At 45.2% G+C, this 272,507-nt stretch overlaps 4 protein-coding genes, 1 long non-coding RNA gene and 3 other non-coding genes across 11 annotated transcripts; 3 read left to right on the forward strand and 5 right to left on the reverse strand.

Annotated features, from left to right (window-relative positions):
• Positions 1–353: 353 nt before the first annotated feature.
• Positions 354–67,063, forward strand: FAM131A (family with sequence similarity 131 member A). The gene is made up of 6 exons (XM_088132066.1): positions 354–526; positions 21,392–21,531; positions 46,948–47,041; positions 49,517–49,699; positions 61,192–61,320; positions 65,501–67,063. Exons 1-6 carry the CDS (start codon positions 496–498, stop codon positions 66,025–66,027), a joined length of 1,104 nt encoding a protein of 367 aa, XP_087988192.1. The 5' UTR covers positions 354–495; the 3' UTR covers positions 66,028–67,063.
• Positions 67,064–72,149: 5,086 nt separating this feature from the next.
• Positions 72,150–78,397, forward strand: LOC103062095 (heat shock protein beta-7-like). 2 transcript variants are annotated; one of them, XM_007439480.4, is made up of 4 exons: positions 72,150–72,298; positions 72,484–72,670; positions 74,465–74,619; positions 77,363–78,397. In XM_007439480.4, exons 1-4 carry the CDS (start codon positions 72,293–72,295, stop codon positions 77,531–77,533), a joined length of 519 nt encoding a protein of 172 aa, XP_007439542.1. In that variant the 5' UTR covers positions 72,150–72,292; the 3' UTR covers positions 77,534–78,397. The 2 variants fall into 2 exon arrangements, with proteins under 2 accessions (XP_007439542.1, XP_025029734.1); XM_025173966.2 differs by lacking the exon at positions 72,150–72,298 and having other exon boundaries at positions 72,409–72,670.
• Positions 78,398–82,026: 3,629 nt separating this feature from the next.
• CLCN2 (chloride voltage-gated channel 2) lies at positions 82,027–162,124 on the reverse strand. Of its 2 annotated transcripts, XM_088132305.1 has the most exons (24): positions 161,987–162,124; positions 130,873–131,029; positions 125,866–125,997; positions 123,578–123,706; positions 121,985–122,118; positions 119,930–120,007; positions 118,605–118,683; positions 111,490–111,615; positions 110,269–110,353; positions 110,061–110,162; positions 108,713–108,797; positions 106,416–106,571; positions 104,176–104,245; positions 102,741–102,851; positions 101,184–101,397; positions 99,977–100,110; positions 93,910–94,094; positions 93,612–93,717; positions 93,310–93,386; positions 93,074–93,133; positions 88,765–88,803; positions 86,726–86,830; positions 85,508–85,594; positions 82,027–83,738 (listed from the first exon to the last, which is right to left on the reverse strand). In XM_088132305.1, exons 1-24 carry the CDS (start codon positions 162,038–162,040, stop codon positions 83,544–83,546), a joined length of 2,700 nt encoding a protein of 899 aa, XP_087988431.1. In that variant the 5' UTR covers positions 162,041–162,124; the 3' UTR covers positions 82,027–83,543. The 2 variants fall into 2 exon arrangements, with proteins under 2 accessions (XP_087988431.1, XP_087988429.1); XM_088132303.1 differs by lacking the exons at positions 82,027–83,738; positions 85,508–85,594; positions 93,074–93,133 and having other exon boundaries at positions 86,694–88,803.
• Positions 102,850–108,302, forward strand: LOC148213529 (uncharacterized). Its single transcript, XR_015794451.1, has 3 exons — positions 102,850–104,798; positions 106,258–106,440; positions 107,819–108,302. It is a non-coding gene; the product is annotated as an uncharacterized LOC148213529 (long non-coding RNA).
• Positions 114,977–115,095, reverse strand: LOC112542078 (5S ribosomal RNA). The gene has a single exon (XR_003085953.1). It is a non-coding gene; the product is annotated as a 5S ribosomal RNA (ribosomal RNA).
• On the reverse strand, positions 115,527–115,645 carry LOC148213530 (5S ribosomal RNA). The gene has a single exon (XR_015794526.1). It is a non-coding gene; the product is annotated as a 5S ribosomal RNA (ribosomal RNA).
• On the reverse strand, positions 116,006–116,124 carry LOC112542077 (5S ribosomal RNA). The gene has a single exon (XR_003085952.1). It is a non-coding gene; the product is annotated as a 5S ribosomal RNA (ribosomal RNA).
• A 36,699-nt stretch (positions 162,125–198,823) lies between the features above and the next one.
• Positions 198,824–255,022, reverse strand: CHRD (chordin). 2 transcript variants are annotated; one of them, XM_088132199.1, is made up of 23 exons: positions 254,388–255,022; positions 251,862–251,965; positions 247,365–247,488; positions 240,144–240,290; positions 237,079–237,196; positions 232,988–233,084; positions 232,545–232,686; positions 229,788–229,928; positions 227,964–228,046; positions 227,722–227,869; positions 225,758–225,864; positions 225,150–225,266; positions 224,774–224,930; positions 222,746–222,990; positions 219,178–219,291; positions 213,438–213,644; positions 212,078–212,171; positions 210,984–211,034; positions 209,096–209,199; positions 206,305–206,407; positions 203,966–204,120; positions 201,702–201,795; positions 198,824–199,656 (listed from the first exon to the last, which is right to left on the reverse strand). In XM_088132199.1, exons 1-23 carry the CDS (start codon positions 254,551–254,553, stop codon positions 199,586–199,588), a joined length of 2,889 nt encoding a protein of 962 aa, XP_087988325.1. In that variant the 5' UTR covers positions 254,554–255,022; the 3' UTR covers positions 198,824–199,585. The 2 variants fall into 2 exon arrangements, with proteins under 2 accessions (XP_087988325.1, XP_087988324.1); XM_088132198.1 differs by having other exon boundaries at positions 247,365–247,491.
• Positions 255,023–272,507: the final 17,485 nt, after the last annotated feature.

Consider the following 272,507-nt stretch of genomic DNA (forward strand, 5'->3'; position numbering starts at 1 on the left):
CCCCAGCCCCAGAGCGGGCTTGGAGGTCCAGCGGCGCTGGCCAGGGTGCTGAACGCAGCCGGCGCGCTCGCTCGCTGCTGTCCAAGGTGCTGAAGCGAGAGCGCTGTTTCAGTTGCTACTCCCCACCCCCCACCCCACCCCGCGCTAGCAGCAGTGACGTGGGCGAACGTGCAGGCGGCTCAGCCCCAAAGTCCCCGAGACGCCAGCTTCTCGAGGGGGCAGAAACCGAGGCAGGGAGGAGACAGCGAGCCAGCGCGCTTCCTGGAGGCTGGCGGTTGTGTGTGTGTGTGTGTGAAAGCGCGCGCGCGCGCCTGTGTTTTCTCAACCTACCTCTCTGGCGTTCGCGGTATCACCAGCTCAACCCCGGGAAAAGGGGCTCATCTTGTTATCCACCGCTCCCTGCCTGCCTACCAGTTCCCAGCCCATGAGGTATTGTGGCAATGTTTGCGGTCTGGAGCAACGGTTTACCTCCATCCTAAATTGCCCCCGTCGATTATGGGCTGTATTGGCTCCAAAACCCCCATCGGTAAGACTGTCTTCATTGTGGTGGAAAGTGGGGGTGGGGAAGAAGGCGGCTACATTTCCCGTGGACCAGGACCAGGCAGACTATGGACTGGTGAGGATGCCGGATGGTCCCCGGAGAATACGGGATGGGGGAGGTGGGACGGTGGTAGCAAGGAACGTGAACGGCCTGGGGGGATATGTGTGTGTGTCTGTGTCTCTGTGTGTGGGCGGGATGCGTCCAGCCGAGCCCAGCTGGGTTTCCTGCTTCCTGCTTCGGCTCTCCTGGCGTGGGCATCACAGCCGGGCTGTCGGGCTGTCGGACAGTGACAGTTGCGCGGTTGGCTTTCCCGGGGCTGCACGGCCCCACATCTCTCCAGCAGTTCGTAGGTTGTTTTCCCCTTCGTTCGCTCTCTCCCTCCACCCTCCCGCCTCGCCCGGCGCCGCCAGCTACGGCCGGAGCCCGGCGCAATTAGCATGCGAGGACAGACTTGCTGTTGCCAAGGAACCGCTCTCCTTAGCAGACCTTCAGTCTCCCCCCTCCCACCTCGCCCCAATATTAATTCCCATCCCAGAAACAGAAAAAGGCGACCGGGAGGGGGGGGGGGGCGGAATCCCAGCCAAGATTGACCTCTTGTGCTGAAAAACAGACTGTGCTTTGGGGTGCAAAAAGGAAGGTAGAAGGAAGAGGAGACACTTTGAACGTACTCCCGAGCTGAGTCGAGGTCCTAGCTTAGACTGGGAGCCGTTACTCTGTAGGTGTAAGTGGGAGTTGGACGGACGCAGCAGATGCTTTTCCCAACCAAACAGTGCAAGTGACAATAATGGCGTGCAAAAGGAGGGGTTCACTTTGCAGGATGTGTGTATGTTATGAGTGAACCTCCCAGAAGGGTCCCGTCTAATGCTGGCACTGTCTGGAGAAGGGGGTAGCTGCTCCATGCCAACTGGGGTTATAATATACAGTTCCTTATTGGCATATGCCCCCTTAGCCAGCTACATGCCAGCCTTCTTCTCTGGCTGCTCTGTCACTGAGAAGAACAGAATCTTTTACCTCAGGGTCTAAGTTCATCACTTGGAATTATGTCCTACTGAAATCAGAGGGTTAAATATCACTGTGGTGTCTAGAATGAGAATAGCAGAGTCCTAGAAACAGTTGCAGAAAGTTTCCCTGGAAGGTGGGGAAGAAGACCTGTAACCTAGACAATTGCATATACAGGAGTATTTATTGACACTTCAAAATCCCATTCTTCAAGCCCACCATGCATTCTTAGTGCAGTTCGCAGAAGGTGTTAAAATCCCCAACATAAAGACAGATTGGACAATAATTATGCAATTAATAATGTAGCACAACAACAAAATCAGTGTAAGACCCAGAGGTCTTTATCCAGCATTAAAAGAAGACATACGCTTGCCATACAAATCTCTTCTTAGTGCTGGAATTCCAAAGCTGGGGGTGGGGGTTGGAGGGTGGCAGGGAAGAATTTGGCTATGAGAGTTTCGGAGAACAGCTTCTCAGTACAAACAGAAAACCAGGGGGTTATGCAAGATTTTAACAGAGATGTAAGTTTTGTGTAAAAGAGAAAGGTGATGATATTAGTAATAATGGACTTAATTGAACTCAACAATACTCATATAAATGCTCTCCTTCCTGCCAGCCCCCAGCATTCCTCGTTTGGAAAAAAAATCCCCTCCCTTCCAGATCTTTTTTAGCAGTGCTCTCATGGATTCATTTGTACACATGCCCTTAGCAGCATGTTCAAAGGCTTGATCCAAATCCAGAGGAATTTTCCTCTCTGGATATTTAGTGATACATACAGGCAAAGGCAGGGATTGTCTTCACATCTTGTTTATTGATGATAAGGTTAATCAGGTTGGTTCAAGACCTACAGGCTGCATTCCTGAGCCTTGCCAAGATTGCCCACTTATTTTTATACACAAACGCGCACACATCATTCTTCAAAACTCACAAGACTTACAGTACAAGGCTAATTTTAACCTGGAGAAAGTTGAGAGTTAGTGGGTTGTGCAGACCCAGTCTGTTTGGGGATCAGTGCACTGAGTGCATCTAGAAAATGGGTTCATTCAGTCCTCGGGTGATAGGACTGCAGCATGTGTACCCGATTCTGGGGAAAAACACACTACTCTGGATCCATCATGGTAATTCTGGTAAAACTGCATCTATCTCTGCTGTCTAGTTCTCAGTCTTCTTGGGCTAAAATACTGCCATGGTAGTTTAAGCTTGAGGGCTGGTCTTTTTGCAGTGGGTGTTGGCATGTTTGTCTGTCTGTCAAGAGCGTCTCTTTGCACTTCTGGGCTGCAGGCTCCAGAAAGTTCCTTCTGTTTGGCATCACCATGTTTATCTACATTCACCTGCCCCGCTCCCTTATGTTGTTCCTTCGGAATATCACATGTTGCAGTAAGTTTTTGTGGTGAAAAACCTTACTCCAAATACCCCAAAACTAAGGGTGGGGGTGGAGAGAGGTGAGAACAGATAAAAGGGCAATTTGCTTCCCACCAAATGGAGTTAAACTACGGAATTCACCACTACAAGGTACAGTAACCGAGATGGATGACTTAGATTCATGGAGGAAGTGACTACCAGTAGCTGCTAGTCACGAGAGCTGCTTATGGCTTTCGTATCAGAGACAGCGTGCCTCTAAACAGCAGTTCCTAGGATGATTGATCTCATGCCCTGATTGTGAATATCCACAGAAATCTAGTCCCTCTCTGAATCCACCAGATGCTCAGCTCAATCAGCTCATGGCTCTGATGTTTTGATACTCAGGAGAAAAGATTCCCAACTTGCATCACACTGACATCCTGCGTGTGCCTGTGGCCAGTCTTAGAATGGATAGAAAAAGACACCAGGCACTGGTCTGGAAACCCCTCTTCCATCCCAGACCATTTTTTGTTTTGTTTAAACTGCAGGTGCTTCTTCTTCTTCTGTGAGCTGTGAGCTGGTGCGTACCATAAGAAGTTCAGCATATGCCCTCAACAGGTTAAGATGGGTGAAAGTAATGATATTGCTTTGGTGTGGACCACATTTCCCATCCTCTCTCTGTTCCCATGTCCAGAACTGAACCCTGCCATTTGAAACAGCTGCTTGGGGGGAAACCCAAGAAACCTAGAAACCTAGAGTTGGAAGGGGCCGTTGAAGGCATCCGGTCCAAATCCTTGCTCAGTGCTGGAATCCAGATTAAATCATCTCCCCCAGGATGGCCATGTAGCCTTTGCTTGAACACAACCAATGACGAGGAGCCACCACCATTTCTCAGGCTGGGGGTGGGCTCCCTTTGGAACATCTCTTTAGAATGTCACAAACCATCATCAGAGCTCTCCTTTTTGTAATCTTATGCTTAACCTTGCTGTTGGCATTTAGATGCATGTCCTGGGAGATGGAAGGGTCCAGGAAAAAGGGCAAATTAGCTCCAAAGCTGGAGGCTTAGAAACCTCTGCCTTGAATCAGAGTCTTAGGATTGGCCCTAAGAGCTACAATCTTTAAATGCCAAAGTATCAGATTCAGAGAAACTCTAAGCTGGTTGTAACTCCAAATTTAATGCCTATTCTTGTTGTTTGGGGATGGGGGCTCAGGCTCTCAGAAACAGAATAGGCAGCGTCTCAGCATCAGTTGCAGGGGGTCAGTATGAGACCTGTGTAACTACATCTCTCTATTGGGTAGTAATGTACTCTTGACAAAACTGTCCCTTCTGCCACTGGAAAGCATTTAAGCTTGTTTTGGGTGAGAAAGGATGGGACTGTATCTAGGCACCATTCCCTAACGCAGTGTTTCTCAACCTTGGCAATTTTAAGATGTGCGGGCTGGGGAATTCTGGGAGTTGAAGTCCACACAGCTTAAAATTGCCAAGGTTGGGAAGCACTGCCCTTAGAACTCTGGGAATTGCAGTCCCTACCCAACTGGATGTCAGGTCGGGAAAGGCAGGACTGAAGCCATACGCTGGAATTGAGCTATTTATCTGCATGGATAAATTCCAGATTTATGCAAATGTCTTTTGGAATCTTCCTTCTTTTATAATATTCTGTAATTTGGTTTAAACTGCTCACGCCAAGCAATCAAGTAATGGAACGAGCAAGATATATCCAAACCATGGCTGTGATTACTATGATTATTATTTCTCCTTCTCCTTCTTTAAACTTTAAAAACATTACAGTTAACATTTCTTGAAAGACGTTCGCTATTGCTTTTGAATATATATGAACTGAATAGCCATAATTATACTAAGATAGTTGTGTGGCAATTCAGTTTATATGTACAATTGTATAAAGTCCTTTAAAGAAGAAACCTAACCTATTATATGAAAAGGAGAAACAAACAAAAAAATCACCCAATAAGCAAATACACAAAAAGCACATCTAAGTTACATCTAATGCTGAATATAAAAGAAAATGAAAGGAAGAAAGGAAGAAAGGAAGAAAGGAAGGAAGGAAGGAAGGAAGGAAGGAAGGAAGGAAGGAAGGAAGGAAGGAAGGAAGAAAAAGAAAGAAAGAAAGAAAGAAAGAAAGAAAGAAAGAAAGAAAGAAAGAAAGAAAGATCAGGCTATTCCATTTCATCATTCTGATTCCATTTTTGAGCCATGAATTAAACCTAGCACCATACAGAATAATACAGACTATCTTGTCCTTTGGTAATTGAAAAGCTGAGAGTTTATTCCTCTTATCTTCAGAGTGTCAGCCTCCGTGGGTGAAACCCCCAGGTCTCAGAGTAGATGAATATCCTAATGGTGGCCCAATCAGTTGTTCAAAAAGGCATCTATTCCTTCCCCTTCATCTCTGATTTGGAACCAGTTCTTGTGACAACCCCACTGGAAACCAGCAGAGAAGCTTATAATTTTTAGAGGTTTTGGATTTCTGAACATCTCGTTGATGGGCATCTCAGAACCATGCTGTAGAACTCAGTATAACCCCTTTGTTATTGGCCTGCTGATGCCATGCAAGAGAAGAGCACACTGTGATGCCCAGTAGAGCGTAATCTCTAGCAACGCTCCCTTGAAAGATTTAAGAAAGACTCCTGCAGATCTTGGTGGAAGTAGCTTCCAAGAAATATGGGCTCAGGCAATTGGAAAAATGTAATTTGCCCTTATAGGCCTTTTGAAACCCTTCTTTCTCTTCTCCCAGCCTCAAGGGCATGTGGAGCTCCTTGCCAAAGGAAACATGGTTATGTTTCCCAGGATGACTTTCTGCCAGAAGGCAAAGATCATTTTATTTAGTTGGGCTTTTGACTTTCAAGCTGACTTACGTGCTGAGATGGGACGTTCTGTTTATTCCTTGGTTTCTGTTGTTGTGTTTAATTGCTTTCAGTTCATTGGGTTTTATGTTTGGGTGAGTGAAGAGGGATATAAATACGTTCCAGAAATTTTTAAAAAAGGTTTTAACATAGTTTTGGAGTTTTGCTGTCTGATCTTATGCATGGGTGCTCAACATTTAAATGAGGCCATTCAAATAAGTTGCTTGCCCTGAATATAGCTGAATATATTTTATATACTGAGCTTTCTAATGTAGCTTATCGTCTTTTAGGACAGAAAAAGGTAAGGATGGTGATATCCAGGGGATGATATCGGCTATGTTTGTGTAAGATCTAACCCTGGTTAGTGAATTCATCCATCTGCATAATGCCCTGATCGACGAATGGGGTAGGCTGAATTTGCATAACGTCTTTAACCACAAAACGCCTAACCAAGCTCAGATATAGTGGGAATGCAGTCACTAGGTTAAGCCAGACCTGGTTAAGCATTTCATGAGAACATGCTACTGAATGTACACCAGAGGCACATTCTGAAGCAGAGACTCTTCACTTTGGAACACCAAGCTATGTTGGTTTAATCAGAAAATGCACATTGTTGAATTCCCCGGGGTTTACTTCCTAATAAAAGTGTTTCAGATTGCAACCTAAGTTGGCAGATCTGTGAGTGCTTAATTGGGTGTAAGCATAACTGAATGCATCAGAGCTTATTTTGTAATGAATACAGGATTGCATTATAAGCCCAGGCTCTGATGCTATAATAACAATTAAGTGCCTTCAGGAGGATTTAGTCTATAAGATTATTGTCACTTTGGGCATCCTAACACCCTGGTTCTTGACTGGGACAAAGACGAGAGAAGGCTTGCTTGAGACTTGCTCGATCAACACCATGAAAAAGGCCAATGTTTTTCTAAACGGAAACCATGCAGTCTTGCTTCTTTTCCAAATCAGAAAGGAGAGCGGAGGAGAGATGCCCATGCTGTGCCAACGAGAAACAGTTGACTGGTTTAGTGCAGAAAATGATCCAGGAAGTTCATCTGGATTTCCTCCGGCCAGCATGAGAGCTAGAAACTTGCTTAAACGTTTGGTGAAGAAACCGGCTTGCTTTTTCAAAGTCCTTGGAAAGACGCTCGGCGTCTTCCCACCCTCTTTTAGCACAGGAACCGTGAGGCAGATGGCAGGTGGTGGGAAGCCTGCTATGCCCATCAGAAGGGTGGGTGGAGCTGAAGAAGATCCTGCAGCCCAGAAGCTTTTGGCATTTTGCAGTGCGTGGACGTATTTATTTCTTTTTCAAATGAACATTATTCTTCCCCTTCCCATCTGCCTTTAACATTTCATTTGGGGAAAAAAGAAAGGCAAAAACGTGCTGACAGCTGTCATTTGCTGAGGCCCAAAGTATCTTGTTCCCTTGATAAGCAGGTTTATTAGAACCAAGTGATCTTTCATTGCAGAGACATTAGTCCCTGGGCAATTTTACTAGGCTTCCTAGAGCAAAGGGGGGGGGGGGGTGGGCTGGGACTTGCAACTCCTAGGATTCCAGCCTGAATAGGTTCTTCTCACCGTTGGCCATTTCTTTGGGGCCACGCTTGATGTCTGGTTTGATGGAATTGTTGCTCTGAATGGTGAATGAAGGTTGGGGATGGATGAAGCCAACATTTCATCCTGAGTCCAGATCATGATTCCATCCATCCAGTCTGGTCAGCTCAGAAATGGTTCTTTACAATCAAAGCTTGGATGGCTTTTGCAGATCCATTCTGGGTAGAGATGCTGGGGCTGAACCTGGGATCTTCTGCATGCAGAGACTCATCAAGTGAGGATGGATCCCGGTCCAACCCACTGCATCGTACTGCCAGAAGCACTACTCTCTCCTTTCTTTTGGCTCAATAACTAGAAGACCAGCTTTAACTCCTCAGATGACCTAGCAAAGTTGTTGGTTCCTGACTGAACATTAGGCGTCACGTTGGGGGACTTCTATTTTTACATCTTGGGACTGGCTTTCTCTGAGGCCCAAGCACCATAAGCCCCCGGTTGATAGGTTTCTTTCAGCATCTGACTGGTTCTTGACAATCAGGACAAGAGAAGGCTTTGCCTTCCAGCGCGCACTGTCTGTATGCATTAACTTTGTCTGTTCATCTTCTATAAAATGTCCTCTTTCTCTGTGAATTTTGAAATTGTTTTTATAGTAAACCTTTCTTCTGGAATGGCACCCTTTACTTCACTTGCCAGTGAGGGTCCAAGCAATTATGTATCAGTTCTGAACAATCAGATGTTTTCAATATTGTCCTGCCATGTATATCCCAGAATGAATATGGTTGATGGGATGGAACACTCAAGAGCAACTGTATTGCTAAGTGGGCAGCTGTAGAAGATTTCAGGGTTTCTGTGCCTTTAATTAAAAGTTTACAGGTCCTGCCTAGTCCCCTGGCTGTGATCACACAATATGCTTAATGAGATCAGGTCAACATGTAGCAGCTTCATTAGCATAATTGGCTAAGCGGGGTTAGTTGTTGTTGTTACTATTATTCAATATATTGTACAAAACCCCAGAAAAAGGATTTATTAAATGATTAGGTTAAGCATGTTGTACGAATACAACCACTACAGGTCACATCTGATGTTGAAGCAACAAACAGCTTCTTATTTATGCATTCAGTAACCTTTCTTGATCATCTCAGTTTCCTTTTCTTTTTCTTTTTCTTTTTTTTTGATCCTATTGGGAAGAACTTTTTTTTTGGTGGAAAAAAGAGAGAAAAACAGAAATGCTTTTCCTTTCTCTACTGTAAAACAGAAACAGAGCCTTGAGGCAATTAAGAGAACTTATTTCCTCATCACCAAAGGCCCAGCCGCGATCAATAAGAAATAAATAGAAAAATCCCAATTAAGTGTCAGAAGGATGTTTGCTGAATTTAAACAAACTTTGGACTAATTGTTATAGAATGAGCATTGCCATGGAGGAGGGCTACCAGACTGGGCATAAAAATCTGGACAATCACTAGACAACAACAAGATACAGAGATTCTTTGCTGCCACCTAGCAGTGATCTGGATTCTTGTAACCCAGATTGGTAACTTGAGCGTGACATTGGCTGGCTATTGTAACTCTGCAGATGCCAGCTTTAATTCACTCCCTTCTAATATCCAGTGCTTTGGCTATATTAAAGAGAGATGGCTGGAGCTCAAACATATGCTGAGCCATAAGCTGGCTTGTTTGGCTCTGGTTTAGCCAACTATTGTGGTCAAATCAATAAACCATGGTTAATAAGACTGTAGCTTAGCATGATGTGTGAACCTTGTCTCTCTCTGCCACCCTTTCCCCTCATTCCTGCAGCCAGTACCTTGAAAACTGGGAGGACGAACAGAACAGGTTTACTATATTCATGTAACTTTCTTAACCTAGAATTAACCAATTTTCTGGGTTCACACCAAGCAATAAACCATAAAGGAACCAAACAGACCTAAAATGCTAAGCCACACACATACAGACCAGCAAAGGTTAATCTAAACAAGCATACCATGTATTGTGTATGCAGCTGTTGGGCCTTTATGGCACTTTCAATTGTTCATTTAGTTGAGAGTTTTTCCTCAAAGGAGCTGCATAGTAGAAACTACAACCACAACTGGAAACTTGAATTTCTACAAGCAGCAGAATCTGGAAAATATCTCTCAGCTATTGCAGCAGAACTGGGGAATCTCTGGTTCTCCAGACGTTCCTGAGATACGTCACCAGCTCCTAAGACTAGCTTGGTCAATGGTGAGGAACGCTGGGAATCGTGATTCACTCACAGGCTTCCTAGGTAGATACTCCACCTGGGCTACTCCTAATTTCCATGTCTAACCACCATACCATACACAGGTTTGTGGATGCTTGTTTGTGCAACAAAGTGGCTGCATTACACATGTCACTCTCTGGCTCAGTGAATATTTGGTTCCTTCCTGCAGATTGAACAGATGGGAGGCGAGCAGGTACACCAATAAGCTGTGCTGGTCCTAAAGTAACACCAATCCCCTGAAGTCATGGCATACTCTAGAAATCCCATATGGCCAGTCTCAGCAAGCTGTCTTCAAATGCACAGGGAGTTATGCTTTCAGGCCTTCCTTCCCCTCTGGACTGGCTGAAGGGGGAGCCAGAATAATTTCTTCTTTTAGCCACAGACAGAATGCTGGTTTCACATGATACACAAGACACTTAATATTTTCTGGGTTCCTACAGTCCTTTGAACCATAAAGTAAGCCGTCTGAGTTGGCCCAACACAGGGAGCCACAAAATACCGAATCCAGGTTAACGTACTTGAGCTGAGCAGGTTGTATAAAGGCAGCTGCTAGACCTTGACTGGACTTGGTTTAAGACTATTGGGTGAATGAAGTCAGCATGGAAACGAGCTGGGTTTCAAATCTGCAGTGTGTTCTCATTCAGTTGTCTCACTTGGCCCTTGGGTCAATAGTGCAAACAACTGTAAGTGGAGCTCTGCGTGTAAAGTCTTGAGAAGTTCTTCATAGTCAAAGCCCAACACGGGGAAGACAGAGAACAAGGGTGTTTTCAGGTTATGGCCAAAAAAACCCAAAGCTCTGCCTGCTTTTTTTTATGTGCATCATGGAGCTTTGATTCTACCATTGTGGCCACCATCTTGACTTTTTTGACCTGTGGACACCCTTAGGGAGAATAAGAAGGGGAATGTGTAGAGCAGGAAATTAGGGGCAAGAAAAAGATAAGTCAGAATTAGAAGTCAGATTGTGGCAACCTTCCTCAAGCTGGACACTCCAGAGATGTTGGACTTGTCAAGCCATCCCCAAGCCACCACGTCAGGACTGTGCAGGGAGAGCCTTTTATTCTCAGCAGCTACATTCATGCAACACACTTACACTGTTTCTGAACTAATCCATTTTCTGGATACACACCATACCGTGAGCCACAAGCTAATTGACAGGATTGGATTGTCGCAACATGCGAAGCCACTTAAAAACCCACCCCGGGTTAACACTCTGATTCTTTAACTGGCCCGGTTAAGGATGTTGTGGGAACCCAGCTGGTGGCTCTCACATGTCCAAAGGGCACCGGGAAAGCTGACGTCCATCCAGCAGCGCAGGGCTGGTTTCTTGCTCCTGTGTCAGTTTGAGCTGTTCCCGCTTCAAAAGGGCAGTGCAAGCAGATCTGCCTATCAAATGAAATCAAAAGCTACTCTGTAGAAGACCTGCTGGGGTCCCCTATTTCCCCACGGGGGCCTTTCAACCTTTTAATCTCAGGGGAGTTAAAACACTCCCTTCCATCCTTTAAAAGTCTATGTTCAGGGCAGAGTGTGTCTGCGGTGGGGCAAGAAAGGTTATTCCCTCAGCAAGGAGTCGGGGGTGGAGGGAGCTTTGGGGACTTTTGCTGGAATCGTGCCTGTTGTGTTGCTCCACCCCCCCTCCCCCTCGAAAAGAAAATTTCTTTGGTGCGCAGGATGCTTTGCCGAAAGGGCTCGTTCTTTTTTATATATATCGTTCTTTTATTAAAAATGGCAAATAAAAAATGCAAACTAAAAAAATAAAAGAGTAAAAAGACAAAACAGAAAGTGCAAAACAGAAAAAGAATAGAAAGAAAAATAGAAAAGAAAAAAAAGAATATAGTGAAGAAAAAGAAAAGAAATAGATAAAGAAATGACTTCCCCCTTCATCACGACGAGTATAAAACAATTGTAGTAACTTATCACACCTTCTCTCTCTCTCTCTCTCCATTCAGTCATGTCTGATTCTCAGAGACTGCCTGGACGAATCCCTGTAGTTTGCTCGGCAAGGTTTTTCAGAAGAGGTTTGCCCTGGCCTTCTTCTTGCTAGGACTGAGAGAGAGGGACTGGCCCAAGGTCACCCAGCTGGCTTTGTGCCTAAGGCAGGACTAGAACTCAGGGTCTCCTGCTTTCCAGCCTGATCCTTAACCACTACGCCAAACTGGCTCACATCACCTTCTCTTAAAATACAGCAAATGATCTCTTCAGAAAGAGCTTGGTCTTAGTGTGGTGTCTGCGAGTTAAAACCAGAAAGGAGATCCTCTACAGCAGAGGTCCCCAAACTCTTCAGCTCATCAACCCCTTCATGAAGTTTCAGATTGGTCATGGACCCCCAAACATTTATTATATGCAGATAATTTAATAAACACTACTTTAATAGTACTATGAATAATAACAATAAAAACAATAATGATAATAAAGACAACTCAAGGCCGCTCTCACTAGTAGCTGACCATCCAGCCCTGGGTAACCCTGTCTCACCACTAGCCACCCCACCTTAAGGACTAGGGACTGGCGTGGAGACCCCAAAAGATTAATTGACCCCAGTCACCCTTCCACCATTTATTGACCACCTATTGACTCCCAGACATAAAACTGACCCCAGCCATTTATCAACCCCTTGGATAGTCCCATCAGCCCTTGGGGGGTTGATATTGACCACTTTGGGGAACCCTGCTCTACAGGCATGTAAAACCCAGAATAATCTTAGCTTTACCCTTCTGCAGCGTCATGGCATGCTTTCCCCACATTCTTCTGTGTAAGCCTCTCTCTTCCCATGGAGGAGATAGAAACCCACACAAATGCTGGCTTCTTGTTGGTGCAGCAGTTTGCTTGGTTCAGCATCCCGTCAACAAGAGGACCCTTATGAAAATGTCAAACCTTTCTGCTCCATCTGCCGTTTTCCCACCCTGACAAAGCGTGTGCACAGAAGGATTCAGCCTGACTTCTGGTTCCTGGGAACATGGCGTTTACTCCAGCATATCCTGAGCTGAAGGACACCAATCTTTTGTCCTGGAACTGATGGTGCCTTCCTGTATATTTGCACTTTTTTCCTTTGCAGCTAAGCATGGCACAGATGTGCCTTGCCTGTTCCTGTTTTCTGTGGTGTCTTCATGATGTTGCCTTCCTCTCATCCCAACCCATGAGTGAGACGGGCTGAAGTCATTCTTGGCTGTATTGCGTTAAAGTAATTCATTCCTCCTTATTCTGACACTGTCCAAGGGGCAGCCTGAAGGTATGCAAGACTGGAAATTTGCCCCCCATTGCCTTTAAGGGAAGTCAGTTGACTGCAGTGACTGAGAACGAAGGCAATCAAGACAGGATAGAAACTGTAGCTCATTTCATGCTAGGTTTTGGCCAGCTCAAGGACGGGTGGAAAACACTTCAACTCAGCAACAGGGAAAGACTCTTTTTATTGATAGAGAACAATCAGTTCTATCTTTGTGGTTGGATTCACACATTGTACTAAAGCAGGTTTTAGCCATAGCATCTAGAGCAGCGTTTCTCAACTTTGGCAACTTGAAGATGAGCATGCTGGCTGGGGAATTCTGGGAGTTGAAGTCCACATTATCTTCAAGTATCCAAGCTTGCGGAACACTGATCTAGAGTAAGCAGGCTAGGAACTGTGGGAGTTGCCGTCCAATAGAAATTAGTTGGATTGTGGTTCAAATTAAGAACTGCATCCTTGTTATTAATATTTATAAAGTTATTTTAAAAAGGGTTATCTAAGCAGGTTTGGGAATTACTGTTGTAGTGTTAGATACCTAGGGGATATATGACACTAGAATTTACTATGATTTCATGGAGCTACTTGGAGTGTTACAATTGTAAAAATTGTATTGTCCTTAATTTTGTCATGTTTGCAGCAGCATCTGCTGAGGAGGCAAAAAGGACAAGATGAAGGCCACAACCAAGCCCTTCCTCTTTCACTAAAAAGGAAGTTGGCCTTTGATTGTGTGGCTGCAACTGACATCTTGACTTTTTGACCCACACTTGAGGATGCCCCAGGGTGTTTTATTGTTCTTGCAAGCCACCTAGATTTGCTTGATTGAAGCAGCATACATGTCTCTGTAACAGATAAATAAAAGGGATTTATTTAGGATGGCTAGCTTAGCATTTTGTGTGAACTCTACCCTTCATGGCCACTAGAGGCCAGCAAAGAGATACAGAAAATACTAACGCTTTGCTTCCCTCTAGTGGTCAAAGAGGCTTTTGCACCCTAGATTTAGTCATCCTAACATAAAGAACTGTAAAGGAATTTAGAGATGACCTTGGAGGAAGAAAAGACTTGTGCAAACTCCTTTGCAAATCCCTCCTTAATGATACTTTCCTATCTTCTCCAAAATCATCTCTCAATTCTGTTTTGGAACTTTTAATGCTCTTTTCACTATTTTTTTAGCCTGAGTAATACTTGGTTATGAAATGTTGAGGAAAGCATTGGTCTCTGAATTGGTTGAACTCCTGAGCAATATGGGTCAGTTAAAGAACACTGCTTCCTCTTCCACCTTCCTTTATGCCAGCTGGTTGGCACTAGTATGGGAAGAAGCCATTTCACTCATCCCTCCCTGGTGGGTTATTGCCAACTCAAGAGACAAAGCCAACTAACTCCTACATTGCTTATGAATAGGTCTTGGAAAGAGAGAGCACACACCAGAAAAAGCTTCTGATAATTTTTTAAAATTCCACCCACCTACTGTTCACATGACTGTGGTCTTGGGACTGAAAAGCTGTTTGGGGTTGTGCTTTCCCTTTCAGACACTTCAGATAAATTTTAATTATTACTTGTAAGGGTTTTGGTGAACTAAATGGTTCCTCTGCCTAGGAATCCAATGCCTATCTCTGAAACAAGAGACTCTGACAAGACCCAGCTTGCATGTCTGAAGGCTCTCCTATGCACCATCTAGTCATGTGGGATGGTGCCCAGATCAGCCACATTTTACTCCTTTTTCTTCACTGTTGCATCTCCGCTTTTTCTTGAGAAACAGTTCCTGAAAATCAGAAACTTGTGGTGACCTTGTATAGCCTCAGTTAAAGATTAAAGATGAATTTTAGGTATTTTGGATTTTTATGGCTGTCGTTGATCGATTTTGGGCCATCAAGTTGGTGTCAAGTCTTATTGACCACATAGATAGATCTTCTCCATGACAATCTATCCCTAACCTGGTCCTTCTGGTCTTCCAACAGGGCACCCACTGCTGCTGTAACTGAGTCCATCCACCTTGCTGCTGGTCATTCTCTTCTTTTTTCCCCCACCTTTCCCAGCATTGTATTATGTATTAAACAAGTCACTGACTTAGAAGCACCCACTTCCCCAGATATTAAAAGGGGGGAAAAGCTTGCCATCTGCAACTCTCTCACTAAATCCAGTATCTTTAAGAGTTCTAAAATTAGAATATCAAATTCTATTTTAGCCACAGTATTGTTATGAGCTATAGCAAATTACAGTTCTTACTCATTTAATATTTTGTTCTGAAAATCAGCCATCCCCCCTTCTCTTTTAAATTTAATCTAGCAGATATGATGATGATTTAGTGAGCAAAGTTTATACATCATAGATGCAAGTTATGGTCCAAAAAGGATAAAATGATTTGAGATGGATAAGGGCTTAGAAAAGAAATATTCATTTCCCCCCCACAAATGTCTTTTTTCTCTCGGAAAAAAAAAGTAGAAGTCTTTTTGTTCTGGTTTCAACATTTCTGAAAATGTTACAAAAAATCTTACTTTGAGGAAATGCACGTAGGATGTGCATGTATTTAAAATAATGTAATTGGTATAATTATGAATATAATTTGGAGTAGGCAGCCCACAGACTGGCTTTGCGTAACATGCTAAACCACAAAAAAACTCACCAAGATTAAAATTAACCAAGCTTAGGAATGCAACTGCTGGTCTTTACATGCCCTGACCAAGTACGTTGCATGAACACAACTTCTGGGTTCTTCTCTGGGGCCAGGCAGCATCTGTCCCCCGCCCCCCCCTTCATCTCTTCTCTTGCTGTCATTTATTTCTGGCTGCCCAAAATCACATTGACATGGCTGGGTTTTGGCCCGGTCACGACATCTCCAGGGATGGGCCTTCCAGGTTGACCTTCGTCCTGGTCTCCCACCCAGAATTGGAGGACAATTATTACTGGTCTGAGTCTGGACCTCCTGCTCCAACTTCAGTGCAACCTAAATAGCACAGAAATGAACTTCTTTGTTATAAACTTTTTTGTTATGCTTTGAGAGTGGAAGAGAAAGCAGTTGCGCTATTTCTGCAGAAGCTGCTGGCACCTCCTGAGTACAACAGTAGCACTCTAGAAAATTAATGGCTCATCTGTTAGGAACGCTGTGTCCCTTGCACGGAAGGCAGATTCCTGCTGCCGGATGCATTCTCTCTTCTCCGAAGGAAATGCTGGCTCAATTCACATCTCCTTTCTTCTTTCCTTCTTCCCATGCTTCTCTCTCTCTCTCCCTCCTCCCCTCCCAATCCCCGTTAACGCAGAGCTGGTTGAGTCCACCCTTCTCCAACCTGGTTCCTCCAGAGGTATTGGGGTTATCCCTCCAAAATTCTTCCATCACTTGGAGGGCATCAGGTTGGGGAGAGATGGCTTAGTTTTTCACAGAAGCCCTGGGCTGCAAGAGATCCTCCACCTTCACCATATTCATTCAGAGCAAATGGATGTATTTTTGAAGGCATGTCTTCCATTTCACTCCTGGGTTTTGGTCATCACCAGGATTCCTCTATGCATTTTGTTCTTGGCATATTATTGTGATGGCCTTCATTACTTCATACACTATTTGGGCTGTCTGGCCACTCCCAGGAATTCAGACCTTGTGGGAAACTCTCTTAGTTAGCAGCTTATGGGAAATAGCAATTCTGTGGTTTGGGTGGCATGTTAATTCTCATTTTTATCGAATAGGAGGGGCTACCGTCCCCTCCTCTCCCTTCAGGTTCTCCATGAGCTCAGCTGTCCTATTAACAATTTCATATTAATCGACGGAGGTGGGTGAGTGTGCAAAAGAGAAAGAGTAATCTAATCGCAAAGTGAAAGCTCCCTGCATTCTCAAAATTAGCAGGCACAGACCAAAAGTTACAAGACTCTTTTTGCCATCCTGGTGTTGCACAGTAGGGCATTTAAAAAAAAAAAAATAGAAGAGTGCTTCAAAGCTTTGTTCCATCTTTCTATAGGCTGAAACAAGACAGTTCCTCAAGACAGAATTTTCTGTAGGGCTGTGTAGAGCCTCAAGGAAAAGCACTTCAAAAAATATTGGGAGCCCCTTTGAGGTTCAAGGTTTGCAGGTCCTGGGAATTCAAGTTCTACTGATTGGGGGATAATTACATGCATGCAGTAATCCCATCCTGTGATGTGAACAATCACAGAATTCAACACAATCTGAGCGCCATGAATGTACATCACTCTGTGAATAAGAGGTGGCTGAGATGTTGATGAACCCACCCAGAAAGTTGCATATTTTCTTGTAACTGGTTCACTACTTTAGCTTGGAAGCTTGCTCCAAGCTCTTAATGGTCTGTGGGAATGACTTTGGGAGACAGGAGGGAGAGCTGCAGACTGGACAACCGGCATGTAAAAGATATCTCAGCCCGCAGAAGAAGGAAGGGCATGGGAAGGATTTCAGAAGGGACCCTCCTAGTTTTCCAGAGAGCAAAAGGAAAGGAGGGGAGAAATACTTTCAGTCTTGCAAGATTCTGCTAAGGTAACCTTACAATAAGGGTAGAGCTAGTACTCCTGGTTGTGCTTCTTGTCTGGATTACCCTGAAGGGCTAGCAAAGCTTCACCCATCAAAAAAGTGTCTTCTCCCTTCCATGGACATTTGCACCCTAGTAATCTGTCTGCTTATTCCTATCTACCAATGGCTGGAAAAAATGTCCAGAACCTAAGCTAAGTACTATGGCATTCTTTCTGTCCTCCCTTCTGATCCTTTTTCTGGACTGCTCCTTTCTTGAAAGGACAGAATCGCCTTGTTGAATCTTCCCAATCTAGCACTGGACTCAAAGCATCCTTCTGAAATTCTCTATCCGAATTATGGACAGAAAAAGTAGGTGGATGATTTTTTCCAAATTTCTCCAGCAGAAGGAGAAGTTTTCCAACAAGTTCTCAAGCAGCGACTCCCCTTGAGCACCGACGGTAGCACCGCAACAGAAAAAGCATCCGGGAAGTGTTTCCTTCTGTCTTTCCTTGGGATCAGATGGAATTGTGGGAAGCCGGGGAGGTATGTACAATGAATAACAGGGCATTCACACATATCCTGTGCTCCGCTTTTGACTAAGTGCAAGAACATCACACTCCATCTATGCAGGTTTCACAAAAAGCCCTCTCCTCTTTTGAAACAATTTCTTAGTTTGCATGTAAACTTCTAGGGATAAAACAAAATAAAGCAAAACAAATAAACCAACCAGAACAGAACTCTCTGACTAGTATTTTGTCAATGACCCACCTGATCCACAATTCAGCTGGTGGTGATTGTATGGTAGATATCTTTAGAAGGCTTCTCTAAAATGTTGGCTATACAGATCCAATCATTTGACTCTGGGATATACTATTTCATGGTGTTTTGTATCAGCACATGGAGGTTTCAGTCTCCATTTTCACAGTCCCATTTGCTGTTGAATCCAGAATATAGACCTTTTCACCTAACCAGTAGGGCCATTCTTATGTTCTTAAATAATAACAAAATCTCCTCTCCCCCCTCCCCCTCATTGCTTGTCTTTTTTTAACTTAAGAAAAAAGGCAGCAGAGAAGAGATGGAAGAGAGAGAGATCAATTATACATGGTGAAAGAACTGGAAAGAACAGGAAACTGGAAGCTGAAGTCCCATTATGGACAAGAATAGGAAAGCTGAGATAGCCCCTTCTCTAGGTGTGTGCCCCAGGCCCTCTACTGAAGCATCCTTCTTCTCAGGGCCTTTCCTCATCCATCATCATCGATCCTTGACTTGGGAGAAAACTATTTGATTGATTATGCGCCATCAGGTTGGTGTCAGCTCTTAGTGACCACATAGATAGACGTTCTCCAAGATGAACTGTCCCCAGCCTGGTCTTTCAGGTCTTCCAAGGGTACATTCATTGCTACTGCAGCTGAGTCCCTCCGCCTTGCTGCTGGTCGTCCTCTTCTTCTCTTTCCTTCTACCTTTCCCAGCATCAGAGCCTTCTCCAGAGAGCTGGATCTTCACATAGTATATCTGAAATAGAATAATCTGAGCCCGGTCTTTTGTGCCTCGAGTGAGAACTCTGGGTTGATTTGTTCTGTGATCCATTTGCTTGTTTGCAGAAAACCATCCATCATGATATTTGCTGCCCCTCGGCCAATGTCCCTCCTACCTCTCTTGCCTGTTTCAAATCACTGCCAGTCCCCTGAATCCCCTCCATAGCAGCAGTGACAAATCCTAAGCAATTTTATACAACCCTGATATACAATGATATCAGAAAAGGTGGGTGGGAAAGCACTATTTTACCACTGGTCCTTTAACGCCAGATCAGCTCTGGAGCTGGGGAGGAGACAAAGGCAGCAGCATGGGGACCTGGCAGAGAAATGAGGTTGGCAGGGAAACGTTTTCGCTGTGGCCAGGTGTGAGTGAGGAGAGGCTGTAAATAAGCACACCTACAGCCACACAGTTGGTATGTCCCCCTGCATTCTCCTAAACCCCAGAAGGGGCACTTAATTGGGAGAGATAGGCAAAAGGCTGCAACAGATAAAAACAGGAAACTCTAAAGGTCTACTAAACAGGGAAAAAGAGAGAATGGGTGTAGCTTCAACACAGTGCACCCGTCTGATTATTAACTAGGTATAGAAAGTCCAAGAAACTAGGAAACAGCCTTGTAGTTTCCATTCCTGCGTGTTCTTCCACCTCCAGGAGAAGACATAAAGTGAAGGAAAACCATTCCCTCTTATCTGGTCTGGAGGAAAACAGAAAAGCGTCAGAGCAAAGCACTGTTTTCATCCCAAACTAATTTGGTGAATTGTTTCATATGAACACGGCTAGTCTGTATTTTTCTGAAAAGGAGAAGTGATTTTTGACCACTTCCGTCTTTAAAATGGGATGGTTATGTTAGACTTGCTAAGAACACAGGAATGGAGGCGGAAGATTATTTTCTCTCTTAATCTTCCTTGCCTGGGGCGGGCATGGAAGAGTGTCACCTTAAATTCAGGGTCCTCTTTCTTTGGAGTAAATACAGGTGTGCATAAAAGAGCAGAAAGCAGGCGGAGGTTCTCAGGGTTGCTTGATCTGGGTGTCTGCTCCTGTTTCTTTTGCTGGTAGAGAAAAAAGCGTCTTCATCTTCCAGCTAGATCCTTTCTCAAGCCCTAAAAGTGAAACGTACTTCTCTTAGCATTCAGTCCCACGCCAGGTTTCCTCTGGAAAGCCCCAGGCAAGGAAGGTGAACAGGACAGAGAACACAGCAAGGATGAAACTGAATATGTCCCAACCCAGGCTGAAGGAGAGTGTCGGCTCTTTTTTTCCCTCTGATTCCTGCAGCGGCTTTCACAAAAGGCTGCTTCGGCTACTAGCCAGGGGGAGCTTGAGCTGACCTTGGTTGTTCTTGAAAAGCTAAACCAGGGTTTCTCAACCTTGGCAACTTTAAGATGGGTGGACTTCAACTCCCAGAATTCCCCAGCCAGCAAAGCTGGCTGGGGAATTCTAGGAGTTGAAGTCCACCCATCTTAAAGTTGCCAAGGTTGAGAAGCATGGACTAAACAGATCATGTCTGTTTATTATCTTGGATGGGAGACCACCAGAAAATCCCAGGGTTGAAAGCTGGAAAAAGATCCTGGACAGTAGAGGTGGATCTGAGAGTGTGTGTTATCTATATCTGTGCATACATATAATCTAGATTGCTTTGGGCAGACACATCTGCATGCGTAGGGTGGGAATTTGCTGAAGAAGCAGACCCATTACTCTTAGGAACGTCTCAGAACGTGTATTACTGTTTTTGAAGACTGTACAGTCCTCTCGCTGTTTAAATGGATTTTTATCGGGCATCCAAAGATGGTTTTCCACGGGGTTTTCCACGACTCCTTCCCTGAATGCTGTTATCACTGAAAATTCATAAAGGGAGAAAAGAAAACCTGGAAAAAAGAGCTCCCCAATGCTTTTTGATAGGAGTAGTCTATCTGAAAGGCCCCTCTGTCCTCGACAGGGTTGTGGGGAAGATCGTGCTTGTATGCGCCATCTTGGCTGGAGGTGACATCTCTGGAATGGTGGAATAGACTCCACCTGAGTCACAAATCTCACCGAACGACCTTGGATCAGCCACTGTTTTGCCCCCAGTTCTGCCTTACAGAGTTGCTGTTGGGTAAAAAACATGAGTGGGGTGAGGATGGGAAAGCCCTGGGGATGCTATTGTGCCTTGTATTATGGCTGTCCTGGCTGGGGATTCTGGGAACTGTAATCCCCAAAGAGTTTGGACAAAGCGACCATGGCAGAAAAGAGATCCAGATCGTTGCAACGGACGGCAGTGCTGGAGGCACAAAAGCTTTCTCTCTTGCGTGGTGAGTGCTTAGCAGATGCTCCTCAGCGGTTAATTGAACATTGCGTAGCGTCCTTGGGACCCGGAGCCTCTTGGCTTCCATGCAGTGGCTCCCGGTCCTCTTTCTATAGCCAGTGGCCACCAGCTCCATAAAGGAACGACGGTCTGTGGGAAAGCGAGGCCTGATGTGGCTAGCTGCATGGGGGTGGGTAGCCCTAGGGGAGGGTTTCTCAACCTTGGCCACTTGAAGATGGGTGGACTTCAACTATGCTGGCTGGGGAATTCTGGGAGTTGAAGTCCACCCATCTTCAAGTGGCCAAGGTTGAGAAACCCTGCCCTAGAGGGTTGATCTCTCTCCCTCTTATGGCACCCTGGAGGTTGACCTCACTCTCTGCTCTCCCCTGCAGTGGCTGTGGACAGTACTTTGCACGTGGAGTGGAACGAGGCGAAACCCCTGCCCGCCCTCTCGCCCTTGGGCCATACTCGGACCTCGCTGGTGCGCAGGTTGGTGCGTCACAGCTCTGTGGACAGCCAGGACTCTCTTGAGGTGCCTGTTTTAATTGCTCTCCTTCTAGGCCCAGCGGCTTTTTGCACAGGGTGCCAGGATCAGGCGGATTCAGGCTCAGGTAGTTATCGAAGCAATGAGTCCACGGAAGGCCACAGAGGCCGTCTAGACTCCCCCTTGCTCACGGCAGGAATCCAAAAGGAAGGATTCTTGACAGGTAGTCGTCCAGCCTCTGCTCGAATGTCTCCATCAAAGGGGAACTCACCGCCTGTCTTGGCAGAGGGCTGTACGGTCCAGCTGCTCCTACGATTTTCCTCTTTGGCGTGGAGGCAGGAAAAATGGTGGTGGTGGTGCCAGGGTTAAGGGCAAGATGTAGCCTGGGGTTGTGTTCACAAGACATGCTGAAGCAGCTCAGCTAGACTGAGCGATGGGTGGCACAGGTGCAGATTTAAAATTACAGGCTGTGTGTGCATATGTGTGTCGGGGGGGGGGGCTTCAACTTGGGCAAATTTAGTCCTGTTTGGTTAGGTCATGGTTCCGCGTAATGTGTGAACCCAGAAAATAAATTAATTCAGTAACCAAGTTAAGCACAGCCATGAACATTCTCTTGAACACATTGTTCCTGACAGTTTTGTCTTCTTCCTCTTCCTCTTCCTCTTCCTCTTCCTCTTCCTCTTCCTCTTCCTCTTCTCCTGCTCCTCCTCCTCCTCCTCCTTCTCCTGCTTTTCCTTCTCCTTTTCTTCTCCCTTCCTCCCAGGAAATCCAGTACCCACTTTAAATTGTTTGCCTCTTAATTTACAAAAATTATAGCATTTTTTAAAGTATGTAAACACCACTCAGGGCTTCTAGCAGCAATTACATCTGGTTGAAAAATAAGGTAATTCAACACCACAAAAGGCAAAGTGCAAACAGTAACACCGAAGAAGAAGAAAATCTAATATAATTCCGCTTTAAAGGACATTTGCACATGTTGCAGAGCAAAGCTACGGAGGGCTTCCCCAGAAGGCATGAGGCTGCCTCTCACAATGGTGTCACTTGCGTCACTCATGCAATGGCATGATAAAGCGTAAAGCATGCAGCACCTGACCACCCTTTGCCCCTGCAGAAAGTAAGGAAGATGACCTTGATGGAAATATGCAAGAACCATTCCCTAGGCAAAAGGGGCTGGAACGTTTTTTAAGTCCAGTGAAACAAGAGAACATTTGGAAGTGGCTCAAACACCTCCCTAATTCATAGGAGTATAAGAAGTGGGGGGGGGAGGTACAGCACAATCATACTCGCAAGATTCTGCTATTATAACCAGTCTCAGTAAAAGCAGTTTTAGCGTTCCTGCGGCTAAATTTCCTGGTCTGGTCTCCCTAGTGGGGCTGACATCTCCTTAGGGACGTCCATGCGGGTCACAACAAGCTTCCTTAAATGTTTGGGCTCCATGGAAAATGGATGGAATTTGGAGGGCGTGCCAGGGGCTTGCTCACAACACGGCTGCCATGGAGGGCACAGCCAGTCATACAAAACACCCATTCATCCCAAAGTGAATGGGTGCCTGTTCCCCACCATCTACTTTAGTGTAGCCCTTCCTCTCTTTTTCCTGGGTAGAGGGACCCTCCCAAGAAACCACTAGGCTTCAGCCACTCGCCCTTTTATTTTCTAAGAACATCTAAATGAGTCTTTCAGCCTTTGTGGAAGGAAAGATAATGCTGGAGGTTGCCTACTTTTCATGGAGACACCATGGACGCAACCATGCACTTTTCTTGCCCATAATATGAAGATGTTTTTCCACGGGTTCCTTCTTTTAGGATTTTTTTTTCCAACTTCCCAACCCTAGGATTTCTTGGTGGTGCCCCATCCAAATGCTAATCCATCTTAGCTTTTCAGAATCAGCCAGGTTAAGATAAAACAAGGTAAGATGGGGCACTTGGGGGGCCCCTAGGGAGAGGGCCCACTGGATTCACTGTCCCAGCCACATGGGAACCTGGCCTAAAAACTCATGGAAAGTCCAGGCGACGGCTGAGACAACAGCTTCACTCTGCAGTATTTTCACATAAAAATAAAAGGAAGGGAAGACAGAAAGTAGAAGTGATGCTGCTGTTGCTGCTGCTGCTGCTTTATAAGGAGCATCCAAACCATGTGAAGGGAGAAAGCGAAAAGACAAGGAGGAGGATTTGATTGTGTGTGTCTGTGTCAACTTAGTCTTATGAGAAGATACTGAGAACTGGCAGAAGGGTGTATGTTGAAACCGTAAGAAAGTTTGAGGGGCACATGTGTCAGCCTTTCAGACTAGGAAACTAAAATCATGTAGGCCAATATGACTTATTATAAAGATATAATAACAGAATCTTGCAAGTCTGAATGTGCTTCCTCCTTCCTCCCTTTATCTCTGTGAAAACTAGAGAGGGTCTTGTCTGAGATGCTTTTTCAGGTTACATTTCTGCCCTGGACTCAGGATTCTTTTAGCTGACCCTTGTCTTGATAGCAGTTCTTCCTCCTGTCCCTCAAGGCCATTCCTTCTATTCATTACAATATGATAACATTTTGGGAGTTCTTGAAGAGACATCGCCCAGAAGAAAATCCCAATCCATTCATGATCATTCAACTGCAGCAGGCAGAATAACTGTATTATTTTTCAGGGCGATTCTGTTCGAATATTATGAATGTCTATGGGGGAAGAGTAGTATGGTAGTTGAAGCATTTGTACCTAGGATCCCCTCTTCTGTTTCAGGAATGCTTCTGTTGGGGTCCTGCTCCAAGGAAGGGATGGGATTCAATGATTTAAAGGATCTCTTCCAACTCTAAGATTGTATGGCTGCGTTCACACAACACGTTTAACCCAATGAGGAAACTGGGTTAATTTTAAGTTTGGGTTTTTTCTTGTGGTAGTTTAGCTGGCCGAGCGAACCAAGAGTGGCTAGTTTAGGATTACATGTGTTGTGACAAACCCATCTGGCTGAGGATGATGGGGTTTGAAGACCAACATGCTAGATAAGAGAAGATGCTAGATGAGAGAAGTTTTAGAACAGTGCCAATGGGGTTTAAATGGCTGGGTCCACACAAACCACTAAAGAAGGCTAATGTAGGGTGTGAGTAGTTTGTGATTCAGCATGCCATGAGAATGCAACTCCTCTCTTAGCAGAATGGGGTTGTTTTTGTTCCAGCAGAGTGTATTATATGAAGACGGCAATTGTGTTTCATTAACACAGGTTTAGGATATTGTCTCAACCCAGCACCCGGACATCACACCCCTGCTTTGAAGAGAGATTAAACCAAGGGAGGAGAGGAAGAAGGGGTGAGAATAAGAGGCAGATCATGTTTGGTGCGCTCTGCAAAATCCATGAATGTGCACATATGTGTGTGTGTGTAATTAGGGGAAGAAGGAAGCCCATGCGTTCATTCCCACAGCCACTCCTTCAGGATTCATATTCGATGTGAGCGCATCCTCCAGTAATTCCTGCAGGGGTGTGAGCCAAGATGGTGCCACCAAATCTCCGCCCTTTATTAATGGGCATCACACATATAACACAAGCAGAGCTTCAATCACACGTTCACCATCTTGACTTTTCTGACTCTGTCCCGCAGACCCTGGCGAACCAACGTGCCACATAAGATCTGCTTTTTATTCGCACCCCAGTGGGCTAGAAATCCAGTGGGTGAGGCTTCCCGCTGCTGGAGATGCCATGACGGATGACAGCTTGTCTGCTGAAGTCCTTCACTTTTGTATTCCTTTTATTGGGGGCAGGGGCTGGGGGTGCAGCCGTAGCAAGCCCGGGGCATTGGACTGGAAGAAAAAGCAGCTGTTTAACGCAGCCAAATGTCAGTCGTCCTCTTCTCTCCAGAAGCAGCCCGATGTCTGATGTTAGCCATTGGGTTTTTGCAGACTCTGAGGAAGCTCTCTTTCAAATCCTGGGATTAATTCAATTACCTAACCCCGGGTGGTCTCTGCTCTTGGCACTCCAACTAATAACTGAAACAGTAGGTTTCTGACTGGACCCGACCAGAATTATGGCCTTTCTAAGAGGTTCAGTCGAGAGGGTGCCAGGAAGCACGACTGGTTGCCAGCTGACCAAAGCAAACCTTGGTTGGCCTGCTCCTCTGCTGTTAGCCGCTGTTTGGGCCTTTGAAATTAGCTGGTGACATTTCTCGTAGCACTTGAGGCAGGCATGAACAATCTGAACGTCTGCTGCCCTTAAAGCAGAGATGAGGGAGAAGCTTATTTAGTGATCATTTCACTGCCAACTCCTTGAATTTCTTATTTTGGAACCATATGGTCAAATTTAGCTGTGATTTGTAGTTCTCCAAAGTTCATACTGTGATTCTCTAACATTGCAACCATGCGTATTTGAGAAAAGTCAGTACAATAAATGTACTATAGTAAATGCATGATATACAGTACATTATGTACTAAAATGCAAAAATAAGGCAAGTTAGGCAAAATTTCTTTCTTTCTTTCTTTCTTTCTTTCTTTCTTTCTTTCTTTCTTTCTTTCTTTCTTTCTTTCTTTCTTTCTTTCTTTCTTTCTTTCTTTCTTTCTGCTTGTTCGTTTTCTCTTTTTTTTAAAAAAAAGATGAATAAAAGTGATTTAAAAATGCAAAGTCGATGCAAGTTTGATCAAATCACAAGCAAAAATGCAAGTTGGGAGAAATGTGCCGGTCTTTTTTTTAATTCTCAAGATTAACAAATCAAATCTGACCTATTTGCAGAAAGGAGAGAGGACTGACAGGTTTGCCCTATCCTACTAAGATACGTTAAGATGCTCATTTATGCTAAGCGGTACAGGGTTACTTAAAGGATTTTGCCTAGAGAAGTAGCCATTACCTATTTTGGCATTATTTAATCCTTCTTTCGAAAGAAGTAGCTTCAGTCTTCCCAAATGTGGTTCCCGCTACAGCTGTTGCACTTCAATTTCCATCGTCCTTAGCCAATTCAATTGGATAAGGAGAATGGGAACTGAAGTCCAGGACTCTCCATTCTAGACGATTGTGTGTTGCATATTACACATATTAGCTCATTGGGTTAAAACTGTCTATAATCAAAGCCACCTCTTGTCTGTATTTGGTGGCTGTGGATTCTGGCATGAAGAATTAAAGAATGTGCAAGAAGGATGATGTGGGGGGGGGGGGCAGGGAGTCACATTATATATGTGGTGAGATTAGGGTTCCCTCCATTTTCAGGAGGGCTTGAATATGCTAGCACAGTGCTGCTCAACCTTGGCGACTTTAAGATATGTGGATTTCAACTTCCAGAATTCCCCAGCCAGCATGAAGCATGTTGAAGTCCACATATCTTAAAGTCGCCAAGGTTGAGCAGCACTGTGCTAGACCTATTCTAAACTTAATGAGATTTTTTTGCTTTGGTTCTGCCTAAAGAGGATGAGAAATCGTGGTCCACCCAGGGCGCCTCCCAAATTCAGCTGCATGGTCAAAACAAATCCTGGCTCTGCAAAAAATAGCTTGAGGGTCTGTGAGTTGCCCATTCCTGTTACAGAGACAGAACAACTTTCCTTATTTTCTCCATATGATGCCCAATGTCATACACCTCCATCATGACCTTCCTTTGCCCATCTCTTTGTTCATCAGGCTACCGCCCCCCTAAAAAAACCCTTGAGCCCTTTCCTTACCAGGGAGGTGCTTCAGTTTTACACCTTCCAACTGCTTTTGTACAGAGGGAGGGAGTTCACCCACTGGGAAATCCCCATTTGTCTTGGAAGTAGAGGCCAGTACTATGGATGGGGAGGAGGAAGCCACAGATGGTAGATGTCCAGACAGGTGGGGAGTGATAGTCAAGGTTATTCAATGCATGGAAAATAGCCTGGCCCACCTACAGGCATCCGTAGGATGGAGACATTAGAGAGAGGGACTGGGCTCAGCCATGTGTAGTTGGGCTTTAAGTACTGCTTTATTTTATTTCCAAGGTTTGCTTCGGAGCTGAAGGTAAACCCTTTTCTGATCTAGCAACACAATCAGGAGAAGCTTGGCAGTCCCTTTTCAGACTAGCAAGTTTTTATTCCTTGCCTTTGAGGTGCTCCAGCCTCCTCCTGATTTTGGGCTACTGTAGACTAACACAAGTGTAGAGAGTAAAGAAAATGACCTTGATGGAAATATGTAGGGACCGGCGCTTAGACAAATGAGGCCAAACCATTTTTTTAAAATCTAAAGCATCCAGATAACATTCAGAAGGAGCTCAGACAGGCACCTCCCGAATTCACTGGGGTATAAGAAGGAAGAGAAGGTACAGCCCCATCAGACTTGCAAGATTCTGTTCTTGTAGCCAGTCCCAATACGAGCAGTTTTAGCCTTCCTGTGGAGTTGATTTTATGGTCTGGTCTACCTACTGGGGCGGATAATACATGATGGGTTGCAAGAGATGGGTTATTTGAAGGACCACGTCTCAGTGATTGTGTCTACTTGTCCCATCAGATCTGGTAGGAGAGGCATGCTCTTGTGGGACCCAGGTTGTTGTCTATCAAAGAATGCCATCTGGTGGGACCCAGGAAGAGAGCCTTTTCTGTCATGGTGCCCCTTCTTTGCACATCATCCCCCAGAGCTCAGATGAGCCACAACCCTGTTGGCCTTTTGTAAGGCCTTGAAGAAGTGACTATGTCATCAGGAATGGGGATCAGAATGTATGGTAGAGCCTGTGAGATGGTTATGCTGATGTGGGATGTTTGTTGATAGTTTTAACCTGGCTGCTGATTATGTATTTATTGTGAAGTTGTTTGGTTGTATTTTTTAATTGTTGTTAGCCCCCTGGAGTCATGATGCTGAGGTGGGCAGCCCTATACATTGAAAATAAACACATAAATAAATACATAAAAGACAGCGTTCCTTCTCCTGGTCTCTTGGTATTAGATTTTTTCCAAAACTGTTTCCTAGAGGAAGGCACGGGTCATTCTAAAACCCAGCGTTTCCTTTTCCAAATCTACTGTGCCCATGTAGGAAATCAAGCAAACCCATCGTGAAACTCCATGCAATTTTTCATCTTATGCAGTCGATTTAGAAGGAACAGGAAATACACAGGTTTTCTGTAAAACCCATGCCTGTAACTTCTTCATGTCCCATGCTGGCATTTATAATATAGAGGAGCAGAGAGGTATGGTGAAATATAGGACAAACGTAAGAAATCCAATGAGTTGAGAATCCTACACAGGCCCTTGTGATAGAGCAGTGAAAACAGAACTACTTTTCCATGTCTTTTCCTGCAACATTATTTCCCATTTGCTGAGAACGACAGTTTCAATCAACTGATACGCAAAACCATTTCAGGCAGTGAAAAAGCTGGAAAGCACATATACGAATGCACAAAACCCAGGCTGCTTATCCACTGTCTTGGAAAAGGGAGTTGAGGTCCCTTTCCGAAGCAACTACCCCCAAAGTTCTGGTGCTTTTAAAAAAAGACTTTTCATTGAGTTATAAATGGTAGGTGTCATTTCTGAAGCTTTGCAAGGTTTAATTAGGACTCCCTTTCCGAATATGCTTGCGGTAAACCAAGTCGAGGCGGCAGGGTTCGGAAAAACCACTGAAATTTCAGAGCGGAAGCTTAGAATATCCAATTCACTTTCTCTCTCTCATTGTCTGGATGTATTTCTTGGTTAAGCTGAATGGCTAAACCCTGTTGCAGCCCCGTATCTTATTTGGATCTATTCTTTGAGGATTGAGAGGACTGGATGGAGGAGGAAGAGGAGGAGGAGCAAGAAATAAATAAATAAAAATTGTGCACTGTGTTATGCGCAGCGCATGGAACAAACCACATCTCTGCTTTGGATCTCCGCATGTGGCCAAGTATGCAGCGTCTCTCCCATTTTACTTGCTTTTTTCAATGCTTTTCCCAGCTTCTACACCAGTGTTTCTCAACCTTGGCAGCTTGAAGATGTGTGGACTTCAACTCCCAGAATTCCCCAGCCAGCCAGGCTGGCTGGGGAATTCTGGGAGTTGAAGTCCACACATCTTCAAGCTGCCAAGGTCGAGAAACACTGCTTTACACTATCGTTTCAGTGAAAGCAAATGAGCACCCAGGATTCTAAACATAGTTACAGCATATTTTTAGTCTTTTTTCTGAACGATTCCTGGTATGGGGTGTACTTTTTTAAAAAAGAAACAAAGAAGACAAACCTAATAATGTTACTTTGAGTTGAACAGGCTAAAGAGCAACCATCTTTCCCATTGAAGGTAGCTTCTGGTCAAGAGATACATGATTTAAGGGGAACCAGGCCAAAAAGTGAACTTTAGAGCAAAACCAGTTTGAAGGCCTGCCCACATGTTTTGGCTTGAAAATCTTGAGGTACAACCGAGCAGGGATTATACCCTTAAATAGGATCATTTATGGCTCTTTTAGCTGTATTTTCTATCTGCTTGGCTCTTCATTAGGCACTGATTTATTGCCTGTTTTGGTTCTTGTGGACTTCGATGTTGCCTTCACTTTCGCCCCTGTTTTCCCTCCTCCTTTGAGTGACTTCTCAGGGCTTAAGGTGGCTTGCTAAGGCTTTTGAACCATTTGCCCCTTTCATCAACCACGGCCTGGCAAATGATTAAGGGCAGCTTCGCCAACCTGGTGCCATCCAGAGGTAGGTTAAATAAAGTCTCCTTTGAGTCCAGATTGACTCTTTAATGGTAAGGTGGGAATGACCTTGGGAGACAGGAGGAACCGCTGCAGCCTAGACAACCGTCATGCAAAAGGTATCTCAGCCCACAAAAGGAAAAAGGGTGGGGGAAGCATTTCGGAAGGGACCCTCCCTAGTCTTCTGGAGAGAAAAAGGAAAGGAGGGAGAAATACTTTCAGTCTTGCAAGATTCTGTTAATGTAACAGTACTCATAGTTGTGCTTCTAGTCTGGACTACCTCAAAGGACTAACACTCTTGATAGCTTCGTGGACATGTTCTTGGTGATTGCATAGAAGTGTTTTCTACTGACTCCCTCTGGAATGTTTTCCAACTTCCCAAGCTAGCTTACAGCCCTGGATTCCCCCTGAGGTCTTCCAGCCTAATGAGCTTCCAAGTCTAGGTAAAGTTGACTAGATGCTGCTACATCTGGGGCAGACTGGGGATCACAGAAGTTGCCATCCCACACATTTGGAGAACAGGCTAATCAAGAGCTTGCTTGGGGTTTGGTTTTTCTCCTGTCCCTTGTGTTGTCAGCCGTTCACATGATTTGAAGATTATGGACCAAAAGTATCTTGGTTGCATCCACGTGTCTCTTCTAGACACTCCTGCAGCATCTCTCTTTCTACCCAGTCATTGTGTAGCAGGTTCATCTGTTGTACTGTTTCTTCAAGGCATTGGGTAGCCTAGCAGCATGCCTTGTTGGCAAAAGGGGGGTCCTCTTGGTACTGGGGTGACAAACATCTCCATGAGTTCTGAAGCCCCCAAATGACAGACAAGTATAGTCTCTCTTGCTATCGTTTTCTTTACAGCCTTGCATGCAGCATGAAGGACTACAGTAGAAGTTTTCTGGAAGGCCCTGGGAATATTTGAAAAGACGGGAATATGCCCCAGCAGAGGCAGATGATTAGCCCCTAAGGTTCTTATCCATCTCACAGACTGTTTGAGGCACATGGGTTCAATGGTATTGAAGTGGGCCATTTGGAAGATGACAAGGATTTAGACGAGTGCTTCTCAACTTCAGCAACTTTAAGATGTGTGGACTTCAGCTCCCAGAATTCCCCAGCCAGCAAGTGTGCAGTTCAATTCCTAGAATTCCCCAGCCAGCCTGCTGGCTGGGGAATTCTGGGAGTTGAAGTCCACACATCTTAAAGTCGCTGAGTTTGAGAAACACTGATTTAGACTGAGTTTCCAATAGCTTATTCTCTACGTTGCCTTGATTTTTCTACAAAGCAGTTCTAAAAGAAGTGAAAGATGAACTTTGCCGGTTTGCACTTCACCAGCTTAGTCTACAAGGTTGCTTTTTGACTGGTTGGGGGGATGTTCTCTCTCTCTTTCTCTCTCCCCCCCCCTCCCCAGTACCTCTACTCCAAACTGCCCAACATTGAGTTAGTTGGCAAACTATTTTTAATTCTGGGAATTTTGGGGTGAAAGACAGCCATAATTGGTGAGCTCCCTGTTGCTGTCTGAAGGGGGGTTTAGTGGCCTCCTTACACAGGTATTGCTGCCAGCTTTGGGGGTACGACTGGGCCAGGGGACAGGAAGAAACATTTGGTTTCTATTGTTTTATTTGCATTTGCTTTCTGCCTGAGTTATTTTGTGGGTGATGTTTAAATGGATTGCTGCTAGGGTCTCCTGAGGATCTGAAAAAGCCCAATAGAAAATTTTGTCTGTGCATATTTGCAAACTTCCTAGTGAGATGGGTGGTGACCAAATTTGAAATATCAGTCAGTCAATCAATCATATTCTGCCCTTCAATACTGTTAATGTATTGTAATAGGCCATAAAGCAGGAGCATCCATGGGGGGCGGGGGTCAGAAAAGTCAAGATGGTGGCCATGACCACACATGGGGAAGCCCTGTTCCTTTTTTACAGGTGATGGCCAGTGACTAGAAAAGCATCTGGCAAGAGGTGGCAGGAGGCTAGATTTGCACTCTGTGTGGGTGGAAGGACAAGAGCATGTTCTATATCAGATGTGGGGTATAATTCATATTTGGTAGAACCCAAGTGAAAAAGGGCTGCTCTTAATCTTAGACTTGCTCTTTGCTGAAGCTCCTGCATCTGGCTCGTCCTGGCAGAGCTGGCCTGAGACACGTTGCTGCTGAAGTCAAGGGACCCCACGTCCTCCATTCCATCTTCTGAAGCTGACTCAGATTGCTAGTTGCAGAGCATCCACGGGGGAAGGTCAAAACAGTCAAGATGTTGGCCATGACTGGGTAATCAAAGCCCTGCCCCGTTTTTATGGGCATGTAAAAAGGGGGGGGGGCTTTTGCCACATGTGCCTGGCCATCATCTTGCCTTTTTTTGACCCCTGCCTCCATGGACACCCCTGGCTAGTTAAACTTTAATTCTGGTGATGAGATATGATCACGGCTAAGGGGATCCTGCAGCCCATGGGGCACGTCCCCTATTTCTCGGAGAGGAATGGCCAGAGGCTGCCACTACTGCCCCCCAGCATCGGCCACCTGAATCAGTACCCCCATCCTGTCAATGGTTGCATTCCCATAACATGATTCACCTAATTACTGAACTAACCCATCTTCTGGGTTTGCACAATCTACTGAGCCATGAACAAACCCGACTGTTAAGCCCGCCAAACCCAATCAGGGTTAATTTCAACCATGCTTAGCATGTTGTGTGAATCCATCTGCTAAGATTGCAGCAACTGAAGCCCGTTGGGCATCCAGAAAGCCATGGTTTGGCTATCAAAAGGTGGACTTCCTTATAGTAGACGCCTGGAGATCATTCCCAAAGAAAACCATCAGGTAGAAAGAAATGTTCCAGCTTTTAGTACCTTTTTCTGGCCTCATCCTGCATTTGGACACCTGCTCCCCTGTGTCCTGTGCTACTGCTCAGAGCTGTCTTGAACAACTAATACACTGATACAGACCTGGACATCAATAATGGTTGCATCTTCATGTACATTTCCTGAATAATTGGTGGGACCTAGTTCTGAGCGTGCCCAGTCAGGAGGGAGCCTAACACTTGGTTGTTCACTCCCAATTAAGTCCCTTGTGTTTTGCAGGAGGTATTCTCAAGTAAGAGCACACTAAGCTGAGGATCTCTTTTCATCAAAGCCCATCATGAGCCACAATGGTGTGTTTGTGATATCCCATGTCCCCCTTCCCACCCCCCCACCCCCAGATGCCCACGATCTCTTTGTTTGGAGGGCTGGTGCAAGAGCTATCACTGTCTGAGCACCATTTTAAAAGAGCAGATACTTTGGTCGAGTGCCTTATTAAAGTATGCCTACTGTGAATTGTGTGTTTGTCCCCAGACATTGATTGCATTCGCATGACACGCTTCGCCTGATGATTAAATTAACCCATTTTCTGGCTTTGCACAATGCATGGAACTGTAAGCTAATCAGACAGGCCACAATCGCACGGCTAAGTCAGAAAAAGAAAAAGAAAAAAAATCCTCTAACCTTAACTCTGCTTAACATGTAGAAGTGCATCTGGTCGGTTTTCACCCCCTTTGGTGGCACACCTGGTGTGAACACAGGCATTGCCTTGTTCAGGATAAAGGTCCTTTTGAATGGTCGGTCCTGGATGGAGGAACATAGAAAGGCCCTGTACATTGCGTTCCCTGGTGGGAGTAAAGCGCAGTGAAAATGCAATCTGTAAAAATAGTAATTGAAAAGTTCTTTGATTTTGAGCCCTGCAACTCCAGGTCCCCAGATTTTTAAATCTCAGAAAGAGGTAGATGTGACTTTTCTTCAGGAGGGCAGAGACATGGGAGAAATGGGGAGAAATCCCTATCTGGCCATCACATTCAACTTCACACTGGGCCAGTCACTTCCCTACCTCACAGGGTTGTTGTGAGCCAAAAGGGAGAAGGGGAATACATCACCTGCCTGTGGACCATCCAAACCAAATGTTAGACTCAGCTGAATGCGAATCCTGAGCATTGCATCCTTAATCCTTATGGAAGGGGTCAGGTTGAGAAGGCATTATAAATTCTTGGCACCTGGACTGTTAAGAAACGAAGTCAGCCTGCTGCCTGCTGGGTGGGGATGATGGAAATGTAGTGCAATATAACCAGGGGTCACTAGGTTGGGGAAAGCTGAAAACCAACCAACCCGCCCCACCCATTTTGCGATAGTTCTCTCTAGGGCACGTTTCTAGGCTGCTTCTAGAAACGGCAATCTTCAGCTTAGCTCTGAGGTTAGCTCTGCCATTGTTGAATATAAAGAACCGTTCCCTGCAGGTAGAAAACTAGCTGCTCAATGCCAGGGCTTCCAGTCACACCTTCTTCCTGACATGCTAGCTTTCTTTGCGAAAGGGATTGAAAACCACAATGCTGCTGGTAAGGGGGAACATTAAGCAGCCAAGCTGCCACCTCCAGCCCGTGCTTTGTCCCCCACCCTCGGAGCGTCTTTAAAGGCCTCCGTGTTATCATTCCTTCTGTGCGGCACTGACGTCAGTAAAGAGCCCGGCCTGTATCCTGGGAGAAATTGGTCCGTGGTGACTGGTTGCCATGGAAATACACCTTGTTGCAAGCTACAAGCCCCGATCTGCTTCCGAAAAAGGCCTGGCTCCCAGCCAGAAGGGCTGCTGCCCGTGTGGGAAGGGGCCAAGGTAAGCCTCCCCGAGAAGAGGACGGCCCTGTGCCAGTTTCCACAAACAGGGCAGGTGGAGAGCAAGAGGCTCCCCCTCCCCTCCAGGTGCCCTGCAGAGGGTGATCCGGATGGAGGGAGCTTTCTCGTACCATCGGCACCCCCCCTCCAGCCTTCCCGATCTTGCTGTGGGGCAGGCAAGTGGTGGCCTGTGGGGCAAGCAGAAGGCCGGGTGGTACATCAGAGGAGCTGCGATGTCTTTCTCTCCTCCCTTGCCAAGGTTGCAAATGGCACCCCCAGGAGGAGAGGGAAGGGAGAAATGTGTCCGGGTGGCAGTGCTTTTCATTCTTCTTCAGCCCACCCATTTTCCCCTTGCAAATTCTCATCATCGCTGAGTTCATCTTTTCCACATGTAAGGCTGCCTCCACATGCCACTTTTAAAATCAGATAAAGAGGCATGCAGCTAAGCTTGTTTTAATGGTAATCTAGGTTAGGGTTTTGTTTTTGTTTTGGAGACAGGCAGGTTGTGTGAATCCAGCCTGTTGGGTTCCTTTATGGTTTAATGCGTGGTGCTAATCTCCCCCCCCCCCAAAGGTAAATTCAGCAAGCAGGTTAAAGATGTTATGCGAACACAACCACTGTCTCTTACAAGGACTTGCAAAGATATTCCTTTCCTGGGCATTTCTTTGTAGCTCTAAGGCGTGTTCTCTAGATACCACGGGGTAATATCCAGTTCATAGATACTGGATTCTGGCTGTAATTTTAAAAAATTCTCTCTCTGTTTCTTCTAGAAGGGCCTCACCCTGGATCCCCATGCCGAGCCTGCGTGCCCACTGCAGTCAGCCTGGGTGCTGTGCATCCTGGGTGGCTTTTACTTCTTGCAAGAAGACAGTGCAGTGCGACGAAAAGCCAGCATTCTTGGGCTGGCAAAAGTGGGCCTGCAGGCTTAGCACCCGGGAGATGCCCAGGAAGGGAATGGGGAGGTGAGAGCCGGCAGAAATGCCTCAATCAACCCTGGTTGGGTTGCCTTTGTTGAAATAACAAGCTTTTTAAAAGATGCATCCGTACATTCTGGTTATTAACTCCTCTGATATTTCCTCCGATGAATAGTCATCTGAACCAACTGTTGCTTTATTTAAAAAACACCCCCTTGGCTGCACAACCCCCATTCATGTCTGGAGATGGGTCTCCTACACGCCTCGCTGGTCCTGTTGGCGTTAACTTCGTTCTTGCTGTTTTCCTTGCATTTCTGTGGAAATCGATGCCGGCTGTGTGGGAACGGCCAGATGATTCGATGGTTGTGGCGTGCAAAGGTACTTTAATGACTTCAGCCTTTGTCCAGGATCTCATGCTCTGTTTTCTTTCCTGTCAGTTCCTGATGGTTTCACCACATCTCGTAGGCTTCCTGGTTTCTTTTGTCGGCCCTGATGAAATGTTGCTGATGTTTGGTTCATATGCTTGGGTGCTTCTGTATCCCAGGGACTAGCAGCTTAGCTGGTGCAGGTACTAGGTATCCAAGCTGCTCCACAGGATATGAGAGCAACCCTCTTTGTTTCTCTTATACTTTGAATGATAAGAAGGAACTGGAAAAATGTCGGGCAGAGTGATAAGCACAAACACTCCCGTTTGTGCAGAGCGCAGCAAAAACTCCAGGAAAATATTAGCCATGAAAGCAAACACAATGCAATGTCCATTTCTTGTTTCCCAAAGAAATCCAGTCAGAAAATATATACTAACTGGTGTTTATTGATAAAAATGCAAAATTCCATAAAATGCAAATATCATACAAAATATAAAGAAAAACACATCTTCTCATTAAATGTAGCATCCAAGACTTATTAGCAACACAAGCTTAACAAAATCTCTAGCTACAAACTCTTAGAGAAGAGGTACACTACTTGGTACTTTTTTACAACTACGTAGCCCATAAACCCTACATAGTGGCTAACACTAAAACAACTAACAACTACTAAGAGAGACTGAACATTTTCCTCCCCTTGTATTATAGCTCTATGCCAACCCCACTGGGTAACTAGCATACACACGCCAATAGGTGGCAGTAAATAGCACAATACACAACACACAATAACAGCTGTTTTTCACATGATCTCTGTAGTCAAAATATTATTTGTTATTGTTGTAGAGATAACGGGATGAATCCTTTCCCATGAGAAAGAAAATCCTGACAAAAAACCCCCCTAGAAACTGTGCCTAATTCACACATTTGCTTTTTGCCTTAACATCTTGCTGAAATTTACCTTCATTTATTGAGTTGTCAGATTTATATCCTACCCTTCCTCCAGATGTTCCAATTTTTTGCCAGCACAACACAACCGAGGTTGAGGGAGTGGGGCTGGCCCCAAATTGCCAGGGCTGAGCTGGATTTGAACCGAGACCTGCCCTTTCCTAAGCCCAAACTTTTATGTTGCACTGGTTCTCCTTGTCTTGCCTGTCCCGTTGCCTTCCTTCTCATAACTGCCGAGAGTCGCTGAGAGTTGGGCGGCATAAAAGTTTGATTTTTATTATTATTGTTGGTTGCAGAGTCAGCCAGATGTTTAGACTGGATTTGGCATTTTTATCTACCTATCGAGTCCTTCCCCAGGACCTGGGATAGGCAGATGGTGTTGTTTGATGGTGTTAAAGGTGTCGCAGGATGGAAGCTGTTCCAGGTAAAGCTGCCTTTTGCAATGGACGGATGGTGATTTTGTCAATGCCGATGGTCCTCAAGGGCTGCTCCAGATGTTTTGGGATTGCACCCAAGGTGCCCATAACTTTTGGTACTGTCTTTGCTTTCCTTTGCCACAGTCATTCTATTTTTATTTGCAGGTCTTTGTATCTTGTGATTTTCTCCAGTTCTTTCTCTTCTATTCCGCTGTCTCCAGGTATTGCAATGTCCACTATCCAGACTTTTTTGTCTTTCTTATCAACAGCTAATTAGGTGGTCCACTGTTTCTTCAGCTTCTTTGCAGAGACAGCATTTGCTGTCTGTTGCTGTCTTCTCCATTCTGGCTTTGAATGCATTGGTTCTTAAGGCTCGGTCTTGTGCAGCCAGAATGAGCCTCCTTCTTCAGCTTTTCTCTTCTTAGCTATTGTCAGGTCTTGTAGTCTGCTTTGCCTGCTAGTACTGGCCATGTAATACTTTGCCTTCTTCATTTGATCTGTCTTGTAGGCCAGTTTGCTCTCTTCAATATTCAGTAAGCCTTCGTGGTGTACTAGCTTCAGTGCATCTTCTTCACTGTCCTTCAGATATTCTCCCAATGCCCTTTTTTCTCCTTCAACTGCCTGGTGTACTTGCAACATTCCACGCCCTCCTATGCTCCTTGGTAAGTAGAGTCTGTCAACATCGCTGCATGGATGAAGGGCATGATTCATTGTCATTATTTTTCTGTCCAGGGCTGGTAGTTCTGCTTGAGTCCAGTCCACTATTCCAGTTGTGTATCTAATGTCTGGAATTGCCCAGGTGTTAATTGCCTTGATGGCATTTCCTCCGCTGAGTTTGGACTTAAGAAGATCTTAATCTTCTTCACTCTTGTGGCGTATTCACTATTAACCTTCTTCTTGACTTCAGTGTGCTGGATGTTGTCAGCTTGAAGGTTGCCCAGGTATTTGTAGTGATCTTCATACAGACTCTTGATGTTATTTCCACTGGGCATCTTGATTCCTTCAGTTTTCACTATTTTTCCCATGTTAATGGTAACAGTGGTACATTTGTCCAGTCCGAACTCCATTGCGATATCTTGGCTGTATATTTGGACAGTGTTGAGCAGCAATTCCATTTCAAATGTTGTTTTTCCATACAGCTTCAGATCATCCATGTAAAGGAGGTGGGATAACCTAGCAGATGTTTTTGATGTTCGATAGCCGTGGCCTGACTTGTTCAGTATTGTTGACAGAGGAATCAATGCAATGACAAACAGTAGTGGTGATAGTGAGTCTCCTTGAAAGATTCCTCTCTTGATATTAACCTCTCCCAGTCTATCACCATTGACCAGCAACTTTGTCTTCCTCTGTGCCATTGATCTTTGCACAAAGCTTCTGATGTTTCTACTGATTCCTGTTATTTCTAGGTACTTGATTATCCAATCATGTGGCAGAGAGTCAAAATGCTGCTTTATTATTTCCAGTGCTTCTTTGAGCTTCCTTGTTTCTAAGTGGTATTTCTTGATCAAGATTCTTTGCTCTTCTTGTTCTTCAGCTTCTTTTCTTTCATCTCTTCTAGCTTGCTTGCATCTGATCTTAGCATGCTGATCTTATTCTCCAAACTGATCTTCCATTTTGGTGGTGCACTGTTTGGCTTTTTTTCTTATTTGTTGATTTTGCATCCAAGGTATTCAGTTATAACTTCAGCCGTGTTGTACGTTAATTGGTTTGTTTTTTTGCAGTGATCTGGTACTTATATTTAAAATTACAGTATTGGCATCTTTTAATCATTGTGCTAGCTGTTTCTTTGTAACAAGCGTCAATGCAGGCAACCTTATTCTGTTGTTTTTGTGCTGTTCTAGATGCTCAGTTATTCTTTGTTTCAATTCCTCTTGTTTTTTGGTTAGAGGGCTTTGTTCTTTCTGAGGAGAAGGCAGAGGAGAGGATGCCTGGTTTGGGAATGAAAACAATTCAATAGCGATGCTGGCTTCCTCTACTGCTGACTCCCCCTGGTTTGCCTCTACAGTCTGAGTTACTTCTGGCGAGCCTTCGATTTCTTTGCCCTGGGTAGACCTTTGCAGTTCTTCCAATTCTACTTCTGTGAATACTTTATTTTGTATTATAAATTGATGTTGATCTTGTAGCCCCTATTCTGTTATTTCTGATTCTGGATGTTGTTCTTTCCAGAAGTGACGCATTCTTTTCATATATCCTCTTCTTGGTGGACTTGATTTATAATAGCAGATCATTATTTCTTTGTTTTCAGTCTTTGTATATTTGCAATGGGTAAGCAACTTTTCTTCCAGTAGTCCTGCAGCTGCTGGCCCTGGTTGCTCAGCCAACAGTCCTGAGTCCTGTAGCCAGTTGTCACCAGATGTCCAGGAACTAGAACACCTAGTGTGGTCCTTGTTGACCCGGGCAGCGACCGATCTGGTATGGTTTTCTATAAATTACATCTCACCATGTTGTTTATGGGAGAGACACTCTTCGTCTGGCTCCTCTGAAGAGACCTGTCCAGTATGGTTGAACCTCTGGCACAGCTCTCATCCTCCTTGGAGCATGCAAGCCCAACAACCACACCAAGGTAGTGCCTCACTGGGGGTTGTTGTTGTTATCTCTTAAGGACAAGATCCTATCAATTTTGCTTATGAAATTCTGTACTGGGCCAAGGAGATATTGTTCAACATGAAGGAGCCTTGCAGGAAAAGGTTGAATCAAAAAATAAAACTTGTATGCGGCAAGCCAGCCTGTCAGCCGAGCCTTTTTCCAGGTGTCTCCTTTTCATTCCTTCTCCCCCTGTCCCCACAATGCTTATTTTCCCCACCCAGCAATCAATGAGTGTTATGTAGCCATCGATCATATTCTGTTCCTCACAGGCCAATTTTGGGGATATTTAACCCTTAGGTTCCTTTTTTCCCCCAAAGATTATTTGATTTGATTACTTTATTTATTTATTTATTATTTTATTTTATTTTATTTGTTAAACATTTTAATCTGCTCAATAGCTCTCTAGGTGGTTTACAATTGAAGGTAGTCCCTTGGGTTTGAAGAAGACATGCTGTTGTGCAGGTCATCTGTGAACACAGAGGTGGCTCTGCAGTCCCAGTCTGGAAGCTCAGAGTCTAGCACAAGGGGGCACTGGAAGTCCATTGTTGTGGTAACTATGGGTGTTGTTCTGTGATGCCACTCACAGTTTTCTATCAGTTTTTGGAGGCACCTGTCTGGGTTCCCTTGGCTGGATATCACAGTGGTGTAGGGTTTCCTTCACAGCATCTTTATAGTGCTTGTGTGGAGACCTTGAGGTCTCTTTCTGGTCTCCAGTTCACCACAGAGCAACTGGCAAGGCATACATTGGTCATCCATTCTGACGTGTCCCACCCATTGCATCTGGGCTCTGATAATCAGGGACTCAATGCTGGTGGACTTCATGAGATCCAAGACCTCCAGGTTGGAGACATGGTCTTGCCAATGAATGCCAAGGATGGAGCAGAGGGCACACATGTGAAATTTCTCCCGTTATTTGATGTGTTGTTGGTACAGAGTCCAGGACTCACATCCATATAGAAGAGAAGGGATAACCACAGCTCTGCAGACTTTCAGCTTCATGGAGATATGGATGTTGTGTTGACTGATCACTCTAGTACGCACCTGGCTGGCCTTGCTGATCCTTGAGTCAATTTCTTTGTCCAAAGACCCATTGCTTCAGATGATGCTTCCCAAGTATTTGAAGCCATTTACATTTGTCAGCTGGGTGTCATCAACAGTGATTTTTGGTTCTATGGGGTTGGTATTTGGCACAGGCTGGTAAAGTACTTCAATCTTGTTCAGGCTGGAAGTCAGGCCGAAGAGCACAGCAGCGTCAGAGAATTTGTTCAGCATCAACTGCAGATCACTGTCTTTATGTGCTGGGGGTACACAGTCATCAGCAAAGAGAGTTTCTTGGATGACTGCATGGAGGCACTTCGTCTCAGCATTCATGCTGCGAAGGTCAAAGAGAGAGTCATCCAGTCGGTACCTGACGTACGCTCCCTCCTTCAGAACCTGGACAGCACGTGACAACACGCAAGCGAAGAACAGATTGAACAGGACTGGGGCTAACACACAACCACTTTACCCCATTGGAAATGGCAAATGCAGCTGAAGCATCACCGTTGTAAAGGCCCTGTCCTGTCATTTTGTCATGGAGTAGCTGAATCAACTTCACAAATTTCCTCAGACATCCATAACATCTCAAGATAATCCAGAGAGCCTCCCTATTTACAGCATCAAATGCCTTTGTCAGATCAATGAAGACAGAGCAAAGAGGCTCTTTCTGCTCAATCCACTTCTCCTGGACTTGCCTCATGGCAAATATCATGTCTAGTGTACACCATTCTGGCCAAAAACCACACTCCACCTCTGGGAGGTTCCATTCCAAGACAGTGACAAGGCTGTTCAGGAGAATGCGGGCAGAAATCTTGTTTACAATAAAAGTGCTTTACAATAAAGCACCCTAAAAATACAACTCAAATAAAAATATACCATAAGGACAAATGAAATGCCACATGGAAATGCCATACAAACTAGGTGGCAGTCATTCAAAATCTAAAACAATGTGAATTAAAAAAAAACAATTGTAAGTCAATTAAAATGTTAAGAATGGGTCACCATGCTGATTTCTACATCCTTCCTCTGCTGTGTAGATCAATGTTTCTCAACCTCGGCAACGTTAACGTGGGTGGACTTCAACTCCCAGAATTCCACCCATATTAAAGTTGCCAAGGTTGAGAAATACTGGTGTAGATGGTGGCATTTTCATCACATCAGCAATAGCACTACCTGTTCCCCGCCAGCATCGAGGCTAGAAATAGAAGGGAACATAATCTCTAATAACATTGCATTTCTTGCCCATTTACCATATGTTGTTGTACCCAGAACTCACTAAAATCTTATGTCTGTGCACATTTACTCTCTTTCACGCCAGCCTCTAATACACTTTATGGTGCTTTAAAAAAAGATTGAAACAATCAACAGAGCAAAGGCACGGTTGGTGTTTCTCCACCCCCATGAACTGGTTTTTTTTTTTTTGGCTGGTTCTGAAATCCCTATAATATGAAGGAGGGGGCCCAGGAGTTTTTGAAAGCACAGAGAATAGCATCCAAGGAAAGAAATAGTCCAGAAATAAATCACAGGGGGAAAAAAAGACCTTAAAAATGCAAGATATTGACAAATCATTTATAAGGCCTGGAAGAATGAGAAGTCCCTAACTCTCCATTATATCCATCATATTTCTGTACAGCCAGCTGGAAATCAGCAAGCAAGCATTTAAAGGTGTTTTGGAAGAAATCCTTTCCGATCTGCCAATTTCTCCGTGGAGTCCATGAGACACCATGGTATCACAGAGTTTACAAGAAGAGGAAGCGTTTCTCACCTGATTTCAGGGCTTTGAGAAAAAGGCACTAACAAACTGATGGAAGAGAATTCCATCCACAAAGCTATTCTTCGGGGCATTTAAATTAAGCCTCCATGATTCAAGGCAGTATACTCCAGAGGCTGTAGGCCTTAGGACAGGGTCCCTCAACCTTGGCAACTTTAAGACGGGTGGACTTCAACTCCCAGAGTTGAAGTCCACCCGTCTTAAAGTTGCCAAGGTTGAGGGACCCTGCCTTAGGAGATGAAGTCAAAAAGAGCAGAAAGGAAGAGACAAGGTAGTCTTTTGGTCTAATCCATTTTCTATTCCAGAAGGAATCCTTAGCCAAGCTTTTCCTACTGCCACCTTCTCCCCATGTTGGGACTTTGACTCCCATAATGTAAATTTACCCTCAAGCAGGAATATGGATATCGACTGGTCAGTCTGCACAGTAGCCAGAGAACTTGTCCCTTGCAGTCATCAGCCTGCAATATCACTGGAGGTTACCAGACATCTGGCAACAGGAGGACATGTCCTCCATCTATCAGGCACAGCCTTAAAATCAAATATTGTCCAGCTTTTTGAGGGTCTTAGCTTTGTTTTAGACTGTTTTCACAACAGGAGTCACTCACGTGCGCTGTGTCCTTGTAAACTGTCTGCTTCTTTCTTCCTTCATCCATTAACAGACTCGACAGGCTAGATTTACGTTATTTGATTTATTTCCTGATTCCAGCAATCGGCTTCCATCCAGCCCCTTCAAATCTAAGATCACTGTAATCTGTAGATTGCATGATTTGTCATCCGTTTCTAGGGTGAAATTTGGAAAGTGCGTAGTCGTTGATTCTATATTATCACTAACATCTGTTCTTGAAAATCAAGATTTGCTGGAAAAATATTGCAACGGAAAAATCAGTCTTTCGGATGCTGGAAAAAGTAATTTCATATACCTGTAGGCTTTCCATTTTTTTTTTTTTGCATGTTTTTGCTGTAATTTTTGTCATGGATGCCAAGAAAGTTGAACAGTTAGCGTGTCCTTTTCCCTCCACTTGGCCTCCTTTCTGATTGTCCATGTCTTCCTTTGCGTGTTCAGATATCTGCTAACCCTAACTTGAGGGGTTACATACTGCATGCATGAAACATGAAATCCCAGCAGCTAACTCTTAGGCTGGGTTTGTACAACATGCAAGCTGCTAAAATGGAAAAACAAAACCAAGTTTAAAATGAACCACACTCAAATAGACCTGTTTCAGTGTGTGGTGCAAACTCAGCTTCTTTATATGCATGATGTATTTGCTTGCCCACAAAGGCATAGAAGATTATTGTTTAACTTCTCTGTTTTATGCACAGTAGTCATGCCGTATTTGTTGTTTGAGAAGGAACCATATTTTGTTAAGCTCAGTCTGAAGCATCCACGCTTAACAAAGAACTTAACGGTCCTTCGTTTTCTTCTGCTCTTCAGAAGGTGATCCGGTTTGGAGTTAAGAGGAGGGAGAAAGAGGCAGCTGGAGGGAGGCTGATCAAAGAGGAAGAGAAAGGTGCCAAGCCCAATCTCAAAAGGGGTGTTGCCAAGTGCAAATAATTATAATGGGTTCTGATTCTTCATCAAACAGGATGTCCGTATGGCTGGAAGTCAATCATATGTATCCACAGCAACCCAGTCTCTGTTAAGCTATTCCTGGAGCTTTGAATTCTTTGGGAAGGATGCATAATTGTGATATGTGTAAGTGTTGTGTATGTATACAGGTAATCCTCGACTTATGACCATTCATTTACCAAATGTTCAAAGTTACGGTGGCACTGAAAAAAGTGACTAACAACTAGTCCTTGCACTTATGACCATCACAGCGTCCCCACCGACACATGATCAAAATTCAGGTACTTGGCAACCGGCATGTATTTACAACAGTTGCAGCATCCTGGGGTCATGTGATTGCCATTTGCAACCTTCCCAGCCAGCTTCCAACAAGCAAAATCAAGGGGGAACTGCGTAATTCACTTAACGACCGTGTGATTCGCTTAATGACCACTGCAAAAAATATGGTGAAATCAGGTGCGGTCATGTGATGCCTCACTTAACAACTGCACTGCTTAATGAGTTTTCCAGTCCCTATTGTGGTCATAAGTCGACGACTATATAGATATATATATATATACCACATTTTATATATATATATATATGTATATGTATATATGCATTCATATGCATAAATATGATACACACACACACACACACACACACAGATATACACCTTCACACATACATATACATACACCTATATACATGCATACAAACACACACAAACTCTCTCTCACACGTACACACGGAGTCGCAACTGGATTCCAAGTTTAATTGCATTAGTCCTGGTACAAATGATGAGAAATTCAAAACAGAGAAAAAGGAGGAGGGCGTCATAGACCCCTGGGGGACACGCTGGACTTGGCTTTCAGATGATGGCTGGAAAGAATAATTGGACCAATGCATGGGAAGTAATAGCATTGGGCATTGTAGAGTTGGAAGGGGACTCGGACATCACCAAGCCCAAGTAAAGCGTCCTGGATGGACAGCTGTCCCAGCTGAAGGGGAGTTGATCGCCTTTTTGAAAAACTAGTTACCCTGTCAAACTGCTCTGGCTGTTAAGAAGTTTTTTCAAAGTTCATTGGAATCTGCCTGCCTGTAACTTTATCCCTTATTCCGGTCTTTCTCAACCTCTGCAACTTTAAGATGGGTGGACTTCAATTCCCAGAATTCCCCAGCCAGCTAGGGAATTCTGGGAGTCCACCCATCTTAAAGTTGCAGAGGTTGAGGAAGACTGCATTATTCCATGTCCTGCACCCTGAGATAGTAGAGGATGGGTCACCTTCTTTGGCCAACTATTTTCCAATGCATGTCTGAATTTTCCCCCTTCTGCATTTTAATGCCCTCTGTTTCTCCCCTTAAGACTCAGTTTCCAGTGCGCCTATCATCCTGATGGTCCTTTTCTGAACCTGTTTTACTTTGGCTGAATCCTTCAAGCTGGGTTTTCAATAATGCAGTTCTAATGCTGTTACTTCAAATTCAAGGCTACATAACTGTATATATACTGTAACTGTATATATATATATACTTATTGTAAATATTTATTGTACTGTAACTCTTTCCTGTAAAACATTGATTAAACAACTAACATGAAGATAACTATTTTTTTTAATTGGTTAATCATCCTACTAGTGAAACTGACTTAGATATTCATTGCGTTCACACCACATGCTAATTCAGGTCAGTTAAAAATCTCACAGCTGCATTCACATAACATTGCTAATTTTGGCTAGTGTTAATCTTGGTTAGCCTGCCTGCCTGCCTGCCTGCCTGCTCTTTCTTTCTCTCTTTGCCTTATAATGTTGTGGGGAAATTGCTGTTTGGTTATTTACAGTTCAGTGTATGTCTGGATGCAAAAAAGGGGTTAATTCAGTATAAAAACTGGTTTTCAGACTATTGTTGCAAAGAACTCAGTGGGTGGGGCAGTAGTGCATAACTGAGGATAAGTCAGCCCAATAGGGATTTCCTGTTGTTGTTTTTCCCTAGTTTTATAATGTATTTATTAGATGTCTATTCTGCCTTCATTCAGTTGCTCAGGAAAGCATGCACAGCACTCCATTCTCCCATTGTTCTTCAGCCCTGTGGGGTAGTTAGGCCTCAAAATGACAGACCTGGCTATGGGTATATGTGAATTATGGGTTTCCCCCCTTACAGTCCAGCCCCTTAACTATTAACAGTACACATTACTGGTCTCCTATGAGCTCTTCATCTTCTGTAAACAATGTTCATTAGGCTTCCAAAAAAGCCGCTGTCTATGTCATGACTCAAATGACATTAAAGAAAGGGGCGTTCAGCCAGAGGGACTGTGAGGAGCACAATGTACGGGGTCTGAACAGCCACGTGGAACCTTGAAGCTATCCTAACCAAGACAAGGAACTCTGCTGTGATTGGATGATTTAAATGTGACTTGGGTCCAAATTCACCCAATGAGCTTCCATGATGAAGGGTAGACTTGAATGTGGGTCTTCACAGTCTTCTCCAACACCTTAATCTACAGTACCACACTGTTTCTCACTAGCAAGGCTGGCTGACAAACTGAGATGGACAGAGTTGGAGCCATTTTGAAGGCGCAAATATTTGCTATTAAGGCAAAGCCTACCTGACAAATGTGTTATCATGCAGAGTTGTCACCCTAGATGCAAGCTGGGAGTTTCTGAGTAAACCTTCTTGACAGGCATCTCTGACTTCTGTTTCCTTCCCTTTGACAGGTAAATGTTGAAGACACCGTCGAAATGCTACCCAAGTCCCGGCGAGCCCTCACCATTCAGGAAATTGCGGCCCTCGCTCGATCTTCCCTGCATGGTAAGGTGTAGAAGATGTCTGGTTCCACATCTCTTTGGTTTTGTAAAAGATGCTGAGAAAGGCCCTGCTGGCTTTGCTCAGATGAATTTCAGATGAGAGCTATTAGTTTATTTTACCGCTGTGTGGTAAAAAGGGCATGAGAGCCAGTTTGGTCTTCTGATTGAAGGCAGTGGGCTAGAAACCATGGGGCCATGAGTTTTAGTTCTGCCTTAGGCATGAAGCCAGCTGGCTGACCTTGGGCCAATCGCTCTCTCTTAGCTCGAGGAAGGAGGGAAGGGCAAAGCACTCCTGAAAATCTTGCAAAGAAAACTGAATGTATTTGTCCTGACTCAAATAACAAAATGAACAGAACAGCAAAAAGGGCCCTGGAAAATATTCTGGATTAAAACAAGATTTGGAAATAATTGCACTTAGGTTTAGGAACAGGACTATCTGCCAGGGATGTGTGTCAATAAGTCCAGATGACCCCTGCCCCCACATTATCATGATGCATATAAAAAAGGGAGGGGCTTTGATCAAGCAGACATGGGCACCCTATTGACTTTTTTGACCCACTGTGAATGCCCTTCTTTATCAAGCTTATTAATTGTGTTGTATCGTTGTATTTATTTTTAGCCATTTTAGAAGTTGTAAGTATCTATAAATGTATTTGTTTCAGCCTACTATGGTTGCTTTGTTACTCTCACTGCACTCTTTTGATGATCTCCCCACTTGTATTCCAACACTATGATGCCTCTAAAGCAGTGTTTTTCAACCTTGGCAACTTTAAGATGGGTGGACTTCAACTCCCAGAATTCTGGGAGTTGAAGTCCACCCATCTTAAAGTTGCCAAGGTTGAAAAACACTGCTCTAAAATCTCTTCCTCCACAGCCCCACATCAATTAAACAGCTTTCTCCCTTTCTAGCAAATGTTGCCCATGTTGCTGATATGAAAACATTGAAAATATGAATGCACGCAGAAACAAAGCATATCTTAATTAATGAAAGTCAAGTGAGCCATACAGGAGGGCTTAATTTATGGAGACTTTCATAGCTGAAATGAGAATAAAGCCGTGAGAAATGAAAAACAAATCCTGAAATGTTGAGAGGCTGGACTAGGAGGCCCTAAATATGGATGTGCCTTCCTGTCTGTACCGAAAGGGCTCAAGCCGGTGAATATTTTCTAGGTTTTAAGGTGCCACTCGGGGTTGTTTTGTTTTTTCAACAGTCAGGGGTGTCTGCAGGGTGTGGTCAAAAAAGTCAAGATGGCGGCCACAATGGTGCAATTGAAGCTTCACTTTTTTTTTTTTTTTAAATGTGCAACTCCCTTGGAACAGTAGTTGAAAGCCCCAGAGTCAAACTGTGGCAACTGATAGAGATAATGTGATTTTTTCCCCCCAGCACTTACCTTTTGCTTCCTGGACTGAATTGGCCTTGGATCCTGTCTTGGAGACAAATAATAAGCCCTGGGCATTTGTCAATCTAACTGATTTGTCAATTTAATTGAACACAGTTTTCTTAAAGTTTCTCATTGTTGTGGACCCTAATGGGTCTTTGTCAGAATACTCCTCTCCTACCAATTGGCACTGGAGTTCTGCATTTTCTGTTTTTTGGGGGGCTATTACCTCCTCACTTTTGATCTTGCAGCTAGGCCTTTTCCCAGAATGAGAATGCACCCTAAAATGTGTCCAGTACTCCCCAGAGATGCAGCATCACAAGGGGAACCTGGTAGCTTGCCAACCAATCATGATTGGCTTTCTCAGTTCTCACTAGCCTTTGGAGGATTATCAAATACAGTTCAAAAGCTGCAATACAGAAAGTCCTCACTTAGCGACCACAATTGGGACTGGCAACTTTGTCACTAAGCACCATGGTTGTTAAGTAGAAAATCATATGACCACAGCAGCTTTATGACCTCTGTTCCCCTTTGGTCATTAAGCGGAACATCATGTGACCACAACTTGCAATTTTATTTCTGCCTTCTCTATTAACTCTGCTTATTGCAAGCCGGTTGCGAAGCACACAAACAGCGATCATGTGACCGCGGGATGCCGTGACAGTCGTAAATGCGAGGATTGGTTGCAAAGCTATTTTTTTTACACTGTTGTAACTTGAATGGTCGCTAAACGAGGCAGTTAGTAAGCGAGGTCTACCTGTTGTGTTTCTAGGGGACATACATTGGAAACTCAATTTCTCTTTTCATCTGCATTTCTGAAACCATTTAAGACACTCTAGCCTAACAATAAAGACTGTGGCTACTGTTCAGTGACATGATGGAGGAAGTCCAGAACAAGCTGTGAATCACAGATCTATCTCTTTTAAAAAAGCGAGTGTTCCTTAGAACATGAAATAAGTTCAGTATTATCAGAGTGCCAGGTTCCTTCATTCATTGTCACCAGGATCCTTGGTGGGTTGGTGAGCGTCCCCCAAGTGGGGAGAGAAACCATCTCAGCAACTCAAGGGCGTCCCCAGCTAACTCTGTCTGTTTGGTTGCAGGTATTTCACAGGTGGTGAAGGACCATGTGACCAAGCCCACGGCCATGGCTCAAGGCAGGGTGGCCCACCTGATCGAGTGGAAGGGATGGTGCAAACCCATCGATTCTCCCGCAACTCTGGAAAGCACTTTCAACTCCTATTCAGATCTCAGTGAAGGAGAGCAGGAGGCCAGGTTTGCTGCAGGTGGGACTGCGAGGGAGGTGGAGCAGGTGGGGGCGGGAGCTCTGGAGCTCTCTCAGATAGGTCTGTTAGGCTAGACCAGGGTTTCTCAAACTTGACAACTTTAAGAGGAGTGGACTTCAACTCCCAGAATTCCCTAGCCAGCATGCTGGCTGGGGAATTCTGGGAGTTGAAGTCCAGCCATTTTCAAGTTGCCAAGTTTGAGAAACACTGGTCTAGATCATGCCAGAAATCTAATGCCAGTTCTGAGCTGGAAGAGCCAAGGCTGATACTAGCTAGAAACAAGAGAGAGTTCTCTCTCTCTCTTTCCTGCCATCTAGTGGTCTGTGTTGGCTTTGCAGCCAGATCTAGGAGCCCAAACTTTCCTGCGTTGGAGGAGAAGGGAACACACATACACAGCTACATATTTTCCTATGTAAGAATATCTAGTCCCTAGCATTTAGCAGCAAATTTGGGGAAAGATAACTCTCTACTAAGCAGCTGCACTGTAGTGAGAGGCAGAGGGCATGATTTAGAGGTTCATGGGTTGTGTTTGCGCTGACATTCTTGCTCATGGTTAAGTTAACCATTGCTTATTCAATTAAGCCAATTTTCTGTGCTCACACAATACACTGAACTAGTACCTAACTGGGAGATCTGCAGCTTTTGAACGGTTGAGATGGTGCTGTAGGTCCTGCCAAGGCAGGTTGTCCATTCATCAAATGGTCGCCTGAGGGGAAAGACCCAGTTACAAAGCACCAGTTTTCCAAATTCTGCTACCCCTTTAACACTCCCACCCTCGTTGGATGGTCCTACCGCTCTGCTTCCTTCTGCTTTTTTTCTTTCGGGCAGGTGGGAATACTTCCAAACAAAACACAGAGCTCACCCCTGTTTCCGTTTTCCTGTGACTTAAAAGTGGTGAAGTAGGAGATTGATGGACACATGTGCGCCACAAGGTGCCATATTAAGGATCTCAGGCCTAATTATATAGGCTAGACTACAATTCATGGCTTGGAATGTCCTATATATGAAGCCACGGAGTGAAGAGGTTGCTTAGACTGTCTCTTCCCCTACTGCTCCTCTACACTTTTTCCCCAGGTAGGGTTCCCAAATATATAGGCTGGGGGAATGTGGCAGGAGGAAAAGGTTGTGGAGGAAACCATCAATGGAAAAAGAGTTTCAGGTTTATGCTCCTGGGTGCTCCAAACAATGTTTTTGGAGCTGAGTCTGAAGTACTGCCCCAAGCCTTCCCCGCAACCCCTGCAAATGGCATAAAATCATACTTCTGAATTACATATATTTTGGTGCCTGATTTTTGGCACTGTAACCTCACTGGGGTCCATATATGCTCTGTAAGTTGCTCACCTTTGCTTGACAAAGTAGGCTGATGCTCAGGGAGTGAATTACAAACAAAATGAAGGAGAAATGAATTTCGGGCTGGTGTTTGGAGGTCAAAGTCATGATTGTTTAATTGGATTTTGTCTGGATATTTTATAAACGTTTCCCACTGCTCATTTGCTACCTTAATCAGATCCTAGTAGAAGTAAGTGTAGGGAGTGAGTTCATTAAGACTTAATTAGTTCATTAAGACTGATTCCTAGTATGCTTATTTCTGAGTGGTTCTGATGAATACAGGGGAACTTGCTTGCAAATAGAATAAATATGCATAGGATAACCTTACATTAAATCACAGGAAATCACAGCCCCAAATGCTAATGTTTCACATGGACAGACCTGTTTACTTGCATTCAGACAACTCAGGGTGCTTAACTTCTTGCTTGGCATCCAAAATCTTCATTTCCAGCCTAGCTGAAACCTTGGTGCATATAACGTCATTCCATTACATTAATACCTGGTTATGCTTGAGGGCAAAGAGACTTGTAGACTAACACAAGATCTGGGAGGATACTAGATTAGGGGTGGGTTGTTTGTGCTATAATGTCATTGTGATAGATTGTATTGCTTTGCTGTCAAAAACAAAGTGTTTTGCTTTTACTGTAAATTCCCAAGGAGATGGGCTAATCCAAGCATCTCCCTTGCCATGGGGCCAGAACCAAATCATGTTTGCATACAATGTGCTGCCACCATAGTCTGTCCTTAACCCACTTTTGGAAAGAGTTTGGGCTGTACCAGGTCTGCATACTGTAGCTCTCCCATGTAATGCCATAAGAACAGCGACTGGTGGATTCTCTGGCTGAAATTTCACTTCCAATAGAAGAGAATATCTGTAGCTCAGGGTTGAACTGTGAAGTCCTTGGTGGTCTCTGAGCTTGGTTGTTTGCTTGCAGACGTTTCATTATCCAACTAAGTAACATCATCAGTACTAGTGAGTGTAGGGCTTGCTGCCTGTTTATATGCAGTAGCTTGCCCTGCCAGTGTTGGTGGGGTGTGGTTTTTTCCTTGGTAGTTCCTTGATTAGGGTATTGTTTTCTGCTTGATTGTTTGTCTGGTGTTAATCCCTGCTTATCTAGGTATGGGCTGCTGGAGAGAAGATGTTCTAGTCTTTTTGTTTCCTTCTTAGCTTTTTTATTGTCTCTTTTGAATGGTGTGTAATTGTGGTTTATCTCTATGTGTCTACTGATGGCTAATTTGTCTGAATGCTGAGCTTCCAGAAATTCCCTAGTGTTTTTGGATTTAGCTTGGTCTAGGATGTTGACAGTTTCCCAGTTGAAACTATGGTTGAGTCTGTCCATGTGTTGTGAGATTAAGGAGTTTCCATCGTGTCTTCAGACTGCTAGTTGGTTTTAATGGATGTGCACTGCTGGTCTTCTGCCTGTCTGTCCTACATAGTGGCTATTACAGTCCTTAGACTGTATGTTGTAGATGATTCCTGTTTTTTCTTCTTGGGCTACTGGGTCTTTTGGTTTACTTAAGATGTTTTAGAGGGCTTTAGTTGGTTTGTGTGCTACAGTGATGTCGTGTGGTTCTAATGGTCTGTTGGTTGTTTCTGAGATGTTTTCAATGTATGGTAGTTATCCTTTTCAAAGCTTGTGTTGGTTGTGTTGCAGTAGGTTGAGTGGCTAGGCACTTTTTGATAAAGTCACATAGGTACCCATTTTGTTGGAAGATGTATAGGTGGTCTGTTTCCTTTTTCTGGTGTTCTGGGTTGCTGCAGTGCATTTGTAAATTGAATTAAAATGAAAATTAAATTGAATTAAATTGAAAATTAAATTAAAATTTCAGTCCCATCCAATGTCACCAACCATAGAAAAGTTGCCCCAATTGTCATACAGAATATCTGTTGAAGAGGGACAGTGCTTATATATTCCATGTGCACCATCAAATATATTTTTCCCCAATTTTTCACTAAAGAATTATCAATCAATTGACCTATTGACCACTTGATGGCAGCTGAGAGCTTTCTGACTCTCTTGGCTGCCATCTAGTGGTTGTTTAGATCTGTACAGCTCAGATGAAGCTGCTAAATAAGAATTGCAGAAAAGCCAGAGTGTTTGTGAAGATTCTCAGTCATCCAGGTGGAACAGTCTGGAGGTTGAGTCATGGCAACTGGACTTCTTTTCTTTTTTCTTTTTGGTTAGAGACGTTTCGCTACTTGTCCAAGTAGTGAAACGTCTCTAACCAAAAAGAAAAAAGAACAGAAGTCCAGTTGCCATGACTCAGCCTCCAGACAGAAAAGCCAGAGTTTCAGAAAAGGGTTTGGTCTGTGTGAAAGGGTTTGGTCTGTGTGCACTAGTGTAGTGCTCTTGGTGTATACCAACTCTTGTTCAGAAGCTGTGACCACTCTATAGGTAGATAAGTAAATATTCCTGTCAAAATACAGCAGATAAGTGGCCATGGAAGATGGAGTTCTTGGAGCCAACACAGCTGAAGAAGGGCATTGTCCAGGGATGTCAACAGGAGGGTCATTCCCGCAGCGGACTTGCTAGGCATGATGATGGCCATCCCAGGGTCCCTCTTCCATGTACCTTAGATTGTCCACATGGGAAGACTTGTGCTGGAATAAGAGGGAAAAAACCACTTCCATTCTGGAAGACCTAAAGCCAAATGTGACTTGCCTTCATTGAATCCAAAGCCTTGGTCCTTCCAGGACCCCTGCAAATGATTTCAGAGAGCATGAAATTCTGCTTTGGAGACCAAAGGGTCATCAGATGGCATGGCCATCTTCCAAGCAGCCTGTTGGCTTTGAAGGCTGAACTGTTTGTGTTCTGACAGCTTGTGGGGGCCGAGGGAAGAGAGGGACAGACAAGGGCAAGCATTGCATAGGATAAATAAGGACAGGACAGGGAGGCAGTTGAGACCCCTGGTCCTGTCTTTGCGAGGATAGAGCATCTCTGGGAGAATCTGTCTCTCTTCCTCTTTCTCATGTGAATGCAGTTCTGCCTCTTGCCTCTTAACAACATGCTTGAGCCATGCTCTTCAGTGAACCTCAGGATCATCGTGGCTGTGTTCACACAACACAGCCAGGTCAATTCAGCACCTTAACTCAATATGCTAAGCTTAGTTAGTTTAAAGTCAGGCTAACACTTTGGTGGCTTAGCTAGTTATGCCAACCCAGCCCACATGGGGAGTTCATGGCCCAGAGCAGTGTTTCTCAAACTTGGCAACTTTAAGATGTGTGGACTTCAACTCTCAAAGCTGGCAAGTTTGAGAAGCACTGGTCTAGTGTGTTATGCAAAACCAGAAAAAGGGGTAATTTAGTAATCAGGTTGAGCCTGCTGGGTGATGGCATTCATACCACATGCTCAACCCGGTCAGTGAAAGACTTAGTGGCTGTGGGTACACAACAAACTAAGCTTGGCAAATGTTAACTTCATTTGTTTGATTTGTATGTGCGTGAATGTGCTTAACGCGCTGGGGAAACCTCAATTCTTGGTTTAGTCTACTTTCAATGTATTGTGTGAATTCAGAAAGTGTTTCTACAAGGTGATGCATGAAGGCAATGAACTCCCATATATTTTGAAACCCAGGAGATTCACAATATATTGTTACTATAACCCAATATGTATTGTTTTTATTGCTTTCATGTAATTTTGTTAGCTTTTGCTTGTTAATCTTGATTCTGGTTGGACCACCCTCCAGAAGAGGATGTGTTATAAGTATAATTTGGGTTTGTTCCTTGTTCTGCTATTTATGTATTTATTTATTTATTAAATTTATATGCCGCCCGTCTCCCCCAGAGGGTGACTCTTGGGTGGCTCACAATTAAAATGATGGTTGCTATTGGCAATAAGATATAGATGGCAACGCTCCAGACCACCACTAGAGGGCAGCATAGAGCTAGTTTTCTGCATCTGCTGCTGCCCCCTGCTGGATGTCTGGAGTTTTGCACACCCTGTAAATCAGACATGAGAAGGATGGTCACTACGTGTTCAGAGTGGAGATTTAGCAGCCCAGATCTGATTGTTCTCTTATATCATGAGAATAGCACAGTAGACGATATCCGTCCAGAATGGCTGCTGAAGAGACACAGAAACCCCACTGGCTGTGGCAGAGTTTCGACCAGCTTCATGCTTCGAGGCTATGGTTTAGGAGCACTCCTGGTGAAATATTTCCACTCACATACCCATTTTCCTGAGTCACCTCAAGCCAAGGTCCTTTCTGACAAACTCAAGTCATGTCGGTATTGCACGCAGGCTATCCTATGACAAGTCATGCCAACACAGATTTATCTATCGTCGAGCTGCTCTGAGTCAGCGGCCACAACGGAAGCCTGGGGAAAGAGCTGGGAATGCTTAAACCTTGCCAAATGCAGACATAGGTTGGGTTTTTGGGCTTTCGGGGCAGCGCGGCCTCTCTTCTGCTCTTCCTTTTCCTTCCCAGCCTGTCAAGCGGCAAATGAAGATTGATGCATTGAGCTGTTTCCCCAGTTACTCCCTTAATTAAAGGACGTAGTTTTCCAACTTGCTCGTCCTTCATGTAGCTGCCAGGGAGAGAGGACCAATTTACTTAAGGCCAGTGCGAGTAAAGGAACCCAGCGGCAAACTGAATGGAGGTCCTTTCAAGTAGATCCTCAAGGGGGGCCACCAACACAGGGTCGGGCAAGTCTTCTGCCACCAGGGAACACAACGTTTAAAAGAAAGGCCATCTGAGGCTGCAGGGGATGGTGTCATCCTGGCATCAACAGAGAGGGCAGGATAATTTTTTTCTGCCATTTTGCTTTTCTTGGGAAGGCAGTTGGGAGGGTTAAAAGACAAACATCCCCTTGGCCCCCTCTCTATGTCAAAACCCACCTGATTTTTAGGGATTAAATGGTGCAATAGGTGCCTGTTTTACCCTTTCACCCCCCCCCCCATGTTTGACTTCACCCACTCCAAGGATGTTCTGGAGACCACAAATGGGGCAATGGAGATGCTCCCCAGGTCTCACTTTGTCCATTGGCTACCCAAAAAATAGGATTCCTCAAATTTCAGCTGTATCATACAGGGTGGGATAGAGGCCCCCTGCTTGGGAGGATAAAACCAGACTTGTGGGAAAAGGTTCATCTTCTGCACAGCAAGCCGCTGTTAACTGTTTTTGCCTTTGTGGGAGACATTGGAAAAGGAACATCTTTTCTCAGGCCCTTATCCCCAGCTTCTTTTGCTTTACCCGTGTATGTGCGCCTTCGAGTCAGTGATGACTCCTGGTGACTGCCAGGACTAGTCCCTGAAGTTTTCTTGGCAAGGTTTTTCAGAAGGGGTTGGCCATTGCCTCCTTTCCAGGGCTGAGAGGGAGTGACTGGCCCAAGGTCACCCAGCTGGCTTTATGCCTAAGGCAGGACTAGAACTCAGGGTCTCCTGGTTTCTAGCCTGACGCCTTAACCACTGCACCACTGTCTCCCTTGCTTTACCTACCAGGCAGGAAAAAGGAGGAGAGGCCACCTGAAGTTCACACTCCTGCCAGAGCAGTGGGGTTTTGTCTCAGGTAGCAGCGAGCGTACCTGCCTTTCAGGAAGCTACAGTAGCGTCCTTTCCATCTTCTGACCCCGATGCAATTTCCAAGTGAGAAGACCAAGCAAGGGGCAGAAACTTACAGAAACCCACAGCTTGGTTTTCTGGCTGCAGCTGCCTGGAAGGAGGAGGGGTTGTGGGGCTGCAACAGGGAGGTCTGCAAGAAGGGGATGGTCAAAAGAAGGCAAATGACAGCCAGAACCGTGCAATGGAAGCCCTGCCTTTATGTCACGCATGCAAAAAAGGGTGAGGGCTTTGATCATGTGGTTGTGGCTCCATCATGACTTTTTTGACCCTTTGCCTGCAGATACTCCTGTGCCTTGATCTTCCTCTTCATTTTCTTGACAGCTCAGAATGAAGCTAGTGAAAAGAGAAGCTAAGGAAACTTCTAGCTGTACATAGATAGATTGGCTAAGCTTGCAGAATGTCTAGAACAGTGTTTCTTAACCTTGGAAACTTTAAGATGTGTGGACTTCAACTCCCAGAATTCCCTAGCCAGCTGGGGAATTCTGGGACTTGAAGTCCACACATCATAAAGCGGCCAAGGTTGAGAAAGATTGGTCTAGAAGCAGGACAGTGAAAAAGCAAGGGACGTCCTAAACGTGGCTGGATATGAACCGAGTTTTGTGGTTTTCAGGTTTAGTGCATGGAGTCAACCCAGCTATTTGGCTGGCTTATTTGGGTCAGGGTATTGTGGGAAAGTGGAAAATGTGTGAAGTCGGGTTATGTGAGTTGCGTGAGATGCAGAATGAGAGAGAAAGAAAATACTGCCCAGTATTGTGAGATAGGAATATACAGAAAATGTGTTAATAAATCAACACACAGCTTTCTCTTTTGAGAAAATTACTCAACCAAGCAGGTGGATGGAGGAGAAATGAAAGTCCTTCTTCCCCCTCTTTCTCTGAGCTGGGAAAAACTTTACCCTGGACTCTATTTACTGCATTTACCCCAAAGGAAGGCTTGTTCCTTCTCCCCCAGTATTTTACTTTTAAAGTGGGAGAATCATTCCAGATTAATTGAGAAAGATATTTGGAAAATAATCATTTTTAACACCTCCCCTCCCACCTACCCACCCACCTTTTTTTTTTTTTGTGAGGGTGGAGAAGTGGGTAGACTTAAATTCAGGGTCCTCTTCCTTTTGAGTGACTCCAAGATTTAAAATTACAGGAGCAAAAGCTCAAAATCAGTCACGTCACGCTGGATTTTGCAGCCAGGCTCCTCCACAGCTTGGCGCATTGTATGATTCAGCCCGAGATCGCAAGGCCGTTCGGAGCCAATGATAAAGGTCGGGGCGGAAATCTGGCGGCGGCTGCCTCTCGCGCGGAAGTGACACCCCCGGGCAGCTGCAAGCTTCACATTAGTCGCCCGTGGTGCACCCCTATTTAAGGACAGGCTCGGCTGCCTAATGACAAGCAAAATCGACAAACGAGTTAATTCCATTCAGTTGTAAGCCTCAGACCCCGGGCTTCTGCAAACGATGGGGTAAAGGAGACGCCCCCACACAGCTCTAGGCCTGGAGCACCACAGTAGCATTAAAAAAAGAAGCCATTTAGTGGTTTTTATTGGAACATGAATAACAGGCAACAATATATATTTTGGGGAGTCCTTGGTACTCTCTGAGCTTTATTGTTTTGTTCCCTGATTGGGTAACATTGAGCACTGATGATGTTACCTAGTTGGGTAATGAAACGTCTGCTAGGAAACAGCCGAGCTCAGAGAGCACCAAGGACTCCACGCTTCAAGCCTGAGCTTCCTCTTCTATTGGAATTTACATTTTCTATATATCTATATATGTCAAAAGGCACAGAATTTTACAGAGGCAGTAGAAACCATACTGCGGGTAATTAGCATGGACATTTCCAAAGGGAGGGCTGCCTTTACTTCTTCCAGGTCTACCTCTTTTATGTCTGGAGCAGTAGTAGAACAGAGATGGAAAGGAAGACACCAGGTGATCCCACCTCTGTTCTGCACCCTGAAACAAACACTTTGGGGAATGGAGAAGATGTATCCAAGACATCTGACACATTAATGATTCATTCTTGGTTTGTACCCACCCACTGAGAAAAAAATAATAATAAAAGTAAGCCATGATAGAAAGCTGCCTGAAAAGGTAGGGAGGTTTGCTTTTTGGAAAGAAGGGCCGTGTGACTATTCCTACTCATCATGGCAGCCCTTTTAGTGAGCGTACCCAGAGAATTCTTGCAAAATTTCAGATCCCCAGGAAGATTCTGGGATGACATGAGAAATTCAGTTTTCCAGTTGGGATACAAGGAGCAGGAGCACAACCCAAATCCTTGACTTGGGGTTGCTGCCTGCTAAGATGTATCTTGTTTCTGAGTCTTCAGCAGCATTCCCGCCCCCCCACCCCCTTCTTGATTTCTGTCCTTCTGGTCCGTTCAAAAGGCCCACAAGATTATTCCAAAGGAGAGAGAATCTAAGTGCTGTTGGGGATTTAACTTTGGGGAGCAGGAAAGCCAGTCCTTATGTGCAGTTGTAGAAAAGAAGCAAGGATGCTCAGAAAATGGGCTTGAAGAAGAAGAGGAACCCATTTCCCTAATGAGTGTGGCCAGAACTGGCATCACCACCTGTTTTCAGGAGAGGCAAATATTCAGCAAGTGAGACCGCCACTCTCAAAAGCAATTCCAGTCGAATTTCTGTAGTTGTTCTTGCATGTCACCGCAGTTGGTTTACGGCAATTAGATCATTATGTACTAACAAGCGCGCAAAGTAGGTAATACAATTAGAAAAGATTTTTAAAATACAATAAAGATATTGTCTACTTTGACAACCAGAATTCACAGACAGCTTGGCCATCGGCTCTCCTGCTGGAACTCAGAATTATATTACCAACACAATTGAAAGGCACCAGGCAGGAAGGTTTTAATTAAAGGCACAGAAGCCCCTGCTAAGGAAAAAAAAAGGTATGCCTCTTTATTGGCCCTAGCACGAGTGCTGTAGACTCGAATCTTAGAACCCCCCCCTTCAAAGTTAAAGAAAGTATTCCTTAACTGTAAGAGCATCAGGCTAAATATGGTAGGTGTAGGTCGTATGATGTCTTTAACAAGGTCAATTAAAGTCTTAGTGGCTGCATTTGCATAATATGCTAAGATTGATTAATTTTATATGGCGAGGCATGTTGTGCAAATAATAGTAATTGCAAAAGGCAGCTTTACTTGGAACAGCTTACATCCTGCGATGATACCTTTAACACCATCAAACAACATCTGCCTATCCCAGGTCCTTGGGAAGGACTCAATAGGGGGATAAAAATGCCAAATCCTGTCTAAACATCTGGCTGACTGTGCGACCAATGATAATAATTTATTAAATGTATATGCTGCCCAACTCCAGCAACTCTGGGTGGTCAAATCCAATCCATTTGCTTAGTTCATGATTCAATCTATTGTGCAAACCCAGAAGTGTGTTTTGAGAATTCAGATTTTGAGAGAGAGAGAGAGAGGGAGGGAGGGAGAAACCCACTGCATTTCCTGAATAAGCAAACCATACTGTATTTAGGCTGCAAAACATCCAGATAGCAACAAGATACAGCAAAGGGTTAGTTTGAAGTTCCTGTTTCCTGCCATCTAGTCACTATTGGGACAGTTGCTACTTAGATACACTAGGCCAGTGTTTCTCAACCTTGGCCACCTAAAGATGTATGGACTTCAACTCCCAGAATTCCCCAGCCAGCATGGCTGGCTGGAGAATTCTGGAACTTGAAGTCCATACCATCTTCAAGGGGCCAAGGTTGAGAAACACTGCACTAGGCCTCTCAGTGATGATGGTTGAATGAGAACCATCTTAACAGTTGTGTAGAAAAGAAAATTCGTATGCAGGTTACACAGGCTGCACATCGTGTGGTGCAGGAATCGTGGGTTTTGTTTTTCCCATCTGTTCCCCCGTAGAAGATCCCAGCTCTGCCAACAGTATGGAGTGGTCTCACCCATGTCCTCACTACTTTTCTCTCTCTTAAAACTCTAAGTATTGAGCATCCAGAACATTTTCAAGCAGGCTTTAACAATCCCAGATTCCAATGGTAGGGTTTGTGTCTATTCACCTTTCTGAGGGAACGGAACTCCAACGTTCATTCAAATAATTCCTCCCCAAAGGAAAGAATGCATTTGCTTTCCAATAATGAGGAAAGTTAGCCTGGCTGTATTTAGGCTGGTCATTTGGTTTCCTTTATCTATGCCTCAGGAGAGCTTTCCCATGCAAATCGGCTTTTCCCCGCAGCCCAAGTCCCCTAAATTCTAGGATAGACAGATCCCTCTGATCATCTTGTACTTTGCATCCCTAAACCAAACACAGCTGCTTGCCTTACTCAGCACAGCCTGTTAGTCTCAGGCCCGTTTTAGGCACAGAGATCTCCCTCAGCTTGGAAGCCATACGTGGCTCGAACTGCCATGAGCCGATGGCTCTGCGGTGGGACGTTTTCTCCCAGGTGGCTTTCCAACTTTTATCAGCCAGCTGGGGACCTGAAATCTACTAGGTGAATCTTTCCCCAGCTTGTCCCTCCAGCTTACAGAGGTGCAAAACTTGGATTTCTGTCTTTCATGATGCTCGTTAGGGTTGGCACCTCTTCCATGTTTCGCTTCTTCTAAATAACAGCTCCCCCTCTCTTCTCCCTAGGTGTAGCTGAACAGTTTGCCATTGCCGAGGCCAAGCTCAGAGCCTGGTCCTCAGTGGAGGGGGATGACTCCAATGACGAATCTTACGATGAAGATTTTTCTACTCCCGCTGAAACTGTCCAAGCAGCTGGTAAGTGAGAACGAGTGGAATCTCCACTAGGCTGAAATCAAACTGGGGGCTGCACGCTGAGCCAAGCAGGGGGGAAAGAAAGAAAGAGAAGATGCATTGACTTAATTCCAAAATCTAGGTCTCAGTGCAAAACTAGCACGTTGCATCTGGAAAGCTTTGAGTAACCAGTGCAGGTCCTACAACGTGGGACTGGGGGGCTTTTGTTCAGCAACAAAGGGGTTGCTGCGTTTTCTTTCTTTCTTTCTTTTTTTAATGGTAATTTTATTAAAGATTACAATTAAAAAGATGAAAACTAATACAAAGAAAATAAAAAACTAGAAAGATAGAAAAGAAAGAAAAAATAAGAATATAGTAAAGAAAAAGAAAAGAAATATATAAAGAAATGACTCCCCCTTCATCACAAGTATAACCAGTTTTAGTAATTTATCACCTTCTCTTAAAATACAACAAATGATCTCTTCTCCCATATCCCATCTCTTCTCTGTCCTTAAAGCCTCATTGTTTCAGTCCTGATCAGCAAAAGTCCATTCAGAGTTACCACAGGTAACAGCGTATCTATTTTAACCTTGATCAAATAAACCAACTTTATATTCCTTCCTTTTACTTTTAACAATTTGATCTTTAGTCCCTTCAAATAATGTCCTAGAACTTGATTTCTTTTCATTTTTTTTCTTTGTCCCTTCTCACAAAATTCTTTAAAACTTTAACAAGCCTCTTTTGTAAATCCAATATAGGAAAATTATCCAGGTCACTCTCTTGATTTATTTGTATATCCCTTTTAATTATTAAGACATCAGCTAGTTTCTTTTATATTTCCAGTGTAGCATCTTTTTCCATATCATTCTTGTAGCCTGCCATTTTTAAATCCATTTTCAGATCAGTCTCAATCTTGTCAGGTAAAACTTGTTTCTCTTTCATAACATCTTTTAAACACAGTCTATCTACAGAGGCACTTTTAAAATTAACTTCTGGGTCCATTGTTCAAAAATATCCTTCAATATGTCCAGTATTAAAATAATTTGCTTCATTCTGTATTAGTAAATCAAATTTAAGTGTTCTTCTCCTTTAATCATAATCTTTAGTTCCTTCTGGTTCCTTCTAATATCCAACCTTCAAAGTCTCAACCTATCATTTTGTTTTGTTTTTTAAAGAGAATTCAAAACAAAAGCATTTTCCCACAGGAAGGATTCTTATGATTAATTCCAAAATCTTATTTCAAATCCATCTGGATCCTTAGTTTGTTTGTAACTTTCCAAAATCAACATTCTAATCACCCTTTTGCTGTTTATTCCAAAACATTTTTTTAAAGTCCTTAAATCTGTATTTAAAACTTCTTTCACTAAGGACTGAAAGAAAGTCACGCAGTATTTCAGTGTTTTCAGACTTGTCAGTCCAAAGGTTTCTAATAGGTGAAAAGCAGTTAACAAACAATTTCCGAAAGTGATTAGAAAAAGAAGTATGCGAACCCACTATCCTTTTAAAGGCACTGACCATGGTTTCAGCAAGAGGGCTATTCCCTCATCTCCCAGAGCTCTAAACCCATCGGAGACCACTGTCTTGTAGTTTCCTCACAAAAAGCAACTGTTTGGAGCGCTTGTGGGCAATCTCAAGGCCTCTCCTTGTCTGGAGAGGAATCATGAAGAGCTGCTCTACTTGCTGACTCTTCATTCCACTGTGGTCATCAGCTGCGCTTTTAGCATGGCTGGCTGGGGAATTCTGGGAGTTGAAGTCCACACAGCTTAAAGCAGCCAAGGTGAGAAACACTGCTCTAGAACCAGCCCTGCTGGTGCAGCAGCCATGGTCTTCACCTGTTAATCCAGCAACAGCAGTGAGTCCAGGAGGACCCCACGTTGTGAAGCTGCTCCTTTACAGAGGATGCTATTCTGTCCAGACCTATCACTGGAACTTTTGAACAAATAGCAATTCCGTCCTGCCAGGCTGCAACGTGGTCAGACTTTGGCCCAGCCAGATTCCAACAGCCTCCAAGTGCTGGATCAAAATTTCCATCCCATCTTCAGCTGGGCTTGGGTTATTTTGAGTTTCTTTCTCATCTTTCTTTCCATCTCTGGACTGCGTAACCTCTGGTCCCAATCCCTCTTAATGGTTCTTTTGTTCCTTCCCCCAGGTCATCCCTACATTCCATCACAGTGAAATCCCCAAGCATTCTCTGAAATCTGTCCAGATTCCTTCAGTGCCCGAGGTGGACCATCTTAATAGGTCTATCCATCCTGGGGGGAGGTGGGGGGGGCAATGGGCAGTGACAAATCTCATCTGGCCCAGGAAGTGATCTGAGCACCACCAAAGACTCCCTCTATTGACCTGCATATCCAGATAGAACGACAGATCAAATCAAATCTTTATTACCGTTCAAGACCAGCATAGATGGTCTGAAGTTTAGGTGACACCAGAATATGTCAGCTGTTTGTGTTGGGCTGGAACTTGCCCCCTCAAGCCCAGGAAATTGCCAATTTAGCCTATGACTGGCAAGCCTGGCCCCCAGACTGAAAGGGGTAGGCTCTCTTTCCAGGCAACCTGGTGGGGCCATCTAGACTTGTTTGACCCCTAGGCCCCTGCGCAACAGGGCTTATTCAGAGTTCCAGATATCAACATCCTCTGCAAGGGGGGGGGGGTGTACTTTCCTTTCCTGTAGCTCCCCTTCACTGAGAAAGCATCATTCTGAAACTTTCCCCTAACCCCCAGTGCCTAATTTCCTCATTTATCCTCCGTCACTTGTCTTCTGCTGTCTCAATGAATTTACGTGCCTTTCCCCATGGTCTCCACCAATCCTTGAATTGGCAAAACTATACCAGCACAAGTTTTGTGTTTCCCCATTTCCTTCCTCTGTTGCCCCTAGGCCAAGTCATACCCCGTCCCCCAAATTCCCTCCGGGGTAGAGACACCTGCAGGATCCACCCATCCTGCAAAATGATCAAACCAGCCTCGTGCATTCACCATGCAGGCCTGGCCCCTTTCAAGGGTCACGTATCACAATGCATGGGGTCTCAGTCCAGTTCAGAATGACTTAACCCCCCTCTCACTCACGGGCTGAAGATAGGACAAAGACAACATCACAAGGGCATAGCAGGAAAAAAAACGTTATTTCAAAGGCATGCTTGGTGCACGCTGAGAAAGGCTCTAAATATGGATCTACCCACTTGGAGGCACTGATTAAAGTTCCAGCTGCTCTTTCAGACATGCTTATAAATCCAGCTTCTCGCGGGTTGCTTGCCCCTGGTTTCCCATGAAGGATTTCTGGGCCTCCAGAAGCTTTTGTGTCCGCAAAGAGCCCCCCAGCTGGCACACGTGTGTTGGCAAAGTGTGTAATCTGTATTCTTTGGGGCAAACAAAAGCTATCTTTCCGTACAATTAGCTGCCGACAAATCTGGGCCCATTTGCATTTCAAAGAAAGTTAGCAGTAATCTGCTGGTACGACATCTAAGGAGAGTTCTAATTACTCCTCGCTATAATTATAACGTGTGGCCAGGAAACAGAGGCGGCGCCTGGATGAGAACCCTAAATCCTCTCTGGTTGTGGGGTGTGTACGTGACAGGGATGTGGGCCTTTGCCATGGCAAAGTTCCCCACCACAGACGAGGATGTGGGTCATCTTAGCTCATTGTTTCAAGGTGTTAAAAAAAAATGAGAATATTTCCACAATGAGAAATGCGTTGTCAAAATTAGCATGGATGCCCTTGGGAAAATAATCTAAAATAGCCTTCCCCAATCTCATTTTGAAGGTCGACTCTCACCATTAGTTTAGCTCAGTGTTTCTCAACTTTGGCCGCTTGAAGATGGGTGGACTTCAACTCCCAGAATTCCCCAGCCAGCATGCTAGCTGGAGAATTCTGGGGGTTGAAGTCCACCCATCTTCAAGCGGCCAAAGTTGAGAAACACTGATATAGGTGAATGGCATAGAACTGCCTTGGCAAGCAGAACTACTGGTTTCATTCATGGGGCTTCCAACTAGACCAGGATGAACCTCCAAGGAGCCATTGCTAATCCATCAAGACAGCACTGAGCTAGATAGATCAGTGGTGTGATCCAATGGAAGGCAGACTCTCCAGGTGGTCATCAACACTGATCTTCCTGCAAGCGTAGGTGGCCTCCCAACCCCACAGCAAGCCGTTGCCCCCTGAAATGCTACCTTGCTAACCTCCTCCCTCCTGGTTGCTGTGTTCCAGACGCAGTGGGCCAGCTCCCCACCAGCACCTTGTTGAAAGGTTTTCTGCACAGCCGCGTGTGCCATCTGAGTGCCCGACAAGGCTCTTGCGAGCCCGAGAGTGACTCCTCCCAGTCCACCATCTCCCCGGAGACCTTGTGCTCCAGCCTCTGCAGCCTAGATGACAGCTTTCTTCTCAAGGAGTTGGGCTCCCCTTCAGAACTTGCTGCCAAGCTGTTGGGCTCCGTGTCCGGCGGGGAGGACGTGCTTCTCTCTAAGTTGCCCACACAGACTGCTGGAGAATGTGCCTTCCGGAGCCTGGCTCAGCTCGAGTCCCAGGACTCTATGTACTCCCTGTCCTTCACCGGGTCCTGCCTCTCGCCCATGGAGGATGAGGGGGTTCCATGCAAGGACTACAAAGTCCACGGGGACAGCTGCCAGGTCCGGAGAAAAGTGTCTGATGTGGCTTCCTCAGGCGTGGTGTCACTCGACGACAACGAAGACGACGATGTAGAAGAAGCGCCGGAGCAGGACGCTGGAGAGCCGTGAATCCTGTTCCGTCTGTGGCATGCTTCACCTGCCATCTTGCCCCACTCCGTGGCACCCCTCCTCCACCCAGCTCCACGGCCCATCAGTTGTCTCAGCAGGATGGTTCCTCCCCCTATGAATGAGTGCAGCCTGGGCAGGGGAAGGGGGTTCAAAAGCTCCCCTCCCAGACCCTCCTGAGCTCCACCGTGCCATCCAGTGCCACCATTTAAGCCTCAGGAGCCGCCTGTGTGGCTTCGTGGATTTTGCCTGCTGCATTTTCTCTCTCTTTCTCTCGTGGCCTGTTTTGTTTCCTTTGCATGGGAATGTCTTTGGGGGAGGGTGGGGAAGCCGAGCAAAACAGCGGAAGAGGGGCGACGCTGATTGGAGTCACCCCAGTTCAGGTGGGTTTTTGGAGCATCTTATGAAGCCCAGTCTTGGTGCCCTTGGGACCAGAGGGCGCCCTTGTTCGCTGTTCAGGTGGCATGGCTAACGCTCTTTCAACCAGAAAATCGTTTTCTTCTTGAGACTATTAAACTCTACATATTTTCAATATACCTGCGTGTCCCCTTTCCCATCCCAGCTCCTGTGGTTCATGGTAAAGGGCTGAAACGGGATGTGAAATGCAACGGATGCGCGATTTGTTATGCTTTTTTTAAAAAAGAAAAAAAGAAAAAAAATCCACACCGGCCCGCAGGGCAACCCTTGGCTTTACCGTCCCAGATTTTATACTGTGGACCGACTGGAAGGAAGGGGGGAGGAGGGCAGGGTGCCCCGGTGCGCGCGAATGCGCTCCACCTCCCCTGCTTTTTCTCCGGAAAGGAAGCAAAGCGCATGGCTGGTTGGCGGAAGCAAAGTCCACATTGTCCTTCCCCAGATTTTTTCTATAGTTTTGTATGTGTGTCTCCATGTTCTGTCTTTCCGGGAGTTGGTGCCCCTACGTGGATGGATTTCCTTAGGGTGCCCTTTTTCCTGCTCTGCTTCCCCACTGTGGCCCATCTGGGTTGGAAGTACTATGATCTTCATCCTCCTCCTCCTCTTTGCCCTAGGCCAGTGTTTCTCACCCGCAGCACCTTTAAGATGCGTGGACTTCAACTCCCAGAATGCCCCAACAAGCATTACACCATAAAGCAATGCTGGGGCATTCTGGGAGTTGAAGTCCACGCATCTTAAAGGTGCTGAGGTTGAGAAACACTGCCCTAGGGGCTCTCCCCCACATTGCCTCTTCTGGCTTCGCGTCTCTTCTCCACCCCTACATTAAGCAGATCCGAACGGTGCAGCAGGGCAATCTGAATAGCTTATCTCCACCAACTGGTTTGGTACAAGCCACAATGATGTCACGTAGGTTGGGTCATCATTTCATGGAAGGTGCAAATGGTCTTATCTGCATAGTGGTTTGCTGGGATTGTGCCTCTCAGAATCCTGAGATAAGGAAGCCTTTGGCTGGCTGGGAATTTCGGGAGGCTGGGAATTTTGGGAGGCCAGTTCCCCACTCCCAACTCTGGAGAGCACCAGGTGAAGGAAAGCTAATCAGCACCATGAGCTTCCTATCAGTTTTACCCTGACGTAATTGTCACAGCTCCTCTCAAAGGTTCCTGGGTATTGTAGTTTGGTAAAGACGCTGAGGATATGAAGACAAAAAGTCTAAGGTTGTCTTCACACCAGTTTTAGCAAACTTCTCTGGGGAAGAAGGAAGGACTATTAAGCCAGTTTGAGACCTACTGAGTACTTTTCCCCATAAAAAGACCACCGTTTATTTTGCATCCGTTCATGCATCTGACTTGGATATAAAGATAGGGTGCAAAGAGGCACTTGAACAAGCATAGCCAGGGGTGTCTGCAGGGTGTGGTCATAAAAGTCAAGATGGCATCCATGGCAGTGTGATTGAAGATCCACCCATTTTTTATGTGTATCGTGGCTGCCATCTCGACTTTTATGACCACACGGACATAAAAGCAAGCAGAGTTTCAATCACACTGTCACAGCTGTCATCTTTACTTTCTGGACCACATCCTGCAGACACCCTTGACTGGACCACTGTTGCTGTCTTGACTTCTCTTAGAAAGACATCTGGATATCTTCTTCCTGGTTTTGTGCTGGCCGTCTCCCAAGTCCCAAGTCAATTACGTTTTCCACAAAAGACAAGGTGGGGTTAACGGAGTCTTGCAGAATCCAGAGCTTCTCAATTGCTTCTGAGCGGATTGTCCAAAATAGCTCTTCTGATTTGGAAGCAGGAATGTGACTGGCGGGAGGACCATCAAGTAGAGGTCTATCAACAGCTGGGGCTCCTTCTGCTGAAGGAGATGTTGCAGAGAGCAGGGTGTAGTGTTGATGGCTGGGGCGGGGGGAGTCTTGGATGAATCAACGATTCGCAGGAGTTAAATAACTAGTCGTGGGGTGGCTTGCTGTCCCAATTATCCCAGGGACTCTGGAGCTTCATGGAGATAGGGAAGGGCATGTCTTTTCAAACCATCTGATAAGGCATTTGATTGGCTCAAGGATGAAGGGGGAGCTGGGTCTCCCCACGACTCTTTCATCTGGCAAGGCCTAGTAAGGTGGTCGTGAAAGAGGAGGGGCACTGTACTGGAAGACTGAAGGCTGCTAGTGAGGTGGGATGGGGTGGGGAGGGAATGACAACCGAGTCTAATTCAGGAACATCCCTCCCAGTCCCATGAGGAGCCCTCGCTACATCGTTTGTGCAAAACCAGTCCATTCGGTGGCACTGTCGCACGTACCTCTCCCCGCCCCAAAGAATCTCTGTGCGGACTCCTGTCTTGCCTCCCCCTTGATGTCTGAAGCCCAGGGCATCACCCCCCTTTACTCCCCCCCCCCAGCCTCTCTAGTCCTCGCACTCCTGTGTCCCGGTCCAAATGCACAGTATTGTTTCTGTGTGTCACTATTTCTCACCCAACCTGCTCCTGATGTATAGCCCGGCCTGGTGCGAGTGTCTGGTTCGTTTTGTTTGTATCTGTAATTCATTAAAAAGGTGGTTCTACCTGACCGGGCTGCGTTTTTCTCATTCTTTCTGTGCCTTGCTACCGCCAGCTTTGTTTCTTCCCATCACTGCCTCCCTGGATTCCTTTCTGAGCATCTAGCATTACCATTTGGTATCTGCTTTTATTATCATCATTTGTTTAATGTAATGTAGTGAAATTCAGTTTAATTCAGTTTGGCTCAGCTGGTGGGTTTTGCACTTTCTACATGCCCAGGGGAACTTTCCTTGTGCTGTCTGCAAGCAGGGCTCTCCAGCCAGAGATGTCCACAGGTTATGGTCCAAAACGTCAAGATGGCAACTGTGATGATTGTCATCCTGACTTTTGGTCCATACGCTTGACTTTGCGGGCCATTATCTGTGGACACCCCATCTGCAACTTTTTCTCAACTGAGAGCCATGCTTGGCTTTCAAATGGCATGCAAGCGTCGCAGTCCCCAAATAGAGTGGGCACAGCCGGGATGAAAATTGCATTTAATTTCCTTTCCTTTCCATGTAATTAACATTAAACGCAGTTCATATGCCAACTCTCTCGTCATCGATTTACTCATTTCCTCCTCCTGATCCGTTTCCCATTGCAACCCGCAAACCACATTTGAACATCTCTGAGAGCCACCTCCAATACTTTGGAGAGGCCGCGTGGTCCCCTAAACTCTGCACCTCAGAATGGGAAGCTGGCTTTAAATAAAGAACGCCCTCTAGGAAAAAGGGCGTTTGGTCTTTCTGCTGGTCATTTTGAGAGAATTGTGGGTGACTAAGAGCACTGTTCAGAGATGAATGTTGGTGGTTGGGCCCTGAGGATGACCCAAAAGAGTCAGAAAGGGAAAGTATTCCGAAAAATGATGGAACCCAGATCAGACCATTCTGTGGAAATATTTGAATCCAAGCATGACTGTTCACACATGCATAAAAGTCCCTGAAGGCAACAAAGGATAACTTGCACATGTGAACGAGCCATTGCACAGGTTAACGCCTTAGACCAGTGTTTCTCAACCTTGGCAACTTGAAGACGTGTGGACTACAACTCCCAGAATTCCCCAGCCAGCCATGGGGAATGGCTAGGGAATTCTGGGAGCTGAAGTCCACTCATCTTCAAGTTGCCAAGGTTGAGAAACATTGCCCTAGACAGAATTGTCATTTTGCTTTCACCGCCTCAACACCACTATTTGGGGGCTCACTTATTTCCCCTGCTCGTTATCAGAGAATCGGGGAATTGTAGATTTGGATTGACTCCAAGTTCTTCAAGATTCATGCAGGAATCCAAGTGAAAGCACCGTTCTCAGATGGCTGTTTAGCTTCTACTTGAATTCATCCAATAAAACAGGGCTTCCCGAACTTTTTCCTTCATTACCCAAAACCCTAACTTGGAACGGTCACTGAACAAAAGGTCATAACTCAAGGACTACCTGTAGTAAAAAAACAATATCATTGAATGATCTTTATATCATTTCAACAAATTAATTTCATCAATTTTCATTTCCATAGGAATACTTCGGGAGATTTTTGAATATATTTTAGTACATGTGGCAATCTTTAAGTCAATTTAAATGTCCCTGTTGGGATTGGGTAATGGATTTGTGTGTTGTTACCCAAAGAAAAAACACTTTTACCCAATTTTGGGTAATTGACCAAGGTTTGGGAAGCACTGCAATAAGAGAAAGGGCAGTATCCTTCTGATCATGGTTTCACTCAGTGTCTTTTCTTACTATGGAGAAGATTATTCTAGCATTCAGTCAAAACCTGCATTCCTGTAACTTCAATTCGCTGGTCCATGTCCTGCGCTCTGGAAAGAAAGAGATTAGCTCTTGAGCTTCTCTTGGGGGATATCCCTCCAGGCCTTCAGAAAAGGCTATCATGTTCTTCCTTGTCTTTTTTCAAGATCAAACATTTCTGGCTCCTCCATTCTTCATAAGGCCTAGTTTCCTTTGCTATACAGACCTGCAAAGGTCTAAATGCAAGGATTGGTCTCAAAGTTACTTTTTCATCACTGTTGTAACTGTGAATGGTCACTAAATGAGGCAGTCACTAAATGAGGACTACCTGTATGCTTCTGCTGAGGGAAACCAAATTTGCTTTCTTGCAGTCCTATCACACTGCCGACTCATAGTCAGCTGTTAATCAACTATGATCCCAAGATCTTTCTCACAAGTCCTACTCCCAAGCCAACTTCAAATGAAAGTAAATAGTAAATTCACACAACACATTCAACCAGGTTACTGAATTAACCAATTTTTCTGGGTTTGCAAAAGGGAGGGGAAAACACACTGCACCACACCCCAATCCACAGAACAGCTATGCACAAGTAATCCTAATTAAGCTTGGCTTGTATGAATGCAGCTGCTGGGTCTTTAACTGAGTTTTCAGCAAGTCAGGCAAGTGTATACATGTTCATGTGACCGAAAGACACTGTGTTCACACGACATCCACATAACTGCATCAAGTTTGAATCTGCATGGCAGGTTAACTACCCAGCATGTTTAACCAGATCAAGTGGGAAAGTGGGATTAAGTAGCAGCAACATCCAAGGTGATAGGCCCGCGTTGGCTCCTCTTGCATCAGTTGCACTCCGGCAGCATTCATACAAGACATTTAACCTGGTCAGTCTTGGCTAGCTTTAACTTTACTCAGGGTTTTTAGCTTTCCATTTTGATTGAACCAAGGCTGTTCAGTCAGTTTATGATTCAGTATGTTGCGCAAACTCCAAACATAGGTTCATTCAGTAACCAGGTTAAATGTCTCGTATGAATGCTGCCGGAGTGCAACTGGCACAAGAGGAGCCAGCACTGGCCTGTCACCTTGGATGTTGCTGCTACCTAATCCCAAAATTTCTTTTTGACATGCTGGAATGGTCAACGTGGTTGCCAAACCTTTTGGGATGGTCCCGTGTTATGAGTTGGAGGCTGGCCTAGTCGTTCATCCCACACTAGTGTGCCAAGTGTGGGCAAGCTGCCACCTGCCTGCTTCGCTTCCTTCCGAAATCCACAACTGGGAGTGTCTGGAGCACTTCCCCTATAAGGCCAGGATCTGGGATTGGGCGCCTCCAGAAACTGCTGGGCTACCAAGCCTAAAAGTATGGCCAGCAGAGAGGGCTGCCGAGGCTGCTGTTACCAACCTCTGGAGACCCCCCCCACCTCCCTGTTCAGAGAAGCCTTTTTGCCACGCCTGACGATGCAACCTCGGGATCGATGCCTCCTTAATATGAACCCCGGAGGCTGAAATCGAGAAATTCTTTTTCGGCTTGTAAGCAGCTTCTCCGTTTCCGGACAGACACGTCATCTTCTGGCCAAAGCCATCCCAATGCAGGTGACTTGGGGAGGGGGGCTGCTCTGCTCTGCTTCTCCCTTTCCACTCCCTGCTGCTGAAACGGCAGCGTCCTTATCTTGCATTCCAGTGCATGGGACGCAGAGGACATTGCGAGAAAGCCAATTATGGGCATCTCAGCTTTGCCTGGCCAAGGACGTGCCCTCTCCTCCTGCCTCTTCACACAGGCCCTTGTGCACACCCAGCAGCTGCTGTGGACCCCGGGTGCCATGTCTTCTGTGAGCTCTTCGTCCACCTTCCGCTCCGAACACATCAGTACCTATACGCCAAGCAAGCCTCGCTTCGAGCCCCTGCTGGACCCTCCCCATGGGATCTTTGGTGCTGGGAGAACCCGGGAGCCCTATGGGTATTCAGGTGAGTGGGCACCTTTTGGGGTGAGGTGGGGGGTTCAAATGCACTGTTTGTGCCACCTCTCCTGCAGACACCTTGGACTTCAGAGGCAAGGCGGGGCTAGACCAAGGTTGACTGCTGACCCCTACCTTGGATGATCAAAAGTTGACCAACAGAATACTGTTTTCTGATGTCCGGCATTGTCAGGGCAACAACTGATTGTTATTTTACTCTGTGTGTCTGTTTCACGTGACATGCTTAATCTGGGTCCTGAATTAACCCATTTTTTTAGATTCTTGTGATATATATAAACGCATGTATTATGAATACGGAGTACTCTTCATGCAGCACGTACCCATGAATAAATCAAATTAAGCTTATCATGATGGGTGAATGCATCTGACTTGTATGTACATCACTGAAATGTCTTGGTTAGTTTCTGGACATCAGAACGCCCTCAGTTATATCTCTGTGAAAACAAAGGAGGCAAGACAGGGTTAGGTCTAGGCATAAGTAGGAAGCTGCTGCCATGGAGTGGATCTTCCAGAATTACAGGCTGGGACTCCCTCAAAAAGCCAGAAATTAACCCATCCCATTTTTATGAAACCACCAGCATTTAATACAGCAGGTGACAGCAGGTAGCCAACCTTGGCTGATCTTGGGGGGGGGGGGGGGAAGCTAAGATGCATCAGGCTTGGTTAGTATTTAGATGGGAGACCACTAGGAAATCCCAGGGCTGGAGGCTAGATTGGGAATTCAAAGCATTGTGGCAGAAAGCTGTGGCAAGTTATTTTTCTATTCCTCAACTGCTGGTAACTGCATAGATATGTCCCATTCTCTTCTTCTGGGACATTTTCATGACTTCCCAGTCTAGCCTCCAGATTGGAGATTTCCTGATGGTATCCCCTCCAAATACTAACACATTTGAACTCGCTTAGCTTTTCCAAATCAGCCATCACCAACCAGAAGCTGTCAGCTAGAGCTGGTCTTCCTTAGACACCAAAGAAGATACAAGCTTCGGCATTCTGGGGAAATACTCATCAGGGATGATGCTCCTGAGAACAAGGGCTGGGGCGGGGGGGGAGGCAATAAGGGCAAAATTTCCACCAGACGTTTAAGCCATGAGACTTGGAACACAAAGGGAGACCCAGGATGGAGGTTGTGAGTTGAATCTGAATCCATGTTAGGTGGTGTTAGATCATACTCACGGTCTTCAAGGGTAAAGGGAATTTCTGCCTGCCTCGCCCTCGCTGAAAATCCACAGGGATCATTTAGGTCACTCTCTGCTTTAATAAGGTTCCCAGGTCTGGGCTGCAAAAACTTAGATAACCGCTAGAGGACAGCAAGAGGATACCGAAAACTCTTTCCCACCATCTAGTGATCACTTGCATTGTTGCAGCTCAGATATAGTAGCCCCAGAGCCAGTGTGGTGTAGTCATTAAAGCAGTGTTTCTCAACCTCGGCAACTTTAAGACCTGTGGACTTCAACTCCCAGAATTCCCTGGCCAGCATGGAGGTTGAAGTCCACAGGTCTTAAAGTTGCCGAGGTTGAGAAACACTGGGTTAAAGCATCAGGCTAGAAACTGGGAGGCTGTGAGTTCTAGTCCTGCCTTAGGCACAAAGCCAGCTGGGTGACCTTGGGCCAGTCGCTCCCTCTCAGCCCTGGAAAGGAGACAATGGCCAACCACTTCTGAAAAACCTTGCCAAGAAAACTGCAGGGACCAGTCCAGGCAGTCACCAGGAGTCAACACTGACTTGAAGACCCCCCCCCCCACACACACAGCTCTACTGCCCACACTGCCTTTGCTCCCCTCTCAGGCTCCCCACCGTCGGTCCATTCCTCAGCCCTGGGCAGCAGCAACGTGGTGGCCAGTGGGAACAAGTACCAGGTCATTACGGACCTCAGCCAGTTTGAACCTCAAGATATCGTGGTGACTTCCTACAACTACTGCATTGTCATCCAAGCCGAGAAGGTAAGAAGGAGGGTCTTGGCAGGGCTGACGCATTCAGAGGGGATGGAAAGAAAGCAATCCCCCAGGTCCTGTTCCCACAACACATTTAAAACTGGGTCAGTGGAGGGGAGGAATTCATGCATGATTGGAATTTCAAAAAGGATCAGTTGCTCTGGTCAATAAATAGCCCTTCCACTTGTTAAAATTAGCTCCAAGCAGCACCGTCAGACACTCATGGCATGGGAATCCCTAAACCTGTCAATTTACCTGTGAACTGGCATCTCCTGCAGCAGCCAAGTGGTGTTAGCCTTACTGGTGCTTTTCTCATATTTGTGGGTCTTCTTGGACAAAGTGGACAAGACTTTCAAATTGCTGACGTTGCTCCAGTTAATGAGTTCACCGCTACTAGACCAGGGTTTCTCAATTTTAGCAACTTTAAGATGTGTGGACTTCAACTCCCAGAATTCCCCAGCCAGCCATGCTGGCTGGGGAATTCTGGGAATTGAAGTCCACACATCTTAAAGTTGCCAAGGTTGCAGAACACTGGACTAGACCAATAGGAAAGATTTGACTGGGTGGATGGGTGGCTCCGTTGTGTGTTGTGGGAATAGGGCCGCACAATAGCTGTCTTTCAGCAGCTTCAGTCACACCACACGTTAAACGTTGCATGAATTTCGGTTCAGGTTTTGGGTCTCTGGGCCTGAGTTTACATGTAGCACAATTCAGAACATTTTGTAACCAGGTTGAGCGTCATGTATGAATCCAACCACAGATATTTGCGTTAGGTAATCCAAACCACAGATGTTTGGAAACCAACCAGTTTCTAGAGTGAGTGAGGATAGGTGTGTGTTGTGGCGGTGCATGTGGGAGAGAAGAATGTGCAAACTTTCCCCAACACATTATTTTCTGTTACAGTTCCCCAGCTTTTTCCCCTCATAAGTTGTGTTCACATAACATGCTTACCCTGGATCCTGAATTAACCCATTTTCTGCTTTCACACCTCCTTCAGTCCTAAAGTAGCCAAACAGTCAGCTGCAAAAGACAAACCAGAGTTAACAACAATCCAACTTACAATGTGGAAATGTAATTTCTTTCCCTGACCTAAGGAGGTTGTGTGAACATGACATCTACAAATCAGCTTATTTTGCAACCAGAATATATTCCTCTTGCTTAAGTCCACTATTCGAATGATGGGGTGGCTCTTCCTGAGAATTTTCATACTACGTTTGCCCAAATCCCACCAATTGCCTAAGCTAACATAGAACAAATCGGTTTCTTGGTCTCAGTGCACAGTATGTTTTCAAACAACAGACTTAACCTGATTACTGAATTGACCCATTTTTTAAATATGTGCCATGCCTGAACAAAAACCCTCACCAAGGTTAGCATAAGTCAAGCTTCTTATGTTATGCAAATGCATCTTCACCTGACCTGAATTAAGATGGTTGCATAAACCTAGCCACAGACAGGGAAGGGGGTCATGAGAGAGAAAAGAAGGATGGGTTGAAGACGAGAACGAGAGAAGGAAGAGGAAAGAGTGGTGTGGATCCTTTCCACTTTTGATTCTGTTCACCTACTGCTGTCTTCGGTGATGATCTAATAGGGTACCTCTAGGGCAATGTTTCTCAACCTTGGGAACTCTAAGATGTGTGGACTTCAACTCCCAGAATTCCCCAGCCAGCATGGCTGGCTGGGGAATTCTGGGAGTTGAAGTCCACACATCTTAAAGCTGCCAAGGTTGAGGAACACTGCCCTAGGGGAATGAACAATCGGGGGGGGGGGGACTTAGATGAACTGGCTGGCTGGGGAATTCTGGGAGTTGAAGTCCACATGTCTTCAAGCTGCTAAGGTTGAGAAACACTGCTCTAATGCCATGCTGCAACTTCTATAACAAGTTCTGGTGAGTCCACTAGGGAAGTCGAACTGATATCTATGAACATGGATGTGTGGTTTTCAAGCATTTTCTCCTTAGGAGATGCCAGGCTATAGCTATCCTATAGAAGATTAAAGTGGGGATAGGGGGGGACATGGAAACCAGCAGGAAGAAGGTGACCTGGCATTTTAAAGCTAAAGTAAAATTTAGCCCTCTACCCCACCTAGAAGCTTGGGGGGATTTTCTGCCCTGAATTTACTCTGCAGGAATGCACATTTGTTATTGAAAATTGCAGGTTGGTTTCCTAAGACGCATGCTGCGTTTAAAGAGAGAGCTCGGCATGATCAGCCTTGGAAAAAAAAATGACCCGGTTTTCTGGAGCCAAGTTTCAGTGCAGAAAGTCTCTGATTCCGTATTCAGCACCTCAAGGCAGAATAAGGGAAAACCAGGGGAAATGGGTCCCCATCAGCATTTAACCCTTGTATTAAACAAAACCTGTTTGCCCTGAATGCTCCAACAGCCTCTTAATTGCTTTATTTCAAATGCATGGGCTGCATTCACACCATGCTTAACTAGGTCACTTGATCTGCACAACCTCCTTAGCAAAGCATATTAACTTTGTATTCCTGTTAACCTTCACTTCAACTAACCTGGGGGCAAACCCACATCCTTTGGCCAGTTTACAGCTCTGCATTGCATACATCCAGAAAATGAGTTCCTTCAATCACCGGGGGAAGCAACTTGTGTGAACGCTCCCCAGTGAGAGCCATTTGAAAAACCCAAGCTAAGCTTTTAGGCCAACCCTGATGGGGCCTTAGAGACACCAGGGTGGAAAATTCAGGAACTTATTTGCAGAAAGGGCTTACCCACTTGTGTTTGCTTGCCTTGCAGATGGCAGAAGATGGCATTGTTTCCAATACCTTCACCCACAAGTGCCAGCTGCCAGCAGACATGGATCCTCTGTCCGTCAGTTGCTCCTTGAACGATGGCAAGTTGATCATCACGGCTAGGAGGCAACTACTGTCCCCATCACCTCTGTATCGTACGGAGGTGAAGCTCTAAGTGTACCCCTCTCCCCCAAGATAGTGCAGCAGCCCCCCTAGATGTGATTGATTCTTACTTCGATTTGTGGGCATCCCTTCTGCCACACCATGCCAGACCATACACCACGTGTAGGTGCTGGCCTTCCTTCCTTCCCCTTAGATTCCCCTTCTGTTGGGTAGAAGGGAAAACTCTATGTGCAGACAGAGAGAGAGACAGACAGAGAAAATGGTCCATGGGCTGGCTATGAAATGACTGAGATCCTCCATCGTTGGCAGATGCAACACAACCGCTTCTAAGGAAAACATGTCCTGAGATCTGGAAGCTCCAAGCTTGGGGGGCATTTGAAATTTGGACAATATCTTACAGTAAAAATATGAGAACAGGGTTGCAGCAACTTGGATGATGAGGTGACAGGAAAGAGAACACTTTCGTGTCACCTGGAGGGATCTGGATGATAACCTGGCCTTAGCAGTGTTTCTCAACCTTGACAACTTGAAGATGTGTGGACTTCAACTCCCAGAATTCCCCAGCCAGCATGGCTGGCTGGGGAATTCTGGGAGTTGCAGTCCACACATCTTCAAGATGCCAAGGTTGAGAAACACTGCTCTAGAGAAAGATGATCATACTGGGTGGAGCTGGTTACAGACCCCCATTAATCAGAAGGTAAAGTGTGAATGTGTTCCCTTCCACCCTCCACCCACCGCCAAGAGTTTCCGAGCCCCTTCGCCTTTTATTTCTTGGCAGGAGACACATTTCCAGACATGGCACTGGGCCAACCCCCCTCTACGATGATTTTCTAAGACACTTCTGAGCACAGGCAGGTTGGGACAGAAGAGAACCACCCTTCTTGGAAATAAAGGTGGGGCTACCCCTTGCTTTCAACATGCTTGCTTCCCGTTTCGAGTTCCATGAAAATCATCTTTGCAAAACGCAGGACAGAAAATCAGGAGAGCACCAAGGGAGGGATCTTGGGGAAGGTCATACCCTAGAAAGCTCTTTCTCTTTTCTCAGATGACTTCTCTGTTTTGCCTTTCTTCTCCTTCCCTCCTGCACTAGGAGGACTCTCCTCCCATCATTACTGCTCTGGGCCACCATCTCCCCAATGTCTTTCTGTAGCTTCCTTCTCTCTGCACATCACCTAGGCTTTTTAAACAGACCCGATTACCCAAGACATCTAGAGAAAACCACGTTTCTCCAACCCACAGGGGCTAGATCAACCTTTCCCAACCTGGCACAGTCCAAGGTTGCTGGTGAGGCTGGCTGGGGATGATGGGGGCTGTAATTCAGCACTTCTAGAAAGGCCCTGGATTGAGGTTAGGTGGTCTGCAACCCATCCTGACGTCCTGAATGTTGGAGGTCTTTTGGTTCAAAGCAGAAAACCAGAAAGCTTGGGTGGGTGGGGGGAGCGGATTAGCATTTAAATTACAACAATTAAGCTTTAAATCAACAATTTGAAAGAGACTCATTTAAATGATTAAAAGCAAGGCTGCCCGCTGATATTTTTTCTGCGAATTGTGCTACTGAAGCCTGTTACTTTACAACTGAGCAGAGCAGTTAGGTAGGCAATGGTTCATTCTTATCCTCAGTCCTGCTTTTTCCTTCCAATGCGTGCTTCCCTTCGCTGCCCATGGAGGAGAAATCCGCAGGAGATTTATGAAGTTCCTGCAGACGGAAATGGATTTCAGGAGCGCAGAAAGGGCTGAAGCGCAGAGAGAGAGGTCTGAAGAGATGGAAATGTCAGAGGAGACCCAGTTTGTAAATCTTTCCTCTCCCTGCAGCTTAATCTCACCTGACATAGGGATTCTATAAAAGAAACGTGGTATTCTCCATTTTAAAGTTTGAAAAAGGACTGATAGCAAACCCATTTTGGTTTTTTAAATCCTGCCTGGATTTGGCTGGCTTCCTAGAAGTTTGCAAGCAAGCACAGTTGTCCTCTGCCACAGTCTCAGTGAACAAGTTGTTATGATGATGATGACAATTGGTTGCAGTCAGCCAGATGTTTAGACTGGATTTATCCACCTATTGAGTCCTTCCCAAGGACCTGGGATAGGCAGATGTTGTCGTTGGATGGTGTTCAAGGTGTCGCAGGATGGAAGCTGTTCCAGGTAAAGCTCCTTTTGCAATGGACTGGTGGTGATTTTGTCAATGCTGATGGTCTTCCAGTGGTGCTCCAGATATTTTGGGATTGCACCCAAGGCGCCTGTAACTATTGGTACTACTACTACTAGTTTTATTATTATTTTATATTTATTGGCCGCCCATCTCCAGTGGACTCTGGAGTTCTTCCAGAACTGGAGGAATGTCTGCTTAGTGCAGGTTGAGAGATTTCATCCAGCACTTTTGGAAATGTCAGCATATTGGGGTGGACTCATCCAATGGCCACCAGAGTTGCATCTTACCGATTCATAAAACAGCTGCTGCAGTGTGTGTGTGAGACCAGCCACAAAATGCCCCGTTTTTGTTTTTTTCTGGACAAGCGAGCACATTTCCAAACAAAGCCATCCTTGTTTTCTGATAACCATGGAGTTATTCTTATAAATCGTCTTGTTCTCATTATTTGCATGTTTATTTCACTGTTCCCTCAAAATTCAAGGTGGCTTACCAGGGGGTCTCTCCTAATATAATCCCCACAACAGCACTGTAAAGTAGGCTGAGTTGAGAGGAAGTCACTGGACAGAGCCACTCAGTGGCCTGAGCATTATGGTCCAAGTGGAAAGGTAAACCGACAGGTGCCCAGCCCAATTCTAGCTTCTTAATCACTACAATGCCGATAACATTGCATTAAACTGCCTCAAATACAGGTGTCCGTGGGGGTGGGGTGGTGTCCAAAAAGTCAAAATGGTGGCCAAAATCATGGGATTGAAGCCCTGTCCCCAGAATTTACCCTTTTTTCCTGATTTGCACAATACACTAAACCCAACAAGTTAGATTTGTAGAACACAGCCAGTAACATACCAACTAGAGTTCACACTAACCAAGCTTACCATGTCAGACAAATGCACTTGCTAACTCTTGACCTGACCTGGTTCAGCATGTTATATGAACCCAGCCAATAGCTCTGATCTTGCCTGGACTTCAAATTGTTCGGGAACATCTTTCCTGTGACTCTAGAGCAGAGTTTCTCAACCTTGGCAACTTTAAGATGTCTGGACGTCCACTCCCAGAATTCCCCAGCCAACAAGTTTTGAGCGATAGTTGAACTTGCTAATCGAGCCATCAGTCAAAACTCCTCAGGTCCCATCCCACAATGAGGAAAGACTGTTGGATGTTCTGCTAGTTGAAGGAAGGAAACAACACCAGAGGAATTCCCCCAGCCATTTCTTTAACATGCTTTGCACATGGTAGATGAGGCCACCACATTTGACAGCAATCCAGAACAGTGGCTAAATTGGCAGGACAGGGTTTGGCAGCCTGCAGGAGAACATGGCAGTGATGCTCAGCTTCTCTGCCAACATCCTGTGGCTCATTTGAAACAAAACGCTTTATAGGTTGCCAAAAAAGAAAAGAAAACCTAACCCAACCCAGGTTCTGATTAATAGATGTGGATTATGGGGGCTGAGTACTTTTAATACCAATCCTAGTGATAAGGCTGTAGGAACCCTGAGACAAAGGGAAACTCCAGATTGTCTTCACTCAGTGACTCCGAGAGACTTCAAGGATAACTCATCCTGTTTTCTTTAGGCATAGTAAGGAAGTGATTTGCCACTGTGTCCTTCTGGAATGTTTTTTTCGACTTTCTGATCTGGCATTTCTGGAAGTCTCCCATCCAGTTACTAACTAGCTGGCACCAGCTGGGATATTTTGGGAGGATTATCTGGAAGACGCGGCTGGCTAGGTCAATTTATGGATGGGGACAAATAATTTATCAAAAGGAGTTCTGGGTTTCTTCCCCTCAAAAGAGAACTCCATCTGGAGGTTAGACATTGAGTGCATTCACATAATATGCTTAACCTGGGTTATTGAGTTAACCCATTTCCTGGATTCCCACAAATGACCTAATTATAGCCCAGCTGGATTTGCACAGCACATAAAAGCCATCTAACTGTGGTTGCCCCTAACAAAGCTTTACATCTGCAAATGCACCTGCTAGGTCTTTATCTCAGCTGGTAAAGGATGTTATGTGAATGCAGCGATGTATAGCAAGAACTTGAGTTAGCAAAGCTTTCTCCAAAGGGGCCTCATCCTGCAGATCCCCTTCCTGCTGTCTGAATTTCCATTCCTATAATCCTGGCCCACATCCTCCCACTAAGTGAGCCATTGTATCGAGAGCAAAAAAGCAGCAGTTGCACATTCATCTTACGCTGCATGGGGCCAGAATCAGGCTCCCAAGAAGTAAAAAATAAAAACAAAAAATAGAGAGAGGCAGCTGCTACAGCAGAAAACAGGAGGAGGTCTGGTCCTCTCATTAGGGGGCTTGAAATGTTCCTGGATATGTGAAGATTTAAAAGTTTGGCTCCAAGGTTATGATCAGCCAGGGAGACTGCTGAATGGAAGACCAGCCTATATAGCTGCAAGGTTTTGCTACAGCTCCCGCTGATTAAGTCTGTTCTTCCCCCGCCCACTTCTCTGGCTGATATTTTTTGTTCCTTCAAGTCATTGTTGACTCCTGGCAACTGCCTGGACTACTCCCTGCAGTTTTCTTGGCAAGATTTCAGAAGAGGTTTGCCCTTGCCTCCTTCTTCCTAGGGCTGAGAGAGAGAGACTGGCCCAAGGTCACCCAGCTGGCTCTGTACCAAGGCAGGACTAGAACTCACGGCCTCCTGGTTTCTAGTTTGATGTCACCACTACACCAAACTGGCTGGCACCCATCCTTCCCTTTCAGGATATTTGTCATCTGGGCCGAGCCAATGAACAAGCCAGGCCCGGTTCCTGCAACCCTCCGTGGCTTAGATACACACCAGACACTCCCTGGTTTATAATATAACTCTATTTGTATTCTTTTCTGTAATTAAATTAATATAGATATATATATAAAAATCTTCGGTATGTACATTTCAGAAGTCATCTCTTTTTTCCTCTCCTCTGCCTGTGGATTCAAGCATCAGTGGGTTCCACAGAGAGAGGAAAGCGGAAGGGAAGCAGTTCAGAATCCCTTCCCTGGAATCTGGAATTCCGGCAGTGGGGAGGAAGGGGGCTGCCAGGCTCAGTAGCTCAAGAGATCCAGTGTTTGCTTTATTCGGGCACCACGTATCATAAAGTCACACCAACAAAACCCCAAACGCCTTCAACCTTATCCATTTCTCTTAAACAGAGAGCTAGTCATACACAGTCCGGCTGGGCAGTGCTTAAGACTTGAAGGGGAAGATCCGGAGCGTGCAAAAGGACGCCCAGAGGTCTCAGCACCTGCGTTAGGAAGTTGCCCACAGAGGCCATGAGGCGTCCATGCATGCCACAAAGTTCCTTTTTCCTTTCAAGCCTGAAGTGTAGCACAGTGACAAGACTGAAGAATACGTAAGGAAGACAGGTGCTAAACCAGCTCCTTCCAGGTGGGGTGGCCCAATCCACCTGCAGAGCTGCTGGGAACAGGTTAATGAGGTCTTCAACTATGCTTGGAGATGGCCCAGGGGAGATGCATGAGCCTTGGGGTACAAGTGACCTGTACTGGGAAGTTGAGATGAGCAGAAGGTATTTTAAAAGACCCACATGAATATCACCCCCCGCCCCGTCTCCATCAACCTCCCTCCTCCTCATCTGACTAGCTCTCACACCAAGGTGGAGCAGAGCTGCTGGACAGTGGGACGATGGGAGAGTGGGGAGGTAAAGTCTTGAATGAACCCTGAGACCAAGAATGGGGCAAATGGTGCAGCTGTCTATGGGTGCACATCCAAGCACAGGGGCCCAGCTTCAAGGTTCAGGATGGAGATCTCCAGTTATTCCAGGAATGGACGATCCTGTTGAAGCAGTCGCCATGGGTCTCCAAGCTGGAATGTGGAGTGAAGGCCTCCACAGAAGAGGTCCAGCTGCCACAGAAACAGTCAAGGCACGGCAATGTTGAACTGTCTCTTGGTTGGCAGGATCTGCTCCATCATCACTGGCATTTGTCATCGCTCTCGGAAGGGCTGGACTCGCGAGGAATGGAGTGTCTTTGCCTCCGATCCCACAGCTGGTGGATTTCAGTGGCCTCCATCTCGCTGCTGCTGGTCGTGCTGTCCCGGAAGCTAGCCAGTGGGGGCCGCACCTTCACGCCTTTGGCAGTGACCGAGCCCTCAATGGCTTTGCGCAGCTGGAAGAGAGGAAAAGGAAGGGATGAAGGGCGACATCAGCATTCATCCAATCCATATTACCTACTCTGGCCAGCAGCTGATGTCCTAGGCAGCCTTTCCCAAAAATTGCTCACAAGGCACTCTGGACTATGACTCCAGTCCAACCAGACCAGCACAGTGGCTGCTATTGGGGAAAATTCTAGTCCCAAACATCTGGAAATTGCTCGGTGGGGGGAGAGAGATGGTGAAAAGCAGGGGACCACATAAAATCTCCTGCTTTTTTGTTTAAGGGGTGGTACTGGGATCCAACCTGGCTTTTATATGTATGCAGAGCACATCAGTTGCCACCAAGTCCCCAACCAGACCTATCTTTGTGAGAATTTGCTAAAGAGAGGGCAGAAATGCAGAGAATGTAAAGATGCATCCATCTTCAATAGACAGAGCCAGGACAAGTGAGAAAAGTCCAGGACTTTTCTTCATGGGGGCAGTGCTGTAAAAAAGGATGCAAAGGATTTGGGTATGAGTTGGTATAAATTCTGTGCCATTTTCCCCACCCATCTGAAGACTGTAAATTGTCTTAAACAGATGCTGCCATGGGTCAGAAAAGCAAAAACAGACAAGCAGACAGCACTCCTTTCATTAGTGCCCCCCATCTTCAGAAAGAGAATTAGCAGAAATATTGAAATTGCTTGTCCCTGAAACACTGCCAGATGAATATAGGGCAACATTTCATGAAGAAACTAGTGGTCACTGAGTTCTTTGGACTGATTAATTCTTGCCTCCTAATACAGAGAGGCAATTTAGTTGTGAAGGCCAACATTCACTACATCTTATCTAAGAAATAAAAAATACAGATATAAAGATGTAACAAATGTTTGCAACCACGAAGCAAGTAGGTCAAGATGACATGACTGAACTTCCACGGAGCTGTCTAACAAGAAAATCTTTTAAAGCATAATAACTTAGTAAAGTTATGAAAACTGACATCTGCTTGCCAGAAGAAAAATCCCCTTTTAATGATTTTTAATGATGCTGATGTTAGAATTACAAGATAGCTGTCTGATACACTCTCCTCAAGCCAGAGGAGAGAATTGCCTAGGCTTTAGTAATGAATGAAATATTTTTTAGGTTAGCTTCCTTCACTGAATTTGTGCTGTCTTTACATACTTTACATATGTTAAGTAAGCTTATGCTGTATCTTGAATAAGATTAAAAACGATATTGACTCTATATCTTCTTCTTTTCAGTTACTGATCCTTCAAACTTTGAGTAAGATGTTCTCGCTCAAAATGGAAGGACTTATTTGGGGATTTTATGATCCTTGCAATAGCAACTCTCAAGGTATCTGCCTTAAACACATTTGGGTGGGATATACAATACCCAGAAAAGGCGTAACTCATGCCACTACTGTTCCTGTGCACAGTAAAGAAATATTTCCTGGTTGACTCATCCTAGACACAAGGAGAAATACTGGGCAGACTAGAATATACTGGGCAATTCCATGCCCAGCGTTCCTTCCTATGCCAGACTCCCTCCAAAGTCAAGGACAGTGTTTTTCAACCTTGGCAACTTTAAGATGGGCGGACTTCAACTCCCAGAATCCTCCATGCTGGCTGGGGGATTCTGGGAGTTGGTCCACCCATCTTAAAGTTGCCAAGGTTGAAAAACACTGATGTAGGATGACTCAACTATAAAACATTTCTTTACCACATACAGGATACGGCACATTGGACAAAACCACCTCTGAAGTGTCGGTGCGCTTGGGGTGACCTTTCTACAAGATACTCACCTCCTTGAGGGACACCATGCCAATCAGGCGCCCGATGCTGGTGACGTATGCGTGGTCCACTCCCAAGAGGGAGAAGATGGTGTGTGTCTGGAAGAGATGGGAACAGGGTCAGCTGGGCATCGCAGCATCTAGGAAAAGGGCACCAACAAGCTCCACCCATATCTTCACATCAACGCAAGGGGGTCTTTGTCCAGGGCACACGGATGCCAACAATACAACAGAGGCTACACTCTCTGCCATTCCTTAGCTTGGACCGAAAGCAAATAATGGAGGAACAGATATAAGAAGCATAAAACCTTGGATGCTGTGTAAAATACGGAGAGAATAGAGGGTTTCCATCCTTCTTGCAGTGTTAAGAAATAGGGATATCTATTAAAACTAAATGTAGGTGCAGAGGGGTCAAAGCAGTCAAGATGGCAGCTACCACATGAAGTTGAAGCCTCAGCCCCGTTTTACATGTGTTGTGGCTGCATGGTTGTGGCCACCATTTTGACTTTTTAGACCCCCCTCCCTACAGACACCCCTGATAGGAAGATTCAGGACCAATTAAAGGAAGTATTTCTTTACACGCCATATTCTTAAATGGAAGAACTGGCTCCCAGTGGAGGTGGTAGGTGATTTAGATGGCTTTCAAAGTCATCTTTGATGGCTTAGCTGGGCAAAGTCCTGGAGGATCAAGTTATTGATGAAGGTTTGCCTGGATGGCGTTTACTAAGGCTGTGTGGTGCTTTGGATCCAATCTCCAAAAGATGTTTCAGAGCACATAGAAGCATAAATGTCCAACTCCTTAAAGCATCCATGTCTTCCACAGCTGCTGTGCAGTTCTGGGAAAAGAGGTGGCTGCTTTAATGTGCTGCAGACAGGTGTCCTGCTCACATGCCCATGTGTTTGAAAGCAATGCAGAGAGCCCTATGAACCACACAAATTAATAGTTTGGCATACGTTTCCCTTATTTTGCAAGACCGATCACTGGAAGAGCTGTGTATGAAATTAAGATTTTTTTTCTTTCCCCTTGACCCGTCTGAAATACAGCTTGGATTAAGCTTCCTTGGGCTTCCAAGATTTTGCTAGAAATGCCTACCAAATGTTCAAGCTTTTTCTCACAGCTACAAAGGCTAGAATCTTAACTTTTAAAACCAGTCAGAGAAGTGGAGAAAGGCTGATGCTGTGTGATGAATGAGCAACTTGTCCAGCTCTGCTTCGGCTCCCACAATCTACCTTGTGCAAAGAAGTGCGTTCTACCAACTGGAAGGGTGCCGGATCAATCTTGCAGTTATTGAAGTTGACCAACTGGTCAAGTTGTCGCTCCTCCCATTCCAGAATCTGCAAGTTCAGGACGTATGTTAATGTAGCAGAACTCAAACCAGATCACATTTATTTTTATTACATTTATATCCCCAATATTTTCCCCAGATGAACAGTTCCAAAACTGTTATATGATTCTCCTCCTCATTTAAATTAGGTAGAGAGATAGTGTCTGGGTCCACACAACATGCTAAACAAGGCTAAAATTGTGATTTGTTAATCTGGGTCTAAGATTTAACGTATTAAAGGAACTGCCATGGACTGGCCCCAAGTCGCCCTCTGAAAATCATGACCGAAGGGATCTAAAACTTGAATCTCTCCTGTTTTAATTTTAAAATCCTAATTATTGCACCACACTGACTTTGGAAGATGTGACTGTTTTCAGATAATACACTTCACTTGGTTCCTGAGTTAGCCTATTTGGGATTTTCATAATCTATGGGATCATAAACTAACCACATTTGCATAAGTGAAGCCACAGAATTTTTAAAAAAGCAACTCTAATCAAGCTTTGCAAGTTATGTGAATCATCTGCTAGGTCTTTATCTGGCCAGCTAAGTGTTTTGTTTGATCGCAGCCAATGTGTGAATAATTTAAAGCAGATAGGTGATTAAGAGGAAGCCTATCTGGTGCAACCACAGGCAAGCCTTGCTAAGTAAATGTCCAGCTCTTAGCAACAGATAAGACAAGCCACCTCCAAGGCTTCTGCTTGTTAATTATTTGCCTTAATTCAGAGAGACGCAGAGATGGATTACTAGGTATCGAGATCTTTATGGACAGCGAATATCAGATCGTTCCCAGTATTTCTTGATTAATGCAATTGCAGCAATCTCGTGCCCTAGTAATGGCAGAGGGCCTATTTCGCACACGGTCCAAGGTTCAATGCCCTGCCTCTCCAGTTCAGGAAGAATCAAGGAAGGGGAGATGTGGAAGACCCTCGCTTCAGATGCTAGAAAGCCACAACTGAGCCGATTTAGAAAAATGCTGTCAGCCCCGCTAGGTAGACCAGACCAGAAAATCAACTCCACAGGAAGACTAGAACTATACTTTACTGAAATAGGCTATAACAACACACTCTTGCAAGTCTGATTGTGTTATACCTCCCCTCCTCCTACTCCAGTGAATCAGGGCGGCGTCTGCCTAAGTCACTTCCGAATGTTATCTTGTTGTTCTGGACTTAAAACATGTTTTACCCCTTTTGTCTAGGTCAGTGTTTCTCAACCTTGGCAACTTTAAGATATGTGACTTCAACTCCCAGAATTCCCCAGCCAACATGTGTGGACCTCAGCTCCTATAATTCCCCAACCAGTATGGGTGGACTTCAACTTGCAGCATGCTGGCTGGGGAATTCTGGGAGCTGAAGTCCACATAACTTAAAGTTGCTAAGGTTGAGACATGGTCTAGGTGACAGTTCCTGCGTCTTTCTCTTACTCATATCCCTCACTCTCTACAAAAGCTGACGTTCTTAACTTCTTCCTCAATAGAGGAAAACATAGGCTTATGGTTCTGAAACCCAAGAGATGTTTGTGATTAATGGTGTTGTGTCATACTCAGTGGCCTTCCCCAACTGATATTCCTTCTAGGGGCATATAACCTATGCTCCCCCCACTGGTATTTTGCTGCATAATTATTGGAGCATGAAAACAGGCACGTTAAGCCTCTTAATACATCCATTTTGCAATGATCCTCGGAGCTCCTGACAATCTCAGTTGCACGGTCTAACATGCACTGATGCCCACTACAGCTGTCAGAGAACCTCCTCAAAGTCTCAGTGCAGAAGGGCATTCTGAGTGTGAACTAGGGCAATAGTTTAAAGCCAAGCCTAAAGTTAGTTTAGGGGACATGAGTCATGGGGGCCACTGAAGAGTCAACAGCATGGCCTTTTCCACTCAAAGGACTCTGTTGGAGTATCTGAGTCAGGATGGGAGTTTTCCTGCATGACGGAGCCTCACCTCTGCTGGGGTCATCTCGCCCACTGGATCAAATTCTTCCTGAAAGAGAAAGAGAGAGAGGGATATTTACCACCGCTAAGCAGCAGAGACCTAGCATGTGGGGAAGGGACATCAAGCGTGCCTGGGCACTGCAAGGGGGTGAGGCCCAGCAGCCTGGGTTGGTGACTAAGAGGTAGCGACTGCAGTCAAACCAGAAGAATCAGGAGGTAGCCAGAGAACTGTACAGCTCTGTATGGACAAAGGGGGCCAAAGGCTCATGCTCCCCTTAATTTAAAGCGGGGCCTATTCACAAGTTACGTTCAATGTGGTAAAGCCACCACAAGGTAATTTTTACCATGCCAATATTGCACAATAAATACGTTGTCTCAATGTGCCCTCGTGTGGCAAGAGCTGGTATTTACATTATCAGATGAAATCCTTCTACCACTCCCTTGCCCTCGTCACACAAGGACTTCTTTATAGGCCTAGCTGGACCATTTGGATTGCAAAGCAATTTTCTTACCGGGACGGACACTGAGGCCTGACCACTAGGCTCCCGTTTGGGCATGACAAGCCCCTTGATTGACTGCAATGTTCCCTGCCTCACTGACAGGTCTCAGATGCCCTCTGTGCTGGAGTGTTGCGACATGCTCAACATGGGGCAACCCTTGGAAAGGGTTATACAATAGGTTGCAACTGGTGGAAAAAATGGCAGGTAGATCGTATGATGTTTGTCCTGAAAGCGTAGGCATTAAGGCAGTGTTTCTCAACCTTGGCAACTTTAAGATGTGTGGACTTCAACTCCCAGAATTCCCCAGCCAGCATGGCTGAAGTCCATACATCTTAAAGTTGCCAAGGTTGAGAAACACTGAATTGAGGCCTTGGAATTGACCTTTAAATAACTGAATTATTTAGGGCCTGCACATGACAATTTCAGACAGTGTTGCTCTCTGTTGAAATCTGCAGGTGAGGCCCTTCTGCAGATGTGCCCAGAGGCAACGGGAAAAGGACTTCTCCTGTGTTGCTCCCAAGCTCTGGAAAGCATTTCCTTGGGAACTGTGCTGGCCCCCTTTTCTCAGTAGTTAGGAAATCTGTAAACATGTCTCTTTTTCCTCAGGCTTTTTCGATGAGTGTCATTATCAACTGAAGTGTTAACGAGAACATTAAAAAATATGTTTGGTTTTTGTCAGTTTTATTAAGTTGGCAAAGTAGAAAGGCGGAATGGAAATCAAATATATGAATGGATCCATAGCATGTGCTATGAATGGACTTCTAAGTCTTTAGCAGCCGCAGTTAAATGTATGGTGTGAACCGTGGCTGAGTTCACATGACACACTGACCCAGATCAGGCAAAGATCTAAGAGATGCCTCCATGAACTTGGTAAGTTGGGTTTGCTCATTGGTTTGATGAGCAAACAAATTTGTTCAGTGTGTTGTGCTAGTCCCACCTGTTTATGGTTCAGTGCATTATGCAAACCCACATTATGGATGAAATCAATAACCGGGTTAAGCATGTCGTGTGAATGCAGCACAAGGATCTCCTGAATCTTATCTTCTCCTAGGTCCATGTGTTTTCGCCTGTTTGTCACAGGTCTCACAAGGGTTCTAGAGAAATAGTTCCTAATGCAAACAGTTGCACGTAAGAAAGTGCAATGCCTCCTCTTCAAGGGCTGAAATGTTTCAGAAAATACTGGAATGTTCCATTATTTTTTATTCCCACTGTTCCAGGGACATACAAGCAAATTTCCTAAGAGTATGCAGAACGCTTCCTTCTAGAAAACTAACAGGCCGTCTCTGGAACAGCTGAAGTGGCATGGTCCGGAAAGAAAATGGAAATTTCTGGCATTCCCTGGAATGCTAGGCTGCGGACATCCCTAATCTGAAGATGCTATGCGGCTACTCTGTTAAGGAGAGAAACTTGTTTCCCCTGGTTTTAAAAAAGACAAAAACAGCAGTGGGAAACAGGGCAGGGTAATAAATGGAAGATACCCTTGCCTGTATTCCTGTAAATTCAGTGATGTTTATGCAATTACACAAGACTTGAGACCCCTCTTTGATACAAGGCAACTTCCCGGTCCCTGTCCTCTGGATACAACTCTAACTGATCAAGGACCTTTTCCGAATGCGGTGCCTTGAATCATACCCAAGACCTTTGCAGAATCCAGGGGAGTGACTTTGTTATCTGATGCTTCTGTCAATATAGCCTAATGTTGTATTAGCATCTTTAGCAACTCAACTGCATCACTGTGGACGTCACAGTGAAGATTTAACTGCAAAGAGCTATGTTTGTTGAACCAATTTCTCTTTTGAAAATGCATTCTGGACGTCAAGATTCCTGTACACCCAGGAATCTGTTTCATATGTTTCTTGCAAGAAAATGAAGCATCATAAACCAAACTAGGATAAAAAGCTTGAATAGCCAAAATTCACCCAGCAGAATATCTCCATTTCAGCCCATTCACAATCTTGTTAGAGACAGGCAGAGAATTACCAAAATTACTTTCACGTCGCAGATTTATTTTCAGGATAGAAAGATGGAAAAAGTGCAAATGAGGCAGAGAAACTAACACTTCTGAGGCAAGAATGAAGGCAACAAATATTTATGATTGGCTGTTCCAGATAAGATGACTTTATAAATCAACTAGTATGTCAAAGGGAGAGAGGTTTGTTTCAGGCTGCTGCAAAGAGAAAAACACAATCAAAACAGGAGGCTGAACTGTGCTGAAGGCACTTGAGGTTGAGATGCATTACAGCAATGTGTCTCAGCCTTAGCAACTCTAAGATGTGTGTGGTTCTTCAACACATTTTAAAGTTGCCAAGGTTGAGAAGCACTGTATTAGGGGAATTCTAACATTTGCTCTAAACAATCCTGAATTTGGTTCTCCCATACAAACCATCCTGCAAGAATGCCAAGCATATTGCTCCAAGTGTTGGATAGCCCGATGCTTTTGGGAAGCACAAAAACAGCTGGAATTTCCCCAATGTCTGGCACTATAGATACTCCGTTTGAACTGGAGTCCTATTTAGCTCCCACAATTAAGCGTGCACTGCGTGTGCCTCTTCATCGGTAGATGTGGCAAGTTATTTTCTATAGATCTTTGTTTGCACAGTATTGTGTGAGCACAGTTGGAGTAAAACGGTGCTTTGGTTCTTTACATGTACTGGGCAAACTATAGCTATGCTGGTGGATACGGTCCTTATCATTGGGAAAAAATATTGCTAAAGGACTGAGCGAAAGGGGAAGACCAAGAAAGTTATGGTGGGGTAGAGTTGATGGGATCCTCCACAAAAATAGAGAGGAGAGAATTTTAAAGAACAACAGGTCACATGGGGATGTGGTATAAGCAAGGATGATTTGCAAGATAAAATGGTATGGAGAAATATAATAAATGGTATTGCTGTAAACCAAATTTAGTTCTATTTCCCTTGCCTATCTTAGGCTCTTAATTTCTTTAGCTTATTTCTTACTCCTTTCCAGCACTTTGCGTAACATGGCTTCCCCAAAGGGCACTGCATACTGGTTTGTATGGTATGAACATATATTATCATGTTACCTAGTTGGGTAATGGCACTGATGACATTACCTAGTTGAGTAATGAAACGTCTGCAAGCAAACCACCAGGCTCAGAGAGTACCAAGGACTCCACATATATCATTAAATAACTGGCCAAATTTTCTGCTGCTTTAAAAAAAATTCATTTCAACTACTGGTGCTCACTAGATCTTACAGTATCAGTATGCTGGTCTATGGCCATTATAAAGATCTGAGTTGACCTGATTACAGTCTCGAGAGCGTTTTCATAGGTTTGGTATGCGTTGCATAAAGAAATGCTTTCTTTTGTCAGCCCCCAACCTATTACACATCAAACCTTCACTGTATGACCCTCCAGTCCCACCCCTACATTTTAGGACCAGAAGTGGGACTGGTCCTTTCAGGTTTACGAGATAATTACTCCACTTTAACAAAGAATGATTCAGGGGCGTCCCCAAGAGGGAGGTATCAAGAAAGTCAAGATGGTACTTGCAATTACTGGATCAAAACCCCACAATCAGGTAAAAAAGTGATGGGGCTTTGATTTACCATTTTTACATTTTTTAACACCCACCCACACCCAGATATATGTAGGACGGAAGGAAAGGAACTCAAATTCGGACTTTTCATTCCAGAGGGCAAGTTCTCTTGAGATGGAGAGCTTTGTTCATAAGCCCTGAGGACCCCAAACCTTCAGCACAGTCCTAACCTTCTACAGCCACCTTAAAGGCAAATCTAGTTTCCAGTTCCTCTGATTTTTGGAAGGAGAGGGATGGATATGGAGCGGCCCACACTTACCACCACAGAAATGCGGACGCGTTTCGACTTGTGCTTTTCGGACACACTCGAATTCTCCTCCTTTTAATTTTTACCAGGAGAACAAAACAAATGGGGGGAGAGAGAAAACAATTACAGGAGGGGAATGGCTAGGCGGGGGCAAGTCTGCCATGTCAGGGAGTGAGCAGAGGCCTGGGAGGTGAAGACTTTTTGCTCAAAGATGCAGCGGGATGGGGGGATAAAAACAGGGGACTCACCTCTGTCGACTCTGCTGTTGAGTTGTTGGCGCAAAAAAGGTTCCTCAAGGTGATCCCTGGAGTCTCTGTCATCCCGGCTGCCCCCAAAGAGAGAGACCCCACAATTAGTCAGAGGGTAGCTGGGAGGGAACGCAAGTCCCGCGTTGTGCGGAGGACTAGATTCTTGAAGCTCACAGTTAGAGACAAATGCACGCAGGCAGTTTGGGAAGCAGAAAGGCCCTCTGAGGTCAAGCTGCGTAGTTTGCCTTGCAGTGTGGAGAACTCAGTGGGACTGTTTTAGAGCAAAAGAGCTTTTCTGTCACCTGAAGGGTTTTCCGATAAAGTGCTGGGGACCCGTTTCAGAGCCGGCTTCAGGGGTTTGCGGGATTCGCTTTGTGGAGGGAGGAACGAGGATTCCTCTGGCACAATCTGTTTGGAGAAGAGGCAGGAAAAAGAGGAAATTAGAAAGGGGCTTGACTCCAGCTCGGTTGCTCTGCACCCCAGTAGGATGGCAGTAGGCCACTATGCGGCTGTTCCCCATTTCGCAACGGTTTTTAGTTCTTTACGGAACTGAAGGTGTTGGCAAAGTCACCCTTAGTTTAGAGAAGGGGCCTTGGTCACCTGAAAGCGCACTCCCATGTCTGGCACGTGGTGCGGCTCCTTGCCTTCCTGGCTCTTCTCGGGGGCCCGGTGCTCCAGCTGGGCTTTCTCCTGCATAAACTGCCGGCGGCGAACGTAGCTCAGCTGGTCGTTGAGGAGGGAGTCAATCTGAGCGCGGTCAACGGATCCTAGCAGGATCATGGATTCTGCAAAGAGAACCCAATGGAATCAATTTTCTGGACCAAGGACAAATGGTGGACGCAACACGCAGGCTGCATTCACGCCACATACTGTATTTAGCCAAGTCAGGTAAAGTCTTAGGAGACACATTTGCCAGCATGCTAAGCTGGCTTAGTTTTATCCTTGACTTCCAGCTTAGCAAGTTGGGCAAACCCAAACCATTTCTGGTTCCATCAACTGGGAGAACTAAAAAATGGGTTAATTCTCTGTTTTTGAAATAATCCAAAGGTAGAGATAAAGTTTAGTAGAGAGGCAAGGAGACTCAGAGGATATTGGCTGTGACGTCTGCTGCCTAGGAAATTGGTGCAAGGTGGATTTATGTACGTGAAGCTCTTTCATGAGAGGGAAAATCCTGCCCCATTGAAGCTCTCTTGTCATTTGGAAGCTCTCTTCTTCATCCCATTTATTTGGTCGTGCACAGCTCCCGTTCGTAGCAGGAAGATTGCCCTAACCCCCTGCTGCACATGAAATGTAACTTTGCTTGCTCCTCCAAAGGCCAAACTATTGCTACAAGGATTGTTGCAAAGTTGAATTGCACACACAACGGGGCTGCAGAGGAATGGAAAGCTTCCTGTCCTTTCCACAGCAAGTCTGAAGTCGCTGTGCTTAAAGCCTCTCCATTATATTCAGAGATAACAGATTGTACAAATACCACAGAACAGGTTGAGGAGAGATGCCCTCATGTTCCAAAACTTACAAAAAGGTCCTGAACTAAGGAACGGGCAAAAGAGGGTTGTTGAACATCTCACCCTGCTCTATGTGTTGCTTGTCAGAATGATAACGTATCTCAGCATTGCTTTTGCAGTTGGTAACATTAGATATCATAGCCCAATTTTGAGTATATATCATCAAGTCATTCCTGACTCTTAGCAACCACATAGACAGACTTTCTCCAAGAAATCCGTCCCTAACCTGATCCTTCAGGTCTTCTAACAGTGCACCCATCACCACCATAGCTAAGTCCCTCCACCTTGCTGCTGGTCGTCCTCTTCTTCTCTTTCCTCCCCCATTAAACAAACCAACCCAGAGTTCTCACTCGAGGCACAAATGACAGATTGTACAAATACCACAGAACAGGTTGAGGAGAGATGCCCTCATGTTCCAAATTATCCTGCTTTGGACACACTATGTGAAGACCCAGCTCTCTGGAGAAGGCTCCGATGTTGGGAAAGGTGGAAGGAAAGAGAAGAAGAGGATGATCGCCAGTTTGTTTTCTTGGCTCTCCAAGGTATTCTCAGGAGTCTCCTCCAACACCAAAATTCAAAAGCATCAATACTATGGGCATGATATTAAGACTTGGTCAATAGAGTCTCCCCAGAAGATTTTATTGATGCAGCCACTTTAGTGGGCTTTGCCTGGTTTTCTCACTTCAAACCAACAGGTGGGTGTATAAATCTTCCTGTGAATGCCAACATGGAAGATTCTGCCTAGCATGAGTTGAGGCAGGGGGCTGATGTGATTGCCCAGCCCTTCATTTCTGTACTCTTTGCTTTCCAGACCTAGGAGGAGGAGAGCCGCCTTTGTTAGTTTCTAGTAGCAAAAAAATCAGGAGGAGTCTAGTAGCGCCTTTTCCAACTAACAAATGTTATTAGAAGGCATACGTTTACATGGGCTCACATCTGTTCATGAAATCTGATAAAACGAGTTGCAGTCACAAAAGCTTCTGCCTTTTAATGAAAGCTGTTAGTCGGAAAACGTGCTACCGGACTCCTGCCTCTTTGCCTTTCAGCAACCTTTGGACTGACGTAAGCCACCAAAACCCAAATAGAGTCTCTCTGCTGCAGTTTAGGGTCCCCTAGATAATGGAGGTCAAACTAAAGCAGGCTGCTGTCGTCCACACTCAGAGACGTTTCTGGAGATAACACATTCCCTACATCTTAAAGGCCTACAGCACTGGGCACCAGAAGCAGAGTCTTGACCACACATCAAGACATTGATGGACATTTTTAACCCCCCACCCTGAATGAATGAATGAATGAATGAATGAATGAATGAATGAATGAATGAATGAATGAATGGCTCAGGAAAGGCCTCTATTTGAGGTCAGGCAAAGCAGGGGTGATTAGAGACTTCACTGTATAGAATTCAACCATCTCCACTCTTCTATTCAACAATAGCAGAATTGATTCAGGACCCTTCCAGATGCTGGAAGATGCTGGATATTTTACTGTTCCGTAAACAGAAGGGTTTTCTAAGCAGAATTCAGCACCCTGAAGATCTCCGCCTTTGTTACTGTCATTGCTTCTGACAATTTAAAATTTTGTAGCCACCCTGGGGACAAGGTAAGGAAAAATCCCTGTCCTTTTCCGCTCTTCCTGTGAGATGCAGACTAAACAAAACATGGGCAAAACTACTAATTTGGATGACTAATACGGGGCCGCAATTGTTGGTAATTCTTTGTAAGAGAAGAACAGATGCGGTTCAAAGCACAGCTGGGAGAGGCTCTGTTATGCCAGTGCAGGAAGCAAATCGTGGTGGGGAGACCTGGGGCGGTGGGTAAGAGCATGCAAAAAAGTCCAAAGGCTGGATCAGGCCAAGGGCTCGTGTAGGTCAGCATTCTGGGTCCCACAAGGCCCATCTAATGCATCGGAGAAGGAAACAATCCTCTTCTACTGTAGTTCTCCAGGAGCTGATGCTTAAGATATACTGCTTGTAATTCTGGAACCACAACACGTGAGTCTCTACACCAGTGTTCCTCAACCTGGGGAACTTTAAGATGTGTGAACTTCAGCTCCCAGAATTCTGGGTGGGGAATTCTGGGAGTTGAAGTCCACACATCTTAAAGTTCCCCAGGTTGAGGAACACTGCTCTAGACTGGAGAATGCCCGCCATCATTTGGAAGAACATCTGCCTATGTGCTTCGTAAGGAAGGAAAGCAAAATCTGGAAGGCCATGAAGGCATGTCTGGTGCCTCACGACTGATCTGGTCCATCTCATCTTGGATTTCTACTACAAGCAAGGATAAACTGGGCCTTCAAGGAGAAAACATATCAGCAATCCATATCGATTGCTGATCTTCTCCGAACCACCTGCATTGGTCTTTCCTTCTCCATCCAAACTTTGCAAATTGCCATGGCAACCTGTCATTTTCTGTTGCCGTGGTTGCTGTAAATGAGGGCTGCAAATAGCAGGAGCCAGCAGTGTCACTGCAGAAGAGCTGGAAGAGGGTGCAAAGTGAGGGGGCTCAGGGATGGGGTGGAGAATCAAGCCCCCCTTGTTTTATAAATTGCTACGGAGGAGGGAGGGCGCAGGTCATTCCGTGACAGTTAGCACCTGGCTGGCCTTGGAAGCCACACCGAGTCAGCCTAGTTAGTACCTGGATGGGAGGCCACCAGGAAATTCTCTAGGCTGCAGGCTAGTCCAGAAAGTTGAAAAAAGCATTTCAGAAAAAGGAAACAATTGCAAGAAAATGCATGGATGTATTTACGGAATCAGCAGGGACTGCGGTGGACTCAAGGAAGCCTTCACCTTTTCAACATCGGAATGAGAGAATTATGTGGCTGTAAACATCCAGAGGGACAATGCGCCGATGCCCAAATCCAGTGTGCGAGTTCATGCATGTAAGGGCACCTGCACGAACTAAGCTGAGCCTCTCTAAATTTCTGACTCCAAGGTCCAAAAGTGGATAGCACAATGAAATATTTAAGTTACGTGCATCGTGTTAGGTCTGCTGGGCACTTGGATACCAAAGGATCTCAGAATGTGATTTATTTGGAACAGTTTCCCATGACAGAGAGAAAACATAAGTGACCAGGGACTGGGGCTATGAAGGGCATTTAGCACATTCTGCTCTTCAGAGGTGACAACATTTTCAGCAGCATTTCTCAGTGCATTCTTGGATTTGGCCCAGAGCAGCCTAGGAGGATGGTGGTAGACCAAGAGGGCTGAATCCTTTTTGGCACTTTTCAGAAGAATCAGACCAGAGAAAGACTTAGCAACTGCATTTCCACAACATGCTAGGCTTAGTTAGCGTTCCTGTTGGTGGTTGGCTTTTACAGCATAGCATCTTTTATGAAGATGCTTTTATAACCTCTTGGTTAGCTGATGGTTCAATGTATTGTGAGAACGCAGAGTATTAGTTAAGAAGTCGGTTCAGTGTGTTTTGTGAAGATTGGCACAGAATTACTGCAAATGACTTTACATTGTAAACCAGATGCTCAGGTGGTGTGCTATCCTAAACCTTTTCTCTCCAAAATACTGGGTTTCAACTCTATGAAAGCGTTGTAAAATCAAATAGAAAAGGGGCAAAAGGAAGATTGTTTTATACAAGTGCAAAGGAAGATTGTTTTTCTTCCTTTGTTATATTTCATATAATCAAAAAACACAAGGGAGGGAGGGAGGGAGGGGGGAAGGAGGGAGGGAGGAAGAGGGAGGGAGAGAAAGAAGGAAAGACGGAAAGAAGGAAGGAAGGAAGGAAGGAAGGAAGGAAGGAAGGAAGGAAGGAAGGAAGGAAGGAAGGAAGGAAGGAAGGAAGGAAGGAAGGAAGGAAGGAAGGAAATCAGTCAATGGTGCTCAAAACTGGAAAAGGTTTTGTTGAAAATGTTGAGATTCTGCTCCAAATGATGATTAAATACCATAATATATGTTCTGTGACAGAATGGATACATGCACACAAACCATTTCGCCCAGTTCCTGAATTAACCAATTTTCTGGGGTTGCACAATACACTGAACCATAAACTAATCAAATAGTCTGGATTCACACAAGCTACCTAAAAGTTAACCAAGATTAACACTATTAAAGTTTAGCATGTTGTGCAGATGCAGGCACGAGGCCTTTAACTGACTTGGTTCAGTGTGTTGTGTGAACGCAGCTGATGAAGTCCTTGTCTTCCCAGTTGAGAGTATCAACACCCAGCTCCGTAAGGATGCTCAAGGGATAATACAGAGGCGAGGTCAGATGTGCCATAGTCTAGTGGAGAACCTTTGTTGCCATCATGTCCTTCTGGCTGAATAACACAAAAACAACTAATCAAGCTTGATCTAAAAGGAACTTTAAAAATATCGCGTTGCCAATTATGTTTTGAATGGATAATCCCCACCCACCCACCCATCTTGCTTCCAATTCAGCTACAACTTGAAGCCTTTTGATTTTGTTATAATTTGGACTAAATGATGTCAGTAGCTTTTCTGTTGACTCACCAATCGATAAAGCATTAGGAAAATAGCACATTGCATCAGCTCCTTTGGAAGAGGCGTTGGGACAGATGCGGAGTATCTATATTTGTCACAATGGAAAAGGCACTCGGCTGTATGTGGGCACCGCTTTTTATCTGCCACCTCTGTTTAAGCCTCCGAACGCTCAGGAGACGCAACTCCAGAAGCCGTCAAAATGGACGTGCTAACGCTCCAAGACGGGGCCCTTCCTCCCTCACCAGCTCTTCCTTGTAGAATTTCAACACTGGGAAGCCCAAATTTGCATGAAAAGGTCTCTGCGGGCAACTGCTTGACCCCAGACCTTTGGAATTTCAAGGGCATGGGACGGGCACGTTGGCCATGAGATTCTTGTTGCCTACTCTTGGCTCAATTCAAAGTTCATCCTTTTCTACTAAACCCTTAGGAACCAAATACACCAACTCGCTAGCTAAGTTAGGGATTTATTACTTCTTTTTCTGCTCAGGTCTTTGTTACTGTGGCTGTAGTGAAGGAACAACAGTCAGGCGTGCAAGACTCCAGCTGAGGCTGATGCCATACAGTCCAATCGTGGGTCTGTGCTGGTCAGACTAAGGCCTGGTTGTAAAGAGTAGAGTGGGGGGAGTTCATTCTTGCCTGCAAAAGGCGACTGTGAGTTCTACAGCTTCCTGAGCCCTTCCCACCTCCCCACCGGCCTGCCCATCCTTTTCTCTTACCGGCTGATTCCACCAGAGCTAGGCTTTTCATCTTGGTGCTGTGCAACACCTCCTGAAGGTCCCAGTACCTACAGTTCAGGGTGATGTAGCGCACGTCGCGCACCATGATGTCCTCAACGCGCACATTGTACTTCCTGAAAATGCAAACAAGCTGGTTGGGTTCACAAGCTTAACGTGATTATTGATTTAACCCACTGTCTGGATTTCTCCCGCGCACTGAACTGTAATGAACTAAATGGTTTTTTTTTAATTAGAATTTTTCAATACAATAAAAGTATACAGAATTAAAAGATTAAGGGAAAAAATATAGAAAATAAGAAAAAATGAAATGAAACGAAACGAAACGAAAAAAGAAAGAAAACATAGATTTAGCCTTTCCCCTCTTTGACCCTTTTTAATCCCCCAATCCATAAATCATCAATTCAGTCTTTTCTTCTTTCAACAAAAAGTCCTATAAGGCTTCCAGTCTTTTAAAAAAATCTTTATTGTTTTTTTCCCTGACCAATGAAGTAAATCGGCTGGATTCAGACAACATACTAACACTGGAAAAAGAACTTGGGTTAATGTTAACCAAGGTCGGTGTGCTGTGTGAATGCATTTGCTAGGTCTTCGTCTGATCTGGGTGTGACATTACAGGCACTTTACTGCTCTTTAAAGAAACGTTCTCCTTCCCTGGGCATATTTTAAAGGGTGAAATGGCTTGCTTCAAGCACTCATTTCTTCTGATTAAAAATATCCTAGGCTGTCTTTCCCAGGTTTTGAGGAGCGAAATGGGTGTCTTAAATTGCTGCACACCCACTTTGATCTTTCATACTTTGGCCCTCTAAAAATAGTCTCATTTGTCACCCTGCTGCACTTTGCAGAGGCAAAACTGTTAAAAAAATAAGTGTCATCCTCATCTTCAAGGAAACTGTGCACCTTGGTTCTAGGGAATCCTGCAGGGTTGTAAGGTCTGTAACAACAGCGAGGAATTGGGCAGTTGCAAATGATGGTTTCCACGAAGCTTTGGCACCAGCAATAAAGGCTAAGGTGGTAGAACACCAACATGGGTGTCCACCTAAAAGCTAATAAAGAACTCTGGATTCGAAAGAGAAATCAGACAAGAAGCTCAGAGATCCTTTGACATGATTGCTTTGCGCTCTGTATCAAGCTCCCTGCAGCATCGCAGCACTGAGGATGGATCTCGCCTGTTTCCAGGCACACTTACTCCTGATGCCCCCAACCCAACTCTGGCAAGTATGGCAGCTTCTTGATCCGGATAATGCTGTCGTAGAGGGAGGGCTGCAAGCTCTGGGCCACGGCGTTAGCCAAGATCACTGCAATCATAACTGGCAGGATGTGCGAGATCTGGCCTGTCAGCTCGAAGACGATGACCGCAGTGGAGACCGTGTGGGTGACAGCACCAGAGAGGGCAGCTGCACCTGTGGAGGGAGGGAGCCATGTCAACGAAGAGCAGGATCATTTTCTGCAGTTGGGCAGATGACATGCTGGAAGGCCAGACTGACCCAACATTTGTGGCTCAGCAGGTCCACATTGGGAGACCTTATTGAAGGTAATCTTTCAAATTGGTTGTCATACTGGGCAGACTGGGCTGACCCAACAGTTGAGCCCTTGGGACATCTAGAGAATTTATCATGAGTCGCCCAGAGTACAGGTAGTCTTTGCTTAACGATAGTAATTGGAAGTGGGTTACTAAGCGACGTGGTTGTAAAGTGTGACATCATATGACTGTGCCGACTTACAACAGCAGTTCTAGCAGTTCCGGTTATGGTTGTTAGGCGAATCCTGCATGGTTGTTAGGCACAATGTCACATGATCACTATTGGCAATCTCCTGCTGGTTTCCCCATTGACTTTGCTTGTGGGAAGCCGGCAGGGAAGATCGCAAATGGCTATCACGTGACCATGGGAAGCTGTGACCGTTGTAAGTGCGAGCCGATTGCCAAGCGCCCAGATCGCAATCATGTGCTGCAATAGCCACAACTTCGAGGACTGGTCATAAGTCTCCTCGTTCAGCGCCATTGTAACTTTGAATGGTCGCTGAATGAATGGCCATTAACCAAGGGTTACCTGTAGTTGAGAGTCAGGTGGCATACAAGTCAACTGAAGGATAAGCTAACTATATGGGCCAGGTTGGTACAAAATGTCAATTCAGAAAAAATCAAACTGAGGTTAAAATTCACTGTCGAGCCCTTAGTAGCCAAGTACAACCCACAAGCAAGGTTCACAATGAAACTCATTATTTAGGTTTATTGTCAAGAAGATAATATACAGAATCTTGGAAACTGAGGACACCTAAATTCTGATCTTTCTTTCTCTCTCTCTCTCTTGAATTTATAAGGTCACCCATCTCGCTTGCATGTGACTCTAGGTGGCATACATACCTAAACGCAAGTAACAATTACAACGTGACATCATTAAAAACAGCTAAAAACAATTAAAACATTTATTGGCGAAGTCATTGGGGTGGGGTCTCCAAAAGCTATTTGAACCTCTTTCTGCCAATTTGTGAGACTGAAGGGCTAAGGGTCCTTTTCCCCTGTGAGACTGACATTGAAACACCCCTCTGCTTGTTATAATTTACGTTCTGAGATACTCCTCTTTCTTTAGTAGCCCCAGAGATACCTCCACCAACCAAACTATTGTGTGAACGCAACTGCTAATTCTTTAACTGAGTTGGTGAAGCACGTGTCTCTGTGATTGTGCTGACGGAGCCAATCCTCCTGAAATCTTCTGGAAATAAAAGGAGAAAAGTTGCCTCTTACCCACCACTGCGTAACCTCCTGGCACAATGCGGTAGATGTTGCTGTCGGTGTGAATGCCATCTGGGAACCACGCTGCCATGCTCTCTCCCATCAGCCTCCCAAAAGCTGCGCCTATGCCGAGAGAGGGAAAGTCAGAGCTGTGGGAGAGGAGCCGATAGATAGATGAGGGCTTTTCTCTGCTCTTCAGATGAATCAATTTTCTGGGTCTGCAGGGCCCAAAGGAAACCCACTGGCTGGCTTCCCACAAGACAAATCCCCTCCCCACCCTCCAACAAACCACCTTCAACACTCACCACCTTGAACATGAAATCAAAAGGAGTCCAAGTAGCACGTTTTCTGACTAACAACTTATATTAAAAGACGCATCTAATGAATGCGTACCCCACTTCATCAAATGCCTTTGAATAAAATGTATTAGCCAGGATAGGTTTGACCAGACTCCTCCTGGTTTTCTGCTCTCATAGACTAACACAGCTGTCTTCCTACAACATCTTGAACCTGTTGTACAAATACAGCTGTTGGGACTTTAGGAGAGCTGGTCTGAGTTGATGTGTAACCCCATCCTATCACCCAAGTGGCATCAAAGAAGCCTGCCTCTTTCTGCTGAAAGGCTTTGTGATGTACTCTCTTCTATTGAGACTTTGTGCCAGATGTCCATCTCAGCCTTTGGAGTGCAGACACCCCGGCCCCAAATCGCCCCAGAGCTTTGAAATCTGGGACCCTTAAAATTAAAAAAAACAATCATAGCATTGGGGTGGTGGTGATAATGAATCTAAAATCCGTACGTGAGAACCTCTGGGCTTCTTAAAAATGTTACTGCAGATTGCAGAGGGAGAGGGAGCCAGTTTTTAGGCAGAAAAAAAAAAAGAACAGAGTGCCAGGGCATCTTAAACCCTAACAAATTCATAGCTAAGATACCAAAACAAGCATTTTTCTCACCCGGGGTGACCTCCAGAGGACTCAAAACCCTACAGAAAGCAAAAAGAGCAATGAACGTGGGGCTCTGATTCCCACGGCAGCAGAAATGACCCACCGATGCCTAATAAGATGACAGCGTGGGCCTAAGTTCCCTTCAGCAGTCCTGCTGGCCCCTGACCAGGTGAGTTTCTTCTTAATCAGTCATTAGCAAAGCTGCGCTGAGTGTCAGATTTGATTTTGAAAAGATGCTCTGGAGCATGTAAAGGCGCAAGTGTAGTAGCATTGCAAAAAGGCGCTTCAGCGCATGCGGGAACATCAACCATGCGGTTCATGCTCCTGCACACACTGAAATACCTTTTTGGAATCAGGACAAAGCCTTGCATACGTTTTGCTGGAAGGGACACTGCATTTCCCTGGGAAATGTAAGGCTCTGATGCAAGGCAATATCAAGAAAAGATGCAGCGTCACGGTGTGTGGCAAAGAATGAGGGAGGAAAAGGCACAGGGACTCAGCTCACCGATGACAAAGACTGGCATGAATGCCCCGCAAGGCACTGGGATGGTGGTAGCCAAAGCTGACATCCAGAACTGAAGGAAGACAGAAAGACAAATGTTGATTAGCGGGAGGGGTGTGGTCTTCTATGGTGGCTTCCTGGGTTTGGGGTCTTCCAGGTGGTTTAGACTACGATTCCCATCACTCCCAGCCAGCAGATCTGTTGGTCGCATGGGTTACAGGGCTGGGGCTGATGCAGATGTTGTCTTATGTATCTGGAAGGCACTGAGTTCCAGAAGGCTGGAAATGGGAAGCCAGGATAGAAAAGGGACTCCAACTGGGGATGGGAAAGCAACTAGATAGAGCCCAGAGTCGCTCTACGGTGAGGTGGGCGGTGACAAATTTGAAATATAAAAGAAGTAAATAAATAGAAATAGTTGGTCTGTAACAGCACTGCCAGCTTGAAAGGAACTGAAATAATCTAGGATTTTTTTTTTCTTGTCTACCTGAACTACTGGAACTGGTATTTATGGAACTGTGATTAACGAACATTATCAAGTCGCTACATTAACATACATCCAAGATGCATAGAGAAAAGAAGAGATATAGAAAATACCAAAAAAAATCTACTAAAATGTACACAGACAGGTAATGTACACATACAAATTTACCATATAGGTAAAGTATTACAGTACGATATTATAGTCCAGTGTTTCTCAACCTCAGCAACTAAGATGGGTGGACTTCAACTCCCAGAATTCTCCCAGCCAGCATGGCTGGCTGGGGGAATTCTGGGAGTTGAAGTCCACCCATCTTAAAGTTGCTGAGGTTGAGGAACACTGTTATAGTCTATTGCTATTGAGGTAAACCATAAGATCCATCCAAATCTGATACAGTTGTGGTTCTTCCTTCTAATGTCTCATTATTTTAACTTTGTCATGGTTTTTTCTAATGTAGCAATTGAAGAAGCCTTGTTAATCCACATCCCAATTGTTAAATTATCTAGGATTAACTGAAGGGCTGTTGTCTTTACTTTCATTCTGCTTGTCTTCTAACTGTCCAATCTGACTGAAATACTGATTTTAATTAATCAATCTCCTTCCTTCCCTCCCTCCAGATACTTTTATGTCTTCTTCGATCATTACAGCTTCTTATTCCAGGTTCTTTTTCTTACTGATGTGCTACTCATAAGACTGTTTACAAGGGAGAGGATGTTTTCCCTGTCTCCCCCCCCCCCCAAATCACCCTGTATCTATAAAGATACATCATATTGAAAAAGCAAAATAAACTCCCCTTCTCTTTGATGTTTAATTTCCAACTACACCATTGGGGTCTTCCTCTGTCATTTTGGAAGGCCCTTCCCTGAATCTCTGAAATGGTATAGATCCAGGCCTAGTCTCTCTGTTAGGTTGGCATGTCTCTTATCTGAGCTATTTTTGCAGATAAATGAGAGGGCTCAGAGTTCCCAGGACTGAGGTTATTTCAAGCTATGTGAGAATTGCATATCTGAATATTCACTCATGATGAAAGCTTGCCCAGGCCCTAGAAAACTAGCTAATCAAGAAGAAAAGTCTAATCTAGTTTCCCCAAGTCAGAGAAAAAGGATTTGCCAACTTGCTTCATCTGGTTACTGAATTAGACCATTTTTGGGGGTTGCGCAATGCCCTGAACCACAACCTCATCGAACAGATAGGGTCTGCACACAATAAGCTGTCATAAAAATACTAATGAAGGTTAATTGTCAACAAGCTTAGCATGATGTGCAATTTCATCTATTGGACCACGGTTTCTCAACCTCAGCAACTTTAAGATGCGTGGACTTCAACTCCCAGAATTCCCCAGCCAGAATTCTGGGAGTTGAAGTCCACGCATCTTAAAGTTGCTGAGGTTGAGAAACCCTGTGTTAGACCTTCTGCTTAAGCTTGTTACATAAATACAGCCATCATCATGTTTGTTGAGAAAACAGCTAGGAACTCAATCTTCTCCTTTCTGGCACCCCATGTATAATGCTAGAACCTTGATATCTTGCAGTTGATGAACAAAACCAGAGCTGTTTTAAGACACAATTGAGTTGATTCCATCCTTTTCTTAATTTTTTCTAACACAGCAGGAAGTAGTTTGAGGTACCACCTTCCAGACTCAGGGCAGGACAATCACTCCCCTTATCCAGTGCCAACTGATTTTGGAAAGAGACACTCATGTTTCCAGAGGCCACCAGGGGAGACATCCCAGGGCTGTCCAGAGCTGTCCAAAGCTATGACTCACCTTCATGAGGATGAAAACCACCAAGGTGACAAAGACATTGGCACGGGGGTGCTTCCAGGCTTCAGAAACACCGCCAAACTCAAATTCTTCAGCCAAGCCCTGCTTTGCCCACGTGCGGTTGTCAAACAAGGTGACCAGAGTCTCTTTCTGGGTGAGCTGAAAGAGCAAAGGCAGAAAGTTAGGGGGTGTGAATGGCACCGTCACTTCTGGAAGCTTTGTGCTGATTTCTCCTGGGCCCTACAGTTAAAGCAGCACAGAGCTTTGGGTTCAGTTTCCAAAAGATTACTGCAAACATCACACTTCTCCACAACAGCTTCAAGCAGATGTGCCTTCTCCGGGAATCGCACAGAAGAGTTTGGGAAAGATACAGCTGCTTTACGTTAATGCAGCCTTGTATTTCAAAGCTCAGCTTGGAGCCTGAATCCAAAGCACCATGCAGCCCTGAAATCCACAGCTCTGTTCACACAACACGTGTAACTGGGCGAGTTAAAGACTTACTGGTATTTAATCTCATGAAGCTTGGCTTGTTGTAACTGTAGTTAAATTGTTATTGCTTAAGGCAGTGTTTCTCAACCTTGGCAGCTTGGGAGTTGAAGTCCACACCCCTTAAAGCTGCCAAGGTTGAGAAACACTGACTTAGGTTATCGTACAAACCCAGCCAGTTAGAATGATCAAATGTATTCTGCAGATTCAGAAAACAAGTTAGCTCAGCAACCATGTTAAGCAAGTCGTGTGGATGCAGACCCATGTATATCTGCTTGTGCTTTAAAATTAGCATCTTGAGTTTTCTCCTCTGACCCTTTAGGGAATAGTTAATGACAGCTTCTAACTGTATTTTCTGGAATGCCTTCCCATCAGTGTTGGCTTTCACAAATATGATAATGTTCCTTTTTTAAAAAAAGTCTGATCTGCACTGGGTCATTATCTGGCTGTTCCTTAGGAACAATTTTATCCGCCACTATTAACTGCATGCTCTTTTTTTACTGCTAGGTTAGTGTGGAGTTTTAGTGCTGTATTATGATGATCCCCTTTCTGGCACCCTAAGATTAACAGAGGTGCATTTAGAAAATGACAGGGTCTGGCTGGTCTTGCCTGGTTGGGCCCAGAAGCTAAACAGGGTCAGGCCTGGTTAAGATTTGGTTGGGATCCCCAGGACCATAGCCTGGGAAATCAAACAACAACCTGGACAAAATGACAAGAAAATTCTGCATCTGCTGTGAGTCACACTTGACTTGAGGGTGTCTTTATTTTCATCTACCACATCTGGACAGCAAGTACATTACAGGTAGTCCTTGTTTAGCAACCACAATTGGGACCAGCAACTCGGTCATTAAGCGAGGTGGTCGCTAAGGGAAACTGAAACTGTGCTTATGATCTGACTTCAGCTTTCCTTTGTTTTACAGACCTGTGAAGGTTGTAAATGCGAGGACTGGTCACAAAGTTAGTTTTTCATCACTGTTGTAACTGCAAACTATTGCTAAACAAGGCAGCTGCTAAATGAGGACCACCTTTATACTACAGTGGAGGAATGAATGGTGAAGATGATAGAACTTGCTGAGATGGCCAAATTCACAGCTTTGATCAGAGAAAAGACATTATCTAAATTTAATGACTGGAAACCCCTTATAGACTTTTTGTGTGAAACAGAAAAAATGAAATTATGATATGTGGTTTTGATGATTAGAAAAAAATAGATTGTAGAAAAAATGTAAGTTATGCTGTAACCATAGAGTAAGAGGTTAATTTACATCCATACCTAATAATTGCCGTAAAGAACATTGGAAGCTACTTCTTTATATTTTCTTTTTTTTTCTTGCACTTTTGGCTTTGTGTTTTTTTTCTTTCTCTCCTTCTTCTTTTTCTTTATTCTAAATATTAGTTTCTGTTAGTTTCTATCTTTCTTTTTAAAAATTTAATAAAGTTATATTTTTAAAAAAGGACTGCCTGTACACTGGTTTGCTAAAACCCACTTTGAAAAGACAGACTTCCTAAAAGGTAGGCCAGAAACCCAAGTCCTGATACTGGGAACCTCTTCAGCTTCATTATATTCATGGTCCAACGCCACTGGGAAGTCTTGTAAAGCAGATTTTTAGGCAACAGCCCTCCCTCCCCCCTGCCTCCTCAGTTGTCTGTCCTGGCAGTTGACCTTCAGATACACTGCCTATACATATGGAGGCTCTATCCTGTAGGAGAAACGGAAGCCCTGGAATTAGCAAAACGTGGAAGAACTAAGGAGAAGAGGAACAGTCATTGCATCGAGCCTGATGAGAAAGCCTACCTCGGGGCTCAAAAGTTACCTGGCCTGCCATGAATTGCCCAAAACCAGGCGGGAAAGTCAGCGTTGCTATGAGGAATGTGACAAGAGCAGGAAAAAGCAGGCGCCTATGAAGAGCAAAAAAAAACAGCCTGAGGTCACATGACAGCATATCACAACTTCGCTTCCTGCTTCCTCGCCCCCTAATCCTGGTGCCCTCCAGAGGCTCTGGGTGTCCACTTAGAGGTGATGGAGGGACGTCCTTGGCCAGAGGTGGTGGGCAACTGTGGCTGTGCTCCCCTTTGCAGCTCTTCTGGCTTAGTTTCACACCCTTTTCATGATGGGACCAGGCCAAAACTGTAGTTTCAGCCCTAAAATAGGCGTTGCAGACTTTTTAAAAAACCAATTAATAAAAGTAGACCCTCACCCACTTGTGGGGAGTGATGCCTCCCTCTTGTGGGTGTCTTCCCCCAGTGTTAAATGCAACGCTTGGCCACCAAAAGCCGCTCCCTCCTTGCCCTGGGCTTGGGGCCAGGGTAAGACCTTTTAGGGCTAGACCTTTAAGCTCCTCCAGGGATCCAGAAAGGGGAGGCCCTGGGAGGTGCACGTAATGGTCTGTGGGAATGGCCCTGGGAGACGGGGCCAAGGGACGCAGCTGAGGGAACGGTCAGAGAAAAGGTGGCTGAGCCCACAGCAGGAGTGTGGGCGGGGCAAGAGGCTCAGAAGGGACCCTCCCTAGTTTCTTGGGCTGTAAAGGGGACGGGGGAACAGATATACTTTCAGCCTTGTGAGGTAGATCAGACAGGAAACACGGCCAGATGAGCTGATTCTACTTTATTGTAAGGTTACATTAACAGAATCTTGCAAGTCTAAAAGTACAGTCTTCCCCCATCTCCTTTACAGCTGAAGAAAGGAGGGAGGGTCTCTTCTCTTCTGAGCCTCTTGCCCTGCCCACATTCCTGCTGCGGGCTCGGCCGCCTCTTATCTGACCATTCCCTCAGCTGCATCTCTTGGCCCTGTCCCCCAAGGCCATTCCCACGTACCATGACAGGCACTAAACCTAAGAAGAGAAAAACTGCTGTGGAGCTCCAAACCTCTGCTCGGAGCACCCTCGCAGCCCACCTTGGCCCCCCAGCCCAGCCCAGCCCAGCCCAGCCCAGCCCAGCCCAGCCCAGCCCAGCCCATCTGCCCCACCCAGGCTGCCCACCCCCTCCCTCCCCCTTCAGAGCTCCCCCCCACTGCTTCGGTCTCCCTTTGCCTCCCCCTTTTCCAGCACCAACCTGATTTCTTCCTGCAGCCCATTTAGCTAAGCTACCCTCTAACACCAACGCCCCTCTGAGTTCAGGACGAGACCCACGCTGGCCCCGAACCTGGGTCTTTGCACGCCTTACTTTTTCATCAGAAAGCGGTTGATGGTCTTTTGTTTACGCATGAATTGGACAATCTTGCGGTTGAAGTAGACAAAGAGGGCTCCTCCGAAGCCACTGGCAATCCTAAACGGGGAGAAAGGAGGTTAGCGGGGAGCAGAGAAGGCTGTGTCGGAAGAGGGGCTCCCCACCCAGAAGCTGGGGAGGCCCCAGGAAAGCAAGCGAGGCTCACCCGATCACTGCAAAAGCCGGCAGCTCCTGCAAATCGAAGGGGAAGTCCAGCCGGAAGCGGGTTTTGAAAAGGGCCGTGATGGTTTCTGAGGGAAAGTGAGAAATGCCAAGAGCCACAGTTCAGATAAAGTGTGGGCAGATCTAGGCACCATGAATATCAGGCAAAATGCCTCCTGCTGGATGCCCCTACACATAAATATTTAGGCCTTACACCAGTGTTTTTCCAACTTGGCACCTTCAAGATGGGTGGACTTCAATTCCCAGAATTCCCCAGCCAGCATGCTGGCTGGGGAATTCTGGGAGTTGAAGTCCACCCATCTTGAAGGTGCCAAGCTTGAAGAACACTGCCTTAGACTTCCTCAACCCTGACTACTAAAGACCTTGTTCCTGATCTAGAAACTAGGAACCATGCCTGGCTCCATACAAGACGCTTAACTAATTTAAAATGAGGTTTTGCTGTCCGTAGTTGAGTGTGTGAAGGGCCTCCGGGCATTGCCTTAATAGATGGTGGGAATGGGGCCATCACTTAAGCTACAATGTGCTTATCTCTTTGGACGTCGCCTGTAATGCGTACACGGTGGTGCGGTTCTCTTAGCACAGGTTTGGGGTTTAGAAGGTGGTGGGAACCAACCCCATGTGTAGTTTACAAGTCTGTGTCCACAAGTCTGGGCAGCCAGGACTTAGTTGCTTTCTACTGGATAATTCCTCCAAGTTTAAACCAAAATACTTCCAAAGGCTACCGTTAATTCACCCCCATGTCTTTGGCATCGTAAGAATCATGACACCTTTTCTGAAAACGTGCATACGGGATGCTCATTACTTTGAGAAAGTAGTTTTTTGCAGACAGCTGTTCCGAACTTGCTGAGAAGACTCAAAGTTGAGTCTTCCTTTCTCTGAGTCATCTGTTCCATCCATGTCACTGATTAGAATTAAAGGTAAGCTCTAAAGAGGCTCCTCCCCACTGATTTCTGAGCCACTCTGACTGGGGAATTTTATGACGAATCGTAAGCTATCCTGACTTTAGGAAGATAGGCCAAATATTACAAATTTGGAGGAGAAAATGATGACCTACTCCCCTGCCTTACCTCTGGGCTCTGGTTTCAGAGTTCCGCCCAAAACACGCAAGGCCCCTTATCTCATTGTTTGGCCCTTGGTATCAGGACACCGCGGGGACTCCCGATACCACTTAATCGACTCCTGAAGGAAGAAACCAGAATTGTACCTTCATCTTTGTTCCACACTGCAAGGACCCGGAAGATGAAGGCGCTGAAGGTGGCCGCGAAGAAGCCGCGCCAATAGTTGCGGACAGCAAAGAACGTCGAAGTGACTTCGATGCTGAAGAGGACGCCTAAGGGGGCAGAGGAGAAGGAAGAGCTGGAAACCACCGAAGGGGTCTGAGCTCAGCCCCATTTATCCAGGTCCCATGTTCTGTGGGCCAAACATTGTCTCTCCCACCGCTGCTCCTCCTCCCTCACTTTTCAAGAATGCAGCCTCTGTTTCCAATATCGTCTTGAAAAAAACGCCATTAGCCAGGATGGGCGGGACTAGAGATACCAGCCACAGATCTCAATCATTATGAGATTGGAGGCTGGAGCCCTCAATGGCTTCATCTCCCCTCTCTGAGAAGGAAGGACGCACAAAGGAACAACAACCACAACGAAAAAGATTAGAATGAGGCAGCACTAAAAATGCAGAGAGCTGAGCTTTAAGGAAATCGTTTTTAAGCACCCTCCCTCTCTTTCGAGGTCCTCATTGGGCCAAAGACTACTGGAGTGTTTGATGCTGTCAACCAACTGTAATATTTGCAAAGAAACATAAATATCAAAAGAAGGAAGGAAGACTTTCCCTCATTCATTCTAAAGCGCTCCTCGTCTGAGAGAGCACCACCGGCAGAAGGACATATCTAAATTTGTAAGGCCAGGGAAAACACCACATGTTAAATACAAGGTGTTACAAGATGCAAAGGAAAGAGGAGGATTGGGTTTACCTGGTTTCAAATTGTATTTTGCAGCTTGCTGTTTGGATTGGATGAAAGAGTGGGTGTTGCTGAGAAATAGAAGGCTTTTGGAGTTCGAAGGACGCGACCGGAGATTTGGGTGGCACGGATATTTGTGGCACAACAAAGCCAAGGTTAATGTGGATTTTAAATATCATTATGTTAGACATGCCATACTGAGAATACGGAATAGATACAAACCCAGGTTGTGCCCGAAAACACCTTTGTGGCTCTCAGCACAAGAAGCATTTTATAGAAGAGAAACGACAGGCAAACACAAATGGATAACTTATCATGAGATACTAGAATTTTGTCAAGGGGAATGTAAAATAAAATCAAAAGAACTGGGCGCAGAGTGGTATAGTTGTCCATGGTTCTCTTATTTACAATTATTAGAAAGACTTAAAGTAGACAAAAGAATGTAAGATTTTGAACACTGTAAGACTGAATTTGAAACAGAACCGTGTACCAATGATGAATATGTAATTGCTAAAATGGATAAACTCGTATTGAAATATGAAACAGAAGAAGTGAAAGAATGTATGATAAAATGGGCTAAAAAGTTTGGTTATAATATACAAATGAAACAATGGGAAAACATGTGATCGAAAGGACTGAAACTTACATTATGTTATAACCTTAAAGAGAATTTCTATAAAAGGATGTATCGTTGGTATATGTCACCAGAGAAACTGTCTAGAACGTACAAAGGTACTTCAAATTTATGTTGGTAATGTTAACGTGAAGGGACATTTTATCATCTCTGGCGGATGTGTAAAATAGCCAGGAAATTATGGATATAAATGCATACACTAATGCAGAAGATTTGAAAGTAAAATTGAAACCAGAGACTTTTCTTTTGGGATTGATGGACAAACGGGTGGAAAAAGGTCATGGAACTTTGTTTTTATATACAGCAACTGCAGCAAGATTGTTATATGCATAAAATGGAAAGATTCAACATTGCTCACAATGGAAGAATGGTTGGGAGGAGGATGCAGAGATGGCTAAATTGACTTCCTTAATTAGAGAAAAGACATTATCTACGTTCATTGCTGACTAGAAGCCCCTTATGGACTTTTTGCATGAAACAGAAAAAAATGACCTTGTGACTTGCGGTGTTGATGATGAGAAAAAAAGAGAGTTTGTCTTTGTAACCATAGAGTAAGAGGCAATTTTGTATTTGTAATTATTCTTGCTGTAAAGGAAGCCAGAAGCAACTTCTATTTCTTTCTATTTTTTCTTTTTGCACTTTTGATTGCTTCTTTGTTCTTCTCCTTCTTTCTCTTTTCCTTTGTATTCGTTCTTGTTAGTTTTTATCTTCTGTTTAAAACCCTTGATAAAAATTATATACAATATATAAAAAAAAGATGTAGTGTCCCAGATCAGTGTTTTTCAACCTAGGCAACTTTAAGATGGGTGGACTTCAACTCCCAGAATTCCCCAGCCAGCCTTGCTGGCTGGGGAATTCTGGGAGTCAAAGTCCACCCATCTTAAAGTTGCCTAGGTTGAAAAACATTGGTCCAGACAGTGTGTGTGTGTGTGTGTGAGAACAAAGCAGCCTTTTCAGGCTGCTGAGGAACTCACACTCCATCTATATAACTAGCATTAATGGCTTATTTCGATAAAACGTCATTTATGTACCGACAGCCTTGAAACCCAGCAAAGAGCCTGAACTCTTCCACTTTCTCTTTCCTGGAGGCAGAGAGGAAAAGTTTCCAGGCCCCTTGCCTGAAATTATAGCAAGTCAAAGGCAGATATAAATATATTACAGAAAGTGGCTATTATTTAAAATAGCTTTGTTCCGCTGGGTGTCTCGCCGGCAAGGGGGCTCTGCCTCCCTCCCATCGCAGCCGCTTCATGCTTGAGCTGCAGATCTAAATATTATGACAATGCCCAGGCGCACGCAATGTTTTGAGCGTCCTTAACCAAGACATTATTTTCTCACGACTTAATGGGGGCAAGGAAATTATTTCTTGGCAACGTTCGCGCTGCCTGGAATCAAAACCCACGGAGTCACTCTGCCACGGTTATCAATGAGCGCCATTGATGCACGGGGATGGATTTGAAAGAGTAAAGCGGTCCATTCCTCCAGAAAGAAATTTGTCTCGGGCGCCGCATGTCCTGACGGATCTCCTGGCTCTGCTTTGGTTAGCCAGCATGAAAAGTCAGCAGAAATAGCCCTTCCTGCCCCAAAGCTTCCTCTGCCCTCTGTAAGCCTTTTCCAACCTTTTTTTTCCCCAATCCAATGCTAATTTTACATAATAGTTTACTAGTTTTTGGAAGCGAGCACGCTATTTTGCAGAAGCGCCGTTAGCTTCATAAAGTTATTATCTTCCCTGGAATTGGGGATTCCCCCGTACACTTCTTTTCATTATATTTATTATAGGCATTTTTTGAATCCTTGTCCCACAATATTCCTATTTATTCTCATGCTCCGCCACAACTGTTTCTCAAAAATAAATGTGCCACAGCAGTGATTAAAATGTTGGTTTAAGCCAGAGTGGCCCATGTTCAAATCCCCATTCAATCATTAATTGTTCAAGGGGTGCATTCACATAAGATGGTGAATGTGGTTACAGGATTAACCCATACGCGATGCACCAGCCACTGAACCACCAAAGCAAAGCACCTACACGGTAAGGCCCAAACACATTCTGACATACAGAGAAAAGAAAACATGAATCAGCCTTAGCTAGTTATATACAGCAAAAGCCTACAGCACCCGGTATTCCCAGGCGGTCTCCCATCCAAGTACTAACCAGGCCTGACGCTGCTTAGCTTCCGAGATCAGACGGAATCGGGCGCTTTCAGGGTAGTATGGCAGTAGACAATACGCAGGTTCTTTGCCGCTGCTTTTAAGATGGCTGTCGGCGCCCGCCCGCTCAGCCTACACCTCATCTACAAGCAGGACTACAACCCAAACCATCATCCCCAGCCACTAGGTCTAACATGCCTTCTCTTGCTGCTGCTCCTGCTGCCATTTCCTTTGCCTCTCTGAACGGCTCTCACACTCAGCCCTGCAGAGCCAGGCCGCCACTCCGGCCACGGGGGCGCAAAAGCCTGGCCCCCGAGCCTTGTCCAGCGGGCTGGAGGGCAGGGCGGGGCGGGGCGGGGGGGGGAGGCAATCCTGCATTCCCTGCGCTGGGCTGCGATTTGCAGCGAAAGTCAAGGCGCAGCTCCATCGGTGGGGGTCTGTGGAGAAGGGGGATCCGAGCGAGAGGGAGACGCCGAGGGCCGGCTGGACGGGGTAAGGGGGCAAAAGCCTACAGCACCCGGTATTCCCAGGCGGTCTCCCATCCAAGTACTGACCAGGCCTGACCCTGCTTAGCTTCCGAGATCAGACGAGATCGGGCGCTTTCAGGGTAGTATGGCCGTAGACGGCACATAACCTGCTTGCTGCTGCTTTTAAGCCAGCTGTCGACGCCCACCTGCTCAACCTCCAGATCAGCCATGCACAACACTCCTACCCAGACCTTCGTCCCCCGCCACCAGGCCCCCCTATTCCCCTTGCTGCTGCCGCTGCCCTGCAAAGCCCAACCTCCGAGTCCAATCCAACAGGCCGGGAGTGGGAAACGCAGCCCAGGCAGCCAAAACCACGGCGCGGCTCTGACGGGGGGGGGGGGAGCGGGAGGAAGGGCGGCGCTGAGCCAGACGGGGACGCAGACGCGGAGGGCCGGCTGGCCGGGGGGGCGGGAGGGAGAGCAAGGGCGCAGAAGGCAAAAAAAAAAAAAAAGGCAAAAGCCTACAGCACCCGGTATTCCCAGGCGGTCTCCCATCCAAGTACTAACCAGGCCTGACCCTGCTTAGCTTCCGAGATCGGACGAGATCGGGCGCTTTCAGGGTAGTGTGGCCGTAGACAGTACACAGGTTCTTTGCCGCTGCTTTTAAGATGGCTGTCGGCTTAAACTAACACACCAAAAAGATCCTCAGTTGCTTTCACCTCCCCATTCCCCATTTTAGAGTTGCATGGCCTGAACTCACAAGTTTTGTGAAAACCTGCACAAAACAGATGGAGCTAATGAGGGAACCGAGTTAAAATAAAAGTGGGTATGGAGAAGATGTGCTGCATGATGTGTTAATTTGCCTCTGGGTGCAAACTTCCAAGTGCTACAATCACCAGCTTTCTCTTGGAAGGGCATTGCTTTAGGGAAGCCCTTTCATGGAGTTGCAGAATTCCAAAACCTGAACGGGACCGTGGCTCGAGACCTGCCAGGCTGGACATGAGCTTGGCCACCCACTTCATTGCTGGCACGCAGCCTTTGGAGGGTGGTGGCGTGCTTTTTATTTATATAAAGACAGGTGCATCGACGAAGAAGTCAGGTTGCGCAGGAAGATGCGCCTGGATCGGGACAAGAAGAAAGGAAGATGTGCAAGATTTTGGCTGAAGGTGGAGGTGGCATCTCCCCGGGCTTATGCACCACCCTAGTCCTGCCTCAACCGCCTAAGGAGATCCAGAAATGCTTGAGATCAACTAAGGGTTGCATTCTCCTAGCGGGGAGCTGGGCCATTGCTCCTTCCCCTTCCCACGCTGGACCAAGGGCCAAAGGAGAAGTTGTCTTCTTTTCAGCCAGGGTTGGCAGCTCTTCCAAATGGCAATCCACCTGGGTTGAGCCAAGGAGAGGCTGCTTCTGAACACAGGCAGAGTGCCTTTCCCCCGACCCACCTTTAGCCAGTTCCTAAGAATCGAGCAGCGAGCAAGCGCTCAGACGCAGGACTTTGGAAATTCACATCAGCAAAGTTGCGTCCGACAAGAGGAGCAAAAATCTTGGGCCCTGGAAGCCGTGAAAGATGGTTTCCCTCACGGATAGGCTGGGAATGCCGGTTCTGAATGCAGTCCCCAAGCGTTCCCACCAAATTATGAAATACGAGAGTGCAGGGGAATCACGTTAGCTAGACTATGCTTGATTTTGATTACATGTACGTGTCAATGAAATGAAAAATCCATGTAGTTTTTATCCTGGCCCCAGCTGCTACAATTCTGGACCATACCCCCTTATCTGGCACTCCCACGTCAAGTGTGCGCTTAGTGTGGAAAAGGCAGAAACTCCCACCCTACCTTACACCACTCCCACCCAGAGCTATGCAACAGAACTTGATGCTTTTATCACTTTAGATCAGGGTTCCTCAACCTTGGCCGCTTGAAGATGTGTGGACTTCAACTCCCAGAATTCCCCAGCCAGCCAGGCTGGCTGGGGAATTCTGGGAGTTGAAGTCCACACATCTTCAAGCGGCCAAGGTTGAGGAACCCTGCTTTAGATCACTATAAAGATTTGGGAACAAAGGGGTGGTGATTCATTTATAACAGACTATAAGAGGGCGGTAGGGTAGCTCAGAAAACTAGCCAGGCTGGCCTACAGATCTGGGATTTTCTATTTTTTTTCCTTCCATCCAAAGAAGAACAGATCAGACCCTGCTTAGCTTTTTGAGATCAGCTGACACCACTCCCCCCTTTCTCTTGGCTGATGGCCATCAAAGTCCTACAGAGGCCCAGAAAAAAATATAGGTTTTTTCTAGGAATACCATATCTGCCTACAATTTTCTTTTCAGGCCCTCCCCCCACCCCCCCATGGACACTTAGGGGGCAGCTGAGTATAGCATGAGGTGGTATACAGAACCCCTCCCTGACTCCGTCCATAATGATACCAACTTTGGCTACTTCAGGCTTTTTTAAGAAAACATTTTTAGAAGAAATGGCGGGAAGTGACAGTGCCCCACATCTTGGGCTAAATACTTTTCCAAGGGAAGCAAAGTTCTGTGGTCTGAACAATCCAGAGAAAGGCCCTTCGCGCAGCAAAAATCAGGAATGTAATTTCTCCAAGTTCTGAGGTTTCAAATTGGAAGCGATTCAGCAATCTGCTGGAGTTTCCCAATGCATTTTCGGAAAGCATCAGGAATGGAAATTAACACCCCCATTCATGCTTCGGGGTCAGGCTTACCCCATTCTATGCATTGTCAAAGGCTTTCACAGCCGGAATACGATGGCTGAGGTGGGTCTTCCGGGCTGCGTGGCCGTGTTCTGGAGGTTTTGTTTCCTAACATTTCACCAGCATCTGTGACCAGCATCTTCAGAGGGCAGGAGCGCAGAGAGAACCGCTCCTGTCTGTGCTCCTGTCCTCTGAAGATGCCGGTCACAGATGCTGGCGAAACGTTTGGAAACAAAACTTCCAGAACACAGCCACACAGCCCGGAAGACCCACATCAGCCATCTTACCCATTCCTTGCCAAAATTCATATAGAAGCCCACCGCTGTCCCCTGGGGCCAAGCAGGCAGGAGCAAGCAGAGCTTTTGGGGCAGAGACAGGGACGAGGCACGGGAAAATTCCCGAAGGAAGCCTTACCACCGATGGGAGCAGCGAAGCAGCACCCAACACCCACCGCGCAAGCCGCCGCCAACATCTCAATATTGCGGGATTCATTCTGCAAGAGAGAGAGAGAGAGGAGGGGTGGGGGTTGGCAGGAAGACGCTTTGTCTTGGATCTCACATGCAAAAAGGGCTCCCGTGTGAACCCTTGGCTTTTTCCTTTTGAAACATGCAAATCAAAGCTTGACTTTGGAGAAACGTGGGTGGTGTGTACCACTGGAGGAAGAGGAGGAGGAAAAGGATGGGCAGGTGCTTTAAAAGCTGGAAATCATGGGGATCTGCACACGGGAGGGGCGAGTAATGGTGGAGCGTTGCACCGAGGGAAATCATCAGCTTGGACCAGGTGCAACGTGCAGTTCAGTCAAGGGACGTTCATCCTGACTGTTCTCCAAAGGTCTAGCAAGCCATTCTACTGAGATCCCCATGTGCAAAGAGAGGAGGGGATGGTGGGTTTTCTTGAGATTTAAGCTATAAAGGTGACTGCAGAGAAAGGGGAAGAGTCACCCGCTGGGGGAGATGGGCGGCATCCAAATTTAATCAATCAATCGGAACCACGGAAAGACTGTTTTCTCATGCCACTCCCTACTTCTGCCAATCACGTGGAGGACTAAGCCGCTACACAGAGCACAAACACATTATCCCCCATCACAGGGTTCCTCAACCTTGGCCACTTTAAGATGTGTGGACTTCAACTCCCAGAATTCCTCAGCCAGCATGGCTGGCTGGGGAATTCTGGGAGTTGAAGTCCACACATCTGCAAGTGGTCAAGGTTGAGGAACACTGCCCTATCAGGACTCCTCCTTCGGTTCTTACCTCCCAACTCTCCTGGCCTTTCTCAGCTTTCAACATATATTTTTATCCACGGGTTCTAAAAACAGACTTTCCTAGCCTGGCCCCTTCTAAATAACTTAGACCACAATTCCCATTATTCTCAGTCAGCCTGGCCTTGGAGCACAGTGTAACGATAGCTGGGCAAGAGATTTCCAGAATGAAGTCATGAATCTAATCATAATACAGTAACAAGAATAATGTAACAACAACAGAACAACAATAGCACTTTTCCTAAGAGTTCAAGAGGTCCTGCAGGATTTTTTGTAAGACCATAGAGCAGACCTGTATTATTATCCCCAAATTATATATCCCAGGACTGAGGCTAGGGGAAAACAACTTGGGAACTGAACTCCTGTCTGTTGTGTTTAACCACAGTTTGGTGTTTTCCAGCTACCTCATTCCACCCAATCCCGGTTCTTCCATTCTCAGGGCCCGTGTTCTCAGCTTGCAGCCTCATTTGCAGATACTCACCTCGTAGATGCCCCCAAAGACCGAAAGAAACTTGCTGAGGAGGGCCGCGCACATGCTGGCTATGTGGACAAAGGGTCCCTGCATAGGAAAGGGAGGAAGGAAGGGGTTAGCAAGATCAGCAGAGAGCTGCTAGGGCCCAAATGCTCTCAAATGTACACACAATGCTCAGCTATGGATGCTGTAACGGGCTGTGAGAATAACCTGGAGGAAGAGGAGGAAGAGCCACAGCCAGGTAATGGTCAGATAAGGGAAATCTGAGTCCAGAGCAGAAACGTAATTTGAGAAAGCGTCTCAGATTTGACCCTCCCTAGTTCTCTTGAACCTAAAGACAGGGAAGGGGGAGGCACATTCAGAGTTGCAAGATTCTCTTACTGTAACACTGTGATAAAAGTAGCTTTAGTATTCATGATTTTGGTGTTCAAGTCCGGTCTACCTCAAAGGGCGGACAGATGCCCCAGAGCTGTTGCTACCAACGAGGAGGGCAAAAACATTTCAAATCTGAGACATTCCAAGCTCAAAATGCTCCATATGACACTCAAAACAATAGCATCAAAAATGTCGTCCTCTTTTTGGACTGTACTCTGCGGACACCCCTGGGTAAGGAATATTTGCAACGGCTGGAATGCCCATTTTAAGTTCTGCGTTTTGAGCTCCATGCATTTCAAATCTGAAACCTTTTGCACAACGCTTCAGCCAGCTATCCTCACTTCACTGAGTTGCTTTGCAAATGGCAGGAAGCAGCAAGGCAGACAGAAGGCGGCAGCAGAGCCTCACCAGCAGACCATTGTCTACCTTAGCCTTCCAACTTCTATGCTGGTATCGGATTGGCTAAGACACTCCTGCCTCGTGGGGGTGGGGAACTTCAATAAATGGGGAAGGGGGGCATGGGCGTGGGTCCCTGACTCCCTTATCTGCACCCCCCCAGCAGGGAGGCCTGAGAACCAGTTTGGGGTAGTGGTGAAGATGCTGGATTAGAAACCAGGAGACTGCGAGTTCTAGTCCTCCCTTAAGTATGCTTTGGGGGGCTTGGGGCCAGTCGTTCTTTCTCAGCCTGACCCACCTCACAGGGTCGTTGTGGGGAAAACAAGAGGAAGAAGTTTTACGTATACAGCCCCAAAGTATATAAAAATAAAGGCAGGATATACATCGAATAAATGAATAAAAAGTCTGATGGCAGAGTGGATCCTGGGGGAAGAAGAGCAGAGGTGAGAAGGAACCCGTTACTGTAACCCTGTAATAAAAGGAGGTGGGCTGCTTTCACCCAAGTGGAAATGCCTGGCTTGGGTCTGGCGGCTCTCTGAAGGGAGGGATTCCTCCACAGACTTCTGCAGGTGGCCTTTACACCAGACACTTGTCTAGGTTATTGAACTGACCCATCTTCTGAGCTCGCCCATAGACTGAGCCAGAAGCCAACCAGACCAGCTGAATTCTCACAACACAAAGCTGGAAGACAAAAGCAAGATAAGTCCCAGCCAAGCAGGGTATGTGGCAGAAACACATCAACCTGGATGAGCATGTTGTGTGAAGTTGGCTTCCAAGAGGAATTCAGCCCCAGGTTCAGCTGGTGGGGCTGATGAGGCAGCCTCTCCCCAGCGAGGCACCTTCCAAGGCATGATCCAGCCTCGTGAAGAAGAATCACAGCATCGTAGAGCTGGAAAGGACCTCATGTCCAACCCTCTGCAGGATTCACTCCACCGTCCTGGATAGATGGCTCTCCTGCCTCTGTCTGAAAACCTCCAGTGTAGGGAGGAAACTGCGCCAGGCAGTAACCTGATCCACGGATTGGCAGCTCTTCCTGTCAAGAAGTTCTTCTTAATATCTAACCTCTATCTACATCCTTGAACTAGCTTGAGTTCTTACCCCCGGTGCGCATCAGGATAAGTCCGAACCCTTTTCAGAAACTTGAAGACAGCTATCACGCCCCCACTCAAACGCCTCTTCTGCAAGCTAAACACGGCTGCGTCTTTTCACTGTTCCTGGCAGGACTTGGTTTCCCGTCCTTCTACCCTCTTGGTAGCCCTTCTCTGACCACAGCCTCCAAGCCCCCCACCTCACCTCTTTGCCCAAAGGCATCCCACTGCCGAGCGCGCAGGTCAGTCCAATCACTTTGGCCACGAAGGTCTTGAGGGTCAGGTACTCCTTCAGCACCACCCCGCGCAGAATAGTTTTCATTTCGGGAATGCCGGAGCCTGCAGAGAGAGGGGAAGAGAGAACAAGAATGAGGGGAGAAAAGAAGGACCAGGAAAGGCCAGAAAGGGATCTTCTGGGAAAAGCTCTGTCATTCAACGACTGCCTTCACACAACACATTTAATCAGGTCAGAGGAAGACTTAGTGCCCGCATTCACACAGGGTGCTATGCTCACTGACACGTAACTCGTTTTTGTTTTTATGCCTTAGCCTGTTGCACAAACCCAGCACGGTTGGTTCCTTTATGGTTTGGTGTATTTTTTTTTCTTCCTGGATTTTTCCTGCAGGTGCAGGATCCGCTTTTTTGGGGTCAACCGAATGTTGATCCGTTGGTTGTGACAGGAATTAACCAACTGGCTTGTCGCCTGAGCCTGATGTCGTGGGCTGAGAAAGAGGGACTGGCCCAGAGTCACCCAGTCAGCTTTCATGGCTAAGGCAGGACTGAAACTCACGGTCTCTGGGTTTTTAGCCTGGTGCCTTCACCACTAGGCCTAACTGGCTCTCCATGGCTTGGTGTATTGTGCCAGCCCAGAAAATGAGTTGATCCAGTAACCAAGTTAGGCATGTCATGTGAACACACCATTCTGTGCAAGGAGAGGAGTTGGGTTCAGACTCCCCTTGCAATGCCAAACAAGATGAGGGGGCTGAAGGTGACCCATCATTCTTTGGGAAAGTGGATCTTCTCCTTCTCCTTCTCCTTCTCCTTCTCCTTCTCCTTCTCCTTCTCCTTCTCCTTCTCCTCCTCTGCTTAAGCTCTTTCATATGCATTATGAGGATGAAAACAGGGGTAGCCGGTCTTTCTTTGGATCTGCATATTGTTTACTTAATTAAAGAAAAAGCCACCTTCAGAAGCATGTCTGGTGATGCAGAGACATGGATGAAAATTCCCAAAAACATGGGGCCCCTTCTTTGTATTCTGGGTGGTGACTCTAAGCGGAAGTGGTTTGAGAGCAGAAATAGATGCGGTTGGCCTTGTGTGGTTTTCATGTATCCAGTCCTACCCTTGTTTTTGGTTAAAAAAAAAGACATGCTGCTGCAAATTGCCCATTTTCCTGTCCATTTGGGGTGCTTTGCACAGGTGTGCAAAATGAGAACAGGGGACTCTACGCAGCCCGTGGCTTCTGCAAGCTTGGGCTAGGAACTCGCTTCTTCAGATTCAGGGCAGTGAGCATCTTGGCTTGGTTCCCACTGGGGGAAAAGAGTGATTATTCAAATACAGAGAAGCCCTTTAAGGCTTTTGCAGAGGGGGGTGATCTATGTAGGCCGAAAGAAAAACCTTTCAGGGGGATTCCCTGAGTTCAGGTCTCTGATGGAAGGGAACCGTCCTTGTCCCCAAGCATTCCAATACGGATCGGAGGAGAAACGTCCGGCACAAGGTGGGTTCCCAGCTGTGCCATCCCAACAGCTGGGCTTCCTCCAAGAAGCTTCTTCCTCTCCCATCTCCCCATCCCAGCACTCACCCACCGCCTGCGGGGCTAAGATCTGGGTGAAGCCAGCCGAGAAAGTGATGAGCACGATAGGGTAGGTAATCCAAGCCATATACTGCAAGAAGACGTTGGTATCCAGCCCGCCGTACATCCACTTCTGGGCTGCACAGAGACACAAAGCAAGAGATGGGGAAAGACAGAAAGGGGGTGCTGGTCAATGCACAAGAGAAATCCTCCAAGCTATGGAAATGGCAGAAAATGATAAACTGACTTGCTTATTAAAAGAAAACTCAAATAATTATTACCTTAAAGAATGGAAACCATTGATGGACTATTTGCAAAATGCAGGCGGGGCGAAGCTTACATAGGGATTTGAAGATTAGATTATAAATGTAATGGGATATGTTTCGACAAAGAGTTATTCCTACTTAATGCATTAAAAACTAGCACTTATAACATTCTTATTATTCTTAAGACCAGAGATAGACTGGAAGCTATCTATTTTTCATGCCTTTTTTCTTTTTCTTTTACTTTATCTCACTTTTTCTTTTCCTTTCCTTTATAATTTGTATTTTCAATTTTTGTTTTCATTTCTAACTTTTAACTTTGTAATTTTAAAATCTTAATAAAATACTATTAAAAAAAAAGAGAGAAATCCTCCAAGCTGAGTTCCCACAACCCAGGAGCCTGAGCTAAAATGGAGTTACATTGCTTAGGGATCATTTGTGGGAACCCGGCTGTTGCCTTAGCGGACAGTGTGAATTCCATTCAGCTATCAAAGGGTTTATTTGGACATGGTGTGCATTTGGTAAGCACGGCCTCATGCTTTAACACAATGTTTCTCAACCTCAGCAATTTAAAAACGGGGGGACTTCAACTCCCAGAATGCCCCACCCAGTATGCTTTAAGATGTGTGGACTTCAACTCCCAGAATTCCCCAGCCAGCACATCTTAAAGTTGCTGAAGTTGAGGAACACGGCTTTAACATCCTGGGTGGACCAGCCATTGCTTCTGCTGCCAGACCCAAGAGGGATTTACATGACTCACACTGTCTGCATATAAACCCTGTCCATACATTTCCTGCGAAATAATTATAATTATGATTATATCGAGAATCATATAAATCGTGCTAATAATATAGAACACACGCTGGAAGAATGTGCTCTTCGGTGAACAGAAATGCAAGATGCTAGAGTTGTACACCACAACACAAGGCTTTTGGTAATGCTCCTAACGTCTAGTTCCACTAATTGCACTGAATGCAAAGCAATCTGAAAGGGAACGGGGTGGAGGAAAATCTTAGCACAAGAAGGTCCGCAAGAAGGATCTGAAACACTATTTGCCTGAGTCTCGGCTGACTGCTCAATTTCTTGGTGGTCTCCTATCCAAGTATTATTCAACTCCAGTTTTGCTTAGTTTCTGACATTAGTCAAGTCTGGTTCAGTGCTGCCCCCTAGCTGAGTGTATCTAGTTCCTTAACAGCAGCAAACCTTAACTTCACCAAACTGTTTTTATGAATGACGCTTCTGCCCAGAAGAGCCCATTTTCTCAGCATATTTCCCTGAAAATTTGGATGGCCCCAACCCTGTTAACTTTTGCACGGCCCTGAAGACCTGACTGCTTCCCCAGGCCTTTGGATCAGATGGGCAGATGAACTGTGCTTTCTCAATCTGCTTTTTTTCTGTAAGTGGGGTTATTGCTTATCCTTGGGTGCTGGGGGTAATATGTGGTGGGTTCTTCTGTGCTTTAATCCTTGTAAGCTGCCCAGAGTCACTTGTGTGAGATGGGGGGCTATATCAATCAAATAAATAAATAAATGAGGCCTTCTCTTAGATGTCATGAGCCTCAGATTCGGGCTATATAAATCAAATCAAATCAAATCAATCAATCAATGAGGCCCCCTCTTAGATGTCATGAGCCTCAAATTTGGGCTATATAAATCAATCCAGTCAATCAATCAGTCGAGGCCCCCTCTTAGATGTCATGAGCCTCAAATTTGGGCTATATAAATCAATCCAGTCAATCAATCAATAAATGAGGCCTCCTCTTAGATGTCATGAACCTCAAATTCAGGCTATATAAATCAATCCAATCAATCAATCAGTCGAGGCCCCCTCTTAGATGTCATGAGCCTCAAGTTTGGGCTATATAGATCAATCCAGTCAATCAATCAATAAATGAGGCCTCCTCTTAGATGTCATGAGCCTCAAATTCAGGCTATATAAATCAATCAATCAATCAATCAATCAATCAATCAATCAATGAGGCCTCCTCTTAGATGTCATGAGCCTCAGATTCACCCTGATCTGTAATCTTCTTACCTTGCAGGCACGTCGCTATGGCAAAGTCCATGGCCCAGCTTACCAAGGCCATCAGCAGACCCAACAGAATGAGGAAGATCCAGTCTTCGCCCACTTTGGAGATGAGGAACTTTTGGCATCGCACGGTACAGACTGGAAGAGAGAGAAACAAGGGGGCACGTGACAGATGGAGGGGCAAGGGGACCTGCAGCGCAGAGACGCTGGAATGGAGGAGAAAACCAGGCTGGTCCATTGCTATGGAAACCATTCTCCTTCAGAGCCAGTTTGGGGGAGAGCAGGGAGAAATGCAGACACTTTGTTAGGGAACAGGAACAAAAGGGGTACAAAAAGAGGATAAGCTTGCAGTATTTAGATGTGGGGGTAAAACATCCTTTAGCTTTTAGCATACACGCGAAGAAGAGATTCTGGCTATGGGTTGCATCTATTTGTCTCTCTGCCCCCTTCCTTCCCTGTCCGCATGGACTTCCTCCCCTTGAATAGGACTCAAGCAATCATTTGTCCCAAACAAGAACAAACTGTTTGGACCAAGAGCAAAATCATAGTATTTCACATTCAGACACAAAGGCACTCTATGGTTTGTCAACGAAGAGGAAACCAGTTTAGAAGGAACAATCTGAGATGGCTGGACACAGCATGGAAACCCAAACGTCTGTTTTCTCAGCAGGCCAGGATTCAGCCCTAAGAACAGATTACAAAATGCAGCTGCTATCTGTACTTTCCCACCCACTCAACTCCAGCCATCATCCTTTAGGGCAGGGTTCCTCAACCTCAGCAACTTTAAGAGGGGTGGACTTCAACTCCCAGAATTCCCCAGCCAGCATGGCTGGCTGGGGAATTCTGGAAGTTGAAGTCCACCCCTCTTAAAGTTGCTGAGGTTGAGGAACCCTGCTTTAGGGAAGTGGGCACTGCCATGACTTTTCAACAATAAAAACTAGAGTTCCTAGCTGAGAGCGGAACACACATTTCGCATGATGAACACAACATATATAGAAGAGAATCTCTGTAGCTCAGGATTGAACTGTGGAGTCCTTGGGGTTCTCTAAACTCGATTGTTTTCTTGCAGATGTTTCGTTACCCATCTAGGTAACATCTTCAGTGCTAGAAGGGAGTGGGGTTTGCTCTCTGTTTATATACAGCAGCTTGCAAGGAATAGAACCATAACCTCATCAAGAGATAAGGTCTGCACACAAGAAGCTGTCATAAAAACACTAAAGAAGATTAATTGTCATCAAGCCTAGCATGATGTGCAATTTCATCTGTTAGACCAGGGTTTCTCAACCTTGGCCACTTTAAGATATGTGGACTTCAACTCCCATGCTGGTTGGGGAATCCTGGGAGTTGAAGTCCACACATCTTAAAGTTGCCAAGGTTGAGAAACCCTAGTCTAGGTCTTAGTATGCTGTGTGAACTGTCCATCACATTGAACCATCATATAGTTTATTTGTGGGCATATCCTAATGCATGAAAACAGCATTTGCCTTCTGTTAACCCAAGATTCAGTGTTTTACATGAACCCAGCCTTAATTAGCCAGCCTGATTCATGCTGCCCTGTTCTATGGCCATGGGCATTTCATGGTATGCGATCAAGAAAGTTATTAAAGAATCCAAACAGACCCAGGCATTTCTGCTTCATTTTCAGTATGGGCACAGCGGAATTGCAAATGTGAACCAGCTTGCTCCTTTGACACTCAAACAGCTGAAGGAACAAGATGAAAACCCTTCTGGATGCTCTGCCTCTGGCTGGCCGGTGCTGCCTGGGGAGAGCGGGGAGGCCAGTCCCAAATTCTGACTTGATGAGTAAGCCTACGGCCTGCCATCCTCTTATCCCATTGCTATGACAGCTGTAGGAAGCCAACAGCTGGGCCCGGAGGGGGGGCCACCGTATGGATGCACCTCCAGTTAGGAAAACAGCCTCTTGCACTCCTGCCCATCTGGTAACAGGAGGTGGCCACTCGAGCAGAGGGGAGAAATGCGGCCACATCCAAGGCCACGCCGGGACAGATGAGTTTGGAAACGGTCCATCTCCTGCGGCTGCCCCAGCGAGTTGGCAACATTTAACAGGGAATTTGCCTCAAGAACAATGCACGCTGTGATCTCAGCAGTTGCTAAGGGAACTATTTTAAGGTCCTAGGAAAAGCCAGATCCCAGGACAATATGTGTGTGTGTGCGTGGGGGGGGGGTGTCTTCGGCCAAGCTTTGGGGGAATCTCGAGGGTTACATAACTGGAAGGAACATTCTAAAGGGACTTTGTGATCCGCCGGTCTCTTTTTGGAGGGCAGATGCATCGTTGTTAAAATCAAGGCATAAAAGGGGGAAGCTGCCACACAGCTCATCCAAAGGTGACATGCACAGCACAGAAAAGTCCTTCCTGGACTGAACCATGTCTGAATGGAGCAACTGCAGGTTCCAGGAGCACAAGCAAGAAAACCGTGAGGCCAAAGGAGCCATGGATGAAAACTGAAAGTCCACAGACCCACACATTGTATGAAGCTTGGAATAGACCAGTGTTGTCCAAACTTGGCCACTTTAAGATGAGTGGACTTCAACTCCCAGAATTCCCCAGCCAGCATGTCCACTGTGGACATGAGTGGAGTTGAAGTCCACTCATCTTAAAGTGGCCAAGTTTGGACAACACTGGTCCACTGAAAGGAACCTCCCAATCCCTGCTTCCATGCATCAAGCCAGAGATCAAGAGCCACCTTATTCCACGCAAGCTGAACCTCATTCCAAACATGGCAGGCTCCCATCACTTTTTAAGGCTGGCAGGTTTTCCTTGCCCAGAATCACAAGCTTTTAGATCAAGTTTGCATCTCAGGAGCTGCTCACGGATAATCTTGGGAGCCCAAAGCTCTCAGCTGTGGCTCAGTGTGGCTTGAACCACCCTTGCTGGCCCATGATGGAAATGATCCCGTTGGGGAGGGAAAGTCCTTCTCTTTCCTGCCCTATCAAGCAAATCTCTTCCTCCATGCATGGAGGGTTCTTTGGGAGAGACCTCCCGATCTTTCTGGCACACCACGGAGAACCTTCTCTTGCTCCAAGTTAAGGATGACGCTCTTCCAGGAATGGCGTTGGGCTCCATTGTCTCCAGCTTTAAAAAGTCTGCAAAGATCCATCTTTCTCATCAGTCCTTCACTGTGGTTTAATTTTAGCATTCATTTTAGCACTGTTTTTAAGGTACCTTTTTAGCTTTTTCAACTCTGCTTTTAATTTTTTTTTAATGTTAACAGGCTTGAGTATTCACTAGAGAAGAAAGGTGGGCTATAAGTGAACATGAAGGAATACCTTTCTTAGTAAGACAGAACAAAATCATTCCCATGGAGAGGTAGGAAAGAACCAAAGAGAAACACAATCAGAGTTTTCTCCTTCGTGTAGGACAAAGCCACACACATCAGCTCCATGGCGGTTTTGAAGAACACCTTCCAGACCGGGAGATATTTGTGACAGGTCCTCTAATGTTGTTCTCTTCTGGGGCCCAAGAAAGATCAACAGGAAACTAAATCTCTGGCTGGCTTATAGAATATGCATGCCCTCCTTCTGCCAAGGATTCAGCCTTGGGCCCTGGACTGATCAGGAGGGGGTTGTGAATATTCAGTGTATTGTTAGAAGTTCTTTCCAAAGACAGGAAGAGAGAAGGGATGGAGCGAAATGAACAGAGAAAACTGGACAAAGAGGGAGCCAAGACCACCTGCACAATTGTCTGTATCCCCAGAATTACAGCACCCAAAGCAGCAGATTGTGCAAGAGATGTATTAGCGCTTTGGAGCGTGGAGCAAAGGGAGTGACAAAGTCAAGACATTTTGACCATAAATCCATTGGATTTACAGAACCCTTTAATCTAGGCAGAAACCAGGCTGGGGAGTATGGGGTTCAGCATCTTCTTGGAATCCAGCCATCGTCTTAGCATGCTATGTGAACCAGGCCCAGGCCATCACATTAAGCTGTCATAGAATGTAGAGCAGTGTTTCTCAACCTTGGCCACTTGAAGATGTGTGGACTTCAACTCCCAGAATTCCTCAGCCAACATGGAATTCTGGGAGTTTAAGTCCACACATCTTCAAGTGGTCAAGGTTGAGAAACACGGATGTAGAGATCTGGGGACAAAATGCTACTTACAGTATATAATTGTGCTTTGGTGGCCCAAGTTAGGTTTAGCAGGTTGTGTGAACCCAGCCAATGAAAAGCTTCACCGCTGTGAAGCAGTACACACACACATATCTACATGTGTATGGGAGTAAAGGGTGCCCCAGTGAAAATGCCTGGCCTCTTGGTTTAAGGCCAGGATAGATAAATCCAGCATGTAAAAGGATCTGGGGTAAGGCAGAGTTTTTTTTCGAGGGTGCCCCCCCCACCTTCCAAGTGAACAGGTAACATCCACAACACGCATCACCTACCCTAACTGCACCACCCAAATTCTGGTTCTCCCCATTCCCAATCTGTTTCACCGAACCGATGCATTTTGCGCCTCTAGGTCAAGATGAAGAAGCAGCCGTGGGACATAGTAATCCAAACCTCTTATTTACAGGCCCATTGCTAAGGATAAAATTAGCATGTAGAAACACAGAAGCCTGGGCATTTGCAAATGAAGGCTGAATCCACTCAACATGTTAAACCCTCGTCCCAGATGCCAGATCCCAAATCCTGTGTTGGCATAAAATGTCAACATAAAACCTGGCAGCAACATAAAAAGACATAAAACCCAACCCATATGATGGCTGGAAATGATGCAGGCTACTATAGCTGGGTTCCCACATGGTCAGCCAAAGAGGAGCCAACCCCATGTCAGCCCAGTCTAGCGTGTTGGGAAAATTCAGCTAGTGTGTAATGGAGCTTTGCCCCAGATCTCCCTTTCTGCAGGACTAAGAAAACTGAAGTCTCCAGCTGTACACAGTTGGGATCCTTTTTCCCCATCTCCCACCTTCCTCCCCAGTTGCTCTCAGTCAAAGAAGGCACCAATGCACAAGTTTTATGCTGGGCACAGGCATGCCCGGCACAGGACAGGCTGCTTACTACGGCAACAGGCACAGCGACCATGGTCATACTCCAGGAACTCGGAGGGGTGCAGACGTTCCTTCGGGGAGAGCTTCCAGCGTTCCTGCTGCAGCCGAACGCGAGCCGCTTCATCTTTAGCAAATGCTCCCAGGTCTTGGGTGTAGCGGCCATACATCTGGGGAGAAAAGAAAAAGCAGTGGGTCAAGGGTGCTGCCAGGGAGGGAAGGAGGAGATGGCTTAGCCTACCTTCATGTGGAGATCAAGAAGGACGCCAGAGAGAGGGGGCACCCCTGGACACCCAGAAATCTGTCCTTTTACCTTAGAAATTCAAAACAATGCTGTCGTTCTTGAATGGCTGTGATCCCTCCATGTGCATAACCTGGTTACTGAATCTGGTTCAGGAGGTCATGCACACCCAGCCTGTTTGGTTAGTTAACACTTTGATCTGCTGTGCCAACCCAGAAAAGGGTTAATGTTGTAACCAGATTAAATGTCTTGTGCGAACGCAGGATCGGCATTTCCAGGTTGCCCTCTCTGCCAAAAATGAGCAGTCGTTTCGTAGTCCAGAATTGCATCTCGCCTTTTTGGGAGGGCCTGAATGGATGGGGGCACTGATGCAAAGGGACGGGGGGACCTGCATCCTGCATATCACTGAGCCTCAATTTTTTTTTTCCTGGATTTGGTGGAGGGAGAGTTTGGGGAAGGTGAACAGGTGCTGTTGCAAAACTGAGAATGGGGGTTAACGTGTCCTATAAACACCAGAACCCGGTCAGCAAAAGACAGCTGTTGGCGCTGCCCAACTTCAGAAACTGCATGGACTATGCACACAACCGGCACAACCAAGTCGGTGAAAGTTTTGGTGGCTCCATCTTCACCACCTACTAAGCTTAAGTAGGGTAAATCTGTTCTGGCGTTTCCAAAGCATCGTGGGCTGGAAGAGTCAGACGGGATCTTGTAGATCTCCTAGACCCTTGCCCAGATCCATTGAGTTCTTGGTGGTTATTATTATCAGATGTTTATCCCACCTTTTTATATAAATATAAAGGCAGCGAACATACCTAATACTCCTGCCTCCTATTTTCCCCACAACAACAACCCAGTGAGGTAGGTTGGGATGACAGAAAGACTGGCCCAAAGTCACCCATCCGGCTTTCATGCCTAAGGGAGGACCAGAACACCCAGTCTCCTGGTTTCTAGGCCAGCACCTTCAACACTACACCAAACTGGTTCCAGGCATTGTGCAAACCCAGAGAGTGGGTTAATGCAGGGACCAAGTGAAGTGTTTTGTGCAAATGCAGCCTGTCATGGCCTCTTGCCTCCTGAGCTGTCAACGCATTCCCAGACATGATACAGGTGGGTAGAGCAAGCTAGCCCCTTGCTTGAGCTTCTGGTCCAATGGCCAGTCATCCTTCTGAACAAAGAACGGCAGCAAATGTTAATGCCCTTGCTTGATATACTGGTGCATAGGCACTAAGGAGCTGGTTAGCTTTATCCCCTCTGTATCCTTGTACAGACTGCTTCAAAGGTGGGTCTGGGGGTTAATATTGGTTCCTCCTGTTTCCTGTCTCTACTTCCTACTCAGGTCCTGTGATGGTATGTGGGAAAGACCTTGGGAGACAGGTCAGAGAGATGCAGCCAAGGGAACAGTCAGATAAGAGGCAGCATAGCCTGTAGCTGGATATTGGGTGGGGCAAGAGGTTCGGAAGGGACCCTCCCTAGTTTCTCGGGCTGCAAAGGAGACGGCGGGAGAATTGTACTTTCAGACTTGCAAGATTCCGTTAAATGTAGATTTACAATAAAGTAGAATTCACTTATCTGGTTGTGTTTCCTGCCTGGTCTACTGGGTGAGGCCAACAGGTCCTTAATCATTACTTCTCTTGAACCAAAAGAGGAAGCAAGGGGTCACCGTGGAAGGCAAAAATCTGGGGCTGTCAGTGCAAGGAACTGGGTTCACACCCACCCTTTTGGCAGCAAAACAGCCTTAGACTGTTAGAATTAGACACTAATTCTTGTTTATTAAACTTAGAATTAGACACTAATTCTTGTTTATTGATTGATTTGCACTCCACGTGTATGCCACCAACTCAAACAAGAGTGGGGAGAAAGCTTGGGGGGGGGGTTGCTGAGCTTGGGGGCAACCGGTCGGTGTCAGCCCTTCCCCACCCTACCACCAAGAGCCTGGAATTTAGGAAGAATTTTATTTGTTTATTGAGGTTTACGCTCAAAGAGCAAAAGAGGAGCTAGAAGGCCTATAATGCCGCTGAAATTAATGAAGCCTTAAAAAGGTGAAAAAGATACCATTCTGGCTGCACTCACTCTCTACAGCAGTGTTTCTCAACCTTGGCAACTTTAAGATATGTGGACTTCAACTCCCAGAATTCCCTAGCCAGCCATGCTGGCAGGGGAATTCTGGGAGTTGAAGTCCACATATCTTAAAGTTGCCAAGGTTGAGAAACACTGCCTTACAGTAACTGGGTTACTGAATTAAGTCTATTTTTGGATTTGCACAAGAACTCAGAAGGCGTAAGCTCGCCAAACGGGATGGGTTGAATGAACACACGAAGCTGCGCGTGCACGTACAAAAAAGCCATCACGCTAAGCAAAGTCTAGTTTATTCAATGGGGGACGGGAATCCTGCCACATCCGAACTCTAAACCCAGATTAATAAAATGCAATTTGCATAACATGCTTAGAAGGTTGTCCCTCCTTCCAATGATTTGAGATGCAATCAAGCTGAAGGTGCATTCGTGTAATTCCTTTTGTGTTCAACATGATCATACCGGCAAACCAGGCCCTTGAGAGGAATGTAAGGTCTAAAGATGTGAATGTGGTGATAAATACCATCTCCTAAATTTGGACGAGTTTCAGATGCACGGTGCCTGACCGGTTGCAAAAAAAGTGATGATGTATTCCAGAATGATATCTTTGTACCAGACTCTGCTGGCTGGCGAATTCTGAGAGTTGAAGCCTACACATCTTAAAGTTGCCAAAGTTGAGCAACACTGATCTAAATCTTAATGGACATTTGCTGATCAGGACTGAAACGAGGAGGTTTCTAAGGATTTGTTTATAGATACGAGATGGGCTACGGGAAGAAGAGATCATTTGTTGTATTTTAAGAGAAGGTGATAAATTACTAGCATTGTTTATACTTGTGATGAAAGGGGAAGTCATTTCTTTGTTTTTTTACTATATTATTTTTTCTTTCTTTTCTATTTCTCTTTCTAATTTTTTCTGTTCTGCACTTTCTATTGTTTCTTTTTATTCGTTTAGTTTGAATTAGTTTGTATCTTTTTAATGGTAATTTTTAATAAAATGACTATTAAAAAAAAGAGAAACACTGCTCTAGAGGATGACGTTTCTCAGCTCTGAACCTTGGGATTGGCTCTTTATCAATGAAAAGACATGGTTTTGTGTAGCCAAAATTTAATTCATTGTTTTAAAAGTGAGTTTTAGTACAGCCATTTGCACAAAATGTTGCTAGTCTTGTACGGTAGAAAAGTAGATACATTTTATTTTTTTTCTCTTTCTTTTACAGTATTCTTTTTCCACATCCTTGTTAGCTCGTTCTTTATACTGCATATGTAGGCTTGGCTGAATTGTATTCAGAAGTTTAGATATTTAAAAAAAAAATCATGTGTGGCTTGGAAGAAAATTAATACAATTTAATTAAAAAACCAAAAGCACAGAAACAAATGATGTGGTGGACAGAGTCACCCATGAGGGCATGAATATGCTAAATCACAAACTACCTAGCCTCATTTTAGTTTAGCCTGATTTATGGGTGAATCCAGGGTGCCCGTGTCTGTGTGTGTCTGTGTGTGTGAGGGCATTTGAGCTTTCATCAACTGAATAAATAAATATGGACAGAGATACACACACACTTCTTCAAAGCAGCAGCGCAGAAATTGCAAAGCGATCAAATGATAATAAAATCAAGACCCCAACTTTTAACATTTTACCCGAACAAAGCCCTACGTCGCTTTCCCCCAGTGATTTTCTGCTCATCTTTAAAAAGGAAGGAAGACATGTCCTTTTCATTGCTGGTACGTTTTTCACAAAGGCAAAAGGCCTGGAAACCTGAACTTCCAATTAAGGCAGATGGGCATAAAATGAAATTCGGGGAAAGGGGACATTTACCCCCCCACCCTTGTCCCACCTTCGGCCTCTCTTGAAGCCGGTCCCTGGAGCGCTCAGCTAGTCAAGGCTGAGCAAACACCTTTCCCCGGCGATGCAGAAGCCCAACAATGCAAGACAGATAAGGCGGTTGTTGGGCTGATCTGTAGCCATTGTTCTCCAGGACAATGCTTCTCTCAGCGAGGCGGCCAGAAACGGGCAAATGCTCTCTGATGGGACCCGCTGCCACCGGCAAACAGCTGGGTCAGATCGGGCCAGGCTGAGCCCCCGTGCAGCATCACGGAGAGGTCAGTCTGGACAAGGGTGCCGCGACTGCTCGGTCCTGGCCCTAGCAGGGGGTTGGACTGGATCTCCTCCAGGATTCCTTCCAACCCACCCAACCTTTGCCAAACTAGAGTAAATCATCAAAATAGCCCAGTATTTTTTTTTTTCCTTATAATGGCTGTTCTCTCTCAGAAACCTAGGAGCAGGGTGTGCTGGACAGGCATTGCTTGCTTCCTGATGAGCAGTGGGGATTTAGAGATAGACTGTCCTGATCTCTGGAGGCTCCTTTTCTCTTTGCAGTTAACAGCTGTTGTCACTATTAAAGGAACTATCTTAAGTCCTCGCTCAGCCCCTCAGCTTGGAGCAAAGAGATTATTATGATGATGATGATTTAATTTAATAATAATTTATTAAATTGATATGCTGCCTGACTCCCAGAGACTCTGTTCCACCCATGAATGGTTTTTGTTTTGCCCCAGGATGGTGCAGCAGCCCAGTTAGTAATCTCCGCTCAGAGCTTGCCTTATTTGAGTTTGAGGCACTGTTTTCTAGACAATTTTATTCTATCTCATTTTATCTTCCATTTATTTTATTACCATGAAATGTGCCATCTTTGGCCAAAACTGTTCTTCCTTTTGGTCAGTTCTGTTATGAGAAAGGGACTAAGTGAAGTTAAGTAGGGCTTGTGCTATTTATTATTACTGTTGTTGGTCGCAGAGTCAGCCAGATGTTCAGACTGGATTTGGCATTTTTATCCACCTATCGAGTCCTTCCCAAGGACCTGGGATAGGCAGATGTTGTTTGATGGTGTTAAAGGTATCCAAGTAAAGCTGCCTTTTGCAACGGACTGATGGTGATTTTGTCAATGCCGATGGTCTTCCAGTGGTGCTCCAGATGTTCCAGGCTTGCACCCAAGGCGGCTATTACTATTGGTACTGTCTTTGCTTTCTTTTGCCACCGTCTTTCTATTTCTATTTGCAGCTCTTTGTGTTTTGTGATTTTCTCCAATTCTCACAAAATATAAAGACCTGCAAATTATTATTATTGTTATGATGATTATGATTATTATTTAAATGTATTAGCTGCCCAACTCCAATGGACTATTCTTTCCTTTAGTGAGAAAAGCCCTCAGGCTTCCTACAGGCCAGAAATGCCCAACTTGAGTGACTTCCAGATAGGTGTTCTGAGCTATAAGATGTATTTGCAGCCAAACATTGCAGGATACGGTCCCTGGTTTTAGACAACTCAATGCCTTTTCTAGGGTACTCCATTTGGCCAACTTTCTAGCAAGCCCAGTCTCCCCCAACTTTCATCACAAAGCCACGTCTTCCCCAACCACTTTTACTCTGCACACACACACACAAGCCTTTGGAGAGATTCCATCGAGACGGTTTGTATTTCTGCAAACTTTTGAATTCCCTCCAACTTCCAGATACCGCTCTTTTATCCTGGGAGAATACCACTTTCATTACTCTGGAAATACCCCTTAAGCTGCTTAGGTGGATTTTATTTTATTTATTTTGGGGGCTTTGCTAATCTAAAGATGGTTCTGTTTCCCTTTATTTGTGCTCACTTGCTTGCCAGGGCATGGTTCCTTCGCCCAGGGCAAAAGACAAATCTGAGCCTCAAACAGTCCTTGTATTTTCAGAATTTCTTTGTACCAGGATGCTACAAGCATCTGAAGTCCTGGATGTATCCATTCGGTCTGCAATCTCTTATTTTGAATCTGCCTCTAATGGCTGGGAGATCCAAGCTAATTTTGGGTCTTTTCTGCTTCTTCTCCATCCCTGACTCTTTTACCGGTTCTTTCTTCCTACTAGCATACAAGTCCTCTTATCTTATAAAAGATAATCTTATATATATATCTTACATATATAAGAACACAGGGAAGACTTTTAGGAATTTTAACTTTTGTTAAATTTGCTTTTTCTATTTTTATTCCCTTTTACCAGCATATAAACATACATACATACACACTTACATACATACATTAAATAACAATACAATGGAGATGTATCATTTAAGATTGCAACTATTATTATATAATTAATACTCTGATGTGAATTGCAGTGGTTCTTTTTTTAATCTTATGTTCAACTTCGGATGAAAACTTAAATAAACTTATGCTTGTAACACTGACATCCTAAATGACAATTAATACCGATCGAATTTTTACTTTTCTCTTATTTTCAGTACTTTACGCTTTTTAAATAATAGAATGTTAATAATTTTAAATCATAGTATATAAACATTACTGCATTAAATCTGCAGGGAAACATGACAATGTCCTCGCCTGGGGGGAACCCCAAGAAACCTGATTCTTTTGGTGCTTTCCCCCAATAAGGAGGAGTTTGCTCACAAATGCCAGTTCAGAAGTTAAAGTGCAACGTATGTGTTATGTTGGAGTTGCTACATGGAGAGACTTTTATTGTAAGGAATGATCCAGTTCTTAATCAAACTAGCTTAAGATGGAAAATAACTCCCCTCATCTGCACCTGTGTATGCAGTTAGACCAGTGTTTTCTCAAACTTGGCATCTTCAAGAGGTGTGGACTTCAACTCCCAGAATTCCCCAGCCAGCCATGCTGGCTGGGGAATTCTGGGAGTTGAAGTCCACACCTCTTGAAGATGCCAAGTTTGAGAAAACACTGAGTTAGACAGATCCTGCATTGGGGGTATTTGCTCAATTCACTATCACCTTCAGCAAACAGGTTCAGCAAGTTTTCACGTTGCTTCGGAAACCTACAAACCCTGTTTAAACCCAGAGTGACCTGGGCTAAAAGTAGGGAATGGCTGTGTACTTATAACGGGCTGACGTTGGACACTGTATGAACCCATTTTCCAGATTTGTCCAAACAGACCGAACCAGAAACTAACCAAGCAGGCTTCATGTTGTGTAAAAATGCAACCGCTAGATTTTTGCCTGACCTGGTTGTGGACGTTGTGGGAACACAACCTGCACGGTGTGGAAATCCATGGGAGGGAGGCTTCTCCCAAACCATTTTCAGTTGTCTGAGTTCTTAGCTTTCCAATTTCAACTGATCCTAAGTGAAGACCCAAAATGCGACCGTCACAAAATGGCGCCAAGTTCTGCCGCTTCTGAGGAGCAGCCAGAGGACAGAGGAGATCTCTGATTTTTAAAATATTCAGAAACAGAATTCAGCACAAGCTCCCAGCCCCGGGCTGGAAGCTGCGTCTTTCTCCTGGATTCCCCTTCATTTTCAGGAATCGTATTTTCACACGCTTGCCTCGGATGCAGAGCAGGAAGTGAACTTGAGGGCCTGGTTTCTTCCAACTCCATGATTCAATGAGCTACTCTAATGGCATAATTGTCCCTGCCCCACCATGTATAAATAAAGGGTGGAAACGTATCGAGCCTGTACGCTTTTCAAGGAAGACAAATAAGTTGTTTTCCTCGAGCACAAATATGGTTTCCAAAGAACTGAGGACTTCCACAGCGGAGGACAAGCCAATCCACTGCTAGGAACCAGAATAGCTAAGAAGAACATCCATGATCAGTGACAGTCTACCTCCGAATCCCAAATGCTGGAAACCACTTGGGAAACTCGGCCCCCTCCCTGCCCATGGTGGGATTCAACAACCCAGATCTCTGTTGTATGCAGTGTTTGATATGCCTTCCTTGCCCAGAGGACAAGATCTACAACCTCCCCGCCTGGCCTTTCAAATGCAACCGGTGGCTTGTTTTCCAGCAAGAACTGCTTGAAAAAACACAGCCAAGCAAGACATTGGAAACTGCCGACCTCAGCGGAGAAAGCAGCTTAGCGGGGTGTGTGTGTGTGTGTGTGTGTGTTGTGTGTGTGTGTGTGTGTGTTCTGCCCAAGGAGGAAGCACAGACTGCATTTAACTCCGCAGCTCCTCCTTTGAAGCTTGAGGAAAAGTCACTTCTGCAGAATGCAAGCTTAAATCTTGGTGGCGGGAGGGGGGGGGGGTGGGAGCAGCACGCCATAGTAAAAAGGAGAGAACTTTGCCAGAGATGCTCATGGTGAGCATATACTGCAGTTTAACATCAGCCTGGATTAGATTCCCCTAAAATAAAAAAGGTGAGTCACTGCCACTTTCTCATGAAATCTGTTTCATATGCAAGTGAAACCAGAGGATTTTCTTTGGGGACTGGTGGACGAACGGTTGGATAAAAGTCATGGCACTCTGCGTATGTGGTAACTGCAGCGAGAGTCTTGTGTGCGCAAAGATGGAAAGATTCGGCACTGCCCGCAACGGAGGAACGGCTGGTGAAGAGGATGGAACCCGCTGAGATGGACAAGCTGACTTTTTTGATCAGGGAAAAGGCAATTATCTATGCTGATGGCTGACTGGAAGCCCGTTATGGGTTTTTTCGCATGACAGAGGAGAAAATGAACTTATGATTTATGGCTCTGAGGATTAGACAGAATAGATTATAAAGAGAGAGATACATTATGACCATAGAGTAAGAGGTAAATTTATAATTGAACTTATAACTGCGGTAAAAAAAGATTGGAAGCTACTTCTTCCTATCTTTCTCCTTTCTTTTTCTGTTTTTTTCTCTCTTTCCTATTTGTTCCCTTCCCTTCCCCCCCCTTTCTTACACTTCGAGCTTCCTCTTTGTTTTCTTTCTCGTCCCTTTCTTTTTCTCACTTTAGATTAGTCTGCATTAGTTTTTATCTTCTTTTTTTTAAAAAAAAACACTAATAAAATGATACACTTAAAAAAAAAAAAATCTAACGGGATGTGCAAAATAGGCTTATCCGGGTCAGGATTCGATCTAGCAGGTGCCTTCATCCTGCCTGCTAAGCTTGGCTGCTGTTAACCTGGACTGGGATCCTGAGAGCCGCGCAGATCCAGCCCCTTGGGGGCATTTATGGTTCACTAAACCTTTGGCTTCAAGGCTCCAAAATGATGCCTTGTTTTTCCCTTGGCAGGCAAGCCCCAGCAGGATCCCACCTTTGTCGGCATCCCACAAAGACATGACACATCCGAAAAGCAGGGCTCAGTTTTTTCTTCTTCCAAGCTGACCTTTCAGGAGGACTGAAGGCTCTTAGACAGGCCACACACTTACAAGGTTTCTTTCCCGTAAAGCAGTATTTCTCATCCTTGACAACTTTAAGATGGGTGGACTTCAACTCCCAGAATTCCCCAGCCAGCTTGCTGGCTGGGGAATTCTGGGAGTTGAAGTCCACCCATCTTAAAGATGCCAAGGTTGGAAAACCCTGCCATAAAGGCTTATATTGACCAAGGGGCTGGAGCAGATCGGCATTGTAGCTTAAACCATCTGGCAGATTCTGGTTGCCTGTTCCTGACCTAAATGAATGCGTTTGAACCCTACACAAGATGTTGGGTGAAGTGTAGCACGCTCCGTTGTTCATTTATTTGTTAGATCTGCATCTCACCTTTAGTTCAGGAGCTCCAGGTAGCATATACAGTGCTCCCACAACAATCTTACAAGTTAGGCTGGGCTGAGAGAGAGAGAAAGACTGGCCCTGAGGTGCCCACTGGGCTTCTGGGGCCGAGGGGAGACTAGGATGTGGGCCCAACACCTTAATGGATGCACAATGCTGGCTCTCTTTTCTTGTGAATACAGCTAGGAGATTTTGCACTGACCTAGTAAACCTGTTGTGTGGACACAGCCCATGGGCGCACTCAGGGACCAGGAGAGAATGCCCATTCGTGTTTTTGCCAAGCTAGCTAACCAAGATTCAGTGGCATGTGCACTCTGCAGATCCCTCATTAAGAATTCTGACTTTAAGACCTAACACGTGAACTGCAAGAACAGTGTTTCTTAACCTCGGCAACGTTAAGATGTGCGGACTTCAGCTCCCAGAATCCCCCAGCCAGCATGAAGCATGAAGCATGAAGTCATGAAGTCCGCACATCTTAACGTTGCCGAGGTTGAGAAACACTGCACTAAAACACTGCAGTGCAGGAGGCCAACAATGCCCAATTCCACTTCAAAAAATCCATTTTGCCTCCAAGGCATGATGTTAGGAAAGGCTGGGGAGGAAGGTGGCTCCTTTTCCACGCTGCCAAACTGAGTCGCCATCGTTGAGAGGCAAAGCACAGGGGGGAACCCACGGATGGGAAAAGAGGGAGAAAGGCACACAGACACACACACACACACAGACATACACACACACACACACACACAGAGCAGCTCTCTGGCCCACTTGTCTGTCTAAGAGCCCTGGATACAAAGGGAGCCATGGCAGAAATCTGAGTCACGCTGAATTGATCCAACAAATCTCTCTCCCGGGCTGCCTTAATCAGTCCCCACTGCTGCGTGGGAACAACAGGAGCTTGTCAAGTTTAATCCAAACAGACCTGCAGCCCAGGAACCCTGCTGGTGGAAATACCTGAGCTCCAAGGCCTTCGCTTTGCAGACTCCAAGGCCTTCAAACTTTCCAGGCAGATTTCCCATAAAAATTCCATGCAGAGAAGCTTCCACATAACCAGAGGGATGAAGAAAATGAGACCAGGCTGAGCTGTACCTCCAATCATTACATAGCAGGTAGAAATGGCCTTGCCAGGTGCCTGCTGGGCAAAGGGATGGAAGAGGCACAAATTCGGTCTGCTCTGCACCCGGTTATTGGGTGTAGAACTTCTAAATGGCACATTTAGGGGCAGAGTCTAAGGTCTACCTGCAGATCCAAAATGAACAGCATTACTTCCAGAAGAGTGATGCATCTTCAAACACACACACACACACACACACATACACACACACCAGCTACAAAAGAAGCTGGAGGACCAGAAATGACCACAGCATGTTGTAGGGAGGAGGTGTTAATTCCTGAATTCATTCACCACAAACCACGCCTGGGTTCAGTAGTTCCCCTAAGCTAGGGTTTCTCAACCTTGGCAACTTTCAGATGGGTGGACTTCAACTTCCCAAGGCTGGCTGGGGAATTCTGGGAGTTGAAGTCCACCCATCTGAAAGCTGCCAAGGTTGAGAAACCCTGCCCTAAGCCCTAACCCAAGACTTATGAAATTCAGTGGAAGAGTTTGTACAAATTAAAGCCAAACCTAATCAACTCTGTTATGGCTTAACAACCCAAGATGCTTAACCAGGTAAGTGAAAGATTAGCAGATGCATTTCTACAGTGTCTTCCTGGGGGGTGGGGTGGGGGTGTAAAGGAATGCAGAGAAGGTAGGAATCAAGGGAGGTGACTCAGTTCTGGGAAAATGGAAAGCTTGCGAGTAAAGCTCCCAATCGCCCCACTTTGATGTTGTTTGGTTAAGCTTTCAAGATTTTGTTATGATACCCTATAACAATAAAGTAGCATTCCTGGAGTCCTTGTGGCTTCTATTTCCTGATTTAGGCCACTTCGAAGTGCTGACAGGCCTTCACAGCTTAGCATGAGGATCCAGCCCGACGGACCGTGGGTTCATTCAGGATCCAAGCTAAGTGTGGTGTGTGAACGCAGGCTACGGGTGAACCCCCCCCTTGTGTCCCAGCGCCCCATCCTCTGGCCAAACATCTGGCAGCTTCGTTGCTGGGATGAGCAGCAGATGTGGGGAGAAGGATTTCCATTAGCAGGAAAGGACTTAATCCTATTTGTGTGCATTCACGATGTGCACAAGCAGGCCAAAACACGCATGTAAGACGCCATAATGGGACAGCCCTGCTTTCATGGTTTGATTTCTACGGCCACCCATTCCCTTGATAGATGACATACGTCTCTGGGCAGCGAACAGTAAGTTATAAGCAATAAAAACATTAGCAAAAAACTAATAGTATCTGGGGCAGCACGCATGTCTACATCAATAACCCTTTAAAAACAGGCTGATCTAACTTCCTGGCCCAGCGCCTGGGGAGAAAGCCACGTTTTTAGTGCCTTATAGAAGGCGATCAGGGCCAGGGACATCTGAATCTCAGGGGACTTGCTGTTCCACAAGGCGGTGGAACAAGAGACAAGGCAGCCTTCTTGGTCTCTCATCATCTGGCAGTGCTTCAGAGAGGGGAGCCAGGGTATGCCCACCCAACTGGATCTTGTGGGACAAGCAGAGATGTTCAGAGATAGACAGTCTTACACGTAACCTGGCCTTGGGTTAAGAATGGCAACCAGCACCTTGAACTGCACCTGGAAACCTACTACAAGCCAGCACAGCTTGCGAAGCCGTGGTGTTATGTGGGGACACCGCCATACGTGCATAACTACTTCTACAGCTGGTTTCTGGACCAGTTGTAGCTTCTAAATGATCTTCAAGGGCAGTCCCAGGTAGAAGGTGAAGCAACAGTCCAACCGAAAGGTGACCAAGACATCAGGGACAATTGAGGAACGGGCACAATTGGCGCACATGATAGATTTGTGCAAAGGCCCTCCTAGCCACAGCTGCCACATGCTCTTTGAGCAAGAGTTGAGAGTCTGCAACGACCCTCAAGTTGCGCACCGGTTGTGTCTGAGGCAATGCATGTCCTGGCAATAATATCTATAAACCACAGTTAAATAAACCATGGTTTGGTGCCATGCATGAACCCAATCATAGAGGCATTCCGTGTATCCAAACATATACTCCTTGGCCTCTTATTCACTTGCCCAGCCATTCAAGCTACCCTTACATTCTCACTGGCTGTAGCCAGTCCACTTAAAAGTTGAGCAGATGCATTCCCACAACCTACTAGGCCTGGTTAGTTTTTTAAGCCCCAGTATGGTATGTGAACCCAGCCACCTTGGTTAGTTATGGTTCAGTGTAGTGCAGAGAACCCAAAATGGGTTATTCTAGCAACCAGATTAAATGTGTCGTGTGAATGCGGCCTTGCGTGAACGGAAAAGTATGTTGTAATTTACATGATAGAATATCTAAAGGAGTATGTGAGTGACTAGCTGTAGAAATTGACATTATAAATGAATAAATACATACATGCATACATAAATAGGGACAGAGATACAGTTTTCAACATTTTCAGACAGAGCTGGGGAATGCCAAAAATCTCAGAGACTGGAGCTATTAGTCAACAGCTGGGTTTGCATTCCCCTTGATTCACATGGTTCCCATGGACGTGGTTTAGTCCGTTAACCCAGTTTTCTGCCTTAGCATGCCACCCAGAACTAGAAACGGGCCACCCAAGCTGGGATTGCACAACACGGCAGACTAGAATGGAGTTGACTCAACTGCGTTCACATATATTGCATAAAGCTGGTTAGTACATGAACCTATTTTTCTGGGTTTATGCAATACACTGAACCATAAACTAACCAAACAGGCTGGGTTTGTGCAACATACTAAGCCACAAAGCCTAACCAAGATAAAGATTAACTAAACTTAGCATATTCTGTAGGCACAGCCACTAGATCAGTGTTTCTCAAACTTGGCAACTTTAAGATGTGTGGACTTCAACTCCCAGAATGCCCCAGCCAGCGCATGCTGGCTGGGGCATTCTGGGAGTTGAAGTCCACACATCTTAAAGTTGCCAAGTTTGAGAAACACTGCACTAGATCTCTGACTGACTGGTCTCAGTGTGTTGTGTACACACAGTCACAGTCAATGATTTTGACCAAGAGCTCAATTCTAATTAAGCAAGTTCCTTATTTTCCAAGATTCATGACTGCAAGGGGAAAAAAATCAGCCAGTAAGGATTGTATGTGTGTGTGTGTGATTTGTGTGCACTGAAGAAGCCCACAAAAGGATGTGGCAAAAAAGAAGGCAACATCTACACAGCTAAAGCAAAATCATTGGTAGCCAAGATTTCAAGGTAGCAAAGGGAGTTGTTGAAGTCCAAAGAGGTTGGACAGTTCCATCTCTCTTCCTTTGAGTTCAGTTTCCAAGCTCTTGCGCTCAAAACAACAATGTACAATGCACCAGATCATTAAAAGTTCCTCTTAAAACATAAAAAGTTTCCTGCTAGTGTATTGGTTTGGTTTTTTTTTAATACCCCAAATTGCATTAAATCCTGGATGGTGTGCTGGTCTGCCTCTTACAATTTCCTTTGTCAGAAAAAGATGTGCATTCAGCAACAACAACAACACCTTCTTATTAATCACCTTCCCCAACCTGGTACACTCCAGAGATCTGGAACTTAACTTCCAGCAACCTCAGCAACAGCCATTCTAGCTGGGGAATTCTGGGAGTTGAAGTCCCAAGATGAGCAAAGGCTGTTTCAAATCTCATAATAATTTGAGACTCAGTGCCCTGTGGAAACTACAAATTAACTGCACGAAAAACGAAAGGGTTTTCCCCCTTATGGCTGAGACCACCAACTATAAAATTACATTCTGGCAGAATAGATCCCCCAAGAGCTTCAATTCCCAGGATTCCTTGAGAACAATAAAAACTTTCATTAAAGGAATGAGGGGTATTGCAAAGCATTTCAACATTTGAATGGTTCTGAATTTGAACTGCCTTGTTTTGAGTTTGAAATGTCCCATTTCAAGTGTGAGGCAGCTGGTGCACTTGTGAGTTGGGCTGTTTGTACCATCTTGTAACTATGTTAAGCTTGGAATGCTATAAAATGATCGCAGCCTGCCATTCTAATACTCAACATGGACATTTCAAACACAGGGCGTGCATTTCAGATTCAGAACTGTTTGAATTTGAAACCTCCGTACTGTCTTACAAGGTATTCATATTCATATTACTTACACTGCTATATTAACAGCTTCCCCTGGTCCATCTCTCTCCTCTTCCACACAGGGGTGTAAAAACAAGAGATCCGGTGCAGTGGAAACATTTTGGATTACCAGGTTTACAAAGTTGTGTGAATGCAGATCTTAGATATTTACCTGACTGGGTTAAGTGTGTTGTGTGAAGACATGACTGAGCCATAAGCTACCCAATCACATTTAAGCAAACCTCAACCTTGCAGTTAATTCATTGTTCTTTCTATCCAAAAACATAAACAATGAATTGTGTAAACCATGGTTGGGTTAACCATAGGTAAGGGTGCCAGGCAAACAAAAGCAGTGGCTTAAAATTAAGTCAAGTAAAAACACATTTGCACAACGTGCTAGGCGTCGTAAGTGTTCACCTTGCTGAGTTTTTGGGGGCTGAGTATATCGTATGAAGCCAACTTACTGAGTTCAATATATTTTGCAATCAGAGCAATTCAACAACCAGGTTAACCAGAGTCATTGAGAGTTGGGCAGCCTACAAATTTGATAAATACAAATAAAATAATAAATAAATTCAGAAACCAGGCTAAAAGGGCTATGGAACGCAGCTCCAGACAAATCACTCTCTCAGACTCCAACTTCCAATTATCTACTATGCTTTCCTCAGTCCTACTTTCATCCTGTTGAAATGGTAGAAAGTTGGTTGGATACAGGCAACAGTCCCTACATTAGAGATATTTGCTTGCACAGAACAGCAGGAGCACCCTTGAGACGAAACTGGGCTTTTGACTGTGCTTGTGGCAAGACGTCACGGGCTGTGAGAATAACCTTGAGGAGCAGGAAGAAGAACCGCAACTAAGACAACAGTCAGATGAAAGAAATCTGAGTCTGGAGCAGAAATGTTATCTGAGAAAGTGTTTTAGGCTTGACCCTCCCTAGTTCTCTTTAGGATAAAGGCAGGGAGCAGGAAGGCACATTCAGAGTTGCAAGATTCTGTTCCCGTATGCCTATAATAAAAATAGTTCTAGCATTTATGACTTTGGTGTTCAAGTCTGGTCTATTGCAAAGGGCTGACACAAAGTGGGCCAAATGTGCCAAGCTGACCAATACTATCCTTAGCATTGGCACATGGCACAGAATATAACCAAGCCTCCTCTATCTGAGTAAATGGCATTATGGGAAAGCCACGATGGGCGGCAGAAATCAATATCTACGGCTCCAGTTGGTGATAATCATGGCACATGAAAGACCGTGACTTGGAATTAAGAGGTAAAATAAATGGTAAAGGATGAATTGATCCACAAAATGAAAAGTGAAGGTGTAGGTGCAATTGGGAATGAAAGGACTAAAAGGTATATTAGAAAGTATGAACTTGGGGTCGTTTTGATTGCTGAGGGTGCATATGAAAACAGGAATTCCTACTTTAGTGACAGTTGCATGCTGTGCCCAGTCGAGTGGTGATAATAGAAGATGAATTTTGGAGGAATTGTGAGAATGACAGTGATCTAAAAAAATTGTTAGAAGACATGAATCAATGGGTGGAACAAGAGGAGAGAGAACAGAAAAAGTGACTGAACTATTCAGAGAAGAATGAATGAGAATGGTGATTGGTGAACTTCTACAGCTAGTCCTTGACTTACAACCATTCATTTAACGACCATTTGAAGTTACAACAGCACTGAAAAAAGTGACTTATGACTGGTCCTTGCACTGTCTGTCACAGGGTCTCCATGGTCACATGATCAAAATTTGGGTGCTTGGCAACCAGCATGTTATGTACAATGGTTGCTGCATCCCAGGGTCACATGATTGCCATTTGTGACCTTCCCAGGGGGCTTCCAACAAGCAAGGTCAATGGGGATTCACTTAATGACTGCATGATTTGCTTAACAACCACAGTGATTTGCTTAATGACCACAGCAAAAAAAGTTGTAAAATCAGGCAGGACTCACTTAACAACTGCATCACTTAGTAATGGAAGTTCCAGTCCCAATTGTGGTTGTAAGTCGAGGACTACCCGTACTTAGGAAAAGATCTGTTGGTTGCAAATACGTGGTTTAAGTGTAAATTTATCCTGCACCCAGATCAGAAAACAGTATCAATGTAATTGTTTATGATGAAAGACTGAGAGAATTAGTGAAGGATATAGAGGTCTGAATGTGGAACAGAACATCATTTGGTAGTGTCCGGGCCTGCCCCCCAAAAATGGACACGGGAGGAGAGGAGGAAAGAGGAAAGGAACAAGAGTGAAAGTATGACCATCGGAAGAAAAAGCAAGCTTCCTATAGTATGTGAAAAGTATTAGAAGATAATTTCCCAGAAGAATGAATGGAAAGTGGGCAGAATATTGGGAAGCTGGTTGGAACAAGGTGAAAAGAAATGTTTTGGGCTATGCTAATAGGAGGTATGAAAAAGGCTGTGGATGAGGGAAAAAATGCATACATGGGAATGATTTCTGCAAAAATATGAGGGTTGAAGATGTTGCATAATGTGTATCTACAGAAAGGGGGAGTTGCAAAGGGTGGCCTACAAAGAACAAGAAAGCACAGAATGGTTAGAAGAGGCAGAGAAAAGGGAGAGCGATTTTGAAATAAAACTTCTCTGGGAAGCGGGTGAAATGGGCTAAACGAGGAAGGTGAACGGCAAAACTATTTCAGAGATTTGTTTAAGAACGATGTCGAAGGGTGGACGTGAAATGAATGCTATACACATTAGCCTCCAAGAAAATACTGATGGAAAGGGAGTCATCAACGCTGTGAGGATGTGGAAAACAATAACGCTGCTGGTGTTGATGGTATAACTGGGGAATTCTTAAAATATGGATGTGGTTATGGAGTGGCTATGAATGAAAACACCTAACGTTTGGGAGAATGCCAATATTGCTCCTCTATACCAGTGTTTCTCAACCTTGGCAACTTTAAGATGGGTGGACTTCAACTCCCAGAATTCCCCAGCCAGCATGGCTGGCTGGGGAATTCTGGGAGTTGAAGTCCACCCATCTTAAAGTTGCCAAGGTTGAGAAATACTGCTCTATACAAAGGCAAATATCACTAGTGCAAATGCAAAATATGTTGGGGGGGGGTGTAGGGAGTGGGGCAGTAGTTTGCTAAGAGAGAATCTAATTGAAAGGACACAAGAAATTATAAGCAAATCTGGAAAAGAGAGTGGGGCTTTATTTTATTTATTTATTTATTTATATTTCAAAGTTAGTCACTGCCCATCTCACTCAATGAGCGGCTCTGGGCGGTTTACAGTAACAACAAAAATAAATACTGGTTAAAATACTGATTAAAACACCATACACCAATGTTCATTCATCAACAACATCTTTCTGCTGGGCAAGGAGAGGGCCGAGCACATTTTTCCTCAAATTCAAGGAAAGCACCTAATAAAAGGAATCGGTTTGAATTACAGAAGGTTTTGCACAAATATGGACTCGAGGGGACTGGTTGTTGAATGCATCCAAAGTTGTATATGAGAGAAATAATACTATTCGCAGAGAATGATTTGTGAGATAAATTACGTGATGCAACCGATTCGATATCTGTAAACAGCTATATTGAAGAGATAGGTGTGTCTGATAGATAAAAAGGAACAAATCTTTTGAAGCTATATATAAATATTTTGAAAAAAAACCCCTCAGTGCAATAAATGAACTTGTGTACCTTGGGAGAACGTTTCCGAAAGACGGGAAAATGGTGGGAGAATTTTTAAGACGTGCAAAGGTTGCTAGAACAGTAGCAGGGAAGATGTAGCCAGTTGCAAGGAACAACGGCTTGTTGAAAGAAGAGAAACGGGCTGTGTATAAGAGCACGCTTCTACCCACTCAGTTATAGGGAAGCAAAAGTTAAGTATGTTAGGAGAAACATAAAAGTTGAATACTGTACAGTGGGGTGGGATTAGTTCAGAAGGGTGCCTAGTAAAATAAGAAGAAATGAGATAATGAATGGGTGCTGAAGGAAGGCAGATTGCACGTAAAAGTGAACGGATTAGCACAAAAGAAGGGAATTGAGGTGGTTTGGTCATCCAAAGAAAATTATATGAAAATTATAAGAGCCTAATAGTGAAACAAATTCACGAAGGAGAAATGAACAGGTTGGGAGAAAGAGGAAGCTAAGAAATGATATGGGATTCCCTTCATATGAGAAAAGCATAGCAGAGGAAAAATAGAAATCCAGCTGTGTTGTATTCCACTCAGTCAGACCTCCATTATCTATGAACTGCTCCTTCCCACCAAACAGATCTATCATTGCTAGCGCTCCAAAGGCCTTTGATGTCAGTAATCCCAAGCCTTGGTTTTATTTTTCATTTTTTGATTCACTGCTTTTCCTTTTCCTTTGTGAGGGGCAATTAGAATTGACGTCTTAGGCAGAGTTGCAATAACAGAGGGCCTTTTCAAATCCCCCCAGAACTCTGGAAATTAAATCTCAAACTGCCAAAATACGGCTCGATTCTAGCATGCATGCATATATAAGTATTTGTCAACGTAAAGCATCAACACACAACCGTTTTGCATCTCTTTAACTATCTAGATCAGTGTTTTTCAACCTATGCAAGTTTAGGATGGGTGGACTTCAACTCCCAGAATTCCCCAGCCAGCCATGCTGGCTGGGGAATTCTGGGAATTGAAGTCCACCCATCTTAAACTTGCATAGGTTGAAAAACACTGATCTAAGTCATAAATGTTACTGAGTATGCCACTGCTCTGTAATAAGTACACCCCAAGAGCCTGGAAAAGAAAATGGCTAGATATTTGTGGGTGGCTCCAAAAAGCCCATGAAAATCAGATCCGGTGGGATCCATGCAGAACTAATCTGGAAGGAACATGTTTCTCAACCTAGGCAACTTTAAGATGTGTGGGCTTCGACTCCCAGAATTCCCCAGCCTACATGCCAGAATTCTGGGAGTTGAAGTCTACACATCTTAAAGTTGCCTAGGTTGAGAAGTCGCTAAGTTTGAGAAAGACTGGGTTAGTTTATGATTCAGTGTCCTCCGCAAACCCAAAACACCCATTCATTCAGCTGCTAAGCCTGCAGGCCTTTTAAGACCTTGCCTTCTTCTTCCCTGCTTTGACTCCATCTCAGGTCTAGCATCGAGGTGCTTCTGCTGATGGGAAAAGGAAGGGACCCTAAAGTCGCTATTCCTTGGAAAATGTTGTGCAACGCTGTCAAATCAGGGAAATGCACCGAGCAGAGAGAGCATAAAATCCATCGTCATAAAAAGAGATTAGCGTGCAGACTGCTTTTTGGTGATAAGGCAGATACCAGAGAAAAGATCAAGGTTACAGAGTGGCAAAACTTGAATGGCCAAGAAGAATCTGGCACCGAGTGGCGGGGGCGGGGGGGGGGGGAGGGAAGGAAGAACAAAGCGTCCCCCAGCCTTGAAGGTGAAGCATCTAAACAAAAGCAGATTCCTTGGAAAAGTATGAAAGTGGTTCAGTGAGAGAAGCCAAGTGCATGTTTAAAAGAAGAGCAGGGCTATTGTGGTGGGGTTCTCTTTAAGCAACACTTGCATGCTTTAATATTTGCACACTGACTTCACAAAAAGCATGTTTATATGGTTTACTACTACAGGACTGCAAAGTAAGACAGCCTCGGTCAAACGTGATTCCTGGACACGGCCATGTAGCTTTCTTAGTGACAACACAGAAATAGTTTGCTCCTTATGGGTGGTTTCTCAACATCTCAGGCTAGCATATGATTCTAAAATTTCCTGGTGGTCTCCCATCCAAGTCGTAACTGGGTTTTCATAGTCTTTTTCCCCCCCAAAAGTGGGCCAGGAATCATAATCTCAAAGCAGACACCAGCCAATCTCTAATGGCTAATCTCAAAGAAACTCAGGTCACAGACTCAAGAGAAGGCTGAAAGCTTCCTTAAGATGCAATCTGAAATAACAGTTGATTATTTTAATTATTTTTTTATTTGTTGTTGCTGTTTTTGTTTGATTGTTGTACGCCGCCCAGAGTCGCTTCTTATGAGATGGGCGGCTATACAAATTTGATAGAGACAAGGCTCCCACCTCCGCAAGGTACATCTGACATCGGAGCCTCCTCCTACCCACCAAATCCAATTTAAAACTGCAAATCCATCATTAAAGAGATGGATGCAAAAAAGTATTAGCCACAGCAAATGCTTAAATGCCAATGTCCAATTAGATTAATTCCAGCAGACTGCCAACAGAGTCTTGTGCTTGGAGAGAATACTTGGAATTTGGAAGCTGAAAACTAGACAGCCATTGCTCAGTCTCCATGAGACAACATTAGGCCCTCTGGGTTGAAGCTAATGGACCTCAGGAGGTAGCCTCACTTCACCACACCAGACCTGTTTTGCCATTTCAGTCTCATTTGGGCTAATGGCTCAGTTCCCAGAACATCCTTAAGCAGGCCAGGTTTTTCAAAGGTGTTTTTTTAACGACGATTCTTCTTTTTTTTCTTTTAACCTTGTGATCGCAACGGTTGAGAAGGCAATCTGGGAAAATGTAGTTTGGAAGGGCAGCCTGCTCTTTCTGAAACCAAATTGACTCAATACATCATCCCCAGAGTAAGCTAACCTTGGTTAGTGTTCAATCTCAGTTGGGATTTGGTGGGCCTCAAAGTGTTGTGTGAATGTAGCCAATGACTTGGCCTTCTCCCAGAGGCTGGGTTCCTCAGACAAATTAATTAATTAATTTATTAAACTTGTATGCTGCCCAACTCCTATGTACGTTTTCTCTGCATACAGAATTAATCCATTCTTTGGGTTTGCGCATTACACTGAACCATCAAGCAAGCAAGTGGGCTGGGTTCCCACAATCCATGAAGCTACCCCAAAACATAAGCGTATCTTGGAATACAAATGAAGACATCAGGAACAGAACTTCAGCATGGAGGGTGTATTCCACCAATGATCCATAGTCCTCTCCAGGGGGAACTGAAGACACACAGTAGGTTGTCAAGTCCTTCTAGTACAGGGTTTCTGAACCTTGGGAACTTTAAGATGTGTGGACTTCAACTCCCAGAATTCCCCAGCCTTCTGGATGTTGAAGTCCACACATCTTAAAGTTCCCAAGGTTCAGAAACCCTGTTCTAGTATCTCCAAAAGGGCTAAGGCTGAAGAATGAGAAGGTAGCTTAAGTTCCCATGACTTCTATGCTCAAACCACCTTAAGTCAGGTTTGGTCATCTCCACAAGAAAGACCAGCAAAAAAATTTTGGCCTGAAGGATGTGGACGTCCTGGTCTCCCAAGCACTAGCTAAATGACAATCACAAAGGCTTGCCAAGGCCATTCTCAAATACACGGAAACTTGTTAATTGAAGTTTCAAGCTTCAGTTGCTAACCGAAGTTTCAAATTTCAGTTGGAGTTTCAACTCTGAGCAACTAGGAGGAAACCTGGAGAAATTCCCTAACAACTAGCAGAATCTGTGGCCCAGGTGCACAGCGACCAGAGTTCCAGCACACCCAGGAAGAACTGTTCAATCACAGTAACCTTCCCAGGGTAAAGTCGATCTTGCAGAAGGGCCACACAAATCAAAGTTCTTCCATAAGAATGCTATTTTTAAAGATTTAAATCTTTAAAATGCTAAACCGTCACTATTTAAATCTCCTTTCCTAATCCTTTAAAAATGTGTTTTCTGTATTTTTTATTTCAGGGTTCTGTTTCTACCTTGCTTAGGGAGACAAACTTTGTGCCGCAATGCCGTTATCTTCGCCACAGCCCTATAAGGTAGATGAAAGTGAAAGCCACTGGCTGAAGATTGCCATCATCCCTCATGATGGGTGGGAAACAGGATCCCAGGTTCAGAGGTCTAGCCGCAATGCAATATGGCCTGCAAACTGAGTGGAGGGGCAGGGGGCGGGGATGGGATGGGATGTTTGAGCCGGATTGCACAACACGCTACGTTACTTATAAACTGCGATATCTGGAACCACACAGCAAGCTGAGCCAACCTCATATTGGCTCCACTCAATAGGCGAACCCAACCACATCAGCTCACAGTCCTTTTCTTGAGCTTTGCAAAACTTTCTCCCTGTTGGTTGCAGAAAGCAGCGATCCATATTGCTTCTCGAAGGTTGACCTACAAGATTTGGCAGCATGGGATTTCAGTTTTCCCCACCCATGGTCTGTCTGAGTTGCCTCTGTGGACAGAACATTCTTCAGAATGGGAATCCTTCAGCTTCTTGGCAACGCAGACTCCGTTCTACCCCCAACCTTTCAAGTGGCCCTATCAGTGTTGGAGGTTTACCAGAAGGGCCCCAAAGGTTCCATTGTGGAAAGTTCCAACCCTGAAAAGGGCCCATCGGAGACCTTTTCGGAAAGTCTGACACATCCCAAAAGGTGTTCATGACTGCTGAAAACATGTTCCATCTACTGAAACTAATATTTGCTTTTCCAGCCAAGAATGAGCTCCTGTTAATTACATTTGGGGATCCAGGGCACCATGAAAAAGAAAAAAGAGAGAGAAAAGGAGAGAGAGGGAGGGAGGGAGGGACAATTGGGCTACTTCCTTGGAGAGGGGGCATAGACCAACTTTTCCCAACCTTGCATTTGCAAGTTTCAAAGACTTCCCAATCAGCATTACCAACCAGTTGGCTGCAAATTCTAGGAATTGAAGGATACTAGATTGAAAAACACTGCTTTAGACTATTCCAAACTTGACAACATTAAGATTTATGGACTTCAACTCCCAGAATTCCCTGGCCAGCTGGCTGGGGAATTCTGGGAGTTGAAGTCCACACATCTTAAAGTTGCTAAGTTTGAAAAACACTGGCCTAAAGCTTATTTATTTAGTCTAGCTTTCCTTCAGGAACTCCAGGTGGCCTACATAGGGTTTTCGCTGAGGGACTAGAACTGGGGTCCCCCTGCTCCTAGTCCAACTTCTTAACCACTACACCACCCTGGTTCTCTTATTGTGGAAACTATCCACAGTTCCATCTTAGTTCTGCATACCATGGAGAAACTCTGCATATCATGGAGAAACTCTGCCACCCACAAAGCGTTTCGATATCTGTGATGTCTCACGGAAGTCATTGTGATAGGAATGACCAGGAGGAGAAATCTGGGTCTTGAATTCCCTCCCAGAGAGAGAGAATCAAGTGGCCTTAATCTACTCACTTAATTCTGATTAGACTAAGGTCCATAAAAAAGGAAAGTTGGTCCATAAAGCAATCAAAATCTACCATTAGCCAACACCTTCATCGAAAGAACAACTAAGAGGTCACGAAGTTTCTGAATCTTCCAGGACGTGTTCTCAGATAAGATGGAACAAGAAGGCCAATGTGGGAGAAAAGAAAAACGGTGTCTAAGAAAAATATAAAAATGAAAAGATCCTCTTGTGTTACTGCATACTTGCCACCTATTATATGTCTCTCAGGGTGCACAAAGCAGGCTCAAAATCCAAACTGGGAGTTTTCATTTCACACTCACAGCCTGGATATCTACGAAATGACCTTTGTCGACCATCAGGAGGAATCAGGTAGCGCTTTTCCCAACTAACAAATTTTACTCAAAGGCATAAGCTTCTGTGCGCTGCTGCTGCGTTCCCACGACCCGTTTACCCAAATCCAATAAAGACCTGCAAGTGCATTCATCCAGTAGGCTAAATCTAGCTAGCATTAACCTTGGTTTACGAACTTAGCCATCCCTTCGGCCCCCTGACATCCCAGGGCAAATGTCCCGTTCAACCAGGTGCCCTTGAGATCAGCAGTGGCACATTTTGGAGCACTCCGGGGAATCGTGGGAGTTGGGTTGCGATCGCCCATATCTGAAAAGGGCCAGGTTGGCGGGTGAAAGCTAATTGTGGGAAATTGAATTAGGCATGTTTTAATTTGCAAGCATAAACATTCTTTCCATTTTGCCTCCTTGAGACTCTGCAAGCACTTCCCCATTTTTAAATAAGAGAATGGCTGTGCACAGAGATACATTCTTTCCTCTATTATTTTGACAATGTTGGAATTTAGACTCTCTGGGACGGAGAAACAACAGCTTTGTCTATGTTTGCTTTCCCTCCCTCCCCTGCTCCCCCCACATGCATGCACACGCACACACACACTTTGTAGAAGACCTACATAAGCATTCCAGAACTGGCATGGAACAGCAAGAGGGTAGTCCACTTCTAAATATGTTTTTCAAATACTAAAAAAATAACTTTGTTTGAAAAGAACACAGCACAGCAATGGCACTTTGACAGCAAAATTGCATCACTCATCAGTACTCATAATGCCCAAATTCTGCTAGAGCAACAGCAGTCCACAAAGTATCTGCAGATTCTCACAACACACTTAAGCTGGGTACCGAATCCAGTTTTCTGGATTTGCACAATACACTAATCAAATGGGCTGAGCCAAAAAACCCTAACCAACAGCAACACTACACAAGCTTAGCACGTTGTGCAAATGTATTTGCAGGTCTTTATCTATTGGGTGAAATAGGCTATCTTATTTGCACTGATGATGTTACCTAGTAGGGTAATGAAACGTCTGCAAGCAAACAGCCAAGCTCAGAGAGCACCAAGGACTCCATAGGCTATCCAGCTAAGCCATAATATATTTTAGTATAGCATATCATTTTGTTGTTCTGTTAATCAGGATTCACAGTGTAATGTGAATCTAGCCAACCTTACTTGCTGCGAATTATGGAATTCATCAAGATTCTGTTTCTGAATGTGGAGTTTCTTTCTCTTTACCCAACATTCAAGGCTAATTTCCATAAAATGACTCACAGTGAGAATGAACTCTGAACTGAGAGAGGGACTGATGAGGTTCACCCATTCTGCTGAGTCAGAATGTAGTTTACAAATCATAGTTCATGGCTTAGTGTGTTGTATAAACCTACCAATTGTGGCTTAGCTAACAAATGATGGCCCAAAAAAATCATGGTTTTTGCAAACACAATCAAAATGAGAGAGACTGGCACAATGTTATCCTGCAGTTTGGGGGCAAGTGAAGATTTGAATCTGGGTTTCCCCACTTCTAATCCAAGCCCATAATCCTTTGCATGGATTCTTGGCCCCAGAATCTGCCCTTACAAGCAATTCAATCCAAAACAGGTTTAGCATTTAACTTAAACGGCCCCAAAGACTGGTGATGGGGAACAGGAACCCACAAGGAACAAACCAGAAGGAAGAACCAGGCAGAAAATGTGAGCTTCTAAGATTTACCAGGGAGGGTCCTGACGCAGCACAGAGATAGGGAGGGGGGTATGACAGGGAGGTTGAAAAGCAGAGCATGACAGCGGGAACCAGACTTGCCTGTGGCTACAGAATTGCAAAGCTGAACAGGCTGAATCCAAAGGAGGAAGAAAGGAACTAAAGTTTGTCTAGCAAGGGAAGGCACTGATGTCTGGCTCATGAGGCGGGGGGAACACCCATTTCGATGGAAGGGGCCTGGATGGCAGCAAGGCTAGATCAGTTGAGCAATTCAGTGTAATTACTGAAGTGATCCATTTCTGGTTTGGAACATTCTGATGGACCAGAAATTGATCAAGGAGGATGGGTTGGCACAACACTCTAAACCCCAAACATCCAAACTAGGTCTCACATCCGATCAACCTAGCTTGTGTGAATGAAGCCACTAAGTTAAAAGTTGATGGTGCTAACCACTGGAAAATGTGGTGGCACAATTTGGAACGAGATCCCTTCCCACTGCACATCTGGGTCATATTTTTCGTATGTATTTTCCCTCTTACATTTAAGTACCTCTCATAGTGACAGTAGGAGAAAAAGCTTAGCAGATGCTCTCTTCAAAAGGTACTACAACCACCTCCCCAACCAGATGCCTTTAGATGTGTTGGCCTGCATGTCCGGGGCAGGGGACGATGGGAGCCAATATCTAATCATCCGGAGGGCACCGTGTTGGAGAAGAGTTTGCTTTTTGAAAAGCTTTCAAGATTTAAAAGCATGGAAGAGTTTTCAATTTTAGGCTACACCATAGCCCTTCCTCTCACGCAGCTCCCATCATTCCCAGCTAGCAATGCCCCAGCTGGCTCCAAGTTCTGGAGAAGGAGGACAGACCCTTGCTAACTCTCACCTTTGCAAGGGAGCTTAACGGTGCTGCTCCAGTTATGATGACGACAACAATGACTGATGTTCTGTCCTTCTGTCCAGAGCTGAAACAATAATGCACTTTCTTTTGCTGGCCTTGGACAGGCACTCCTCAACCCAGCCTTTCCTCTTCTCCCTCCTGTGCCAACGTGCAATAACCAAAAGTTTTGTGTGTGTTTTTTCTGCTCTCCTAGCTTCAAACTCTAGCAAGATCTTTAGAATGTGCACCCAGGCAGCATTTGTCCAGCTAGTGGCTAGCATCTCCAGCCCTACCATTAGGCAAATGGTTAGTTTATTTATTTGCCTTGTCTTTTTATTCCCAGAAAAAGGCATGAGTTGGATTTTCCATCTCAGAAGTCCAAATTGTTCCTCCAGGATGAAGGTACTTTGTGCTGTTCTCCTTGAGTCAGCCAAGTGTCCAAAACTGGCCAGCCAGGACACGTCCAGCCCCTGGGTTCACCCAACAGCTCTGAGCAGGCCAGGTTAAACAACTAGCAGACGCATTTGTGTAACATGCCAAGTCTGGTCAGTTCTAACCTGCACTGGATTTTCCCCCCCTTCAGCTTAAGAGCATTGCACAAACCTAGCCCCTTTCATTCATGCATGGTTTCATGTATCGTGTGAATTGGAAAAAACAGGTTCATTCAAAAAGCACGTTAAATCCAGAAGCACGTGCAGGTCCAACCTGTACAAAATAAGCCACTCTAAAATCTGCTGGTTGGAAGCTCTATCCTCAAATTCCCAAAAGCAGTTTTGGGAGGTCCTGATCTCTTTGCCTAATCTAATTTGCAGGAAAAGTTTTTTCTAAAACATTCCTGTTTTAAATATGTTCTATGACATCCCTTCACCTCTAGTATCTGTTAAGCAGGTTGCTCATTACTAGTTAAGAGGCTGACAGCCCCACTAGAGAGACTGGGAAACCAACTCCACAGGAAGGCTAAAACTACTTTTATTGAGACTAGGTATAACAAGAGAATCTGGCAATTCTGATGGGGCTGTACCACCTCCTCCTCCTCCTCCTCCTTATAGCTCAGTGAATTAGGGAGGGGTCTGCCTGAGCCATTTCCGAATGTTATCTCACCATCCAGCACTTAAAAAATGTATCAGCCCCCTTTTCTCTAGCCAACAATTCCTGCTTATCTCCATCAAGGTCCTCTTCCTTGCTCTTTACAGAGGCCTCTGGCTAGCATAGTGTTTCTCAACCTGGGCAACTTTAAGACGTGTGGACTTCAGCTCCCAGAATTCCCCAGCCAGCATGGCTGGCTGGGGAATTCTGGGAGCTGAAGTCCACACGTCTTAAAATTGCAAAGGTTGAGAAACACTGGGCTAGCACCTAAAAGGCACATGTGGGCACCAGGCCAGCCTCCCTGGAGATGCAATTCACAATGCGGTAGATTTATAACCTGCTTTTCATTCAGGAGCTCAAGGTGACCTCCTCCTCCTCCTCTCAGAAAAACAACCCTTCGAAGTAGGTTGGGCTGAGAAAGAGCTGACCCAGTCCTACAAGTCAGCTCTTTCCCCCAATATATTCTCTCGCAGCTGCTGTCCCCCCCGGCAGACTGTATACTGCCCCAACCTATAAAAAGACAGAATGCAATTGTAGGAGAGGAGCATGAGTTTTCTCGACAATGCTTCTCAATCTAGCCTACAGCCTTGGGATCTCTTGGTGGTCTCCTATCCACATGCTCCCTATGGCTGACCCCATGTGGCTGCCTAGCTCAAATAATGCTAGGCAGGAACTATCACTGCCTGAGGTGTAGGCTACTTTCAGAGTCTTTGTACAGATGCCACACCGGTCTCTTAGCTACAAGATTTCTGCCTTATGTATCTGCACCATTTGTGGCCAATTCAACTCTCCTAGCTTCCCCGCTGTGCCACAACACAAGATAGTGGCCTTCTCACAATGCACTGAATGCACTTTCTGGGTTTATATAATACATTGCATCATCTAATAAAGGGTCTGGGTTCACACAACCCATGCTAAGCCGCCCACAGGTGTGCACCAACAAATTAAGGTTAAAGCTAATCAAACATAGGAAGTTGTGAGAATTGATCTGCTAGGATTTCAGCTGACTGGATTTAAGTGTGCTGTGAGAACATGAGCCAGGGATGATGCCCATCACAGTACTGCCCACTGTGGACAGTTCAGGAGGAAGACCGAAACCACAATGTCCCCAGATCACCTTCATTTTCTGCTGCAATCCTCTTGGCTGCAGTTACCCAGGATTTCCTGCCTTGGCAACAGGGTTTCTTAGGGGGGCTCCTAACACGATCACTCTGGAGTCCTTGGTGCTCTCTGAGCTTGGTGGTTGGCTTGCAGACGTTTCATTACCTGACTAGGTAACATCAGCACTTGTGAGTGTGGGGTTTGCTCCCTGTTTATATACAGTAGGTTGCCCTCCCAGTGTTGGTGGGGGTGTGGTTTAATTAGGGGTACCCTAATCAAGGAACTACCAAGGAGAAAACCACACCCCCACCAACACTGGGAGGGCAACCTACTGTATATAAACAGGGAGCGAACCCCACACTCTCTCGCACTGGTGATGTTACTTAGTTGGGTAATGAAACGTCTGCAAGCAAACGACCAAGCTCAGAGAGCACCAAGGACTCCAGGGTTCAACCCAGAGCTACAGAGATTCTCTTCTATTGACAATTGCTCTTTTACAGCATCTAGGCTACGGTAAATGCCTTTCTTCACAGCTCCATTGCACACCTTGTTCTTTCCCTCATGGTTTGCCAAGGCTGGCAACTTCCAGTTGCCTCAACTACAACATCAGAGACCACCTTACTCAGAGTGAGTGTGCCCACCTTGTAAGAAAGGGCTTGCTCAAGGCCTGCCAAGTGGAAGAGGTAAAGAGACGGGCCAAGGCAAGCTTTCTCTGTGATTGCACTAACTCTGTGAACACGCTACCCCCACAGATAAGGTTGGCCCCTTTGCTCTTGGCATTTTAAGCAGGCATCAGATCTGGCCTGAAGTTGGCCAGCCATTCTGTTTGTGCCCTTTTTTAGGATGTTGGGTCGGTTATTTCTGGACTGCCTATTTTATGTTTTCCTTGTTTAACCACCCAGAGTTGATCGGTTGGATTATTATAAAAATGGTGTGAAATAACTAACGAAACTAAACTAAATGGTTATAGCTGGGAATTCTGGCAGGTTGAATTCCATGCTTCTGGAAGTCCCCAATGTGTTTATGTATTAGGTTTATATCCCACCCGTTTTGTTCAGGAGCCAAGTTTGGACAACACTGCCTTAGAACAACAGCCCTGTGAGGGAGGCTGGCCCAAGATCACCCAATGTGCTTCTGCAGTTAAAGATGGACAAGAACCAAGGTTGCCCTCATGCCAGTCCAACACTTTCACTCAGATTAGGAAACACTACTTGATCTACACCCCAAAATATTTTCCCTCCTCCCTTTGCTTGGCCCAGTTCAAGCCATACAAGGGGTGCTCAGGTTGGCATCTACGCAGAAGGCTGGCCTGCTCCATCTGGTACCTGGGAAAGCCAACAGCTGTGCAGATTCACACATTTCAGTTAACCAAACCAGCCGGCTTGTCCAACAGATGAAGCTACAAGGAACCTAATTAAGGTTCAATGCACCTGTTGGGTCTTCCACTGGCCTGGTGAAAGCAGGTGGTGCCAACACAATCTGTCAGGGGCAAACCCGGATGGGTGCCAAGCCCTACCAGTCCACCTGCCACGCTGAAACCTTCTTCGGAAGCATGGCCCCCATCCTCTCCTTGTCTTGCACCCGTTTCTCTCTGGGACTCCCGGACTGCTGCAGTCCGAGAGGGGTGGGAAAGGGGCTGGAGGCGAGAGGGCTGGAAGGACGTGGCGAACGACACAGCGAGCACCCCGTTTGCTGCCGAAAGCGACGGACTCCGTACCGGGCGGGACCGGGGCAGCTCTTGCTTACAAGTATCCTGACTGGCGGAACTCCCGGCCCTAAAACCACAGGATTCTCCACACGCTCAGAGGCTGCCTGCTTTCCCCCTTCCTACTTGCTCCCTCTCCGGTTTGACCTCTCCAGCGCGAAAGGTCCCGGCCGGGTTCGAGACGCCTTCCAGACGGGGAGGTTTGGGGACCGGCACTCTGCGTATGATCAGAGCCGCTCTCTCCTTTCCGCGCTGGAAACAGAAGCCGCCCCCGGCGGGGAAGGCGCAGAGGCCACTCACCAGGGTCTGCTCGTACTGCAGCGCCCGCTGCTCCAGGCCGCCCTCCGCCGCCATCCTGCCCGCTTCTGCGGCTCCCCCGCTCCCGGCCAGCGGTGCCTCCGAGCAGCCCCGCCGGCGCGTCCCTCCCCTGTGCGGCGCTCGGCCGCGGCTCCTCTCCTCCCTCCGCTTCCCTACGCCCCCGGGCGGGGAGAGGAGGGGAGGGGCGGGACGGGACGGGACTGGCTGGCCGGAGCAGGCCGAAGGGAGGTCCCGGCGGCCGCTCCGCTCCGCCCCGCCCCGCTCCCGCCGGACCCGGCTGGGGCTCTGCCGCGCTGCGAGAAGCGGCGCCTGGGCGGCTCGCAGGACGCTTCGCGGACCGGCCACCAGCTCGCGCGGCCCCCGGGCATCGGCTAAGCTGGACCGGCCGGACTGCTCTAGAGATCTAGACCGGGTGCCTCGTCCCCGATCAGCGTGCAGGGGAGAGCTCTCGTTCACACAACTCGCTGAACCCCGTTACCAACTGCCCCCGGATTCCCGGATTGCAACTTTGGAGAGGGAAATTCGGTTTGGCCGCTACAGCCGTCGTTTATCTGACCCTGGCTTACTGAATGCAGCAGAATGGGCTGGTTCCGGCAACACACTAAGGCGTAATTTACGGTGAAGAAAACATATGGCTAGGTTCACACATTGCACTAAGCCATAATGGGGTTAATAGGGTTTCGCTCAGCGGGGGTGAACCCGGTCAGAATCTCTCCCTTCCTTCAACCCTAGTTTGCATTTAGTCTTTTCCAGCAGAAGCAAGGAACCTGAACGTATGGACTTAGGTTCACACAACATGCGGGGTTAATAAAGGCAGCCAACACGCTGGCATAAGGTGCCCTGCCCAAATAAACAAGAATGGCTGGGTTCCCACAAAACTGTAAACTACCCAGTCCTGTTTTATGCTAGATTAGCATGTTATGTGAACTCAGCCCATGGGATCCTCCTTCACTGGGGGCCCCTCTCCCCTCCTCCCCAGAATAAGGAAGGAAACAGAATTGGCACTTGTCGAAATTCAGGGCTCTGCTGACTTGGAAGTGTTCAGACAATTGAATTTAGTTCTGCCTCTCCTTCCCCTTCCCAGATTACAGCAAAGTTCAACTCTGCCATTTACTGATTACAAGGCCTTGATAATGGTTTAGCACAGGCTTAATTCGCAGATTGTGCTAAACCATAAACCAGGATATACCAGGATTTATAAACCACATAAGTAAGTTGTTGGGTGGAAAGAGACTACAGGTTGCTTAATTTTCTGGATTCAGACAATAAGAAACTGGCTTGTTTCAGACAGCAGTCTTAACTAGATTAGTGAAGGAATGAATTTTCTGGTTTTGCACAGTACCTTGGACTCATCTGACAGGCTGGGTTCATGCAGCATGCTAAGCCTTAAAAAATTAGCCAAAGTTAATTCTAACCAAACTCAGCATCTTGTCCAAATGAGCCTACCGATCTGCTTTTATGCGTGTTATGAAAACACCTCTGCCAAAACCCACAAAATAAGTTAAAACTAAACCAAACACACCACGCCACCAAAAACAACAACAAACCCAAGTTCACAATAACCACGTTTTGCAAATGCATCTGCTTATTTTTACTTGATCCAGTTATTAAATGTGTTCTGTGAATGCTGCTATCCAGTTTCTCTTTCCCACAGACAAATCACGAAGCTTAAAGCTAACCAAGGACAATACATTGTTGGAACGCAACCATTAAAGTTTGGGCTGAGTTGAACGCTCATAGTTTTCCATTGGGGAAGGTTCCAGGAGAAAATGTTAATAATTAATCATATATATTTATCTAATCCTTCTTTAAGGAATTCAAGGCAGTCTCCTTTCTCCCCATTTCTCCCTCTTCCCAGAAATAATGAGAGAGTGTGATTGTTTCAGGGTTAAAAGCATCCTTGCTTGCTGGGGATAAGAATTTAAGTCCCCCAAGGGCCTGGATTCAGACCTCCTTAGACAGAAGCTTAGCTGGGTGGTACACACAGAAGTTTAGAACAGGATTTCTCAACCTCGGCAACCTTAAGATGGGTGGACTTCAACTCCCAGAATTCCCCAGCCAGTTTGCTGGCTGGAGAATTCTGGGAGTTGAAGTTCACCCATCTTAAAGTTGCCGAGGCTGAGAAACACTGATTTACACCACACCCTGAACCATACTCTAACCCACCCTGCATCAACACTAACCAAGCTTAGCACGCTCTAGGAATGCAGCTACTAAGTTTGAATCTCATCTGGTTAAATGTGTTGTGAGCCCAGCTATTGAAAGTAAAATGCTTCAGATCTTTTCATAAACTTTTGAGTAACTGATGCCCGGTCCTGCCCTGACTCAAGACAACAATTTAAACAATCAAGTGTCCTCATTGGTGGTTTTAGCACACTGATTGCATCAAATATACCACTTTGGAGATATAGGGTGCCATTTGGAGTTTTCTTCCTTCCTTCCTTTTCCAGGAAGTGCCAAGTATTCCAAAAGCTCTATCCACCAGGGCACTACTGGATGGCCCTTATGATCCCCCCTCCCCACCTCAAGACCTTTTCCCTCTGGCCAGGCCAGAGTCTGTCCTTGCAATCAAGGTTTAGAAGGCACGTGCTTTGTTGCTTTGGAGAGATCAGCAATGGTGGGTCGTCTTCTTTGTTTTTTTTTTAGTTGCTTGTTTTCTCCAGCTTTTATTCTTACGGGACTAAGGAAGCAAAATGCATCGATTCTTTGAGCTTAGGTGTTCCTCCCTCACTGAGTGGCAATCTCTCAGAAGAGCTGGACCTGTTGGTTCTTGGATGAGTGTGTATGTGTGTGTGCACACCTTCGAGTCCTGGAGACTGCCTGGACAAGTCCCTGCAGTTTTCTTGGTGAGGTTTTTCGGAAGTGGCTTCCCATTGCCTCCTTCCTAGGGCTGAGAGAGAGGGACTGGCCCAAGGTCACACAGCTGGCTCTGCGCCTAGGCAGGACTAGAACTCACAGTGTCCCGATTTCTAGCCTGATGCTTTCACCACTACACCAAGCTGGCTTTCTCTTGGATGGGAGACCTCCAAGAGAGACTTCCAAGAGAGTCATGGATGTAACCCCAAGAGGATAACGCCAAACCATTTCCATATCACCGGAAGGAAAACTACAGGGTCCCTGTGCTCCCCAGGGTTCGAGCTGGACTTAAAGAGTAGACTTAGTAGATGTTCTCATGACATGGTGGAGCTAGTTTAAACCTGAACATGACTGGATCTGTGTGGGACTGATGGATTAGGGTCAACTGACTCCTTTCAGGTGTTCTCATGTTAACCTAGTTAAGCCTATTCTTGGAACTGGGTTGTTGTGTTCTTTTAATGGGATAATGGAAATGCTTTTGAAAACAATGTTCATTGGTTTTTCATGCTTTCTTCCATGGTCCATGTCTGCCATGTATTTAGTTCTTTTTTGCATGCCACACTGTGCATTTTTCCTGTGTTGTTTTTGGAAACTTTACAGTCAGGCTGAGCCCGTCATCTGGCTACGCTGAACCCTAAACTAATCACACAGACTGGCTCTGCATATGCTAAGACCCAGGAATACACCCAAGTGAAAGCTAACCAAGCTTGACATGTGGGTGGACGCATCCTTGGGCCTTCAGCTGACCTGGTTAAGCAGGTTTTATGAATAGAGCCATAACTTATTGATCCTAAGACTGTCACCTGAGATCCCAGGAAGTCGTTATGGTCGCAGAGCCCCATGTGTGAAACACGCAAGTGAAGGCCATTTTCCAAAAATCTGAAGAACAATTATAGCAGTGTTTTCCAACCTCTGCAACTTTAAGCCATGCGGACCTCACCTCCCAGGATCCATGCTTTTGCTGTTAGTTTTCCTAATGCATTCCTGCTAGCTTTATACAATCATATTCTTTAAATAGTATCATAATGGATTGTACATCACCAGGGATGCCTGTTAATAAAGGTCAATATGGATATAAAATAGGCAAAAGAAAACACACACACACTTCTTATGCCAGATTAGTTGCGTTCGTGGCTTGTTACATCTTTCTTCCTTTTGCACCCACAGGTGGAGGATGCACCCAGAATCTTGGATCAGGGCAGAGTATTAACTGCAGCTGATCATTTCTGCAGAAGTCGTGATGCTTGGAAGCTGGCTGCTTGGCAGGAGGTACGTTGCAGAACAAGCAGAGATGTGTCTTCCTTCAGACAGAGAAACAGGCGGCAGTGGGGCGACTTCTGGATGAGGCCCAGCTCTGTTCCCTCAAGGCAGAGAGGGTGGAGGAGCTCCAGATCTCTCAGCGCCTGACTGGCATAGAGTTGCCGAAGTGGAACAGATCTCTCCGGTGCCTGTCACATGCTTGATCATCTACCATCAATTGAGGGGAGGTATTGCAGCCTCAGGTCTGTCCAAAACTGTCTTCTGGATCCTGGTTATGCAGAACAAATTGGAGATGGAAAGTTCACAGTTCTCATGTGGTTTTCCTCTAATCCAGGGAGGACACCAAAAGATAGGTTGATATCCTTCTAGGACAAGGATGATTAAAAGACTGTCTTCTCAGGGCCTGTCCTGTTTTCCTGTTAGTGGTCCAAAGCCTGGAATGGTCCACTCCACTGTAGAATAGCAATGCTAGTCATTTACAAGTTACTTGGAGGTTATGCAGTCAGATGAGATGCAAAACGGGGTCCACAGCATGGCCGTTCGCAACCCATTTAGCTGTGCCAAATCTTGTGAAATGTCAGTGTTTTTGTATGACATACTGTGTGATTGTGGATGAGACTGAAATCTCATGGGATTCAGTGATCTGAATTTGGGGAGTTTGAAAAAATTATTTTACTTCTTGGCACTTGCTACCTGAAAAGTTTGCTAACTGCTGAAATACAGATACAGGCAGTCCTCACTTAACAACTGCAATTGGGACTTGCAACTCCATCGCTAAGTAACATGGTCATTAAGTGAAAAATCACATGACCGTGCCAGACTGATGATATCTGTTCCACTGCAGTCATTAAGCGAATCACCCACAGTCATTAAGCACAATGTCACATGACCACAACTTCCTGCTGGCTTCCCCATTGACTTTGCTTATCGGGAGCCGGCTGTGAAACTTGCAAATGGTGATCACATGACCGTGGGATGCTGCGGCCATCGTAAATGTGTGCTGGTTGCCAAGCCCTTGAATGGTGATCATGTGACTGCAGGGATGCTGCAATGGCCATGAGTTCAAGGACCGGTCATAAAACTGCTTTTTCAGCACTGTCATAAGTTTGAATGATCGCTAAGTAGGGTGGCCGTTAACCAAGGACTACCTGTATGTGCATTGTCATAATACATTTGGGGAGTGGGGAGAACTTTCTGCCAAATTATTTTTTACAACTGAAAAACATTTGATGTGGCCAAAGAGGCAGAATACATTGTTTTGGTGGCCGCAGGTAAGCCATAGGCCATTTCTGGGCACTTACTCCTCTAAGTGTAGAATTCACTCTGCTCTGTGACTGTTAACTTCACAGGTGCTAAAAAGTGCTTGAGAGTCAGTTTGGTGTAGTGGTTAAGGCACCAGACTAAAAACTGGGAGACCGAGAGTTCTAGTCCTGCCTTAGGCAAGAAGCGAGCTGGGTGACCTTGGGCCAGTCCCTCCCTCTCAGCCCTAGGAAGGAGGAGGGAAGGGCAAACCCCTCCCAAAAGTCTTGCCAGGAAAACTGCAGGGACTAGTCCAGGCAGTTGCCAAGGGTCATGACTGAATTGAAGACACCCCCCCCCCAAAAAGGAGTTTTACAAGGCCTGCAATTTCATCCAATACGCTCAACCTGGTTACAGTATTGACCAATGTTCTGGGTTCTTACATTATATTGTGCAATAAAGGAGGCTAATGGTCTGGGATCACACAACATACAACAGGGAGGGAGGGAAGACAAACCAAAGTTAACATTAACTGACCTTTCACCGTTGTATGAACGCAGTTCCTAGGTCTGCTTTGCCTACATAGGCTATGTGATCAGCCCATTTGCTCCTGCTGGCAACCGAGAGGCCGATAAAGGTGGAGGACGTTTGCTGGCACGCAAGGCCAGGCTATGTGGCAGATGGCAGAACCCATCGCGCCATACTAGCTGAGTGAAAAACCTAGCCACCACTTTTGTGCAACATGCTTAGCTTGGTTAGTGTGAACCTTTTCACCCTTCATCTCCTGAACATGAAACAACGGCAGAAGTATTCAACAGGGCTTTTTACCAGATGGAAGTTACCTACAGGATGATCTGTCCCCAACCTGGTTAGTTGATCCTAAAAACCAGAAGCTATCCGCCACATCAACGTCTTCATTGGCCATTCTAAGGTCGGTTGCTAGATCCAGCGTCATTCCTTCGGTCTTCCTTATACAGGGAGTCCCCAGTTTAAGAACGAGTTCCCTTCCCAAGGTCTGTCCTTAAGTCGAATTTGTATGTAAGCCGGAACAGTATAATTGTATAATACTGTATAAGTCAGTGTCTCTCAACCTTGGCAACTTTAAGATGTGTGGACTTCAAGTCCCAGAATTCCCTAGCCAGCCATGCTGGCTAGGGAATCCTGGGAGCTGAAGTCCACAGATCTTAAAGTTGCCAAGGTTGAGAAACACTGGTATAAGTAGTATTGTGCATTGAACTCGAACCATTGTGTATTTAACCCGAATCATTGTGTATTTAACTTGAATTTTGCTACAATAGGCTCCATTCTTAACTCTGGGTCATCTGTAACCTGACGTTCTTAACCCGGGGACTACCTGTATTTAATTGTCGTCCCATTTTTTCACTCTGCTCCTCGGCTTTCATTATTTATGTCCTAAATGTAGAGAAGTAAGTGGCTGCCATGAGAACGCAGTGTGAAGGGAAAACACAAATCACAAATTCCACGGGAGGGACAGGAGTCCCTGTTCTGGATCATGTCTAAGTCTTAGCTTTCAAATTGATTATATCATACGTTAGGGGTATTCTCTGGTCACATTGCACTTGATACAGACTGGCATTGTTCTATGCCACTGATAGTGGTTCCTGTTTTGGGCAGTTGCACCGGGGCTCTCTTATGTATAAAATCCATCCCTGGATGGCTTTTTGTTCCGGCTTTTAGCAGCTCTCGATTTAGCTTTTTCAGCCCTGTAGCTGAGTTCATGTAACGCGCCATACTAGCTGGGTGAAAAACCTAGCCACCACTTTTGGGCTTCGCTTGGTTCGAGTGAATCTTGGTTAGGTATTTTTAAGGCTGTTGTGCCGTGAAGGAATTCTAACCCTGCTCCCCATCTTTTTGTTCTACTGCTATTTGAATGAATAAAGATGCTGCATCGTTAGCTTATAGCAGTGTTTCTCAATCTCGGCCGCTTTAAGCTGTGTGGACTTCAACTCCCAGAATTCCCCAGCCAGCCATGCTGGCTGGGGAATTCTGGGAGTTGAAGTCCACACAGCTTAAAGCGGCCGAGGTTGAGAAACACTGGCTTATAGAGAAATGGAAAGTAATGTGGTCCTTTTGACAAGCCATCATTCAATAAATAACCACAATGTTTTGCATACCTCTAAACGGAAACAATTTATACCCCATGCTGTCTATCCAGGCCCTGTTGTGTTAAATAAAGACAACTGACCCTCTGTGGAAGTGAGAGAGCTAATATTACGTCTCTCCCAGTTCTAAGAGATTATGCTAAAAGAGAAGATCACCAGAGCGTAACCACTGTAATTTGATCATTGGTAAGGGATGACAGCAATGTTTTAAACAATATTTATTTATCCTCACAATTAAACCTGGTCATTGTGCTAAACCTTATTGTGGATTCCTTGAGCGCAGCGTGTCCTGTGAGCACAGCAATTAAGTTTTATTTATCCAGATACAGGTTCTAGCATGTTGTGTGAACCCAACCAGCTTGTCAAAAATTACAGTGATCCGTGTGGAGTACAAACTGTTGCCTGTTGCATTATTAGAACCCACTAACTTGCTGGGCACAAGCAGGACAATAGTCATGATGATCCTATATAACAGAGTTCTTCAGCCTTCTTCCCCTAGATCTGTTGGAACTGCCATCCCATAATTCCGTTGTCAAGGCAACCAAAGGTTCTGCTGGGCTGGGAATTTGAGAGCTATAGTCTAGAGCAGTGTTTTTCAACCTTGGCAACTTTAAGAGGTGTGGACATCAACTCCCAGAATTCTCCAGCCAGCATGGGAATTCTGGGAGTTGAAGTCCACACCTCTTAAAGTTGCCAGGTTTCAAAAACACTGGTTTAGAACTTCCAGAATACATTGGATTACAGAAGACAGAGGTATAATAATTTCAGCTTTCAAGGTACCGGTTGATATTTTGACTGTACAATTTACTCTTATTTCACTCTGTATGTTTTCCTAGCAAGTAGACGTGCTAATGTGATTTTCCTGTCTGCAGAAATCCCTTTTCTTTTTCAGCCTTTGCCCTCACAACTACAGTATCAGCTGCAAACTCTGGCTGCATTCACACAACATACTGAACCTGGTACCGAATTAACTCACTTTCTGGGCTCACAAAGTTCATGAATGCTAAATGGTCCACAAAACCAAGGAACAAATAGCAGCCCTGTAGCATATTACCGTCCTTTTATTGTTCTTTGCTACAGAAAGGGACCTATTTTGTCCCTTGGCTATTTACTGTCACTGTGAGCATCCTGTGAAAACTCCGAGAACAACATCCCAACCAGGATGGGGAGTCAAATGAGATGCAATGAGAAAAGCCAAGTTTCTGGAATCCCATACGTACCTTGTTTAAATATATAAACATATTTGCAGAAGACATGCAAAAGCATGCCTGGTGTTAACCATGGGTCAGTTGATGTGATGGAATGGAATTATGAAGGCCAGGCTCAGGGAGAGAAACATTTTCTAGCTCGCCGGAGGAGCGTGGGAGCTAAGAAAATGTTTATCTCCCTGAGCCTGGCCTTCATAATTCCATTCCATCCCAGTTACTTACCTATCAATTTGATGTCAGCCAGAAGACATGTATTTAGCTGTGGATTTCCATTGGCTGGTATCCCAACCACCTTTAGGGTAACTGGACAACAACACGCCCTGTTGGTGATGTGTGTGTGCATTACAAATCGGGGTGGGGGGAAGAGATGTTTGTGATCCATTCCGAGTTGGCACCACTGCAGAAGAGATGGGGAAAAGTTTAATCTCCTCCCCCCCCACCACCCCACCCCACCCCACCCCACCCCATGTCTTCATCCCATTAATCCAGTGTCCAGCAGCAAGAGATACTGCAGTTGGAGAAGGCCTTTCATTGGACGCTCTAGCCTCCCATCTCTATGGCCGGAGTAGTTAAGCATAGATCCTTTGATCAATACAGGTTTAAATAACAGGACAGACACTGTTTTGGGTGACTCATACAATGATAAAACCATGCCCCCAAATTATGGTTCAATCATTTCCTCTTAACCACAATTTCACCTGTGATCTACATTTGAATGATGTGATGGACCTAACCACCCATTGGCTTAGCCTGTTGTACAAACTCTGTCTCGGTGCAACATACTTACCCTTGTTCTTAATTAACCCCTTTTTGGCCTTTGCCCAACACCTTGAACCAGAAAGTCACAAAGCAGGCTGCATTCACACACACGCAAAAGGAAAACAAATCCAAGGTTCACGTAAACCAGGTTTGGCATTTTATTTTTTATTTTTTTTTAGTAAAGTTACATTTCATCTGTTGTACAGGAGCTCAGGGCAGCGTACAGAGTGCTCCTTCTTCTGCCAACAGAAACAACCCTGTGAAGTAGGTTGACTAAGAGAGAATGGTTGACTCAAATCACCCAGGCTGAGATTAGCTTCAAACTCCTTAGTTTTACACCTTACCTACTACACTAGCGTTTCTCAAACATGGCAACTTTAAGACATGTGGACTTCAACGCCCAGAATTCATACTTTGTTAAGTATGTTGTATGAAGACAGTCTTTGGGTCCCTATCTCACTGAACATCAACTGGTTTGGAAAATCTTTTTTTTTTAAACTAGTCTGGGCTGCCCAAACAATTTTCACCCCCCGATAGTCTCTGGGGCTGGAATTGAGAGAGTTTGCAAGAATATCGCCCAAGACAATGGTCAGCGAGAAATAAAATTGGGGAAGAAAGTCTTCCATCAGTTCTTAGCTATTCAAGCATTTGATGCTTTCCTGGGCCAGCTTTCCCCTTGCAATGGAAATGTGCCTACTGTAGAGACTTACTGAAATAAAAAAACACGGCTACCATCCCCATCTCATTTGGCTATTAAATATGCAAACCCTCGAGCTGGAAATGCAAAGAGAAGTCAACGCTGAGACCAGAGGGGTGTGGAGTGGGGCCAGCTATCCACCTGCACAGTGAATGCCAGGCAATTTAGAAACTATTTCAGATGCACTGAGATGTCTGGAACAATGGCGTTCAGAAAACAAAATGTTTGCCTCTTAGCGCTGTAATTATGACCCTTGGCTTTCATGATTCAGTCATTTAATACCCTGGTTGTGGTGGCTAATCTGGGCAAGCTGAGTCAGTGGGGGTGTGCCTTTGTGGTCCAGGAACGCAGGAAACAAAAAAGCTGGTGACCTTTTTAACATGCGGTTCCCAAGCTTTGCATCTGTTGGTATCAAGCAATCAAGCTCTTGCCCTGGGTGCCCCGTCCTCAGTGTGTGCCTCCCCCACGTGCCAGGCAAGCGAACTGCCAATGTCTCTTCTAATGTCTCTTCCAGTGTGTCTGTCTAGTGTTGAGCAAATCTGGAGAAATGTACAGGGCGAAGCTCGATTCTTGTATCGTAGAATCATCGAATTGTGGAGTTGGAAAAGATCACAACTTCGCTGAGTCGAACCCTCTGTTGAAAACCAGTTAGTCCATCCTTGAGAGGTGACTGTCTAGCCCAGTGTTTCTTGACCTCAGCAACTTTAAGATGCGTGGACTTCAACTCCCAGAATTCCCCAGCCAGCACGCTGGCTGGGGAATTCTGGGAGTTGAAGTCCACGCATCTTAAAGTTGCTGAGGATGAGAAACACTGGGCTAGCTTCTTCAGTGGCAAGGGCTAAGTAAATCTTGGACAGCTGCTGAATTTTAAGCATAAATGGCCCTTAAAACTTTTTTTTTTAAACCAAATGTATCGGAGAAAAAAATAGAAGAACAATATCTCTGAAGTCTTCAAAGGAGGGAGAAATTCTGTATGGCTCTCCCTTAGTAGTGACAGCCGTAACACTGTTGAAAAAGCCCCAAGGAGTAAGTGTCCTCGTGTGTTCTACTACTGGAGGTGAGTGGAAGCCAAGGGAGAGGGTGCTACAATGAAAGAGAGGCAGGTGTGCCCACAGGGTATGGTCAAAAAAGTCAATATGGCAGCCGTGATGGTGTGATCGAAGCTCTGCCCACTGTTTTATATGTAACTCACGTAAAAAACAGGCGGAACTTTAATGGCATTGTCATTGCCACATCTTTGTGGCTACCTTGTAGCTAAAGGTGTGCAAGGATACCCTTTCCTCTCATCGGAATTTCTTTGGAATTCTCTACTCTTCCGAAAGGATTTTTGAACGCAAGCTCTCTTTGTGCACTGAGAGCTGATAGGGAAAAATGCAAAAGAATTTCTCAGCCTGGCATGATTAATTCCGATGGTTTTAAAACAGGACCAGACAAGGTGACAGAAGAAAAGGCCATCGCCAGCCATCAGCAAGGTGGAAGAGAGCATAAATGAGTGTCTCACAACGTAAACACTGACCTTTCTGTATGTACACTGCAACATTGCATGCCGGTACATAAATGATGGAGCTGCATCAGGATGTCACGACAGATATTTCCTCGTTCTGAAAACATTGTGGCTTGTTTGGGGTGTCTCTGTGCTACTCCAGAACCATGGGTGCCAAGCTTCTGACGATCAGTCCCTGAAGAATAGCAGCAGGGTAACCAAGCATACTTAACTTGGTTCCTGAATTAACCAATTTCCTAGATTTGCACAATCCATGGAATTGTAAACTAACCATATGGGTTGGTTGTCAGAACACTGTAAGCCATACCCCTCATCTCCAGGGTTAATACAGCTAAGGAGAGTATGTTCTTCAAACACATCTACTAGGTCTTTAACTCAGGGTTCAATATGTTGGGTGAAAACAGCCCCTAAGGAAGAGGGAGTTCAGCAGGACTTTTCTAGGTTGAATGATATCCTTCCCTAAACCTGCTGACAGCCACTAGTTCAGACATAGTACTGACCTGCCTCAACAAAATTGTAAAAGTATAATTCTCCTAGGGCAGTGTTGTCCAAACTTGGCCACTTTAAGATGAGTGGACTTCAACTCCCAGAATTCCCCAGCCAGAATTCTGGGAGTTGAAGTCCACTCATCTTAAAGTGGCCAAGTTTGGACAACACTGCCCTAGGGAATGGGATGGAACAAATCCTGAGGGAGTTTATGTTGAGGACAGGGGGTGGGGGTGGGGGTGGGAGTCTTCCTCTTAGTCTCTTTGGTCAGCTGAGGCCAACAGCAAATCATGGTTAGCAATTATTGAATGAACAGTGCCATATTAATGATGAAGATGTGCCATTAAGTCAATGTCGACTCTTTGTGACCACATAGATAGATTTTCTCCATGACAATCTGCCCCTAATGTGGCCCTTCAGAACTTCCAATGTAGCTCCCATCACAACTGTAACTTAGTCCCCCCTGGTTGTCCTCGTCTTCTCTTTCCTTCCACCTTTCCCAGCATCAGAGCCTTCTCCAGAGAGCTGGGTCCTTGCATAATTTGACTGAAATAGGATAATTTGAGCCTGGTCATTTGTGCCTTGCATGAGAACTCTAGGTTGATTTGTCCCATGATCCATTGGTTTGTTTTCTTGGCTGTCCACAGTCTTCTCAAGAGTCTTCTCCAACACCAAGGTTCAAATGCATCAATAGTCTTCCTATCCTGCTTCTTCAAAATCCAGCTTTCACTTCCATGGAGTGCCAAAGGGAACAGCACGGCTTTCACTATTCTGACCTTGCCATGTTAATAACTTAGGTTCATGTCAGTTGTTCGTATAATCCTCTAGTTTTCAACAACGGTATATTTCAAGGCAAAATACAGTTTCGGCATTTCTTTTCAAAGAGCCTCTGATCCAAAACCGGAATGTTTTCAAAAACATTAGGAAAAATCAGGTAGGATAAGTTTCAGACAAGTTCTGAAAGTTTAATTGCTCAAACAGTCAAAATGATGCTTTTCTCCACGTGTTTAGGTTCTAAAAAAATTACTTGATTGCCTATTCTATATGGAGGGAAGGAAAAAAAAAAACAGAAAAAGTTATTTTCCTCTTTCTCCCCAATAATGAAAATTATAAGGGTGCTTGTGGGTGCCTGTTGGGGGAGAAGGAAGTTAGATTTCTGTTGGGGAACTAATAGGACTAACAACTTCTCATCCATAATCTTTAAGAGAAAGAGAAAAATACCATGGCATATTGTGGAACGTGATCTGTGATTAGGGTAGCTTCAGAAATCAGCCAGAAACTGTAAACAAAAATCTGGTTCTCGATGCTTTTGCGCTTAAAACCATACACAACTTTCCAAAAGAAAAACTTGATACAGTAACTAATAACATTCTGTAATCTTATAAAATGTACTGATAGCTCTGCTTTGACTGTAAGATCTAAGTCCGCCTTCTTCTAGGACTTTGAATACCACTTTAGCTCCTCCCTGGCCAGTGGTTACATCCAGGGGAGATGTGAAGATTGAGTCACTTCCTCCCATGTTAGGTATAGAGAATGGTGATTCAGCAGTGGACCAAAATAGATGGGGAGGAACAGAAGTTCCTGGGGAGGGGAAGTTGGATTGCAAATACCTTTAAAGTAAAGTTTCCAAGGGATGCTTGACTTCAGAAGATACTTCCGTGAGCACCTCCATGTGGTTTTCTTGGATACAATTAGATGAGCTTTTCAGTTGCCTTCCTTCAGGATGGTTTCTCAAAGACTTCGTCTAGCCAGCTGCCTTGGACTTTCCAGGAAGTGCCCTCATCTGAGGAGTAACCAGATTTGACCTTGTTTGCTTAGCTTTTCAGACCCAGCAAGGTTAGCTAGGTGTTGCTGCCTAGTTGGGCCAAAGATATCTTTACAAGGCTGTAATTTGCATTTTGAGCAAAGCCTCCATTGGTATCCATGGGTGCTTTCTTTGAAAGCAAATAATACAGTAGATTTGGAGAGAAAAGGAGCAGAGGTTTCCCTTCACATCTTCACCCAGAGCTTTCTTCCCATCCTTTCCTCTCCAGAAACATGGGTTCTCCTCAGGTTTTCCGTAAGCTGTTATTCAGCTGGAATTTGAATCCATCTTTCTTCACCAGCCCAGGACTAATATTCTTGACAAGCCACTGCTTAACTGTTCTTAAACTCTTTCCTGGCACACCTGGATTCCAAAGTGGATTAGTCCTTTCTTTTGTGCGTTCAAGGGATCAGAAGAGGTATTCACTGCCTTCATTAAGATGGACTGAAAGATATCCACTCCAAGCCAGATAACCTTGAGTATTCAGATGGGCTCACTGCCCCACCTTTGCAACCTTGCAGTGTGTTGATACGATAATACCCAGAAACACTGCATTTTACCAGCAAAGGTAAGGAATGAAATTTGCAATATGGAAGTGGGGGAATTTGGGATTTTCCAGACCTGTGCAGTGGGATAGCCTTCCCCAACTGTCTCCAAATGAGCTGATGTTAGATCTTCTGCAGTTACTGGAACTGAGATTCTCTTCCAAGCACCCTCTTAATAGCATCATAGAATCATGGAAGTGGAAGGGACCACAAGAATCATCTAGTCCAACCCTCTGCAATGTCCAGGAAAACCATTGAGATCACCCTCAAGAGGTGGCTGTCCAGCCTCTTCTTAAAAATCTCCAGAGATGGAGAACGCACAACCTCTGTTCCACTGTTGTCCAGATCTTACAGTCAGGACTTTTCCCACCTTATTTCCATTATTTCTGGTCCTAGTTTCTGTGGCCTGGAAGATAAGAACATAAGGAATACCCTCCTGGATCAGGCCTCTGGCCCATCGAGTTCAGCAGTGGCCAACCAACTGCACAAGGAAGCCCACTGGTCTCCCCACAGATGCCCTTCAGAGGCAGTCCCACTGCCATCAAGGCTAATAGTGTGTCAGCCCTATAAAGTAGACCATGCCAAGGTCTAAAGCTACTTCAAGGCCATTCCCTAAGCCATCTACATAGCCTTTGATCCCTAGGACTTCCATGAATTGGAAGCCAGCCAACCTCATGGTGGTTTTCCACCATCTTCCCTGTAGCTTCTCTACTGAACCTGGCTATCAAGTCTCCCCTTTGTCTTCTTTTCTCCAGACAGAATCCCCCAAGTCCCTTCAGCCTGATCTCATACGGCATATCCTCAAGTCCCTGTATCATCTTTGTTGCTGTCCTTTGAACCTTCTCTAACTTGCCAATACCATTCTGGAAATGTGGTGCTCAGAATCTTACATGGTACTCCAGGTGTGGTCTCACCAGGGCCGAGCAGAAAAGAATGACTTCATTATTGGCAAGACTATTAAGATGAAAGGAAGAGTGGTACAAGAATTCCAGCAAGTGAACTTCCTTCAGTTTAGAACCAATATATTTCCATACACAATAGTGTGAGACTTTTTGAGTCTTTTCTCAAGCTATGCAATGCATCGGAGGGGAGGAGGTTCTTTCCATTGCCATCTAAGTACACTGCAGTTAGTTGTTTGCATAACAGTCCCTTATATCTTTCTCAGCCTGAGAACCAGTTCTTACAACTGGATTGCAACACTACGGCTGAAGAAGATGAGAGTCAGTCATTGTTTCATAGCCTGGGCTCGGGCAGCATTTGAATACTCCAAAGTCAGGTTGATAAAGCAAATTGTTGTCTTCACACAACATGTGATACCTGAACATATATAAATTATGTGCTAAAGCAATGGCCGGATCTTCACAACATGCCAAACCATAAACTGGTCCTCTCCATTTTAGGCCACCATATTCTGCAAACCCACCCAGAGCTGAAAAAGGCCAAATGAGGCCATCAAATCCAACCCAACTCAATGCAGGAAGACACCTTCTGAAGTTCAGACACATCCCTGTTGGGGGCTCAGAAAGCCATTAAACCTGAGTTTGGGGGCAAATATGTTAGAAACTGTGATCTCTCCTATAAAGTGGATGGGGGTATGAACTGATTAGTTGGCAATCCATGCTGCATGATCTGATGGGTTATTTGAATGTTGTGCATTGCTTATATTGTATTTTAATTTCATTACTGAATTTAGAAGTGTCAGCTGCTCAGTCACATACATAACCCTTAGTATCAATCAATCAATCAGTCAGTCAGTCAGTCAGTCAGTCTGGGGTATCAGGTTGAGGGAAGGCTGATTCAGGCTTTTATTTTTGCAAGGAGTGTCCCTTGATTATTCTGCTGCTAATTTAATTTAATTTAATTAGTCTTGGTAGATGGTAGATTCTAAGTGAGTCATCTATACCAATTCCTATCCATAATTCACAGAGATCCGGGGTCCCAAGGATTGACCTTTTCTGATCCTTTGTTGTCTGTTCAAGCCAGAAGGTACTCAAAATGAGGGTTAGTTGATAGCATAGGCATGATGGTTAAATCAAACCTCATGTAGAGATGGAGTATATACTTAAAAACTAGTGTTGGGGCCAGAAAATGGGATGCACTGTTTATCAGAATCTTTCCAAGTCATGATTTAGGAACTAGTGTGATGGAGGAACCTAGCAGATTATGGTTTATTAAACCAACCATGGCCTTCACAAACTCTGAGTATGGTTTTTTACAGTGCCTTCTTGCAAGGAAATCCCAACTTTTGGGAGCATCCAGAAGTGCAGAAAAGCATTAAAAAAGTCTACATGGGTATGCAATAATAGGATAAAGCATAATATCAAGTATGAATTTGGGCTGGGGATACAAACTTGAGCAGCAGCAGGAAAAAAACTTGAAACCATAGCAGAGTTTACTGTTTTAAAGAGAGCTGGATAAGCTATTCCCAGGCACTTTGTTTTTGTTTCTAGTTCAAATATGTACAGCATTTCTTAAGAAGGTCTGGTTTAAGGGTTGGATTCTGCCCGTTCCTGATTTGCTTGTAACTACAATTTGCTTAACAAGTACAGAGCCTTTCCGAGAGTAGGTACCTTGAAGTCAAGGTCTCAATAGATACTTGGACATTCTTTAAAGCAGTGTTTCTCAACCTTGGCAACTTTAAGATGTGTGGACCAACTCCCAGAATTCCACGGCCAGCATGGCTGGCCGTGGAATTCTGGGAGTTGAAGTCCACACATCTTATTGAAAAACACTGCTTTAAATGGTGGAGCAGTGCTTTTTCTTTGGAGAGAGTGAATAAGGGAGGTGGGGATATAGAAAACCTGTAACCAGGGTGAGAAAGTCATTGACACATGAGTTCTGCAACTTGGATTATGAAATGCCGGAGCCTTTTGCAAAAGTTTCGTCCATCAAGGTTCCTTCCGCTGGGCTGGGAACACACAGGCTGTGTCATATCTTGCGTGGTGTTTTGCTAAACTGCCCTTTTTGCAAACTCATTACAGGACTCGTCCTGTAATCCAGAGGCTTACTGCTGTTCCTGCCAAGTGGCGGGGGATGAATGTCACATCAAGCGGGTAGGTTCACGCAACACAATTCATCTGGATACGGTATTAACCTGTTTGCGGGGGTTGTGTGATACTCTGGGCTGTAAACCAACCAAAGAGGCTGAATTTGCACAGCACGCTAACAATACTGTTAGCCCTTCGAGGTAGTCCAGACAAGCAGCACAACCACGAATACTAGCTCTACTGTATCTTTATTGCAAGGTTACATTAACAGAAATGTGCAAGATTGAAAGGATTTCTCCCCTCCTTTCCTTTTACTCTCCAGAAAACTAGGGAGGGTCCCTTCTGAGATGCTTCCACCCACTCACCCCCTCCTTCTGTGGGCTGAGATACCTTTTACGTGCTGGTTGTCCAATCTTCCTCCTATCTCCCAAGGTCATTCCTACATTACTGTTACATATACACACCAAGCACACTAGCCAAACGTAGCACACTGTGGAAACGCAGCTGCTAGGTCTTTGTTGGGCCTCATGTGTTGTGTGAGCACAGCCAATATAAACTGGCCAGGATGGATGACAATTAGATGACCTTCTCTCTGCCTTCCACACCAGATGACCAGAACTACCCATACAGTAGTTGCAGCCACCAACATGAGTTTTTTGACTGGTCCCCCAGATTCCTCCAAAAAGGACCTTGCTCAGGCTACAATCCATTTGGGTATATTTTCCCTAACATCAGATCTGGATGATGTTCATTATTTTATTTTTTAAAAATCTATTTAAAACCGTTATGAATGCAAAGAAGAGGATGGTAAGTTTCCTTCTCTTGTATGTAGATTCAACCAATTCTTCAACAGGCTGTCTGAAGTTCTTGAAATAAGTCAAACATTTGTGATCCCTTGATGTCCAAGGGATCCCTTGATGTTTTCACCGTCAGAGGAATATAATTCTTTAAAAATATGCAAGGCAAAAGAGACTGCTTTGGAGTCCTTGGGGTTCTCTGAGCTTGGTTGTTTTCTTGCAAACGTTTCGTTACCCGGCTAGGTAACATTGTCAGTGCTAGAATGGAATGCGGTTTGGTCTCTGTTTATATAAACATATAAATATATGTTATATAAACCAAGACTGCTTAGACCTGCAATTGTAAGAAGATTCTAGTTTCAACTGAGCAACTAGAGAAGGAACGAAAACTAGGAATCTAGCTCCAAATTCCAGGGGCAACGCCAGGGCTTTTAATCAAGGTCTGGCACTGCAATCCCGTGACTCTCTTTTGGAGTCAGGGGCTTTGAAAGTGACCTTGACCAGATGTTACACCTGCTTATCCAAAGAATCCAGAGCCTGGGAACTGTATAGAGAAGCTAGTGCTTAACCTAAACAATCCTGAGGGTTTTCTCTTCTCCCGCACCCCCACTCCCCCAGGCCCCTTCTAAGTAAAAGTGAAAAACAAACCAGCTAAACATGACCATGATTCAAAGAGAGCTTTCTTAAGATGTGCAGGAGAAATCAAACTATGTCACCTAAACTCCTCGAAATAACGGTGGTCTTCTGCATTGCCACTACAGGGAGTTATGGGATAGCTTGGCTAGGAATGTACAGACAGGATGGATGGATGGATGGATGGATGGATGGATGGATGGATGGATGGATGGACAGACAGAAACAACAATACCTGCAATTTGTCCAGACTTAATATGGACAATTTTTCCACTACAAATTCCAATCCATTCTAACAAGGCACCCACCAGAGCCCTGTTCCTCCTACTGGGTCAGTGGAGAGGAATAATATATTGTGTGGACACCACAAAGGGGTTACTTGACCTAATCACTTGTTTATGTGATCATGTGGCAGGGAGCTGAATGTCTTCTTGGTGTATGTGCTGCCAAAATGAGTAAGGAAATTTGACTAAGTGGGTACTGGCTGGAGAAGAAGGTTGCAAGACAAGGTCCAATGACTGGATTCACACAATACACTTAACCAAATCAGTGAAAGACCCACTACAGCTATATTTTATTTATTTAACTCCCAGCAATTTACAGTTAAAAAAAAGTAAAATCAAGGAGACATTAAAAACCATTCAAATCACAAGAAAAACTGAACAATTAAAACAAGTAGAATTGATAACGAACGTGGACAATTAAAGTCAGCAATTAAAAGCTTGTTCATAAAGAAGTATATTAAGGCCCCTTTAAAAAGCCAGTAAAACTAATAACTGTTAATAACTAAGGGTTATTAGTTAACAATTTATATCTAATCCTAATCTAATAAAAATCAAGGGCCTTCAGCTCCACACTGAGTATATTTCAAAAGCTTAGATGGCGACAGAGAAGACTGGATCTGAAATCAAGTTGCCACCAGACTAGGTCACAGCAAATTGTAGGAGAACCTCTTTAGATGTTCTCAATCCATCTGGAGGTTCATACAGCAGGAAATGTTCTCTCCAACAGCCTGGAACTAAAGCATGTAAGGCTTTAAAGGTAATTACTAGCACTTTGTGTTTTGTCCAGAGACAATTTGAGAGGCAGTATAGTGTAAGCACAAATATAATACAATCTCTTCATGTTATTCCTGAGATTACATTGGGTATTGTACTAACTGAAGTTTCTGGGCAAGAGAAAGGCAGCTTCGTGCTGAACACATTACTATTGTCAAGTCTGGATGATACCAGTGTACACACCACATTATTAAAGTCATTATCAAAGGGAAGCAGCTGACATATGAATCAAAGCTAATCATTGGAACTTCTGGTGGTGCCACACTCTGGGAATCAGAGAGAAGCCCCCCCAAACTGTCCATATCTGCTCCTTCTGGAAAAGAATAATCCCATTTAGAACAGGTAGATCTACCAGATGTCTGGAACTAGGGTCCCTAGCAATCAGCCCCTCCATCTTCTCTGGATTCTGTTTCAATTCAGTTTCCCTCCTCCAACCCATTACTGCCTGCAGGAATTCAAGGGAGTGCGCACCATTTCCAGAAGATGCCACAAAGAGAGAAATCTGGGTGTCATCAGCATATAGATAAGCTCCGCTCCAAATCTTGAGATAAACTCCCCTAATGGTTTCATGGAGATCCCGAAACGTGCGGGAGCATTGAGGGACAGTATATAACTCCTCTCCTTTTGAGGAAAAACAGCAACTGCCTCCAAGTGACAACATCTGAAATCTGAATAATGCAGACCTGTGAATAATGCAGACCTTGTCTCCTCTTCCCATATCTCTCAGGTAATTCAGAGGATCCCATGGATCAATGGTACTGACTGATAATCAGTAGCTTTCAGAGCCATTGATGATCCATGATAGATGGCATTGAAAACACCAACAGAGTCACCTTTCTGCTGTTGATTTCCAGACAAAGATAATCTATCAACCATGGTCGACTTAACTCATAGCCTACCCTGAAGTCAGTCTGAAATGGGTCTAGATCATTTGCCTTTTCTAGAACTGCCTGCCATTGAGAACCCATCTCAGTCATCTTGTCCAATCACGGTAGGCTGAAGACTGGTTGATAATGGCCAACTCTGAGGAATTCAAGGTTGGCCACTGGAAAGATAGTGGTAAGTCTTTGATCTGTTCCAGCAGATCCTCCATGTAATAGAGGCCAAAGTGCACCAAATACCTGTAATTTCCCCTCCACTAACTCAGCATCTACTGAGATGTTCTCGCTGCAGCCACAGACCCACTTCCGTCATCGTTTGTGGAGGCTAAATCTGCTTGGCTTTAATCCTTGCACCTGGGGCAACACTCAGTCCTTGTGGCATTGTGGCTTTCCTGTTTTTCTCCCCCTGCCCCCCCCCCCCCGCCCCAAACTGATCAGCATCTTCATTAACCTGAGCTACCCAGATCTGAACAGGATGTTCCAAACACAGAGTTTTCTAAGATCTTACATAATCCATGAGGCCATCTGTGCTGACTAAAGTAAGAATAAGTACTTTGGAAGAATTCACATTCTTGGCACACTCGGGCACGGGAAAGAAGAAGAAGAAGAATAAACCTCCTGCTGCTTTTATGAATGGACCATTTCCCAGAACGATGTACGGAACAGGGCCCATTCTGTCATTGATCTCTCCAAGTTCAATGCGCTGAATAACCCCATCTGGCCTAAACTGGTTGGCAGAGAGAGATCAGAGATCTGTGACCTCCAAAGAATTTCTTTGTTAGATTGGCTAATAGTCTAGCTGGGGGTGATGTTTCGTTCTTGGAAGCTAAATGCCAGGATAGGCTTTATTTAGAGCTAAGAATATCCCCAGCACTCTTCCCCCTTAGAAAGGAGACAACCTTAAAGCATTTCATAAGGGTGAGATGATCAAATCATCTGGCTGGTTAGGTGCCACAGGCAAGTAGGGACGCCGAGCCTTGCCTACGGGAGCAGAGAAAATTCCCTCTGCAAGACAAGCAGAACAGACACACATTTCCCCTGTTCAAAGTCACTTTCCCCAGCCACCCCTCCTGCATATCCCCTCTGCCTGCCATATATTTTTACCAGCCCTGCAGATAGAGGAAAGCTCTCTTTTATGGCACATAACTAAACAGGACAGGGAGGGGAAGACATGATCAGTTTAACCCCCGCTGCCCTAGCGTGAGCACCCTCCAGACCAGTGTTTTTCAACCTTGGCAACTTTAAGATGTATGGACTTCAACTCCCAGAATTCCCCAGCCAGCATGCTGGCTGGGGAATTCTGGGAGTTGAAGTCCACACATCTTAAAGTTGCCAAGGTTGAGAAACACTGCTCCTGACAGTTGAGGCTGCCGAATCATGCTATCCCCAAACTAAAGGATACACACTTGTTGGAATCTAATAGTGCCCAGGTCAGGAAAAGCAGGTTTAATATCTGCAAGCCAGTTTTCTATTTACAAGGTAGGTCAACTGGTAGGATCTTAAAAGGGTCACAAAAGCTATCAAGTTCCACCATCCCTGCTTGGAACAGATGGTAGGTAGGATGACTTTCTATAGGCCTGCAATCCACCTGGGTGAACACAACTCCTTGCCATATAAAGCAATACCCTAGATCAATGGTAAGGAATCAGGGGTGTCGTCATTGGGTCAAAAAAGTCAGGATGGTAGCCACCGCCATCTGTTCAAAGTCCTGCCCTCTTTTTACATGCACGCAAGATATGGCCAGGCCTTCAATCAGATGGTCATGGCTGCCATCTTGACTTTTTTGACCTCCCCACCCCATAAACACCCTTGTAGGGAACCCATGCCCTCCAAATATATCTGAAATGAAAAACCTCAGCTTGCCTAGCCCAGCTAGTCACCGGGATGCTAGAAGCAACAGCTGCCTTGGAGATTTGCTCTGCAACCCCAGCTCTCTGTTTGTGATTTAGTTGCACGGTGATCAACCTTCTTTTGCTGTGTTTCAGCAGTTTAGGATGCACACGGGTGGGCGTAGGGGGATCACCGGGCACACAGCAGCATCTGGTACCAGACCTGGGGGCGATCACTAGCTGGGGGACTCTGAGTCCAGCAGGCAGGAGAAGCTGACTTCGCAAAACTGCCGCTGCTTCATTCTCAGTTTATTCTCCCTCTCTTTTTATAAGCTCTTTATTAAGTTATACAAAGCATACAGATAAAAGCAAACCAGAAGTAATCATCAAAGAGAGAAGTCGAAAACAAGAGAGTTAGAAATAAAGAAAGAATACAAAAGTGATAAAAATGAAAGAAAAGGAGAAAAGGAAACATTACAAAAGAATGACTTCTGGCTTCTCTACAGCAGATACAGATAAATCCTGCAGGGACCTCTTACCCTACAACTACATCTTAACATACATGGTTTTTTAACCTAAATCATAATTTCATTTTTTTCTGTCTCCTGCAAAAAGTCCCACAGAGGCTTCCTCTCAGTTTACTCTCTGAGCACGCGCTGTCCTCCATCCTTCAGGCCATGCAGAATAGAAAACACTTCCCACGTGAATCAGGAATTTGCCTCCACCTCATTTTGCCATTCCTGCCACCTCTGCTTCTTTCCCGGCACGTACAAACACCCTCTTTGTAATTGGGTTGGTCTTTATCACTTCAGGCATCTCTTCCTTGGGGCTCCACAGCAGCTTCCCACAGAAAAAGGGATGGGCGATTTTAGCATGCCTGGCACAGAAGACCGTGGCCGATTTCCTCACATGAAATTGAAGCTGATCCTGCTGGCAAAAGAGTTGGCCCCAGCTGGAAATAAAAACAGCACGCTGTCTGGCAGGTGATGGGCAACCAGAGTCCTCAAGTTGGGTATCACCCATTCACTCACCCACCGCAGCCACAGTCTTTCCGGGATTAACAGGCGCACCAATCTGAGATCCCCATTTGGCACAGATTATTGACTCAGGTGATGCTCCAGAGCCATGTTTCTCAGCCTCAGCAACTTTAAGAGGTGTGGACTTCAACTCCCAGAATTCCTCAGCCAGCATGGCTGGCTGGGCAATTCTGGGAGTTGAAGTCCACACCTCTTAAAGTTGCTGAGGCTGAGAAACACTGCTCTGAAGGAAATGCTGCAAAGAAAGTTTTGCAACACTTAAGCTGAGGAATGGGAAATTTTGGTCACTGGGAACTCCCACCTCATCCTGCTTTCTGAGATTTGCATCCTTCCTCCAACATGATCATGCTAACCCCAGACACCCACCCACGCACCCCCAGTCCTCCCCAGTTGTTCCAAGAGATGGCTTGGAGGGCTGTTAGCATTTTTTTTTTCTTGATGCAAAAAAAAAAAATCTGACAAGGCAAGAATGCACGCAGAGGCAGGCGTGCATCTGCTCCTTTTTTGTATGTGTCACGATGCACAGGGCACAGCTTTGATCACACCCTTGGGGACCTCATCTTGACTTTTTAAACCCTGGCCAGCAGCTACCCCAACATGGGGCAAAGCTATTAGCTGTAAGGAAATGGCTTTCTTTAAAGAAAGGTTTTTAATTCTTGTTTTGTATTTGTTTTAAATGGTTGTTTTATGGTACGCTGCCCAGAGTCACATTTGTGGAATGGGTGGCTATATAAATTTGATTGATTGATTGATTGATTGATTGATTGGCAGACAGACAGACAGACAGACAGACAGACAGATAGAGGGAATGGTAACAGGATTAAAAATGTACCTCTTTCTCACTGCATCAAAATTCAGCCTGCCAATGGCTGTTTAGGAGGTTGTGTGGTTGGGTGAAGAGTCAGATGTGCTTCCAGCCCTTGGTGGTTTGTAAAATGTGGCTGAGGGCTTATGCAACATGTGAATTCTGTTTTATACTGTTGGTGCTCTATCTGAGTCAAAGAAAAGAGGCAATTGGGGCGTCTGCAAGATGTGGTCTGAAACGTCAAGGTGCCACTGTCTTGAGATTTTTGACACATCTTGCGGACATCCCTGACAGCAGGAGATTTTGCCAGAGATCCCAGGCACTTTGCTTATTTAATGAAGCCCTGTCAGGCCTAGCCCAAGGAACTCCAAGAGACAATGCCGATTCAGTCCAGCTATGTTTATTAGCTACAACCTCTAGCAAGAATCTTCCCAGACTAAAACCCCAGTTCCCAAAGTCCTCCAGCCACAACAGTGTGAATTCCTCAGGGAGGTGCCAGTCTCATCCTCTTGTTCCTCCCACGCGGTTCTGGTGAGCTAAGAAAATGTTTATCTCTCTGAGCTTGGCCTTCATAATTCCATTCCATCACAAGCCCTTAGCTCATGGGTTTATGCAGGTTCACATTTGATCTCCCTACCTAGTCTCATGCTAGGAATGTTCAGAGCCTGCATTCCCACAACATGTTTAATCTGGTCACTAAGCTAGCCCGCCTGATGGAACACACTGAACCCAACGCTAGCCAAAAGGATCGGTTCCCTACCACATACAGAGCCACAGGTAAGTACAATTGAAAATAAATCTCATTTAAACAAATACAGCTGCCAAGCATTTATTGACGGGTGAGCATCTGGAAATCAAACCACCGAGCACTTGTTTGTCTGCCTCAGTTTATTTTGATTCTTTGCATGACAAATCATTATCTCAACTGGGGCTTATACAATTCATTCCGTGTTCTGGCTTTGAAGGAAACACTGAATCATAAACTTAACAAAACATGAATGACTGCCTAGTTGCTTTCCAAATATCATGTCAACACTGCCAAAGTTTTGGGTACTGGGTTGAGTACAAAAGTGGTGTAAAATATTTTAAAAGAAATAGTTAAATGGTTTGCTCAGTGTGGGAAGACAGCATGATGGGTGGCGTTCATGCAACACCCGAAACCATAGATCAGTGTTGTCCAAACTTGGCCACTTTAAGATGAGTGGACTTCAACTCCCAGAATTCCCCAGCCAGCGATTGGCTGGGGAATTCTGGGAGGTGAAGTCCACTCATCTTAAAGTGGCCAAGTTTGGACAACACTGCCATAGATCATGGTTTATGGGATAAAAAGGATGCGTTTCCTCAACACGGAAAACCACAAACAACTATATCACATTTTGTCTTATCATGTGAACCCAAGCTTAGCCTTAAAGAAGCAGGCTTACACTTTTTCCCCTGGCATTGCTATGCTCTTCCTGGCCATGGGGCAGCCTTGGATCCTTCTGTCAGCTTTGCTTTCTCTAGCACTGGAAATGAACCAAAAGGAATAACAGCTGCATTCATATAACCCACTTGACCCAATTATGGAATCAACTCATCTGCTGGGCTCCCACAACACCTTGAATCATAAAGTATAATTTATGATACTTTAATCATACTTAATAGGCTGGGTTCATACAACACAATCAGGCAGCCACAAAAGAAAACTCATTCAGGTTAACACTAGTAAGGTTAGCATGTTGTGTGAAAGCATAGGAGGTCTTCCTCTGAGTTGGTTAAGCATGGTGTATCAGGAGCAGTAAGGTTGGACAAAATAGCAGTAGCTTCTCCAGCATCACTCTCTAATTTTCTCCCTACAGGCTGGAGTGGCCAGATGTAAAAGATGATGGGACTACTGTACCTTTAATTGAAGATTGCACAGCACATTTATTAAAGGTACAGTAGCCCTTTTCTTTTTTGCTTTTGGCCACTCGACTCTGAAACTAAGTAGTTCATGCTAGAAGTCTCCAAACCATGAAAATGCGTGCAATCCTTAGACATGACCCACAGATCACCCAATGGTGGCAACCCATTGATGCTGATTCTAAATCACAAAACTGACAACCTAGGTAAAAAGGGCTTAACATGCCAATGTTTGTCATACCTTTTAATGCAATCATTCCTGGGCTGCAAGAATCTAGTTGATGGGAGCAAAGAGGTCGTTTGTCTGTATCTCTTTACTTCTATCTAGTGGTTATCTTGATTTTGTAGGCCAGATTTGGTGGTCCGGGCTAAGCATCTTAGGAAAACACTGCCAAGCGTCATGATCTTGTTAAGCAAGTCAAGGCATATTGCACTGTGAAGACATCAACCTGACCCTCACTGACTGTTCTGGTCTTGCCATGTATTGAGACCCCGTCACTTGAGTTTGCAAAAACAAGCTAAAGTACATTTCACATTTGGTATTGGTGTCTTTACAAATCACTGAAAACTCTGGAGGGCCCCAGATTGCCTCCTCCTTCTAAAACAACAATGGAGAGTTAGGAACGAGTGGGGTGAAGGATGGACATCTACAGTAAATGGAGCTTTCATCAAAATGACACACTCCATCCCTTCCCTACCTGCCTGTGATTTCACGATGCAAGTACAAAAGGCTCAGAGTTTCCACAGTGACGCTGTGATGCACATTTCCTCATTTGTCCCCTCGCCTTCCCTCTGCAGACACCCATGAGTCATGGCCAAGGTCCAAAAAGCACTATTCCAGATATTACTCTCAAATGGTTACGAAATTCCCCCAAAGGCTTTGTCAGGCACTTCTACTCCCTTTAATCATGTGAGTTTGCCCAGAGGCAATGAAGAGGCAAGTGACATCGTACATGTCATTACGTCATTGGGCAAATTATCCAAATTACATAACTCATGACAGCTTCATGACCCCCATGACCTCACAGTGGCTCTTCTCTGACGTTTTTCCCTTCTGGGGATTTGTATGTCATTGTGTTCATGGAGAAGGTCTGTCTATGTGGTTGCGAGGAGCTGACAATGACTTGAGGGCACATAATCAGTGCGATTGTATTATATTGCTTTTATATTGTATGCTGCCCAGAGTTGGGTTGCCTATAAATCTAATATCTAACTAACTAATAATAATAATAATATCAGATCCCTATGTCCTTAGTCCTGGGCAGCAAGAGGTGACAGAGTCTACCAACTATCTTCCAGGTCACCAGCTATGAAGAACTTACGGTGCTCCAGATGCTGCTGAACTACAACTCCCAGCATTCCTCACTGTTGGCCTTCTGGGCTAAACTTCAGGGAGTGGACTTCAGCTACATCTGGGAGGCCACAGACAGTCTCAGTCCTATGAGTAACTCATGGGAGAGAGAAGAGCCGTGCTTCCTGCTAAACGAAGGAGTGGGTGGGCTTCTTCCCCCTCTCTTATTCACATGCCAAGCTAATTGGAATAACTAATCCACCACGTGCAAGCCATCAGCACCTAATAAAATAATGAGGATAAAATTAGCCTTGGTCCCATGTGCTTCTGGCATGAAAATTGATTTTTGTTAATCTACGACTGCTTTGGTGTGCCACTAGAAAGGCTTTTAAACAGGGGTTTCTTTACTGGATTTCTTTCTTTTTTAAATTTTATTTTATAATTTTTTCAAACCATAAAAGACACATTTAGAAGGAAAAGTAAAAGAGAATAAAAGAAAAAGAGAAAAAGAACAAGTGTAAAGAACAAGAAAGAAAAGAAGAAAAAATTAACTAAAGAAAGAAAAATAAGTGACTTCTTTGTAACAGAAATTAACAAATTCATTACCCTTCCTCCCTCCTTACTATTACAAAAATCTCTTCTGCCCCATCTTTAATCCTTTTTCATCATCAACATAAATCATCATTTCGCTTTTCTCTGTTTTCAGCAAAAAGTCCATAAAAGGTTTCCAGTCTTTTAAAAAGTACTTACCGTTTTGTTCCTCACCAGGCAGGTCAGTTTTGCCATTTCTGCCATCTTCACAATCCATTCATCCGTTGTGGGAATTTCAATACTTCTCCATTGTTGTTCACATAACAATCTTGCTTTTGCAAGATTATTTCTTCAGGAGAAAGCGGGTGGTTAGGTCCACCCAGTCTGAGTTTAGGACTACCAGATCTGGGTTGAATGAAATTTCCGTTGCTGCCATATAGCAGTCATCTGGATCTTTGCAATCCAGATCTGACTGGTCCTACAGGCCACAATGATTTATTAACAGCCTTATTAGGACATACATGCTAATTCATGTGCATAACGATTCTAACAAAAGATAAAGCAAGAAGTGTGGGGAGTCTTTCATATGTGCAAAAAAATCACCCATTTCCTCATGGAGGCTGTTTCAGATTATATGTGTAAGGACAACACGCAATGCGGGTAGCTGGAGTGGCTGAAGAAAAGTCCACACAGCCACTAGATGGCCACAGTGACCCAGAACTTCTCTCTTTGCTGCCATCTGCTGGTTACACACCTTTTTGCAGATCAGATCTTGAAGCTCTACCTGCTCTTGTGAGATACACCCCATCTTTAGTCAAGAATCCTTCATTTTGGCATTATGGGCTTTGGTCCCAAACCCTGAATTTTTCCTGGATGACCTCAGGAAGAGAAGCTCCTTGAAAAACCTCTGCACGTCTTTCGGTTTGTGGCCACCTGGGGAGGGAGCTTCTCCTGTTCTGCTCCTGTGGGTTGCATTCCTTTGGAAGTGTGTTTGGCCCCCATGCTTTTGCTTTTAGGAAAGGAGTCAAGATCTTCCTCTCCAACCAGGGGTTTTGGGTGGCAGCTAAAAGTTTGGAGTCCTTGGTGCTCTCTGAGGTTGATTGTTTGCTTACAGACGTGTCATTACCCAACTAGGTGACATCATCAATGTGAGTGAGTGTGGGGTTTGCTCCCTGGGAGCAAACAGGGAGCAAACCCCATACTTACTCGCACGGATGATGTTACCTAGTTGGGTAATGACACGTCTGCAAGCAAACAACTAAGTTCAGAGAGCACCAAGGACTTCACATTTCAACCCTGAGCTACAGATATTCTCTTCTATTGGAACTAAAAATGTGTTAACCACTGTAAGCATCTGATTGGAAGAACAGCAGGATATGGAAAAGGACTACAGTAAACAGACTGTGACTACGTACAATGTGCAAATCCAGCCAGGGATGGGGTTGGAAAAAGCTAAGCTCTGTCTCTCTACTTCCAGTGGCCTAATCCTGTTTTGGGTTGCGGGAAAGCAGCCGTAAGCCTTCTATTTTTGAGTCATTTGTCTGAGCTTCCCTTCACCCAAAGACTGAAGGCAAAAGCTTTCAATATAAGGAAGCCTATTTTAAGATCTCAGTGTTTGTGTTGGGTCATTAACTAAGTATCCATGTATATGCAGGGGCTTGTGTGACAGAGGTACATGCACACATTTCAAAAGATATGGAATATCTATTTCAGGGTTTCTCAACCTCAGCAACTTTAAGATGGGTGGACTTCAACTCCCAGAATTCCCCAGCCAGCCATGCTCGCTGGGGAATTCTGGGAGTTGAAGTCCACACCTCTTAAAGATGCCATGTTTGAGAAACCCTGATCTATTATAGAACCTCTGAATCATGTGTCTCTTTATCTGATCCTTCTGCTTTAAATGTTCAACAGTAGCCTTGAGTTCCCTGGGATAGCGCTGCATTGCTCTTCCTGGTTCCTTAACTGGAGACCGCATCTATATATGAAGCATGAATGAGCTAGCCATGTTTATTATTTATTTATTTGTTGGCATGGGGTTGGCATGTTGGCACCGTGTCCTGGGTGAGGCTAGCCCATGGGATCAGGGTGTTTTGTGAACCCCGAAAGCTTGTTTTTCTCCATCATTGAGATCTTGAACTCTACTAAGAGAAGCATCGCCTGCAATTTGTCAGGACACACTCAGCTTGGGTAATTTCTGCAGGCCACATTAAAGGTGCAGAAGCGAAGCACACACCTTTGGCCTACTTGTCTTCTGCTTCTCCCAGATACCTTTGTCCCCACACTCCTGTGCCAAGGAAATATTGCCTTTTATATGCCAAAGGACTATGGGCACCTTCACCACCCTTGTGCCATAAAGGTCTTAACACACAGGAGGAACCTACAGTATTGGCCTTCCAGCTGTGGTTGAACTACAACTCCCAGCATGCCTCATCCTTGGGGATACTTGGTGAGTTTGCTACAAGCTGTAGTTCACCAACAACTGGAAAGCAGGAGGTTCCTATCTTGATTTAAGGCATTGGCAGAGACCAGCTATCCAAGGACATAAAGACCTGAAGCTGGCTTGCAAACTTATTGTTTGCCCACGTCCACCTTTGAATCTTGTGTCCTCAGACAGTTCTCTGATATGAACCAGAGGCCTTTCCACAATCTCCCCTTGCCCATTGATGTGAACCTAAAATGGTACATCCACCATATGGGATTTGCAGCACAAATTTACCATGCTAGGGAAAACGCACATTGATGATTATAATAACGGTGGTTAATCCTGGATCAGCAACCACCCAGTTAGGAACAGAAGCCAAAATGCAGGTACAGGTAGTCCTCGCTTAACACTTACAATTGGGACTGGAATTTAGGTTACTAAGTGATGTAGTCATTAAGCAAATCATCACGTAACCAGACCTGATTTTACCATCTTTTTTGCAGCGGTCATTAAGCAAAGCACTGTGGTCATTAAGTGAATCACTTGGTTGTTAAGCAAATCATGTGTTTCCCCATTGATTTTGTTTGCTGGAAGCCGGCTGGGAAGGTTGCAAATGGTGATCACGTGACCCCAGAATGCTGCAACTGTCGTAAGCGTGAGCTGGTTGCCAAATGACTGGATCATGATCATATAACCGTGGTGGCACTGTGATGGTCGTATCTTTGGGCACCTGTCATAAGTCACTTTCTTAGTGCCATTGTAATGTTGAATGGTCGCTAAATGAACAGTCGTTAAGCAAAGACTATCTGTAACCATGAAACTGCCTGCTAACAGAGATCTTTAAATCTCAAGGTGAATTGTGGCACATTAAAAATTAACCAATTTAGCGCGGCATAAACATTTCTGGATGGCAGCTTATTACATTCAATGCCTAGAATCTTCCTATCCATAGGAGCACTGCGGAGGTGGGGAAGAGAGATTAAATGGGGTAGAGGACAGTTGTGAAAGAGAAGTACAGTAGGTCAGGGCTTTGTTTTACATGAATCTTCAAATATAGCAGATAAGCAAAGTACAAGTTCTGAACAGAGCCACAGGCAGTAACACAATCCTATCTTTGTTTGCATGTGGTTAGAAACCTCATTGATCCTGATAACTTGGGTTCATACAAGATACTTACCCAGTCATTCTTTTTCATGGCTTGGCCAGTTGTGCAAGTTCAGCCTTTTGGCTGGTTCATAAACCAATACATTGTGCAAATGCAAAAAGAGAAAAGAAAGAAAAAAGAAAAAAGGGATTTGACGTGATAACTAGGGTGGGGGACGCTGCGTCAACACAGCCACCCAGAACCAACATTTGCTGATAAAGTCCAGCTCAGTCTTTTCATGGTGGTGCCTCCTGTTCAAAAGATGGGCCATTGCAGCAGAAAGCTTCCGTTGAGAAAGAGCCTTCTGTCCCTAAATTTGGGATGGGTGAGCTGAGAGGGTATCTGTGCCCCAGCAACGCCACTGTGTTCATTCCCTTGCGCCTGTTAAATGTGAAGGAAAGATACTGGGAGGCACAATCACAGATTTCCCATGTCCTACTTTTTGGCCCCCAGGCACCTGGCAAAGGCAGAGGAGGCAGTTAAAATTTGGGAATGCTAAATACTGCAACAAGATGAATAATAATTAAACTATCTTTCACTCTCCTGCCAGCATCAGCTGAAGCCAACTTTGTTCCTTTGGCATCAACTGACCTCTGCTGCCCTCCAGTGGTTGAAAGAGGATGAGTGAATGGAGCTATTACTGTGTTGGAACAGGGTAAGCCATCATGAGGATCCATACAAAAAGTGGATCGGTGTTTTAGGCAACAGGACGGGGGCTATCAGATCTGATCTGGAGGAATCCAGAAGACCACTAGTTGATGGCCCTAGAAGGTCTTGTGAAAGGCATCTTACCCTTTGCTATCAGCCTTCTTTTTGGTACGATGTATATTAGGACATACACACAGATTCAGATGTATAATAACTCCAACAAAAGACCAAGGAGGAAGTCATACATACAAAAAAGGGAGAAAAATCCATACTTTTCCTCATGGAGCTTTTTAAAAATTATATTGCGTAAAGGTGAAATGCAATGCAACTTGTCCACAGTTGCCAGATCTGGGTTGGGAAAAAAAAATTATATCTACACAGCCACTAGATGGCCACAAAGACCCAGAACCTTTCTCTTTGCTGACATCTGGTGGTCAGAAACCTTGTTTGCAGATCAGATCTGGTAGCTCTACCTGCTTTTGTGAGATGTATCCCATCCTTCATTTGGGTATTATGGGCTGTGGTCGCAAACCCTAAATTTTCCTTGAAAAATCTCTGCACTTCCTTCGGTTTGTGGCCACCTGGGGAGGGGGCTTCTCCTGTTCTGCTCATGTGGGTTGCATTCCTTGGGAAGCTGTGTTTGGCCCCTCCATTTTTGCTTTTAGGAAAGGAGTCAAGATCTTCCTCTCCAGCCAGGGGTTTTGGGTGGGAGTCCTACAGATTATGAAACTCTTTGGGGACCCTACTGATAGCCCGGCAGAATATGGACATGGAAACACTAAATGATGTATTGTTGGCTATTTGTCACCATAAAAATTATCTAAAATGTGTAAAGGCACTTTGAATGTATGCTGGAAATGTGAACAACAAGAAGGAACATTTTATCATCTCTGGTGGATTTGCAAAAAAAGCAAAAAAAAAATTGGAATGAGATTTATATTTGCATACAGAAGATTTTAAAGATTAATCTTCAATCAAAACCAGAGACTTTCCTTTTGGGACTGATGGATAAACAGTTGGAAAAAACTAATGGAACTTTGTTCTTATATATGATAACAGCAGCAAGGCTTTATTGTGCACAGAGGTGGAAAGATAAGACATTACCTACAGTGGAAGAATGGATGGTGAAGCTGATGGAGTTGGCTGAAGTGGCGAAACTGACAGCTTTGATTCGTGATAAGACATTGTGTAATTTTAATGCTAACTGGAAACCTCTTTTGGCCTTTTTGCGGGAAACAGGAAAAAAATGAAATTGTACTGTATGGATTTGTTGATTAGAAATAATAGGGGTTAAAGAAATAATGGAAATTATGTTGTTAATTTAGAGCAAGAGTTTAATGTGTATTGTTACTTATATCTGTTGCAAGGAGGGTTGGAAGTCAATTTTTTTTTGCTCTTCTTTTTTTCTGCATTCTTGATCTTTGTTATTTTTTTCTAATTTCTCTTTTCTTCTTTTTCTTAATATTAGTTCTTGTTAGTTTTTATTGTTCTTTTTAAAAAATTAATAGTTACTATAAAAACAAGAAATGGAAACATTAGCTACACCATGACTTAATACAGCACACAAACTCAATCTGTGCTGAAGCTGGGAGAGAATTGAACTCCACTTTCTGCCTGCCGCAGTCCAGATCTGGTGGCCCAAATGATTTATTTGATCCATGACTTGGCAGGACTTTTTGCCAGGATAATTGGTTGCTAGGTTGTGGGAACACAGAGAATGTTTCTCATCTATTGGAAAATTGTTCATTTCCCAAAGAGACCCATTCGGAGGGGCTGCAGCTGCAGTCTTGGCCCTGGACGGTGCCAATGAGAGAGACGGTGGCTGAGAGGAAGATTTGGCCATGAAATGGTACAATAGTGGACTTTATCTTCTTTGTACAAAGCCCTTATTACTTCTGTCAAGCTCTAACAAAGTTAAGAGGACTGGTTGCTTCCAAGACAGGCACTTCTGGGCCCCTAATATTGGCATAATGTGCAGGTACTTCACAGGTGATGCATTTCACAGGAAAGTTTTTCTCATGTTGTCTGTCTGGAACAAGTGGGGTCCTTATTACAGAACTGGAGGACCCTTTCTGGAGTCCCTGTTCCCACAACAGACTTAAATGGGTCACAGGTAGGGTATTGGGTCAACACAAAGGATGTTAACTGACTGAATTAACCCCCAGGGGAGCAATATTAACCCCAAACAAACTTGGTCTTGCAGAGAGTTAAACTAACCCAGTTAGTTATGCTGTAGAAACAGCAGCACCCAACTAACCAAGAAAAAGAGCTGGAGAGAAAAGAAGAGCTGAAGCAGCTTTCTAGTGCCACCTGTAAGGAGAATTAACTAGTTTCAGTGTGCTGTGCAAATGGGTGCGTGTGTTGCTTTCCCCCCGCATACTGTTTCCAACAAGGGACACTAAACATCTATAGGAAGGCTAGGAGCAGAGTTTGACTGCTGCTGATTTCATGGATGCATCCATGGATGCATCTTGCCAACACCACTAAAATGGTTGATTTCTTTCTTCTGGGATATTTTTGACTTCCCAGTCTAGCTTACAGCCTTCGGATTTCCAACAGACTATGAGAACGATCAGGGTTGGGCTGCAAAACTCCAGATGACCAGCCTAACTTTGTTCCCTCTAGTGGTTGTCTAGATCAGTGTTTCTCAACCTCAGCAACTTGAACAGGAGTGGACTTCAGCTCCCAGAATTTCCCAGCCAGCATGAAGTCCACATCTCTTCAAATTGCTCAGGTGGAGAAACACTGACCTAGAGTATTCCAGCATTTGAAGACATCTTTTGTACTTGTAGCCTTCTTCTACAAGAAGTTAATCCACACATCTTAAAAAGGCTGAGGTTGAGAAACATGGGCTAGGTCTTTGCAGACCACCTGGTAATCTGTGGAAGATTCTCATCTTAGGTCCAACCCTGCTTCACTTTTTCAAGATCAGTCATGATCTCTCCCTGGGTGACTTTGGCCAGTAATTCTGAGTGCAACCTATCTCCCAAGTTTGTGGTAAGGAATTCCCATGAAAGCCACCTTGATTCCCAGATGAAGACTGAGATAGAAATCAAACCAACCAACCTAATTTGGGCCTGGGGTGTTGCATCACCAGCGGTTAGTAGATGGCTTGTGTGTGGGGTGCACTCAGAAAATAGGGTGTGGACATGGCTAAGTGTGTCTAAACAGATTATGCAACCATGCCTGCTGTGATTCACCTAGCAGCTGGATTAATTTTTAAAGCCACCCAACCCCTCTTTTTTTAGTTTGATGGAGAACTATATTAATAATTCTCTCCCACTACCCAATTTAAGGCATCTGGAAGATTCAGCCCCTAGACCAGTGTTTCTCAACCTTGGCAACTTTAAGATGTGTGGACTTCAATTTCCATAATTCCCCAGCCAGCATGGCTGGCTGGGGAATTCTGGGAGATGAAGTCCACACATCTTAAAGTTGCCAAGGTTGAGAAACACCGCCTTAGACTGTGTTGAGTGAGCATCATGTGTGTGCGCAATAGGACCAGCCTCTCTAGACTGGGCCACTATGTAAAGCTGAAATCAACCCATCTTGTTGCTTTCGATTCTGGAACAGAAGAGCAGAGGCAGAATTGCAAATATTCATAGGCAGAAAAGCTGGGGTGGCAGAGCTGAAGCATACACTGAGCAGAGCTGGGTGGGAATTTATGCAGAAGAGCCAGTGAAACATGACAAAGTCACTCAAATGTTACCGTTGCTATCAGAGTAAAATAAGGTCTTGGGTCCTTATGATGAATCTCAGACCTTGCACTAATTGATCCAGAATGGAAAGCTGGTGCTTAAAGCTTAATGAGGACCTTTTCCTGACACACGTTTTGGTTCTATAACTAAAGCAAAGGGTTGAAAACTGCAATGACCTGGTGGCTCTGGGTTGACCTGCATTAACTGCAAGAAAAAGCTTGGATCTCTTGAAGAAAGAATCAGACCACTAGATGGCAGCAGTGCAATACTTAAAAATCTAGTTTTTTGCTGCCATCTAACCCTCAAGTGGATTTTTGCAACCCACGTATTGGAGTTCCTCTTGCATCATTCCAGCATCAGATTTACTCAGCCCAGTCATAGAGTTGGCCTTGCCTTTTGCGTTTAGCAGGAGGATTCAACAGATATTACTGAGCTACAAAAAACATATGAGTGTTGCATCCTGTGGATTTCTGGAACTGAGATGTAGATGATGATGTAGATGATCCCCAGTAACCCCCACAGATGCTGCCAGATTGATACTTTACTCCTTGTTTCTCCTCATCCTGGGTACAGCTTCCTTGTCCTGCACTGCCCATTCCATTGCAAACTGTTTTTAATTTAACCGTGGAAATACCCTTGGAATTAAGACCTTCAGGAAAAATGGAGAATTGCAACAAACCCAAAGCATTTGCTCAACCTAACACACATTTACTCCATTGATTTTTTTTTAAAATAAATACTTAATCTTCAGTATCAATCTTTCAGTTTTGAATTGAACAGGAAAGAAGACCTTGGCCATGGACAATATAAATTATACAGCAAAGTGAAACAAAGAGAAAGCCCTCCTCCCCCCAATACTCCGCTCCTGGTCTTGAGATGCAGTGAAGGAGGACAATTTTACATTACATACATTAGTTTGGGGAAGAGTTCTTTCCCTTCTTTTGGATAGTGTTAGGTACTATTTAAGCGACATGGTTTCTCTTGAAGAGGTTACACATCCAAAATGTGCGAAATTAAGATGAGGGCACCAATATGTTGAGCTCATGGGAATATGGAAGGGGCCCCCATGAGTTGGGCAGGACCAAGACTCCACCCCAGAATGGGCTTTACTGCTCTGACTGAAACTCCAATGGGTTTCAGGCGCATCCCAGGAATTTGGTATCAACTCCCAGTTCCCAAAGGAACCCATAAATGCCATTTCTTCTCATAGAAGCAGGTGCAAAAGATCTAAGTAAGCCATGTGGCTGCCCACACGTAGAGGAGAAGAGGAGGTGCTCAGGAGAATTGATGGATGCTTCTTCTGCAAGAAGATCTGAAGGCCCTCCTGTTGCTTTGAGAACACCATCACAACCTGGACAGCTTTAAAGAGGCCCCAGAAAGATTCCACTCCAAGCTGGCTGTCTTCAGCAACTCTGCAATATTTTTAGGCACCCACGCTTCCGGGCTCCAGCTGGCCAGTTAATGTTCCCAGGAGCGCTTGGTCTCCTCTTCAAGGGTCCCTTGAGTGTCTTCTAGAAGGGTCTCTGGTGCTGCAGGACACAAAGGGGGGACAGAAAAGGTCAATGGGAAAAAAAAAGTTAGAAGGGCAGGTGTGCTCAGACTTGAGCAGAAGAAAAGGGCTCCATCTTTCTGCATTCCATTTAACTGGACACTTACCTACCCCATTTTTGATAAGGCTGCCCAATTCTATAATAACTCTGGGTGGTGTACAATAAAAATACATATAAAATACAAATGGAAGACCCCAAAACATAACCAAGGACCTGCCACTCTCTCTACCCAAGGCTTGGAAGAAGAGCCAAGTTTTCAAGATTTTTTTTTAAACCCAGGGAAGATGAGAGCCAGATGAAGCTCGGGGGGGGGGGGATTGTGTTTCAAAGGGCAGGTACTGCCTTTGAAGGCCTCTTAATGGTATGGCTTATAGAAATCACCAGATCAGAAGAGGCTGCTGGGGCTGCTGAATCAAACTCCCTGATCTGCAGGAATCCACATTAATCTATTCCTAGCAGTTGGTTGTTCAGCCTTTGCTCAAACAATTCGAGTGAAAGGGAGCCCACCACTGGCTTCACAGTCAAACTGCTCTTATAGTTAGGACAACGTTTCCCAAACTTTAACCAGAATCTCTCTTCCTGTAATTTAAGACACTGTTTCTCAAGCTTAGGCAGTGATGGGAACACAGCATGTGTAAGGCAATTGCAGAGAATTCTGTAGGTTGAAGTCTACAGTCTGAACATATAATTGCAGGGTTGGAAGGAACTTGAAGATCTTCTAGCCCAACCCTTTGTCCAGAGTAGGAATTCTTACGCCAACCTTTGCTTGAAAACCTCCAGCAATGGAGCACCCATGACTCTAGGAGACAGGTTGTTCACTGCTTAATAGCTCTCACCATCAGGGAATTCCTCCTTGTTTCAAGTTTGGATCTCCCTTGGTTAAGCTTCTATGCACTGGTTCTTGTCCTAGCTCCATCCACATCCTCTTCCCTGGGGCAGCCCTTCAAGTATTGGAAGACTACTATCATATTTCCCCTTAGCCTTCTCTTCTTTAGGCTAAATATACCCAGTTCTTTTAATCATTCTTCATATGATTTCACATCCAGGTCCCTCATCATCTTGGTTGCTCTTCTGTGCACTCTTTCCTTAGCTTCCTTTTTGTACTGTAGCGACCAGAACTGGACACAATATTCTCAATGCAATCTGGCTAATGTGGCATAGAGCAGAACAATCATTGTCATGATCGTGACAATGTACCTCTGTTGATGCAGCTGAAGGCTACCTTGGCTCTTTCGGCTGCAGCAGCACATTGCTGGCTCATACTTAATCTCTGATCTATCAGACACACAGATCCTTCTCACAGGTACTGCTTATCTTGTACCTGCACATCTGAAGGCAACTATGTTCAGGGAGAATCCATAAGACCATATTTTGCTGAAACTGGAATCTATTGGCCCTGTTCCCACAACTGGGTCAGTTGGGGTGGGTGGAAGCTAATATATTGTGAGAACTCTCCGAAAGGATATTGAGTAACCCAGTTAACAACCCTCAAGAGGCTAAACTAACTTCAAAGAGCTCCAGTCAACTCATAGGGTAAAACTAATTCCATCCACTTTGTTGCACCATGGAAACACCCAAACCAGTGAACTGACTGTTATGGGAACACAGCAAATGTTAGCTTGGCTTTAGAGCTCAGTGTGTTATGCCAGTCTAGCCAATAGTTAAACCACTTCAATGAAAGGCCTGCATGTCACAATGTACTACACTAGGTTAGGACAGCTTTTTTGTGGCTCAGCATTTGTGCAAACCCAGCCTATTTCATTGTTCAATATATTGTGGGAACTCAGAAAAATGGGTTAATTCAGTAATCAGGTTAAGCATGTGTGAACCTAGCCACCGTGGTGGAGCTCCACAAGCCATCACTGAGTTTTTCCCAAGGAAACCTGTTGGGTGGTTATAGCTCGATAGGGCAGACACACCCCAGGAAAGCTGGTGGGCTTGTCTCCAGGGAACCTGGGAGCTCACTTTGTAGCAGGAGTGCCAGAGAACTTGGCCACAACCTTCTACTAAAGGTCCACACTTACCTTGGCACTGGGAACAACAGCTGTCTCCCTTTTTCCCTTCCCTGGTACAAGAGGTTGGAGAACATTCTTGGCGCTGACAATGTGTTTCCCCAGACTGAAATAAATAAAAAAAAAGATTGTTGGAACAGAGATACCATTACAGAAGACCCCAAACTCACTGGTAGGGAATCATTACGAAGCAAATGGCAACTGATTTCTGCAGGATTAGAATCCTACCCTTGCCCTTTCTATTCTCTCTGTGGAGGTCTATCCCCAGCTGATGTTCTCCAGAGATGTTCTAGTTTTCTCCTATAGGCCTATGATATGAAAATTGTCCAGTCCAGTCTCCTGGCTCTCCTCAACCCTGCCTTTGCTGGATATCATCCACAGCCAACCCCACAAGATTATGACTTGGAATGGCTCATGGTCAAGATTTATGAGAAGTAGGAAAGCAGGGGATTCCCCAAATTTACATTTAAATCGAGTGTCATATCTTGGCATATCTTCCCTCAGATCATTTTTAGGTGGTGGTCTGAAATGGGCAGCTTCTCCTCTAAAGAATTGCTGAAAGCAAACCTTCATGTCATTCCTTATATAATTTCACATTGAGAATCTTTGCCTTATGTTAGCTACCTTCTCTAATCAGGTGCCTCCCTTATGGCTACTGGGAACAGAGCGGCCCTGGCCACCATGGCCACTGCTGCTAGGGAATCCTGAGAGCTGTGATTCAAGACATGGGGAGGCCATTGGACGGAAGGATGCTCTAGGGTTGTTTTCAACCCAGGACGGGTCCAGGAAGTTGTGCTTGACTCAAGAGTTTCTACATGGCTTACAGCTTGCCCCTCTTCTTTCAGTAGAAGAGGAGCTAGGCCAACTCTAAATGCAGGGCCCTTTGGCAGCCCAAGAGATGCAACACCAGAGAAATGCACCTCTTGAACTATACCGGAAGAGCCAGCCACTGAGACAGTCACGGTGTTCCCAGCTTCCTCTTTCCTATGATGCAGTGTTCCTCTGCACCTGCCAGAAAGATTTGTAGCTCATCTACCAAGGTGGGCTGATGACCTGGGGGTCTGGCTGGTTCTATGGAACACGTCCTCCAGCCTCAGTTCCTCTGCTTAAACAAGCACATCAAGTAGCCACATGGAAGATGGGTTCACACAGCATACTTAAAATCAGGACAAGATGGAGCTGCTACGTGAACCCAACATCCGCAGCTTGCTTAGTGTAAACCTTGCTTGTTCTTGTAGGGCTTAGTGAATTCCTGGAACCCAGCCTGCTGGCAGAGTTTATGATGCAATATATTGTGTGAACCCAGAGAATGGGGTTAATAGAGTAACCAGGCTAACTGTTGTGTGAACTCAACCAATTTCAGTCCCACTAGATGGCCCAGACCAGGCCATCAACTCCACGGGAAAGCTAAAACTATTTTTATTGAGATTGGCTATAATAACAGAATCTTGCAAGTCTTGATTGTTGTGGACCTCCTCCTCCTCCTTATACTTCAGTGAATTAAGGAGGTGTCTATCTGAGCTGCTTCTGAATGTTATTTTGTTGTTCTGGACTTAAAAAATGCTTCGGCCCCTTTTGCCTAGGCCAGTGTTTCTCAACCTTGGCAACTTTAAGATATGTGGACTTCAAGTCCCAGAATTCCCCAGCCAGCATGGGGAAGTCCACATATCTTAAAGTTGCCAAGGTTGAGAAACACTGGCCTAGTCAATCGATCCTGCATATCTCCATCAAGGTCATCTTCCTTACTGTCTACAGCCAACCTCTTCCTTTCCCCTTATCTGTTGGGTTCAGTAACAATCCTCTGTCTGGTTTCTGGCACATCAGCTGCCTCTGGTCCTTAGTTTTTCTTTGCCTACCTTCAAAGTTTGGTGTGATGTACTATTGCTTGGCTTTGACTCCTGCAACACTCAGCATGGCCTGGGATTACGAGACCTGAACAACATACCTGGTCGGGGCCCTCGGGTTGGGAAAGGCTGTTATAGTATCACCCACCCATGGCCAGCAATTCGATTTGATTGCTCTGTTCCCAACTTGGCTTCTGTCCTAAAACTGAATTCCAGATGCTTGCACTAGCCTGACCACACAAGGACTTCCAGACAACAATTGTGTGGCACAGCTTTCAACCATACAGGCAGATTTCTTGCATCTACTGGGGTACAGGCATCTCCTAGGAGAGAGACATCTGAACTACAGTCCAATCTCCAAGCTTCCCACCGAATTTTGCTCCAGAATTTCCAACTAACTTCTTCTCCTCTCAATAACGCCTCCCGACTCACCAAGCACCAACAGGTGATGCACTTCATTTCCCCAAAGGGGGGCACCGTGGGGTGCCAACTCTCGTTGTGCATGTACCATTGCCGCCCAAACTTGCAGGCTCGGGGGCTGTCGGCCTGCATCATGTCAGAAAGCAAGGAGGAACTCTTCTCTGAGGCTGTGGAGAAAAGATGGAGTATGAAGAACGTGGAAAGAGCGGAAGAGAAGAAACGTGGCCAGAAAAATCTCAGTGCCCCTAAGACCTGCATCATAACCCCACTGGGCCTAGCTTACCATATTGGGGTGGGGTGGGAAGGGAAGGTATTAATCCCAGATTCCAACACTGACTCATTTCTCTTCCCTTTGATTGGAAATTAGCTTAGTTGAGTCTGATTTAAAGATTCAGAGCCAGCAGCTGTTCGTGGGATGACAAATCTGAATTTTCTAAGAGTGTAAGATGAAACTCACACCACTGTGGACTCTTCCATACAAAATTCCTTGGATATAAGAAGCTAGTACAGTGTTTCTCAGCCTTGGCAGCTTGAAGATGTGTGGACTTCAACTCCCAGAATTCCCCAGCCAGCCATTTCTGGCTGGGGAATTCTGGGAGTTGAAGTCCATACATCTTCAAGCTGCCAAGGCTGAGAAACACTGAGCTAGTATGTCAGGGAGAATTCTCGGGAAACTTTTTCCCCAATATGCTTTTTTTAAAAAAAGTGCAAAGACCTTTGTTGCCATTTTAGGGGATGTATGCAATGATTTGCAGGCCTGCATTGTGGTGTCTGCTTTGGAGATCCTAGAATTGCACAGAGAAACTTAGGAATGTTTAGGTAAAATGTATTTTATTACACTTGCACATATTGGCTGAAATATGTCAAATCTGGCCAGTACTGTCCTGTCCATTAGCAGGTAATGTTTCATGGGTACAAATAAAGCTGATAACCTAGTTTAATCTTTTTCTTACTAAAAAGCACCCTTGATGGGAGGCAGAGATTGTATTAATGGGCCATCATGATGTATGGAAGACCGTCAGTTGGAATGTAAGAGAAATAAATGGTAAAGGAAAAGGAATGGAATTTTTCTTTCATTCATTTCTTTCAAATGAATGAAAGAAAATTAGCTCAGTTGGGTGTCTGTGCACTCAGAGAAAGGAGAAAACTGATCTGATTTTGTGGAGTAGAATTGTATGTATGGAAATAAGGCTATATTATGAACAGAAGGGTTAAACTATATGTCAAAAGTATGAACTGGTGTCACGTATATTGTTGAGGGTGTGTATGACAGTAGGAATGTGCTGGTTGGTGTTATCCTCCAGTGAAAGACTGATGATGAAAGAAACAGGAATGATTTAGGGAGAAACGGTGCAACTTTCTGAGTCGATGGATAGTAGCATGATGAGAACAGAGAAAAATAATGGCCACGCCATCTGGAGTCCCAAGAATGAATGAAATTGAAAGTTGATTGGTGAGTTACCCCCTTAGAAAAAGTTCTGTTTGTTTCAAATACATAGTTCAGCTACAAGTCTGTTCCTGCTTGGCAGAGGGATGAAATGACATATGTTGCCAGTGAGAAAAGAAAGGCGAATAGGAGAAGGATTGCTGCAAAAACTGAGAACGAGAGAAAGATACTGTATATGGAGTCCTTGGGGTTCTCTGAGCTTAGCTGTTTTCTTGCAAACATTTCATTACCTGGCTAGGTAACATCGTCAGTGCTAGAATGGAGTGGGGCTTGCTCTCTGTTTATATACAGTGGCCTGCCCTGCCAGTGTTGGTGGGGCTGGGGGTTTTGTTTTTGATATTGTGTATATCATTTCTTTGATTTCGTTTTTGATATTCTGTATATAAGTTTGATATTGTGTATATAATACGCATAAAGGAAAAGAGAGCTGCAAAGGACATGGTCAAAGAGAACAAGGTTAAGATTAAAACAGCAGAGCAAATGCAGAATAATTTTGATGGAAATAAACATCTGCTTTGGAAGTGGATGAAGGAGGCTAAACAAGATGAAAAAAGGAGAATGACTCTGCGCATCCATTTATTTTCTGTCTTCGATTTCTTTGACCCATTATGCAACCTCTTTTACTTGCCCCCAAAGGGAACAGTCTGAAAAAAGGAGAATGACTCTGCGCATCCATTTATTTTCTGTCTTCGATTTCTTTGACCCATTATGCAACCTCTTTTACTTGCCCCCAAAGGGAACAGTCTGAAAGATAGGTGTGTATGAGTTATAGTGTGGGGTTTTGGGGTTTTTAAATGATAAGAAGCATTTTGAAGAGGTGGGGGCTGATGGTAAGGGAGTAATTTTCTCATCTTAGCTCTGCTGGGACTTACAAGGCAAACTGTCTTTGACACGCGTAGCTCACCTGGGCATTGCTTGCAGCAGTCAGATGGGTTGACCCGGATGGGGTTGCTGCAGGCCAGGGGGGGACACTGGACCTTCTCGCAGTGAACTTCCCCCGTGGCTCCCTGTGCAAATACAGATGGGAAATCTCAGCACACAAAGAACCAGAGCATCATATACACACCCAGCAAATTTCCAGTTCTGGGGACACTGTGGATTGGAAATCCCATCATCCTCAAACAGAACAACTGGGAACTCTTGTCCCAGTCTGGACTCATTTGGAGTCAATAAGGCTAGGAAAAGTGTCATAAACAGCACTCCTCCCCAAACTGAAAAGCTGATCTTGCTTTTTAAATTGGGGATGAGAAATCTTAGCCCCAATTTCCCACTGAAATTGAGGTAGGGAACTCTACCCAAGATGCAGATGTACACTTAGCAAATTGTACTAGAGGGACCTGATGCTGGGAGAGGGCAAGCAAAGAAGCATTTGTTGGCCTAGCAGTTATTGGACAAACACAACCTGCAGTTAAAGCCAAATTTCACCGGAGTGGTAAAATCCATGCATAGCCTGATCAGGAATGATGGTTCAAATAGATATATTCTAAAGACAGAAATGCAGCATGACAATGAGAAAAGCAGGCTAGAACTTCCAAATCATGGGAAGTATTGGTTATGTTTTATCCTGCTTGGCTCAGACCCCCACCCCTTGGGGGCTGGGTCTAGTTCTGAGCACCACATCTGCAGAAGGGTTTGAACAACCTGGAAGAGGTTCAGTGAAGGGCAATGATCAGGGGACTAGAAACGAGGTGCTGTGGAGACCCACTGAAGGGAGAGAAGGACACCTTGAGCCTCAAGAAGACAAGGCTGAGGAGGAATTATGACCAAGGGAGGTCCCACAAAGACCAAGACCTCCTTCTCCCCTTTTAGAGTGGAGGGCACCAAATGGACTTTAGTTACAGGAAGGCAAATTCCAGTTCAACGTTAGAGGAAAACCCCCACATGCTAACAATGTTTGTTACTGACTGAGTGAATTATTCAGTGAGGATGGTGGACATCCTCATATTCATGGACCAGGCGGCAGGCCTTCCCTCTGGTGGTCCCCACTCTTTAGAATCCCCCTCCCCTGGAAGTATAGATGGCCCAAATCCTGCCTGCATTTCGCAAACAAGTTAAAACCATCTTGTTTTGAGCAAGCTACTACCCTTAATTGTTTGTTCTAGGTACCTTTCCTTTTTTATTTATTCATTACACTTTTATTCCTCCTTCATTTTTGGTCCACTCAAGATGGCATATATGCTCCTACCTCCTCTTTTCCCTATAACCTCAGTCCTGCGAGGTGGGCTGGGTTGAGAGAGAAGGACTGGTCCAAAAATTACCCAGCTGGCTTTCGTGCCCAAGAAAGGGCTAGAGTTCACAGTCTCCTGGTTTCTAGTCCAGCACCTTCACCACCACACCAACCAGGCTCTGTTCTTGCTGCCAACTCCCAACATAACAATAAATCTAAATTGATGCTCTGGGATGGCACTGAGTGTATACACCCCCAAATACTTTAAAACAGGTGTTAACCTAGAACTGTCAGCTAAATAAAAATAGAGATAGAGCAACCAGGGCCTATACCAGGGTTTCTCAACCTCAGCAACTTTACGATGTGTGGACTTCAACTCCCAGAATTCCCCAGCCAGCCATGCTGGCTGAGGAATTCTGGGAGTCGAAGTCCATACATCTTAAAGTTGGTAAGGTTGAGAAACCCTGGCCTATACTAACCCAATAATCAAGTAAAAAGTTCTTTAAACCCCTTTGAAAGATCTGTACATTTTCAGGAACAGGAAGGGAGAAAGGAAGGAAGCTGATTCAGGAGCCACAAGGTCACATCCTGAAGGTCCAAAATCTGGCAGCCATGGCTCTGGACCAAGGAATGGAAACAAAGCCTTTCTCAGAGGAACATCAAGGAGGGACAGGGTTGTAGGGAGAAATGAAGGCAGACAGATACAGAGGAACTTGTGACTGAAAGTCTCTAAAAACCAGCACCAGTAGTTTAAACTGGGCTTTGGCTCAAACAGGGGGCCATGGAAGAGTCTTGCACTGACTAATGTGGAAGATCTAGAACAGTCCCCAAAACACTGTTCTGGATGAAGATCAGGAGATGGACTAAGGAATTCGGAACACCTGTCAGAAGACTGTTATAAAATCTAGGAATGAGATAACCAAGGCACACACCACTACAGCCTCCTCTGTCAAAAGCCCCTGGATTCTCCAAAGTATTATTAAGTGCACATTCCTTCATTGAATGTGTTCAAGCAGATGCTGGACCACCATCTGCCAGGGATATTCCCTTTGGGCAGGACTTGAGAGCCTCAGTGGCCTCTTCCAACTCTATAGTTCTAGGAACTCTTCCCCTTGAGTTCCTAGAATTATAGAGCTAATTTTGGTTTGCTTAATGCTTAATCTAATTATTAACTAGATTAATAATTAATCTAATAAGTTGAAGGCCAAGAGAATGCAACCCAACAGGTTTACCTGCCCAATGAAAAGGAAGTCATCGAGGAAGACCAAGGAACATCTGGACTGGGTTTGCAAAACCCACGTAACCACATCAGCTAGCAGTTTGCCCGACATACAAAGTTAGGTTCGTTTTTCTGGAGTTTAACATGTTGCACAACTCCATTAAATTTGTTTATAATTCAATCGACTGGGCAAATGCAGGAAATGGGTTAATTCAATAGCTGGGTTGAGCATGTTGGACGAAAATGGCCACAGAAATTAAAAGGGTGCAATGGACTTTTTCAAATGTCTGGTTGATGATTCCTCCCTACCTTGCAGGTGCAAATGGCGCATTTGATGAGCCCAAAGGGTGGGACTACAGGGTGCCAGCGTGTGCCCGCTCGTCTCCATGTCTTGTCGCCATCAAAATAGCACCCTAAGATAGAGAAAGAGGGTCAGAGCACTTCCCTAAATCTCAAATGCAGTGTAGATCCTACTGTTGGAGCTGAAGGCCTTATGTGGCCCTGAAGGAGCATCTCTTCTTTGGTAAACCTTGGCTGAACTCAAAAACCAGATCAGGATTGGATCTTGTTAATACATGGATTGGAGACCTCCAGGAAATGTTGGGACTGTAGGTTAGTCTGGGAATAACAAAATAAACTTTCTGGAATAAGGGCAAGGGCAAGAGCAAAAAAAAAAAAGATAGGGCTTTCTTTTCTTGTGGTGACAATTCCACTTTACCCTAACCCTATTAAAGGAGATACAGATACAGTTATCACAACTTTATTTTCTTTTCTGGGTCAGAGTCCTTTCTCCTTGTTTTGCCCAGGCACTTTAAATATTCAATGCTTTATTGAATTGTCTGAGTCATTTGGTTATTGTCCGATGGATGAGTAACCTCTCTTCTTTTAATTTTGCCCTTTTTCTTTTTCATACAATATTCTAATTTTCTTTTTGTTATGCTACATAATGACTGAAATACCCTGTTTTTAGGATTAAGGGCATTTTATGTGTTAAAACAGCTCAATCAATACATACAGTACATAAACAAGCCAAGTTTAGAATGAAGGTCCTAAAAGAAAGAAGTAGTCTAAAGCAACTAAGTTTTTTAACCAGCTTCTCCCAATGGGGGCCAATCTAGATGAGTGGACTTCTGCTCCTGGAATCTAAGCAATCGTCTTGCAAACAGGGCAGTCCTGCTGGGGACAGAGGCTGCTTTCAACTACAACCCCAACTTATTTCTTTTCCCCATTTTTTCCTAAAAGAAGCTATACATTAGTTATTTGTGGTGCATATGTTCACCCTTCCATTGATCCGAAGGTCTTCAAAGTAGCTCCCAACGCAGGGCGAAGGAAGGCAACCATATGCCCTCCAGATGTTTGGACTTCAACTTCCCTCAATTGGAGACAGCAAGTCCAATGGCAAAGGACTGCGGGAGTTGTAATCCAAAACATGTGGAAGGCATCGGATGCCTGAGCTAAAACAAACTGAAACATATTTTATACTTTTCAGGATTTATTAAATTTTTATCCTGCCTTTTTGCCAACAATCACACTCAAGCAGCTGGCAATCAGAAAATGGGAATAATAGCAATAACAATCATATGATCATCTCAAAATCATATGAGAAGAGGGAATGGGGAGAGAAATTTAACTACAGTTCAATGAAATAAAAGAAGCCTTGTTAAGTGGCCCTCTAAGACTAGGTTCACACATTAGTCCAGCCTAAACTGGGGTTGGACATTTCATGGTTCAGTGGGTTGTGGGAACCGGCTCTAGCCTTAGCCTGTTGGGTGAACCGGACTATCTTGTAAAGCCCTAACGTGATACTGTTCTTTGTTCTTGTTTTAATTTGGATCTATTATCTCATTTGAACTTAGCAACTATGTTTTATTAAATTGGGTTTAATGCCTAGCATGTTGTGAAAACCCAGCCTAAGCGCCACAACGTGAAGGTGAATTGACCAGCCAAAATACAATCCTGTGGCTGCTGCTGATTGGCCATCCTGTATCCCAGCCAATCAGCTCTGATGACAACTTGGTCCTGAGCAATGATGAATGAACCCGCCCCCACCCATGGATTTCTGCCAGGGCTCTGTGGCAGGTGCACAAGATCTCTTTGCATCTTTGGTGGCCAGTGCAACGGCTGAGGCCTACAAAGAATTTGCAGTCTTCTTTGCCAGAGGGGCCCCAATGCTCAGCCTCCTCACCCCTTCCCTTACCTTCACTGCTGTCTCGGATTTTCTCTGCTCTTTTCTGTTCTTCGTTTCCTTCTATTCAAGGAGAGAGGATGTACATGTGCATCACGGATAGAAGGGAAAATGCAGGATCAGCGGTGAGTGGGACAACGACCCTCCCCTAAGGGTGCCTCCCTCTTCCCAGGCCTTCCCTGGGCAGCTTTACCCAGCCTTCTTTCCAGTGCGGCATTGCCCTCTCATCATTCCATGCCAAGTCCAGAACCACCTCCCACGCAGCTAGGTCTGGACTGCATGTGCTAAGCTGTGCAAAGACAGAAATCTGTACCTAAAACCTCTGGCTTTAAGATGCAGACATCCATTTTCTCCCTGGGATGATGCCCATGGTGCAACATGCCCACGGATATTTCCCTTGGTCTATACAGGCTCTGTCCACCACCTGCCTGACTCCCTTCCCTTCCCTTCCCTTCCCTTCTTCCCTTCCCTTCCCTTCCCTTCCCATCTACCATCCATCCATCCACTCACTCCTTCACCCACCTCCTCCCTCCCTCCCTCTTCCCCTTCCTTCCTTCCTCTCACCCATCCATCTCTCTCCCTTCCTTTCCCCCATCTATCTACCTACTCCCTCCCTTTCCAGAAACAGAAGCAGCCATGCTTTAAAACACAGCCCCAGAATCTACACCGTCTTTATTTCCAAGGATGGTTCCAGGCTTGAACATGGGCAACATTTTGCTAGGAGGTAAAAAGGGTAAGGGGGCTTTGGTTGGAAATGTTCCTGCTGATCCACCAAAAGGACAAAGGTAAGCCAGAATAGTAGGGGGTGTCCGGAAAGCGGGCAGAGCAGGTGTCAGGTAGCATTCTCGCAAATGAGTACAGTCATTATTTGGCAGTGTGATGTGATACCTAGCAGATATTTTGCAACAGCACCTACAGTTTGTTCTTAAATTCCCAAAGGTGACTATTTGCCCCCAAAGGCTGTTGGACCCTGACAGAGAACCTCTGTTCCACCATCCATGGGATTTGCTCCCCTCTTCACCTGCATCCCTCTGACTACCTTCAGAGTATCTGACAGAGACCCCGGCCTCCCATCTGCACGCTTCCCCCTGCCATGCCCAGGTTACCTTCACACACAGGGCAGCACTGATTGCTTTGGTGCACCGGGTGGGAACAGTTGAGGGGCTGGCACAAGACCGGATCACAGATCACCGTGCGCTTCTGTAGCACAGGAAGGGGACAGAAAAAGAGTTACAGAAGGAAGATGATTAGAGTGGGCAAAGGGAGGTGCAGAATTTTGTTCTAACTCTGACCGAGCCTTGCAGCATCCATTCCTTCTTACAATCTTGCTATAACGGTTGCAAATGTGTGCCAAATGACTCTGCTCCTCACTCTCTCTTTTGCTTTTCATTAACAACTTCCATGGCTCTTCTTGGGGGGAATCCATCACAGTTAGCTTGTGAGCAAGCCTTGTCCTTCCACGCTTCCTACAGAGGCCCACAGAATCAAATGCCACAAAGTTTAAGGAACTGAACGTTGGTTTCAAAATAAGTCCTGTTTATGCTCTCCAGGACTTCTTGGAGCACAGGTTGAAAACAAGCATGATTAATTCCTTTATTTATCAGTCAATAAAATGAGTGTGTATTTTTTTGTGCCTTTGAGTCAGTCTTGACCCCTGGCGATTGCCTGGACAAGTCGCTACAGATTTCTTGGCAAGGTTTTTCGGAAGTGGTTTGCCCTTGCCTCCTTCTAGGACTGAGATGGAGTGACTGGCCCAAGGTTGCCCAGCTGGCTTTGTGCCTAAGGCAGGACTAGAATTCAGAGTCTCCCAGTTTCTAGCCTGATGTCTTCACCACTAGACCAAACTGGTTTTCATAAAATGAGCACGGGGATGTACCAAAGTATTTGTTCTCCAAGGTGCCCAACATGCAGACACATTTGGATACAAGGCTTGCTATTGTGGGAAAAGATCATGATAAGTCTTCCAGGTGATGGTGGAAGTGCTACAACCCTCCAGACAAAGGTCAAACCACAGAGCACGGGCAAAGGGGCCCATATCAGCCTACAGGTCACCCATATCTTGCAGCCAACACCTGTTCTAAGAAAACATCCTCAATCACATTGAAGGACTTGACACGGCTCACAAGATAAAGGTAATTTTTGCAGCAGCCAAATTAAACTGGACTCCAAGTGATCCCTAGATACCTTGCTGTGGCCACTTATGCTTCTTATGCATTTATTATCTGCATATATGGTCAAAATACTTGAGATCTTGAGGTGTTCCATTCAAGAGAGTGCACAGGATGTCCCCCCAACAGAGAAAACCTGGCTTACGATGTAAGCAAAAATACAAAATTAAGACCCAGACTCCTACCCCGGCATATATGGGAACCCAAACACAAAACCATCCTTCTAGTGAGGCGCTGAGATGCTTCAGTTCTTCCAGGAAGCCGTGACTGCACATTACGCCACTCTCTTTCCACCTACCTGACAGCTGCATACAGAGCACTTCTTGTCATAGTCAGGGGCCCAGCGGGAGCCATGAGGTCGATGTTGACCTTCAAAAAAGCAGGAGTTGGGGTCTTTCTTCAACTCCTTGGGGTCCTTGGGGCTTGATTCCCCAACAAGTTCGTCCTCTAGATCCACGGAAGCCAGCTGGATGCCACCCGCCTTGCATTGATTTGGAATGTGAACCTGAAAGAACAGTGGCTGTTAAACAAGTGAGCTGAGGTTTGGTAAATATGGGCAGAACATCTGGACACATCGACAGGAATGGGGCCAGCTAGGAGGCAAAGGAAAGAGAAACCAAGTTTTCCTTAATGAAGCAGAATGATGAGACTTGCCATCAGATCTATCTGAAAGGCACTGGATTTGGAAGCCTAAGGCAGTGTTTTTCAAGCTTGGCAACTTTAAGATGAGTGGAACAACTCCCAGGATTCCCCAGCCAGCAGAATTCTGGGAGTTGAAGTCCACTTATCTTAAAGTTCCCAAGGTTGAGAAACACTGTCATAGACTAACACAGCTCTCCTCCTAAGATGTCTGCAATGCTTTAAATAAATCGCACAGATATACCTAAATGCTAACTTCCAAGAGCATCATGGCCCCTGTCGCTGTATCTTCACCTACTCAGGTCAAACGGGAAGGCAAGAAACAGGTGGGAAAGGTAGAATGGGATGGGAAGAACCGCCCTAGTACAGCACGTGGAGTCCTTGGGGTTCTCTGAGCTTGGTTGTTTTCTTGCAAACGTCTCATTGCCCGGCTACGTAACATCTTCAGTGCTAGCAGTGAAGATGTTACCTAGCCAGGTAATGAATGTTTGCAAGAAAACAACCAAGCTCAGAGAACCCCAAGGACTCCACACTTCAACCCTGAGCTACATATTCTCTTCTAATTCAGCCTGTCCTATTCCAATATTGAGAACGACTTTGGAGCAATGGTTAAGTTGCTAGACTCAAAACCAGGAGATGATGAATTCTAGTACTCCTTTAGGCATGAAAGCCAGTTGGGTGACTTTGGACCAGTCCTTCTCTCTCTCAGTCCAACCCACCTCACAGGGTTATTGTGGTGGGGGGGGGAGGTGGGGGGGGCATAATAATATACTACATTTATATGCTGCCCAACTTCCAACAACAGAGTTGCTTTTTAATAACATAGGAAGTGACAAATTTGATAGATAGATAGATAGATAGATAGATAGATAGATAGATAGATAGATAGATAGATAGAGTACATCACCTTGAATTGTACAAAAATAAAGGTGGGATAAAAATCTAATAAACATTGGTTTATTTCATGGATATGCTGCTGTAATTTGGTCAAACTCTCAGCAATGAACAAGCATGCCCAATAATTAAAATTTTCACATTAGTTATCAAAGTAAAACCTCCATGGCAAGGTATTAAAAGTCGGAAAAATCAGCGATCACAGTAAAGCAACTGAATGTGCATAACTAACATCAATCAAATTGATGCTTCAGTCATGTAGGTCTATAAAAACTCACCAAAAGAGTTAGGAAAGCTCTGAAAAATCATTATTTTCCTAATGCTCTCAAGGAGAGGGCAGGGAGGCTATTGTAAAAACAGGCATTGTTCCTGTGAAGTGGGGCCTCTAAGCTTCAGACCCCCTCACTTCCCCAATGTAGGGGACAATGCAGTCCTAGAGGTATCAGTTCGGTTATTTAGGAAAGCTTGCCTACTTTTTCCAAGCAAAACTTCCAAACCAAGTTCAATTTCAACTGTCCCCCTTCTTTATTTTCTAAAAATGCTGTCTATGGAACATTTGTGGGGCCCAGAGGCAGTCTTGGGGCAAAGGAAGATGCTAAAAGCTAGCCCTTTGCAGCCAGTCAGTGTCTCCCAAAATACATCCTTAAATTAAAAGAATGTGAAGGGAAAAAATAATAATAAAGGGGAGGAGATGGTCCTCTGGGCACACCAGTGCCCACGGGTGACATGTGGCCTACCAATTATGCCCCAGGCAAGTGAAATACCTTTCCACTGAAACTCTTCTACTGGCAAAAGCTAAAAACCTGGATCCAGTTTCCCTCTTTCAGCTCAGCCTACTTCACAGATTTGTTGTGGGGAAGGCAGCATTGGAAAGGGGGATGCTAATGTATGCTGCTTGGAGCTCCTGGAGGAAAGACGGGGCCTGAATCCAGCAAGGAGACGAATAAACCAATTTCCTGCAGAATCGCCCAGGATGGAAACGCTCAGCTCCCTTCCATCTTGGCCACTCAGCACAACCGCCAAAGGGAAAACACGTCCTGGCACTGTTATTGGATGCCAAGAGGATTCTGCCGCCTTCCAGCCAAACATGGTTTCTGGGAAGCCACTGGCAATGTTGGCCTCAGGCCTGGATAAGGTATGCGGCCGACAAAAATCTGCCTTTGCAAATATCGCGGCTGTGGAGCGTCTCTGTTCAGGCATCGGGGAGGAGATGGCAAGAAGCCTTGGCAAGGGGCTTAAGCTGAGAAATGCTCTGCCCTGACAAACGGTGACAAACGCTTCTTGGAAATGCAGCCCGTCCGCCCCGCTGGGTTCACACTGAGTTCTTGTGCACGACCTCAGGTTGGCCATGATTCCCTCTCCCGTCAAGGACCCCAGGCCCGACAGCTCAAGGAGAGGCAGAGAAGAGGAAGGCAGGAGTAGCCACAAGCGAATTGCTAGCACTCAGAAGGAGGGCTCAACGTTTTCATGTCAGAGCCAGAAGCTCAAGGAAGTAGCATGCCTGGGACCGCATTCCCCAAAATTTCATTTCATGGAAAATGAACTCAAATTCGGCTCGCCACACAGACACAGCCAGGCTGTTTTTCCTGGCCGTGGCGTGAAAATGGTTTGCCGTTGCCTTCTTCGGAGGATGATGCTTAATGACTGGCATTTCCGTTTCCCATCCAAATAGTAACCAGGCCCAAGTCTGTGCAGCTTCCAAGCCCACACAGGGTCAGCCAAATGCTGCCATTCCATTTTCACAGAATTAAAATGAAACAGAATTAGTATCATTACTCTCTAGTCCAGTGTTTCTCAACCTTGGCAACTTGTGTGAAGACATGTGGACCAACTCCCAGAATTCCCCAGCCAGCAAGCTGGCTGGGGAATTCTGGGAGTTGAAGTCCATACATTTTACAGTTGCCAAGGTTGAGAAACACTGCTTTACTCATGTTCCTCTTCTATCACATGAACAATCAGAATCTGTTAACACCTTTTTCTGAATCTGCTAAGAACTTTAAATAAGCAACTTCTTTAGAGCATGTAAGGGTTGGAAGCAAATTTGGGTTTTCAGAAAGCAAGATACAAATCATATGATCGATGGTGGCGATTGCTCTATCTTTCTAGCTAAGAAAAGGCTGTCTGCTCCCCTCCACCCCCACAAACCTTCTATGCCATTCACTATTATGTAAATAACAATCTTAATAAATGCAGCATTTCTCATTATTTCATTTCCACGCCAAGAAAAGTTTCACCCGCAGAATTTCCATCTGTCTGGGGACCAAGCAATACTTCTACTTGCAGTTATTAGGAATGCAAACAATGTGAAATTTAAGATTTTGGCATGCAGCAACGCTTGGCAACTAGCCATGCTCCTAAACGTTCCCACTAGCTGAGGAAAAGTGAGTAATTTCTGAAATTCTCTCTCTTTGACCTCAATTCCTGTCAGTTTAGAGGGCCCTTTCAAAACTGACTTTTCAAACTGTGCCCTTCACCTCTTCGGATCTATCCTGCTACGGATTCTCCAAAAATTCAGCTCTGCTTCTAGTCCATTTATTGCATTCCAGTTTCAACGTTTGGATCAGAAAAGATCTGGTGGCACCATTTTGGACAGGGTCTATTGACCCTGCCCACCCCATCTCTACATGTTCTCAAACATCACGGCTCTCTGCTCCAGGAAATCTTTGTACTAAAATCAAATGCGATGCTATCTCAATTGTTAGAGCAACTCCTCAACCCACCATGCCCAGCCAGCCAAGCCAAAGGCCTTCCCACCTACCTGGAAAGGCACAGACTGGCAAAGACATGGGTAGAGAAAGGTTTGGTACAATGAGAGAGAGAGAAGACCCATCACTTTGAAGTTTTTCCCTGAGAAACCCCCCAGAATTAAGAGTTGTGCAATGTTTCTACACAGCCGTATGAATTTTATCTCCCACAGCCTTTGGAGCTTCTTGCTGGAGGCCAAACCCCTAAGTAGTTTTCTACAAAACCAAAACCTAAAAAAGTCCTGGGTAGACAAAGGACATTTCAGACACCTGTTTTGGGAATACTGTGTCAGTACCAGCATTGAGTATTATAGACTAACCAGCCTATTATGTTACTTTATGGCAGTGTTTCTCAACCTTGGCAACTTGAAGATGTGTGGACTTCAACTCCCAGAATTCCCCAGCCAGTCATGCTGGCTGGGGAATTCCGGGAATTGAAGTCCACACATCTTCAAATTGCCAAGAAACACTACTTGATGGTTTCATGGGATTTGCAACCCAGAAAATGGGTTAGTTCCATAATTAGGATCAAGCATGTGGTGTAAATGGAATTTATGCTCCAGGAATAGGCAGAGAACTGGAAGGAAGGAGAATGGACATTAAATCTGCGAGCTACTCATGTTTTTGCAACCAGGAACCCCTTCAGAGGGGTTGAGAAGGCCTGCGTTATTGCTAAAGCAAACAACTTCTAACAACATTGCCATCACCCATATTGATAAAGAAATATTACAACAACATAATACCATGAACATGTAACAGAGATATGAATAACATGCTAGCATTTGCAGGGTAGTTCCCAGATCTAATCTCAACACTTCTTGCGATAGCTCTGTAAGATAAGGCCAATGGCCACGCTTCCATATCTCTGACTGGTTGGTTCATATTATAGAATCACAGAATTGGAAGGGATCCAATTCTGAGGTCCTGTAGTCCAACCTCCTGCTCAGAACAGGACAGGAGAGTAGAACATCTCTGACAGATGACCATATAGTCTCTATCTGAAGACTTCCAGTAAAGGAGAACTTTCCACCTGGTGTGGCAGACTGTTCCAAGGGTTGACATCTCACACAGTGACGATGTTCCTCCTGCTATCTAGCCTGAATTTCCTTCCCTGTAATTTTAACTCATGAGTTCTGGTCCTGTGATGGAATGGAATTATGAAGGATTGATGTCAGGCCTAGCCCAAGGTACTCCAAGAGACAATGCCAATCCAGTCCAGCTATGTTTATTAGCTACAACCTCTAGCAAGAATCTTCCCAGACTACAACCCCAGTTCCCAAAGTCCTCCAGCCACAACAGTGTGAATTCCTCAGGGAGGTGCCAGTCTCATCCTCTTGTTCCTCCCACGCAGTTCTGGCGAGCTAAGAAAATGTTTATCTCCCTGAACTTGGCCTTCATAATTCCATTCCATCACAGGTCCTGCCCTTTGGGGCAACAGAGAATAAGTCTACTCTTCTGGATGACGACCCTTCAGATAATTGAGGACTACTTCCATATCTCTCCTGGGTCTTTTCTGTAGGTTACATCCGCATCTGTACCCCGGCAGCAATTAATTTCTAATAGGTTCATCTCTGCAGAGAGGAAGGGTTGTTTGATCTGAAACCATTCTTCCCTAATTCCAAGTGTGTTTGGAGACCACCTGTGGTTACAGCCTAGTAAGAAGGGAAAAATCACTCTTCACATGCTCAAAAGGCATCTGGGGATCCATCGAAAGCATGGCTTGGAAATCAGAGCCTCCAGTAGCTAAAAAACAGGACATACCTTGCCCCGCATCTCTCCTTGGGGGTTCCCCTTGGTGCTCACTTGCAAGAAGGCTGTGCCTTGAGCTAGGTGGTGAAGGAGCTCTGCATCCAGGTCCTTCACCACTCCTTGGGCCTAAAGGGGAAAGAAAAGTGCATCAATGGAGCTCTAGGTCAGTGTATCCACCTCAATCCTGGCTCCTACGTTTGTGCTCAGATGGAACTGGGCACCTAATGCTATAAATCTTGCTGCAGTGAATTATTCATGTGCAAGAACCATAGCTTTCCATGGCTGATTTTTTTTAAAAAATGGAAGTGCAAGCTTTTGAGTTACACAGAGTTCTTCTTGACAGGCAGTTTGCAAAGCTAAATAAATACAGTATATCATAGTATTTGTTCCACCTGGGCAAAATTCAACACTGAAAACCATTACCCAGTTTGAACCAGATCTATTGCATCAAACATTTTGCTTCCCATAGGAGACGGACAAATGGCCTTGTAAAAAAAAAAGAGTTTTATCTGCCCCGCACAAAGAAATCTCTCAATTTTTAGCTGTTGCCATGGTTCATAGTCACAAATGGATTTGGCGAAATCTAGCAAGTAAGCATTTATTACTAGTTAAAGCTTGTGGAATGATTTGCCTTTATTTGGTCATTCCTCTTCAATCAGTCCTTTTCACAATGAGCCTGGCTTCAAAGGAATTCACACAACATGCTACGCCCTAAGCCCGGGTTAATAAAACAAAGACACAAGCTTTTGTGAATTGCAGCGCTCTTCATCAGATTCAATTCATGAAAGCTTATGCCCTTTAATAAAATGCGTTAGTTCGCAATTGGTGCTACCAGAGACCTTCTGATCTTTTGCCCCCCTAAACTAACACAGCTCTCTTCTTACAATGTCTACCACAGGAAGCTCCTGGGTGACCTTCAGCCAGGCCCTTCCTCTCAGGTCAAACCCAGTGTGGTCCAGTGGTGAAGGTTCTGGACCAGGAATGGGGAGACCCAGGTTCTGGTCCCCACTCAACCAGGCAAGGTACGTTGTGCTGAGAGCTGTGGCAGTCCCTCTCTATCAGCCCAACCTACAGGGTTGTTGTGAGAGGATAAAATGAGGGGAGACTCCATGTACCACCTTATGCTCCCAGGTAAAAGGCAAGGTCTAAATGCAACAATTAAAATAATTGTTTCCCTGCGACACCCAAAACAAACTAATTTTGAGTTTTACCAGAGGATCCACCCATCTACCAAATACTGGGGAGGATAATGAGACAAGAGAACAAGGTTGTATCCCACCCTTCATCCCCTTTGGTATAGTTTGGACTCATGGTAGATTTATAATTCCAAAAACCTGACAGAACTGGATTAGGGGAGTGTTTCTCAAACTTGGTAACTTTAAGATGTGTGGACTTCAACTTCCAGAATTCCCCAGCCAGCATGGCTGACTGGGGAATTCTGGGAGTTGAAGTCCACACATCTTCAAGTGGCCAAGTTTGAGAAATACTGTTCTAAGCTATATTTTTCCTAGTTTATAGAAGGAATCAATAGAAAAGTCTTCATCTGAAAATTTACACAGCTGGTCCAAGAGCCAGAAATATAGAAAAGAAAGGAGGGGGTCAGTCTCTATCCTGTCCCTACAACCATCCCCAAGCTGGACCCCCAATAACTATCTGAATTTGCACCACAGATTTGACTACGGAACACCGTGTGCCTCTCCAAACCAAGTGCAGATCACCAAGCATGAATGTGGCTCTTTCAGCGATAGCTGATTATTGCAAGAAGGGAGGGGTGTGTGTGTGTTTGGGAATGCACAGCCCATAACAACAGAGAACAATATGCCTCTAATCAGCTGCTCTCGGTTTAATGGACTGCAAGTTTGGGTAAGTTTTTCAGAGAATGCCTTCTTGGTACGTAGCCCAAGCCAAGAATGATTCATGTCAGAAGGGAATCTATCTTCCACTTTGCTGCGTTTGGAAACGTGGCCTGCTCTGCCTTCTGCCAGAGGTTCACCGAATACTCACACTGGGAATTGCCTCGGCAGACGACATGTGGAACGTCTTTGCGTCTGACTGCCCCGAGGAGGAACGTCGCATGCCACCCAACAGGGAGGACCCCAAAGCTAGCACAGACTTGCAAGCCATTGTTCCCCCAAACAAAAGGCCCCTCTGTTCCGCTCTCCTGATGCTGACAGCTGTCAGCCAGATACTCGCGGAAGATCAGAACAGAGCACGGTGAAGGTCTTCCTGTTTTGCCAGCTATTTGACATCGGTTCTTTTTTTCAACAGGACCCAGTTAGATAGATCCAGACTCAAAATTGCCCAGAAAAACACTGGAACATGGAGGGGTGGCTTTTTTTTTTAATATCTCCCTATAAGAGTTGGGGGAATGTTTTATTTAAAAAAAAAACCCACCAAGATACAAAAGGGAAATATGAAACTTACAAATCTGTACGGGAGGGTTTTCTACTGACTTTATTCTGTCCTGTTGCTATTATTTCCATATTACTACACTAATTACTATTACTATAACAATTACAGTTATTCTAGTCTTTAGTAATATTATATAACAGCATTTTCTTCATATAAACACTGTTCTGCCTTAATTCCTCTCTCTGGCATTCCTTCTGCTTTTTTCTTCTCAGTTCCTGGCCAGCATGCAACTGCAACTTGCAACTTTCCACATTGTGCTTTTATACTCGCCACTCCCTTTGAAGAAAAACGCCTTCTTTTATTCAGCTGCTTTACCCTGTTTCAGTGTTTCTCAACCTCAGCAACTTCAAGAGGCGTGGACTTCAACTCCCAGAATTCCCCAGCCAGCCATGCTGGCTGGGGAATTCTGGGAGTTGAAGTCCACGCCTCTTGAAGTTGCTGAGGTTGAGAAACACTGCTCTGTTTGCTGGTGGATGCAGAGCTTCCAAAACACGTGTCTCCTCCCGACTCCCCCCACCCATGTTTCAAGGTTGCTGCTTTATTGGCAACTCTGCTGTGCTCAGAGTCTCAAACAGGAGTGGAAGAAGGCGGCCCAGAGGCCTGCAATTTTTCTAAGCAGCCTGCTCTTCCACGCTATTCCAAACAGCTGACTCCAAAAGTGGAGTTCTTACCAATGCATAAGTAACACAGGATTTGGAACGACCATGAAGCTCACATTAAAGCATCCAGATTAAAACATCCCAAGAGATGGCTTTTCACCCTTTACTGGATAGATGTCAGCCTTGCGAGGGAGTCCAGACAAGAAGCACACCCAGGAATACTAGCTCTAACTTTATAGTAAGGTTATATTAACGGAATCTTGCAAGTCTGAAAGTACATCTCTTGCCCCTTGCCTTTACAGTCCAGGAAACTAAGGAGGGTCCCTTCTGAGATGTTTGCCACACCCCATTCCTGCTAAGGGCTCAGTTGCCTCTTATCGGACCATTCCTCCGTCTACAGCTCTTCCTCCTGTCTCCCAAAGTCACTCCCGCACACCATTACAATAGAACAGTTCTCTGCCTGTGCTTTTAGGGTCAGCAGCTCCATCAAACCTTATGGCAGTGATTCCTTAAGTATGAACTGCGGGACAAAGCATTTCCAACCAAAAGGATCCCTCCTGGCGCCTTACCTCCGTGCCATAGAAACTTCTCAACAGTCGCCTGGGCTCTGGAAGACTGCTCTCATGAATCTCACCCAGTTCAGCAAAACCATGCAAGTGAGCGCTAACGGTGCCATCGTCTGCTCTGCCCAGGCCGGCCACCACAATTTCATAGTGCAGATGGCAGTGATCGTCCAAGGACACCCAGGCGTGCCCAGCAGAGCCTGTGTGCACTGGAGGGGACACAAATTGGCCAGCCAGAGGGATGGGAAGTTCTGCGGGACAAAAGACACATCATCTATCCAGGAGTGCCAGCTGATGGTGTGTTACAAGGGTAGGCACCCCAATGACCTCCAGATGCTTTGGTTCACATTTTCCATAGCCATCTCCCATACTGACCAGGCCTTACTGCAGCACATCTGAAGCCCTCTAACCCAGTGCTTCTCAAACTTCACATCTTCAAGAGGTATGGACTTCAATTCCCCAGCATGCTGGCTGGGGAATTCTGGGAGTTGAAGTCCACACATCTTAAAGTTGCCAACTTTGAAAAACACTGCTCTAACCTAATTACCTCTGATTTCTTTTGAGAAGCCAGACTGTAGTTACGGAACTCAGCAATGGCTTTTAGCAATATCCAGCATTAGGTATTCAAAGCAGAGATTAAAGGAACTACATTTCTCTCTTTTTGCTACCCCCACCCAGCTCCCAATTAACCGGAATGTGCTCTCAATTAAGGTCCGTTCAGGTCATTTCTTCTGAATGAGGTTCGCAGTCCTAACTGCTCCTGCATGTGGGGGCATTACTTTTAAATCTAGGCACGGGAAACACTGAAATGGGCAAAATAATTTATTTTGCTGCTTTGCACTGTAGGCTGTGGAAGGGCCACTAACACTGAACGGTTGTGCTGGAGTGGTGGTATAAGATATTCAGGATTTGGAGTAGGTTTTTCAAACTGTGTTCCATGCAACCCTGGGATTCCACAAGATATTTAGGGCAAAAAGAAAAGTTTGCTTGAATGCAGCTAATTTTGTATTCCTAGAGCTTTGCCTCTTCATCAGGGGATTCTTAGGAATTCTGTTTTTTTAATGAACAGGTTCCATGGACTGAAAAGTTTGAAAACCCCTGGTTGGAAGAACAGAGCTATCAGAATGTTCTCGATCCAGGGGATTTATCCACCTGACTGGGTTTAAAAACTCAAACAAGCTGCATTCACACAACACACAACCCAGTTAGTGAGTTGAGGCCGTTTCTGGGTTTGCATAATAACTGCATCATAATTGAACCTTGCTAAGCACCCCCACCCCCAGCAAAACCTATCCCAAGATTAATACTAATCAAGCTTAGCAAGTTGTGTGAATGCAGCCTCTTTAACTGACTTGGTTAAATGTGTTGTCAGAACACTGCTTTAGAGTTTAAGATGGGAGAAGGAAGCGTACAGAGAATGAACAAGAATTCGGGTGGAATGGGTAGTAAAAGAAAATCAGGAACTTGAGAAAGAAGGAGGAACTGAGATAAAGTGGGTCTGCTCCCAAGGGCAGGAGGGCCTGCGTGTGGTCAGCAGGACAGAAATGGACAGAGAAGGGAAGTCTGAATCCGGGGGCTATGGAATTGAACCTAGCTGGTTCTATCAACTATGGCTTCTGCCATCATTGCAGGCTTCTACCCGACAAACACAGAACACAGTGGGGAATATGGGGAAGTTATCTGAATGTAGTCTGTTCTTCAACTACTGCTTGAAAATTCATCTTCTGTTCTCCTCTAAACTGCGTTTTCAAACTCTGAATATTAAGGGTTCTTTTGATCCCCGTATTCAAATACTGCTTGAATTTCAAACTGTGCAGGATTTTTAGCCGGGGTGATGTCCTTGTCTCTGCCAGCTTGATGCCTCTATATTTTCACCCAGATCCCCAAGCACCTACCTCTCTGCCTTTTATATGCAACAGTTTCTGCAGGGCTAGAAATGAGTTGGGCTAGACCGAAAACCTTTGTCCAGACCAAGCACCAGGTGACTCTCCTGTTATCTGACTCAGCTCTTTCACACGCTCTGCATGTGGGTACCTTGGTAACGGGCCAAGAGTCCGCTGTAGAGTATGGAGGTTATCTGCCCACGTAACTCTCCGTCCTCAAAGTCCTGGGTAGCTATATTTAAGAAGAGTTCGTTCTGCAGCAACATGTGGGCATCGCGCCCGTTGGCTTCCGTCCAGGACCCATTGGCCTGAAAAAACAAGAATGGTGGGAGAGGGAATAAAATGTACAGGGCTTGGTTCTTTGTAAGTGTGAATCCAGGGGTGTGCAAACAGAAATGGCTTTTTGCAGAAAAGGGAATGCATTTCACACATTCTGAAGTCCCTGAGGCTCACCGACCCCAAGCTAGGCTGACCTCCCCAATCCCCAAGTCATTCCACTCTTCCCTGTCCTGCCAGCCCAAACTTACCATTCCATCCCTATAGCTGTGGGTCATATCATATAAAATGCTGCGCTTATTTCTTCGGCGGGGTTTGGTCTCCAGCGTGACCCCAACCACCTCGCTTCCTGTCCCGGCCACCTGGATCTGGGCAGAAGCATGTCCCCAAAGGAGTTATCAAAGCCACACTGGCAAGGTCAAGATCAGCCAAATTTGGATTCCTATTCTGAGGATTTTCTGCTATTCTATGTGGGTTTCCACATATTACAGAGTACCTAGCTGGGTGCAACCGACAGAAATCCAATCCAGCTTAAAACTAACCCAGTTCTGCTAGATCTTTAATCTTTAATTGGAGTGGTAAAAGATGTTGCACTTGAAAAAGTAGGTGGGGCCAGAAGAAAGAGAAGGACGATGCTAAATGTATTGAATAATTTAACTTAGATAAAATAAATTAAGTACTGTTGATATGGCTACTTTCCCATTTGGTCCCATTATTCAGTGGCAACATCTGGAAGGGCTCTGGAGACCCAAATCAAGGTGTTCGGGAGCCGTACACAACCGTGGGGCTTAGGATTGTGCTCTCCTGCTATACTCTGATGTATAAACTATCCAACATGCCAGCAAAAGTTCCTTCCTACCTGATATTCCCACGTCCCATTTTCATGTAACACAATCTTGGCAGAGCCCACTGCCCCTGTACGAGTGGGCGTCAGGGCATTTCCTCCACAAAGCACACTCTGTATGGCTGAAAGAGAGAGAGTTGGGAGGGGGAGTGATGTTTTTAGGATAACAATGTAGTTAGGTGAGCCAAATTTACAAATTATGCTCAGAAAGCTGAATAATCAGACTTATCCCACACACAGGAGTATAGCTTTCCCAACCTTCCTTCAGAAACCACCTATGCCAGTTTTGCTCTCAACAGGGTTGTGTTCCCTCACAGAGAACAGGCTAGCAACTGGGGTTCCTCCCAGAATCATGGCTCTTGCTGGAAAAGCAGGTGGAACCTGTGCCCAGAAAGGCCTTTGCCAGCTTCAATGGTGCCCCAATTGCAGCCGTACCTAGAAGATTGCTCTTATCATCTCTCATACGGACGCCTGCGTAGAAAGCAAGGAAGATGACCTTGATGGAGATATGCAGGAACTGCTTCTTAGGCAAAAGGGGGCTGGTACGTTTTTTAAGTCCAGAGCAACAAGGTAATATTCAGAAATGGCTCAGACAGATGCCCCCCCCTAATTCACTGGAGTATAAGGAGGGGGAGGAAGTACGCGCAATCAGACTTATAAGATCCTGTTATTATAACCAATCTCAATAAATGTACTTTTAGCCATTCTGTAAAATTGATTTCAGGGTCTGGTCTACCTAGTGGGGCTGACATCAGTCTTTCAAGTCTGATTGTGCTGTACCCCCTCCTCTTTCTGATAGTTCAGTGAATTAGGGAGTTTTTTGTTTGAGTTGCTTCCGGATGTTATCTGGACATTCTGGACTGAAAAGATGCTTCAGCCTTCTGCATATTTCCATCAAGGTCATCTTCCTTACTCTCTACAGACTGTGATTCATTTTACATGGGTCTGCCCTTGAAGACCACCTGGAACTGTCAACCAGTGCAAAATCAGCAGCTGACACTCTTATGGGACAACCCTGTTATTGTCAGGTAACATCTTTTGTGTGGTGGCTGCATTGCCTCATTTCCAAGGGCAATTCAAGGTGCTGGTTATTGCCTATAAGGTTTCTATGAAATGGTCCATCCCAGACAGTTTCTGAGTGGACAGAAAATGCCTCTCAAAGATCCCTACCTGGGGGGAGGTAAAGTGGGAAGGAGGACAAGTGCAACTAACTCTTTGGGTCTCTCCTCCCATGGAACAGCTGGCCTCACTTGGAACCAGGGTGGTCCCCATTCTCCTGGTCTTTTGGAAGCTCATAACAGCTTCACTGATCCAGAAGGTCATTGGGTCCTGATTGGTGGGAATGACCAACACAAGATGTGTAATTGAAAATAGAATAGTTAATTTTATGTAGACTTTATTATATTTTGGTGGATTTATTATTGTCTAAACTCACTGCTGTTACCCTCTGTGTCTTGCCTAGAGGCGGTTCGAACACATTATAAATAAATGAGTAAATGTATAAATAAATAGATACATCTTCAAATTCTTTTTGACAGCAAGGAATTTGTTACATTAACGGTACACTGAATCTTTTTATCCTTCCTAAAATATATTGCTAGTGCCTTTGAATGATCCAGGTATCTAGTATTATGCAAAGTAGAAGAAAAAAAAACTTTGAGTTGCTACAATGCTTCCTTCTTGCTTTAGTGTTCTTCACACTTGGTAACTTTAAGATGGGTGGACTTTGACTCCCAGAATTCCCCAGAATTCCCCAGCAATTCTAGGAGTTGAAGTCCACCCATCTTAAAGCATGCTGGCTGGGGAATTCTGGGAGTTGAAGTCCACCCATCTTAAAGTTGCCAAGTTTGAAAAACACTACTTTAAGAGCACAAAACTGATGATTTTTCTGGCCACACAGATGATAAAAACTTAGAAGCCCTGCAAGGAGAAGAGTGGCCAGGATTAATAAGCTCCCGAGAACAAAGCACCTCACTCACTGTCACAGCTTCTCCGGACTGTGATGCGCCCAACCAGCCTGCGTGGGACGCCACCTTCCACCTCCGCAGTCATGCTCAGCTGTCCTTGTGCCAGCCATTGCATCTCCTGACTTCCCAATTCTGTCAGCACCTCTGCAAAATCAGGATCCTGGGAGCGACGTAAGGGGAGCAAGTAAGCGATCAGCAGTTTCATTAAGTGTTCGAAAGGCCAGTCAAAACGGGCTTTTACAGGATCAGCTTACCTGTAAGGTGACATTAGCCAGAACCTCCCTCAGGATGTTGTCCTGGTGTAGGATTTGCACCTTCAGAGGGATCCGGTCAGATTCTACAAGAAAGTGGAGAAACAATCCATTTCATACTGACTTTTTGCTCCTTTTGGCAACATCCAGAGACTATTGACATGGACCTGCCATTCTGTTTCCAGCCCAGTTTCCTTCTCTCCTAGATTAACACTACTCAAGCTTAGAGGCTGTGTACACAGTCTCTAGGTCAGTGTTTCTCAACCTTGGCCACTTTAAGATGTGTGGACTCCAACGCCCAGAATTCCCCAGTCAGCATGCTGGCTGGGGAATTCTGGGAGTTGAAGTCCACCCATCTTAAGTTGCTAAGGTTGAGAAACACTACTCTAGGCTAACCTTTCTCAACTTTTTTACCCTGGAGGAAGCCTTGCAATAATGTTCAGGTCTCAGGGAAAACTGCATAAATCTGCAAAAAATTCAAAATTCACTCCTAACCCACCCAATCCACATTAGGCAATGTTTACAACAACAGATACAGGCTGGCAGCCGAGCCGTGGTGCGTAAAAATTCCCATCGCTATGACTGCTAGCACTGTGTGGAGCGCAAAGTTCAAAAAAGGACATTTATTTATTTATCTTTCAGTCCTGACCTCTCACAGAACCCCAGCTGAGAAAGGCTGTTCTAAGCCTTTATCTGGCCTGGTTAAGCAACATCTGTAAGCTGGCCATACTCTCACAATTAGGCTTGGCTGAACAAGGATAGATTATTTGCCATGCTGCAATCTTTTACTCCTTTTCACACAATCCTTTCTGCAATTTGCTTCTGGATTTGTGTGTGCAAAGGTTTCTCGAAACTTGGGTCAAAGGCTTTCAAGTATGGAGGAAGAACTGGAACGTTTGATACGAGGACTAACATGCAGAGAGAGAAAAGTTGAGCTGATAGCCCTGGAAACCTAAAGGGTACAGATGGTCAGCTTAGGAAACCAGCTGACAAGTCAAGTCCCAGGAAGACGTTCGAAAAAAATACTGACTTCCTGGACATGTATTCATGGCATAACCAGCCTATGGACAAGGGAGGGAACCCATCAAAAACAAGAAGGCCTGTGAAACAACACAGTTTGGTCTAGCGGTGAAGGCCCCCGGCTAGAAAGCAGGAGGCTCTGAGTTCTAGTCCCACCTTAGCCAGGAAAGCCAGCTGGGTGACTTTGGGCCAGTCCCTCTCTCTCAGCCCAACCCACCTCACAGGGTTGTTGTTGTGGGGAAAATAGGAGGAGGAAGGAGCATTAGGTATGTCCGCCGCCTTGACTGATCTATAAAAATAATAAAGGCAGGATAAAACATCTAAAAAAAAAGTTATATCTGGAAGAGGGATGCTTGTTTGGGGAGATCCTAGAAAAAGGCAAGCAAGCCACCTATTACCACCTATTAAAAACTTCACTTCCTAAATAAAGGTGAGAAGGATCCATCTGTAACAGGCATCTGAGCTAGACTGGGCCAATTCTTCTTTTCTCCAGTCTAGCATATTTCATGTTCCAGCTCAGGACTTGTCTATAGGCTCGGTCTTCTCTAGGTTGAGCAGTTAAAAACAGAATGGACAATTGCTAATATATCTGCGTGCATTTCATCTTTCTTTTTCTTTCTAGGCTTGACTGACACTTCATGAAAGTGGCATTAAAGATGGTTTCGTTCCAGTGTGGCCTTTCACCATCTTCTTGTGATACAGAACCCACACAAGACTGGTGGTAACAGTTAAGAGGAGGATGCCTTCACTGACTAGATGAGGATGGTTTCAATCGTGACTTTGCTGCCTCTCTGTGGCCTTGCTCACTTTTGTCTGCTGACTCCAAAAACCCCTTAGTAACCAGGACAAAATGCAGATTGTTCTCTGTATCGCTCAGGGTGAGCATAGCGATGCCTCCCGTGTTCAGGTGAGTTGGGTCCACTGACGTCAGGATGGCACTGAAAGTCTCTGAAACAACAGAAGAGATCAAGACCGTATTGAGATGGTGTCGGTGGCAGGCTCAAATATCTGGAGGTGGTTAGAAAGGGGGATTATATAGACCAACATGACTAACGCTCCGCTTCCAGCATTTTAATTCCTACAGTAACAGCATTAAAGAAAACTGGGTAGAAGGAAGCCTCAGCTTCAGTGTTGCTGACCACGTCAGACTACTGATGGAATGACTCCAGGGGATTTGACCGATATCTTAAATTGTAGATCTCAGCCATCAACACAACCTGATCCACTAAAGCCTATTTCAGCCACTCACCCACTTCTGGCAGCCAGCTTCTAGAACCTGATCAGAAATCAGCAACTAGACCTGACAGCATGGACTCTGATCCAGTTAAAAATCAGAGTCATTAACTTTCAGACACCACCTCCATTACATTCCAATGAAAGGTGAGAGAAGGAATACAGGGAGTCCTCAGTTTAAGAACGGGTTCCGTTCCCAAGGTCTGTCCTTAAGTCGAATTTGTATGTAAGCCGAAAGAGTATCATTGTATAATACTGTATAAGTCAGTGTTTCTCAACCTTGGCAACTTGAAGATGTGTGGACTTCAACTCCCAGGATGCCCCAGCCAGTCCACACATCTTCAAGTTGCCAAGGTTGAGAAACACTGGTATAAGTAGTATTGTGCATTGAACTCAAACCATTGTGTATTTAACTCGAATCATTGTATATTTAACTCGAATTTTGCTAAAGTAAATGCTCCATTTTGCTCCATTCTTAACTATGGGTCGTCCTTAAACTGGGCATTTTACACCAGGATAGTACCTAATGCTGGAAAGTTGCTGAAGCATGACTAATTCCCCAGTCAGTAAACCACAGCTCAGAGGCAAATACTGGGGACGTGGGGTAAGGTCCCAAGAGTTTAGTCAAGAGGTGAACCGAGTGGTCCTTTCAGGATTACTATGGGTTAGGAAATGTTTTCCAGCCAAAAGGTCAATGGCCAATGGAGCGATGGCCCAAATTAACATGAAGGGCACCTCATCCTTGAGTACAACCTGTAGGATCAGCTTTCTACATGCTATAATGAAGAGAATGCATGCAAAATTTGACTCAATCGTTCACAAAGACTTAGTATCACTGAATTGCTATAAAATGTATTATTATTCCTGCCAGTGGGTCAGGTAGAAACATCTGGTTGACCTTCTCATAGCCCGGAAGCTAAGCAGGGTTGGACCTTGAATGGTAGATCAACAGGGGATTCCAGGACTGTAGGCTAGACTGAGAAATCAGAAAATATCTCAGAAGAACGCTATAACAAACTACAGTGGTACCTCGGTTCACGAATTTAATTCGTTCCACGACTCTGGTCGCGACCCAAATCAAATTTTCCCATAAGGTTCAATGTAATTATGGTTAATCCGTTCTGACCCCTCCAAATTTGGTCGTGACCCGATTTTGGACGTGTCCCGAATCAAATTTTCCCATACGGTTCAATGTAATTACGGTTAATCCGTTCTGAACCATATGTATTTTTTTTTAAAAACCACAAAAATATGACACAAAGTACAGTACGAAGAGAGATAATGCTAACCTTGCTCGATGCGACTTCTGGCGTGGAGGACAGGAAGGCGGGTGGGGAGGTGGTTATTGCTTGGAGGGAGAGTCCCCCTCCCTACAGGAAGCCACGACCACGTGTCACGGGAGGAAAAATGGCCATGGATCCTGTTTGCCACCCGATCCGGCCTTCGCAAACGGAAGCAACATTTTGCAAACGGTGCTGTTCGTGACCCGAATTGGTCATGAACAGAAGCGTTCGTGACCCGAGGTACCACTGTACTTCCATACTGCTGCCAAAAAAACCAGCATGATATATTCATATAGTCACCAGGAGTCCCACTCAACATGAGTATTACTACTGATAATGATATTTCTTATTTTCTCTTTTTTTTTTGAGGAGTTCAGGGTGGCATATATATAGTTGTGGAACTATTCCCATGTCCTCAGACCTATAAGGTAGTTTACGAATCAAAATAATCCAGAGGCAGACCTCAGGAGAGACCAGGTTAGGAAACAGAGGCCACAAGAAATACAAGAACTCAACTGTATTGATACAGGCTATAATGACAGAATCTTTAAAACCTAGCAGCATTTCTTGTTCCCTCCCTCTTATACCAAAGAGAGGCAAGACAGGGCAACCTTGAGTTTCTTTCTCACACCTTCCTGTTTTCCTAACAGTTGCCACATATTTTTTTCAAGGCCTTCTCTGTAATTGTCTACCTCCAGTGAGCTTGCAACCAAACCAAATCTACACCCTGAAATTCAACATTCAAACGTGGCCTTCATCATTCTGGGTTCCATCATGGGTCTTGAACTGCACCTTCCAGAATACTTAGCAGCAAGATCCCAACAGCTGGAAATTCTTTTCTGGAAAAAAAGAAAAGCTGTGAACCCAGAAGAGGTCAGGTTCAATCCCTATTCAGGTTGTCCAAGCAGATTGGGATGATATTCTATATTAGGGATGCCTTATCTTTCGAACCAAGTTTGTAGATCTCTTTGTGACTTGGAAGGTTAAAAACTTCCCACTCTTGAAATAGTCCCAAGGGATAACCCTGGCTACCTAAACCACAGATCACCTGCAAAGAGGGCCCGATGCTTGACAATCTGGCCTTGAATCTCCCCTGCAGGGTGAGTCTCGGTGATCAGCGTTATGTGCATCTGATCCACCTTCAGCAGCCGGATGGAGGACTTCTGCAAATTCCGCCACATGCCACAGATCTAGAAAAGAAGAGAAAAGAATTGGGGAGAAAGGCAGGAAGAAACAGACCATCTTATCAGGCCATTTGCAGTCCATGGGGGGGTGATGTAGAATGAGGTTTGGCTCATTCATTTCAAAGAGTGGAGGTGACAGGTCGCATTGGTTTGGCATAGCCTTCCACCTAGCAGATCCTCCCATAAGACAACTCACAATACAGATATGTCATGGCTATGACTCACCCATGATTCTTTGCTATGATGCTCCAGGCATTTAACCACATGGGAGGAATGCAAAGATGATGTGTCCTTGTAGTCCACTTACCATGCCATCTTGGAAGATGGTACCCTGTTGTACAGGATGTTCAAAAAGGATGGTTCCATCTGGCTCCAAGAAACGGACTCGGATTGGTTGGCTCAGCCTAGGCAAGAAGTAGAGGATGTGAGCAGAATCTAGCACTCCAACAAAGGAAACATTCATTTCTTCGGGTCTCCAGAAACAGAAGTCAACATCAAGGGTGGACTTTGGGGTATTCAAACCACTTTCTAAAAATGGCCATTTGCTTCTTTAGCTAGCCATCTGAAAACCAATAGGATCTTCAGTCAGGTCCATGATTACTTAATAATATCTTCAAAGCACTGATTTGATCAAATAACTCAGCAGTTGTCACCTTATCCAAAAATAATGTAAATCTTTGTTTCAGTACTGGTTCTTTGTTCTTCTCCAAGCAAACTGGAAACTCCAAAGACACCTTTACGAGTTAGTTCTTAGGTAATGACAGTGTATAGGATCCTTGAAATCTTTTAGCAGCATCTACTGTATTGGTTTTCCAATGTACATTCAAACAGGGAGCAAGCAAACGAAGTGAACAATCCAGCAACTAAAGCCCTAAGTGGAGATTGGTAATCTGTGACCCATGGCTTCATGAAACCCCTTCAGCGCTGCCTCTAACAACACTCCCCAGTTTCAATTTATTTCCATTTCAAGGCAGAAAACAACATAAAAATGGTAGATAAGCCTTAAAATGTAATATAATCTTTTAAAAATCTAAATTCTCTCCAAAAACCCAAGGAAAAATCCTGAATATTCCATTCTCAGCTACATAGGGAATAAGGTGCTGGGCACCAAGCATTATTGTAAATATACCATTGTTTTTTTAACTATTCTAAAAATGTTTCCAGTTCATTTTCAATGATACCTGTAGAATGCTATTTTTTTTAAGTATATAGGAATATGCTCTCTACAAGCTGTGGCTCTGTTCAAATAACATTAGCTAGAACAGATAAAGTCTGTTTAAACAGATAAAGAGATGCATTCCCACCACATGCCCAATTGGTTAATCAACATTTTTGACAGTTCTGGGTGTGTGTTGTCACGCTTTAGTGTCCTGAGTTATTCTAGCTGGTTTGTTTAGTTTATCATTCTGTGTATTATGCAAACCCAGAAAAGGGGTTAATCCAGGATAACTAGGGTAAGTGTATTGTGTAAACTACAGCATCAATTCCTTGGTTTTACCAACAACTATCTCCCTGCTAGATGTCTGTCTACAGTAGGGAAGTCAGTCTGAAGCCTTTTTAAAAAAAAATTCAGTGGAAAACTGAATTTCACTGCGGGGTGACTTCCCGTCTAATTTTCAATAAAAGCGATTTTTTTACAAAAGTGTGCACTTTCGGAGAGGCCCAACCACCCCTAAAAAAAGTTTAAAAGAACTTGAAAAAATGTTTTTAAAAGTTTAAAAAAATAAGAACAACACCCCCCGCCAACTCTCACCAAACCTGTGCAAATCTTTAAATAAATAAATAAATAAATAAAGGGGACGATGTCTTTGGCAACCAAAAACCATTCCTTCCCCACCCCCCGCCAATTCCTGGAGGCCGAGCGGGCTTCCCTCCTTCCCCAGGTCTGAGAAGCTGTCATGTTTTGGCCTTGCCGGGAATCATAACAACCACTAAGGCTGCTTTGGGGATCTGAGCACGCATTTGGAAATTAGTCATCACTTGGCTATGCAAAGGCCTGGAAAACGAGGGGGGCTCTCTGTGCTGGAGAGGCGGGGTGCAAGTCAGCTCGTGGAGCAAGCTGAAGGCAGATTTCAGAATGGCAGGAGGGAAGGTTAATCAATCAACACCAACACCCCCCATCGGCACCCCAGCCGAGCACAAGGCAGAAAGACCCTCGCTAAACCCAGTCTGGAGCGAGAGCGAGAGCGAGAGCAAGAGGGGCTGCTGGCCTGGAAGGATCAAGACACCCAAATTGTTTATTGGACAATGTCCCATCCCCTCCCCTCCACCCTGGCTTTCCAATTTGTTTTCAATCATCAACATCAGAACTGCGCAGGGAAGGGCTTTGGGCCTGGGAGGAAGACAGAGCAGATCCGTAAAGTTATTAGAGAAATAGCAGCTGCTTGTTGGAAGGGGCTCTAGAGCACCAGGAGGAAGAACGGGGGCGCGGGGCGGACAGAAGCTGAACTTAAGCCCAAGGAAGAGTTTGGCATTCATCTTTTCACCCTCCGGAGAAGTTCACATGTTTGGCTAAGCTGTAATAGGATTGGGTTGGGTTTGGTTGGGTTGGGTTGGGTTTGGCATGTTTTGTGAACTCCACTGTCGCAAGCTGTAAACCATGGATGATGATTTAGGGCAAAGTGTGATATTTTTGCATAAAAATGAAAAAAAAATGAACTTGTGATTTATGGCTTTGATAATTAGAACAGATGATAGAAATAAGAGTATTATGATGTAACTTCAGAGGGAGAGGTTAAATATAATTGTACTTACAACTGCTGTGAAGAATATCAGAAGCCACATTTTTGCATCTTTTTTCTTTATTTTCTATTTTTCTTTAACCTTTCTTTTCTTGCACTCTTTGCTTTCTCTTTCTTTTTCACTTCTTGCTTTTTCTTTTTTTCTTCCTTACTTTATATTAGTTTGTATTAGTTTTTATCTTCTTTTAAAAGTTTTGTATGTGTGTGTGTGTGTTTATAAAATATATCTTGTTGTGGGGAGATGGGCGGGGACAAATCAAATAAATAATAATAATAATATCTTACTTAAAATAAATCCTGTTAGCATTTTCTAGATAGACAGAAAGACAGGGAGGGAGGGAGGGAGCAAGCAAGCAGGATTCTCCAAGGTGAAGTCTATTCGACTGCTATGTTCACTCCCTCCTGGAGAATCCAGAAAGGGAGCTTGGCTGAAAGCTGAAAGGTTGTTAAGTAACTACAAACCAGAATGCCAAATGGCAGGGCCAGGTTCAGCTCACAGGAGCCACCATTAGCCCTTAAACCATAAGTATCCGTGGCAAGTCATGATGACATCACACACATCATGACATGGTTGCCCAATGGCATCATTTATGTAACGAGGTCATGGCACATATGAGGTCCAACTCCTTGAAGAAGCTCATGCCTTAAGAATCACTGATACTTTGTATGTTCTAGAGCAGTGTTTCTCAGCCTCAGCAACTTTAATGTGTGGACTTCAACTCCCAGAATTCCCCAGCCATCATTTTGGGAGATGGAAATAGACCTGCTAGAGCACTGGAACATGGGGAGACCTTGTAGTTTCCCCTTTCCTTCTAGCAATTCTGGGAAAATCAGCTAGTTTCCCATGTCTCTTATGAATATGGAAGCAGTGAGCTTCTTTGCTGGGAGGGAGAGAAGAATGAAAAACTTCTCTTTGTCAGTGACCTGGCTTCTTCTCCCTGGCCAGCAGAGAAACAAATTGCTCACTTTCAACAAGGAACAGCAACAGAAACCAGCAATATCCTGTAGCTGCAGCTAGCAGCAGGAGGGGAATCAGTGGGGCACCCCGGCACCCCAAAAGTAGTCCTTGAGGTGTAACCCATTCCAAACCTACCTAAACCACCATCCTATTTGCCATGCTTGCAAATCTTGGGAAGTCCTCCTCCTAGATTGGGGACCATAGTAACATCTTTGAGCTCTTCAGCAATTAGACATAATGATAACCACCAATGAACTTATTCTTCAGGAATCTATTTCCTTTTTTAAACCATCTTGTTGAGAGCCCTCGCTATACCTTCTAGGAGTCAATTCCATGATTTCCCTACGTATAGTGTAAGGGATGAACAGGTTGATATTAATAGGAAGTAAGTTTAGGCTAAATATTAGGAACATTAGGATGAGAAGACTAATTAAGCAGTGGAATAGTCAGCCTAGACGATTGGTGGCTTCTCCCTTGCTGAAGTTGTTAAAACCAGGGCTGGGTTCTTAGGGATCCTCATGTAGATTCCTACACTGAGCAGAGGGTTCAACTAAATTACTTTTGAAGTACCTTCCAACTCATACATTCTACGATTCTTTGGTTTGTCTTGAACATAATTGGATGAGTTTGGCCTCTCATGGGAAATTCCTCCACCCCACTCCTATGTATTGGATGGAGTCATGACTGAGACTCACCTACCTCTCATAGCTAATGGAGAAGATCAGATGCAAGTGGGTGAAAGTGAATCTGGCCTTTGCCACCGCACTGGTGGTCGCCAGCCTTGGCTCTGAGCCTCCAATCAGCAATGCCACAAAATCTGAGAAGCAAAAAAGAAGTTTGCATGATCTTACATTGCCTGCAAATTACCTGGAAATCAATCAATTAATTAATTAATTAATTTTTAATTATTTATTTATTTAAATATATTATTATATAGCCACCCAATTTCAATAGGCTCTGGGCAGGTACAAAATAACATCGTTTAAAAAGTGAAGATATATAGAGGTGAAACCATGAAATAACAGCATTTACAGACGTGTCTTACAAATTTGTTCAAAACCATTGAAGCTCCCCTCTCTGTTATAGTGTATGCCCTGGAATTTACACATATATACCCTCACAAATCACAGTTGCCCAAACAGCCACACTCAATTAAAATTAAAAAAGGATGGAACAGAAATGGCATGCAGATAAAATGGAGACCTTTGGACTGGTTGATGTCTAGGTATGGACATAGAAAGTTTACAGCTTCCGAAAAGGGTTGCGCTCTCTCAGAAAACGCAACACCACCATCTTTAGAGACCCAAGTGCCCTCCATGGCTAAGAACATCAACGTATTACCAGCTTTGGTTGGTACAAAAGTCCACCCTTCCTAGTCAGTCACTGCTATTGTCCCTGCCCTGATAACTTCATGCTTAGATTACTATAATATGCTCCATGGAGCTATCTTTTTACTCAGTTTGAAAGGTGCCACAGGCACAGACAGCGACATGAAGGTTATTAAATGGTCACTTGATGGTATATACTGTATGTAGCCCAGCTGCTGTAAGCATTGCATTTGCAGTCAACTCTCAAATCAGCTTCAAGGTTTGGCTCTTAAAACTGTAAGATCCAAAATAATTTGGCACCAGGATCCTTGATTACAGGCAAAGTTGATTGCTTAGATCAGTGTTTTTCAACATCAGCAATTTTAAGATGTGTGGACTTCAACTTCCAGAATTCTCCAGCCAGCCATGCTGGCTGGAGAATTCTGGGAGTTGAAGTTCCACATCTTAAAGTTGCTGAGATTGAGAAACACTGGCTTAGATCATCTGGAGACGTCCTCCTCATGCAGATGCTGAGAATTTCAGAGGATCGTCTTGCAGTTACTTATGAGCAACTTCCCAAAAGTTGCACATTTAGGGTGGAAAGTTTTCTCTCCTGAAATTCATAAATCGCCATCTCTTCAGCGGCCATCAAAAACCTATGCCTTTATCTGGCCTTCCCAGTGCGAATATAATCTGGTTTTTATCTTGGTTCTATTTTTTCTTCCACTTTTAAAAATGAGTGAAAGTTTTAGAATGCTTCTTTTAGAGTGCAAGGGAAGCAGCATGCAAATATATTTAATGCCTGTCATTAATAAATACAAGCCTGTAGTTTAGCCCTTCCAAATGAGAGGTTATGGGGGTAACTGAACTTGCTTATTCTCATATCTGTACCATTCATTCATAAAGCAAATGGCAGGCCATCGTATTTTAAAACCTGCATAGAAATGTCAGAAGCTTGTTTTAGGGCTGGACCGTGTGAGCAGAAAGGGTAGAAAATGGAGGCATTAGCAAAATAAAGACAATCTCAAGCTGAGCTGTTGATGCCTCCATACATCATGCACACTGTGGGAATGCAGTCAGTAGATCTTCACCTGTCCTGGTTAAGCGTGTTGTATGAATACAGCCACCATATTTCTCTTTAAGTATTCCATATTCAAAAACATGGAGCGGACCAAGAACATTTTTATAAAACGATGTATCGTTGGTAATTAACTCCTGGTAAGTTATCAAAAATGTATGCTGGTGTAACAAATGTTGGTTGGAAATGTTTGCAGGGCGAAGGAACCTTTGATCATCTTTGGTGGACCTGTGAAAAGGCTAAACAAATTTGGGATCAGAGATGTATTGCTATCCAAACGATTCTTAAAGTGAGGATTCAAAAAAAACACCAGAACTGTTTTTATTGGGTTTGATGAAGAAAGGATTGGAGAAACAACATGGAACTTTGGTTTTGTATATGATCACAGCTGCAAGACTGCTACATGAGCAAAGATGGAAGGATCCCAAATACCTACAGTGGAAGAATGGATCATTAAATTAATGGATCTGGCTCAAACGGTGAAGTTAACAGCGTTAACAAGAGATAATACTGGGTCTACATTTGTCTCCTCATGGCAACCTTTCTTAGATTATGTGCTTGTGTGGGGAAAAAATGAGGCTTTGATTGTGGGATTTAATGATTAGATGGTTTGTGTTGATAGAAATGATGTGAATTTGGATTAATTAGTGGTAAGAGATTAACTTTCTTTTAATATGTATCTATATCGGTACTGGAGATAGTCGGAAGTCATTTTCTGTTTCATCTTTCTATCTATTCTCACTATTTTAGTTTTTGTCTTTTTCCTTTTAGTTCCATTGTCTTTCTTTGCTATACTCTCTGTTTTGTCTTTTAATTGTACTTTCTATATATTATTATTATTAGGAACTCTGTGGGATTTACTTTGGATTCAGACATTCATTTGGATAATTTACACAGCCCAGTTTATGAACGGTGCAGTACTTCCTCACACTGCAAAACAGTGGCTGAATTCATGTACTATTCTAAGTAAATAGTTTTCTTATTTAAAAAAAAAAAAACATGGAGCAGACCGTACTCAACTCCACCCCACCCCAATGTCCTGAGAGCCCTAAAGAGTGGCCATGTCCAGGTCACTGACCCCCAATTAATGTATAATGTATTAATTAGATTAATGTTGAATAATGCATTAATTGGGTTAATGGCTAATCGCAAACCACTGGAAAGCTTCTCCAGACACAGTCTTTTGTGCTTCAAGATTTCAACATGCATCACCATATGCTGAGGCCCTTTTATCAGTCATAAGGACTAGAAACTTGCTTCTTTAAAATAAACGAAATGCATACTGGGTGTCTCTGGAAGATAAAGTCTGTAACACTACATCCTACGTTTACACACACAGGCACCCTGGAATCAGGACCTAGGCACAACCTCACCCATACCTATCTGGCTGTCATCTCGGATCAGGTCCTCGGAGCTGAAGTAGGCACGGTCATTGTAGTTCCTATGTAAGTCATCTTCTTTGTCCTGGAAGTATTCCATGTTGTCAAACAGCTGCTCAGATCTTTTCTCCGGGATGCTGGTGGGGGCTGCATGTTGGAGAACGAAAGAGTTTTGAGGCACCCAAAAATAAGAGACCAAGTTTTATATCTTTACATCCCTTCTGCGAGCTGCACTGGTTACCAGTTTGTTTCCGGATCCAATTCAAGGTGCTGGTTTTGACCTTAAGGGCCTTCATGGCATGGGGCTGGGCTATCTGGGGGACCACCTCTCCCCAATTACATCTGCCTGTCCCATCAGGTCTGGCAGAAGAGGTATGTTGCGGGTCCCACCTGCCAAAGAGTTACATCTGGTGGGACCCAGGAGATGGGCCTTTTCTGCCATGGCACCCACCCTGTGGAACATCATCCCGCCCCCCCGAGGTGAGGTTGGCCCATCTCTGCCAACCTTCCAGAAGTCCCTCAAAATCTGGTTGTGTCAACAGGCCTGGGGGTTCACAAGGGAATGGTGATCTACTGAGGTGACTCCATTGTTCATAATATCTGATGTTCTCTCCTAGCCTTTTAATAATAATTTTAAGTGTTCTATTTGTTGACTATTTTTTAAATTTGTTTTTATGGTTTGATTATACGCCGCCCAGAGTCATGTTTCGTGAGATGGGCGGCCATATAAATATGATAGATAGATAGATAGATAGATAGATAGATAGATAGATAGATAGATAGATAGACAGACAGACAGACAGACAGACAGACGGACGGACGGACGGACGGACGGTCGGTAGGTAGGTAGGTAGGTAGATAGATAGATAGATAGATAGATAGATAGATAGATAGATAGACGGTAGGTAGGTAGGTAGGTAGGTAGGTAGGTAGATAGATAGAGGGATGGATGGATGGATGGATGGATGGTAGACAGACAGACAGACAGACAGACAGACAGACAGACCGACCGACCAACAACCCCACAGCAGGCAGAGCTGCAAGATCCCATTTGTTCCCCATCCCTGAGATTTTTCAGCTGCTGACTGGGGGAATGAAGAGGCAAAATATTCTGAGAACAAAGGCTGCAGGCAGCCATTTATTTCTTCTCTCCATGCTTTGAAATACATTGTAATTGAGTAGGTCAGGAAACAAGCATCACAAGAAATGTTAAAACGCTATTATTATAGACTATGATAACAAAATCCTGAAAGCCTGACAGCATTTCCCTTTCCCTCCCTCTTATACCAGGGAGAGTCAAGGCAGGGCAATCTTGAGTTTCTTTCTCACCCTTTCCTGTTTTCTGAGCCTCGGCTCACGTTTTATTCATGATTGCTGCATATTTTCTCCAAGGTCACCTCTATGCTCCTCTACCTCTGAAAATCAGCTCCTACAACCCAAAACAGAGATCTAAAATCTTTGGCTCAGTCACACAATTCCAGGCCCAAAAGTCAAACAGCAATAAATAAGGTCACCTACCCCTGCTTTAACTAGGATCACCATTCCTGACTCTAGATCAGTGTTTCTCAACCTTGGCAGCTTTCAGAAGTGTGGACTCCAACTCCCAGAATTCCCCAGCCAGCAAGGCTGGCTGGGGAATTCTGGGAGTTGGAGTTCACACAAAGCTGCCAAGGTTGAGAAACACTGATTTAGACAGAGGAAAAATCACAAAAGGCAGGGCTGGCACTATCATGGATCATGTTCACCTACTGCGTAGTAAGCTTAGTTAGCATTAACCTGGGTTACTCTTATGGGAGTGGTAGCTTAGCATGAGTGCAAACCAGATTGTTTGATTGGCTGACAGATCAATGCGCTGAACAATCCCTGATAATGGGTTACTTAATAACCGAGTTAAGTGTGTTACACCTCCATGCACCAAAGTGAAACAGAAACTAAAGTGGGAGAAAAGGTAAAAGGAGACCAGGAGATCCGGGTTCAAATCCCCCCACAGCCGTGGAAGCTTCCTGATTGCCTTTCAACTCTCAGGCCAACTTATCTCACAGGGCTCTTTTGAGGAAAAAATGGAGAAGGTAAACTCCTTGCTGAAGCTGAACTCAACTCCTGTTGACTATATGAATAAGTTTAGGTAGTTTTCTTGAAAACAAGATAGAAATGTCGCTTCTTCCAGGAAATGTTTCCAACTTCCTAATGTAGCCAAAGCACAGAGATTTCCCAGTGGTCTCCCATCCAAGAACCAATGAGGTCCAATGCTGGTTAGCCTGTTTCAAGACCAGCCAGGGAATGCCGATTCAGTCCAGCTATGTTTATTAGCTACAACCTCTAGCAAGAATCTTCCCAGACTAAAACCCCAGTTCCCAAAGTCCTCCAGCCACAACAGTGTGAATTCTTCAGGGAGGTGCCAGTCTCATCCTCTTGTTCCTCCCACGCGGTTCTGGCAAGCTAAGAAAATGTTTATCTCTCTGAGCTTGGCCTTCATAATTCCATTCCATCACACACTTGGCCACATAGAGACTTGGTGTGGTATAACAACAGCAACAACAACAGCACGGATGAGGGGAATTGAAGCTTATCTTCATTTCCCCATAGGGTGTGAAAAGAAATATAAGCCAAGTTGAAGAAATCACACTTGCACCATGGGATACTAGGAGGAAAGAGGAAGACGACAGCGCCTGTCACCCCCCAAAGTCTCTTCCATTTTAAAATGAGGCCCACATCCTTCTTCACACAGTTATATGCGTGCTGGGCAGACATAAAAGAAAATAAAGACGCTGCCCTGCCACATCGCTCGGGTCTGGAATACGGGGTCAATGCTGGAGTTGAACTGCCCCCACATCTCTAGGGAAAGAGGCAGAAAAGGGGTTCCCCAACATTGCCAGGGTACCTGGAATCCCACCCCATTTCAAACACACCAGTGCCAGGATGGAGAATCCCATGTATGACCGGAGCGGGAAAATTTACAGCATCCACGTGTGATGATTAATGCTGCCCAAATGTGCTTTTTATTTATGATCTCCAAAAGCATGTTTGGATGGCATTTCGTAAATGGCTGGGCGAGGCCACAGGCCACAGGCTTCTTTTGCCAATAAGGCAGCAAGACCTGCTTGTGCAATCAACCACATCAGGACAAAGTCTTCCTTTCACTCAGATTCCCTCATGTTCCCAAGCAAAATACCCCAAACCTGAAATCAACATATCAAAAGCAATTTGCGGGAACTTTGCCGTGTCAGCAGAGTAACTCAGGATTCAGAGCAGAGCGGAAAGACAGAGCGCTGTTCCCACTCTGATTCAAACTTCGGATGCTGATCAGTCTTGTGTTTTTTTAATAAAGCCAAACCAGAGTGACGGCAACGTTTCGTCTTCACTCTCAATTGGCTCTGTGCCTTTACTGCATACAGCAGCAATGGATGATGTGAGGAACTCCAAATGAACAGTGACTTCCAGCATCTCTTATCACTGGCCCTTTTTGCTAAGCTGAAAGGAGGATTTGAGCACACATTGGCCATCATTGGCACAAACAATTTGTGGCATTATCACAAAGCCAAGTGAGAGAGAGGGCAATGTTTCCTAATTTCATATTGGCCACATTCAGTGTAGTTTTAGGGGGAAAATGGTGCTAGGTAATACCATTTCACCCTTCTTAACCAAAGTCCTAAAAGTATCAGTAAATGGAAGATCTTCATTGCGAGGAGGAACTGGAGATAGTTGCTATTTTCACTCCACTCTGATTTCTGTAGCGTATGCAAATGAGTTGCATGTGCTGATTTTAAACTATTTAATGGAACTCTTTTGATCAAGTTGGCAAAATATATACACGAAAAATAGAGTTTCCCCAACCAGTTTCCTGCTTGAAAATCACCCATACTTAAGTAGATGTGTAAGACCTGCCAATAGATTATTATACAGTGGAACCTCGAGTTACGAATTTAATCCGTTCCGTGACTCTGGTTGCAACTCGAATTGGTCACAACACGAGGCAAATTTTCCCATAAGGTTCAATGTAATTACCGTTAATCTGTTCCGGCATCCGCGGACCACGCGTCAGGGGCGGAAAAACGGCCGCGGACCACGCGGCACGGGCGTAAAAATGGCCGCGGACTACGTGGCACGGGCGTAAAAATGGCCGCGGATCCAGTTCGTAAGTCGAGGCGAGTTCGCAAGTCGAGGTAAATTTTTGGGGCCAGAGCTGGTCGTATCTCGAAAAATTCGTAAGTAGGGGTGTTCGTAACTAGAGGTACCACTGTATACACAAAACAGTCTAATTCACTGCTTTTCAAACTTGGCAACTTTAAGATGCCTGGACTTCAACTCCCAGAATTCCCCAGCCAGCGTGAAAAACACTGACTTAGAAAAATTAATCTCCTGCATTTGGATGTTCATTCTTCACAAGGGGCAAGATGACCCCTCCTTCTTCCCCCAACCAGCTTTGCTTTCATACTCTGATCCCTACCGCAGTTGCAAAGCAGCACCATGATAGAGAATAGGTGAGGAGCAGGAATTGATAGATGCAGGAAAGGAGAAGAGACGAAAGGGTGGTAGACAATTTAGATGCTCAGCAAGATGGAAGCAGGCTCCCTCTGAATTTGAAGTGGCATGGAATTAAGTCAAGGCATTTGGAAGGGGCGGGGAAAATAATTCAGTTCTGGCTTTCGAAACCACCGTCCTGAAGCTGGACGAGCTCTGCAGGCCATCCAGCATTTGAACTCCAGCCCTCTGCTCGTGTACCCAGATGGCTCCAGACTACTTTCCTCCTGTCCAAACATTAGTTCTGTCCAGCAGCTGGGATCAGACAAGGGCAGGTGTGTGCAGGGTGTTATGGCGATAAACATATCCCCTTCTTAGTCATCTCGGAAAAGCTAAACAAATGGGAAATAGACTATACAAGGGAAAGCAGGGCACAAAAAATCAACACACCGAATAAACAAGAGAGGAGGTTCCATCTGCGCCACTGGACCCCCTTCCCTCCTGTCTGCCTTCTGATGCCGAGCCTGGGCTGAACATTGGAGCGCTGAGATGGAAAGAGGGGCAACTGACGGAGGGAGGGAAGGATGCAGCGGGACGGACTGTTCTAGGAAATACTCTTTACGCCAGCCCTGCCAAGAGTCATGGGTAGAGAATGTGGAGTGGGGGGGGAGGTCTACGGTTTAAGAGCCCCGCTTCACTCTTTCTCTGCCAAAAGAGAAAGAAAAAAAGAGGAAGCTTCTAGTCCCCGCCAAAGGGACCGGTGATACGATGATCACATAAGCAAACATCAGATGGGCCAGACGCAGCAGTAGAGACGGTGGGACGGTGCAAGTGACGCAGTTCTCACCACTTAAAGCTATGGAGGGGCTCAGACTGGGCATCTGGGCAACAGAGCTTGGTTCCTTATTTCCAAGTTGTTGGGAACCAGTTTATAAATTTATATTTAAAAAATCCCCCCTCACCCCTGTGGGTGGTCTGTGTCTTCCTCAGTCTCGGGTCCTCTCCCAGAGGCCTGGGAGTTTGAGGGTTCTGCGCAGCATCTGAGCTGTTCCTAGCCCTGCAGTCTTCTGGACAGAGAGCTCAGATGTTGTTCCTGGGACCTGTTGGAGCCCCTCGCCCAGCTTAGGAGTCACAGCCCCAAGTGCTCCTACCACCACTGGGACCCCTTTGGCCTTGACTTCCCACATCCTCTCTAGTTCCTCCTTCAGGCCCTGGCCCTTCTCCAGCTTTTCATACATCAGATAGATAGATAGATAGATAGATAGATAGATAGATAGATAGATAGATAGATAGATAGATAGATAGATAGATAGATAGATATTGTATAGCTGCCCACCTTGCTGTAGTGACTCAAGGAGGCTTACAAAAACAGTTAAAAACAAAGGAACAAAATGCAGTTTTAAAACAATATGCAAGGAGGAGGAGGAGAAGCAGCAGCAGATGACCATGTGCCCAGAGTTGAAAAATAAATTGTTCCCCTTCAGTCACTGAAATGGCTAACAATCAAGCAACAGGGGTTGCTCAACTTCCTGGCCTGAATGCCTGTAGAAACATCCAGGTCTTTAACGCCTTGCCAAAGGCCTGTGGGGTCAGGGCCAACTGGATCTCAAGTGCTAGTCGCTGAAGGTTGCCAAGGGAGCCATGTAGTGGCCAGCTTCAGCTTTGCAATTCAGCCAGATGCAGCTGCTGCTTTGAACACTGCCTCTTGGTTTTACAAGGAAGATAACCTCCCCTTCTCCCTGTCTCCTCCCCTCCTATCTAGCTACATTCCAGTCCTCTTAGTTCCTTGCTACCCAACCTGGTGCACAGTCACCATCTCATTTTCAGACAAGGCCTCTAGCTGCGGGCATCCATACGATGCAAACTCCACCTCTTACATACTTGGGTATGAGGTCATGATGCAAGTATCAAAGGGTGGAGCTTGGCTCATAATGTCACCATGCCAAGTACAAAGGGGCAGAGCTCCCATCATGACATCACAAGGCACATTCTGTCATTCTGGAATCATCATGCTACTTGGGTATTGCTCCTTCTTGGCCTTCATTGGTAGTTTGGGTCATCAGACCTTCATGTTCCTTGCCAGGATGAGACTGTGGTTGCATCCTGCCACAAAGTTAGGCCCAGTGGAACAGCTTGGGCAGCCTTTCAATTTAATAAATTCAATCAATCAATCAATCAATCAATCAATCAATCAATCCACATAAATCAGTAAAGAGTGGTGGTCAAGAATGTGGAAGTGTAAGGATGTGGAAGTTCACATAAAAATAGGTCTGCAAAAATGTTGACAACCACTCTTTATTTATTTGTTTGACAAAGAGGTGCCTGCATTCAATTTAGGACATCTCAGCCCAAGATGAATATTGGATTCGGTGCTACTATACAGGTAGTCCTCACTTAGCGACCACAATTGGGACCAGCAACTCCATTGCTAAGTGCCATGGTCACTAAGTGGAAAATTGCGTGACCATGACAGACTTATGACATCACTTCTCATTTGGTTGTTAAGTGAGTCGCCACGGTTGTTAAGTGAGACATCACATGACTGTGACTTTCGATTTTATTTCTGTGTTTTCCATTAACTCTGTGTCGCAAGCCGGTTGGGAAGCATGCAAATGGTGATCACGTGACCACGGGATGCTGCAACCATAATAAATATGAGGATTGGTCGCAAAGCTGTTTTTTTTTACACCATCGTAAATTTGGTCGCGAAATGAGGCAGTCAGTAAGCAAGGATTACCTGTAATTGCTATCAGCACTTACCCTTTGGGCAGGATTTGCAACAGTGTCCTGGAAGCAGAATAGCATCGGCACAAGGAAGTTTTGGGCAGCTTTGCTTAATGTTCTTACAGCTGACTTTGGCTGCAGGTTTCCCTCGGCGATTCCTCTGCTGGGGGAAGAAAAGAAAGAATGGAAAACCCTTACAATAACTTCTGCTGGGTTTGGGGGAGCTGCATTGTAGCACTTTGTGGTATATTAGGGACTATGCAGAGCCCTCCACATCCAGGCAAAGTTTTCCTATCATTTGCACTGAATGGTACAATTATTTATCATCAATATTTTGAAATGACTGATTATGTGGCATCAAGTTGTTGTTGACTTTCAACAGCCAGATAGAACCAAATTATTTTCACACCCGTCTTCCAATCCTACTCCTCCAAAGGGCTGGGAGAAAGCAATTTTGAGTTGTACTTGATGTGCAAAGGAGAGGCTACTTCCTTTCACAGGAAATATTATTTATTTATTTGAATGTATAAGCTGCCCAACTCCAATGGACTTGGAACCAACTTTCAACAATCCAGACCACCAATCCACCCACTGCTGTTTTCTTCACAGTAACTGGCACAAGGACTTCAAGTTTTCTGGCATCATTTTTTCCAGCCTGACTGAGAGATGTTGTGGATTAAACTTCAGATCTTCTCCAGTCAAGCAACCATTGGTTGGACTTTCTTTGGGGCACCAGGACCGGTCTTTTCACTGGTCTCCCCCCTTGGATGGCTGTAACCATCCAATGGAGCCACCATCCCAGTCGGAGCTCTGGTGTGAAGGCCCTTCAGGGCCCTCTGTCCACCAGCAGCTCAAACGGAGGCAGCAGGAAGTCAAGTTGGGAGGTTCTCAAGCCATGAAGGCCGATTGAAATCACTACAGAAAGGAAATCTGTGAATCCAAAGGGCAGATGGTTCTTGGTACATATCCTTGTGGCTGCAAACTGATACTGTTATCCCAATATCGCCCAATTTATAACTGCATTTGCCAAATACCCTTAATCTGGTTACTGATTTAACTCATTTGCTGGATTTTCATAATACATTAAGTCATAAACTAACTAAATAGGTTGGGTTGGTTTGACATGCTAAGCCAGAAGCTCCCAAACTTTCTACAGTAGGTTTACGGCGCCTTTAGTATAATTTTTTTCACAACACCCCAGGCCAAAACTGAACTACCCCGAGTTAGTAGTTTGCACAGTGTCCAATAGATGTTGAGTATCACTGTTTTTCTTCAAAAAATTAAAATATCCTGCAGTGCCTCTATGAGTTCACTGGGGCGTCGTGGGACACCATGACACCCACTTTGGGAACCGTGGTGCTAAGCTGAAACAAGGAAAAAACGAATCAAGATGAACACTGATAAAGTCTGCTGTGAGAATACAGCCCCAAGTTTTTACTTGAACTGTTTTAGCATGCTGTCAAATACGGCCAATGAGTTGGATCCAGACCTGGTCATTTTTAAAGTAAATTCACTGAAATCAATGGGAACAAGTTAAGAATGAATAACGTCCCATTCATTTATCTTCATCTAGTCTGATTTTCACTTTGTATCCTCACCAGTATATATGTTTGTATAACAGGCAAACCTAACTGATTGATTATGTGCTGTTGAGTCATTGTTGACCCCCGGCAATCACACAATGGTCCCAATGATGATCTCTCCCTAACCTGGTCCTTCGGGTCTTCCAACAGTGCCCATCACCACTGTAACTGAGTCCAAAATAGACTGAGTGTATGCAGCAACAGATCAAAGAGGTTGGCCAGGGAACTATATAAAGATATTTAGCAAGAAAATATTATTTCCTGCTTTGCCCCTGACGAAATAAGAATAAATCCCAAGAATACAGTTTTGGCCAGAGGCTGTTAAGGTCCCAACTCCCTGAACATTGGACTGAACAGAGAAAAGGACTTTTTTAATCCCTTCAAATATAATTGTACATGGTATGATAAGTGGAGACAATTTGGTGTAGTGGTGAAGGCACCAGGTTAGAAACCAGGAGACCGTGAATTCTAGTCCTGCCCTAGGCACAATGCCAGCTGGGTGACCTTGGGGCAGTCACTCTCTCTCAGGCCTAGGAAGGAGGCCAGGGCAACCACTTCTGAAAAACCTTGCCAAGAAAATGGCAGAGTCTACTCCAGGCAGTCGCCAGGAGTCAAGACTGACTCGAAGGCACCCCCCCACACATGATAAACAGAAAAAGTTCATTTTTGCTGAGTAACTACAAAGGTGGGTGAGTGGCCTATGATAAGACCTCCCACCTTTTAAAGAAGGGTTAAATGGTGTGGGAGTGAGTGCCGATGGTATTGCAGCCAAATCTGGGCCACCAAGAAATAAGGCGTGTTAGATAAAAAGGCAGCCAACCCTATCAAACCCTCCCCCACCCCCCACCCCAATTAAGGCCAGACATGAAACATCACATGAAGTGGGAACAGAAAGTTGGAATTCACGGTGGGAGAAGAGAATACCTAACCCAAAGCAAGTTTCAGCTCCAACTTGTTCAGTCTATGTGCATCCTAGATAACACAGATTTAACATCCACAACACCAGTGTGAAAACAGGCAGAAGTTGATTTGTAGGTCCTTTAGGGGCCACAAAGAAAAACTTCATTTCTTAAGTCTGTTCCCCAGGCACGACAATGCCTAATACATTCCAAGTGCAAACCTATATACCTCTACTCAGGGTCTCACTAGCTGTGTTGACACAATACATTTAACCAGGTCATTTAAGGACACAGTGGTTTATCACGTGCTAGGCTCACCGAGTGTAAATCTTAGCTAGATTCTGTTGTGCTTACTGGGTTGTGTGAAAGCAACCTATGTGGATAGTTCACAGTTCGATGTACTGTATAAACACAAAAGAGGGTTTACTTTAGAACCCAGATTAAGGGTATTGTGAGAACACAGCCATTGTTTCCAAGTGAAGAGCCGATGGTGGCACCTAGTTGACCTTGGTTGATCTTGGAAAAGCCACGCCGGTTTGGACTTGAGTAATAATTTGGATGGGAGACCACAAGGAAACCCCAGGACTATAGAATAAAGTACAAGTAAAAAAAAAAAGTTTGGAAGAAGGATTTGGAATCTTCTCTTATAGAGGCTAAAAAAACCCTACATGGACATGTTCACACGGTCCCCAGGAGCTGAGCTCAAGGGAATCTTTATCTTAATTCCCAAAAATGTGGATTACAATTATGTGTAGCAATTGTGAGCTCACAGGAAGCTGAAGGGTAGTTAAGGTAATCAAAATCAGCATTATTAGGGTAAGTGACGTTCAATCATGGATAAGAGGAAGAAGTCTCAGTGCCCAGCTGGTCTATATTCCTCCCAGGATGGGATAAAATATGCAAAGTGATTAAATTAAAAAGTGATTAACTAGAAGATGAGAAATTTCCTAAGTCTGTGTTTTCTGGCATCTGGGAAAATAAGATTGTTGCTCCTTGTTTCCTTTTGCTGAGCTAAAAGAAAGGGCCAGTGTCTGCAAGATCACCCCAGCCAACAGCTGGACAGCCTAGGATTTGTTAAGAAGCTCAGCCTGATGGGTGATCGTCCATCAATTTACTGTTTTCCTGAGGGTAACTTACAAACACAGAATCCACCAGTAAGGCAAGACTTCCTCCCCACAGTCTGCTACAGTTGGAAACGTTCTTGATTTGTGGCCCAGATCAACGTCACAGAACTGAGCTCTTGTTACAGTGTTCCAGATCGCTTTCTTTTTCTTTGAAGTGCCAACCCCACCCAACCTCAGAGTTTGCTTTCTCCTGCTCTGCATCTCCACGATCGCATCACCTGCATCCAGGCTTGCTCCTCTTCTGTTCTGCACGCCATTGCATCGTCCCAATTTTTTTTCCCTCCCTATTTGTAACTTGAAGGAATTTTTTAGGGTCTGTCTCTTTCTGTGAGCTGTTCTTCATAAGTCTGGCTCAATGTCTCCATCCCATCTTAGCACTTAATTCTTTCTGACTAAGATCTAAACACCAGAACGGAGGAGCTGCCAAGGTTGTAATTAGAAGATTCATCCCACATCCCAGCATTAGACGTCTTGCAAATATGTGAGTTAGCAGCAATCCCTTTAAGGAACCAGTGTAAGATTTTATTTATAAAATGTACGTAAGGCTGGGCTTGGAAGGGAATGAGCAGAAGAACACAGAACTGTTTTTTTCAGACTAGAAGCTAAATTCTTTTGCCTACCATATACTCTGCTGTCTTGTCTTCTAGTATATTTGGGGATAAGATTATTCATTGTTTGAGCTAGGGAGCTATGGAAAATAAATTTAAGTTGGCTGCTTTGGGAGTGACATTTTCTAGAAATTTGGGAGGGGGGGTCCTGGTTTTAAAGTGGGGAGGAGGCTTCCATTTTAGCATTATGGATTCTGAAGGCAAGAGTGGAGGTGTCAAACCAGTTGATGGGACACGAGGATCCCTTACTCCAGGAACATGGAAAACTGGCCAATTCTACAGTAACTGTCTCTTACCCTGGGTTCTCCATTACACTTACTGGTTCGCAGGTGCACACCACACAGTGCATAACGCCAAAGGGTTCCCCTAAATCAGGATGCCAGGTATCTTCCATGGTATAGAACCTGCCACCGAAATAACACCCTGCAAAGGAAAAGAGTCTTGAATGCTCCAGAAAACCATGCATTGAACTGGCTACCAAACCTAGTAAATCCATGTTTCTCAAACTTGGCAACTTTAAGAGATGTGGACTTCAATTTCCACCATTCCCCAGCCAGCACGCTGGAAGTCCACATCTCTTAAAGTTGCCAAGTTTGAGAAGGACTGTACGAAATCAAGCGAGCGAATTAACCCATTCTCTGGATTTGCACACTACGCGGGACCCTCAATTACCAAACATGTTTGCACAACATGTAAGCCACACGCACACGCATGTACCCACACACTAACCAAGGTTAACATTAACCAGATGATCCAGATGGGCCAAGGTAGGACTATTGATCTGGATGGCAAAATCCACAGGAGCACTAGATGACAGCCAAGAGACACGCAACCATCTACCATATCGTGGTCGCCACCATCTAGTGGTTCTGTGCATTTCTGCTGCCCAGATTTGGTAGACCTCATATGGTAGCATTCGGACAAACACCACTGGAAGCTGCCTTGAGTGTTATCAGGCTGTGTTCTTGTATTGCGTTCCCCGGTTGGTAGCAGCTTCTGTTTCACCCTATCGTTTGAACTGGATCACAAGACAGACGTTGAAATGCCCTGAATTAAGGGTAAGATCTGCCCTGTGGAGAAGATTGAGCTCTGCCACTGAATGACCATTTGTCAGCCTTGTGAGGTAGTCCAGATCGGAACCACAATCTGATGAACAAATCCTACTTTATTGTAAGGCTACATGAACAGGATCTTGCAAGACTGAAAGTATTTCTCCCCTCTTCTCTTTTTAGTCTCTGGAAAACAAGGGAGGGTCCCTTCTGAAATGCTTCCCATGCTTTTTCCCCACCTGAGGACAACTGCCTCTTAGCAGACCGTTGCCTAGGCTGTGGGTCTTCCTCCTGTCCCCCAAGGTCATTCCCACGTACCATTACCCCATCCCATCCCATCCAAATAGCCCCAAATTGTGGAGAAAAAACCCTGCTTGCTACTTTACCCCTATCCCACCCTTGCCCCCTGTAAAAACACCCATTTAAAGCCCGGGGGTCCCAGCTGACCCCTATCACTTTATCCCACAGCTGCTACTCTGCCATCCTCTCCGCTGGAAGCATTCCTTTGAATTCACCAAGAATGTACCCTTCAACCTGGTTTTTATTGCCAAAGCTGAAGTCTGAGACAGTAAAGGTAAAAAGGATACTTTGGTCCACACAGACAATATGTTTCTCCTTGCTAGAGTTGGGAGTCAAGCAGATTGACAAAGGATGCCAGAACCGATGGCTACCGGTATCTGGAGACACTGGCTAGCTATACTGTATTCACATGATACACTTACCCGGGCCAGTTGAAGGCTCTGCAGTTGCTGCGTTTGTACACACTACTGTACTTTATTTACCGGGCTAAGCAGGTTGTGTAAACCTGGCCCATTTAGTTTGTTTAGGATTAAATGCATGGTGTGAACCCAGAAAAAGGGTGAGTTTAGCAGGTTCAGCGTCTGACTTGGATGCAGCCAGAGTCCTCACCTCTGATTGCACATGACAACATCAAGGATCACTCCCACGTACAGAACAAAAATAAGAAGCCAAACTCTGCCTCCAGGAATTTACATATCTGAGACAGGCAGGTAGGAGGTGAGAATGAACAACGCGTCCACCTACTTGATTTCAGTGTCTGAAGGGGACCCATCCCCTTCTTGCCTATGCCCCCCCCCCCCGCTTTAATTGCACGGGAGTCTCGTGTCGCTAAACGGCCGTTCCATCAGAACCCCAAGCGTGCCGCTGAGCCGCCTCGGAATTCTTCGCATGTTCAGAGACACGCCGTCGATTCCGTCCTCCACCTGCGCAGGTGGAAAGGACAGGAGTGGGTCGCGCGGACCGAATCAGCCGAGCAGGAACACCTGGGCGCGGGATCTGACGGCCACGCCACGGGTCTGTCGGTCCTCCCCGCCCGCATCTTCGGCGTCCCCCATCTCTGTCTCCTGGGGCCACGGGGGCGCTCCCAGGCTCCGCGGCTCCCCCGAAGGCGGCCGGGCTCCTCGGGGTAAGACAGCTGTCTCGCCCTCCCGGCGCACTCTCCGCGCCTCCCCGCCGCCGGCCCAGAGCTGCCAATCCGAAATCGGCGGGCTCCAGGGCCGGCGGTGTCCGGGGAGGCCGCGTGCGTGTGCGCAGAGGGTGAGCACCGAAGCTTCGCCCAGCGCCCGCTCTTTCCCCGACGTGGCTGACCCGGGTCAAGCGCGGCGCCCGGGAACGCGACCAGGCCGTCGAAGCCAGTTGGAGACGGCTCCGTCCCGCCGGCCGTGCCGAGCGAGAGGGCCGGATACACCCTTGGAAAAGAGGGTTTGAAGCGTGTTAAGCGCAAAGCCCGTCTGCGAAGCCGCTCCCGGCCGTCCCGCTGCCAGGGAGGGTCCTACCTTGCGCGCCCTTGGAAGGAAGGGGGTCCGCCGACTCGGGCTGGATGAGCAGGAGGGTCTTGGAGGGCCCGGCGGGCGAGCCCTGCCCCGGCCACGCGAGGGCGAGGGGCGGCAGCGGCGGCGGCAGGAGCAGCAGCAGCAGCAGCCGTGCGCCCAGGAGGCTCATCGCGGCGAGGCGATCGCGGATCCCGGAGCGAATCACCGCCCCCTCTGGACCAGCCCCGAGCCCCGGCGGGTTTTATAGGCTCCGGCATCGGCCAAGCCGAACGGAGGGGGCATCTTCTTGAGCAAACAAAGGCGAGGATTGCGGATCACAGCCCCAGCGGGGGGCGCGCTCAACACCGCCGCGGGGGGGGGGGGCGGCCGTGCGCTGGAGGGATGGGGAAGGGGGGCGGCGGCAGCGGGGACGGATCGGGCCCCCTCCCGCCGCCTCCGCCCCCTTCCCGCCTCCTCCGCGGGCGAAGCGCTGGACCTGCGCGAGCACGGGGACTCCGAGGGTCCGACGGCTAGCCCAGGGCGGAGAGGTGTGGGAGAAGCCCCACCCGCGGCGGGCGGGGGCGGGGAAGCCTCTCCGCGCTGCTCTCGCCTTCCTTTCGCCCCCGACGGAGCGGCTGGCCGGGTCGCCCCACCCGCCTCCCCCCACGATTGTCCCCGCTGGCCCTAACCCGTCTCGGTGGGGAGCGGTGGCGCAGTGGGAACGTGGGCGCGACGCCGGAGCCTTCCCGTCATACCGTCGGAACCCCCTGCCCGCGCAGTTTGCACCCCCGGAAAGCGCCTGTTCCAAGCCGGTCCAAAAGTCCTGAAAATTGCCGAGGGCGATCCGAGTCACGCCTCCTAGGCCCCATCCCACCTCTCCCCACTTTGCTAAATGAGGGCCAGTATAGGTCACAAAAGTGGCGCTGGAAGTGGTGGGCCCTTAGGTCCCCTTTCCAGCCCCCCACTGAATTAATTGCCCATACCTCGAGACGGGTTTCCTTCATAAGGACCACCTGCCCCAAAAAACACCTTGATAATACTCTCTACCTGCACGCCAAACCAATGTATGAAATCACACTGCTGATCCCGTGATCTGACTTAATCCCATATTGGAATGAACCCTCTGCCCAGCCTGTTTCCTCTTGAAACCATCCCCCCTCCCCCTCCAAATTGGGGCCCCTCCAGATCTTTGTAGCCTCTACCCCCGCATTGACCTAAAACAGCTTTCCCCACAAGGATTGGGCTGGGGGTGATGGAAGCTGTAGTCCCTAGAGCACAGGGATCCTTACTCTTGCTCAGCATCTATGCCCCTTCACTCTTCTGAACTTGGCAGGTGGCCCCAAAAATCTTGTTGGATTTTAGGATCGGGTGCAGAAGATCTGCCTTGCCTTGCCTGGAAGCCTCCAGCCCGAAATTCGTTCTGTTGGTGCTGTATCTGTACACTAAATAGCAATGCAGGATATGGTTGTTCAAAATTCCAAAAACATTTAAAATTTCTCTAGGGGCTGAGGTGGAGCTACCTGTCAAGTTCAGGTTCCTTTGCTTGATTGTTGTGGCTGCAGTCTTTACCTTACGTCCTTCCTGTTTTTGGTACTGATTTGATTTTTTTTTTTAAATGCCCAAAAAATCTCATTCCCCATTCATTCGCCTTAAGCAAATGCAGTTTTGTACATTTTCAAAAATGGACGTATTTCTGTGTGTACCTTTTCTGATTACAATATAAGCGTTTTTTTGTTTTGGGCGGGTGAGGGGGCAGAACAGGACTGGAACGTTGCAGAGAAGAGCAAACTGGGAAAAGCAATTTTGATTTAATTCGAGACTTGAAATAAGGCGAATTTACAGTTAAGATATAAAAAAATGAATGTCTTCTTTGAGTTGTCCTGCTTTCTTGACAATAGTGTAGAAGCTGGGTGCCATTACCACCTTCTTCCGTGTTCACTTTTCTCAGGTATAACCTGAGCTCCATGGTTTCCTATAGTCTCCCATCCAAATATTAACCACTCCTGGCCCTGCTTAGGTTCTGAACCTGGAAAGTTCCTCCAGGTGCTAATCCCTCCCTCCTACATTCTATAAACCATGTTTTTTTTTTTCCTTTGCCAGCTTTGCACCAGCTTCCAGCCCTCCCCAAAGGGGGACCCTGTTTCTAGAATCCAAAGCTTATTGAATTGGCCACCTTGGGATGACACCTCCAGTGGGACCTCATGGCTGCGTAGAGCCCAACAGGGTAGAAATGGGTGAGATGGCGATGCTGTGGGAGGCGTCCTTCTTAGGCCATCAGCAAAACCCAGAGAAGGATCATGTCCCAGGAAGCAGGGAGTGGACTGGAGCGAGAAACCCTTACGAGAACAAGATTCGGTGGGAACAGAGAACTTGTCTGGATTAACCGAATATTGGCAGGATAGGTCAAGAAGAAGATGCAGAAAGGAAAGGCAAATGAGTTTCGGGGCTTGGGAATTAGAACGAAAGAAAATCAAGGGTAGAGGGGATGGTTGTGTTCACATATCATGCTTAGCCAGGTCAGACTTGCTGGGTCCATTCACCCAACATGCTAAGCCTTGGTTAGCTTTAACAAAAGCTTCTCTCTCTGCGTCTCCATCTCCATCTCCATATTGGGCAAACCCAGAACATGTGTAACCAGGGTAAACAGGTTGTCTGAAGGCAGTCCCTGTGTTCTCCTCAAAAGGTGTCTATTCTGAGAGTGTTGATTGATTAATAAACAGCCAATGGTCCAACTCTTCTAAACTTTCTGGAGACTTACCCATGGGTTATAGCTGGGCTGCCTACAAAGTGGGTGAAGCCTACGCTATTGAATGTGAAGGACGGCTGCACTAGAGGGGCCCGGCATGAGGTAAAGCAGGAGATCTTCCACCGATGGTGTCAAGGGAATCGTGTGAACCCAGCTGTGCTAGGAACAAAAAGTCAGGTCAATATATTGCTACTGGAGCAGTATAAATATAAAGCAACAATGGTCCTGCTAAGGGGAATGGCTGTGGAAAGATTCTAGCAGCGCCTTGGAAAAATAACAGCACGGTGGCGGGAGGTTTCACAGGCTAACATCTGCAGCAAAGGACTGAAGCTGTAACTGAGGTTTAGAAAGGGTTTTGTTTGACTTTCACCTTGTTTGCTGAAAAGCAGAATGTCCTAAAGCAGGGTTTCTCACCCTTGGCAACTTGAAGACGGGTGGACTTCAACTCCCAGAATTCCCCAGCCAGCATGGGGAACCCGTCTTCAAGTTGCCAAGGGTGAGGAACACTGTTAAAGCCTTGAAACCTGCCTGGGGTTTTTTTAAGCAGCAGGCTGAGTGAGTCATCCAAGGAAAAACATTCCCTCTTTTCTCTTCAACATCTTTTTCTGGAGAAATCTGTAAGGGCTTTACTTTAGCCGGCCTGCTCCTTTTCCTCCTGCGGGGCATTTCTGCAAAACGGACCGGGGGGGGGCGGGGGGGAAGGGAGGGCTGGAGAATGCCAAGCATCCACTCACATTAGCTGGAGGAGTGGGGTTTTGCTCGTTTTGAGGCCAACGGGCTGCAGGAGAGACCCCCATTTGCAAGGTAACAGAAGTGAGGTGAGAGCAAAGGGGGCCAGGAACAGGCTTCGTCAGCATAGGAGCGAACCAGCTGTGTTTTGTCTATAACACATGGACTTTATTATTTTCCTCATCTTCGGCATGAAAACGCTCCGGCCTGACTGAGCAATGCCTTGGGAATGGCGGAAGAAACTTCCTGTAAAGTAACAGGGTAAACCGGGGGGCGGGGGGGGGGAGAGGAAAAAAAAAGGGGGGTATATGCCAGGTGTTCTGCAGCAAGATTTGGGGAGGTGTTATTTATTTTACATCTGTAGGATTCTTGTTTCGTCCTCGTTCCCATCTCCAAGTAGGTTTAAAAGACAATAAACCTTGCAATCTTTGTTTATAGCTTTCGATAAAAAGTTCCAGATTCTTTTCTGGGTAAAACATTTCGCCTTGAAAAGAGAAGGGTGCTCTGGCAGGGAGGGTGGAAGAGGGTAGTCCTCTTCCAATATCTGAACAGAGAGGGTGAACTTCTTCTCTTTCTTCCTAAGCCTCTAAAACAGTGTTTTTCAACCTTAGCCACTTTAAGATAGGTGGACTTCAATTCCCAGAATTCCCCAGCCAGCATGCTTCCATGGCTGGCTGGGGAATTCTGGGAGTTGAAGTCCACCTATCTTAAAGTGGCTAAGGTTGAAAAACACTGCTCTAAAAAATATGACCTGAACTCCATTTACACAGCTTTCCCCATTTGCACTAAACAGTGGCACAGACGTGCCCCCACCTCTTTTTGCTGCAGTCTCCCCAAAACATTGCTTTCATCTCATCCTGAGCCCAGAAGTGAGAGTGGCTTAAGTCATCTTTAGTGGCACCTGAGCTGTTAAAATAGGCTTTGCCTGCTTCTTCCAACATGGTCATAAAGCAGCGTCAAGGTGGATCAAATCTGTTGGGTTTCGTCACCCATTTCCTTGGAAGGCAAATGGGGACTGCCAGGGGCCGAGAAGAGTAGCAAGTGAGGCAGGATAAGGACTGGTGATCGGGCAGCCAATGTTATTTATGCCAATATTTCTGCTGCCTCTGGATGGGTGGAGAACATGATACGGCAGTGGGGAAAGGCCGTGCATGAATGCAGCACACAATTTTCTTGGCATTGGCACAGAAAAGGGTCACTTTGACTTCTTTGGGGATTTATTTACTTATTTGATTTTTATCCACCCTTTATTCTGGGGTCAGTTCACAGTGATGTACAAATGTAATGCTTCTGCCTCCTAGTTTCCCCACAACAACAACCCTGTGAGGTAGGTTGGGCTGAAAGAGAAGGACTGGCCCAAAGTAACACTGCCACTTTTTGTGCCTAAGGGAGGACTCGAATTCTCTGTCTCCCGATTTCTAGACCAGGACATTCACCAATACACCAAACTGGAATTTCTTTTTAACTTCCCAGTCTAGCCTAGCGCCCTGGTATTCCCAGTTACCTGAAAGAACGTCAAAAATATTAAAACTTCAAATATCTCTCATTGTGGTTCCTGAGTGATATGAAAACAGCAAATTAAAGTGAAATGAGCTGTTAGAACTCACTGATGTTGCAAGTATATGAGGAGAGACAGCAGCGGGATAAACCACTTTAGGTTGGATTTTCAGCTGATCTGCTGTTAGAGGAATTAAATCAGTCATGATTAGCATTGTTCAGGTCCCCATTTAATAAAAGACGACAAATATACATCTTGAGACAATCTGAGATTGAAGCTGGATTGAAGCTGGAATGACCCCTTTGGGCAAATAGCTGGATTCATACAACACAATACACTGGGCTAAATAGGCTGCTCTGGGAAGACTGTGGTTCACCACGATGGGCGGACGCAGCTATTGTCTTTGCATCTTGTGTGAACGTGGGCACATGGTGTGAAACCATTATATGGTACTTGTATTTGGGCAGAGCATGCTCTGTGGACAGGGAGGTTGTCCTTGTTCACCTGGGTTTAGGTTAACAGAGATATTGGGTGAGCGGAGTGACAATTCTTGTCAGCCCCACTAGGTAGGCCAGACCATGAAATCAACTCCACAGGATGGCTAAAACTACTTTTATTGAGATTGGCCATAATAATACAATCTTGCAAGTCTGCTTGTGTTTTACCTCCCCTCCTTCTTACACTCCGGGGAATTAAGGAGGCATCTTTCTGAGGCACTTCCGAATGTTATCTTGTGCTTCTGGACTTAAAAAATGTTTCAGCCCCTTTCGTTAAGGTCCTCTTCCTGACTCTCTACGAATTCTGTGAAATGCCGAAATTGAAAATAAAACAGCTGCATTGCTGCTGGAAGATACGTAGACTTAAGATACATCCCCGGGAGTGTCGTTTTGAAGTCACAGAAGGGGGTAACTTCAGAGTGGTGGGACAGCCCCTAGAGTCCGCTGTTCCAACTGACCATTCACATGTATTTTGCTGGACACAATCCTGCACCTTGCGAGCAGCAGGTGAAAGGAAGGAAGCAGGCGGTATTTCTCAATCTCTTAGCACTTCACAAAAGATGGGTTAATTTCTCCAAATTTCACTTGCTTGATTTTTGCCCTTTAAGTAAATTGGTTCTAAATCAGATTCTGCAGCTCACTTATGCATCTACAGGCACTTCCTATGAACCTCTTCCCACATCAGCAGAGAGACTGCCTACAGGTTATTTACAGCGTATACAGACACACTTAAACTGAGAGGTGGGGACTGTCCCTCAGCCCAAGGACGCTTTCCTTTGCAGAGGATTTCTGAGGTAGGTGGGGCCAAAGTGAAAATGGGGCGGGCCCAGAAGTGACTCATTTGCATGCACACTGATAATCACGTGCAAGAGATTTTTTTTTAATCCGTTCAATTGTGTCCGATTCTCAGAGGCTGCCTGGACAAGTCCCTGCAGTTTTCTTGGCAAGGTTTTTCAGAAGGGGTTTGCCATTGCCTCCTCCTTCCTAGGGCTGAGAGAGAGGGACTGGCCCAAGGTCACCCAGCTGGCTTTGTGCCTAAGGCAGGACTAGAACTCACGGTCTCCTGGTTTGTATCCTGATGCCTTAACCACTGCACCACACTGTCTCTCAACAGATTAAACACATTTAAATGCACACCTATGCACCCACACATACCATACAGGTTATGTCCACATACTGTATCGTGCTTAACCGATTCATAAGGAGTGGCTGGCGTGTTGTGTGAACAGCTAAAACCATTTGGAGAGGTTAGTGATCATTCCAAACAATCCAGGATTGCCTGAGATTACTGTAGCTCCCCTTGGACAGCGGTATCATCTGAACAGGGTAATGAGGCCTAACCTTCTTGGTGGCTGATGGAACAAAGGTGGAGTCTTACAGTGGCCACGCAAAAGCAGGGCTTCAATACGGTAGACCTGTCTCTTCTGTCATTTTACATTCTGCATCTTTTTTTGGTTGTTGTTGACATTTAGTTGCATTCAGACAACATGCTCACCCTAGTTACAGAATTAAGCCCTTTTCTGGGCTTGTCCAGTTCACTGAATCATAAACAGCCATATGGGCTGGATTTGCTTAATAACTTAAGCCACTAAGTGGAACATGTTAAACGAGCAAATACATCTGAGATGTCTTTCTCTGACCGCACTGAACATCTTGCATGAACAAAGCCACCAACATCATTGGCGGGGGGTGGGTGGGTAAACACTGAGGTCTTTCCCAGACCTGTCTGGAAATGCTATGCTGTGAATCTAGGAGCTTCTCCATGCAAAGTCTGTCCTCAGCTTCTAAGCATGGCTGCGACTCAGAGCATCCTTTATCCACATCTCCAGATTTATTTGATGGCCACCCCAGAACTACCCCCCATAGATGCTTCCAGCTCGTTGGCTTGCATTCCAACTAAACTCCTCTCCCAGAAGAGGATGAAATGTCACACACTGTTTAATCAGGATGGCTCTTCCTTGAAGACTGTCAAGGCTGAGAGAGAGAAGAAATTCCAGGAAACAGTGTCTCAGCTGATACTCCTGATCTCTGTGGCTTTGGAGGCCATTCAACGTGGTGTCCTTTCGGAATGCTGGAAGGAGATGGGATTTGGGGGGAGACTTTTGCAAAGGTTCCACTCTGATCTCTTTGCATGCTATTAGAAGGCAATGCTGGAAGCCATCTGCTTGTTATCCTGTCCCTCATGCTGCTTAACTCCTAGAGCAAAACCTTGGGAAGGATCAGTGGCAGGTTAAGAGCTAGCTGTCCTCTGTACCCAGGTGATATTCAGCAGTACATCTCCCTTCTCACAGTGACTCCAGGATGACCATGTGTCATTCTTCTAAATTATCTAAAAGATGATTAAGGACTGGATATAGGAGACAAGCTGAAGGACAATTCACACAAGATTGACACTAGACTCCAAGGCTTGGTGATATGCATATTTTGGATGGAATTGCATTCTTGTCAACTCTATAAGGTAGACCAGACTAAGAAACCAATGCCATATAGGTCAGGATTACTCTTATTGTAACAGCTATAGGAACAGTATCTTGCAATTCTGTGCTCTCCCCATCCCTCCCTTTACCTTCATGTGAACTAGGGAGGGGTCTGTCTGAGATATTTTCTCAAGTTAGTTTCTTGGAACGGGCTCAAGCCCCACTTGCCTGATCGTTGCCTTGGTAGCTGCTCTTCCTCCTGTCCTTCAAGGCCATTCCCTCTTCCCTCTACAATTCCCCTTTAAGGGACAGGATCATAGTCTGGGGTCCTCCTTGTTCCAACACTGGTGCTGGCGGACCACATAAGAGTAGCAAAAGGTTCTTTTATCAACACCAGCTGATTAGTCAGTTGGGCTGTTACATAGAGAGAAACCTTTACTGTTTTCAGTAAAACCTCCATGGTTGGATTACTGTAATGAGAGCATTGTGGGGCAGCCCTTGAAGGTGCTCTGAACTGCAACCCATTGCTCTCTGGGTCCAATTTACGTTGCTCTCTTTGGCATACAAAGTCTTATTTAGTCTCAGGTTTAGGCTCAGATTACCTGCTGGACCATCCGCTCTTATACAGGCTACCTCTCACGCTGGTCCTCAATGGGGGACCTTCTCAGGCTTCTGCCAAGAGAACTGTTAACAATAGCCGTCACTTCTGCTTCTCTTGTAGCAGGGTCAATGCTGTCAAATGGACTCCCGTTGGAGTTGAGTTGACTCATTCCTTACTACTGTTACTGTTAAGTACTCTCCTAGAGGCCTTAATCCCTATGTTTTTACCTAGCCTTTAAAAAAAAGAAAGAATTGTAGTTGTTTTAGAAGTTTTAGCATTTTGCTTTAACATTGTTTTAGAATTATAAATGGGTTTCAGAGACTATTTATTGTGTAATTACTCCTGGAAATAGCCTACTGCCAGCAAAATAGATGGCATAAACACCTATAAATATGCATGCCTGAAGGAGGTCAGGCAGGGATTTGTCCATATCGGTAAGGACTCATGGCCTGCAGTGAAGTTCTTGAGAACATAGTGCTCTCTTGACCAACAGGTTCCGATTCTTGTTCTCAGGGGAACAAGAGCCCACTTTTGCTTTCTTTCTCATCAGGAATTGGGTGGCCCAAACCATTTGTATTTGTAAAGCCCTCTCCACCATAGGTTTCACTGACCTGGTCCTGATGATCCGTGAAGGATAGGAAGAAAATCTATCTCGGAAAGCAGACTGAGAGGCTGAGACTAAAAAGGCAGAATTCTTAGGAGGAATCTGGCCCATTTTCTTTAAAAGATGAAAATGCCAGGAAAGTTATAACTGACTACGGTGCAGATTTCATTAATAAAATAGAAATTTAACAAACTGAAAGGAAAACGAGATGTTCCGCTGTTTAGTAAGACTTGCTGTTCATAGAACATGCTGTGCAAGAAAAACCAAGGAGAGAAACATATAACTGCTTTCACACAGGCTAAACCTGGTGCTAACCGTGTTTAATTTTTTTCATGGCTCAATATCTTCTGTGAATCCAGCCCATTTGGCTCATTTAGGGGTTATATTGTTGAAACCTGGAAAATGGGCTTATTCAGTAGCTGGGTTAGATATGTACAATTTGCTAGGGCAACTCTTTGCCAGTCGGTGCTCTTCAGATATGTTAGACTAGACTTTGATCATGGCTGGGCCAACAGATCTGGAAGGTCCCGAGTTGGGAAAGAGGGCCATAAGGTAATCACCATCTCCAGAAACAACCCTATCTCCAGCTCCAGAGAGGAGACATAACAGTTGTTTTTAGCAACCTGCAAAACTGTTGCAAAAAGGAGGAATTTGGTGCAATCCAGTGGGGTTTTGCCGCTGACTTATCCTGCTTCTCTTTATTCCAAGCCCAGCTTTCTGAGTTTATTTGTTGAGTCAGACGTTTTGATTCCGTCTGTTTAATTTTAACCTGTCACCTCTTCTACTTAGGCACCGAACATAGGATGCGTGTTTTATGACTCCTGGAGGCGGTGTTTACATAACACATTTAACTTGATTACTGAATCAAGCCGGGGACGGCTGACAACTGCATCCGTAGTTTCCACGTCAGGGGCGGGTAGGTGGGGGCTGCTGAAAGATATTCTCGTCATGCAGATCCCTAAATGCAAGGCTTGAAAGCAGCAGAGCGCTTTACGAGGCGGACTTGCAATAACATTTCACCAGGGGATTTTCTTCTCCTTACATTTTAAAACCTTTCTCCCTGCCTTAAAGTTTCTGCAAGATGTCTTTCTCCTTCATATGTAGAAGAGATCGTTCTGCCTACCAAAGAGCCCTTAATTGGAGGATTAGTTTGGCGTTACTACATAGGATTTCCTGTACAGTCATTTCAATTGTTGTGGGATAGGATGTCAGACGACGCAACATTAGGAGTTATATTGCTACAGAATTAAGTTGTTTATTCGCTATTTTATCCTCTGGCCTCGCTCACCCATCCCAAATGTTCCTGATGACATTTTGGTATTGTGTGTTATGTTCAGAGGTTTTTTTCTTTTTAAATAGGAGGTTCTGCAGGACTGATGATTCCAACACACAATTCTGTGACTGAAGGCAAGACTGTCTCAGGTCACATCAGAAATAATTTAAAATAAGGCCTATTTGCTCTTTCAACTTTAAGGCATGTTCATAGGATATCATTTCCTCTGTGTAAGTAAACAGGTAACAGGGCCTCAGTTTGAGTTATTTCTCAAGTAAAATCAATCAGTTAAACTATATACACGTACACATAAATTAAGTCAATAGTTCTACAGTTTTTTTCCCCAGCATGGAGATGTGGCTTAAAAAAGGAATTTCCTCCTATCAGAGCAAAGTCAGAATATGTCTTTTCAGGGAGTTGCCTGCTGCCAAGAATTTTTATAAGGTTGCATTGGGTTCTCCAAAAATTAAACATCTGACGCCAGATCAGTGAAAAGTATATTTTGTACCAGTCTGAAGCATTGATCATCGCTAAGGCAAACCATTAATTGGCTAAACCTTGGCTAAGCGCTCCCACAAACAGACCAAAAATGCAGACAACCCCATAACAATTTTTGAATCATTATTCGCCAGCAGCCTCCCCCCAAAGCAAATAATCAACAGGATGAGCGCATGGGAATCTTATTTTAGACTGAGGCTTGTCTTATGTTCTGCGTGCAAACCTTAGGTGGAGACAAATGGCTTCTTGTTGACGCTTCCACTTGCAAGCCTGCTGAATGCGATGTGGCTTATTAGGGAGACAAGGCACGGGGGCAGTTTGACACTCTTGCAAAAATGCCTTTTCTCATCCTCCAGTTCGGAGTCCTGATTTGGCCACGCTGGCCCAGCCTTCAGGTTCGGGGGAGATCAAAGGGGCCAGCTGTTCCCTGTTTCCTGAGCATCTTTGCAACTTTGAAGGGGGCTCTCGGAGCCCTGGGCTGGTAGCCGGGAAAGGGAGGAGAAAGGTTGTTTGGCATAAGGATTATTGAATGCATTAGAAAGGGAAGATTTAATGACACCGGTTATACCCGGGGAAGGGTGTTTGAAAGGCCACGGCTTCCTAGCGTTACCTCCCTGGGAGGGAGACCTGCCACACAAGGAGGCCAGGAGATGGGTGGAAGCAAATATTTGTGCCCAGCTTTCACAGGACAGTGAGAAAGAATTCCATTTCTTCGCCCAGCTTGTCTCCGCTATGCACACAGGCAGAGCGTGCACACCGGAGCGCGGGCCGAAGAACTAGCCGTTTGCTGCCACGATCCCCCTCTTTCCTCGGATTAATTTATTTCAGTTCTGTGCTTCTGGAGGAGCTCAGAGAGGCTTACAAGAGGATAAAAGCAAGCGGGGAGCAACGCATCCAAGCCTCCTTAAAAGGCATGGATACAATTAGAAAAAAACTGATTTTATCTTTTAAAGGAGCAGTCCAAAAGGCAGCCTGGTCCTAGAGGAGTTGCCATCCAACAAATGTCTGAGTCAGTGAGTGTCCAAACACAGCCTGCAAAGTAAGACCACGTAGGGCCCAGTTGACTCCTCTTTCGTATCTCTCCTAACTGGGGGGCTGCCTCTGAGAAGGCCTATTAGCAGATTCTGCTTGTGAGACCATACCAGACCTCCCAGACTGGCTTAGTGCTTGGGTTGGATGGTTCCAGAGGAGATGGTCTTTTGAGTACTTGGGCTCAAAGCTGTTTAGGGCTTGATTGACTAATTCCAGACCTTGATTTAGACCTCCTAGCTCCGTCCAGTTCTTTCAGGATATGTCCTATATGGTCCCATTTAGGGAACCCACTCAACAATTTGCAGCTGATTTTGGCCCCAACCAAAGCTTCCGGACTGTCTATAAGGGCAGCTCTACCAAGAACGCTTTGCAGAAATCCAACCATGAAGTTATTGGGGTTTGGATCAGACGCTAGGCTGTTCTAGACCAGAATGGGTGGTAGCAGGTGCAGCAGCTGGGCACAGACCTTCCTTGGTCCCTGAGCAAATCTGTGTTGATAGTGACCAACTAGAATCGAGAGTCCTCAACTTATGTATCTGTTCCTTCAGAAAGAGTGCTATTAGAACAGCTCCCTTCCCTAATTCCCAACCCTGAGAATTGCCTGTCCACCATACCTTCACCTTCTCTGACTTGAGTTTGGTGGCTCTCATCCAGTTTGTTGTCACCTGAGACAGTACTCTATAGAGCTCTTCTTTCAGTTGGAAAGAAGAGCTAGAACTGAAGGACATCAGCACGTTGATGTCAGGGTCTTCCATGTGACCATTCTGGCAGGTTCAAGCAGATACTGGATAGCAGGGAAAAACAGGAGAACCTTGCAGGGACCTTCAACGCAACCCCAAATCTCCCACTGCTACATCTTGTGGATGGTTCAACAGGTAAGAATAGGGCCACCATAATGCTGTACCTCTAGTTCCCAACTCATCAAGCTGCTTAGCTATGTCTTACCATCAATGGTGTCAAAGGCTGCAGAGAGACCCATAAGTATTCACACCACAGCTCCCCACTCTCTTTCTTCCAGTTTCCATGATACATCCAGGCTTAGGTGGTGTGACAAGGGGCTTTAGAAAGGGTGTGGGAGTGCTCTTACTGCCTCCTTAACTCAAAAACATTTTCAGCCAACTGTGGTTTATTCAGTGAATTACAGTTAAGAAGATCGGAGCCTACCAGGTCATTGAACCAATTGCAGTCTGAACTGCCTTCCTTCCTATAAAACGTGTTGGCTTAGGAAAAAACACATTTCTTCCCTCAAACAATAACAAGGCCTTTTGTGATATTCTCCAGACTGTCTTTTCAAAGAGAATTTAAGAAAATGCACATTTCCAATTTTCTGAGATCATCCCTAGACTCTCATGATGGGAAAGGCCTTGCACAGGACAGAGCCTAGATCATAGCTAACCACTGGGTTGTTAAGAGGGTGTAAAAGACCCCACCTCACTCCCAAAGCAACCAATAGGGGGCACTATTTTTTTAAAGTATATAAAATATACTGTTTGATCAAATCTTATACTTTTGCAAGATTAAAACATTTAAAAAGATGAGTTTAAGGGTATTCTCAGGCAAGATCAAAAAAGTCCAGATGGTGACTGTGATTTTGCAATTGAAGCCACACAATTTCTTATATATGTCGCAACCCCTCTAATAAATAGGTAAGGTTTTGATAGAACAGTCGCGGGCACCATCTGGACTTTTTTTTACCATCCCTGGCGGATACCCCTAGTGGGGTTCACATAACATGCTAGTCCAGAGTAAAAGGGGCAGGTAGGTGTGGTTCAGTATTGAGAAAATATAGTTATGGTCTTAGAGGTTGGGCAAACCTGGCTATCACCCAAAACAATCATATAGTTTATTCATTTGGACCTTGCATGGTATGTAAGCCTAGCCCATGTGGCATTAATCTGGGTTCACTGCTGGCTGGGGAATTCTGGGAGTTGAAATCCACCCATCTTAAAGTGGCTGAGGTTGAGGAACCCTGCTCTAAATTACAGCTCTGGACAACCACGAGATGGCAGCAGAGAATTAGAGGTTGTTTTCACATCTCTGCGTTGCCATCTAGTGATGATTTGAATATTTGCAGCCCAGATTTGGTAGAGCCGTCATCTAATATTTATTTTCTAAGGTTTTTAGAAGAAATGACTGCTCCCCTACCAATATGTTTTTGGCTCAGTTTAGGCCTAATGTGTTACGTGAAACCAGCCGTTGTCATTTCAAATGTGTGGTGTGAACCCAGGGCTTGTAAATCTTACCTGTATTCAGGAATTCAGTCCCTTCTCTTTTCACACATTTTGGTTCTCCCCACCTTCAGGCTGCTAAGATACCCCAGGCATTGTCCATGCATTTCATGCTGGCTGGGGACTTCTGGGAGTTGACGTCCACCCATCTTAAAGTTGCCAAGGTTGAGAAACACTGATGTAACCTACTAAAAAGATATATAAAAGTCTGCCTTCCAGCAATGCCTCCCTGGTTTACCCCATCTGTGTTCTACTGTTCCTATAAAAACATCAGGAGTTACTCTGTTGGCTCTTTTGCCATCTAAGGTTATCTTCACAAGAATGCTGTGATGAAGCCATGGCAGGGAGTAAAGGGCTAATGGAGATCCAGACCTGGGCGCCTTCTCAGTTTTAGGCCTGTAGTCTAACCCAAGCCTTCCGTACCTGTCACCCAGCTGGCATGGCATGAGGATGATGGTACGTGTAATCCAAAGCATTTGGAAGGAGCCAGGTTGGAGAAAGCTGTACTTCAAAGCATCTTGTGGACACACTGAGTTACTTGGACTGTTGTGTCTTCCAGCAGGTTAGGCTTGAAGACTTTCCTTGCCCAGAATAATGCCTCCTTTTCCCTTGTGGAGGGGTTGGTCTGTCGCACCAAACCCTCTTCCCATGTCTGAACCTGAAGAGGCTGAGGCTCCTTCAGGCCAAAAACAGAGAAGGCGTAGGGGTTATGTCTGTGGGTGGCTCAGGTGACTGACAACAGATGATTGACAACTGCACTGCCATTTGCAAATGCAAATTCTTTGCGGGCGGTTCAGATGCAAGGCATTTCGATTTCCTGTTTTAGTGCCAGCCCCAGAAGCATCTTTTCTAAGCTGGTTGATCAGCTTTTAAGGCTGATGGGGTGGGAAGGAAGTTGGCCCATTTCCTAGTCAGAAGACCTCCTTTTAAAGGAAAGGCTGCATTATCCAACATGTTTAACTGGGCTCGGTAAGAGCATCTGGGCCCACGCAACATGCTAAGCTTCATTAATTTTAACTGGTGACCTTGGGCCGGTCCTTCTCTCTCAGCCCTAGGAAGAACGCAATGGCAAGCTACTTCTGAAATCTTGCTAAGAAAACTGCAGGGACCTGTCCAGGCAGTCACTAGGAGACAACACTGACTCAAAGACACAAAGAAAAAAAAAGTTGTGCCAAGCACAGAAACAAGAAGTAATAAGCTAAAGAAATTTTAGATAAGAAAAAAAAAATACAAGTAAAACTAGTTTACAGTAGTGGCATTCACTACCTCTGCCTATTTTTCCTTGCGAACCATCTTAGCTTCCACAACATCATACACTGTCCGCAATATTGCCTTTTGGCCTTTAAATATCTCACTGCCTCCTTTTGAAGGACCTCATCAGCTCCATCCAACTATGAATGTCTTGGACCTCCTCCTGCTTTCAATCCATCCCTTCTTCCTCCAAGACACATGCACATGCACACGCACACGCACACACACACGGGTTCTTCTACTTTCTTTATTTGGGGTTTAATATGCTCTATGAACCCAACCCACTTGCTGAGTTTATGATTCAATATACTGTAATCTATGAATCAAACCTAGATAGCATATTAAAAAGCAGAGACGTCACCTTGCCAACAAAGATCCGCATAGTCAAAGCTATGGTTTTTCCAGTAGTAATGTATGGCTGTGAGAGCTGGACCATAAAGAAGGCTGAGCGCCGAAGAATTGATGCCTTTGAACTGTGGTGCTGGAGAAGACTCTTGAGAGTCCCCTGGACTGCTAGGAGGTCAAACCAGTCAATCTTAAAGGAAATCAACCCTGATTGCTCATTGGAAGGATCAATAATGAAGCTCAAGCTCAGATATTTTGGTCACCTAATGCGAAGAGAGATCTCTTTGGAGAAGACCCTGATGCTGGGAAAGATTGAAGGCAAAAGGAGAAGAGGACGGCAGAGGATGAGATGGTTAGATAGCATCACTGAAGCAATGAGCATGAAACTGAGCAAACTCAGGGAGGCAGTGAAGGACAGGAAGGCCTGGCGCAATATGGTTCATGGGGTCACGAAGAGTCGGACACAACTTAACGACTGAACAACAAAAATCTATGAATCCAGAAAATGGGTTAATTCAGTAGCCAGGTTCAGTATGTTGTGTGAATGCCTGCAGAGGGTACAACTGGCTGTTCCTCCACCAAGGAGGCCTCACTGCTGGTCTGTCTGTTTGTTGAAAGATTAGCTACTGAAGTCCTCCTTTGTTTCCCCACTTTGTCCAGCTTCAAAAGACCCTCATTCCCCCACGATCTGCTCCATCCTGACCTCCTGCCGGCAATGCTAACAGGACGGCTTTAATGTCAGGATGATAACCCGGCTTTTTTGAAAAGGCGGGGAGGGGGGAGGCAGTCACTGAGCAATTGGGACAATAGCACAAGGATGGGTCCCCTGTCTGAGGAAGGGTTTGAACTTTTTAAAGGTTTTATTTTGACTTTGCACATGCGGCAATTGACTTAACAGCTGCCTCAAGACAAGGTGTGCCCTCAACAAGGCTGGGGAAGTATTGGTTCTATGGGCAGACAGGATCCTGGGCCCTGGGTCTATCCAACAGACAGAATTTTGAAAAAGAGCTGTGTTAATTTATGGTAGCAAAAAATCAGAAAGAACTTGGTAGCACCTTTTCCAGGGAACAAATGTTATTCAAAGCCATAAGCTTTCATGAGGAAGGTGCTACCAGGCTCTTTCAGAGGTTCTGGAGAATCAGACTGTGCCCCAGATTGGAATCAAAGGTAACACCTGTTTCAGGAAGAATGGAAAATGTATCTATTTTTAAGGCCCCTTGCAATATTGCTGCTTGTGTAACAAGGAAGCTCTCTCTTTTTGTTTTTTTTAATGCTCCAGTGCTTAAAAATAAGAGAGTCCCTTGCTTGTAGGAGATAATTTACCAGGGAAGGGTGCGAGCAAATAATTGAATTTTAAAATTGGAAAGGAGCTCAGATGCCATTTATGCTAGCTTTCCCGTTTGAGGCGATGGGGCATGCAGTCTGGGGATGATGGTGCCCAGCTCAGAAAGGCTACAAGCCCCATGGTGGTCTGTTCTACCATCTCTGAGACAGGGTCTGCTTTGCACCGAATCTCAGAAGAAAGGAAGTTGGCCACCAATCAATATTCTTCCAACCTAGCACATGGAAGAAATGCATTGATGAACATGCTCAGCATGGGGAATTCTGGGAGTTGAAGTCCACATGCCTTAAAGTTACCAAGTTTGAGAAACACTGTGATTCAGGACATCACACTACCACATTTCATCTGGTGACCACCCTTGTGTGTTTGTATGAGATACTTAACCTGTCACCATTTTTTTTTTGGATTCATGCAACACATAGAACCAGGCACTACCCAAAGCAAGGGGCTGGAAAAGTTTCCCCCTGGGGAGAGGTTACGACATTTGGGTTTTTCCATCCAGAAAGGAGGTGAATCAGAGGGGTTGTGACTGAAGCGTACAGAATGATGCACAGTGTGGATAAAGTGGACAAGGAGAAGTTTTTCCCTTCCCAAAATACTAGAAACACAGTCACCCAATGCAACTGATCCTGGACGAATTAGGACAGACAAAAGGAAACTTTTTTTTCCCCCACACAATGCGAACTTCAATTTGGCATTTGCTACTAACAAGATGGCGGCCAGCTTGGTGGGCTTGAGAAAAGGGTCGGCCCAATTCATGGAAGTCCCTGGGATCAATGGCTCTTTGCCTCGATGGCAGTGGGACTGCCTCTTGTTGTGGCCCAATCCTGTCTCCCCAAAAGCAACCAGATCGCCCTGAAGATACGACATATTTTGATTAACGGCAAAGCGGAGCGGCCCTGAGCAGAAACAGAAGCAGAGCTTGCAAACGTTTGGGACCACTCCATTGCAAAGACAAGACCCAGATAAAGCAGTGGAAATCTCAACATGACGTTGGAAAATATTAGATAAACCCAACCGTGTGACCTTCTTATTATTTATCCCTTCTTCCTAGGTCAGCATGTTCATGTACTATCTTTGAGA

Source organism: Python bivittatus, unplaced genomic scaffold (assembly GCF_059951505.1).
Source record: "Python bivittatus isolate LINGU-HERP-01145 unplaced genomic scaffold, Pbiv_v1 ctg000980_np1212, whole genome shotgun sequence".
Lineage (NCBI taxonomy): Eukaryota > Metazoa > Chordata > Lepidosauria > Squamata > Pythonidae > Python > Python bivittatus.

What these genes read in the sequence shown, in the direction of transcription:
- FAM131A (XM_088132066.1), top strand. Translation starts at nt 496, where the DNA reads ATGGGCTGTATTGGCTCCAAAACCCCCATCG. An exon ending in GGAGGCCAGGTTTGCTGCAG is followed by an intron (nt 49,700 to 61,191) that starts GTGGGACTGCGA and finishes TCTTCTCCCTAG; the next exon opens with GTGTAGCTGAACAGTTTGCC. An exon ending in TGAAACTGTCCAAGCAGCTG is followed by an intron (nt 61,321 to 65,500) that starts GTAAGTGAGAAC and finishes GCTGTGTTCCAG; the next exon opens with ACGCAGTGGGCCAGCTCCCC.
- LOC103062095 (XM_025173966.2), top strand. Translation starts at nt 72,424, where the DNA reads ATGGGCATCTCAGCTTTGCCTGGCCAAGGACGTGCCCTCTCCTCCTGC. An exon ending in GGAGCCCTATGGGTATTCAG is followed by an intron (nt 72,671 to 74,464) that starts GTGAGTGGGCAC and finishes CTCCCCTCTCAG; the next exon opens with GCTCCCCACCGTCGGTCCAT. An exon ending in TTGTCATCCAAGCCGAGAAG is followed by an intron (nt 74,620 to 77,362) that starts GTAAGAAGGAGG and finishes CTTGCCTTGCAG; the next exon opens with ATGGCAGAAGATGGCATTGT.
- CLCN2 (XM_088132305.1), bottom strand. Translation starts at nt 162,040, where the DNA reads ATGGCGGCGGAGGGCGGCCTGGAGCAGCGGGCGCTGCAGTACGAGCAG. An exon ending in AACCGCTTTCTGATGAAAAA is followed by an intron (nt 108,798 to 110,060) that starts GTAAGGCGTGCA and finishes TGCTCTTCATAG; the next exon opens with GCGCCTGCTTTTTCCTGCTC. An exon ending in GCGTCCGCATTTCTGTGGTG is followed by an intron (nt 88,804 to 93,073) that starts GTAAGTGTGGGC and finishes TTTCTCTTTCAG; the next exon opens with GAAGAATTTGATCCAGTGGG.
- CHRD (XM_088132198.1), bottom strand. Translation starts at nt 254,553, where the DNA reads ATGAGCCTCCTGGGCGCACGGCTGCTGCTGCTGCTGCTCCTGCCGCCG. An exon ending in TCCTTCCAAGGGCGCGCAAG is followed by an intron (nt 251,966 to 254,387) that starts GTAGGACCCTCC and finishes TTTCCTTTGCAG; the next exon opens with GGTGTTATTTCGGTGGCAGG. An exon ending in CTGCTGCAAGCAATGCCCAG is followed by an intron (nt 204,121 to 206,304) that starts GTGAGCTACGCG and finishes TTTTCTCCACAG; the next exon opens with CCTCAGAGAAGAGTTCCTCC.